Genomic DNA, 267,578 nt, shown 5'->3' with positions numbered 1-267,578 from the left:
CACAGTCATTACATATGCTGTTCTTTATTGTTAAAACTCCCTAAAGACACCTTGAAAGTCTGGTAGTGCTTGTTTTGTTGAGCTACGGCATCGACTACTTTTATTTTCGAGGGAGAAATGGAATGTTAGGAGTACTGGGTCAAAACCTTTTCCAGCAACAGTGATTGTTTCCAGAAAACATGTGAGGAGGAACCAAAGGCTTCTGTGTAATTACTAATCTTTCAGAGTTGCATAGCCTTTTGACTAGTGCACTGAAAATGGGTTTATACAAATCAGTGATTTATGAGCATCAGTCTCTGTTCGTATTTCGCAGAACCACCCAAACCACAGTAAATATAAAGCTTGATCACTGCTGTGAGCAAAAGCCCACATGTTGACTTCTGTGGGGGTTAGGTATGTACATCAAAGAGCACAAAAAAATCAAACCTAAGAACTCAGATAAACAGCAGTTAGTGATGCTTTCTTTTTACAGTGGATGCTGTAGGATTTTGATTTTGCCTTCCTAACTGGGCTTCTGCTGTACATGCATTACTCTTCTGGGAAAAAAAAGTCAGCTAATTTCTATTTCTCGTATTTCAAATTCACTATTGCACAACCAAGCAGACAGACTTTCTCATAATTCATGCTGTAGAGCGTCCTACCCACTAAAATGAATGGGAACTGTAACGAAACTAAGATGTAAGCATGGCAAAACCTGCCATGATCTAAATGAGAAAAGAACAATGAGTCCTACTGTTATGGTATCTATGAATCTTCAACCTTTCAGCCTGACAATATGGGCAATTTTTATTTGTTCTAAATACAGAATGTCTTTTGAAAAAGATATTATGAGTAGAAAGCAAACAGCTCACAGTACATATTCTCCCTTTCATCTTTGTCCAGAACTCCCACTGCTTTCTGTGCAGGAAAAACCAATACAATGTGGTCCAATGTCTGTAAATGATAAAGCAATAAAGCATTCCATTAATTTATTTCTGCTTTAATCTGGGTTATATTATTTCATGTGTATTTGAGGCTCTTCAAAGTTGCTTCATTTATACATGCAGTGCATGTAAATACCAACATTTGGATACTGCAGTATTGCTTGAGCATGTTGAACAGTTTAGAAAACAATTTCTATACTAGAAAAAAAGCTTCTTATAATACACTATGACAAGACGTAGACTATAGTTCTTATGGAAGTGTATTTGTGTTAATAAACTGTCATGGTTTGACACTGGTGCGATGCCAGCGCCCCCATGAAAATATACTTTTTAAAATAATTGCTGTGAGATGTGATCAGGAACAGAGCAGAGCAGGCCCATCTTAGTAACAAAGAAAGAACTTTATTAAACTACTACTACTAGAAAAAACTACAAACACTAAATCCTGGATGAAGACTTTCTAAAACACCCCTCCTCCTCCCACCTAATTCCTAAACAAACTCAACAGTGAGACACCACCCGGGATCCTGATCAAGTTGCCACCCTTCAGATATTCAAATACTCAATCTTTCAAGGGAGACAGGAGTCTCTCCTGTGCCACAGACCCCCCAGGAAACACAACTGCCACCCTTGTGTTTCCATGTCACACATGGCAACCGCCCGGAGAAAATCTGCCATGGTGACACTCTCCTTTCCATGTCACAGTGCTCTCACCACCGTGCATGGACAGACTGCTCACAGGGCTCCTTTAAGGATGCTTTGCCATGGACCAAAAGAGACAACAGTTCAGTTTCTCATTGCGGGACTACAGTCCCCCCCATTTTCCCCTGGGGCTGAGGGTCCAAGAACAGAGGTCCTCTTCTCCTCTTCTTCTTCCTTGAAGATAGAGGGCTTCTCCACACCTTCCCTCTACTCCTCTGCTGGTAATCACTGAAACAGGTCTCCTGGCACACCAACGCACCCCCCTAGGTGCAGCTTCTGTTAGGAGAATTTGGTTCAGTCTATGGCTAACAAGAGAAGTCCAGCCACAAGCCACTCCATCATCTCCTTCCAACTCGAGAATTTCTTCTTCCATCATCTCGGATCCTAGACTGTCTCTCTTCTACTTCAAACCACGACAATAAACAGAAATGACATAAAAACTTAGGCACTAAAGTTCAACAGCTGATGCATTAGATGAATGAAGGAATGCCCTGCTCTGCAGGAGAACACATCAGAAAGACTTTGAAACCAAGCTGTACTCTGCTTCCTGCAGCCACTGTCAGCTTTGCTAGCATGGCTGCTAGAACAGGGTAAAGTTAACACCAGAAGAGTGTGCTGGTTGGTCCACCCTCAGTGAAAAATTGTGTACCTAAAGACTGCTACATTTACTGAGCTATGGCAGTTTAAAGTATTCCTTCTAAGCACACCTAAGTGCTGGGTGCTGGCATTCAACTATCATGTGAGATACCTTTGTTGATAGTTTAGAGTCTTGTTTGGTTTTGGGGTGTTTTTTGTGTGTGTGCTTTTTTTTTTTTTTTGGGTTTTTTTTTTTTTTTTTTTTCTTCCTGGGCAAGGAACCAGAAATGCTAAAACACAGATGTGTGGTTTCTGTCACCTTGATATGGAAGCAGAAATTTCTGGGAGAGTGTCAGTCTGGTTTGTTAGAAGCTGTAACCTTTTCAACTGCTGGTACTCACTAGGGATTATCTGCCTGACAGACTACAAAAGCAATAATCCATTGTTTGAACCACCTTGTCTCTCCTGCAGGGAATTACCTCTTCTGTGGATCAAATGGATCAAATCCAAGTGATGTTGCACTCAAATAAATGAGAAATTTTTGTGGAGTCAATTTCTCAGGATCCAGGAGCACATAAACTCTCTTAAATCAGCATTGAGATTTCTGTCATGAATGTGCCTTAGGTTTCTTTTTTTTTGCTTTTACCAAATGTTGTCCATTGTTAATTGGTAGAAGATAAACCAAGCACCGGAAGAAATGGGAATAGAGGAGGCTGTTGTGTAGTCCAATCAACTCTTCTGCTAGTAGAGTCTTACTCCTAGTAGCTTGTTTACTAGTATTTTTCAAATTATTTTTAAATTACTTTAAAAATTCCCCTGAAAATTTTGCACAGGCTCTGCTCTTCACTGCCAACAAGGTTTTCTGATATTCAGTCTATCCCCACCTCTTTTCATTTATTCCTACTTGTTCCCATACGTATAAGCCCAAGTATTTCCTTTCCATCTTTAGGGTTTGCATTACTTAAGCATTTGCTGGCTGGAGACATGCCTCCATCTACCTCTGCTTTAACAAAACTGGATGTATTAAGCTCTTTCAACCTTTCTCTACAAAACCACTCTTCCAGATAATGCTTGCTGCTGCTCCTCAAATTGCTTCATTTGCCTCGATGTTATGATGGATGACAGAGAAACAATGCTCATACCACTATTGAGTCTGCTAGGGAAAAGTTGTCTTTTTGGAAATGTTTCAATAAGCTTCAGCTGCCAAAATGACTTTGCATCAGTTTGGGGCTCTCCATCACTTGGCTATGTTTTTGAGCACCCTAGAGCAGGGTTTGCTAGCCGGTGGATCTGTGGTGTGTCTTTTACTTGCCAGTATTGGACCTGTGTGCTGAAGGCAGCCCTGCATTGAGGACCACTGGCTCAGGACTCCCCCACTGCTTCATTTTCCATACCAGCTTCAAGTCATTGCAGGGCTTTTTTTCCAACACTTTGTTTCCAACACTGGTGGTGTTGTGAAACTTGTGCATGATGAAAACAGAGGAGATACGGTATATTGGGATTTTAATATCCAGGATTGTCTACAAGATTTATTTTCAGTGAACCCTTGTTACTTTTTAGTCAATGATTTTATTTTCTAGAGTGGTAAATTGAGAGGGGGGGTTATTATTTGTTCTACTTCAATTTTCTTAATTTTGCTTAATCACTCATATGATCATGCACCTAAATTAAAATCCAAGATCTGTCATATGATTTTTATAAACCCCATGAGAAAAAAATCCCTAATTTCTTTAAGAATTTTACATTTTTGGAATTAAATGTAATGATCCAGAAGTTACTGTCTTGGAGAAAGGGATGATGACCTTTTGATTGGGCTCATAATCTGATACGCACTTGCCCGATGAGAGCCCACTTTCAGCTTTGCCTTGATAAAAGCCATTACTCTGATTTTGGTTTGCCACCTCTCTCTAATAAAAGAACAGTAAATAAAAGATGCAGTATTCTTCTGGCAATAGTGCTAGCTGTAGTATCTCTGTTGTGAACTGGAATGTGAACTGTTGCTGTGGATACACACCTGGAAAGATGCATGAAATAAGCATTTGACTCATTTATTTGACCACCAATTCAGGTTTCCCTACTGGTACATCAGTGTCTTTCAAATGCTCTGTTCTTGTCCCTCTCTCTTGTAGTCATCCTAGCACCAGGCAGAGTGGGCTGGGCTGATCTGGGATGACCTAAGTAGTTGTGTCCAGCATGTAGGTTTGATCCATAAAAAGGTGAAGGCATGGAGGAGGTGGCTAGAAATGGATGTTGTGTGGCTGCAGTACAGCACCTGTTACTTGACCTAATGCATTTGCAGCATCCTCATGGCCTATCCCATGCAGTGCTGTGCACTGGGTCATAGTGAGTTTGGGAGATAGAACACAAAGGACTCTATCCCACCTCAAAACCTGACACAGCAGAAAACTTCAGTACCAGGTCAGCTTTGTGCATACGAGTACTGTCAGTGAAGGGAACTGCTCTGGCTGTGTGTTTGTTAGATGTCTTGTTGATACAAGCCAGATCTTCCAGATTCACTCCCTAAGGGTGCAGCAATACAGCCCCATTTGCTGTCAGCACAGTATTTTTGCCTCTCCCAATGTTTGGCAGCCTGGCACAGTTTCAGGTGTAGTGGAGAGGTATTTTGGTGTGACGACAAGGTGTGTGACATTTATTCCACCCATACTCTACACTGATTCAGCAAAGCTGGAACTTTCTAACACAGTCCTCCTCTCTATCATAGTCTGGTAGAAATCTGACCATGCTGACATGGTACCATAGTGTGGTACCTACAAAATAATGCTAGATAGATGCTAACAGTATGGTAAATCCTGTGTATTGAATTTTCTGCCATAAGAGCAGGCATCTTGTGCTAAAATATCCATGACTGCAGAAGTAATCCACTGATGCAATAGAAAAACAGAGAAAGGAGAAAGAAAAACAAAATAAATGGGCCTGAACAGAATGCTGATAAACCAAATATCTAGTTCAGCCCAAAGATACACAGAACTGCATCCTTAAGTTCCTAAAGTTTTTCTGGGTGTTGAAACTTCACTGGAAACCTGTTCTTTCAGTAAAATCGGATTCTACCAAAATAGTGATACACTCAACTACGTGCTATATTTTCTGATGAGCACATCCAACAGCACTGCAATGATCTGCCAGTGCCAAAGGGTTTCTGTGCCTGGGTCAAAAGATGTTAGTTCATACTCAGACTGAAGTGCAACTCATTTTCATGGAGAGTTTAAAATCACCAACGTATTTGATCACTTATCCAGTTGTCTCCGTGCAGATTCAGAAGCTCGGCCACAGATACTTCCATCTGAAATTCATGGCCAGAGTTTATCAGACCCAGATTACCTGCCAATGCTCATGGAGCCTATATTATAGGAGGGCATTTTTTATGAGGACTGTTGATTTCAGTTTGAAAGCTGAACAGAACAATAGATGAAGCATGCAAAGAGGGCTCACATCAAATGCTGTGGATTCCGGTTGCTGCCTGGGCCCCCCATCCTCAAAGGAGACCAAAGTCAGAGACATCTGCTCATGAAGATTACCTTGCAGGATGAGGTAGGATGAAATTCTGATGGTAGAATTTGATTAAATGCCTTAAAAATTGAAAATGGTTCAATCTGGTTTTTACTGCTTTGTGTGCATGCGTTGTGTCTTCTGCTCTGTGTTTTTAAAGTCTCACTTCTGGAGGAGCTTGAGGATTTTGATGATTGCCTCATTCTCATTGCCTTCTAGACAACAATAAATATTTTCTCCATCCTGAGTCATATGCTCTATAACATGAAGTATAAGTAAGGGGATGTCTGGACTTTCCTGTCCTTTCAGGTAGCCTAGGTTATCATTAGTACTGGCATTCTGTGTACAGGGCTCTCAGATATGCACTTCTCTTTTGCTCTGCTCTTGTCTCATTTCTGTTTCTGGGTTGGATTGTATAAATGATGGCTCTTCACTCTTGTCTGACTTCCCCTCTGCTGCTGTGGGTAAGCATCTCTTTCACTTCTGCATGTTATAATAGAAAAAAACCAAAAAAGATGAGACCAAACGCTAGGGTAGACTTTCATGGTACAGCCTTGTATGTTTGGAAAGATCGTCCCCGATGTTGTGTTGCTGTGAACTGATCGACATCACTTTAACATGTCTCCAAGTGCTTATTGTCTCATCTCTCACACTGGCAAATAAAGGCTCCCAAGAAGCCCTACAGAGATATTTATGGGTGAAGGTTAGCCCCAGTACAGACTGTACCAGCATGAACATTCAAGGCTCTGTTCTCTCAGCCTCCATGTTTGTTTGCAATCTCTTCACCTTCTTTTAAAGTGTGCTGTACGGTCCTTTTTGTGCTATAAGGGTCCAGGAGAAGGAGTGAGTTCTGAGGAGATGAGATGTAGAGCTCATGGGTATTGTCTCCTCCCTTTCACCCTTCAGAGGAGACACCAGGCAGGGCAGAAAAAAAAAAAAAAAAAAGGGCAGAAAAAGAGAGAAGTGGCACCAGCTAAGCAGGACAGGACCAACACAGCTCCTGCATGGCACTTAAGTAACAGCATGGGGCTGAGCAAATGGGATATTGCCAGGAATTTCCTGTAGTTCCCAGCGCCACCTCATCCTAACAGGGCTAGCATGTTTTAGTCTCCTGCAAAATTTTATCTAGTGTCTATCAAATCTCAGTCTGCATAAGGTGAAAGTATGAGACATCCCAGTCTTTTCTTATACAACAGAGTACAAAAAGATTCAAAAGACAAAGTGCTGCCTTGAATGAGGAGCTGTGTTTGGTTGGAGTGCCAAGGAAACCTAAGTTGAGGCTCCCACATAACTAGTTAATTTTTTTTAGATAAATGTATTTTTAATAAGAACCTGCTGCTGTTCTTCCAGGTGCTGCTTTCCCATCAAGCAACACAAGAGCTGTCAGCCTTGCCTGTCCAAACTGAGGCATAGACGTCTGGGCACGCATCAGGGTGGAGGTGGAATTTCATCTAACAGAGAGAACTGAGAACCCAGAGAAAACAGAGCATTTTGGAGCTGACGTTCTCTCTGGAATATTAAAAGACCTTATGCATACCTCAGGGATTATATCTGTATGGATGGGTGTGAGAGCTGCTTGCCTGCTCTTATACTTTGAGCTACCAGGCTGCACGCGAGCTCTGATATGAAAACTGAAACCGTGACAGTGTGACACTGTGTGTGCATTTACCATAACTGTTCTCTCTGCAGGACTTATCAACACAGCTGCGAGCTCTTGGTTAGTGCAGCTACCTGATACCCAGACCAGTCTGGAAAACGTCCAGCTGGCTCAGACCATAAGCAGCTGCATGCACCACCCTGCATGGGCACTTTTGCTTAGCTGCAGTAGTCGGTTCCCACAATGGCAACTGCAGCAGTTGTACACAGACACAGGGTGAATTGCTAGTCACTGCAGTGGAAACAAACCCTTCCTGTGACAACGACACTCTTAGTATATCATTTCATATTTCATAGTACATAATCCTTTTTGATTGTTCAAGTAAAATGTAAAAATGGCATTATATTGAAACCAAAGGAAAAAAAATTAAAACCAGAGCAGCTCCAAACTGACATATTTAAAATTACTTTGAAATGAAATTAAGCTTTTCAAAGACAAATGGGTTTCTCATGGCTCCAAGTGAAACAGTAAGCAATAAAATCCAGACTTACTTGTGTGTAAATGATTTAGGTGGCGAATGGAGAGGAGGTGGTCATAGCGGGCTGAGCTGAAGAAAGTACATTTGCAAGTTCATGAAAAGCCCATGTAGGAGAGAATTCTGCAAAAAATAACTGAATAGTATGACTCAACTTGATCCAGATAAGGTTTTCCTAGGGGAATAAAAGACAAAACCTTTGATCTTGGTTGCTGTGATAGAAAATTGAGTAATAAATAATGGTTCTGTTAATGTCTTAATCATAGCTTATATATGATGGTCTCTTGCCAACATTCCTTTGCTTCTCATTGTACTTTGACACAGCATGGTTGCATGAGTGTATCAAGTAAACTCAGTAGCTCTTCCAGAGGAGGCTTGTCTCCTTATAGCCCACCAAAACTGGATGTGTCAGAAGAAAGGGACTAGATGAAAAGCAGCCAAGGGGACTTCCTGGCTGGGGATCGTGGAGCCAGCCATCAGCCTGCTTTCCTGGAAATACTAGTAAGAGAAGCATCCCCAGGGAACCCGACAGACGGATCTGGGGAGTGAAACTTCTTGCCTAAGCAACATCTGCTGGTGTTGGAAGTATCCAGAAAGCCACACCACACTTAAAAATGAAACAAACGAATCTGCAAGAAGAACAAGATAATTTAGCTGCAATAACCTACATCTTAACCATAGCCCTGCATGAAAAAGTTGCACAGCAGAAGTCATGCCACGTAGAAAGCAAAGATCATTCAGTATCACAATCAAGCCTGAGCCAAATAAGGGCTGGTCATGTCCTGAACTTCCAGGTATTAAACTTTCAATCCTGCTCAAAACATGGCTATTTCTAATGCCTTCTAGTTTACCTGCACATTGCTCCTAAAGTATGGGGAAAGCAAAACACTTAAGAATTTTGGTAGGTGAGGCTTTGTGAGATTCTTGTCTGGTTTGTGAGTCTTGTGATCTTTTTAAAGCCAGAAAACTGAGATACAGAATGGTTACCCCAATTGAAAAGTGGAAGAGAGAACACCAAGGGTTTGAATAGAAAACATATAATAAATTCATAAGAAAAGGTATGAGGAAGCTTATTTTTGAAACTATTATCCCTAATAAAAAACCAACACAATCTAGTGCTACAGTGATGTTCTTTGAAATTCTCATAGCTTTTACTACATTTCACCTAGCATATTGATCTGATGACTGAGCAGGCTGTCGAATTTTGCTCAAAGATAATAAAGACACAGTACCCTGCTCCAAGATGAAAAAGCTCTGTGTCTGCATGTAGCAGATTAAGGCTGGTTCCATTAGTGTCAGAACCACCTCTATACTGTTTTATTCGCTTTTACAGACACAACTGTCAAAAATTGCTTGGCCTTCTGTTTAAACAGGAAAACACGTGGGCATTGATAAATAAGTTAGTATCTTAGTGGCAACATGTATAGGAAGCTGTGTAAGTTTCTGGAGGAAAAGTGAAAACTAAGTTATTTATAGTTTAACCTTTCATTTCTTTTCATGCTTCATATCTTTAAAACCAGTGTCATTTTTAGCTCATCAAAATACAGAGGCACCAGTTTCATTTTTGCAAACCTACATATTTAAAGAAGGATGTTTAAACAGTGCTGGCAACTTTGTATTTCGAAATGTTAGTGTTCTGGTTTTCATCTAAATAAAGGAAGCAGGACTTGGAGTTGAAGTATAAATTTGTAAGCACAAAAGATACAGTTGGGAAAATACGTGGAGAAAAAAAGTGCCAATTAAAAATATCTGTGTTAAAAATGGACTGTAATGACTGCTGCAATATTGCTGTTACCGATGCAGTTGCCGTAAAAAGCAGAGTACCAGGGCCAAGTGCAGAAGCAAAAGGAATTAACTTTTAGCTACTCCAGCAGGGCAGAGCCCTGTGATTCACACTAGGAAGCCTAGATCAAATCCTCTTATGTAAACATCATAGAGAGCTGGCTCAAATCCTCTGCACACCCTAGGAGGACTGCTGATGTGGCATTCTCCAAACACACATTTGCTTTGCGTAATTGTGGGCAGTTGCTCTCGGGTGCAGGAGGCCCAAGTGTGAGCTTTTATATCATCTGCTCAGGAAGAGCAAAAATAAGTGGGGGAAGGCAAACTCTGAACATGGCTGTGGGCTCCCAGGGCCACCCCATCCACCTCTTGTTGTCGCTGACCTCCCCAGAGACAGGATATCCTCCCCCTAGCACACCAATATCTCATGCCTGGGTCCAAGCCCTTGAAGAGCCAGGTGGCCTGTCTCAGTTCCAGGTCCTCCTGGATCTCCAGTCATGTCACTGGTGTCCCCTGCTTTTCCCAGCAGTTGTCCGCTTCAGTGAGGAATGCTGAGGACCCATCTCCTGTTTCACACCAGTGTTTAACTTGCTGAATCAGGACTCCATGTAATGATTCAGACCTGGTTTCTGGTGACTAATGCTGGGCACTCCCTTCCTCCTAGGCAGCAGTAGCTCCTTAGTGCTCCCAAAATGTTCGGCCAGGCAGCTACAGAACTGGAGGCCAGATGTTCTGCTTACTCCTACTGAGCAAGTGGTGGCTGTTTTTTATTTATACAGCAGTGTAACTTTTTAGTCTGAACTTATTTTCTTTTCTTTTCAATCTGTGCAGTTATATGATCACAAAGTAGAGTCCCTCCGGACACAGGTCCTGTAGTTTACAGCACTGATTTTCTTGAGGAAAGTCTGGGTGGGGTACTGTGAAATTTCTGTGGTGTTCTTTTCACTCAGCTGAGATCAAATGTGAAATAAAGCAAATACCTTAGGATGAACACCTTGTTGTAGGCGTGGTTTTATCTATGAGAAGCTTTCTTCTTCCACATTATTTTATCATTCACACATTGAAGTTTAAGACTTAGAGAAGCACTCTGAGTAAAAGCTCTGGCACAACTTCCATCTTCCTCTCCTCACCCATCAAATACAAAAAGTGTGATATAATATAAACACAGCAATTTCCCACAGAGACAAACCTACAGCATCACAGCCAGGTGCTCTCTGCAACTTTTCCCTATTTTGTTCAGCAAGAATTTGAAAGCATTATCAGTTTGATCGTTGTTGTGATTTCTGTGGTTGAAGGAAGCTCACCAGTCCTCACAGGCTCTGGTGTGAGAATGCCTGCTCAAGTCGGGAGGATACCCTGAATTCTTGATTCTAGATTATTGGTGAGACAAAAATGTTTGTTCTATCAGCCAGACCCATCCATCCTGTGCAATTTGTCTCTTTAAGGTTTCAGTGCAGAATCCAGTAGCATCCCCTGAGAGGTAAGCCTTAACTGATCTTCTAAAACATCTTCAGAGACCTTTTGGCTTGATCTGGATCTTCCTCCTATGGGTTTTCCTGAATGTGTTCAGTTTTCATCTCTTATATTAGATAATTTCTCATCCTCTGAAATATCTCTGGTGTATGCATGAATGTGAAAGGTACTCTGCAGATCTTGCGGTAGTTTGTGCTCTGTCTTAATTTGTCAATGTCAGTGTACCTAGATGATGCAGAGTCCCAGTCAAAACCAGTAACACATTCAGCTCCTGACTGCAGGAAAATTTGCTGCTATTTTGAATTACCTTTCCTACAGTAACTGCAAAGCTTTGACTCAGTTGTTGGTGAAGTGGCTGAGTAGGGTTTTTTTAAATAGTTCCAATATAGGAAGTTCAAGAAGATGTGGATATGGCCAGGCCATTTTCCACCACCTTACAGATCTCCACTATGATAAGAAAAAGGGAAAAAAAAAGCAGCAAAGATGTATTGTGGTATATCACCTGATACTACACCCTAACGCATACTCAGATCCTTGCAAATTTAAGATAAATGGGTTGTATTAGAGCAATGGCTTCTTTTCTTTGTCCTCTGTGAATATTTCCCTAATACTTAGATAAAGTGGGATGTTTCACAATTCTTTGCCATGGCATACTGTGAAATGTTTGGCTGTTGTCCTTAGAATCTGGTAATGTCAATCACATTTTTGTTCTTACTTAGAGCTCAATTTTTAATGCCACATGAGGCAGCATCCTGACAAGGAGAAAACCTGATGGCAGAGATGTAGTTTCAAATACTCCAACAGGTTCATTTAGGCATACTATTACACAATGACCTAGTTTAGAGCTGTCATGGGGTGGCAATTAATCTTTGTCACTCCATACTCATTCTAGAAGCACCTGAAGCCTAAAGAACTCCCTGGAGCCACATCTCTTCCTGCCAGCTTTCTGTGGAGGGGTTCAGTTCTGCTCCAGAGCACATTTACTCGCTTCAGTAGCCCAGAACACCTTCAGGGTCCCTAGATGAAGGCAACTCTCAGTACAAGAGCGATAGAAATACTGATCACAAAACGTAATCCACTGAGTTTACACACCCCCAAAGTTGATGGGAGATTGATTTCTTTTGAAATTTGCACAGCCAGTCATTAGTAGCTCCCAGTGTTATTCAGGCAGTACATTTCCCTCCCCTTCCAACTCTTAAGTATTTTCCATGGGTCATATTTTCACCAAATCACCATTCTTTTCAGCTGTTGATTTCTGCTCGGAGCAGCAGGTGCCTGGACAGCTCTTCACACATGTTGCTCTGGTTGTTGGGCACTGACATCTCTGCAGCTTCTGTTTTTCTGGATGAGGCTTCCCTCTATATGGGCAACTCCACCTCCTTTGGCTTTTGTCTCTGCATCATCTACAAATACCGTCTGGCCCAGGAGGCCCCTAAAACAGCTTCTTTCACCTGACCCATGGGATGCATGTGCATGTACTGCAGTTGGGCCTCCTCCAACTCTTTAGTCACTGCACTAGAAGTGTTTCCTTGAAATGCTGCATCTGGTCTAAATGACTCACCCTGAGGCTGGGAATTCACAGCTGACACCTTTAAAAAAACACCCTAAATTTCTGTCTCAGTGCTTACAGCTCTCTTGCTAACATGTCCACGGAGTTATCTTCTGCAGCTAACAAACTATGAGTTGCCTTTGTGCAAACTCTTATTATTTCAAAATAAATGTTAGCACAAAAGTCTCTAATAGTCTCCCACTGGGCACACAATCTCTGTGTATTACTCACTCTAAATTCAATACACAAAGTTCTGTCTCGTTCAAACTGTCTTTTGACCAGGGGAGGGAAAACCCCAGCAAAGCTTCCTCAATACAAGTAACCACCCTGTGGGGGCTGCCCTTTTGCTGCCCTTTTTTGCCGTTTAGTCGCAAGTTCCAAGGAGGTACATTTCTGCATTTTTCCTTCCTGCACATCAAGAAAAGATTTATAAGACTTTGCTTTGCAGGATGGACAGCCTACACATGAAAAATGTTGACAAAGCCTTTTGGCCTTGACGCACTGTCAAGACGCAGTCTTGCTTTCCCTTTCAGCTCAGTGACTGGAAGGCCCTCCCCCTCAAGGCCAACAAATTTCTCTTTAGAAGGTGCTTTTCCTATTTTGAGCCTACTGCACAAGTCCAAAGTACACAATGGCTTCCAGGGGAAGGCCCAGCACAGAGAGCAGCAGTGCCCTCCTTTACTGCCTCTGGCCTCAGAGGCAGCAATTACAATATAAAGCTGCATAGTGTGTTATTAATAAAATACTGCACCATCTTTTGGAGGAAGTGCAGTCTGACCTAATATATTTAAACTACTTATTCCCTCACCTGTCTAGGAGAGAGTAGGCAGTGGGTGTTGCAACCTGGAGGCAACTGAGTTGCTAGAAGGTAATGGCTGAGTTAAAGACCTGCTCAGGTTTTTACAGAGGAAGGCTTAAGTCAAGTCAGGGCAACTTGATAGGAGACTTACAAGAGTCTTCTGAACCTGAGTCTGGCCCTTGAACAGTGAGTATCCTGCAGAGTCCTGCTTGTAGGTGACTAGGCTTGCTGCTAATACGCTTTTCTCAGTAGACAAACAGCAACCAAGGCAGTTTGCCAAACTGCCTTGTCCCCTTTATGAGAATGAAAGCATATTGACTCGTACATCTGCCAATTTGTTTGCTGTGTGGTCAAAGATCCGTTGGGTGATCTGAGGCACTGATCCAGGTGGGCTACCAATACCTTTGGTATTGGCAAGAAAATATTTGTTTAACTCTTTGTCTCAAGTAAAATAGATGTTCTTATGAAGATTCACATTAGAATTGTACTTAATGGTGGTTTTGCTATCTTTTTTTACTTCTTCAAAGGAAAGGCAGGCCTAGAATAATTTCTTATCGTGGCAGAAAAATTTCATTTAACTTTCTCAGCTCTTTATTGTAGAATTACTTCCATATAGCACTATGGCTGACGTGTAAAGGTAAACAGCATTATTTTATTTTTTCTGTGACTCACTGAACATAAGTCCACATTTATTCAGACTTTGTGGAGCACAATGATGTGTAAGATAATTATAGTTACCAGGCAAATGAATATTTTAGTTCATTTAATTTATATTGTATATCTACGTCTAAAATAAAAAGCAGACATATGGGGCAAAAGTCTTGTCTGAGACCCACGGCTTGTGATCTAAGATTCACAGGCAGTAGACAGACTTTTTATTCCTTTATGTCTGTGGGAGAACTAGAGTTATTAATGCTGGTAAAATAACAGCTGCTGGTTGTTATTTCCATATGACCTAGCAATTATAGCACATGCCATCCCCTGATAACTTTGTTGTTCTCTTTTACAGTCCTCACTGTGATGGTTTCAGATATTCACATTCTTTATCCTTCTCCCAGTGTATCAGATGACTCTAAACTGTCAGTGTGGTCCAATAGGCCCTTTGCAGAAGGCTTTGCTTTTTTCTTTTCCTAATGGGAGAATTGCTTAGTAAGCATGGCCTTCTGGACTCATAAATAGAAATACTGGATGCATGTCCTGTCTCTGTGCCTGTATTCTTGCAGAAGGAAGGCCATTTAAATTTTTTTTCCATAATTCTGACAGTGAGAGTTACTGAATCTCCATTGCCAAAGATATCTAAGATCTGCCTAGCCATCTGCTGTACCTCTGAGACTGCATAGGAGGTGATGCTGCACCTCCTATCCCTGTGGTGTGACTTCAGTGCTTTCTTTTGCAGAGGAGGGAGAAGGGCCTTTGGAAGCCTCTGGTCCCATCATACCTGATAATCCTTCCACTTACCCAGCATACTGTAAATTTTTATGAACAGTAAAGGCTCTGACAAAAGAGGAACACAAGAGGTTATACAAGGAAAAAATGACCCATCTATAGAACTATTTATTTTCTAAGTTGATCAAGAGATCAGCTGTAGACTGTTCCTCTTACTCCTTCTTCCAGCTACTAGACACTCCTGCAAATACTATGTAAAACCAATAAGCAATTAAATGCTGTATGTTGCTAAAGAATTGATATATATGCATGTTTCAGTTCTGCAATCTGTTCCTTTCCTATGAATCCAGACATGGTGAAAAAAATCATATATATTAAAAATATTACTATATTTTAAAAATTCTAGAAGAAATCACTTAAATACAACTATTTGAAGTGGAGCAAAGGATGCCAGCTACAACAGGGAGATTGACTTTTCCTAGGTATTCATGAAGTTATGCTTTCTGCTGGTCTTTGTTAATTTTCCATAACTCAACTACTTTTTGTGCTTGACTGCTGAACAGCTTTTGGTCATGGGCTTCTTTTGACTAAACAGATACAGCTGAAGTTCTCCCACTGCCTGAATTCTTTAATTGGAAAAGACTCAAGACAAATATGAGAGGCCACCAGATCCCTTCCTGTCATCTGTAAGTAATTTTCAAAGACTACAGAGAATGTTGTAGACATGTCAAGTTTTCAGTAATCTCAGGAGGAGAGAGGGAATATCCTAAAGTAAATACTAGGTAGTATATGTTACCTGTCCTGGGAGGCCAGCATGCCAATCAAACCAAAAATATGCTCTTCATTGGAAAACTGCCTGCAGCTTTAATCAGCTTTAGCTGATTTTTTTTTTTTTTCAGAGTACCATATTTATCAAGGGGTAGGGAAACCCTGAATGGAAGATGGCCTCTCACTGTCTGTTTTAGCAGGTAAAAAAAATCAAATATCGTTGTGTTTTGAAAATTCCCTTAATTATCATTGCAATGCAGAATGAGCCCACCTCCGCCAAGCCATTTCTAATGCCTGATGGAGACAGAAGAATTAATGTGGAGCAGGAAGCATGCTGGTTCTAAGAGCTGGGCTTGTTCTCAGATGAGACAGTTGGTGGTTCCATGTGAAAACAAGAAAAAGTTATCAAATAAAAGTACCTCTTTACATTTTGGAGGGTATTTGCAGGAGAATTTCTGGAGATAAGTGTACGGAAATGACAGTAAAGACTTCTTCAGTAAAGAGCATGTGGTTTTGTGCCTATGATACATGGATGATGACATGGAAAATGACCTGTAGGGCAATAATGTAATTTATGGGTCTCTACAACATAACCCATACACCGGTGGGCATAATTATAACAGCAATTAAAGTGTACCTTACAACTAGATCCTGGGATCAACAACTGTGGGAAACCACAGCAGATTCAGTATTTAGTTTGGTAACCAAATTGTAAAAGGAGCCATGAGTTGCAGATACTCCTTGGTAGCAGCAGTGCCTTCAGCTGGCATTTCAGGATGCTGTTATAAGCATTACTACCCTTAGAGACCTTTTGAAATGTTCTATAAAATCACAAAGTAATTACATTTTTGTCCAACCTTATCCAGGAAATGAGGAGACAGTCATTCATTTTCTATGTACAGCCAGACAAATCCCATGCAGAAGAGCTGCCTTCTGTCTTGGAGTGCTGCTTTAATATCTGGGCAACTTGTGATTGCAACATGAATTCAAGAGGTTGGCTAAAAGTCCTAAACATGATCCATTCATCTCAATATTTCAGTACTGGAATGCATTACAGAAATGACTTATTTAATTTCATTGATTTATGATGTAGGCTACAGTTTCTTTGGGAGTCAGATTGATGCTGAAAAAAAAAAATCTAAATGTCCAAGTTTCCAAGGAGAAATTCTCTCTCTTTCTCTTTCCCTTATGCCTGGTTCCAAAATCTTGAAGAAAAGCCCCTGAGTCATTAAAGGTATAGAGAACCATAGAATCATTATGGTTAGGAAAGACCTCTAAGATCGTTGGGCCCAACCATGTTTAGCTAGCAACAGAATTACTGTATGTAATAACAGGTCTGAACAGAAAGACCACTCAATTTTTAAAATTTTGCAATTTTTCTGACAGATCCTAACTTCCTGGAAAAGTCTGAAGACATCCTGCAGATGGAAGGTGCTGATTGCACTCATAACCATGTGATTGCCTGAATTTAGCTGTAGCATTTAGACTTCCATCTTACAGGAAGTTTGCTGGGGGCCATTCCCAAACATTTCTGTTCACTCAGCCAAGCAGAACATAAGCAGTCCTCTAAAAATAAGAAAGCTGATATAAAATTATTTTGTTTGGACCTGTATCCCAGTATTGCGCATAGTTAAAGTGCTCAGAGCCACATGAAAACACAGCTTTGAACCACAGGAGAAAAGTCATGGCTCAAGGATGTATTACACATATGTGAGGACTATGCGGATGACTTGACAGCTTACAGATGCTTGGGAGGAATACGTTTCAGGAAGGCCAGGGCTGTAGATCGTTGCCTGGCGTCTCTTCAGCTCTGTAAACTGTTCTCCCCAGGATCAGGTTTCAGAAAGGAATGCCGTCACGGGAGATTTTACCCGATGACTAAAACTGCTGACTTTCCAATGTGTTGTTTAACCTCCCATTCCACGCTCCATGCTTGCTTTATTTACTAATCCAGCCTGTAGTTGTGATGTGGCAGAAGAATGGGGATAAACTATGCCTTGAGAGCATATGTATGAGTGGAGAAAGTACCACCATCTCCCCAGCCACTGCACTTTTAGAAGCCCAGAGAACTTGACTTTCTGTCAGATTCTGATTGTGGTGTGAGTTGTCACAGTAGCCTCTCTTCTGAAACAGTAGGAAAAGCCCTCATCTGCAGTCAGGGAGAGAGCATGAACAGGAATTGGACCTCATTCTCAGCTGAAAAAATAGCTACAGAATAGAGCATCCCAAGCTGCAATATATCTTCTGTTTACATTCTCCATGCTGGGAGGGAGGATCTGGACAGGGTCCACTGCAAAGGCAACAGCCACAGGGGGGTTTTATAGCTACATGGTTCTACTAGACATGGCTTCCTGGTGTCCAGGAGATTGATTTAAGACAACTCCTACAAAATATATTTTTTGGTGTATTTCAACAAACCACCAGCCAAGGGTAAAAGCTCTAACTGCTCAGAAAGATCAATAACACTTAAAGGATAACAGTTTCTTAATGTCACAGAAATACCAAGTTTCTTAGCACCTGCTCTTTTGTAGCAGCAAAAATATACCTCAAGGTAAAAAAGTTCAAAATGGTAAACTATGTAAGCATTGCTAACTTGTGCTGTGGACTTGGTTCAGTGGCTGTCCATGTTCACATGCTCTTTTTGAGTGACAAGGTTTTATCCTTAATCCCAGCTAAGTCATGTGATTTTATGAGATTCTTCCTTCTTGTCCTTCCCCTCCTATCAGAGGTTGATGTCAGCAGCCATCATGGAAGAATTTGAAACTGTAGGTTTAGGAAGCCTAAAAAAAGAGAAAGCAAGCCAACCCACCTTTAATGTGTATGTACATGCACATATACACTCGTATACCACGGGTGTATGTGTAAATGGTGTGTGTGGTGTGTGTGAGTGTGCCCTTGTGTATCTGTCTACCGGTATGGAGGGAGGGTAGGAGAGACACATTTCACAATCTTTGGGAAGGCAAGGATTTCATGTTTGGCAAGGCAGTTCCTGGCAATGCCAACCCTCTAAAAAAAAACCCCATGAATGAAGGATTGCAGATACACAGCCAGTTTGGAAAAGACTCAGCCTGTTGCCAGACCAGGCCCTTTAGGAGTCAGAAGACTTATGGCTGGATCTTGCAAGCATTTGATCCCCTCGAGCTGTTTTTCACATGGATAAAGGTGGTAGTCAGTAGAGAGCCAGAGCTACTCAGGAGGGAGCACAAAAGCTCCATCTCTTCCAGCAAGAGACTCCAGCACCCTGATACTGCACGTAGTTTTCTCACTCGTGGTGGTAGTTTGCATCATACTTTGTGAGGTCAGACGCTAAGGATCCAAAAATTACATTCTTCCTCGTGAGTAAGCTTTAGCATGATCTGGAATGACTCATCAGGTTAAAGGGTTGTAAGGTCAAGCCATTTATGAAAATACTCTTTTAAGTATTGGCCAAGTTTTCTGAGAATGATATTTTGTGTAAAAAGCATGAAGAATTTCATCCACTAGATATTTAATATTTAAGGGGGGGTTTGGTCAAGATTTGAAGTTCCATAAGCTGTAGACTTTCTTATATGTTTCTTATTTTTTCTACATGTAAATAAGGTGAAAAAAAACCAAAACCAACACATCAAACAACAAACAAACAAACAAACAAACAAACAAACCAACCCTACATAGATGCTGGTAAATACTCAAACAATCCAGTATATTCAGACTTATTTAATTAACTTGTCAGGCTTGGTTTTTACCGAGATAATTCTGTGGCTATGACAAATTGTATCTTCCAGATCTGATTATTCATTAAACATCTACTGTGAATTTCATGTTCCCTCATGCTTAAAATACAGTACATATAAAATGGGATTAAGAATTAAAATATGTTTCTTAATTGTATTTAATTTATGACTTTCAGTTACAGAATTTAAATTCTAAGGATGCTGCAGAACACATCAGTTAACTCTACTAAACTAATTAACAATTGTAATAAGGTTTTTTTTGTCTGCAGCACACATATTTTCCGACCTGAAAGAAATGACTGGATTGCTTATTACTGATGCTAGCTTAAAAGCTTTGTTTTTTTTTTCAGTGGTGGGCACATTTTAATCCACTTTTGGGGTAAATAATGAATGACTGAATCATCATTGCATTTATCAGAAAGATTCAATGATGAAATTAAACATTATTTTAGAGTAGTGTTTTCCAGTGTTTCTTGAGTCACATAGTGAGGTCTTGGGATGAACATTTCCTTGCTGTACTATAGGACAAAAACTTTGCTGTCCTGTGGTTAGGGAGCAGGATTAGAGTTGAGGTTCTTCGTAGCTGCTGCTCAGAAAGCCCAGCCTGGCCCAGCTCACTCAGCTAGCTACAGGGAGGTTCCCTCAGGTTCCTACAGATTCTGGCTTAAATGGGTAAGAGCTGTGTTCCAGTTGGTACATTATTTTCTTATGTCTGTTTCTCTGGAAAAAGTGATTTCATGCTTTCTAACATAAAGATGACATATATATATATATTACATATATATATGTCACATATAAATATATATATATTTATAATTTTTTAAAATAATGAACTATTTTCCCTGTTTGGCTGATTTTATTTTCTCCATTCAGAGCTATAAGAGAACGGTAAGTACAATCTTAGGTAAAATTTGCATAAGAAATTATTAGCAGCAAGCAGCCAACCACCACTTCATTATGCTCACAGGAAACCCCTTCCCCTCTCAACAAAACAAAAATTTAAAAATGGGACTCTGAATGCAAAGCCTGCCATTATCGCTGCTGACTTCAGCTGTGCTCCTGTTATTGATGACAGTTGTGCAGTTTGCACAGGTCTTCACAGGCTGAGAATGTGCAGAGAGAAATGCAACATTTTTTGAAAATGCCATTAAAGTAATAAGCAAGAAGGAGGACGCAATGTTGTATGTTTAAAGAAGAACACAAGCTTCCCAGTGTCATTCCGACAGATCTTTTAATCTGGGAAGGAAAATAACACCTGGAGAAGTTGCCAGAGGTTGCTTTTCCTTCACAAGTAACTTCAAAATACAAATGAAAGACTTTTCCAAGAGATATTTTCTGCTTCAACGACTGGTACTGGGCTGGGAAATGCATTAATTCAAGCAAGTGCAACAGCTTTTGTTAAGAAGGCCTCATCAACTCTAAAATTAACTGAAAATGAACAAATGTTTGTATCTTACCAAGCTGTCAGGAGGATTAAGATTTGATGTCCATAGGTTACACTTCTCACAGCCCTTTTATATGTTTAAGGTATGATGATACCTTATTATCTCCTCTCCCTCCATAACACCTTCCTCCATGGCATCCTCTTGTAATATGTTTTCAAGTCTCTTTTCTGCTGTGGTGCCTGTAAGAAAGCAGCTGCTGTTTAACAGTTTGAGTGAGGTAGCTGTAAAACAGGAGCTGAAATAAAAGCAAAGAAACTGTGATACAGAGGGTTTTTTCACATTTGTCAGTATTGCCCTCTCCCGAACAGTTATGGTGCTGTTCTCTTGGAGTCTACCAAGACTCTACCAAGTGATCTACCAAGGGCAACTTAAGTGCAACACAGAGCACTAAGAAGCTGTAGGAGGTTCTTATAAACATTAATTAAATATTTTAAACCAATTATATGAATATCCAGACCCAATTAACTAAGGCTGATTACATAAGCAGACATTTTGCTGCTGGTGGTGTTTCCTCCCTGCTTGGCAAAAATAGCTGGAAAAGGGGTTTTTTTGATTTGTAAAAGTATTTTGTGCCACTGCCAGTTTCATAGTAATATGAATCCAGTTTCACAGACTGAGATGGAAAGCCTGGTTGAAGCCATAGTAGGCAACAAGCCCTGACCAGAAGTAAAATAATCCTTAAATTCTAGGTGTTCCTCAGTGACAGATTGAAGGGACTGCACTTAAGGTGCTGGCTGGCATTCATGATGATTTTTGCCTTTCAGTTTTTGAGGAAAGAAATGAGTTCTGCAGTTAGGGATAGTTTCAATAGAGAAAGTTCAAAAAACCTTTCTGTATTCTCTGCCTGACTCTACTCTGGTGACTCCACGTGTGCAGCTGCCCAAGTCATTTGACTTTGGGCAGAAGGTAACACCTGCCTCCTCATGCTGCCATGAGATTAGCCTCACGTTTGTAAAGCACTTTGGCAAGATTAGAAGCTAAGTGTTATTTGGGAGCCCTATGCTCCTGTTTCTGACACCAACCCAATGGCCAGGGCTTCAGACGTGTCTTCTGCACGCCCATGGCACAGGATGCAAACAGCCTCCACCATAGCCACTCTTTTGAGGAAGCCACCTTTGTGAGGCTATGCTGTGCTTTAAAATTATGGCTTAATTTGCACAGCTTGTCGTTGTTAATATGTAGCTGTATATATTTTGATGTTTTCCATTCTCTGGTTATATTGAGCAGGTTTTTCTTTTGAGAAGTAGCTCTGATCAGTGGGAATAAGAAAACAGAAGGGCAGAATTGTTTTACACTTACTGTCATTTTTCAGATGTGTTACTGACCCGCCTCTGCTGCTTTGGGAAATGGGAAGTGTCCTTCCTCTCTTTTTCTAAGCATCTATGTGTTTTCCTGTGCTTGTGGGAAAAGCAGCAGGGCAATGACCTAATTCAATGCAAATGAAAGGGATTTCCTAGCAAAGGATGGTAATTGGCACAGTACTGCAGGTGTGTGAAAGCACTGAAGTGTAACTTGGGACTACTGAGAGAGGAAGAGCTCTGCTGTAACAGAGCTACAATCACCTCGCACGTTCATTAATTGCCGAGAGCTGGAGCTCTGAAGTGCCATGCTATTTTTTATATAAAATCTATTAAATTGCTACATCTTAGCCATTTTCTCCAGCTGTTCCTATCAGCCCTCATTATCACTGTCCCTCAGCAGCCAGTTTCAAAAATGAATGCAATTCCTGCAGCCCTCCATTCATGAAACTCCAGTGTTAGAGGACGCTGTAAAAAATAAAAAGGAGACAATAGCTCAGCACAATATAATGAGATGGGCTGTAGTCCTGGCTTCCCCTCTCAAAATTAAAGGGATGATCTTCCAAACACAGTGCCTTGCCTCAAAGCAGACTCTTACATACCGCTCGTTGACATTCTGTGTCATGGGGATGCTGATGGTCACTCTTGCTTATATTTTCAGCAGAGTCATCAACTGTGCAGGTTTTCAGGGATAGATAATATATATTGTGTTTTTGTAATAGTTCTTCATGCTCAGGTGTGAACATCTTCTAAACATTTATTTCTCACTAATTTTGTCAATCTCTTCCTTCCCCAAGAAGTTCTGAGGGTACGGTTGTATGTTCCAAGTACGAATTTCTTCAGTGTGATAGAAATCACAGGACAAAATAAACCAAATAATTGAAACAGAAGATTTTGTTGGAGCATTGAAAAATAATTCTGTTTTTCTTGCTACATGTGCAGATCCATCCAAGCACAGAGGAGGTGAAATACATTTTATCTTGCTCACGGATCTTCACTCCACCCATCAGTTATGACCCCTCAGTTCAACATGTTAAATCAAAGCTAAATTCTGGCTCATCCTGGATTTTGGTTTCCAGGACGCTGATAATATTTTTCAAAACCAGATACATTTTGGCAACATTTTGGTGCTGCTTGTTCATAGTTTGTGTCCAAAAGTGGAATAGGAACTGTGTACAGCAGTGAAATTTGTTCTGTTTCTTTGAGACTGCTCCGGGAAGACCTGAAAGGGGAAGACTGATGGAGTCTCTGAGAGGACACTTTACCAAGAAGTCAAAAGAGGGAGAGCAGGACTTTCTGTAGCAGCTTAATAAAGAGCTTCTTATTTGCTTTTTGAGGCAAGAGCATTTTTTATGCTTACCGTTGTGGCACTGTGACAATACCAGAAAAAGAAAGGTACTCAACAGTTGGGTGTACCTGTCATACGCTTATTTAAATACTTGTCAAAGCAAATGATTTCTCTAAAAGAATATGAACTGTAAGGACCAACACCCTTTTCCTAGTTACCTACATCTTAGAGCGCATTTGTGCTCACTTTTATGGCTAAACTCAAAGCCTTCTTTGGCATTGAGACCCTTTATTTTGCTGACACAGACCACAAAGTGTGGACACAGTGTGCAATCACAGCCTTATATAAATATTCATTGCAAGATCACTTCAAGACAGACAGAATTTAAATGCATCTGAAAGGCAACGAAATACCTGCAGGAAATGCAGTCTGATATGATTATTTCTTGCAAGTGTCCTGGACACACTGGGGACCACTTGATGGCACAGATTTTCTTCTTGAAGTGGATTTTTTATATGAGATTCACAGCTTTTAGTTGCAAAGTGGTGGAAGGGCTTGTTACAGTATTTTCTTAAGTAGAATAAAAAAAGTAGAAGAAAAGAAGCCCCAGTATTTCTCTGTAAATAAATATCCTGGGCTTCAGCATAGTCTTTCAGATAGGCTATCTCCTTATTTCCCTCCTGAATAATGCTTTGGATAGTATTTGAGAAATTATGATGGAGGGTAATGATAAATTGATGATAAACGTCTAAGAATTAAGAAACAGGACATAAAGTTATTAATTCTATGGATGAGTAACAGCTGAATCACAACAGAGGCTTGATTTGGCAGACCCTCTGAATATCTATTCCAAGTGAAATTCCAAAATAAGAAGTCATTTCAGAACAAAAAAAAAAATAAACTTGAGGTTGCCCATGGAAGTAGATTTTTTTGATTTTTTTTCCCCAGGACAACATTCTCAATGACATATTTGCTTGTCCTTTATAAATTTTCCCTCAACTTCTTTGAACAGCCAATAGTTTTGGCTCTTTACCGTGAAGTGACGTGGGAAGCTGAAGAGAAGGAAACTAAAAACCCTGATTTCCTCAGAGTTTTTGGAGTGTTGAGAAGCCAGGACTTGGAAGTCCTGGAAAAACCTTCACATAAGCATCTGTTTTGGAACCTGGAGCTGAGGTATTGTGGGATAATTCATACAACAACACACACTAATCATGAGGGCCTTGTCATTTAAACGCTCCAAGTACTTTTTTTCTGCAATAGCTTCTGCTCTTCTCCACATCCCACAGTGCATTCCAAGGCTACTACGATAATTGGAAGTATATTCCTGTGTGTGAAGTGGACTTTAATGAGCACCTAAGGGGCACATTCTGGTGCTGTGACTCATGTGGCATGGATGTCCTCCTGAGTGGCTCCGTCGCAGCCTGTGGGACTGCTCATGAAGAAGGGTACTTCCTGGCCCAGACAAAGCTGGCTTGGAAGCTCTGAGCCACCCAGATGGGACAAGAGGCTCCACTGGATCTCCAGCACGCAGGGCCATGGCCCGGGGCCCTATAAAACAATAGTTACACTGACACTTCCAATTATTTTGCTCAACTAATAAGCAATGTGAGTGGCTCCAGATTTTAAGTCTGTGAGCAATGTAGAAGCACTGTAAAAACTGGGATTGCAGGCAGCTTTGTAACAAGCTAAAAACTTTGACTATTATGTGAGTCATCTGTAAAATGGGCCCTGAGTTACAAAGACACACACCAACTGCTGGGGATATAATGGAAAATTAAAATTAATGTGACATAAAACTATTTCATTTACAATAAAAGTATTGCAGATGGAAGTGATGGGAAAAGTGGGAGGGGCAAAAATCCATGATTAGTATAATTATATCCACGCATCTGCTTCCCAAAGGCAGGTTGCAATTTCAGCTCAGTATCAGCACCTCGTGCCAGCCATGAGCGAGACAGCTGTGAGCAGACATCCCAGCTCCTGCTCTGTGGAATGAAGCTGGCAGCCATGGTGAAAAGGAATAAAAGGCACTGATTAAAACAACAAGCCTAGTCGGCAGGTTCTTCAATCATGATGTAATCAATCTTTTTTTTTTTTTTTTTTTTTTTTGGTCTTGATGCTATTAATTGCCTTTCAAAGCCTTTGCAAAATGCACTTTCCTGATGATAATAAAACATTCCTTCCAGAATCCATTCTCTGTCTCTTTCCTTATTCTAAACCCACGTGCATTGAAAATCCTTACCTGGAGGACCATAGTGCAGATGTCACTGAATACAATTTCTTTGATGGTTACTACAGAACGATGCATGTCACTGTCCTTTTCATGGGCATCCTGTGACAATCCAGCAGGAGGAACCAGGGCCAAGTTATAAATCACCTGGGCAGTGTCTCAATTGCACTATCTCTGAGAGGCAGGTCCTGCCCATAGTGACACCTTGGGATTAAAATGTCAGCAAGTACTTCATGAAAGTTGTTATCTATTAATTATTTCATAACTCTGTAGAATATTTATGAAACTATGCTGTAAAGAATTATTTAGACTTGAGAACTATTACCTTAATTGTGCTTAGACTGTAATTAGAATACACTGAGGATACTGATCTCTTCTAAATGAGCTCAATAGTAGTAAAATATTTTTAAATCCTTTAGAGTGAGGAAAGAGTTGAAGTTATTTAAAAACAAAGTCCTGCCTAAGAGTATGCTGAGTAACATGTCCATCACAAATGTAGTAAGGAAATATATGAAAACTAAAAGGTGAAAAGCAGGTCTTAATTGTTTAACATATTTCTTTCCGGTATTATCAAAATATTGTGCAGGATTTTATCAAAATCAAATCTATTTTATGTTGTTAAAAGACAGTAAAGGGCTTTAAAATATAGCATTAATAGGTTTAATGCCTCCTGTTGAATCTAATGTAAAAAATACTATGTGAAAGTCTAGTTATCTGCCAATGAGACAAAGCCCCTTTTATATCTTACATTTTGGAAATTATACACCACTTTTTTCTAAATGAAATAACTGTCCAACATATATCCTGCTAGGTAAAGAACTGTCATCTATGATATATTGCTTTTGGCCAAACAACCCTTAGCATGAATGAAGGTAATTATTGTTGAAAACACAGGTCTCAGTATAAACACAGTGACTGGGTATAAATATTGCTTTCGGGATTGGTATATGTAAATCTCTCAGTGATTGTTGTTGGGCTGGTGCTACATTTACAAATGGAAACAAATCTTTTTAAACCCCTTTTGTCAGCAAGCCTTGCAATCTCAGCTTAAGATTTATGCAGCATCTTTGAGACTTCGTTTTGGCACGTAACTGCCAGCATGTCGGGTTTGGCAGAGCTTCAAGGCCCTTGCACAGCCTCGTCCCATCTTCCCTGTTGCCCTCCGGAGGCTTGGTGCGGACGGGAGCGGTGGGAAGGCGGTGAACAGCCGAGCTCTCTGGTGCTGCAGCACAGGGCGCTGGCTCTGCCAGCAGGCTCCTCTGGCCAAGGCACAGGAAGGGGTGTCTGCCTGGCCTCCTCGCACAGGTCGGGGCTCGCTGGTGGGACCACACCTGCCCGTCATTCCCACCATTTCTAACACTGGAGAGAATGCAAGCACGCCCTCCTTTGCAGAGGTGCAAGCTGGCACACTCAGCCTGGGCAGCCAGAGCACACGTGGTGTGGGGACATGGCTAACTCATCTCTCCACTGACTTGCCAAGGAGGGCAGGTGACTGGCCCTGATTAATCACCCATGTCATAGGTGACTGAAGTCATATGAGGCAAACCCTTTTTTGTAGGCTTAAGTGATCAGCAATTGCCACCTGCAATTCTCACCTCCAGTTATCCCTTTTGATAACACCATGATACTATACTCTGCATGAAAGTAATACTACTTAGCTTAAATAAATTTTCAAGCCGATGGACTGTCCGTTGCTGTATATTTAATGGCTGACAAGCAGAGGAATCCACATCAACTTTACCTAAACCAGAAAAAGGTGGGTTTACAGTTGTCCACAGTAAAAAATCCAACCTGGTCTATACTGAAGCTGCTTACTGACAAAGGATTTTCATTTGTATATTAAAATGTTGAATTTATTGTTACATAACATTATATATCTTGCAGAATGGTAGTGAGATATTTTGCGTCACCTCCCATTCCTCTATTCCCCCTCCTGTTGTGCTTGTTTTCATTTGTGCCTTCCTGTTGCTCACCATCACACTATGTCCCCCTGCAGCAGCCATTGCTTTGGGGTCTTGCTCTTCTTTTCATCCGCTGGTGCTTCTCTTACCCCATCTTTTCTTTCTGTAGTTTTGGCAGTAACACAACAATATTACACTATTTCTTGTCTAGATTTGATTAAAAATCTTAACATAACCACTTTGATTTGCTGTTGCAGTGAAGATCTTCTGTTAGCTGCTATACAAGATGGGCAATTTTTTATTTAAAAATTGCTTATAACAATTACTGGTCTTTTTTTCTGTGATTCCAAACATTTCCTAATCTGATAGGCTTAGTCACTGTAACAAGGATTTCTAGTCAATACATATTTCTCTATAGAAGGCAGATGATGTGACAGAAATGTACGTAACACCCTGGCACACTCTTAGGAAAATAAAATACAGTGGCAGAATTCCTTGTGCATTCATGATGATTTAATTTGAATATGAATAGTGGGGTCACAGCACAGGTAGACTTCAGTGAGTGCAATGTGGATGTAGATATTTATAAATAAAACCACCTGACTTTCATAAAGACTGTATCATTATAAATCAATGTCCTTTGAGTTAAATGCAGTCTTTAGATATTATCAAAAAATTGTCTCCAACCTGGCTGGAATCCCGGAAATTCTGAGGTATCTTGATATCTTTGTCACACATGACCTCTCTACCCTTTCACACGTGATGCTGCCAGAAAGACTTTGGAGTTTCTGAAGGCAAGTCAATCTGTTGGTTTGCACAAAGCACTGCACAATTTTATCACTGTTGCTCCCTAGTCCTTATGATAAGCCAAACCTTCCCTTACTAGGGGAAATTGTTCATTCTCCATCTTGCCTTGAAAGAATGAACTTTTAACTTTAGCTTATCCTAGTGTATTCAGCTTGCTAAGCTATTTACTGGCTTTTAAATGTGTTGGCAGAATATTTGTTTGGGTTTTGAACTCTTCTGGTACCATACAATTGGAGCATCTTCAGCATAAACTGTCCCAGCTGTGCCCCAAACATCTCTCCATATTCAGTGTTTTTATGATGGTGCAAAATGAGTGTCTCAAGCTGAAGCAAATTTTAGTAAGGCTTTTACATGCTCTTATTCCAAATACGCCATTGAAATTTTCCCTCCAGTGCAAATTAATCTACTCATGCATTCCTTCATTTTCTCACTCCTTCTGTCTCTCAATTTATGCCTCATTATCTTCTTTCATTTCTACCTTGCACTTAACATCCCTGCTCCTAAGAATAAAGGAATGGGCAGGACCTTCTTGGTCAGCCTGCTCCCTTTTATATTAACCTCTATCTTTTAAGCAGCTTGTGTTCCACCAATACTCTAGCTTTAAGTCTGTTCCAGATCCCCACTTTTTTTTTCTCACATTTAAGAATTTTGTTTTGTTTTCTAAACTAGAGTTATTAATGGCCACCTTAATCTCTTTCATTTGCATGTTGTACTACTAGCATGGAAAAAAACCCAACAACCTTATTTTCCCACTTTTGCTCTCTGTGCTTCCTGGCTTCTTTATCTGTATTGGTATTACTCATTCCTTGATAAACTACTACATTTCAGTGCCCCGTCCTGGGGGTTCACAGACCAAAGGATATTAGCAGGCAGATGTTAGTAGAAGTAGGCAGGGTCTTTTTACACATGGTAACTAGAATCATCCTGTTATGGGAAGACAGATAGGAAAATGTCATGGCAGATAATGAGATAAATCCTCACTGGAAATCAGTTCTTTCCAGTCTCCTTAAAAAGAACTCCTCAGGTCAAAGACAAGCTCTAAGTAAGAGTGACTTCCAAAAATGGGAAGAAGAACATCACTGACAATGGACTTGGGGAAGAACAAGAGCTTTGAGCTGAATGCCTCATTCTCCTCTCAGTACAGTATCTCGAGTACTGGCATGGTGCCTGCTAGCATGCTTTTGAGCTTGTGCAAGCAGGCTACCTGGGAAGAAATTCATGTGATCTAGGTAAGGCAATATCACCCCAAGGCAATAAGGAATCAGCAGTATTTGTATCTTTCATCCTCCATTCCAGAAGACACGAACACTGTGTGGCTACAAGGGAGTGGCAAACCTTGATTTGCAGTGCCTGTCTTAATAACAACATAAAAAACTTAATAACATGGAGCCCTGCAATATTTTCATTATTTTTTAATTTTAAATTTTGACTGATCTGTTATGCACTGTTCCAAGAAGCATTGCTTCTTCAGTGAGAAGGTCGTCTCCATTAATACCTGGCCATACTAAATGTGGTGACTGGAAGACAGAAAGTCATAGGGATGGGAAAGTTTCGGTTTGAAAACAGTTCTAGTTAAGTATAGATTTAAAAAAAAAAAAAGTAAAAAGAATAAATTTGGAAAAAAAGCTGAAGAATGGTATATGCATATTCAGCAACTGTGCTTCTTTCAAGACTGCATTGGTACATTCAGGAAGCAGCAGTGTATGACTGAGTAGAAGAGACTTGCACAGCTCAAAAACATGGGTGGGCTGGTGAGGACAACCAGTGGCTGGCTTCTGTTGGAAACGTAACTCTCTTTCTTCAAGGCCTGACACTAAATTTTTAAACACAGGCACTAGACATGTACAAGTGATGCCCAGCTTTTCATTATCACTCCTGGCTAACAGTTTAGTCCTACAGCTATTACAGTTTGTTAGACAGGGGCAGTTCTTTTATGGCTCATTTACCTCTGGTTCTTAAATAATCTGAAGAAATTTTTGTTAGAAATTTTTTAGAAAGCTCTTAAGGGGTGAGAACCACATACACTTGAAAGGAGTATTTTACTTATTTGATGATATTTTTATGCTTTATATATTCTGTGCTGATTTACTGGTTTTAGGTGTATGCAGGTTTTTTTAAGAGAATCACTGTAAGCAATATGTAACCCGGGTTCAGTCCAGCTTGTTTTTGTTCTTTTCCTTATCCCCTGCAACTGATTCCTGTTTCTCTTTGAAAGGGAGTCAACAGGAAGCATGACACTCTGGGGAAGGATGTGTGACAGCATAAAACTTCCTGGTGAAGCTTCATTCTTTGTACTATCATAGCCATAAGCATCAGTGCCATGAGTATCCTTACCTACTGATCCTGTGTACCATGAGAGTCTCTTTCTTAATACATGAGCAGTTAGATTAGAAGCACCATGTACATGGCTTTGTATGGATGAAGAAATTTTGCAAGCTTATGTTAAATGTAGTATTAGTTATCTAAAATAAATAAGATATGTTAAAGAGTTGGGGGTTTTTTTGTTTTTTTTTTTGTTAATGAAAGACAGAAGAGTGGATTATATCTTTATTTTGGTTGTAAAGGAATCACCATAAAACACAAGCCAACAGTTTCCTGTTCTAGCACCACTACAGAGAAAATGCTGAGAATGCTGATTTTTATCCATAAGAAAAAGTGATCAAATATATATACTGATAGGTGAAGTACTCGAGTCAGAACGAAGTCATGCTTGCTCATGCAATCTCAGGATGCATGTTACAATGACTTCATAATGTTTCCACCCATCAAAATTACTTTGTCATTCAGCCTAAAGGTCAGATGACAGAATGGCTCCAGATTTAATATTATCATCCCAACTGACAAGGAGTCAATTCCCACTTCCAAGTTACTTGGATCCCCCACCTCCTTTATTATTCAGCCTTGCCTCATTGAGCAGGCAGCATCTGGAGAATACATTCTTCGTTTTCACAAGTTACAGAGCTGGCAATGGCCAAGGCAGGGCTTCTACATGAACAATGTTTATGAGATATGAGGAAAGCATTTTATTTTCCTAAGAATTTCACCTAAGAGACAACAGCCAGTTGATTACAAAGCCCATGGGAGCCAGAAGTAGCTTTGCATTTGTCAGCCTTTGCCCCTGGGCTTGTCAGGCAGTTCTACAAGCCCTGCAGTTCAAAGCCCTGCATTTTAAGGAATGTTTTCTTGCAACATATTTTGTTTAGCGCAGCCAAGCCTCAAGTGAAGGTTTCTGGCATACTGTATGCAGGGAAAGTTTCAGCATATATAATCGCTTTTAAAAAACTCGTTAATTACTACATTTACAGACATTTATGCATGACAATGGATGGAGCTTTTCTGTATAGTGCATAAAAAATTACCTGAGTGAGGAATATTGAGTGATGGTTAAAAATTCACTGGAAACAGCATAACAAATCAAGAGAATGACTAGCTTGATTTTTGGGCACCCACTTACAAATCCATTGCACTTACACTTTCAAGAGAAATTTTTTGAGCCTTCCCCCAAAAATATGGGTCTCTACAGAAGCTTGTGCTATGGCAGTCATGGTGTCTGAAAGGATCCTGAGAACATTCAGTTCTACTGTTTTTAATGGTATGATGGGAAACTGTTCCATGCCTGAGAAATAAATGCCTTTTTTATACCTCTGGGGAAGAGTTGTGCAAGCCCAAATCATTTGCCATGCCTAGGCTAGTCTTTAAACTCCTGGTATGAGAAACTGGAGCTCCAGAAAGTCATGTTCCCATCCCGACCGCATGCCTTATAAGGAACTTCTCTTGCCTGTCACTGTTTACCAATCCCGGCGAGTTGAAGCCAATGCTTTGGCATGCTGCAGGATGGCCTGTGGATGCGTGTTTCCATCTGAACATCGATACGTAGGTAAGGCTGATCCGTTGATCCTATAAAGTGACAGATCTTTTATTACGCTGTGATTGCATAGTAAACCAGATCGAAACAGGTAAAGCGTAAATCTCAGCCCTATCTGTCTCTCAGCTGGAAGCTGAACTCACAAACATTTACAGACCAAATACTGCAAATACACGTCTGGGATTCTGGTTTTCTTAAATCAACAGGAGCTTTTTAATACCAAGTTCAGGTTTATGGTGCACATATTTTAAAATAGTTTTTTATTTTGGCTTCTCCAGGAGAAGGGTGAAGGAGCTGGGCCTGTCCAGCCTCGAAAAGAGATGACTGAAAAGGGACCTCATTAGTGCATATAATTATCTAAAGGGGTTGCCAAGAGGAGGGAGCCAGGCTCTTCTCAGTGGTGCCGATCACCAGGACACAAGGCAAGGGCTAGAAACTGATGCACAGAAGTTCCACCTGAATATGAGGAAGATGTTCTTTACTGTAGGGCTGACCGAGCACTGGAACAGATTGTCCAGAAAGGTTGTGGAGTCTCCCTCACTGGAGATACTCAAGAACCATCTGGACACAATCCTCTGCAATGTGCTGACCTTGCTTGCGGAGGTTGGACCAGATGACCCACTGTGGTCCCTTCCAACTTGACTGATTCTGTGATTGTGTGAGCACAGCAACTCCGCAGCCAGTGTATCCCGTTCCTCTGACTTAAAGAAAGGACATGCGTGGCCGCTCTTGTTATAAATATTGTCAACGGCTTAGCCTAAATTAAGAATTAACGAGACCAGAAGGCTCGAGTGCTCTATATATATAGATTTCTGTAACTCTCCGAGTTGGCCCGTGTATTTCTGGCTCCCCAAGGAATGAATGCATGGCGTTGTGCAGGCGCCTGTCGAGGATGAATTTATTCCGCATGGGTCTCTCCGCGGCAGCAGTGGCAGGGCCAGTGGCAGGGCCAGTGGCAGGGCCAGTGGCAGGGCCAGTGGCAGGGGCAGCGGCAGGGGCAGTGGCAGGGCCAGGGACAGCGGCTCCGGAGCCGCCCGTGGCCGTGGCCGTGGCCGTGGCCGTGGCCGTGGCCGTGCCCGTGGCCGTGGTCGTGCCCGTGGCCGTGCCCGTGGCTCTGCCCGTGGCCGTGCCCGTGGCCGTGCCCGTGGCTATGCCCGTGCCCGTGGCCGTGCCCGTGGCCGTGGCCGTGGCCGTGCCCGTGGCTATGCCCGTGCCCGTGGCCGTGGCCGTGGCCGTGGCCGTGGCCGTGCCCGTGGCTATGCCCGTGCCCGTGGCCGTGCCCGTGGCCGTGCCCGTGGCCGTGCCCGTGCCCGTGGCCATGCCCGTGCCCGTGCCCGTGGCTATGCCCGTGCCCGTGGCTATGCCCGTGCCCGTGGCCATGCCCGTGGCCGTGCCCGTGGCTATGCCCGTGCCCGTGGCCGTGGCTATGCCCGTGCCCGTGGCTATGCCCGTGGCCGTGGCCGTGGCCGTGGCCGTGGCCGTGCCCGTGGCCGTGCCCGTGGCCGTGGCCGTGCCCGTGCCCATGCCCGTGCCTGTGGCCGTGGCCGTGCCCGTGGCCGTGCCCGTGGCCGTGCCCGTGGCCGTGGCCGTGCCCGTGGTCGTGCCCGTGCCCGTGGCTATGCCCGTGGCCGTGCCCGTGGCCGTGGCCGTGGCCATGCCCGTGGCCGTGGCCGTGGCTCTGCCCGTGCCCGTGGCCGTGCCCGTGGCCGTGGCCGTGCCCGTGCCCGTGCCCGTGGCTATGCCCGTGGCCGTGCCCGTGGCCGTGCCCGTGCCCGTGCCCGTGGCCGTAGCTCTGCCCGTGGCCGTGCCCGTGGCCGTGCCGCCGGCCCTCGGGCAGCCCAGCCCTCACGCCGTCCCTCCCGCCGCTCGGAGGTTGTGGCGCCGGGGTGAGGCCGGGCCGTGCCGTAGCAACCGGGCGGTCTCCAGGCTCAGAGCGGCACCGAGCGCGGCCGGGCGGGCGGCGGTGAGGCCGCGGCGGAGGCAGGTGAGGGCGGAGGGCGGCCGGGCGGGCGCCACCGCGCTGGGGGAGGAGAGGAGGCGGCTCAGGCGGCGGCCGCGGTCCCGCCGTAGGGCAGCGGCAGCCGGGTCCCGGCGCTGGCGCAGGGCCGGCGCCGAGCCGTGGTCCTTCACCCCGGAGGCCCCGGCTTCCCTTCCCCGCCCGTTGCCATGCAGTGTTTACAGGGACGCGGCCGCTTGCCTCAGGTGGCCTCTACGAGGCCGCAGCGCCGGTGAGCGCCGTGGCCGTGGCCGGGGCTCACCCTGGCCCTTGTCCCGCTCTTACCCTCTTCCTCAGGCCCTGCTGCGGTTTGGCTATGACACCTCTGCCCTGCTTGAAAAGGGACCCCATCAGTGTATAAATATCTAAAGGGGGGCGGGCGGAGGGGATGTGTGCCAAGAGGAGGGAGCCAGGTTCTTCTCAGTGGTGCCAATCACTCGGACAGGAGGCATAGGGCAGAAAGTGATGGACGGGAAGTTCCACCTGAATAAGAAGAAGAACTTTACTGTGGGGGCGACTGAGCACTGCAACAGATTGTCAGAAAGGTTGTGGAGTCTCCCTCCCTGGAGATATTCAGGGACATCCTGGACACAATCCTGTGCCATGTGCTCTAAGGTAACCCTGCTTGAGCAGAAATTGGACCAGATGCCCCACTGTGTTTTGTTCTGAGCTGACCTATTCTGTGATTCCATGATTCCAGATTCCAGTGGGCAGCCACCAGCCTCAGCTCCCTGCGCTCCCTTTATCTGGGTTTCGGCGTTTCAGGTGGTGTGGGGCAGCTTCTTGGGCTGTAAGGTGTGTGCGTTTTCCCGAGGCATTCCCGCCTGTCAGGGGCAGCCCAGTGGAATGGCCTCAGCAAACACTGCCACCCGCACTTGTTACACACTCCAAGCCAGTGGTGGGTCACAGCTTTAGCGGTTTGTTTGCACTGGCCAGAGCAGAAAGGGTAGAGGTGCCCAGATGAACGCTGGTTCATTTTTGAAAATAACCTGTTTGGATTCGGATCTTGGGCTGAAGGTTATCCCAGCAACCATTGGTTTTGAGCTCACTGTTCCCAAGACTTGAGGTAAAACTCACTGTTTCCATTGGAAGTTGCTTCATCTGCTTTCAAATACTCCTTTTTATACAGAGCTAGCATTTCATGTCCAGGTGTTGTTCACAAGCAACTGGGGGTGGTGCTGGAGGCTAAAGCAAGGGAAAATCTGTTGCCATACCTCTGGGCATCTGGAAAATGAGACAGCACCTGGGATTCATTCTCTGATGCATGCTAAAATGTGTCTTAGCTATTACCACGAGAGCACTTTTTCTGTAGAAAGAAAAATGGCACCAGCCTTGTGGCTTGCTGTGGCCTTTCACTATAGGCATTTTCTGCCACAGCTCCCCTGTGGCAAGGGCTTCGTCTTAATGCCCTGATGCCAAGGCTAGTCAGGGGTTGTGCTGCACAACACCTGGGGTGTTAGGGTGCAGAGTCCTGCTTTTTTTAAGTCCTCCCTGCCCTTCACACTGTTCATGTCTTTCTTCATGAGCAGGACAATGGAATGGTTTGTATGTTTCCATATGGGTATTTAAACCCATGTAAGAGGAATAAATAGTGTGTTCCATTCTGCAATAAAGAAAGAATGAGAAGGCTAAGTCTTTGGGTTAAATATTTTATCCTGTTTTTGCTTTACTGTGGGAAAAACTGCTTAATGACAGCGACTAACAGCTGGCCTGCTAGTGATTCATAAATATCTCTTACTCGTTCATCTTACTTGCTAAAAGAAAAACCAAAGCATTGATGTCTCAAAGCAATACACTCAGCCACTGTATGCTACCTTGCTTTGTCTAGCATTTTGTCTTCTCTTCCTCTGCTGTGTCTTATTCACACTTGGGCCTTATACCAAGTTCACATACATAATTCCTTCTCTTTGTGACTCATCTTGTAGTCTTATAGGCAAAGTTATGAATCTCTGCACAAAATTGCATTTATACTCCCAGGTTTAGTCATAAATTGGATTATAGCAAAGGCAAGGCATACTTCAAGGCAATAATAGAATATTATACAGCTGGCTGACAGTATGCCAGAGCACCATGCTCATTTTTCTAGCATATTGGCTCTTTTTAATGATGATTTGGGGTGAAGGAATTTCCTGATTTCCCACTTTTGAGCTTGTGGATCCCTGTCAGATCTGACTTCAGCCTTTCTTGAGATGGGGAGTAGCTATCATTCTTATGTTATTTTTTTGCTTGCGGAAAACCCTGATCTCATCCTTCTGCAGTTTATTATTGGCTGGGCATGTGGAACTGGTCTCCAGTTCATATTAACCTGTGCATGGCAATATTTTAATTTTTTAAAATAATGATTCCTCAAGGTTTCAGAATAAAGCAAAGAGAAGCTGCTGGTCAAGAGATCTATCATGACTGCTAATCCATCTAAGAGACTTGCCTGGAGTGACTGTGAGTATTTCATCACTATTTTTGCATAGATTCCATGTTCTCCTAGATGACTTCCAGTTTCCTTTGGAGCACTGTGGTGTGCATGCTGGCTGTATACAAGCCATTCTGAAGCTGTGCCACACTTACCTGGGCTGTGTATGGGGTGCTGTGCTGGCCTTTGTGTATTTTTGGGGAAGGAAACTGGGAATGACTGTTCAAGTGACTATAAACAATGCCTGACTGTATTCAAAGCTTGAGCAGCTGCAAACCTACACCTGCCTCTCTCTAGCGTTAACATCTGCCACTGCTGCTTCTGCACAGAGCACAGGAGGGCTGGTAAAAAGCTAGCCTCTACAGGCATGCCAGCCCATCGTCCTGCCGGTAGGACTGATGGCTGTGAAAGAACTTGTGGCAGTCTACACTTTATAGAAGCCCTCTGTCACTGAAAGATGATTTCTGAAGATAAGAGTCTTATTTCCTTTATGTAGTGTTAAATGTGGAACTGTCTCTCTAATGAACCTTTGGAACCAGGTTGGTTGTTATAATACTTGAATTTAGCAGGGAGTTCTGATCATATTCCATGCTAAGCTGAAGGTTATTTTGGAGGCATTAGAGAGAGAAGTACCTTTCCTTGTATTTTGGGCCAGTTTGATATATGCGGTACATTTACAGGCAGTTTACAGTATATGGGCAATGAAGGACTAGGACACAGCAGATGATGTTGGTACTGGGGAAAATGTAAAGAAATTTCCAAAGTCCACAGAAAGTAAACTTAGATACAGCAAGGGTATTTAATCAACTAGGGCCAGCTTAGCTCATGCAGAGTATTTTGGGAATGAACAGGAAATACCGAAGTCCTCCTAGAACCTATGTGCTGAAGAACAGAGGCATTATTGTTTTTTATTGCTTCCATTTCTGCCTCAGCACTCTGGGGTCTGAGCTGCTGCTGCTGCCAAATGCAAGTAGAGCTAGCCTGACAAACCATACTGCCATGCTCAGGTGTGTTCCATGTCCTGTGGAAGTTAAAAGGAACCTGGACCTTCATGTCCACGATTTCTTGTGCATGCACATGATCTATCACAGCCCAGAGCAAGAAACTGACAGAAACACCATTTAAACTTGAGGCAAGTGATGTGACCGGAGGGAGTTTCACCAACCTTGCAATAAAGTCAGGTTCTTCTGGGGACAATACTATTGCTTATGGGAGGAGTTCAGCATGAAATTTTTAGGAAATACTTGTTTATTGCATAATGCTTCTAATGTGTATGTAGTGATGGTCTGACAATCTTTGAAAGCCTATTGTGTGTTCTGATTTCCAAGACTTAGGAGAGATGTCTTAGGAGTTGGAAGAAGTGCCATTTGGCAAACTGGACTTATATTTCAGGGCTTGAATTTCAACATACAAGAGACATTTACTTTAATAAATTGAAAGTGAAGGTATATGGATGAATAGAAAGATGTAACAGCAAGTGGATGTGTAGGACTGAGAGCAGCTTTCCAGATTAAGGACATTATTCAGTATAAAAAAAAAAAAAAACAAGAGGTGAGCTATACATATATACAGGACCATGGAATACAGGTAAAGAAAGGGGAAATTAATCTCATTTGGTTTTGAAATTGTTTGGTTAAAAGATAAATGTAGTTTTTCCCTCATTTCTCTTTACAGCAGATGGTTTTGATTCAAAGCCCAGACAAGATCCTGAAGATTCCCACAAGGTCCACAAGAAGAAATCAAAAGAGAAGAAAAGGAGACTGGCAGTTGGTCAGTGGAGAACAGATGTACAGTCCCTTGTTTCTTCTTCTAAATGGCTTCAGCATTATGGTCTCAAAAGAAACAAATTGTCCCTCTCCCAGATTTTGTCCCAGGTTGGATTCCAGCACAGGAAAGGTATAAGACAAATCAATAATAGGATAATAAATCTTCCAACTTTTGATAGTCTGGAGAACCACATTCATTCTGCATGCCAGTGTATACAGTGGAGATTTTCACATTGTCTCTTATGACAATGGCAGAAATGGAAGTTGTATCCACAGTTGCTGACATTGCCAGTTCAAAGAACTGAGAAATTCTTCCTTTTGATGTGAGAAGGACTTAGGGTCTGAGAATGGCTTTCCTTACTCAACTGTACTGTTTCTTTACCCTAAGCTGCAGTTCTCATCCTTACCAATAGCTGTAGCTTGGAAATAGCTGGTGCTGCTGAGCCTGTTAATCTTTTTCTTGCAAACAACACAGGATAAGATCTCTGTCTCCTTTCAGATGGCAAGCATAATGTATGTCATGCCATAATCTGTGATCTACTATTGATCATCAGGGTTAGTAAATGTGCTTGGGAACAGGATATTATTTCTGGGTATCCAGCTTTAAGGAAAATGTTAAATTTAATTAGAATTCAGTCTGCTTTTCATGCAAAGTCAGACTATAGAAAAATGTTCCTTTGCAGTTATCTGACAGCTGGAGGGGAAGAGTTTGCTAATAATTATTAACCACTGCCATAATGGTTCTTTGCAGAGCATGGTAATATATTATTTTCTTTGAACAGCTTGCTGCCTGAGAAGTAGGAATTGTAATGTATTGCCATAGTTCTAGGTTGCATAATTTAACGTTTTGGCTGGCTTGTATCCATGGGGCATTCAAAGATCGCCAGTGCAATTCCTGATATCTTGTATGCTGCAGATGAAGAGGAAGCTGTTAAGCAGGGTTAAAATTGTTACAGTGTTAGGAGCAGAATGTACTAGCTTGGCAGGGCAGCATGGTGTACAGATAACTGCTTTATGACGTTAACTATTCCCACCCCTAATGTTTTCCTATCAGTGGAGATCCTGGAGAAGATTTCTAGCTACTGAAAAGTGCAGAGTGCGGCCTTTTCCTTAGGTGCACTGACTTCTGCACCCATTGAGTTGTGTAAGAGAACAACATTATCTGTACCAGATTTTGTATTTGGTTTGACAGACAAATATTTGCAAGTCCTGTTGTGAGATTGCCCAAACCTCACAATAATTAAAGTCCTGTGTAGCTTTTTGGCCTATAAGTAATTAGATGTGGGTTTTTTCCTCGCTTCTGACTAAACTGGGAGGAAGCAGCAAAAGCAGGGCTGCTCTATGGGAGGAAAATGAACCAGGAGCCAAAAGGCACTGCAGCCCAGGCTGTGCCCTCACTGAACAAGATACAGTCCTGCAGCAGGGCAAGGTAATTAACCATGTCTAGGGTCCTGCCAGGGAATGCAGCCAAGGACAACACGAGATGCAGCCAGAGGTTGAAAGCCTCAGGCCCCCATCATGGATATAACCAGAAAATAAAACAAAAACAGAATTAGAATTTCTCTCAAGTTTCTTAATGTCAAGAGCTCAATACTGATGCATGTGCCTCACACATGGATGACATACACATCAGCCTTAAAAATACCTGTTTGAAGTAGTCCTGAAGATTAGCAACTTGATATTTTGTAAATTTTACTGTAGATTATGTGACCACCTTGGGGAAAGCTGTGGCTTCTCGATATGCAGACGGTCTGTTTCCTCAATACAAGAGAGCACAAGATGGCAGCGTGTATAATGTAAGTGTGGCTGACTTGTGATGCCTTCCCTATGCACTTAGAAGTTATCACTGTAGCAGAATGATGAAACTGGAATGCTTTCCTATGGCAAAAATATGTTTATTCTTTGTGAGAACTTTATCTTTTGATATTTTTTTCTTCTGTTTTGTCAAACTGTTAGTGATAACTATCAGTGGTAGAAAAGTTGGATATCTTTTTTCCTTTCTAAGTCTTAGTGTTTTGCCTTGGTGCAGGATTGAAGTAAATTTTCTCCAGACATGATTGCAGTTTCTAAGCAACATCTACCCTGTCTTGAAAGAGGGAACCCTTAGAGAGAAGATGCTCAGAACCAGTAAAAAAAAATTGTAATCAATAAAACAAATGGGGATGCTGAAATAAGAAGACATAATGTGCTGCCATTGCCAATGAAAAGCAGTGCTCTTTGCTTAGTGCCAGCAGGTCACAAAAGGCTCAGCCTATTCTACAGAGACAGCTAGCTGGATCTCTGCCCAGGCTCATGTTCTAAGGAATGTCTTAGCAACAGCTGCTGGCAGCCCCATTGTTAAGAGGATGGATTCTGATTGAAGAGATGTGCATGTGAGTGTGGAAGGGAGAGAGTTAATTTATAAAAGATTTTACAAAAGCAAATGGCTTGTCATTTTTTCTGATGACTGGAATCACTTTTGATGGCACAATGCTTAAAAATGGGTAAAGAACCGTTTCAGGGAGCCTTTCCCCCTCATTTTATTCCCATTAATTCAGTAAGAAATATCTACGTAATGTCTTTTAATCTTAGGACATGTTGTGAGCAGCAGGAAAGGCATTTTTGCTACTATATAAAATCTGGTCAGATCTCCTTTAGGATACTGAGTGCAATATTGCATACAATTACTATAGGCTTAGAGGAAGCCATTCAAACCAAAGTAGGTACTGAGAAGAGCTGGTAGGATGAACTGCAGTGGAGTGATGATCTTATAAGAGGGCTTGGTTGATGCTGAAATGTAAGCCTGAAAGAAGATAGAAGAAGGGTAGTATTATTGCCCTTGAATGCTACCGAAAGGCAAATTACAGGGATAGGGAGAAGCTGTAGTGTTCTCTGCTAAAAGGCATGATAGTCCAAAAATAAATGGGTGTGAATGAATAAAATTAGGCTGGACAGTCAGAAGTTTCCTGGCCCTCAGAGAAATGGAAATCTGCACTTGCTTACTACACGTGAGGAAATATTCTGAGAAAACTGCTTTATTTTAAGTCAGGTCGATATAGTGCAATAAACTTCTTTGTATGAATCTGACTGTCATAGGAGGAAACTGGATTTCTAAGTGGTCCTTCCCAGGCCGACATTCCTTTGGCAGACTGCCTGAGACTGTATCTGGGAAGCACATTACAGGGCCCAAGCTGATACTAAAAAACACAGAAAAATACAAATAAGAGGGAGAAGTGTGCAGACTGACACACAAAATATCTTCTCCCTGAGAAATGTTCTTGTTGAAAAACATTTGTATTTCCAAGGTTTTGCACTTAGTCCTGGAAAGGAAGTTAGAGGTAGAAGGCAACAAGTAAATCATCTCACATGGGCCAGAGATATTGGGGAAATCTGTGGTGCGTTTTTAGACCCACAGGCCATGCTGAATGTGTATACAATTATTTATTGGGAGGATGTGCTGGTTTTAATTTTAATACTGAATCTAGACTTGACTTTACTGAAAAGATATGGGAAGTTTTAGTTGTTGATTGCAGTTATCTGAACTAAATTTGCCTAAGCACCTACCTGCAAATAGTTAATCTGTAATGCTGGGCATTGTTAGTTGAATAATAGTACAAACAAGAAACATTTAACGTTTTCCTTTCAAATGCTAAAGACTAGATGGAGATTGAAGTGCCCTAGAACCAAACCGTATGCTGCCTTGTATCGCTGTAAATTTTTTTTTAAAAACCAGTCAAACTTCTAGTCTGAGAAGGTACAAAGTTTCTGTGTCCTTGTTTGTTCACCCATCTGCTCTGCAGCTCTTTCTACATCCTAGCCTGTGTTCAGCTCATTCTAATTGCTCCAGTTTTGAGACAGACAAGTCAGACAACCCACTGGCACTGTCCCATGCTCACATAAAAAGATTATGAAAAGCAATTAGGACAAAATGCAGTGCCTTTTCTTTATAGCTTAGATGCATTTGTCAAGTTTGAAACAGTGGAGGGAAAATGGGTTGTTTTCACAGCTACCTTAGCTGGCATATCTGACACTTACAAACTAGCTATGCAGCTGTGCTAAGCTTGGGGCTGCATTTGTATTATTTGTTTTGATGTTCAATTTCCTTCTCTCCCTTATTTGAATAAAGCTGACAGCCAAAAAAGAACTGATTCTTCATTTTGTGGATTGTCTAATTGGAGCTATTGAGCTATATAAGCAGCGAATGGAATGGTTAACCAGTGAGAGCCGGCAGATATTTGGAGTGATTCAAGAACAGTGCATTGTCATTGTGTTGGATTTTGGCACTGCAGCTCCAGCTGAATTTGATCTGTGTCGGGATGCACTTTCTATGGTGCTTGTGGAACAGGTGATACAAATTTCCAGATTCAACCTCATTCGGTAAGCAGAATCAGAATCATAGAATGGTTTGGGTTGGAAGGCACTTTTAAAGGTGATTTCATCCAACACCCCTGCAAATGGGCAGGGATGCCTTCCTCTACACCAAGTTGCTCAAAGCCACATCCAGCCTGACCTTGAATGTTTCCAAGGATGAGGCATCTCCCACCTCTCAGGGCAACCTGCTCATGTGTTTCAGTGCCCTCATTGTAAAAAAATTTGTCTACTCTGAATATAGGTTCTTTTCTTTTAAAAACATCACTCCTTGTCATATTGCTCCAGGCCCTACTAAATAGACTCTCCCCATTTTTCTTCTAAGACTCTTCAAGTACTGAAAGGCCACAATCAGGTCTCTCTAGGCTGGACAAAGAAGTCCATGTTGGCCCATTGCTGGAGAATAAAAAGAGTTGCATGTTGTACATGTTTGGTTAAGGTACTTTCTGTGCTGGAAATTGTCGTGGTTCATGTCATGCTAGTATCTGTAGATTTCCCACATGGATTCCCACATAGATTTCCCACATAATTTTTATGGCAATATAGCCATGCTGAACTTGCCACTTCTGTGTAACAGAAGGCCACTGTTACCCTGAAGAACAAATAAAGGGTAAGAGAACACAAATACTGACACATCTACAAAATCAGAAGAATTTGCAACAGCAGTAATGCCCTTCAGATGTTGTAGTATTAGTGAAACAGTGAACTTCTATCTGACCACCTATTGCATTCTTGTGTCTTTAGACATTACAGGTTTCTGCCTTGCAGCTAGATGTGCACTCCCCCAAGAGCCATAGGCACAGGCATAGCCATTTGTATTTCTGTCGATTTCCATGGTCACAGAAATCAGTAGCAGCACTAGGAAACAATAGTAGATTTCCATAACAAAAGAAGATTTCCAAGCCTTTGTTCCCTAAGAGGAATAAATTAATTTGCATTTAATTAGAAGAATAGAAGTAGCTATTCAAATTTTACCTAGCCGCAAAAATTCTCATACATGCATGAGAGTTTGAATGCATAAACTTGGGTTTGGATAGATGAGTGGAAAAAAATTATGCACAAGTTAGGTAATACAATTTTAAAATTGGCTCCACAATGATAACTTGCAATTACATGGTGATTCTTCATGTTATTTTACCCAGGCATTGTCTTACAGATTTGATTTAGGTAATCTATCTTTAATTCTCTAGATTGTGGTACTGCTGAGATTTGGAAAGGAGAATAATAAAATCACAGAATGGTTTGGGTTGAAAGGGACACTACAGACTATCTAGTTCCAAACCCACTGCCATGGGCAGGGACGTCTTCCACTAGACCAGCTTTCTCAAAGCCCCGTCCAGCCTGGCTTTGAACACTTCCAGGGGTGGAGAATTCACAGTTTCTCAGGGCAACCTGTTTCAAAAGTAGATATTTTCCAAAGAAGATATTTTCCAAAGCAGATAGCTTCCGTAGTTTTTGAGAACAGAGAACTTTTTCTTTAAAAATTAACTGCAAAGCCAAATCAAAATTGAAACAGTAGTTATGTTCATCGATGTGTTTGTTTTTGCAAGAGGGAAACAAAAGACAATATAGCATTTAAATTACTACTTTAAAAGAATTTTGGGAAATATATTTGTCTTTTAGATTTGCAGGAATCTCTTCAAAATAGTTCTTGATGGAATGTCACAGATACTGTAACAAGTTGGTTTTCTAGTTCCTTTCTGCCGTTTTATGTACATGTGCACAGGCAAAAGTGCTGATTGGCTTTGTACTTCTGTTCTTCCCTTAAGACTACTGTCTTTTATCAATTGAAATACTGAAAAGCCTAGCATCACAAATTTTATTTTTGATGGCTAGCTAAAGATCAGCTGTCCTACCAAAAAAAGTGTCAGTTAAACTGCTCTGACACCAAGATCATGGGGCAAGTTGTGGAACAAGACCTGTGGAATACACTTTTCTTTTCCATGCACTTATTTTAAAAACTTGATTGAGTTTTTATGATAAGAAGAGTTTTGAATCAGGAATTCTTTAAAAAAAATTTCTCTTTCCTGATCTTGCTTTGGAAACAGTTGTCTCAAAAGAAAACTTTATAAAATTACAGTAAATGGTTTCATTTTTTTCTCTGCTTCCTTTATTGCAAGTCTAGATTTAGTATCTGTGGTATATTATAATTCTTATTTAAGAATATAAAAGAATTGTAACAATAGCAGAGCTCTAGTCTCGTGTTCTGCCAGCATGATTCTCCCTATTTCTGATTTATAGTTAATCTCATTTTCAGGGCTGCTCAGGATCTTATGAAGTGGCAACAGAAATGTACTCGTGTGTCTGAGCATACTGTAAGGTCTGCAGTTACGTGGCTCTGGAAGCTGGACCATATGACAGCTGTCAGCCACACCAGCTCTGCTGAGGCTCTGCTGGAAGCCACGGGTGATGAAGCGGTAAGCTCATACATCTTTTCAGAAGCCCAAGTAAATCCAAGAGTGTTCAGTGTTAGGCTGGCTGCTGTGATTTGCCCTGATCAATGTTGCAAGGATAAATATTCATGACAGCATTTGGAAAGGATTTTTTCCCCTCAAGTGTAGCTGCATACTATGCTTAATGATTGTCTTTTTATGTAAATGTACTGTATTTTGAATGCAGAAACTTGTTTATTTTCTTTTCTAGAGTGCTCAGAATAAATGACATTCAGTCATTAAGGGAAAGAGAAGACATCTTCCCTTCCATTTTCTTTGCCATATAAGTTTTTCAGGGCTTCAGGTTTATGAGAAAATTGCAACATTTTTGAAGGCAGGGAAACAATTTTTATTTTGTTTTGTATCCAACTTTCTCATGAAAAGTTATATTTAAAATTCAAAATAATGAGTACAGAGATTTATGGAAGTATTAGCTTATGATAGGGCTACACAAATCCTTTTTCATCAGCCAGGTGATGGCTAGACTTTCTGCCAGGATAGAGACCAAGCATGCACAGTTATTCCTGCAATTAAATGCTCTTCATTTTTAAAAGTATCCTATTACTTTATTCATTAAATAGAGTCACAAGAAATGAAACATATATGCCATCACTTGAGCTAGTAACTTAAAACTTGTGTTTTTAAAGAGATATTTTATGACATTTACTGACAATGTATATTCTTTCAGTTCTCTAACACCTGAATTTAATGGAAAATTTGGCTTACTGTCTGTGGGGTAGAGTAATTGGTTTTCACTGCTATTAACATCTCTCCCTGTGCACAGATCCAATCCTAACTCATGTAAATCTCTTTCTGGAACATTGTTTGAGGGAGAAGGTAAATTTTGCTTGAGTTACCTTCTGGTTCCCTATGCTGCTGGATTCCCATCCTGATGATCCTTGATGTTTGGAAACTAATATTTAAAAGGAGCTGAGTAAGGAGAAAATTGTTCAGCAGTGATATTTTTTAAATGCCCCCATCATAATTTTATTAGCATTTTCAATTTGCAATATTAATACTTATATCCTGATGAGTAACTGAAAAATTGTACTTAGATTTCAGTGTTTTCTGGATGAAAAAAGTCTTGTTGGACATGGTGGGTCTCTGTTTGAATAAACAGAAATTAAAATCTGTCAGACAATGAAACTTGTATTATTATTTTTCCAGATATTGGTAGGCCAATAGGCAATCTGGGGGAGTCAGTTGTGGCAGGTGCTCAACATAAAACAAACTTCAATTCCACCTAAACAGAGTCATTATCATTCATAACTGACAGTTCACTAAAGAGCCATGTTCACTGTAGAGCAGATGGGGGATACCCCATTCAGTCCTAGAGAAAACTTGCCTACTTACTGAGCAACCATGGATAACTCCTTCCTAAGAACTGGCTTAATCCACAGAAGTTTCTCCAAAACAACAGGGTTTTTGTTTTTGTTTTTGTTTTTTTTTTTTGTTCTAGACATGGCTCTTCTTGTCATTCCTTCAGCTGGTCTTTTCTTCCCATACGTGGTGATTCCTTTGATTTCCTCTCCTTATGGCCTGTAAATCCCAAGCTCAAGATTAGTCTGCTGTAATGTTGCAGTCCTTTGAGCTCTGCCTGCCACAAATGCATCCACAGTGTCTAGCCTCCAGTTCTGTACAGGTGCCACTCCATGAAGTGTGGATCGCTTATCCAAAACACCTCCCCACCATGATCGACTGAGAAGAATGTTCATGGTGTTCTCCTTTCTGTTCTTATATGAACTTTGTTTGCTTGTTTAAATGTATAAACTACAATATTCAAAATATGAAGGACTCACTTGAAAGGTTTTAACCTTTCCCCACTAGCCTATGAGGAACATTTCCATTGTGGTATGTCATTGCTGGGATTGTAGTTAAATAGAGTGAATTATCTGTGGTTCATATTTTTTTTTTTAATTTCTTGTGGGGGGTTGGTTCTGTTTCAGCTATGCCCAATAAATGTCAGCATTTTGAAAGTTGCAGAGGCAGGCAGTGAATCCCTTGAAGAAAGTGTGAAAATTTCTATTCTTGTTGAATATCAAGTTTATGAATTAATTGCAGTCTTAGAGGGAAGGGAGAGAAGATGTGAATCTGAAGGAACACAGGGAAAAATGGTTGTGCAAATATGCATACATACCTCTGGGTCAGGAGTCTCTTCAACAAAAGCAGTAGGAACATGGTATTGTCCAAGAACTGGGTCTCATCTGGGAGACCTGTGTGCAGGCTCAGATAGCTTTTTAGCTGGAGGAGGCAGACAGGAAACTTTTTAAAACTGAACTAAAACACAGAAAGGTGCAAGAGTTTTTTCTTTTTGTTTCTGTATACCTTTTTCTAAAGCTAATAAGTATTCTGTTAATCTTGTAGTTTAATAAAATACAGTCATACCTCTTTACCGTTAGTATTTGTCTAGAATTATCAGTGATGCTAGGACACCCGGTCCTGCTTGCTCCCAAATAAGTGGAGTCTGTAACTATGGCCCCTGCCTTCCACATGGAGCATCTCACTCCTTTGCAAGATCCAAGAGAAGTTCAAGATGGCAAGGTGCTGCTTTGTTAGTTTGTCTGATCCAGCCTGAAATTGGGTTGCTGCTTGGGAGAGACATCTTCCAGTGTTGAGGAAGGTGCCAAAAGGTCCATGAGGGAGGATGCTTGAAATGTAGAAATTATTCAGGGAGCTGGAATACAAATCAGTATCCAAGGCAATAGTGGAAATGTATGAGCACGCTTGTAGGTGATACTGAATTTGCTTTACTACTGTAGGTGATACTGAATTTGCATACTACATTGCTTTACTACATAAAATTACGTGAGTGCAGAGACATTTCCTCAGTGCCATCCCCGACTCAAATAGTTCTCTGTTGTGGTGCACATCCTGGGATCCATATTCATAGAATATAGAATATTCATATTCATATTAATAGAATCATAGAGACGCTGAATGGTTTGGGTTGAAAGGGACCTTAAACACTGCTTAATTCCAACACCGCTGCCATGGGCACGGATACCTTTTACTAGATCAGGTAGCTCAAAGCCCCATTTAATCTGGCCTTGAACACTTCCTGGGATGGAGCATTCCTAACTTCTCTGGACAACTGTTCCCAGTGCCTTACACCTTCATAGGTGAAGAATTTCTTCCTTGCATCTAATCTAAATCTACCATCCTTCAGTTTAAGGCCGTTCTCCCTTGTCCTTGTGAAAAGTACCTCTCCAGCTTTCATGCAGGCGCCTTCAGGTCCTGGAAGGTGCTATAAGGTCTACCCAGAGCCTTCTCTTCTCTGGCTGAACAGCCCTATCTACCTCAGTCTGTCTTCATAGGAAAGGCACTCCAGCCTTGTGATCATCTTTGTGGCTCTCCTCTGGACTTGCTCCAGCAAATCCATGCCTTCTTATGTTGGGGGTCCCAGAGCTGGACACAATGCTCCAGGAAAGGTTTCATGGGTGTGGAGCAGAGAGGTAGACACACCTCCCTTTCCTTGCTGGCCACGCTGATTTGGATACAGTTGGATTTCTGGGATGCAAGTGCATATTGCTGGATCATGTTGAACTTCTCATCAACCAATACCCCCAAGTCCTCTGCAGAGCTGCTCTCAATCCATTCTCCACCCAGCCTGTGCTTGAATTTGGGATTGCACTTACCCAAATTAAATTACAGGACCTTGCACTTGGCCCTGTAGTTCATGAGGTTCACTTCGTTCCAGGTCTCGAGGCTGTCCAGGTCCCTCTGGATGGTATCCCTCCCTCCAGGGCATCAGACACCATACAGCTTGGTGGTGTTGGCAAACTTGCTGAAGGTACAGTCAGTCCCACTGCCCTTGTCACCAACAGAGATGTTAAAAAGCGCCAGTCCCCTTACTGACCCCTCAGGAGCACTATGGACATTCCACTTGGATATCAAACTGTTTGCCCTGACTCTTGGAGTGCAACATCCAGTCAGTTCCTTATCCACAGAGTGTTCCATCCACCAAATCCATGTTTCTTCAATTTAGAGACAAGAGTGTCATGCAGAACAATGTAAAATGCTTGACAGAAGTCCAGGTAGATGAGGTCAGTAGCCCCATTGAAGAAAGTTACCAAATTGTCAGGCATGGTTTGCCCTTAGTGAAGCCATGTTGGCTTCTTATTTTCCCTGTGCCTTAGCATAGTTTTGAGGATGATCCACTCCATACTGAGCACAGAGGTGAAAGTTTTCAAATGTATTTTTTTCAGTTAAACAATGTTTTATCAGGTATTTATCAGCTGGTATGTACCATGATATAGAACTGATATACTGCACATATTGTCTTGAAAGTCATCATGGGATAGCTGTTTGTTACATTTATTTTTAATGATGGTGAAAATTCAAGAAACATATTCCCCATGAGGATCATTACATGGATAGGTGCAGGTAACATAAAATTCCTCATAATGTAATATTCAAGCAATAACTAAAATACATTTTTTCAGCTTCTCTCACTTCTTGTAATAACATTTCCACAATATAAGTGTGTGGTTATAGTAAAACTGCCAAGCTCCCTCTGCCTTGGGAAGTATAAAAAATACAAAATGTCTGTAAATACCAGCAATAGCATTCAAATAATTACAGAATCACAGAATATGCTAGGTTGGAAAGGTCATACGGGATCATTGAACCCACCTCCTGGCCCTGCACAGGACCATCCCCAAGAATCATACCATGTGCTGAGAGTGTTGTCCAAATGCTTCTTGAACTCTGTCAGGCTTGGTGCTGTGATCACTGTTCCAGTGCCCAACCACCATCTGTGTAAAAGATTTTTTTTAATATCCAACCTCAGCCTTCCCTCACACAGCTTCATGCCACTCCCTCACTGGTCACTATGGAGAAGAAATCAGTGGCTACCCCTCCTCTTCCCATCATGAGGAAGTTGTAGACTGCCATGAGGTCTCCCCTCAGTCTCCTCTTCTCCAGGCTGAACAGAGCAGGTGACATCAGACACTCCTCATACAGCTTGCTGTCAAGACCCATCTTAGTTCTCTCTCAGATGCTCTCCAATAGTTTAGTGTCTTTCTTATATTGCAGTGACCAAAACTGCACACAATATTCAAAGTGAGGTTGTGCTAGTGCAGAGCAGAATGGGAAAATCCCCTCCCTTGATTGCCATCTTTCCTAACCTCAGAATACATGCTGCCAGTGAAACTATGTCTGGTATAAAGTTCCTACTTTTCAGCCCTGGCAAGGTACCAACATAGCATGTCTCTTGATAAAAGTGGCATATGGCACAGAGCCTTTTTCTGACTAATGATGCAATTGTCCTTCCTTACAGCTCTCTTTGGCTTCAGTTAATATCTGTGAAAAGAGGCTTGCATTGGGCAGAATCAGACCCAGGGACTGTGGGATAGGTTCTTGTCTCACTTGAGGGAATTTTGTGTGAATTACTAGCATAAATGAGAGGAAGAACCAAAGGTGTGAAAATCTTATAGCCCAAGTAATGCATCAGTTTTAACCAAATTTTTCTACCAATACTGAGGACAGGACAGCACTTGAATAAGTATCAGAAATTTATGTAAAACTATGTCTTCTAATTACCTTTTTTTTTCCTGTTTAATGACAGGTTGAAGCTGTCTATTACTTTGCTGTGGGAGATGTTCCAGTGGACACAAAGCAGCTACTCCTTGAGAAGGTTTCAGATAGCTCCTGTCCAGTCAACACAGTGTCTTTCAATGCTAGGGAAGATGAAACGATTATTTTTCTGAAGGAGTTGAGCCACTTGACTTCTGGCAGGTATGACAAAGAAGGACAGTAAAGATTTCAGTATTCATGAAGTTCTTTGCTGATAGAAATGGTATTGGGGCATACCTGAGTATAATCCATGAGGAAAATGAGACAAAGCTGTTCGGTAAGTGATCTGGGAATATGGAAATAGTCTTAAGAGATATGACTAGAAGGAAGGCCCTACTTAAAACAGTCCAGCTTTTTTTCTGCATATGTTCTCACTGGCTTGCAGAAAAGCTATTCCCTTTTTATGCCCAAAATCATCTGCCATCTGCCTCTCTCTTGAAGTCTGGAAAAAACTGTTCAGGGGAAATGGTCACAACATAAAATAAGTTCTCGTTGTGTTGCTTTGTACGTTATTACAAAGCATTATGTTACTATCCACAAGCACCAGAAAAAGATCTAGAGTTTTGTTGGCTCAAGTGCCGTAGTGACGTATACTGAAAAGGAGATGCCTAAATGAGTAGCTCGTGGAATAACAGAAAAATGATGGGGTGTTGTTATTCAAGCCTGGTTGTGTGGAAAAGCAGCTCTGTAACATGCTCTCTAGCATCCTTTTGGTATGGTTGGTGGAAATTAATATATTCCACATGGATTTTGTCTGCTTTATCCTGGGAATCAGCCATGTGGTGAGAATCAGCCTTCAGTAGAAATGAATAAGACTACTTAAATCTTGATTCTGTTATCAAAAATAAAGAAAGCAAATGAACAAATACAAAACCCACAAGACCAAACTCATTCTCAACAGCAAGAAGGCAGTAGGAGTCAGTAGGTGTTTCTCTGCTTAACAGAAGTCACCATACAGTTACAGACTTGTGAAATTGCTGCTAGCTTTTTCTGTTTCACTGTTGTTTGTGCAAAAGTGGGAAGCTCTCCAACAGTAGAAATCTCCCAAATGACAGCAGAGCAATTGGTAAGATGGCAGCTGCTTAGCTCTTTTATAGCCATCTGTGTTTAGAAATAGCTTTTAGGAGATGGGAGCGTCTGCCAAAAAAAAGACTGGGAAAGTGTTACGTTTGCTCTGGTCTGATGTGTGTTTAAAATAATTGTGGTCATTTAGAAGCATGGTACCTCTACGGTACCAGGTATATTGCCAGTCACTATCCCTCATTTTCTTTTGGCAGTGTTTATACCGTCTTTATTAAAGGAAAGTGAGGGTTTCTTGTATGGTATAGACAGAGGCAAAAAGGGTTGTGGCAGGGAGCAGAGAGGATTTTTTTCATTTGATACTATTCTCACTTTCATCTTTTTGCATGAGTCTAGCTTTTGTGCAGAGATTTACAGGGCCTGTTAATAACTTTGCTGCTGGATGGTTCCCCAACAACTGTATGTAAGTTTAAGTCAGCTTTCCCACAGGAACAGCCACGTTCGCGGGCTTTTCATGCCTTGAACCTGTTTCTAGTGTACTTCTGTTTTAGAAATGCATCTTTTTCCTGCTCTGAGGGCTTCTCTGTTTTGACAATGAGGATAAATGAAGTCTGCTCGTCATCCTGATTTGTATGTCCATAATGAAATAAATGTTCCTGCTAGGCTTTCAGCTGAGAGGATAATCTGATAAAAAGGTGTTAGTGTCAGACATCTCAAATTACATGCCTGCTCAGCCTCTTAAAAGCATTAATTAAAAATAGATTTCCAGGAAATGGAAGAGTAAGGTGCTTTGCAGTTAGTAATATCAAAAAGAAAGAATATTCTACATGAGAAGACTTCAGAAAGTACATAAATGTATATAAAAAGTTTGAAAATAATAATAATCTTATTGCAGTTGAAGCTTTAGATAAAATTCTGTAGTTGTGTGTGTGAAAAACATCTCTTTAAAATAGAGAAATATTTATGTATTTTGTGTACTGGTTGAAACTCATTTTGTATTACAGATTCCATGCTTTTGCTGCGAAGAATAACTGTAGGGATGCTACTGGACCTGCACTAAAATATGAAGAGGATGGAAAAAGATTAACTGCCCTGGGCTCTGGAAAAGTGAAAGGGCGAATGCCACTAGGTAGACAATGTAAACCCCAAGATTACACTGATATTATCAGCAAGATATCAGAATAGAAATGTAGTTTAGGAACTCGATGAGTGTAAAATCAAAAGAAACCTGTAGGTGTGGGTGGGGTGAGGATAGGACTGCTCTGAAAATGGAAATTCTCTGTGTGGGAAGGAGAGGGCAAGGAAAAGACAAAAATGAAGAGAGTAGAGGATGTGCATGTGAGAATGAAAGAAAAGTGTAAAAAGGGGAGAAGATAATTTATTTCGGAATATGAAGAATGGTACTTGTGTGCTTGTGCCAGTGACCTTGTGGAAATGTATGGAGAAATGGTTAAAAGGAAAAGGAATAGTGTGGCAGACCATATGATAAACAGCCAACATCAATATAGGCCAAGTTCATCAGTAATATAGGAGTAAATCAACATGAGGTTAACTTGCTTGTCCCAAGAATTTGTCACAAAGACAGGCAAAAGCACAGTAAAGTGACTGTAGAGAAGGCAGTGCAAAGTGGTGGTGGGAGGATTGATGGAAAAAATACCAGGAGGAAACAACCAAAATAAACAGTTTCATTGGTGGGTGGAGCTGGGCAGAAAGCTTTAACGTGTTTCATATTAGTCACAGTCCTACTTCCTCTGGGTAAGTGTTCAGTGGGGGACTGGACTGTGGTTTCAGCCAGGGTGGGAGGAGAGGGGCTTGTGATGTGAAGTGAGGCTTTGTGTGTCAAATCTGATGTCTTTCTCAGCAGGAGAGTAAAAAAAAATTATTTCTTTTAGGCATCAGGAATCGTATGATGTCTTTAGTCTAGTGGCTCAACACACCTATCCCCTACTCTGCCTTTGTGCTGGGGGCATTAGTATTGCCCCAAAGGTAGAACAATGTTATCCTCTTCTCACTGTTAGGGAATGTATGGCATAAGGTGGATTTGGTGTGTCATGTAAGGCCATTTGTCAGTCTTGGACTGACTGGCCCATATTTGGGTTGTAATCAAGTTTCTTACATACTAACCTGTCCTTCACTAGGACCATGATTATAACAGCACAAGAGAAAGAACCGTTGTGGGGGGACAGAAATAAAGGAGTGAGATGTCACCTGCTTTTTTGAGTTGTGAAAGGACACTCATGCCTCACCCGTGCAGAGTTTAGAAACCAACAGCAGAGCCTGCTTCAAAACGCTGTCGTTTCAGACTAATGCAGAGCAGTATAATGATTGCCTTCAGTCTGCTGTGAGTGCTTTCTTGCTGTACCACATTTGGGGATGTGTATGGGGGGAGCTGCCTCCCTCTTCCCCTGGGGCAGTCAGCCTGTTTCAATAGATGAGCCTAGAGCTCCTGTATGACTGAAATTACTTCCTCACCACTGTTTCTAAAGCCGAAAGCTGAATAGCTTTAATCGCTCAAAAGGGCAGTAATCCCCTTGAAGTGTATTGTCGGTTGTGTCTTATTGCTATTATGGAGTAGAATTTACACATTAAAAAGGAACACAATTAGCTTTCTGCATTTGCTGGGTATTACAGGCATAGCTGTGACATCACTGGCAGCCAATTGGAGTGCTTCAGTCATATGCAGAATCTTAAGTCCTTTCAGAAAAGAAAACACATTGAAGACATTATTCTGGTCTATGTCTGATTTCTCTTGTTTCAGAGACTCCTTCAAGGGCATAGTAATAGGGCAATAAAAATAAAAGTGTTGATTACTCACTAATGGGCTCTGAAACTGGTTCTTGGGTATGTGGCATAAACTACACAAAGAAATAAATAGAAAATGAGCCAGAGATTTAATCCTCCAAATGTGGTGTTTCTAAAACCTAAAGGGAGGCACAGGAATATTTTGATTATGTTTCTTTTTGCACCACAAATGCAACAGCTGTAGGCTGAAACTCATAACCATGTTATATGGACTGGAAAAGCTGTTTTAACGACATCTTACAGTTTCTGGGTATCCACTGAATATCAGCATTTTGCAAATACCGGTACATAAGATACATAAGATATCTTTATGTTCATTCCTTTTCATCTGCTTAACAAAATAAGTCAGAACTATTTAGAATTTTAGATAAGAGCTCAATTCTCGCCTCTTTGCATCTTGAGCAGACATTTAGAAAGCGAGTGTGATAAACTGACAAATTTTTACACTCTTTTTGAGTGGGTGCTCAAGATCAAAACAGGTATAACTCATTAAAGAATTAGGGTCCTTATGCTGGCAGCCTCAGATTTACTTCTAGCAGAGAAATGCTTTTACATAAAGCCTTATTTCACCAATGTGATTATATCTCCTCATCCAACACTAATTTTCCTGTTATCGCTTCTGCCTAAGTTTTTTGTGCAGTTTATTCATCTGCAAAAAGCTGTAGAATGAAGCAATCTTGTTATGTAGTTGAAATTATAAGTGGAAAGGCGGTGACATTTAAGTTGGAACTTGAAGACAGAGGGCAAGGAATGGTGGAAGCTGTGGAGAAAAGATGTCTTTCTGAAAAAGGGCACATTTGTGTCATCTGCTTGGAGTAACAGGGCGCTAACTGCTACATAGTGCTTGAAAAGCAGTAGTGCTTTGAACTAGATCCTAAAATGAATAGAGAGTCCTCGGTGGCTGACATAGAAACAGTAAATTTCTGTGTAGTGGTTTCTGTGTGATGGAATAGATGAGCTGGCATGTGTAGAGAGCATACAAATGGACTGAAATCAGGACTTACTGATGTGATAAATGCAAAGTGTCTGACCTCCCTGTGAACAATACAAGGCTCTGTTCTTAGATGTACTTGATTTTTCACATTTAGGGAAATTTGATAGGGAATATTTCAGGTTGTGTGGAAAAAAGGAAAGCATAAGAGCATCATTCTCCTGTATGACATTGAAGTCAATTAACTCTTTTCTGTTTATGTACACTGATATGGGAAAGATTGAACCCTCCCTTTGGAGAGCCAGAATAATGACTGAAGAGTAGCTACTTTGCCCAGAAGCTGTGGCAAAGACCATTGCCTCTGCTTTTTCCTTGCATGTGCTTTGTCTGGCAGGTGTGCGGGTAAAAGCTGTGGACTACCCTCTTATGCTTCTTTGTGCCTTCATTCATCCCCCTCTAAGTGGAGATTTTGAAAATCAATGCTGAAGGGTGTATTGCTGTGTTCTGCTGCCACGTGGAGGCTGAGAAAGGGACTGGCAGTGAAAAAAATCAATTTTCCCATCTTCCCTTGCCAGCAAATTCATTTTCAAATAGATCTTATTTCATTATATTTGCATTTTTTTCTTCCATGGTTTAAGTCAGATATTCAGACAAGTAAAAAATGCTTCTGTTTTCCATGATTTGCTTTTGTATTGGTATTTACTTCCTGTTTCAAAGATACTGTAGGTATTTTGGATATTTTGTAGGGTTTTTGTTGGATTTGGTTTTGTTTTTTTTTGAAAGCAGGATTTTTTCATTAGCAATATGGAAATCAAGTTGGTTAGAGTGACTTGTCAAACCAGGTAAGTTTGTTTGTGGAGAGGTACATGTGGAAAAGCTGCTTCTTCTGAGATTGTCTGCCAGTTAAATAACTGGGAAATGGAAATGAGGACAGTTACGAGTTCCCGTGTACACGTGCAAGTGTGGTTGTGTTTTTGCTTAGGTCTAACATCTTGCTTCTCAGTTCGTGGGTGTCAGCAAAATGCTTCTTCCCCTTGCCACAGGTTCTCCCCACAACCTTCCTCATCCTCTTCCCCTTTTCTAGGCCCTCCGTTCTCCAGAGCAGAAACGCCTGTACCTGCAGGCAGGGCATTCCTGGAACATTACCCAGGATGAGGTGCTCTGCAGGGTCAGGGTGGCTTTGGAGAGAGGCAGGGGAAGCTGACTGTGCTTGGTGCAGGCTGGACGCGTGCAGCAGGGTGTTGAGGCCGGTCCCCTTGTGTGTGACTGGTGGCCACCCTCCTGCCATTGCAGCGGGGTGGGCTTTGAATCAGAACCAGGAGTCTGGCTCTTACACTGCCACCCAGAGCAGCTGGGAAAGTGCTTCATGGCAAGGGGAACCAAGAGGGCCCTTTCTCTCCCTGGATAAAGTCATTTTTTAAGACAAGATTATTCCTGGGACATGGGTGCCTGAATGTGAGGGAGCCACAAGAGATAGTGGCTTGGAATGGTTGGGAATTGCACCCTTCAGAGCAGTGACTTTCTTTAGTTGGTGGTCCCCAAAAAATGGCACATCTGAGGTGTGAGCAGAGGGAATTTAAACGAAGTGAGGTGGTCTTTCTTGGTCATTTACCAGAGATGTGCTTTGAGGGATGGGCCACAGCCGAGAGCCACATCTGGAAGATCTTATGCCTTGCATGTAGGTTTTGATTTTGGGGGTTCCATTTTGAAAGACACAGGCGACTCCTTACCTGCAGGGAAAAAGAGGCTGAGGCAGAGGTGCAGCTGAGCTTCCTGTGTAGAGAGAGAAAGCTGCTGTGGATATCACTGCTTGCAAGCTTCTCTCCCAGTTGAATCCAGGAAAAATGTTGTTGGAAAAAAAGTTTTAAGCAGCTGGAATTTCACAATGCGCAGTTCTTGGTGCCTGCATTTGTCCTGTGTAGCAAGGGACATCAAGCACACTTGCTTTGAAAGGGCATGCTGTGCTACAAGCATAAATGAGGACAAAATGCCTTCTCATGTAATACCAACTCAGTTCATCTATCTTAATGTAACAATGATCCTGTAAAAGTGATGAGTCCATTGCATCAATTTAAGGGGAAATAAAGCAACACAATGATATAATTGTTATTGTTTTAGAGGTAGTTAAGTATACAAATTTCTTCGCAAGTACAAATATTTTCAAATGATTAAAAATATTTTAAAATATTTAAAATATTCATAAAATTAAATCTGTATGACAGTAATTGACAGCTTGTGGAGGATATCCAGATTTAGTTTGAGACAGCACCACTGGAATTACGTTCTTAACAGCCTTAAACTTAGAACTACGTTCATGTGTGGTGTGAATGCATGTGTTTGCAGTTTCTGGGGAGAGATTGCTTATAAAATAAAAGTTGAATTATTTCCAAAAAATTTGAGAGAATATTTTTCTTAAATTTAACAGGTAATTATTGCAGACTGAGGGCTTTTTCCTCCCTTTTGTGTTTTATGTTGTGGACTGATCTGCCTTACTGAAGCTTTTTGTGATTCAGGAAATGTTGATCTTTGTCCTAATGGCTGCAACAGTTGTTTTGAAATGCAGGAAGGTCCCAGGAGATGGCAGTGTACAATAGCACAATTCAAAATATTTGTTGGAAACTGAAAGCATTTCACAATTAAAATTGAGTTCTTGTTTCAATAACTTATTCTTCTTCTTCTTCTTCTTCTTCTTCTTCTTATGATTATGATGATGATGATGATTATTATTATTATTATTATTATTATTATTTCCAGAAAGTTTATCAAAGAACTGGCAGCCTACTTCAGTGGCAAACTTTGCATATCTTATCTTTCATGCAGTGAACCATCATTGTATATTGTCTGAACCACTGGATGATAAGATACAGTTTGCCTTGTTCAGCATCTTTATGTGCAATTCATTAATAGGTTGTAATCTATTACATGAATAGGTTGTAATCTATTACATTAAAAACTATGAAATAGTTTTTAATCTGTATTTGTGGTTAGGATAACTGATGATTCAGTTTCTTTTAGATTTTTACTGTTACACTGCACATGGTTTTTCTGCATTGTCCAGAGTTTAAACTCTGGGAGTAACTTAACACATTTTTAATAGTGATGCTACTGCTTAGATATACAAGATGTCTCAATTTTAGTAGTTTATTTTATGAAATAAATAAATATTTTAATTATTTTCATCAAGAAAGACATATCTGTTGAAATTAAGAAAACATTGTCTCGATTCCAGCTTTGGATCTTTCTGGTTTTTTTTGAAAATGTAACCTGGTGGTGAATTTTTTTTTATAACATTTGTTTATGACTGTTGACGATTGTCAGGATGAAAATAAATTTATCTTTAGCAAAATTTCATTTCATAGTCATCAGGGAAAGAAGATTTAAGTAAAATTAATTATATACTTTAGGAAATGGAGTCAAAATTGTCTTCTCTTTAAAATGTCAAAACCGGGTTTACTCTTTAGAGACAAGTTTTGCAATGAAGTCCAGGGGGCAACAAGTGAATTTCATTGTTTATTTTCCTTATTATTTTCCAAGAGTGTTAAAATTTATTTGCTTCCACTGTGGGAACAATCTGTGGCCAACTTTGGAGGTTAGCTCCAATATACTAAACACCTGTCATATCCTAGAGCCAGATTTGAGCCCTTTTTTTGAAGTCTGTCAGAGAACAGCATTTGTCATTGCAACAGGGCCTCAAGAAAACAAGGTTATATGACAAAACCTGGGTATACCAATGACTTTGTTGTGATTGAGGAGTTACAAAAAGCTGAAATTGTATAAAAACGTGAAGTTCTATTTATTATTTCTCTTGCAGTAGCTGGTGTCCGTGAAGATGTGTTTTTGATCTGGAAGGAGCTGGAGGAAGCCAGGAGTACAGTGAGACAAGTTCAGGAAATGTTATCAGAGTCTGACCAGTCTGCTTCTCAAGAAGGTATCATTTATGTTTCTTTCAAGACAGCTGCCATTATATTAATGATCAACATTTTTTGTAAACAGTTTTGATTGCACATCAATTTGGGGATGGTTTTTTCCAAAATGTCTGTATACAGGGTATAACACCTATATGCCTATATAGCTCTATAATAGTTATCTAAACTTAGGATTGCTTAAAACTTTCCAATACAAATCTCTGTTTACTATGGCTTAAACTTGCTAAACTTTAACAGCTCAGGCTGAAACATTAGTTTTTAGTTTATCAGTGACTAGGTTTAGAAGTTAACTGGATTTTGGGATATGGAAATTATTTGGGGAGTTTTTTGTGATCTCTTCCTATCTGCCTAAACCGCTAAGTCTTCAATTTTTTCTGCACAGTGCTGGGGAAATACCTCATCCTTCTCCTATCGCAGTCTTCTTGGGATAACCTGCAACATGTAACTAGTTCATTCCACATAAAGAGAAGAAGCAGAGGGATTGCATTTTTGTCAAGGGTGGAGATCTGTAAACAATTCAGAATAAGCACTCTGACAACTCCTGCCTTAAGAAACATAGAGGAGCACGTGCATTTGTTCATTCGACCCATAGTTTCTGCCATTATGTTTGGCCTAGAACATGACTCATTTGTTGTTCTGTGCATATTGATTGGACTGAGCCCTGTTGGAGACAGAAGCGTAGCTGGTTTGGAAGGCTTTAACAAGGGACAGTGAGAAGCTACTCAGACCTGCAGAAATGGAGATGCTCTATGTAAAGCATGTGGAAGAAAGAAAACAAAACAAGTTTTCTTTTCAAAATCGTGTGAGCACATTAGTGACACTTGTTCTAAGGACCACAAGCAATCATAAGGCAAAGGTTTCCACGTGAACAGGCTCTGATTGTGCACCTGCCCTGATGTTGGTTATCTCTGTGTGTGTAAGGGAAGTAGATGCCTCCATAGATTTATTTAAAGGCTCAGGATCTCACTATTGTGGTCATTGTAGCTGCATCTAAACTGAGTAGACATTTATACCACCTTGGTCCACCAAAGGTAGAGTGTGACAAAATAAATTCACCCTGCTATGGGGCCCACTGCCTTGTCATTTGGTTTAGGTGTGGTTTATTGAGATAGTGATGAGTCAGTGGAGAATTTTGTATCCTATTTTTTTATCTGTATACTATACTGGTGTCCAGAGCTGTGCAATGCCCTACCTTAAGATAGTCCTTAAAAAATTTGTGAAACAATATGACATTGTAGTTTGCCTTTTACTTTAAATAGCCATCTCTAAAAAGATTAATGTTAACCAATGGTCTTGACTGTATTTTAAATTATATCTTCTGTTGTTTCATTTTCTCAAATGAATCTCCTTGAAGTTAGACATCTTATTCAGGAATACTTTCTGGCACTTTGTAATTCAACTACTAAGAAAATTCGTTTTATATTTTGTTCTTCTCACTCTTGTCTTTGCTCCCTGTCTTCTGGTGGTATCCAAAATGAACCATATTATACAGGAGATTTTGTTTGTTTATTTTCTATATTAGCAAACAAAGGTGATCATCCATTATCAAAACATCTAAGTGACAAATATTTGACTTCTGAGAAGTGGTTGCAGAAGTATGGCTTGAAAGCTCAGAAGCTCACACTGTACGATGCGCTTGCTGATAGTGTTTTTCGCCATGTAGATGGACCTGTTGACATAAAAACTAAACCAGAGGATGAATGTTCACAAACTGATGCTGTGAGTATTGTTCATTTTCCCTCATGTCCTATGAGTTGTTTGTTTTTTCTTTTAAAGCTTGAAAACTTTATTGATGGATAAATTGATAATCTAGTGTATGGCATTTTTGTTTTATATTTTTTGTTAAAATCAGATTACTAATTATTGAGACAGAATAAGAATGTCTCAGAGGGCTTTTTGAGAATGACTGCTTTAAGGGCTCCTTTCTGGTTCACATACATTCTAAAAGGAAGAATCATAACTGGCTTAAGCAATGCTTTGGTTTTCTTTGTATTTCTGTGGGGTGGGGCAAAAATTTCTTTTTATGTTTAGAGGATGTGTTAGTCTCAGATGCTGCAGTGTCCTCTAGTTCCTTAAGAAAATTTGGATTAATTTGTCTTCTATTTGTTTTTATCAAGCTTTACCATTGACTAATAAGCATCTGTTTTTTCCTAGTTGCAAAAAATAAAACCGCATTGTATTGAATCTTTGTAGGAGCAAATTCTGTGAACACCATATCCCATGTTTATTTCTACTCCTTCATGTGCAACAAGCATGTATCTTTGAAGTTTGTTCCCCAAATATTAAATGCACTGCAAAATAATATGTTTTCCACATGAAATGTGTTTTTCTTTTTTTGTAGGAGACAAAGAGGAAGATAATTCATGCAAGATACTGTGACAAGTTTGTACATACCCTCTGGAAAGATGGATCTGTAGTTCATGTATATGTTACTACAGAAAAGTATAAACAGTACGAAGAGAAAATGAGGACAGCTCTCAGACAAGTGGAAAGAAGGTTTGTGTTCTTTCACATAAAATCAGTTTGATCACTTTACATGAGCGTTGAAGAGTTTGACATTTACTGTCATAATAAGTTGAAGTGGTTGGTAAACTGACAGCAGCAGTACTAAGCCAGAAGTCTATTTTAAATTAGACTCTTGTATGTTGGATGTCTTAGTAGCCATAGAAGAAAACTGATGAAGATTTTGAACTTTTTTTCTCCTTCTGAAACACAGGTGTGAAAGTCAGTCGGCCCATTTATTTTTGAATTACTGCTAAAAGTGCCAAAAAGTGTTGGGACTGTAAGGTGGCAGACAACTCCCAGAACCATCAATAAACTAGTAAATGTTCATCCTGTGTACCTAGGATCCCTTGTGACACCAAGAAGCACAGCTTGGCTTGTGCCTGTACTGATGATGGTTATCTGCCCATTTTGCAGTTTTGTGTTGAAGACAAGTTTGAACAATCTAGATCAGAGTCAGGGTGTGAGCTATTAAGTAATGTACATGATCAGACGTTGACTGCCCAAACTACATGCCTAATTTATATTTCTGCAGCCATATGGGCACTTAGGTTTTGTATGACATCTACAAAATAATAGGCAGTCTAAGGAAAAACTATTGTAGAACAGAAAAAATAAATGTTGCCTTCTGGTTTGTGTATGAGGAAAACAAGATGTCTCATTGAAAAAAGCAGGATGCGAAGCTTCATTTTATTGGTGAATTTTTCATTTTATTGCTCCTTTCTTACCAAAAATATAACAATCTGATTATATTTAGCAAGGTCAAACAGAGTTTTGTTATTCCTTCTAGTTTATCTTCATCTTATTGTGTTTGGGATAGCATTTACATTCTGTCAAAGGAAAATTTGAGATAAACAGTTTTGATGAGTATGAATTTTTGAAATCCAAGTCAAGATTTCTGTTTTGTTTCATCTGAATGTTAAAAAGTCTTGGTAGACCTCATGAAACACTTCAGGTGAAATAACTAATGACAAAATATATTATCTGTAGCTACTGTAGCAGTATCCTTATATTTCCATGATATAATTTTTCTGAAACCTTCTGTGGAGATGAATATTTTTCCCAGGGCCATGATGTTCCATGTGTTAAATGTCTCTGCTTCAATGTAGATGAGTATTTTATGACTCTCAAGGGAAATCAGATTTGGACTTGCTGCATCCATTACTGAGGAAATGTTCTTGTGCAGAGCAGTATGTATGCATGTATTTAACTGGCTGGCACATTCCAATCCTGTTTAAAATGTAAATAGAACTCTGTATTTAAGGCTCAAGGTCCACAAACCGTTGAAGCATTTGTGTTATATAAAGGTTCTTCAAAGTGTTTAAGTTCCTTGGAGAAGAGATTGTAATATAGGCTTAAATGATTTACTGAGATGAATCTAGAAAATAGATACAGGGACCATAGTTATACCACTTGTTACATGTTGCTTCCACGTTGGATTTCCAAGCCCAAACTACCTGATAACTGACTTTATAAAGGTGCTGTATTGTTATATACTGAAATGAAAAACTAATAAAAACTAATAAAAAACTAAAAATGTCTTGTGATGTAGGGACAGGGGACTGATTCATCAAGGGCTTCTGACAGTGACTAACTGGTGCTTTGGGAAAGAGAATAAGAAGCACAGCAGTGAGGAAAGGATCCTACCTTTCAGATTCTGATACACAGAGCTCCAAAGATGTTACAGAACAGGTTTTGATTTTTTTTTTTTTCTTCCCCCAGGATTAAGTGGCTTCAACAAGGAAGCAGAGGGCTTTTTGGGAATGTGTTTGAAGATGATGTCTATATTCTTATTGATACATCCCAGTCTATGAACAACAAGCTGCCACTAGTGAAGGAAAAAATATTTCAGCTAATGCAGGTATGATAAAGGGATTACTCTGAAGGCTGAGGAGCATTTTAGAGTAAACTGATCTTTTCTGGATGGTTGTTACTCTACTTTTTGTTTATTTTTTAAAAGTTTTTTGAAAACGGCAGCTTTATAAAACTATTTAGATTTTTCTTCATGTGCTCATATTTTTAGTTAGGAATTTATATTTTCCCCTCATTTATACAACTATTTGAAAAAAGTTAGAGAAAATATTAAAAATTAAAAAAGTTTAAGTAGTTCTTTCCCTCAAGCCATCTCCCTTCTAAAAAAAGAAAAACAAGCAAACTAAAAAGCAAACAAAACAAAAAAAAAACCCAAATCGAAAACAAGCTATGCAATGAAACACCTTCTGGCATTTTCATTTTTACTTTTAAGCAGTGTCATGCAATTCCATTGGCTTGTTGTAATGTGTGTTCTACGATCACTTTCATACTTCTGCAGTAGAGGGTGTAGGACGTTTTGAACTTCCTTGCATCTTACAGTGACTCACAACATAGCACAGGGACTTGCAAAGTGCAGGAGAACCTCAAAAGCTCTAAGTATTGGGAGACACACCTAAGAAAGGATTTGTCTTGTCTAGTTTTAGAGGTCTACAATGATGTCACCTAAGCCTACATTAATATTTCAGAGATATGCTTAATTTTAAATTTCTTTAGTCCTAAGAGAAGTAACGGAGGTGAAAATTCAGTCTGGCATTGATAGCAATCATTGGTAGGACTAAAAAATTAAAACTATGACAGAGAGGTTTTTGAGCTAAGTGCTCAAGTCATAGGACATAGTATCTTGTGGTCCTCTAAGCAGATCTGCACTAGAAATATATTAGATACTGTGCCAGAAGGTTTCACAGGAAGCTGCACAAAAATAATGATGAAAGGGAGGCAAAGACTTCAGGCTCTGAAAGTTTGTACTTGCTTGCACAAATCTTCGCTAACTTAAAACTTCTCTCCAAAAGTAGCTTCAACAAATTCTTGATTTTCTCCCGCTGTCCTAGTTCTCCTAGCCAGTGCTCTTTATATGATTCTTGTTCTCTTCCTCTAAATGATATCTTACTTTCTTTCTGATTTCAATTTCCTCTGGTAAGTAGTGATAATCTCTTTCTTACACACTGATCATATCTGGTTTCATCTCTCTCTTTCATGCCCTCCTACACATTTGCTGTTTAAATTGTTTGAGAAATATATGTATATGGAGACTGACTTAGGGAATTTCAAGCAATCTTAATAGTTGCAAGCAATAAATGTCTCTGGTTTTGTATGTCTCTCTGGACACCATAACTTTTATTATATATGTAATAATAATTTATTGCACTCCTAAAATTAATTATATAAGAATTAAAATAATTGCTATTACTCAGTATTTCAGGATACAAGTATTCTTTCTTTTAATAGTAGGAAAAATTCAGATACTGTCTCTTGCAGGAACAACTGAGACACAAGAAGAGATTTAACTTCGTGAAATTTAGTGCCCAAGCAGTGGCATGGCAAGAGAAACTTGTTGAAGTTAATGAGGAAAATTTGCAAGATGCTTGGCTTTGGATAAAAGGGCTTGAGGTAACATGGCACCTAATTATTACAAAGAGTTTGTAATAAAGTGTGTTTGTTTCATTGTTTGTTCAAAGTTGTGTATGTTGCTCCACTTTCTGTGTGGCTGGGGTGATTTTGCATAGACTAAGTCTTTGACTTGAGTAAGCTGACACTATAGATGATGGGTAAAATTAAGTAGATCTGAATACAATGTGTTTGACAGGTATAATAATCCTTTAAAAATGGACCTGTTTATGAAATCATATTAATTCAACTTGAAGCCTGCTGTGTTCAGTAGCCAAAATATGAGCATTGGCCAATTTTAATTCCATAGGAATGCTGTAATCGCTCAGACCCTGCATTTAAATTTGTCATTCTTACTGCAGGGCTGCTGCATGGATGACAGGTATTGCTGGCTAACTTACAGCTCAGAGGTGGTGCAGGAGACCAAAGCCAGCAAACTGGAGAAGCATTTCTAGTCCCTTTTGATGGACAGACAGCTAACTTTAGGTGCCATAGAAACATAAGAACAATCATACTCAGACCAAACATCCATCTACCCAGTATTCTCTCTCTGACAGTGGCCAAAGTCTGAGTGTTTTTCCCTGAAATAAAGTAGAACTGCTGGTAGTCAGTCACAGTCATCCACCAGATTGTAATTATAAGCAGCTTTAGGACCACTTAATGTGTAAAATGTGGTCAGCAATGTTATGAACACAGGACTAAAAATCAGTCATGCAAAGATATAGATACATCTCACATTATGTTTTTTAGCACAAACCCCCATGTTCATGTAATAAAACTCCTCAGCATTACGACAGCTCTTCCTCAGATAATATGAAATTCCTGGGGATGTGGGAATTGGGTAAACAACATAATACCTTTGAGACTACAGAGCAAGATCAATAACTTGGTATTCTCAGAAAGCACTAACAGATCAATACACAGAGGAAAGGCAGTATTAGTGTGGCCTCCCTGAGCAGCTGAACACTTGTAACTGAGCTTATTTAGCCTTATTTTGCTGCCCTCCTTGAGGCTTGAAAACTTGTCTTTGTTAAAGTCATGTGTTGTACAGCATCATGAAAGTTCAGTAATACTTTGAACTACCATATTTTGATGTCATCTTATATATGCCTTAGTGAGTGGCCTTTTCCATCATTATTCATGAATTTTTGCTTACAAATTTCATTCTAAGTTCAGATCTAGGTATCCGAAATGGAATAAGAAATGGCACAAGAAAAGGCTACTTTCTTTCAGGGATGGCATGTGCTGCTGACCTTTTAACCTCTTTTAAGCATTGCAGGTATAAGTCTGAGATCAAAAAGCTGGCTTTACAGTGAAGGCGAAATGAGTAGAGGGTTGCTCTGGAATCTTATTCAGAGTAGATCCTTTGATTCCATTTTATGCTTTTTGGTCCCAAGATTATGAATAAGGACGCTGAAATATAAACAGTAACTAACTTCTCCTTAAAAATTATTTAGGTGTGATAACATTTAAAATTTCAGTGGTAGGACTGTCATATAGTTGAAATATGTAATTGTTATTAAAACACTGATAAAACTGGTGTTTATTTGTAAGAGTAGCAATTGAGAAACCTAAAATGAACGGCTTTTTCCATAAGGTACAGGGGTATTTTCTGCACATCATCAGCATCCACCCTATGTTCTCATGATGTAAAAAGAAGTGAAGGAGGCTCTTTTGTTTTAAATCAGTTTGGCCAATTTACACATGGTAACGAGCCATGTTTCTAACACTTTATAATTACTAAAACACCAGGTGTATTAGATAAATTTAACAACTTTGGCTGGTTATTTCTTACAAGTGGGTACTGATAAGGATTGCTTGTGAGTCAGAAGATAAGATAATTAAGTTGATGAGCTATCATATTGCCTGGCCCATACACTCTTATGTCTCGGGGTCCGTGGTGTTGAGGTGACCCCAAGAATGTAAAAGTCCTTGTTGTCCCAGCCCGCGCAGCCGCAGAAGAGGTCTGAATGCACAGGGTCGGCTTCTCAAGGTTGTTTTTATTTTCTCTTATCTATAACATTCTTTCTCTGACCTGCTGAGCTCTGTCTAGCAAGCGGCCATGGTATTCTGTCTGCCCTCTAGGGTGGTGTTTACATTTTATACTAAAAACTCTGTGTACTATGTTTACTATAATGTGCCAATATCTATCATTTATGTTAGACAGTGTGTCTACTTAAGCCATTAGAAAAGTGTCACCATCACACCAAGACATGGAGGACAAGAAGAAGGAAAAGACGGTCAGGACACACCCAAATCCCTCCATCTCGTCCCCTTGAACCCCATTCTAAAAAGCCCCAAAATTCTACTTTTTCACCCTGTGTTAATCCAACTACCACACTACTCAAACCCTTGTGGCTTGTAATTCCTCACACAAAGTTGGCAGTTTTTCCCACGGGCTAAAATTGAAGCCAGAGGTGTTTTTGACTTCATGCCAGGGTCTCCGAGCCCCCTGCCAGGGTCTTGAGACAGCCAGGGCAGCCAGAGGGATGTCCTGGATTCCCACACTTATGTAGCCATACAGAGTAACTGTCAGAATGTACCTTCTATTCCATTTCACCTGATTTCCTTTGCCCGGGTGGGAAGGACTGGAAGAAATTTTAACACAGTTCATAGGACTGAAGAAATAATGCTATCTCTTAGCATATTTTTGCATGTATGGGTCAATGTTAGGTATTTACATTTATCTTCTGTAATGCATTGTATATGTGGATGCTTAATCTCTTCTTACACTGCTACAATCCTCACTGCCCTCCAGAACAGTACTCAGATCTTATACAAGCATAAAACAGACTCTTATCTTTTTAAAGGTTTTGCTTTGGTTCCATTAAAAGACTAAGACTAGATGAAATAGTTTTTCATACTGGTAAACCTTACATGTACCTTTAGTTTGGAAAGTTTTGTACGCAATGTTTGAAAGGTGGACAGTCGAAGATATGAAATGTAGGGCTTAGGTTCCTAAGCCATGAAATGCATTTCATTGAATTTAGTGTAAAAAGAAGAAAGGCAGATCATGATCACTAAGTATGTGAATGACATAGGAAAAGTGCTAGTATTAATCCAATGGAAATTTTTAGTGAGAACTATGTTAGTTTGCTGGGCATGTTTTGTTGCTATAGCTAACTTTTGTGCTAAAATATAAATGATACTTACAACAGTGTGTGAAGGGGGTAGATGGGAGATAGTCTGCAAAAATATGTTCAGAAAACCAAGAACTCCTTTACCAGTTTTGGAGAAATAAAATTGTGCAACTCTTTTGAGCAACTTTTTAACTGTTTGCTTAAGTAAAATATGTGTTTCAAGGGAGTGTGATGAGTTGGCAAGCAGGAGCATCAGTGGTAGAAATTAAGAGAATGCATCTTTTGTCTTACATCTTCCTATCTGTTTATAGTCTTTTAGTGGTTGCTTTTACTTGTACAGCTCAGATTGCTGCTGCCAGCATTTTGCTTCTGTGTGTTTGCATAAGCACTGAATACCAATCTGGTACCAATTTATTTTACTTTGACACTTGCTTAGTTTTTGTTAGCTACATGACATAAATGTTTTCACCATTTTATTAGTCATTTTGGTTCTGTATTATCCCTTGAATCAGTACACTGTCATTATGAATTTAAGAACAGAGGCAAAAATTTTTTTGTATTTATAGCTCTGTCTTGGTTGTTTTCTCTTTGGTTGCTTAGGTTGGAAGTTCCACAAATACACTCAAAGCTCTCCAGATTGCTCTTGCTGATTCTGACACTCAGGCTATTTATCTCTTGACTGATGGGAGACCTGACCAGGTATTTCAAAATGAGAAAATAGAAAATGCAGAAAAGAGGTGCCAGCATTTGGAATTATGAGATGAATGTCATGCCTACAGTGCTGAGTGTTGTGGTGTCTCTTGATTGTTTATTAGCATTGTTTCACAGTTTTTCTAGCTAAGAGCATAAATTAGTATTTTACCAAAGAATAATTTGGCTTCATGTACAATTCATATTCTTATTGTTAATATTTTTATTAAGTTCAAAATTAGTGAATAAGTAATTTCTTTTTACCTTGTTAATAATGTCTTTTATACCTTTTTAACAGTTAAATAAAGGAAATGGCTGATATTGTTTATAAGTATTAAAGTTCAACCAACACAACAATTATATTGCAAACATTGCATAATTTGTCAAGATTTTTAAGTATTTTGAAAAACTGAAATGTCAAAATTTAGAGAACTGAGTCAATAATTTTTTTCTACCAGATCCTTCAGCATTTTTGGAGATGGTTGATCTACTTTTTCACCTAATTTTTATTTCTTTATGGGAGGAGGAAACTAGCTTTCCAATTTTTTCAGCCTCTACTTCATTTCCTGGTATTGACTCAACTTTTCTTTGAACTAATTTGGTTTCTTAAAAAGATCCACACTCATATACTTCCAAAAATATTTTTATATGTATCCAATGATACTAAACACTAATGTAGTAGTTTAATTTCCTAAACATTAGTAATTTATTTTAAAACTTTAGAAACAAAGAGTACTGATTATATTACAATTTACATCGTGTGCCTTAATGCACTTATCAGTCTTTCAAACTCAGTTTTAAATTAGCTCATTTAGCTAGTTTCTGATGGAAATAGCAATCTGTATAAAGTGGATGCTTTTAACTGATCTGTATCTGTCTCTGAGCAGAACGGCTGATTAAATTCTTACAAACTCTCCATATTTTGATAAATATGTTTCTAGATGCCACATTTTTAACATAAGGGTTTTTTTTTATTTTCAGCCCCCCCAGATAATTTTGGCTGAAGTCCAACTTCACTGTGGGATTCCCATCCATACTGTATCCTTCAACTATGATGATATAGAAGCCAATAAATTTTTGTATGAACTGTCTACTAGAACAGAGGGACGGTTTCATTATTACAACATTTATTTGAGTGATCCTGATACTACAGAGTTTATTGTTGTGAGTATCTGAAAATAAATAGATTTGCTGCTTCATGCTACTTTGAAGAGCCACATGACTTGCATTATTGAGATTTCATATTACAATAGATTACCAAAAAAGAGAGGGTTAACCCTAGTCAGATTTGACGTGATATGAAAGCAATAATATGATTGTTCTGCTTGTGAGATTTTTCTAGACAACAACAAAAAAGGCTAAATATAATCCAAAGTACATTTGTAGTGCTATTGTTGCAAACACATTCTCCCTCTCCTGAGGTCCCCTGCTTCAAAACTAAAACCTAAAAGTACATGTAGACCATGTTTCTCTGGAAGAAACATGTGATCTCTGCTATTTCAGTAATAAGTTACTGTTTAAAATGAAAATATGGTTTGTGTCCTGTTAATAAATAAGAGAATGCAGAGCTGAATTTGAATTATAATGAATCTATGGATTTTGTTTCAAGTTTGTTCTACAGAAGCTGCTTGGGAGAGATCTGTAAGGAGTAAGATGACTAGAATAGCAGTCATCTATCAAGTGTGACTAAGCAGCTCAACAATCCCCAATAGGAAATTTCTGAATAGACTAACAGAAACCCCCTTTTGAAACGTATTCTTGCTTTTAATTAAAATTAACACTCAGTGAATTGATTCCATAGATTTCAGAAATGGTGGTAGTTGAACCATGAGAATAAGCAGTAAGAAGACAGCACTGGGAAATTTGAACTTTACAGACACCAGTTAGAAGGAAGATGTGAAAATAATTCAGCACTTGAAAAATGTCAGTGTACTGGGCAATTTCAGTGATTCTGCTGGTGTGGACTGTGTGACACTGTTCATGTTGGAAAAATGAGGGCCAGAGTCTGTGTTGTACTCTCCAGACTTGGACATGAGAGCCTCTGGCCCTGTGGGAGCTGTACAGGGATCATTATTGGAATTTCCTTCCTGTTTCCTCCTCTAGCCTAAATGATTCCTAGTCATCTCCAGTGTTCACTTGAAAAGTATGTTTTTTGCTTCCCTGGGACTGGGACACTATATGATACAGCTGAGATCTGTAGAATGACTGGCTGCCCCTTGTAATGTACATGTCTTGTATTGTGTTTTATTTATTTGCATACTTGTTTTCTTGCTTGCTTGAAATGAGTGGAGCTAGTGACCTCATTGCCTTCTTTGGAAATACAGCTGTTTGTATCTCAAGGGGTAACTGGCTAGTTAGGGAATGCTTGCCATTTTCCTAGAAAGGAAGAATAATTTGAAAGGCTATAAAGACAAGCACAAGAGCCTACCTGAAAAAGTATACAAAATTTGGAAGCTCTCCTAAGTCATTATTTGGAATTGTTACCAGAACTTGCATCATTTCAGTTCAGAAATGAAACCTATTTTGGAGTAATTGTACTAAAACATTTGATTTTCTTTTTGTTAGAATAAAGACATACATCTTTTGAAAAGAGAAATTGATCAAGGAGAGAAAGATCTAGAGAAAGTGAAGACCTTTCATGAGAAAAGTCTGATGATGAATTCTTATAGTGAAGAAAATTATCCAGAGAAGAAGTATGTCCTCATTCTGTTATTATGTTAATGATAGGTGTGAATTAGCTCTTATATTTTTCCTATTTAAAAGATGGTTGTTGCTTTCTTACTCTCAGAGGGGTTTTTTAACAGCCAAAGTAATGGAAAAGAAAAATCTGGAAAAATTTGCTAATACTATGATGCCTGAAACAAAATTATTTTAAATATACCAATAGTCTCAACATATTTTGAATAATTAAATGAAAGAGAAAATATTTTTTTCTCTCCAACACATGGTAAAATTGGTCCCTCTGACCTAGAGAATTAATGAGAAATTATTTTCATCTAAATAGAGCTGGCTTGATACCTCATGGCTAATTGGCCGCTCATTCCGATATGCTGATTGAAGCATAAATTGTGTACAAATATACTTTTGTATTTATTTGTGCAGTGATATTAAAAAACATTTAAAAATGCATTAAAATAAATCAGATTTTTATGACAGAAATCTATTTGAAACAGTAAAGGAATGAAAATAAAGTAAAAATTATTAAAAGTGGACAGTGATATGTTATGATTTCATGTAGGATGTCCAGTATGAAAATATTTTCAGGTGCTTATTTCAGAATTTGCATTTTTTTTTTTTATTAATGCTGGGACATAGATATATATGTATGTGTATATATATATATATATATGCATATGTATGTATGTGGCAGATATTCTCATTGCTGATGGTAGTTACTTAGCCCTGGGATTCAAAGTAGCTATAACAAAGCATTCTGTTCTTATTACAAATATATGAGAGTAAAGAACATATTTAAAATAAACGAAGAAATTACATTTAAAAAGTTTAAGAACCAAAGAATATTTTAACCTCCTTTGAACTTTCCTTTGAAATGCGTATTAATATAACAGAAAAAATATGTTGCACTGTTCAAAGCATTTGAAATCAGTGTTTATATTGCCAGAAAACTTCAGCTTAGTGTTTTTTGAACTGGTGTTATATAGTTGCAGTAATTTCTTTTTGTCACTTACAAGCTGTAATCACAAGCAGACACACACTGTGTCCCTGTTTCTAAACACACTGAAGAGCTGAGTACTTCTCTTAGGAGTAGGCCGTGCTGTGCTTCAGAAGAACCATCAGTGCCATCGCATGAGCAAACCAAGCAAAGCTCTGCTGCCAGTCCAGCCCAAAGAAAGAAAGAATTATATGCAGGTAAGACTCAAATGAGGTGAAATTGTCTTCAGAATTCATTCACTAACTTGAAAAGAATCTGTTACAAATAGCAAAAATCATCCCTCGTTTTGGGAACAAATTGATAATTTGCTGTGTGAAGTAATTATAATTTTGAAAATCTAAACTTCTCTTCATCTCTACTTTTCTGCCATCCTACTTATTTGGCCCAAAGAGACAAACAAATGTCTGCTCATTTGTGCTTTGTCACAGGTCCTGCCATGAAAAAGTAACTATTTTAACAGAATGTTTTGAAAGCTCTGTAAACAGTTTTTTAGCAGTATATATTAAACCCTAATATCTTTTTATTCTAAGAACATAATTGGCAAGAATGAAGAGGTGATCTGTATTGTACCAATTACAGCATTACTTACACTAATGTTTCTCCTTACTACATCCATACTACTACATTTCTCCTGGAAGCATCCTTTGTATGCAGTCTGAAACTAAATTTACTCAGCTGAAGTAAAATAAACCCTCATCTTTGGGGAAAATACAAAGTACAACTTAGTGCTGAAGTACTTTTCTGTTTGATGTATTGTTTAGGTAGTCCCTTAAAAACTGAATACCAAAGAGGAGCTCAAAAATCTCAGGCATGTAAGAGCAGTAAGTTAGCTCTTCCTTCCTTTCCCTTTCAATCTCTACAGATCAAACAAAGGCAAGTCTGCTGCAAATCCAGAACCGTGGTGTGAAATTTCGGGAAGAAAGCCCAGAGGAAGGAGTGTCTCCAGAGGAAAAGAGTTTTTCTGTCCAAAAGGGTGTGAAATGTACAACCATTTTCAAAGGCAAGTTGACAGAACAAGAAGCTCCAACTGGGGAGGATGGTAAGGTTTCTCCCATTACATTTGTAACTCATGGTACCTCATTTGAGGCAAAACTGCGCAGATCTGCAGTACCAAGGACTGAATCTCAGCAGAGATACAGAGTTGGACATGAAGTTGGGTGTTGTGACAGTGTCCTTACAGCTGTAGCCAGACTCCTGCCAGTTCCCAAACTAGCTGTTTACAACTAGGTTTTCAATGGGCCTTAGAAATACATCCAGATAGTATTAATTTCTTTCAGTAATTAGTCCAGCTCTGAACTTTATGATACATCTTCTAAATCATTCTAAAACCTTACCTATGACACTTGAAGATGTTTGACTTTTTAAAATTTTAGCGTCTTATGTTTAGTTTTTTATATATCTTTTATAGAGATTTTCATAGTGGTCTACCTTAAATTAGCTACTCCTGGCCATCTCATTAGCAGTAGTACTTGGTGTCACATCTTGACTTGGGGAATAAGCTGGTTAATCTTTGGTCTTGGTCAAAAATAAATAAACTGAAACAAATTTCAGTTTAAAAAACCAATTGCCTTCCTATTTTATAAATTTCCTCTCTGGCTCAGTAAGGCTCATCAGGCATATAGTAACACTGTTACTATTGATCAAGCACCAGGAAGGCGAGGAAAACTAATTTTCACTGATTAATTTAGCAACTGATATGTTGTACAGTCATTGTGCATGATGCTGCTTGTAGGTTCAAATTTAAAAAATGGTGCTATTATATGGCAACTTATATATTTATACTTTTGTGTGCACAAAATGTCTGAGTTAACAAAATGCAAATGTTTTCTCTTAGATCTGAAAATGCAGAATGTGAAAGAGGCATCTAAAAGGTATGTGCATGCATATGTAAATGCACAACAAAACTTACAGTTTACATATTTTCTTCAGTCTTTTCAAACCTTTCAAATGTATTTCTACCTTGAGCCACATCTCACAGTCTCTCTTTTCTAGCTCTCTAGATGTCTCTTCAGCTCTTTGGTTAAAGACCCACGGCTTGGCTGCTAGGCGACTCACCATCGTGGATGCCTTAGCTCCTACAACTGTCCTTCACAGTACAAAATACATCCCAGTTCTGGACAAGCACGTCGTTTCTAAAGTATTTGATAAGGTAAAACTCCTACACTGTTTGAAAGCTAGAAGAAAACTTGACAGTGTTTTCAAAAGGTTCTTTAAAGTTAATTTCTATGAATGTCATAATAACATTTTCTGGTACTGTAGATTGTTGATGTGCAGTAACTGTATCCTGCATATCTGAATGTTCATTCGTGCATCAGTAAGAAGATTAAACTGATAGTTAGTAGTATGTCTTGCATACTTTGCCCTTAAGTTCTTGCACAGTTACCAGCTGATGTCAGTGTGCAGCCATTGGGTGTTTGGCAATTTCTTGAGCACCGCATCCTCCACTGATACTTATATATTCACTAGAGGATGTCTATTAGTCCATAAAGTCATCTGGAAAAGGGTGCTGGTGCACATTTTGTGGATATGTGCACTCTCAACTTTTACATGGGACTGCTAAGATATTTTGAAGAGTGTTGTTCAGTAATTAAAATTAAATTTTGAGAGCTTTAAGACAGTTGTAAGATTGTATAAAATTTTGGGGGAGTTTTGTATCATAAATTGCTATTCCACTTACAGGAAATCCATTTCATGGCAAATTGCTCTAATTTTTCTTGTGTAATGCATCCTACACAAGTCCTATGAATATGCTGCAGCTCATGTCAGTTAATAAAAGCTATTTCTTTAAACAATGCTCAAAGAAAAAGCTAAACTTTTTTTAAAATAATCAAGAAAGAAAAAGGGATTTGTAATAGAATGTGGTATAGAACTAAGTAAAAGGTTTATAGCAAATGCACACAATTTTACATTTTAAAGTATTCATGCTTGTTTTTTAAATTTAGGAATGGGAATTTTTGCTAAAGCATGCAGACTGTAGAAGAAAAACCAGTTCCTCTCTTTGGTAAAACCAGATCCTCTCTTTTGGTAAAACCTAGTCAAAATTACAATTTGTAAGGATTTTTTTTAAGTGTGATTTTTAAAAAATACAATTAAAAGAGAAGTGTTTTCATATGAGAACATTTTTAAAGGTACATTTTAACATTTCAGATGTAAAATAGCCATTTTTCAAAAAAATCAGACATTCAGTAGTTACAAAAGTGTACAAAACAATCTACATAAATGTCAAACAAAAGACATTGTGAATTTCACAAAACTCTTACATCTCATTTGTAAGCAGTCCTTTCTTTTTCCATCTTCTTCTGAGTATACCTAAAATATCCTCATGTTTCTCAATGAACAGCCCTTTGAGTCCTTTATAGACAACCCTTGCAAAAAATAAAGCAGTCTGTAAAACAGAGACTTTCTAAGACTGTCTTTCTTTGAAAGTAGTCTAAACTATGATTCAGCAAGTACGTGTACAAGTAGTTTTTAATAGCAATTCATAGGAACTCCTTGTAGTCTGGTTCAGGACTGAATTAAGTTCAGTGTTATTTGAATTAATAGGTGCTGTACAGAATCCAAACAGTGATCCATGGCTTTTTTTAGATTCAGGGATGTAAAGGCAAAATAATAATTTTTGTAATTTCTTCCTACCCACTAATCTCCATTAGTTGTAATAAGACACCCAGTTTCTCAGGCAGTGGAGAATTATTGTTCTATGTGTAAAGGAATGGGTTTTTCTGGATCTGAAGCTGAGTATGGAAAAGAAAAAGAATGTTGAGGGTTGCACACAGGATGAAAGTCATAGAATTTTTGAGCTACGGAGCCCACTTGACCTCAAGCTTCACGCCAGCATATCAAGAAAATAAGGTGAGACTAGACAGTGAGCTTGAATGGGAGACTTCCAGGATCTTGGTTATTCCAGTACTTTAGAAGATTTCATTGAAGATAATAAATGTGCAGATAATTTTGCATTCTTCCTTCTGAGATCTTAGTTTTCTTGGTGTCCGGAATGCAGACATCCTTGTTGGCTTTTCAGGGGGTAGTATAATTTTTATTTTTGGTCTTTGCCAGCAGTGATGATGGAATAAGTATGGGCAGTTTTCTTACCTTGGAGATGCAGCAAGAAGAAGGTTTCCATGACAACTGTTCATTAACAAAAGGCGGACCTGTGGTTTTCAGTTCTGTGCTGTCAGTTTCACCTGAGTCATTTCAAAGAGGTTAATTTATTAAACTACCCATCCAGGTTCGCATTCAGGAAAAAAATAATGGCTTGGGAGCTGGTCTATATTTTGATATGTTAATTATGTTGAAACCTTCCCTGTAGAATCATGTAAATATATGTTATAGGTTGTGGCATCTAAGTACAGGTTTACAAGTCGTGAAGTTTTGACTCAGTGCTTTGCTCAAAAAAATCCGATTTGGCCAACAAAACCATCTTTCTTTGGTCTAAAATAAGAACATTTTTATAGGATTATCGTGCTTTGGTTTTGTTTTTTAGGATTTTGAAATTTATTTTGAAATAAAAGCCATTTTTAAACAAGTGAATTATTTTAGTGTGAAAGTTAAAGTATTTAATTTAGAAAATGGAAAAACATTTTAATAATAAAAAAAATTCTCTGTGATTTCTATCGGCTGAATCTGTCAAATTTCACTTGACTTCATGAGTAGTTTTCATTGTTCTCAAAGTATGCATAGTATTTCAAGTTTAGTATTTGCTAAAAAAATTCCATTCTGTTTTTTGTCTTCAAAAGTACAATAATGTGTTTGTGCTTGTCCAGTCCTTCTGTTCAATACAAAGTATTTTATAAACTGTATTAAATATTCATGTTGCAAATTATGCTGTTTGTATTTGAAAGTACTCTCAGAATTTGTTAGGCTATGTAGATGTGGGCTCCTACATGATGAGGCCCTGCTGAACTTCTGTTACCTTGGATTGAGTAACGTCATGGACAACGAGCATGGCATTACAGAGATGTCATCACTTCCCTGCCTGTCAGCTTTCAGACTTCACCTGGAAATGACAAGTAGCCAGATATCACTGCTCAGAATTATGGGCAGAGATTTACCTCATCTGTCTCCAGCAAGATGCTTTCAGTGACATGTTCCCATTGTCTTTAGCTTCTAAGTGATTTTAAGATTAATTTCATATCAGGAGCTTTGATGTGGTCTGGCGCTGATGTGACATAGATTTACTAATCAGAGAGACGCTGTCCTTGGAAAGAGAGGGTGATACAAAGTCACACCACTGCTCCTAAAAAATGATTTTTGTTGCAATTTGGAATCCAGCTATGCTGAGATTATTCAAATACAAGTAAAGCATCACTGAAAAATGTTCTCAATTAGGTAATTCTCTTTATTGCTCTATTTTCTAATTGTTTGTCTTATTCCCCCAACAGGGGTTTTAGTTTAGTGTAAATTGAACCTCATCCATGTTTTTTTCATCTATATCCTGATCTCAGACAGACTCTTCAGGAAGATTCCCATTCAGTTATATGCATTGAAGACAGTTTTGGGGAGAGTAACAGTCTCTTTCCTCTCCAGTTTCTTCCTTGGATTTTTTTTGTTGCTGTTTATATTCAGCACCAAGACATTGCTATGTAAAACAGCTTTTCATGTATGAACTACTGAATAATTGAAGAGGCTGAAAGATGGTGGGACGTTGGACTGAGAGTTTGGAAGGCATCTTTCCTCCTCTTTTGTCATCCATTTCTACCCTTTTCTCTGCCTTTTGAAGATCTACTCACAGTTGTATTCATTTTTCTTTTATAATGAAATTGACTTACGTAGGTGTTGTTTTGGGAGATTTGAAAAATATTGAAGTTCCTGATTCTGATGAACCTGATTAGTTTCCTAAGTAGTCAAGACAAGTTTCAGTGACCAGTGTCCACCTTGTTCGCTCTTTGGTGGATCAGTGTGATGGTGAGAAATATCTCTCTACAGCTTTACTACTCTAATTCCTTGCAAAATAAAGTCCTCCAGAAAAAGAGCATTAAATACATAGAAAGTAGGAGAGTGTTTTAAGTCAATAAAACCTGGAATATGGTCATACACTAAACATATTTTTTTCCTTCTGACTTACATTATTAGAGTCAGTTGTTTGACAGTACTGGTTGAGTTAGAATTACTTAGTAGTTAGGAATCTTAATTTGTAACTTCTTCATAACGAGATTGTATAATTTTAGAAGAACTGGCTGAAAACTGTGTCTTAATTCTGACATTTGTGGTGCTTAGATTTTTCTTTCTGCAGCTTCCAGTGTTCCTTCTGGCTGTTCTGAGCCTCAGCATGCAGTCGTTCATAAATTTGTATGATAAATGGTATCTGTGTCTTTTATTGTATGATAGATGTTACCATTGGCCCATGTTAGCAGTGACAAGAAGGGGATTGCACTAATTAATCCTTGGGCAGTGAATCTTGATGCCTATATAAAGAAGCTGGAACACGCAATTAAATCCTATGAGAGGCAAGTCTACTCACCAGAAATTTATTATGGTTGCAGTCATGTTTCATTTTTTTTTCTCAGGTACTTGGTATTTTCTCACACATGTTTTGCTCAATACTGATAATTCTACATGTTGACACATTTAATCCACCAAAAACATGTAGGAGAAATTTTCTTTAAAAAAATTAAAGCAGAATGTAAAAACAGATAATAGGCAAGGAGATAAATAACAACATGTTGCTCATATTATGTTGTTTCAGTGACAAAAGCAAAATTCTTTTATTTTTTGGGAGCACACCTGAAACCAGTCATCCCTGAGGTGGAATTTGGCCATAAACATACAATGCTAGCCAGACTTCTAACTTAAAATTAGGCTCCTATATCAATAGACTGACACATTAAGTACCTGCTTTTTGCTGCCAGCTCTCTATAGCATGCATAGTTGCATGCAACTATGCATGCAAGAATATAACTGAGGCACCAATAAGCAATTGAAGATTTAAATTTTGTGGGTTTTTTTTTTGAGAGGCATTTGTATTGTACTTTTTAATTAAATGTTAGTAAACAGAAGTAAAGAGAAAAAAGGCATTAGATCTCTAAACTGCTTCTTTCCATTATCCAACTTTGTGCATTTTTTTGGAAATAGTTCAATTGACTATGGTGTAATTCAGTAATCATATGAGAGCTTTGACTAGAATTATTTAAAAAATATTTTTAGGCTGTATTCTAATAATATCTACAAATATAATTATTTTATATGACCAAAACCCCCTTGATGACAAGTATTTGGTCCTTGTTTTTTGATTAATTTGACAGGGGATCTTTAAGGTTTGAGATTATTTTCCTTGGTAGCTATATATGATCATACCAGTTCTTTCTAAAGCATGTTATAGCTTTGTTTTTCAATCCTATTATCCTATATAGATCTTTTGTGATAAAAATCAAGAATTTTGATTTGAAAATGATCCTTGCTATGTCTAGTATTAATAGAGTTCAGTCTCTCTGTTTTCTTTGTTCTGTCACTGAGACAACACTGTTTTTACCAGGCTGATGAAGAATTCATAGAAATTGATTTGTCACTCATTTTAATAGAAGGTTCAAGTGGTGTATTTGTGATGGTGAATTCTGAAAAAAAATCAAGTTTTTCATTGCTGTGCCATACCATTGAATATTTTACATTTACTGACTTTGATTTTAAAGGAAAGAAAATTGTTTTCTGTTTCATTCTGTTAATGAATTAAGCTCTTATTAGCATTGCCACAGTCTCCCTAAGACTTTGGTGATAAGGATTATTGTTTACTTCTGTTTACCAACAGAGATCAATGAATCAGTGTATTTAGAATAGTAGAATTGAGATCCTACTTCCATGAAAAAGAGGTAGAGAGGACAAATCTACCTGAAGATCCTTATAATTGTCAGTGCAAAAAAAGAGATCTTTCTTTTGCTTTTTCTCTAAAAGTGAAACAGCAAGCCAGTCAATTTTTTAAAATCTAGATGTCACAGCCCTTTTCTAGTAACTGAACTTCCAAAAGCTGCAGTTCAGCTTTGTGAATAGTGGTTGGTCACAAATTTATTCTGACATAGGTAGATGAAACAATACGTCAGGGCACCCAAGTTTCAAGCACAGAAGCAAACAAGCCAGTATTTTCCCCATATTCAAACTGAGTTTAGCATCAGATTTAGAGGGAGAAAAGTGGCAAGGGCAGAATTTTTGTGGTCTGACAAAGAGAATATACAATATTAAAGGAGAAAAACACTGAAAGCTTCATAATGTGTATGATTTTGTTTAGCCAGAAGCTTTTATAACCAACTTAGTTATGGGTGTGCAGATTTAGAAGGATGAAATAGGCATTAAAGCATGCTGAGACTGTATATTGGGAATAAAATAAGTAGTTTGTATTCTAAAAATGCTGGAATATATTTTCTGGTAGTTAAAATGAATCATCAAGAATTTCATATTCAGAATCTGTTGTTAATGTGCTATTTTTTGTGCATGCACCAGTAAATCTGGCAAGACTACTTGCAGTCAATCAGGTTACAATCTGAATTTTTCCTAGTGATGAATTTATTCTCGTATCCAAAGGAAATTTGGAATTTTTTTTTCTAGAATTACAGTAATTGGGATGATCAGTAAAGGTTTATTTCTATAGCTGAAATGAAGTAATTGAATGATGGCTTGTTTGTGATGTCAAGCTAGATGATCTTATAAGAGTTCAAAATTTCTGTCTTAAAAAGCAAAACCAGAAAGTTTAATGGTACTTTAAAAAAAATCTCAGAACTGCATTGCTTTGGGATAATCACTTCTGTTTTCCTGTCAGTAGTTTTTCTTCATAGCCAGAGTTTAATGAATTAGAAACCTGAATGGCACAACTGAGGGGTAATCTTAGCAGGGAAAAAATTAGAAATTAGCATTACTACATTCAAACTACATTTTCTGAAAATGTTTAATTGGAGGAACTGTGCAGCTTAACTGGCATTTAATCAGTTTTGTTATTTGATTTAACTTGCTGGTGCTGAAGACAACCATCCATAGAAAATCCTGGCAGGAAGCAGCAGTGATTGCCATTAAACCTTCTATGACCCTGAAATAGTCATGCTGTTATTTGATGGAAGATACTGCTTTCCCGTCTTCTTTTGCAGTTGATAATTTCATAGCTGAATGATAAGGATACAGTTTGATGATACAGTGTGCTTAGAATACAAATCAGTGCAGATATCTTAAGAAACTGTGTTTATTTGCTAGTTTTAAGATGATCAGCTGCACAAGGAACTGCATTCCCTCAAAAACTGCTTTCCTTTCTTTAATAGGCGCCTGAACCTAGTTATTTGGAGAGCACTATCTCAGGAGGAAAGAGACAAGTAAGCTATCACTTTTGGTTTTCTAATGTATCTCTGAAGGGCTGGTCATAAATATTTGGTAGTTTTTTATCACTGTTTCTATAACCAACAGGTTTAATTTTCAAATATTTCATAAATATACCTTGTGTTCAAAAATGTATATATGATATGGTGTGATATGAAATTCTGGACCTCCTTTTTGTGGTGTCGATTATTTTTAAAGGAAAGAACTTGCATTCCATTTGAATGTTGCTTCTCTATCCTTAATCAGTGTCAAGTGGAGGGCCTTGGGAGGGCAGCATGTCATTGCTTTTGACAGCAAAGTAAATCTTCTCTCGCCCCATAAGGAGCTCTCTAGTGGCTGGTTTGTTAAGGTGTAATAAGCACCTTAAAAGCATGTGCTGGAACTGTATATCACTCTGGAAGTTTGTACTGTGTTAGCCTATTTTTTAATATTGATTTAAAAAATTAATTGCTATATAAACATCAGTGAAGTTAGCATCTGTTTGTGCCAGAGAATAAAGCAAAGATCAATTAATGAAAACTGAATGCGCCTGAAATAGATCTTCACAGAAAAATGGGAATGAAAACTAGAATGCTTTTAAGACATTAGCTAATGAGTAAAAAAACCTACAGTTCTATCATTAATAAGGAGAACTAAAACCTCATTCTACTGCAGAGAGGAAATGAAGACTGTTAAACAAAACAGCATGTAATGAAAGAAAAAGAAAATAGATGTCTCTTGATAGACTGTGAGTTGCAGAGTATAGAAATTTGACAGAGTATCATCCACAATGTTTAATTATTGATCACATATGGCCAATTATGCGTGTAATTAAAAAAATGTTGTAGCAGTTGCACAGTCTATTGCTAGAGGAGCATATAAATCTCGTGCATAGACATTAATATTATGTAGATAGATAAAAATATTGTGCACAGGTATTAAAATATTTGGTATGGTTTTCAGAAATTATGGCTCAGTCACTTGAATTTCTCTGTAGCTGTGTTTCTATAAGATACAGTTATACCAGACATGATTGTTTGACCAAACACAGCAGTATCTGGATGAAATGCAGGAACTTGTAGCATACAGAAAATAAATTGGGCAAATCTGATTCTTTATTCTGCCTTCACAATTTGTGACTCTATCTGTAGAGCACTGATGCAATTTAAATTCTTCCTACTTGTGATTATTAATTTCTTAAAAAATATATTTTTTTAAGATTTAAAGAGGATGGGCCAGTCCAATATATGCATCATAAAGAAACTTTGCTGGAGGCTTTAGAGAATTTGGGATGGCCAGTTTCCTATGAAGATGTAAAATTGTTAGAAGATGAGATATTGACAGCATTAACATATATACAACAAGCCTCTGCTCTTCAGGAAACTGTCAAAAAGGAAATGGAGAAAAGCTCAGAATCACACATAAGCAACAATAAAAAGGTAATGGGAAGAGATTTTTTTTTCCCTTAGATATTCCTCTTCACTATATACCTCTGGAATATTTTTTTCCATCATCTTAGATAATGAAGTAGAATTGTAGCATGATGCTAAATAAAATGGATAGAGGAAAGAAGATAGTTAAGAAGAGAGCAAGCTTACAATTACTTTTTTTTAAATATTGGGGAAGTAGAAGTTCTGAAGCTTCAGAGAGAGCCACAGAAATCAAGCCTTTTACAAATAAATCACAGCAAAGGATCTTCTCTGCTGCAATGATAGCAGGAAAGAGAAAGAACAGATATATTAAAGGCAATTTAGGTACAAGATTTCTGGTTGGTTAATATCTGATAAACAGTACTAAAAGATCTTCTAATATTGGAGTAATTCACTGTAATCTTCTGTGGTACATTTCTTGTAAAAGAAAATATAGAGAGAAGAGGTGGGATTCAACTTCATTTTTGTACACTAAAATTTAACTGTCTCTAAAATGTGGGTATATGTGAACTGGTGGGCAACATCACAACATTGTGAACTGAGTCAGTGGCACCTGGAGCTCATTCTGAAGTGGACACTTACTTTTGGCTAGGCAGAGGCTTATTTTCTCTCTTCATTTCATTAATACATGAGTCTAGCATTAACACATTAGTCTAGCTACTCTGAAACTATGATTGAAATTAATGTTGTTGTATATATATATATGTGTGTGTGTTTTCTGTAGTTTTTGAGTTTTTTAATTCCATTAAGACTGCATATTTGAAAACATTTTAACGTCTTCATAAAACATATGATCTTGATTCATTTTACATTAGCTTGAAAATATTACATTGCTGCTAGAGCTAGTTTGATGATTGATTTACCTATGCCATATAATGTCCCAATACAAGAGCAGCAGAAACATGTTTATGTTTCATTTGTTGAGTGTAATTTTACTGTTGCCTTGGAACAACCAGTGTGTGCTCTCAGACATGATGTGATTAACATTGTGCAATCACTTATCCTGAGTCAAACCTGCTTTAGGAGTCTAATCAGAGCAGCATCTTCAGTAATTGCTAATCTGCAACTGAAAGGCTTCAAGAGTGAGCAGCAGAAATGCAGATGTAATTAGAATTCTCTTTATGTAGTAGAAAAACAATGGGAGAAAATGAAGAAAAATGGGAAGGCTTTAAAAAGTTTTGTTGAAGGTTTTGCCAACTGTAATGCCTGCCCACAAAAGGGTATAGAGAAATAAACTGCCAACGGAAATACATTACAGCTAGGAAATGATATGGCACTGAATGAAAATTGTCATTGTGACATCATAGAAAAATCACAATTATCATGAAACTACTCAACAAAGCAGACTTTTAAATTTCCTGATGAATTTTTCACTAAATTTTAAATAAAACACCTTAGTTTTCAGCTCTTTCTTTTTAGGCTCTTTCATAAAAATGGGCTAGGTCCATGCAGAATGGGCTTGTTCCCACTGGCACCTAGGGAAGAGTGGTGGTTGCTTGACTATGGAGGTGTCAGGATTATGAGAACCCAAAGTTTGAGCCAAGATACAGATCTGTGGGTATTCTTCATGTCTGTTCTCACTTATAATAGGAAAGTGCAAAGACTATTATTTTTGAAAGGGAATTAAAAAATGTAGCAGCTACTGGAAGAAGTAAACAAAGTCTCCTTCACCCACTGTGGTTTAACGCATTGCCTTCAACAGAAGCAGAGTGAAACATGGTAAAAACCCCTGAGAATCAGATGGGGCTCTTTTGTAATAAAAACACTGAATGCCAGAAATGGCCACTCCAACAGTGTCTGGGTCAGTCCTGCTGAACACCTAAAAGCTGTGTGAGAGAAAAGAAAGATGGATTTGAATTTACACAGTGTTTCTGAGCCACCTGAATTCTGCACTACTCGGACTCCTCATTGTGGATGCTTGTGTCATCTTCAGTATTTGGATTAATGTGGAGTGCTGGAAGTTGCCCAAGTTATTAGTTAAGCAATACAAATTAGTTGATAATAAATATTCAGCAGCAGCTGTCCTTTTGGAGGCTGAGGAATTAAGTAAATGCTTTACCCAAATGCTTTTTTGTGTCTGTGGAACTGTAGGTCTGCTCTCAAATCAGCCTTTGTTGAGTTATACTTCAAGCAGCCAGTTAAGCACTGTGAAGAGCCCCTGGTTTAGTCTGAGTTTCAAAACCCAAGCTGTTGGTACAATTAATATTCTGTAGGGGTAAAGAATAAGCTAGAAAAAATACCATATATCTCCAATTTAAAATACCTCCTTGCCTCTTTTGTGTGTTTTACTTATTTTTAGGAGTTTTTTTCTAGGGTTTTTTGTGATTTTTGAGGGGGAGTTTGAAAAAAAGAGATTGTGATAATTATAGTGAAACTGAGAACAAACAATTTAGTCAAAGTTACTAATATATTTTCCATCATTATTGACTACTAGGGAAAATCAAATATCAAATCAAATACATTTTTTACAAAAAAAAATGTCATCAGAAAAAGAAGCAAGTCATACACATCCTAGCAAGCAGGGGTTTTATTAAGAGTCTGTGAGGTATGGTCATTTTTCAGAACAATGTGTAGATGTGTGGAAAAGTTTGAGATTTCAAGTTGAATATTTTTATGATTCAGAAGAACTGGGTGCCTGCAAATTGTTCATGAGGTAGGCTAATAAATATTTTTAAAATTAATGGTGAAATTGATTTATTTAATGGTGTAAATAAATGCCAAAATTTTCATTCAGTGGTGAAACTGATTTATTATAAGCAAGTTTTGCACTTGCTTGTAGTTTATATTTAGGAGCATTATTGTGAGCAGAATGGCAAAAATAATTAGTGCATGAAGAACCCAAACTAGTGGGGCAGAATAATGGATAGTGGCAGGTCTGGAAGATGAAGTATAATATTTTGCTAAAATGGAATGTTATAGAATGGTTGAAAATGTCAATTAAATTTTGAATTTATAGTAAATAAAATTTTTTTCCCAGACACTTGAAGACTTGTTTGAACATTTTTTGATTTTGTTTTTGACTTTTTAATGATTCATCCCATACAGTGAGGTACTTCTAATATAAATCAGATTACTGTGAAAACTCTCCTATCTGGTCAAAATAAATGTGTAGAACAAATTTTCTTATTCTGAAAAAAGAGCTGATTTTTCCTTACCTCATGCTTTAATATGAATTGTGCAACTTCGTGACATTTTTTGTTGAAAAACAATAGCCAGAGCACATGAAAATACAGGTATTGTTATAACCATACAGAACAGGATTTTATAGTGAAAACTCTTATATGAATACTTCCTGTACTTAGAAGTATTCTGAAAGTTTAAAGTATTTCCAGCTTACTGTGAATTCTGTACAGATCTCGTAGCATTACATTGCTTCAGTTTTTAAGTAATTCCAAAGAATAGATTAAGGCTGACTGCATTAGCTTTTGTAAAGAAATAATTATGTCAAATTACAGAGACTTGAAGAAGAAAGTGGGAAGGTGAAGTCTAAGACAAGACAAAAATGTCAAATCTTTGTGACTCACAAAGGCCAAAAGCTAATTGCAAGATCAGATGTCACAGGATTTTATTATCCAGGTATACATTTTTGTCTGCATTTACAATAGCATTTAGTGTTCCTTAATACTGATGAAGTATAAGTTGTGCTCACAATTAACTACTTCTTTCTCAATGACATTTACTATTGCATGTGCATATTAATGAAAAATGAGTATATATTTTGTGTGTGCACATATATATACATTTATAAGAAGACATTCATTTTGTAAAGTTGGAGAGCAATGATATGCTTGTCTATGAAAAGTATGGAAGGAAATTGTAAGCCAAGCTTTTGTGTGTGCCCAAAAAGATCACTAAATGCTGCTGCCTTTTTGTTGAATTTTAAGCCAGAGTGGTTAGTGGGTAAAACTCAGTTCTGTTATTTCGCACAGAGAATATTAAAATATTCTCTGTGTGTATGTGTTTGTGCTACCTTTACTTGTTTGGTTGGGATTTTTTTTTCAATTATATCTTTTTAACTGTGGTAGTAGTTTTATTATGTTAACTGTCAGTTTTATTATGTTAACCTGATCAGCCTACAAATTTCAGACCTGTGCTTGAAAAAGACTTCATTTTCTTTTTATAGCACTATTTAGACTGCTTTGTAAGGCAGGGTTTTTTTTGGGTACAAATGTCTCCATTGCCCTCGCACAGCTTCCAGCAGCTGAATGAAAATGAAGAATGTAATGTATAGACATGGTTGACCTCAGTGGTGTGTGACAGCCTATAGGATTGTTTTACAAAATAATTACATCAAGGGATGAAAGAAAAATAGCTTGAATATTTTATTCTTTTGTTTTTCAGGAACTGTGATAAAGAATATTAGTTCTACCTGTGTACTTGTTGACTTCAGCAATGGGGAGAGCTGTGATGTCCCTGTCAAGTTCACTATACCTGTGGGAGGTGCTATGCCATGCCCACATCTGCAGGTGAAAAACTATTTTTTTATTATTGTAAATATGCATTTTATATTTAAAAATATGAAATTAATTTTATACTTAGGTAATAAGCTATAGATTTTTAAAAGTCTTTTAAATACATTCATTTTAAAGAAGAGTTTTTCATTATAGTAATATGCTATTTTCAGCATGAAGTTTTTCATTGGTTTGAAGCATGTTTTCATTGTAATTCTGTTCCTTTGGTTATTAAAAATATGTGTTCTAAATTTATCTATATTGTTTTCTTGATAAAACATGAATCTTTCCCCAGCCATAGAAGAAAGGTGAGCTATTTATTAGTTATTATTTTCTAGCACATAGATTATAAAGGTAAGAGAGCCTTTTATACTTAGTGTGATTTATAGCAGATTTTAACCATTTAGTTTCCACAGCATGTTTTAAATCCAACAAATAACCATATACTAATGCAAAGAACAGTAATAAAAAAATTATAATCCCAGTTCCATTTCTGGTTTTCTTTAAAATTTATCAGCTATCTGTAATCTTAGCTGGGGGGTTTTGGTGATTCTTATTTTACACACTGAAAAGGTGATGGTTGCATAGAGGATAAGCATGGATCCATCTGTTTTGAATAAAAGAAACATGTTTATAATTGCATTGCTACATATAAAACTAGAGATACACCTTTTTTCAGATTGAGATAAAGGCAAATCCTGATATAGTAGCTCCTGATAACTCTGTAAATTCTGTATCCAACTCTAGAGACCTGCAGAATTTGATATAAAATTGTTACTTCTGCATTAGTTTTAAAAACTATTTTGGATCAATAAGTTTCATCTGGAATTATCTAAAATCCTCAAGGTTGTTTTAAAAGCTTGTTGAAAGCTTTAGAATTTGCATAGAATCCAAGGGAATGCAGTTTGTAAGAGTTTCCTCATTCGGTTCAGCTTGCTAGCTAAGCCCTGGTACATTTAGTAGAGCTCGGTCCTTTATTTTTGTTTTGTGTTCTCTCCCCAGTTCAATGGAAATTGCATGATCAGAATATGCAAGGATCGAGTTCTTCTTTTCTTTCAGTGGTCCATATTAAATCATGGGGACATGATAGAATGGTGATTCATTAAAAAATATCTTAGTAGTTATGTCTTGTAAAGCTCCCAGGTTACATGGTTCTTGCATTGATGCTTTCCTGGTGCACAGGTTGGAGACTATGTGTTTGCCAGAATTGGGACACGGGCAGAAAATGAATGTTATGTTCCTGCCATTGTCATAGCAACACCAGAGAGGGTGGAGACAGGTGACAAACTCTACACAGTACTGCTGTTCAACAACAGGAAGGTAAGTAAACCTAGATGACACCAGTCTGGCTGTTTTTGAAGAGGCAGATAGAATTTTCCAGGCTAATGAGCTCCCTGTCCCAATCTGAGTCTCCAGCTAACCAGAGTAAATCAGATTTCAGAGTGCAATGAACAGCTCATGTAATAAACCTGAACGAAGAAATTCTGTCAGATAATTTATTCTGAAATCATACTCTGTTCTTTCTTCTTTAATACATTTGGTGGCTTTCATAAGTACCATGCTTCTAAAATAAGAAATATAGGGAGTTTTAATACAGTCAGTATAGTCTGAAATTAATTCCATTATGTTTGTTTGGTTTGTTTTTTGTTTGTAAGCCATTATGATAATTTTACTGCATTTTTCACAGCATGCATTAAAGAAAATTTACTTTGTACTTGAAACTTTCATATTAATTATCTTTATTAGAGGCTGATTACGGTTGCATTTAGCAGTTGATTTTTTATGCATATGTATCTTCATTGCTTTTGAGATTCTGGTTTAAATTAGATGAATATTGATTGCGTTATTGCAGGAACACTGTATAAGAAGCGAGCTCATTAAAATCAGCCAAACCAAGTATGCCTATTCCTGTCAGTACATAAGAATGGTGCAAACAGTGGATTATGAGATGTGAGTATGTTTAAACCTAAAAATACTAAATTTTAAAAATTTGAATCTTAAATGTTGCACTTTGAGTTCAGCAATGCTGTCAGGTTTCCATAGGTAGTACTCCAACTACAGCTATTGTTGACTGGCTTACTCTACACATGCAACTAAGTTTATGTGAGAATTTACTGCCTTATTTTCATTCTGGAAATATTGGTGGGATCTGATGGTTTGAAGCTTAGTCCCAGAAAGTTGTTAAGGTGATTGCTGAAAGGTGAGATGGAGTTTCTATTTGTTGTAGACCTTATTTTCCTCTTAAAATAGTTATTGTTATGCAAAGCTGCACATAAAATTGCAATTTTTTTTCTAAGATATTTGTTCATCTTCTGAGCTTAAATCTGGAGAACGGTGGAGAGTGTGTAAGATGAGTATGAGCCCCTAGTTAAGTTCTGCAGAATTAATGTGCAGTAAGATATGTAGTGTGCACTGAAAATGCAGTGGTTCCAAGTGTTTATGGATTATATTTTCATCTTGTATTAAGTTCTAGCTTAATCCAGTTGAAATTGTGACAGCCTTCAGAGCACTAACAACCTCAGACAACCTTAGGATGGACAATAAGATCAGAACCATCGTCTAGGGATATTTTTCTGCAATTATTTGGGATTTAAAAATTATCTGAAGCAGAATTGGAGTCTCGCCTTGTTGGAATTTTCTTCCATAAATTTGTGCAGTTACTTTCTTTGAAACCATGTAAAACTTCATCATCCATAGCTTCTTCCCAGGGGGAGTCGCACAGTTTCACATTTTGTGTGAGAAAACATAATTTGGTTTTGAATCTTCCATTTACCTTGACATCTAGAGGATGAAGGATTTCCTCTTCCATGTAGTATGAGCACTGCTGCAAAGGAATCATATAATCTCCGTCATGGGAAGTTTATTTCCACGAATAAACATGAACAAGGAAAATGACAGAATCACAGAATTAGCTTGATTAGAAAAGACCGTTGAGATCATCAAGTCCAGCCTATCACCCAACAGCACCTTGTGAACTAGAGCATGGCACTGAGTGCCACATCCAGTCTTTTCTTAAACATCTCCAGGGACAGTGACTCCACGACCTCCCTGGGCAGCCATTCCAATGCCCAGTCACTCTTTCTGTAAAGAACTTCTTCCTACTGCCCAACCTAAACCTCCTGGTACAGCTTGAGGCTGTGTCCTCTTGCCCTGTCTCTGGTTACCTGGGAGAAGAGACCGACCCCCACTTGGCTGCACCTTCCTTTCTGGTAGTTGTAGAGAGAAATAAATTCCACCATTAAAGGCAATTTTAGATTACAGAATCATGGGATGGGTCCGATTGGAAGGGAAAACAGTGGTCCAAGGGACATCTGGTCCAACCTCCCTGCCCAAGCAGGATCATCCCAGAGCACATGGCAAGGGATTGCATCCAAATGGTTGAGTATCTCCAGTGAGGAGACTGCACACTCTCTCTGGGAAGCCTGCTCCAGTGCTTGGTCACCCACAGATGTTTTTAATTTTCATTGAAATGTTCTAATATGATTATAATCATTAAAGATTATAATCTTTAATAAGGCTGATCTATGGATTCACTGAGAATGATGGAGTGAAAAGCAACTGAGATTCAAGTCCTGTGGTTCCCACACATTTTCTAGTAGTGATCCCGGTACAGTTTGAAACTCAACGTTCCACCAACTTGCAGCCACAGCACACAAACAAATGAATGCCCTCTCTTTACTGAGGAGAATTCCAAATCTGGGAACACATCAATGCCTTTTCCCAGGTCACATGATTAATATGACAGTAGCTTCTTCTCACCAAAAAGGAAACCTGAAGACCATGGTTTCCTTCTTAATGCCAACAACCAGTTGAAAAGAGGCAGGTATGTAACTGGTCTGAGTACCAGCAAAATCAGCAGAAGTCTTTCCATTCCACTGAGTTGGATTGTATTCTGAGGTACTGTATTAAGAAAAGATGTGATTAAATGCATGAGCAATAAGAATAGTGTCCATTCTACATGCTTTGTTTCATGAATGAGTGCTTTAGTACAAATACGCACTCTCCAAAGAGAATTTATAAGCAAGCTGACTTGCCATTTTTATGTACAAATGAGAAGAAAATTGAATTTTGCATTGGCAAACAGAGAATTTGGAGAATTAACTGAAATGAATACACTAAATGGAGTTTCCATTAGAAATGGAGTTTCCATTAGAGCCCCTACTTTTTACAAGGGCATGGAAGTGTGCTTTCCAAGAAACTTGTTCTTTGTTATATTTCTAAAATAAATCCCTACCTCCTATATCCTACTTAGAGGGGGACACTGCAGCATATTGTTCATGGATATGCACAGATCTAATGAGAGAATGCTGACATTGTTGATAGGAACAATGCAAAAGCATAATTTAATTGGAAAGGAATCAAAAAGTCTGAATGCAATATGATATTAGAACCTCAAAAAGAGACAATCTGTTTGTGCTAAGTGCTGGAGTAGTAAGGGAAAGAAAATTAAAAGGCACATCCCAGGTTCCCATGTTGACAGGAAGTCCTCAGTGCCCATGGATGTATTACAATGGCTTGGCTAACTCCAGCTCTGAGTTCTTTGGGATTGTCTTTTAATGTTTTTGTGGTGTGTGTTAGGGGTTATGCTTAATCGACTAATCTTTAGAGGTACTAATATAGCTCTTATGGTTTTAGTAATGTTCATGAGACATTAGCATCTGTTTGGGGCATTTTCCTGCCATCACTGTGGAAAGAAATAATTTTGGTAGAAAAAGCACTCTGCAAATGTAGCCAACAAGTTCCATAAGCAAAGTACAACACTGTGTGATGTGGACCCACACAACAAAAGGGTCCTTTTTGCCCACATCCTTTCTGGAGTTATAAGAGGCAGGTAAGATTAAGGGCCAGAGCCCTGTTTTAGGCTATCCTTCACTTATTCTATAGGTAAAAGGGAAACTGAATTGTAGAACATTTACATCACTGTCAAATGGTCAAGAGTGTGATAAGTCCTTCTCTTGTCAGTACTGTGAGATGTGGAAAAAGGTGAAATCTATGTCTTGTAAAAGAGGCTTTATGAGATATGTTCTTTTAGCTTAGTGGATTTCCTTTTCTGGTTTTCCAGCGTGGATGATGAGACTACAGAGCCCTGCCCTCGCCCACCTGTGGAAAATGAAGAAGAAGAAGCAAAGAAAAGTATAGTGAAAGAAAAGAGGGAAAAAAAGAAAAAGAAGGGAACATCAGTAGACAAAAGGTATTCAAGGGAGACAATGTCAGACTTGGATAATCTTTTGTGTCTAGAAGTGAAGTGAAACAGAGAGGAAGAAATTCACTTTCTAGAAATAAGGAAGAATTTAGAGGTAAAGATGTAGCTCTGGAAAAGCAGAAGTATAAGGAATTAAACATTTGTGATGGGCCTTTAACTATTCCCCACACAAGGAACATGTTTCTGCATTTCTGGGTGTTAGCCAAGTTAGCTTTCCCATGTCCTATATGATGAAATTCTTTCACCTCCTTTAGAAACTGTCCTTGACACTTTCTCAGCATGTGTTTTCACAGCAACGGCAAGAAATGAATAAAGCACATTGCAGCATATGCCACCTTAATTTCCCTAACAGTGGTAGTAGCAGTGAGGATGCAGTAACACCAAACCTTAGTACCTGCTTGTAAGCAGAGTATTTATTCCAGTTCCTCTACTGTTTGTTCTTTGTTAGATTAAAGTTATGTCTGTATTGCAGGTATTAAATTATTGCACCTGTAGCTCAGAGGTGAAATTGCTTTTGGTGTATGAGCTGGCTCAGTTAAGGCTGACAGCAGTACCTATACTCCCTGTCACTCTGGAGCAGAGACTGAGCTAGTGTAGGCCTGCCACTGCATGTCTGTCAGCTCTTCATTTTCAAGATCCTACTGTCCGTGGAAAGAAAGGGTTTTTATCCATACTTGCTAAGTGTACCTCCTCGTACCATTTTAGATATGTTTTCAACAGCCTCATTATTTATTTACTTTCAAGATGATGGGTTGTAAATTCACTCAATCATCATGTTTTCAATCAACTTGATTTGGCTCATCTGAATGTTCTGTGTTCTTTCTCATCCTTTAAAGATTGCCTGTAAATTCCATTCACATTGCTTATAGTGGGTATTACGGTGCCCATTATATAATGGGCATTTTAACAGTGGCCTGATCAGATTTATACAAGAGCAGAGGTGTTGGCTTGTCCAGTGAAAAACCATGGTTTCCAAAGCGGGGCTACATCATTGGAAATGCTCAGTTATCCCAGACACCTTCCTCTTGGACATTTTGAGATGCAGGTACTGAGGAAATGTGAAATAATCCTAATGTGATCAGCAAGTCCTATAACTGATTCCCTGCAGCTTGGAGGAAAGATTACACAAGAGCAGTGGTTATCTATGCATTTTAATCCTGCCTAGATTTAGCAAATAATCTCATAGTATTCTAACAAGGCTTCAATGTTGTATGCAGGTCGAATGTACTGAAGAAGGTACCTTGTCCTCTTCTTGTTACACCATAAATATTGAATATGAATATTAATTTTTTTCTATAATTTATTTTCATTTACATATCCTTCTGTGTTTTATCAGAAAGCGAAAAGTCAGAGCTGATAAAGATGTTAAGTAACACTATATGGTCATCCTCACATGGTTTCATTAGATACCTCTTTATCCAATCTCTCTAGGTGACTGTGTATTTATCCTCTTTGGGTGTAGATAATTGCCCCATTTTCACACCATGCAAATGTTTCACAGCACTCTGTGTAAGTTATATAATTTTGTAAGTTGTATCAAATGTGCTACCTGACCCCTGTTATACACATCTTTTTGAACTGTGTTAATGCTGGATCTCATTTTAAAGATTAAGAGAATAAAGAAAACAAATTTGCCTGGCATTTTTTCCCTTCTGCTCAACTTCCAATCAAGTATGAACTAGTAGTTTACACTTTCTGCTTGGCAGTTCAATATGTGTTGAGCACCAGTGCGATTCCCCTATGCAGGTTAACGCCTTTCCTTAGAAGCCGTCATATTTGATTACATTGATGTGGGTAGGTGTTAAATAACATGGATGAGGAGTTGGAAAGCCCTGCCATTCTAATGAATTTTTCAGTTAGTCTCTGTGGACCAGGTATTAAAAATATCAGGTATCTAACAATGGACTTTCCCTTCACAGAGTTTTTGTAGTGCTGAAATAAGGCTGGATATTCAAGTCAGGAGCCTAAACTGTGAGTCAATACACCCTGTTTTCCTCTTCAGACCCCTGTATCACTCTGAAGTCTCAAATATTGCCTTTCATATGCTGAACACACTAATGTTCATCAGAGTGATCCCTTTCCAGGTTTTCCTAGTAGTCGCTTTCATTACTTCATTATTTCTGGACTGTTTATATCAAAGGCAGATTTTTTTCAAAGTCAGCATCTTAGAGAAGTGTTTTGAATAGCTGTAATAATAACAATTTTTGTAGTTAAATATCTTTTACAGGAACAAAGTTATGCTTTTTTTTTTTTTTTAGATTTCTAAAAACAGTCTATTAAACTGGGTTTTTTTCTGAAAGATGTATATTCCTCCCATCTATTCTTTTCCTTGTAATATCAAATACCTAAATAATTTGGATATCTTTTAACTTCTGAAAAAGCTCAATAGTCCTGATGTGTTTGACTGAAGTAAAGGCATTTTCTTCATATTTATGTAAATGTTTTCGCTATGTATGTATGTCTAATGCATTAAAAGAATTTAATGCCATGAGTGTTTTTTGCATTTCCTTTACAAAGGTTTGTCTTGTCACTTTTTATGTCCAGATACATTCACACACACACACACATATATATATATTTAGTAATCTGACTGGGCTATGTTTTGTAACTATTTGATGTGTTAATCAACACTTCTGCCTATGTTTCTGCTGCCTTCATATGTACATTCATCTGTTACATAAGGAATTAATTTCTCCTAAACTTGAATGAGCATTACCAGATACCAAGATGGATTTTTGTGCTCCCCAAGTTAATGTGGATTCAGCTACATGGCTCTTACATAGGTGGTTGTGAAACCTTGTATTCCCATATTATTCCACAGACCTGTGGGCCCTATATGAATTAAGGGAATTTGGACTATTTGTGGTTTGGTTTATGCTCAGCTAAAATATTTCTGGTTGTGAAGAGGAATCAACAGCCCATTCCTGTTGATCCCACTTGCAGAAACAGCATAGTGAATAAAGATCAAGTAATTGTGTTAGATATTTAGCATATATTAGCTTCATTATTGTGTTGAAGTGAATTCTGCCTTATTTCTTCCAGAACTACTGTATTTGAAACATTATTATTTTGATGTGTATGCTTGCCACTCTTACAGTGTTAGTTAACTCTGTGTGTTTATAAGAGAGAAAATGAAAGCTTGGCAAATTCCTGCTGACTGTTGGCTAATGATTCTTTGCCTTGGTAACTCAAATAATACTATTTGATGTAGCAAAATCATTGATGCTTAACTCTGTCCTTGGTTATTGCAATAATTGTTTTTATAGGTACAATAAAATAATGTATCTCCTTCTGTAGAAAAATTCTTCTTTCTAGTTTTCTCTATTCTGTAATGCCTAAAATCAATGTTCATTCCATATTACTTCCTTGTCAATTTTCTAAAATGTGTATCTAGTAAAAAAAAAAAAACAAAACCAGAAAAAATTGGCTTGAAGTACAGGTATGATACACAGTACTACACTGCATTGCCTGATGCATTAGCAGATAATAGCTATCAGAGCCAAAATCTCCTTTTCCGTTTATGAGATGTGACTTGAAACAATTATGCTGATAATTACTGTAACTGCCAATATGGGGTAGCTGGGAGACCTTTGAAAATGAACATTTTCTGTCCTTTTCTGTGGCAAACGTAGTTTGTCTGAATTGGGTTCAAGAGTGGAGCAGCTGTGGCACCTGGCATTCTAGTGGATTGGCTGGATTTCCTGCAGTAGGATTTCCCATTTTTAGCACCCACTCGTTTTCCAGTCTCATTTTCCATCTAGTCCATTCAGCATTTGGAGAAGGCTATCATAATAAAGCAGTGTTCCCATCTGTTGGTCATGGCTTGTTTAATGAGCAGTTGATGTCAATTCAGCTATGCCTGCATCTGTTCCTTACTGCAGCTGTGTGGGGTTAAGGGCTCCCCAACAGCAGCCAGATTTAGTTTTTGTCTCTTGATACCATGTTAGAGCTTGGCCAGAAACATTCTGCCTTCTCTCAGGGCTGTCTGCTCATGGAAAGTGTGCTAAACTCGCCATCTCTTTCCCCAAAAAGAATGAAACATGAGACAGGCAAGGCGGGGGGAGTGCAGTTCCATTGGTTTCGGAGGCGTGTTTGGGGGAATCTGAGGGCAGAGATGGAGGACAGTTCAGTCCAGATCCTAAAAGCAAGACCAGAATGGGTTCTTTCAGCATAGAGATAGCAAATAACATAGAGAGCCTGTGCACTGACTGAAGACAGCAAACAGATTGTGAATGTGTCTGATGGGGAACACTCATTTGATAGTGCAGCTTTCACTTAGGGAAGCAGTATGGCCACAATACCTTTCAGTATTTTAGTCTGACAAAGCTTTTGTACTGCAGACAGACAGGGTACAGTCAAGGAATTTCCTGACCCTTGCATGTTAACTCTAGATTTCTGTCTCTGAGGGTGCTGAAGAAGAATGTTTCCTTGGTGTATTTAAGTGCTTATGGTGCACATTTATTAGGCAGTTTTCAAAGGCACACTTTGGATTTTTAAACTGCAGCTTCAGAGTTTCAGTGGTAGTCATGGATGACAATCACTCCTAAAACTAATCATAGTCAAATCTCATACTCTGTACATATTCAATCTGTGCTGTTGCTTCCCCAGCCTGTACATCATATACTTATCCTTCTTTATTCTCCTGATTCCTTCCACAGTTTTGTTTTCTACTACACAAGTGGTTTTTATATGATCATTGAAAACCAAAGTTTGAAGCAAAATAGAGTATATGCTTTTGTTTACTTTGTTTCTTCCTATTTTATTCTCTTTCATTTTCCTCCAGCTTCTGGTCTTTTGTCATTCATTATGATTGTTATTATTTTGTGCCAGGAGGGTACCTAGTAGTTGGTGGTCTCACTTGATATGACTAAAAAGTGACTTTTCAGTGACCCTTCAAAGAAGGGTCATACAAAGGTCCATTTAGCCTATTCCCTATTCCCAGCAGTTCCTGGAAGATGATTCCTGAGTAAGAGTAAGATCAAAGATTGGCCTGTGAATACATCTACAAGCTACAGTCTTAGGAACTGAGAATGCTTAAAAATACCTGAAAAACAGACTGATTTGAACTTGTGAGGAAGAAAGCAAAAAATCTTTATGCAGAACTACTGCTCTGTTAACAGAGTCATTGAGTTGTTTCATGATACATTTCAAGGGCTGTTTGAACTGTGACATCCAAGCTTATGGTGGGTCAGTGTGTTCTCTCTCTAAAGAGTCGTGGTTCTCTCCTAGCATATTCCCTCTCCATTTCATCATCCCGGTGTTCAGCAAGGTGTCAAACTGCAGTTGTTGAGAGCTTCACCTTCCAGCCCACTGAGGTCTCCCTGATGCTTGCACAGTCCAGCTGTAGGAAGTTCTCCAGAGCCAGGCAAAAGCAGCATCCCCAGGGTTGTGGGAGTCAGCATGGAGCAGCGAGGATTGACAGGACAGCCTCAGTGCCACTGCACAGAGCAAAGGGCGCCACAGGAGGGGTGCAGGAGGAAAGAGCATGGGAGGAATGGGTGAAGCTGCAGATAAGAAAGGTTTTAACACCTGTAATGGTGAAATTTTAGCTCTTTAATAAAAATAAACTTGTGAATGAATATTAAATTATGAGTTTGCAGACTTTGGAGGTATGAAAGAGAAACAGCAGCAGAGGGTCAGCTGTGCTGTTAAAGAGTATCAATATCAGAGGAGAAGTGAATGGACATTAAAAAAATTCTCAAGCTTGATTCTGCAATTTCCAGGTAGCTGTGTGCATTTGTCTTTACATCTGAAGTAAAGTGGTGTTGAAAAGATACATTTAACCAAATAGAAATAGGTGGGAATTTTAAGTGTACACATTGTGACCCAGTGGTACATTTATATTGGGTGTATTCCAGCTTTTGTGGTAACCAGTTTGATCACAGATCTTTTTTGTGTTCCAGATGCATGATACGTTTATAACTGGGTTTGACTACTAGGATATTGCTCTGCTTTGATGTAAAAATAATATCAGGTCTTTTATTTTCCTTTATTACCTCCTCTACATTTTGATTCTTCTATTTTAAATGTCTTTATCAGATGAAGAATATTCTTAGATTAATATTACATTCTACATTACATTCTGAGCAAATTAGCAAATATTAAATATTGCTGCATGATTAAACAAAGAGTAATAGAGACAAAAATGAGAATAGTCTTGTGCAATCATTTAAGAGACAGTATATTAAAAATATTTCTATAGTTGATGGAGGAAGAGTCTTTGAGGATATATTTACATATCTCTTGAGTGCTTCCTTTAGGCATCTTTCAATTGCCTGCTCTAGGTAGCTAGTTCAGGTGTACACTTGGCCAGGAAAATCCTACACAGCGGCTGTTCAGATATTTCCCAGGAGAACTCTGGTTTCACTGGACATCAGTTTTGGGAAAATCTTGAGGGTTTGATACCTGGTTTTGTCTCAGTGTGGAGGAAAAAAAAAAGGAAAAAAGGACATTTTTATTTAGTAAAGGAGAAATATAGAGAAATATAGAGAAATAAATATAGAGAAATATAGAGAAATATAGAGAAATATAGAGAAATATAGAGTTTGTGCAGCCAAAATAAGCATGAAGCCAGAATAGTTCAGTGGGAATGGGAGAGATAGTGTGGAGATTTTTGCCTGGCTTGATTTAGGGAAGACTCAAACCCAGGAGAAACTGAAAAGGCCTGTCCTGGAGGTTGCAGTTTGCATAGCTTATATTACCTTCTGTTCTTTCCTTCATCATATCCTAGAGTTTTCTATTGGAGAATGGAGCTGGCACTCACATGGAGCCCCTGCTTACAGGCAGTCACTGAGGGTCTTTTCTACACAGTGAAGAGATATCACTATACCACAGCACTCATGAAATTTTAGGACAGGGCATCTGGAAAGAAATACTTTACTGTGGACATGAACATTTCATTTTGAGAAGGAAACGGCACTACCAATGGACGGAAAAGCCCCATACCTGATGGTAGAGAGGATGTCCAAATGAAAAGTTTAGATATCTGTTTTATCCCCCAGAATAGCTTTCAGTCACACAGACTTTGGAATCTACCTGCTCACACTTTTTGAGGAAGATGTGTCTCAATCAAATTAATCATTGACACGATCATCTCACCTCTTGTGGTTACTGTGTGTTTGAGGCTGAGCAGGTGCACTTCCAATGACATGAAGAAAATGGAGTGAGGGCAGATTTTGTACGTAGATACTGTTAAGTATGTGCAGATGGATTATGTGCCATCCCACAGTGACAAAGACTTGGAATCCCTTTTAAAAAATGGCTGAAGAAACTTACCTTAGTATTACACTGACTGCAATACAAACTTGTGAGAAATACAAACAGGAATGTTAACCAAGCACAGGACTGAAACTGTCAGCACAGGTAGTCTGAATGGCTAATTCTTCTGCAGAAAGGGTGGCCATCAGTCACTGCTGGTTATTTAAACAAGTTACGTTTAAAATCTGATGCATTACAGAAATACGGATGGTGATGGATGAGTTTCCTTTTCATTTGTTATTAAAGATCCATTGCACTGTTCCATTCTGGATGTGCAGTCTGACCTCAAGAAGGCCGTGTAATGGGATAACACTTATTAATTTTTCCTGCTGTGGCCACAAGACTTTTTCCTGCCTGAGTTTGGTTAAGTGTTTTGTTGCATTGCTTTGTCGTAAGCTAGGGAATTGTTAGGATGATTTATTCTTTTCATTCAAACATTCCTGTTAGTGCATTTGCACAAAGTGGGCTCTGTCCTGAGTCCCACACCCTGGTGCAGATGTATGGGAGGTTATGCTTTCATGTACTTGTGTCTGTCCTCCATCTTTTAAAAAGAGAAGTAGTATTCTGATGGTTTGCTAACAAGATGAATTTTCCAGATTTTTTTGGATTTACCAGATAGCTGAGCCTGACCAGGAAAGCCTAATTTCAGATTCTATCAAGGGAGCATAACCAGACCATCAAAAACCCAGGTTGCTGCTTCATCACACCGGCTCACACAAAGTTGGCAGACATGGGGATTGGGTTGCCAAGACTATGCTCAGACTACTTCTTCCTGATTCTTTCCCAGCTACTAAGATGGCACTTCTACTTGCTAAAGAAACATAACCTACACAGAAAAACACCCAACTAAACAAAAGCGCCCAAACAAACAAATAGAAAAGAATATTCACCTGCATATGTATTCATCATTATGGATCAAGCCTTGGACCCAGGGGTTGGGGCTCAGCCCCTGGCATTCAGCTCGGCATGACAGGCATAAGAGAGAACACCTGTTAGCTGTCCTGTTGGTACCAGCTGTTAGAATGGCAGGAAGCTGAAAAGTGTTTGAGCCTGAATTCCTTTAGAAAGTCACCGGTAATCTACTCAGTTGTGAAAATGGGAAATCAGATCAATCTCCTATATTCTGAGAAAAAAGGAAGCTTCATGGAAGTTCATATAACAAACTTTGACTCAACCTGCACAGCTATGCAATGGACTATTTCTTCCAGGGCTGCTTCCTTGCTTGCCTGGGGCTTGGCTGCTGCATAAATACAGTAATGCTGTGAGAGAGCACGTAGCTCCTCTTAATCACACATCCCCATGGCCCTGAGTGCTCCAGGGCCAACTGTAATCCTCTCCTGTTGATAAAATGAGAGTGGCATCAAAGCTGAGGTTTTCCTCCAGATGGGAGATGCTTCTCCTGGGAAGGGGGAGTGCCCAGCAGAAAAGGATGCAGGTTTATGCTGAGTGCCCTTGAAAACAGAGCAGTTAGTGTCCCAGTCCTCCCCACAGTGGCTCTGGAGCCAGGCCAACAGCATTAAGCAAGTGCTGTCCCTGCCCAAGCTATGAGACAAGGTTTGCTGATGCAGCCTTGCTGCTTCTGCACAGACACACCTCAGACCGGCTCAGTGACGCCCAGGCTCCAATTTAACAGCAAACATGCTGAGGGTAAAACTGTGTGAGGGACTATTTCAGCACATTGTAAGCTCAGTCTTCTAATTACAGGGCTGCAAGAAAAGGTCAGAAGCAAACAAATACAAGCACATCTGTGGCCTACAGTGAACATCAGCTCTTTTTGCCCAGGTCTTCCACTCCAAAAGATATTAACACTGGGGTCTCGGCAATGGCAGTGTCATCCCTTCCTGTGAAAGCTGCCCTTTCTCTCAGTCCTTAGCAGGTTTAGAAGAGGTAACTGCCCATCTCCAGTGACATTCTCTGCTCCAGACTGTTTCCCTGACACGTAACTCGGAGCTGAGCATTACAGCACCCAAGCAGCTGCCTCTCTGCCTCTTTTCCACATGATCTTTAGTTGCTTGTGGGTTTTGAGGAGAGGACGTTGGGAAATTTGACACAGGGTTTGACATGTAGTGACAACTACTTGCATGCAGTGATCTTGAGCTCAGATTTGTGACTGTAAGCTGAATTCATGCTACATCAGACAGTGATGAGGAGAATGGAGATCCCTGCACATCTCACCTTTGTTTTATGTGGTATATATGCAGATATTTTTTTTTGCAGACAGCTCTGTCAGTCCCCTGAGTCAAGCAGAAGCCACCTGACAGCGGCTGTTGCAGCACTGATGCTGCACTGATCAGCCCAGAAGGAAGCAGCCTGCACTGATTTAAGGCCCACCCTTCAATACTTGTGCTACACACCTGCTTGTAGGCTCAGAGTTAATGTAGAGCTTGGGTGCTCGTGCTCGGAAACAGAATCTGGGACAGCAGTGAGTAATAAATATTTGGGGATGATGACTTTTGAAGCCCAACATTCTCCCCAGACAGATCACTGTCATGACACCTTCCTTGGAGTGTGCTGCCAGCCCCAGCCTGAAGGCACAGCCAGTGCCTCTGGCCCTGCTGTGCTCCGGGCGCTGCGCTGCTGCTGCTGCTGCTGCTGCTGCTGCTGCTGCAGCCTCTGGCTCTCCAGCCTTGGAGCTCTGCTCTCCCTGCCCGCTGGGATGTGTGGGACTGTGCTGGGAACGTCACAGGGGGTCCTGGGGGGAGATGGTCTCCTCACATGCCAGAATTCCACTGAATCACCACCTCCCCATGCTCCTTCTAATACAACGTGCTGTGAATCCACTCACTTTTCGCAGACGAAATGGAAACCAAAGTCTTTAACCAAGAAACGTGTGAGTAAATTCAGGCAATGCAGTGAATACAGATGACAAATACAGCAGAATTTATTTTTGTTTTCTTTCTGCTATACTTCATGTTTTCAACCTTCTCCACCTGTCTGCAGAGCCTGGTTTTGTTCTGAAAGCATTTTCATGCATAGTGCATTCGTTTACCACCCACAGATGCTGCCTGTTTATTCTCTTCTGCTGTTTTCATTGATCTAACATGAAAGTCACCTTGAACTGAAAGAGCTTTGCCCTTGCTAGGTGTGCAAAGTATTAAAAGATATAAATACAAGCATACAAAATACAAGGACTAAGCAAGTTTTTTGGGGATTACTGTTACAGGAAGTCATGCATACTGAATCTGAATTGTCCATAAAAAGGCAAGATGCGCTTGGATTTAATAGATTAATAGATAGCTCATAGAATGGTGGCAGGCTAGACACCAAGGCAGGGTGTGCTATATATGTTATACCTTTCATTATTTATCTTGGTCCTTTTCTTCCTGAACAGAAGCATATTTTGGTATTTACTGACCATTTTTAAAATTTACATCTTAATGGGTGACATGGGGTAATTTGCCTGTAGATAAATTATAAGAGGTATAGCACCAGAGAAAATTTCTTTCTCAAGGAAATTCATGCCAGGATCTACCATCAATCTTTATTTTATGCTTTACAGATGAAGGAAACTCAGACCCTTCCTCAACAAAAAAAGAGGCAGCACTTCAGCCTAGTAGCTTTGTATTGAATGCCTAAATACCTTTTGCACGTGAATTTAACAATATGTTTCCAGACAATTACATTGTGAGTATGCCTGCAGGGCTGGCAGCTGAGTGTTGGCCTGTTTGTTCCCTTAATTAAATATATGGCTAAATGCATTCAGCCACATTAGCTCTGGCTGGGATGAGCAATGCTGTGCTTGCTGATCCCTTCAGTTCTGCCAGCCCTTGTGGTCAGAGAGCAGCTACACTCTGTGTTTTCAGCCCGAGCACAAAAGCTGCACAGAATTCCTTCGTGTGCTAAAGGACAAAAATTAATTTTCTCTGCCTCTTCTTTCTCATTATGGAATCTTTAGCTTAGTTCTGGCTGTAAGAGCATCAAGAGATTGCAGGTTTTAACTCCAAAGAGAAATGGGTTACACTGGAAAGCTTCAGGGGATGTGCTTTGTAATTGGCACAAAACAGCAAAGTCACGACATTTTCCATGGTTGATGGCAAGTCTGGGAATCCTTTCTCTCATAAACGTGTGGCATTTTGTGCAGGGTGTCTGATGCACCAAGAGGAACATTCCTAGTGACAAACTGGCAGCTGACTAATAGCTTGTGGTCCTTTTTTCTCCCCTTTCCAAACCGATCCCCTTTATGTTGCTTTAAGCGATCAATACGATCAAATGACCAGTCTGACCAGTTCTGACCACTGCCTGTACAACTGGGCTGCAAAAGCCTTGAAGATCACAGCATGCCAAAGCACTGAACACAAAATTCCTTACCTCCCACCAGTGACTAAAACTCTTGTTCCTGTATAAATGTGACCTTGTGTGCACATGGTTTGCAGGTGCTTTGCAGTGGCAAACACATTTCAACTTCAAAGAAGTCAGGGAGAAGCTGAGAGGACAAGGCCACTCCTGCACAGAAACCAGCAAAGACAGAGCTCAGAATATTTATGCAGTGGCTCTGGCAGAACAGGTAATAATAAAGAAAGTTTTATTTTACGTTGTATCTACACGCACATCTATTGCTGTTTGGCTTTTTTTTTTTTTTTAATTAGACTATGAGCACTTCTGCAAGGGCTTTGGACTTCTTACAAGCTGTGTGATGCTGAGCTCAGTGGCACTGCCCTTTTGATCATCCTGGCAGTGGCCCCAGAGAAGTGTGAGGGCTTCTTGGACACCAATGTAGGTGACTTCTGTTAATTCCCCGTAATACTTACCTGGTACTTACAACTGTACAATACTTCTAAAATGTGCCTCATTTGTGATGTTTATGGGGTTTTACGAACTAAAATGTACAATGAAATGTACAAAAATAAAGGTAGCCAAGTTTGTGCTAAGACCCACACACTTGACAATACATCTGAGAGTCGAAATCTAAATGCAAGTACTTGGTGTGTGTCCAGGACAGAGATTTAGCATCTAAGTGAATAGAAAAGGAGGAAAGTTCCATGATTCAGGATTTTACATGTGATGCTCATAAATGCTGTAGCCACAAATATATTTCCTGAGGACCTCTAAATAAATTAAGGAATTTAAAAATTGTCTTTCTCTTCAGACCCACAGAACTGAAACAAACAGGATGAAGTCCAGCTGCCTAAACATCAGTCTAGAGCTATCTGAGATTTCTAAGGGTGTCCAAGACATCTGGTTCAGACTGGCATATATGACATAATACTTATTAAAGACTCATTTTGTCTGGCTGCTAGATGCTGGGGGAAATAATCCACGGCACCTAAAATAGCAGAGAGCCCTGTCAGTAAAGTCACTCCCTCTGGTGAGTACTGCAGGAGAGGCTTAGGTTTGTCCATTTATATCCATTACCATCTATACCTGCCTAATTATGAGAAGAGTGGAAGAAATTGTTTTGACATTAGGAAACTGCAGAAAACAAAGGCAAATCTAGTGATACTGAGACATGCTATTAAAAAAATCAAATTGAAAACATTTTCTGCTCTGCCATCCAGAAAGTCATCAAAAGAATAATTATCCAGTCTGCAAGCTACACTGAAAAATCATTCAAGTCTACTAATTAGTCATGAATAACATAAAAACAGGGGCAGTCTCTTCTGCCACATAACAAATGACAGAATGAGAGGAAATGGCCTCAAACTGTGCCAGGAGAGGTTCAGATTAGATATTAGGAAAAACATCTTCACTGAAAGAATGGTCAAACACTGACACAGGCTGCCCAGGTAATCCGCCATCTCTGGAGGTATTTAAAAGATGTGTTGATAGGACATCTGGGGACATGGTTTAGTGGTGCCAGGTTAATAGCTGGACTCAATGATCTTAGAGGTCTTTTCTAACCTAAATAATTCTAAAACTCTATGATTTTAAGAGAGGTTTGTTTGCAATTCTTTTTTTTTTCCCTTTACTTTGCTCGAGGTGAGGTCATAGACCAGTTCCCTAGTGCCGTTTACACCAAGACCCAAGGTACTTCCCAGCACCTGATTTTTTCTTGTTGTGAGTTGTATTAAACAGGACATAGTCCACAGAGTTAACTCAAGCTTTCCTTTAAGCTAACACCCTCTACTGTTCACTCCTGCATGTTATCCATAAACATAGCCACCATTAAAGTGACTGCAGACTTTCGTGTGGTAGAGCAATTTCTAGAGTATTGTCCTAATTTTAGTTTTGTCATTCTTTGAAATGAGTGCAGCAGTGACTTAGTCACCTGACCTCCCTACATATTTCAGAAAAAGAAACATACTGCAATGTCCCTTTTCAATAGTTTTGATGTAGTATATATATATTTATGATTTATTTTTGAAAATAGCTGTGATTCCTGCAGCGCCAAGAACATCCTGATCACAATTTGATGTCGTTGAATGCTGGGGCTTTACATTAGCAACCAGAAGTTTCTGAAGTTGACTTCTCTCATTTTTATGCTGTACTTTTGACATAGTTACGGAAGTTGAATGGAGTTTCCTTGTGAATGATGATTGCTCACATTTCAAGGTTTTGATTTTTGGAGAAGACAGTCCTCTTCTGTATTTAGAGTGGATGTGAATGAGTTATCTGAGTCAGAATTGCCATGCAAACCAGACATCTGCCTTACTTACCTCTGAATTACAGCCACATGCCAGTCACCAGCTGTTTCTATACTGATCAGTCCATGCTTTGAGGATAAGGACAACGTAAATGAAATAGCCCAAGAATTAAATATCATTAGTCACTCAAAGAAGGGTGCTAATGCCAAAAGGACTCTTAGCTCTTCTCTAGGAAAGGCAGCTGCATGGCAATGGAAAGGGGCAGAAGAAAGTGCAGAGCTCTTCTTCCCAGTCTCTCAGTAGTGTGACACAAGTGTCTGAAGCTCAGTTTCAGTCTCCTTATTTCTGTATAAAACAGCACATCATGCTTTCTAACAACACCCACCTCCTTTGGCAAGAAAAGGGTTTAAGGATAAACGTTAGGAATGCTGCTTGCTAAGCTCATGAAACTGGTCCTTCAGGGCTATTCTTTACATGTAAAGCAATAAATGGGAAGCTAATCTTAATGAATATATTCTGTGAAATTATTCCTTCCCCTCTAACCATTACCAGCATCAAATCAGCCACTATTTGTTGTTCTGTGCATGGGAAGGTGCAAGCACTGTTAAGTCCTATTAGCCAGTCAGGATTTAAGCAGTGTTAATCTCTTATTAATTCTTCTGTTTTATGGCCAGCCTCTGAAGCTTTTCCCAAAAACTCTCTGGGTCTGTCTCTAGCCCTCAGGAAAACCACTCAGTTTTCCCTGAGTTTCCTCTGTGCTGAAAAGAAGGCACCATTCTGGGAAATCCCTTTTCCCAATGGCTTTTCCCATGGCAGCTGTGCTGCCATGTCTCATTTGACTTTCAAGTGACATCAGATTAGCTGCAATCTCTTTGCAGGCTGCTAATCCAGAGTGCTGCATTACAATGCCTTGATATCCCTCTGAATATGACATTAATTTGACAAGAAGCAGAATAGTGTTTGTTATAAATGAATGCTCCAATTTATTAATTAAAGGAAATTTATTAAATGGTCCAAACATAAATTTAGAGAATAACAATGAAAAGCCACTATCAAAAAAGGTCAGTGCCGAGCCTGGGATGGGCGCTGGGTGAGACACAGGTCTGACCACTGCAGCATAGGGTCCCCCATGTTCACCCCGACTGTTCTGTCCGAGAGATTTTCATACGTTTTTTCTTGCCTCAGGCAACGTCCCTTTCTTCTTTTCTGGGCTGCACCTCTTCATGTGGAGTTCCTTCACTGTGGCAAGTTGAACAGAACCCGTCCGATGTGCTCCTGGAGTTCAGTATTCAGATGTATCTCCCTGATGGTTCTGGTTATCTCACTCTCAGTGCTTACAGAGTGCTCCTCGTGGGCCACGTCCATTCGTTTGCAATTAGGTCCTTTTCTCCCTGCTGCCAGCTGAGGTTTGGAAATACTGGGAAGCAACCTTCCCGTCCCCGGCTGGGGTGGGGAAAAAAACTTACAGGAATATTTCTTACCTGGTTTCTTACCTTATCTTTCTGGTGTTAAAAAAACTTATAGGAATATTTCTTACCTGGTTTCTTACCTTATCTTTCTGGTGTTAAAAAAACTTACAGGAATATTTCTTACCCATATAACATATTTCATAGAGCTATTTCTCACAAGCACGAATTATCTAAAATACACATAACAGTGTTCATAGGTGCTGCAGAGATACTGGCAAAGACATCTCGACCCTCCTGCCTTGAGCCTCATAATCACAGCAGTAACACCCCCAAAGCAATTCCACAGGTCTGCTTGGGCAAAGAGGCACAACTTGAGGCTGTTGCGGCTGTTTTGTGTTGTCCTGTCACCGGCGGCCTGGGAGAAGAGGCCAACTCCCACCTGGCTGCACCATCCTCTCAAGTGGCTTTAGACACCAATAGAGTGCTCCCCTGAGCACCCTTTTCTTCAGGCTAAACAGCCCCATCTCCCTCAACTCCTCCTCAAAAGTCCTCCTCATTCCTCACACACAGGCAGCATCAACCTTGAAAAACAGTACTTTCAGGTGTGTTATTAGTTTGCTGAAATAAAACTCCTGTTGGTATGGACCTGGGACAAGCTGGCTTGGAACCAAGGTGATTTCACTGTCTGGGGGAGCCTCTGCATTCTGGTCAGCTCTGGTGGGCGATGCCAGGCCATGGTAAGTTTTCATGCTGTAGCCATGTGTGCGTGTGTAAGCCAAAAGGGGATAGGGCACAGATAGCCTGGCACTCACTCTACGAAAGAAGGCATCCCCCCCAAAGGGAGACGAGGATCATCCAACAGGATGTCACCTGTCTCTGCTGCCGGGATTACAGTGAGGACCAGTAACCTGCTCAGATCAGGTACATCAGCAGAGCAGCACATCAGTCACTGGCCCCGGCTCTCAGACAGCTTGTTTATTTTAGCAAAGCCTGTATACAGAATGTTCCCGTTGGCAAAGATTTCCTGAGTCTTTGCCCTTTGTTGTCTGTGGTTGTTTCCATTTCATAAAACAACAGTTCCCACCTGTCCCAGCCAGTGATATTTGTTCTTTAAAAGCATCTCCTTTTTCAGCGTTTTGTCTTTGCCTTATCTAACTCGTATGAGCTGGACTGCTCCTGCCCTGCTTTAATCTCTGGTCCACAGAAATCCTAGAGAGACATTTAACAGTGCCAGATAAAGATTCAGCAGAACTCAGCACTCTACTGAAATATTGAACTTTCTGTCACATTTTCAAATGCTTGCTTTTTATGGCTACTGTAACATGAGTATTAGTGAGACATATCTTACGCCTTGAGCCTTGTATACAGCAGATGGAAATAAAGGCTGTTGCCTAAAAAAAACTCCAAGGCAAATCATAGAATCATGGAATGGCTTGGGTTGAAAGGGACCTTACAGATCATCAAGTTCCAATCCCTAAAATGGAGTGGATTGGATTTTTTCTTCTCCTCTTTCCTTAGTTGTTAAGTCACTGCTATCTGCTAAGAGGCATTTGACTACTCAAACTGCTGTTGAAATGAGGGTCAGAACAAGGACACTTGGAGCTGTTAGCTCCCAGCAGCCTTCTTATAGGCATTTTTTAGTTCTTTGGTTTCTGTAGTTCTAAGTTTACAACTGGACACAGTGCTTACAAACAGCAGTCAGAGATCTACCACTCATCATTTGTCTCCCGTATCTCAGAACAGTCCATCACAGAGCCCGTGCAGGCTGTTGTTAGATCCAAGTAAAGATATTTCTGAGTTCATGAGAGACGTCTTTGTGAAAAATCCATATTATATGGCTCTACGCAGATATTTACTACATGTATTATGCTAGGTTGGAAAGTTATGTTGTATTAACATTTTAATAATATAGTAAATGTAGTTTTGTAACTAAAATTAAGCTTTAGTAGTTAAAATAGAAATTAAGATAATCAAGAAATTCTTCGCACAGAGATAACAATTACAGAAACCCATAAATTTTCCAGAGGAGAGGAGTTTATGGTTTTCCTTATCAGCAGAAACGAACTTCTTCAAGCCTGACTTAGACTGGAAGGCGCCTGGGGATTACAGAAAATTTCTTGACAAGTACCAGATGGATTTCTTGTTTTAAATAAAATATATGCATATTCATAAAGTGTTTTGTATATGCAACAGATTACCCTTCTTAAGGAGTAAATTTTCTTTTAACGGGGTCCCCCTTTTCCTGGCTCACTTTTGTCCAGAAAGAGGTACCCAGCCTGGGCTGTAACTCTTTGCTGTTATTGTCTCATTAACTGTCCTAACTCTAATTGTGTAACCTTTATTACTACACTTGTATTATTTTTATAACCATTTTATTTTTTTTAAACTTTTCTAAATTTTTGAAACAAGCGATCAGCATTTATAACAGTCTTTAATCTGTGATTACCAACATTTGGCTGCAGACTGGTCAGCTGGCTTTCCTCAGACTCCTTAGTGAGGCCCAGCAACGGCAGGGACTGCCATCACACAGCGCAATGGGAAAGGTTTTTAAGCCCTAATTTGTGTTTCACATAAGTGTCTCTCATTCCTGTGCTTGCTGCTAATGGACAGCCATTATGTGCCTGGAAATGTCAATTCATTCTGGTTGTCGCAAGTATTAAATTGAATGCTATACGTATGATGTTATATTGATTAGAAGTGTTGCATTAACATTTTAATAGTATGGTAAATGTAGTTTTGAAGTTAAAATAGAAACTATGTATGTGGGTTTTCTTTTAAAGAATAAGATACTCACTTTAAGAGAACAATCCCAAAACACCTAAATCTTCCGAAGAAGAGGAATTGATGGTTCTCTTATCAGCAGAAGTTAATTTCTTCAGGCCTTGCTCAAACTCGAAGACACCGTAGGGATTAGAAGAAGGAGTTGACATATTCCAGACAGAGTTTCTTATTTTAAACAGTATGCATGCATAACCATGAAGTCTGTATGAATATGCAACAGTGTATGGTTTTTAAAGGTTATTCCTTAGTTCACAAAACATGCTTTTCGGGCTTAAGTGCCCGAGAGCATCTGGACATCCATAATTATTTGCTTTTTATTGTCTTGTAATTATCCTAACTCTAAATTTTTATTACTCTAATTGTATTACTATTTTAATAACCATATTATTATTATTATTATTATTATTAAACTTTTAAAATTTTAAAAACCAAGTGATTGGCATTTTTCACACTAAGGCTTTTGTGTGTGTAACAAGGACCCGACCCTGTTACACCAAAACCTGTGGGATGCTTTTCATTGATTTCAAAGGGACATAGCAGCTACTTTACATTCAGCATTCATTTTTATTCAAGCCAGGTAAAAGCTCATTAATTTTGGTAAAAAAAGAATACCAGACTCCTACCTTGCCCCCTTACTGTACCTCACCCCAGTGGTGCAGAGTAAGGTAAAATAAATAGATCTTGTTCACTTATGACAGCATGGAGATTCCAGTGTGGAACACTAAACAGGTATGTGTGACCTTTTGCTTTTATTTATCAGGACATCCTTGGCTCTGGTGGGGCTAGTTTATGAAAGCAGCTTGGCTGTGCTCTCTTTTCTAGAGTAGTCAGTCCCTCACAGGATCAGGCTGTTCAAAAACTGTGAAAATACCTATGATGTGCCTCTCACATGCCTCATTTGGATGTTTCTGTTCTTTGTTTCTATTTATTCTGTCTTTTGAATCTTTTTGTCTTGCATTTGTGCATGTTAACGTCACAGTTTTGTTCAGTGGGGCTCCAATTCTGCAGGTCCTCTCCGAATCATAACTCACATTGTTCAAATGAGAATGGCTTTCTAAGGCAGATCTAATCAGTGTTTCTCTTGGGAACAAAAGCAAATGAGCTTTTCTAAGGCTGGCAATTCAGTCCAATTATTTCACAGATCTTTGTTCATTTAATTCCTCTGAAGTGGAACAATCAGAAGAAACAGGGCAAAGCTACGATGCAAACAGGAAATTATGGTTTCTCAATTTGAAGAAAATGAGATTTTACAACACATTCCTCTATTTATTTATTTATTTATTAAGCCTTACTCTTTTGTCGAGCATCCCAGCAGCGCTTTACTGCAGAGCACAGCGGTCTTGAGAGAACTGTCAGAGTCATGTCAGAGCTCCTCAAAACGGAGCTGTGTAGACAAAGCCACAGGTACTGGAAATAAGCTCAACTCCATTGATTACCTGGGACCTATATCAGTTCAGAGCAACTGAGAACTTGCAGTTTACTGCGGTGAAAGGATGTTTTTTTCACTCCTTGGATAACATCATTGTATAGAATCATAAAATATCCTGAGCTGGAAGGGACCCACAGGGATCACTGAAGTCCAACTGTGCTGGAACTCCAAATTTTCCTTTACTTATTAATTATAATTTCCAGTCACAAACTAACATGGAGGCTTTGCTTAATTGCATACATTGTGGTACAAAATTAATCTCTAGTTTGCATATAAAACTGAAAAATACTTTGTTGAGATTAGACATGGTAATTCATGGCTGTGCTTTAAAGAGGTGTCTATCTAAGACAAATAACTTTAGGCCACTGGGATAAATCATCAGTAGTGCCTTGATGAACATAATCATTTTGATGGATGATATCTTGCAGCTGTCAGCACATTGAACATATTTGTTGTGGTTCTCAGGGGACTGGCTTAATGATTGTACAAATCATTAAGGAAGGAAGAACTAAATTTGGAAAGTAAATTTCATGGAAATTATGGATATGTTGGAAAGAAGCAATATTTGCTCCCTGAATAAGCATGTTTTAATTTATACCTAACAATTCAGAAAATGGAAAAGGAAACCAGAATTTTTTATTCCTGTCATCTGCAATTCCCAGGCAACTGGTTTAGAGGTACTGTGAAGACGTATTACAACTTTAACACACAGTCTTTTCTCCAGAATTTCTTGCAGCAGTACCACTGAATTCAATGACAGAATTTGGACAGTGATGCCATTCTGGATGTGGACATTCATTTTTGTTGATTCAGCCTGATCCCCTTACTGTCCATATCTGGGACCTTCTGGAAGTCTCCACAGCTTTTTCCTGTGTTCCATTCACAGGCTTCCTTCAGGTAGCAACCAGAACATAAAGGCATGATGTACAACCAGACCTTGTCTAAGGAGGAAGCCAGGACCTGCAAGGGGCATGTATCTACATGGAACACCTGGGAAGTGCAACCAGTGCTTGAGACTTTGGAGGGACAGCAGCAGCCTGGCACTTGGTGCACATCTGGCTGGTTAGCTGTGGTCCCAGTGGTTTCAAAATGCTGCCTGGAGAACTCCTGAGGGGTTAACCCAGCAGGAAAGGACATGAAAAAGGATGCTCTTCAAACGCTTTCTGCCTTCTGCTTTTCTGCCTAGGGTTTCTACCTTGATCCTTACAAACCCTGTTACTCTGAAGACTGGTGTGACAGCTATAGGAGACAGACACCTTGAGATTCTGATGGGGTTTTGAGAGTTTTAGCCATGGTCTTTTCCCCTCCTCAGGCCTTTTTGTGGGATGTGGTTCATCTTTCTTGATAAGCACGAAAATAACCCGAGCACTTAGAATGCTTTTCTGATGTCCCGTTGTGTTCAATCTAGCTCAACTGACACGCAGTTAACATTTCAGTTAGGAATGACATGACTTCTGCTGACATTTCCCAGCTGAAGAATAATTTTATGAATCGTACACACCCTTTGTCTCCAGCTCTTCTGAACCCTGTGAAAACCAGAATCAGAACCAAACACATGAAGTCTGGAGGAGTGTGAAAGCCTTGAGGCAGCATCAGCACAGGAAAATGAGGGTCAGCACCCTCAAGGAGGTCAGGGAGCGAGGGGCAGAGGGCTGAAGAAGAAACCTATTCATTGGTACCGCGAGGAGAAGCGCCTCTCATGATGGAGAGGTGTCGGTCCCAGCAGCAGCGCTGGGAGCGGCTCTGGGGTTCCATCCATCCCCTCGGGGCTCCCTTCGGGCAGGACGCGCAGGGACGGCGCCAGAGCCCCGGGAAATCCACTCCCCGACGGCTGCCGAGAGGGACGCGCTTCGAGCTGGCAGCGGCACGTCCCCAGCCGCCCTCCTGAGCGTCCCCGCTGCCTCCGGCCCCTCCGCCGGCGGCGGACGAAGGAGCCGCGGGCCGTGCTGCGCTGGGGAGGGCGGCGGGGAGCCGGCTCTCCCTGCCGGCGCCGAGCTCTCCTGCCGAGCCTCCCGCTCCGCACGGGCTCTCCCGGGCTCTCCCGGGCTCTCCCGGGCTCTCCCGGGCTCTCGGCACGGCCCGCGGCGGCTGATGCGCGCCTGGAGGCGGACGGCGGCAGCCGCACCCTGCCCGGCCCAGGGGCGCTGGGACCGCGGCCCCCGCCCCGGCGAGCAGGGCTGAGAGCCGGCTGGGCTCGGCTCGGCACGGCTCGGGTCGGCTCGGCACAGTACGGCTCGGCACGGCTCGGCTCGGCTCGGCTCGGCTCGGCTCGGCTCGGCTCGGCTCGGCTCGGCACGGTACGGCTCGGCTCGGCTCGGCTCGGCTCGGCTCGGCTCGGCTCGGCTCGGCTCGGCACGGCTCGGCACGGCACGGCTCGGCTCGGCTCGGCTCGGCTCGGCTCGGCTCGGCACGGCTCGGCTCGGCACGGCTCGGCACGGCACGGCTCGGCTCGGCTCGGCTCGGCTCGGCTCGGCTCGGCTCGGCTCGGCACGGCTCGGCTCGGCACGGCTCGGCACGGCACGGCACGGCTCGGCACTGCACGGCTCGGCACGGCACGGCTCGGCACGGCACTGCACGGCACGGCTCGGCTCGGCTCCGCCCCGCCGGGGCACAGCGGCTGCCGCGGGCAGCGGGGCGTGTGCCCGGCCCCGCCGCTTGTCGCGTCGCCGCCCGGGGCTGCGGATCCTCGCTCCGCCGGCGGCCCCGGGCCGGCCCTGCCCTGCCCGCGCCGGGCTCCCGGCTTTCCTCTGCGTGGCACAAAATGTGCCGGGGCGCCGCCGAGCCCCTTTGACGTCTTGATCCTCTCCGAGAACTTAACAGGATCGCAAAGCCCTTCGAGCGGCTTTTCCCGGTGAGCCGGGCTTAGGCGCTCGGGCTGCGGCCGTAATCCGCCCGCGCCAGCGGAGGGGCGGCTCGGCGGGCCCTGCCCTGCCCCGCCGCCCCCGCCGGGCCGGGCGGGCTGCGCTGCCGCGGCTCCCGGCGCGGCCGGAGCGCGTCCGGGCCGGCCGAGGGCAGCGCTGCCCGCAGCGGCGCGCAGGGAGAACGCCCCGCATCCAGGCGGGCGGACCGACGGACGGACGGGCGGACGGGCGGACAGACGAACTCCAGAGTTCGGATGCTGCGGAGGAGAGCGTGGGCAGGTGAGTCTGGAGCAGGAGGCAGTAAGCCTTCTGTCATTCCTGTGAGAGTGGCATCATGTCCTGCATCAGACCTCAATTCCAAGCCTTAGCTCAAGCTCAAAAGCTTGAAATGGAAACGTAAACTTTGTTTATTTCTTTATTTTTAAAGAAAAGAGTTGTTTTGATTAATTGATGCAGAGATCTGTGTACTTAAAATTAAATTGGATTCAGGGCACAAATCTGAGCAGAAGTGGGGCTAAGGGGACTTACTCCACTCTTGTTGACTGACACGTAATTTTACTAGCTTGATCCGTGTGTCTCTTAACTCTTCCGCTGTCTGGTGCCTGTGGTGCAAGCACGAGGCTGTCAAACCCAGTATAAAAAATGCTAGCAAATACTACAAGCAACGAAAGGGAATAATTTTCCAGTGATTCCTGGTGCTTCCCATAAATTGACCTTGGTTCTAGAAATATGACATCTTTTGCAAAAGTCCTGTACTGTAATCCAAGCCATAGTCTGCCTAACAATGTAGGAGATACAGTAATAACTGTAATCAGTGTCTGTCTGTAATGCAAGGTCCCCTCATTTGCCAAGAGGAAAAGTCTAAAAAGATAAGGGAAAATGGCGTGAACATTACTTTAGATCTCTGAAGAAATGATGTTAAGTGTAAATGTTGGTACCTGTTGATCTACCTGCTTTAACTGTATTTTGTTTTCCAGAATCGTAGTTGCTGCATTCAAAGCAAATAGTTAAACAATTGTCGTGTTTAGAATCTGTAATTTTCATTTTTACAACTGAGTAAGACTACACCTGCAGTTTCAGATGTTACAGATTCTGAAATAGCATAGCTGTGTGTCTTCACTCAGCAGAGTCTTTGGTTTTTTCCTTCTGGTATTTTTCATGTTGTTTTCTTTGAGTATGCATGCTAAACCCATCTGATTAGAAAAATACATGTTGCAGATGAAAATGGAACTGTCGGGATGTTGAATCAGCAAGGGCAATCATTGTAAACAAGTGGTGAATGACTTGAGGGAAGAACACATCAGCTTTAAAAAATTATCCATCATCCTTCCACAGCAGCATGTCGCAGCTTTGCCGGTGTGTCCCAGCCTTTGTCATCCAGCTTGCACCCAGGCTCAGTCACTTCGGTTCAGCACGTTGTCCGGCAGCCTTCTCCAATGTTGCCATCTCTTTTCATTAGCATCTCGTAAATCCTCTTCGGTGGGACGGGTCCTTACGGCTTGTGAAACGTGACAGGACTTACCCTCGCGTTTCCCTTCCCCAGCCGAGTGGGATGGCAGCGAGGTTCGCTGAAGCGGGCAGGGAGGGAATGGGAATGGTCACAGCCACGTGTGTGCACGGGCACACGTGCAAACATACGTACTTGTTTTATAGGCACACATTCAGGGCTGCAAACCTGCTGTGCTCGTCCTGCATTCATGCCCCTGCCGTGCTCACTTTTAAGAGTTCCCTCGATACATGAGCGCACTGACAGGAGACATTGGCAGAACCTGTGAATTTTAGGCAGTGGCTGCAGGAGCCTTGCACAGAGCTTATTTGCTGTATAGAAACATGGATACCTGCACCGTGTTAACCCATACTGCCAGCAGAAGCAACGTGATGTGACCTGCTTGTCCAGTCGGCTGTAATTTTTAATTTTCTGTGTTTTAATTTACAGTATTAAATTCAATATCCACAGCTAGTTTCTCCTGAAAAGTTTCCAATCTAAAAAAAAAAGAATTAATCTGCAGAAAATGGTCTGCAGAAAACTTTAGTAAATCTTAGAAAATTGAACTATATTGCTAATAGTTCATAGTTACAGAAGGGAAACTTGGTCCAAATAATTCAGTTTATTTAAATGATTATTTTGGTACTAAAAGGTGCCAGAGACTCAGCCATCAAACAGATCAAAGGTAATCATGTGCATTTCATTGTAAAACTATAAATTATACATACATGAATAATGCAATGCTTTGTGAAGTGCATGCACATCTAAAGTACCTGTGAAAGGTAGAGGATTTGACATCCTTGGTTGGTCCTGAGGCTACTGGGCTATGCATATAAATTATGTGCATTCTCAGGATATGTCAGTGCTCATACACTGTAGAAAATGCAATATGATGTAGCAGAGAGTAATTAATTTTGAGAAGTGGGCTTTTAAAAGAGGCCCCAGAGTTTAAGAATTGTTGATTTAAACTGTAATGAATTCATGAGGGTAAGCTGGAACTGCTGATTGTTTTTTCAACTCCCCCGAGCTTGATCTAATAGCCTTCATACAAAGCTGATTTCCACATGAGTGTACCAGAGTCCCATGTGCAGATGAATTTGCAAACCTCCAAATCACTGAAGCAAAGGTTATGCCTTGTCTTGAAACCATGTGTTTATTTAAAAGTTCCAGCGTCCAGTCTTTGATGTCTGCTTGTTGCCCTTAGTGGTTGCATCACTGGAGCTGCAGCCTGTCACACAGAACACACACAAGATACAAAATGCACAGCTGAGCTACAGCTATTAGCAAGTGATATAACAAGGATCATGTAGGTGGAGGTCAAATCCCAGAATAAATCCCAAAGACTTATCAGGGTTGAACCTGAGAGGCTGTGTGAGGATTTGGAAGATGTCTTAACTAAAATGATGTTAGTGATCCTATGCAGCTTATCGCTACTTCTACAGCAATAAATAAAATACTGAAAGCTTCAAGAACAAAAGCATTTTAAAAATGACACAAACACATAGGATCCCATTATAAAATCATATGTAAAGTCATCTTTTACTTTGTGGTGGTGATACATTTCACCTTGAAAAGCTCTTTTTTGAACTCTCCCCTATTTTCTTTCTGTAGTCCTTTTACTCTAAAAAATAAGCGTTAAGAATACTAAGGGGTGGTATAAATAGCTCGATCTGTCATTGTAATTTGATAAACAACTACATTTACTTTGTATCAGGTGTATTAATTCTTGGTTGGTTAGCAATTTTGAGTTAAGTTAGGTTGGGTTGACATATTCTGCCCCAAAAGGGAACTGCTAGAGTAGCCCAGACACAAACTCTCAGTGCTCTTGAGAGGGAGATTATTAACAGTAATTCTAGGATCCTTCACAGATATTTGACAGGCTGCAGAGCTCACTTTGATGGCTTAGTGGATAGCTATCAACTTCCGAAATTTGTTATAATTTGTAATATTAAAGTGTGTGCCTGTATGTTTGGGTCTTCTTTTCCTGCTGAGAAGGTGCAAAATTTTCTGAAACCCAGGGTACCAAGCAGTTCAGAGGCCTTGCCTGTGTCCAGATTGCAGTGGGTGCTGAAAACAGGTGCTGCTGCTGCCACAGGTGTTCTGGAGTGCTGAAAACCCATGGGAAAGCTATTTGTAGCCCATAATCTACTGGTAGCAGGCTGTGGAAAAAGGAGGAAAATTGGTTTTTTCTCGCTTAATCTGAGGCAGGCTTGAAAAGGTTTCTCATTTTTGAGGTGCAGCTCGATGCAATGTGCTGCAAACAGGTGAATTGACTTGAGAAAGAGGGGAGTTATGGCTGTGAATTGGGTGCCAATCCTTTTGGCCTGGAGCTAGAAGTCCAGTTCTTCTCAATATCCCAGTTTGGTTTCAGTCATCTCACATACGTAGCTTCCTTCTTAGTGCCTTGTTCCTGCTTACCTGCATTTCTGCATTCCTACTTCAGGAAGTCCACTGGATGGCAGAGCTCCTAAAGTTTAGACACTGCAGCCTTTGTAGCTCTAGTTCTAGGTCTTTAATGATGTAGTTCTAAAGAGACAAGTAGAACCTGATTTTCAAAATTAGGAAATACTTACACGAATCTGAAATTTTCATATGTTGCTTGAACTCATATTTGTTGTCAAACAACTGGCTGTTTGACACAAAACCCCATTTGCTATTTAATTCAAAAAGAAGAGGATAAAAGAGCCTGACCATTTACATTTCATGTAGGGAGTGCTATCATTAATGTATGTAATTTATTACATTTTAGTAGGATAACACATCTATCTCGTTTAGCTGTACTTTCAGTCTCAGTGATTTAGGCACTGGAAAGCAATATTCTTGAGTGTGGAATTATTAATCTCTTTCAGGTAAACATATTGGGTAGCAAGGAAGAAAAGACTAGGTGAGAAAGCATGTTAAAATTCTGCTTAAGGCATTGGTAAAGATGCCAGTCTTCCATGAGCTAGGAGGGATTCAAGTTTTATTTTGCTGTGTGACTAGACTGAGGCTCAGAGGACTATGTGTCTGTCTATCTGCATCTCTTGTTAAATGACTCGTGAGCTAAATACCTGTTCTAAGTGCCTAACATGCACTTACCAGACTTGTCAGCCTTTCGGCCATCAAGTTTTACCCTCAGTGTAATTATTAGCATTGAATATTCAGAGCAGAGAGTGTAGTTCCCAGGTAGGAGGTGTCATTTATTAAAGACAGGTGCCAGTGTGGGGTGGGCGCAGTGCCCAGGGGCTGGCAGGGGCTGGGGGGCCGACGTGAGCCGCAGCCCGGGCTGCCTGAGCTGGACACAGACGGCTCCAGCTCATCCCCTGTGGCCAAGATGGTGGCATGTGGCAAGCACATTTCTCTCTCTCTCTGGATTTTTATAAAGGTGCTCAGAGAGAAGTGAAAGAGAAAACAGTTTCTGTTTCTGCTCCTTGTTTTTCTCTTGTGGAATGTGTTTGGAGATTGTTTATCTGGAGCGAATGCCTGGTTGGATCACGGTGGATTGTTTGGGCCTGATGGCCAACCGGATCCACCTGTGTCTGGACTCTGGAGAACAGGGTCACGAGTTGTGGGTGAGTTAGATATGATAGTTAGAGAGAGTAGCATGTAGTTTTTAGTATCCTCTTTTATATAGTATATTATGTATCATAGCATAATTATAATAAAGAAATCATTCAGCCTTCTGAAATAAGTCAGACATCATCATTCTTCCCGTTGGGTTCGCCGACATCTACAACAGTGGCACTTAGGGAAAAAGCACTTAAGAAAAAGTAGGATGCCACAAAAGGCAGTGTGTGGGGACTGAGGGGGAAAGAAAGGGTGAAAACCATCTCTGCAGAAAGCCGGGTCAGAGAAGAAGGCGCAGAGATGGTGTTGTGGGCACTGGAGCAGGATTCCCCTGCAAGTCTTGGAGGGCTCTGTGATGGAGCAGACACCCACTGTGGAGGACCCTTCGATGGAGCCATTCCTGAGGCAGACTGCAGCCAGTGAAGAGCAGCCTGTGCAGGAACAGGTTCTCCTGACAAGAACTGTGGTCCATGGAGGACCTGCGCTGGAGCAGGTTTATCCTGCAGGACTGCAGCCTTTGGAGGGGGCCCACACTGGAGCAGTGTGTGAAGGACTCCCATTTCCCAGTCCTTGTGCTGCTGGGTAGGGTAGAGGAGGTGGAGGAGTTGGGAATGTAGGGGTAAAGTTGAATCTGGGGAAAATGAGTCATAGAGCATTTTGTCTTTTTTCCCCACCATCCAAATCTATTTTAATTTGCATTAAATGGAGTTTTCCCCAGTTTGAGCCCGTTTTGCCTGTGATGACAATTGATCCTCCAATGTCCTTTTTCTTCCTGTTTTCTTTCGTGACCCATGATGAGCTTTCTCATCTTACTTTCTCCCACTGGGCTGCTGAGGACGGGAAGTGCAGTAGCAGCTGTGTGAACATCTGGCAGCCAGCCACGGCCAACCCACCGCTCTACAGTAAAGGTCACGGTTTTAAATATGAAGCTGAGCTCTACTCACTTCTTAAAACTCCCTCCACCAGTGTTTAGGGGCAGCTTTGGGACTGCAGGTCCCAGATGGCTGGAGCTGTCTCTCTGTGGCCCTGCAGAAGGTGTTTGCGGAGCCTCCTGACTCTTCAGGACATTCCTGCTGGTTGACTCCTGTTAAGCTGCTTCTTAGTTAATTCGTTGCCATATTTTGGATCCAATGTTGAAATGTCAATCTCCTCCTTAGACTTTTAAAAACATTTATCATTAGGGTTCTTGTAATTTGTTAGAACTTTATGGGCTTTATGCAGTGCCAAACCATGTTGCTTCAGGAGGCCTCAGCACCTGCACTGTACCCAAATTACCTCACTGTTTATTTCTGTCAGTCCTGTGTTCAGTCCCTCTCTACCACAGCTGAGCACATGTAACACACTTTCATCCACTCTTCCTAGCTCCTTCCAAAATCTATTAATGTATTTTATTGCTTAATAGTAGAGTTGTATTTCTGAGAAAATTTTCTCCCCTCCTTTCCTCCAGTATAGTGCAGAATAAGAGCTCAGACCACACTGAGACCACAAAATTAAACGTGGATTTTGCAGCTGAAATGATTGTAAGGGATCTGAAATGAGCTGAAATTTAACCTACATATTTTTATTTTATAACTTTTTAGTCTTCGCCTTTTAGGGTGAGCAGGCCCCATTGTAATTTCTCTCCCCTTTCCAGGTCTTTAATCATTCTTGCCGTGCTGCTCTCCTGCTTTATCTTTCTGATTAAGAGAAGGACTTGGAGTGTTCCAGATAAGTCTGCACTGTTGTTTCACGGAGCAGTTTCAGTGGGTTTCGTGTCATTAATGTTCCCTTCCTAATGTTTTCAGTTGTTGTGTCAGCAAGCCTGCCCTGCCGTGAGCACGCTCTTTCACTGAGCTGTACCTGTCCTGAGTTCATAAACTGGTTTGGGTTGGAAGGGACCATAAGGACCACATAATTCCAGCTCCTCTTCCACTAGGTCAGGTTGCTCAAAGCCTCGTCCAACCTGGCCTTGGACAATTGCAGGGGTGGGGAATCCACAGCTTCTCTGGGCAACACGGTCCAGTGTTTCAACACCATCATAGTGGAGAATTTCTTCCTAATATTTAATCCAAAACTACCCTTTCAGGTTCCCTTTCTGAGTGCATGTGGTTCATTTGGAAGCATGGAGGGCAGTAGTTTGCATGCTTTCCACCTGTATTCGTGGGTTTCCATATGCCTGTGTTGCACATCACTTAGCATCAAATTGAGAAATTGCTTTAGTTGATGTTGGCCACCTGCACTCCTGAGGTTCCCTGCACTCCTTTTGTTTCTCTTGCCTATGCAGTTTTTTGCCATGCTGAGATCTTACTGTATCTCCACTTCATCTTTCCATCAGCATCATTAACAACAGGTTTTCCTATGGAGCCCTGAGGAATACTGTTATTAACTTCTGCAGTGGTGAAGGTGACTATTTAGTCCTGTTCTTGCTTTCTGTCTTCTCGTTTTTTTTTTAATCCAAAATAGTGTTTGGCTTCATATGCTATTACTTTTTTTTCTTCTTTTTTAGTGGCATAGCTTTTGAAAGTCTGAATAAGGTTTCCTGTATTCAGTGCTCCACTGGCATACTCAAGCCTTTCAGAAGGTTTGGAATATCTAATTCCAATACCTACTACAAGTGTTTAATTCCAGATTAGTAATATCCAATTTCAGCCACTTCAGTTTTAAGTGTAAAGAAATACTGTACTTCATGTTTTTTAACCAAACTTTTGGGAACTGATGCACAAATGCATCTGGGAACCCATGTGCCACACCTACAGCATTTGAAACATAGAAAAGCATTGTTCACTCATCTCCAGTTTCAGAAACAACGTGTCTTTTCAGTGAGGGAATCCATGGTGTTGGTAGCAAATTATCTACATCACCCCAAGACTTCAGAAGGGTTTCATTATCTCATGCTTTTATTGTTTTAACAGTTTTGTTTTTTTTTAATCAGTGTTGCTTACTTTGTTGGAGGTTATAAACCAGGTGACCCTTGTTTTTAAGAACTGCTGCAGGTAGACATCAATCCAGCTGTGAATCACCAGAACTGATAAGTGCAACTGTTAAGTGTCAGAGCTAGTCAAGAGCGTCACTCAGTGCTAAATTAGCTCTGAAATTACAACTTCAGAAAAAAGGTTAATGCTTTGTTGCTTATGAATAATTCTTCCCACTATCAAGATTTTAAAACTCTGAGTTTTGTTTTTGACATAAATTATCTGCACTTTAGAAGTTAATTCTTCAGAGTGAACATTCCAATCTGAGAGTGGGTTGAAAGAATTCGATTTTAAAATATCAGTGTGTAATAAAAATGTCCATTTTTTCCCCAGTAAAACTTCAGTTAATCAGCATAAACAAGGTTCAGTTTAAGGTGAGACACAGACATTGACTGATTTAAACTGAGGCAAAATTAATAATAAAATTTTTGAATATTAAGTGATGCCCAAGGCTGTTTCTAGAGTAATTTAATTATTTCTGGGTGAAAAGAAATGCGCTTTAAAATATATTAAATAATTCTAAAAGCTGTATATTATTTTCTTCAATTGTCTGGGAATTGAGTGGAGGGTAAGTCAGGTATCTGGTTTTCAAGAAAGTGGGTGCATAGTGATGTTCTAACCATGGGTTGTGAGCTTTGCTTCAGGAATAATTCAGGTCACAAAGTTTCTCAAAGATCTGTATTTCATTTGTGTCGAAGGTGGATCTTGTGTGGTCAGTGAGACAGAGGATTACAGGTGAAAAACGGACACGACCTAGTGTGAGGGAGTTGACTGATCCTGAGAGAATTTAGTTCTAGTCATAGTTCAAACAAAAAAGGTTCCTGAATGGAGTTTCTGAACAATTTCCTTTTTTAAAAATTCAAATCTTTCACTGAAAGTCTTTCAGTCCTTAATTTGTAAGACACTTGTCTTGAGTCTTAAAACTCATGTTGTGAGTAGTAGATGTGATATGAATTTGGAAAGGCATTAAAAATCAAATCTGGAAAAGAATTCAGACAAATTTTTTAGAACTTGTAGGAGATGAGCTGCTAAATATCTCAACAGAGACTGTTTTGAAGCATTGTAATAAAACCCCCTAGTGTGTGTGTTTAGTGCAGAGTCTTAAAAATACAGAATTATAACATGGCCTACATTAAACTTAAGGGATAAATGTAATTAATTATCTGCTTGGTTAAAATGGATTTTTGGCATGAAAGTCTTAATCATATAATAGATAAAATTAGCACAGGGGAATCAATGTGAAGTGGAATGGATTGTCCTAGCACATGTATTACCTGGCTTTTTTTGGTTGACTTTCTCAATAAACTTCTTTTAATGAGATTTTAAATGCAATTTCATTATGGATAATAGGTATGACAATGTAGGTAGCCCATAAAGCCCAGAGACTAAAAGAATATGGTGTCATGTAACACTTCTTCTTTGGTCATGGTGAATCATTGCTAGCACTTTTTGTTCTGTCTGCTACAAATAAATCAAGAAACACATGTCATATGTGTGTGTAAATATCACAGACCGTTCTTCAAATGGTTGAAATTGCTTTAATAAAGAACTCTTTTTGAGTACCGAGCACATTCCTTTTGAAGCCTTCATACATAATTTTTTTCCCATTTCAGCTGTCATTTAGATGTTGATATGTAAAGCAAAATGGCAAAAATCAACACTCAGCACTCCTACCCTGGTGTACACAGCCTGTCTGTCAGAACTGCTGATGAAGATATCGAAAGGATTGAAAATGGCTATATCAGGTAATATTTTCCTTTCATCACAGCCAAGAGGACAGATTGCTGCATAGCTTGTGAACTCCTGTAGCTCTGGGAATGGGAGCTAGAATTATGGGAATACTGTGTCATGATATTGTTGGCCCAGTGCACTTTACAGACTTGACAGCATCTATCCAAAGTAGAGAGGAGACAGACACAGAGAAGTTGTCATGGTTTGCACTTTGGGAACCAGGAGCTGTAACACCTCAGGAAAAAAAGCCCATTTTCATATCAGTGGGAATTAACACTAACTCATTAAAGAGAAACCTCTTTCTCAAGTCACCACACAGATAGCACACAGGGTCTGTGCTTCCAACAGGGTATGTAGGATTTGGTGAAGAAAAAGATCCTTTTGTTTTTTTTAAAGCAGCGTCTGCAAATTGCCTTGTTCCTGTGATAGGGAAAATCTGTACTGTATAAAGAGTGTCAACTTTTTTGTACTGGATTTTCACAATGTCTGACTGTACATAGCAGATGTAATAGAGGAAATTTACATTCACCTTTCTCTAGTTTTGGTAAATTGGCTGTTTGAAAGCTGCCACTGGGCTTGCACTTAACAATTGCACAGTACCAGTCATTCCTCTAGACGGGGCAAAGCCTGCTGGGCCTGCAGAAAGATGCCTGATGATCCATAGCATCTCTGAACGCTGGAAAAAATTTTCTGCTTTTGGTTTGTTATGGCCAACCACCTCCTCTATGTGGATCTTGTCAGGCTGTCTCTTGCTGTTCAAATGCACACCCAGACTAGAGCGCCCAGAATCCTGATGGGCTGATGGAATTCCCTGCATTATGGTGATTTTTGGATTGCATGTCCCTAGCAGCTCCTATGGATGCTCTGTTTGAATTGGCCCTTTTTTCTTCTTGCTTTGCTTAACATGATACCTTCTGTCACAAAGATGTACCTACAGCAGTGAAAATAGATCTGATTTGTTCTGCGCAGTAAGGCTTGCCTGCTGTTGTTGCACAACCCCATGGCTTCCTTAGGGAGATTTAAGAGACCTGTCCCTTTCTCTCCATTAAGTGATGTGTTAGAAAAAGTGAAAACACAGATTGAAATGAACCTCTTCCTTTCCTTTTTTTTTAGTGTCCTATTTAGTGGATGTCAGTGATTGGCAGCTCACAGAATGGAATTGCTGGCTGGCATGTGAGAGTGGGGTTATAAAGGTTTAAATGTAGAATTAAATCCCTGCAGTCATCTGCTATTTCAGAGGCAATGACTTTGACAGATAGAGGGGATGAAATATGAATTGCACTTTATCATCATGGTGATGGTCTTGAAGAGGCATTTTTTTAAAGGAAAGTTTGATATTATCAGCATTAATTGCAGGACTTCATAGATGGGTAAGGAGATACAGTCTTGCTCTGTAAGAGATCTCATATGTAAGATTTTTGGATTTTTGAAATGAGTGCTGCTAAATATATACTATATCTTTATAATACCATTAAAAATGTTTTTCTCTCTTTTTTTAATTTTTTTAATTCAGATTTGTTTTAGAATATGTCTGTACCAAAAGATAGAAACCATCCAGGATTTTAGTTTTTTTCTATTTTACATCAAAATACGCAATTATAGATATTGGAGAAAAAGCACATTTTCTAGAGTAACAGCATTTCTTCTTTGCCTTTACCTTCCTCTGGCTTCTATTTGCTGTAGTTCAACAGAGCAATTAAACGCATTACGTAGTTCTTAATAAAATCAGTGGGTGTTAAATTTATGCTTAATGCTAAGGATGTGCTTAAGCACTTTTCTGCTGTGAAATGAGGTGTTACCAAGAAAAAGCGTTCACTGCAACAGTTAACAGAAAGCTGCTACTGATCTTTAAAATGTTCTACTCATTTATGCTGCAGTGATTCATCTGTCCATATTCTTACTCTGGAGTGTGTTATAAAGTTGGTTCATTTTGTTAAAACAAAAATCAAAAAAAAAACCCCCAAAAATAACAAATTAATCTCCATTTTTAAAACCGAGCTTCTGTATAGAAGCAGCTCAAATAGGAGAGGCAGCACATTAACTTATAGACACAGGCTGGATATCTAAAGCTGACAGTAGGATTCGGCTGTGCCCTGGAGACATCTGGATTTCAGTGTCTTCATGTGATCTGTTGCCTACATCCCTGCTGTCCTGAGTGGAGATGTAGTAGTACTGATGGTCAGCAGCACCCAGGGAACTGCTCAGCTTACCCTCAAATTCAGTAACTCTTCAGGCTCCTTTGGCTCTCTTGATTATGAGAGGTATTTAGCTGCCTGAAATAGGCATCTAATGCTATTTGAGATACTATAGAGTATTTGAAGCATTTAGCTAGTGGATGTGAGGAGAGACCTGTGTGCTCTGGAGAAGTCCAATAAAGTATTCTGAAGTGTTACAAATTGTACCAGACTCTATTCTGAAGCAGCTGAATCAAGCCCTGAGATGGCCATTGGCTATAATGGGAATTTAGATACTTCTTAGGTACTGCCATTAACAATATTAGAATTTATTCTAAGATCACACAAAATGTTTATTACTTGGTAAATGGGAATAAAATACTTAAACCAGCCATGGTAGTGCAGTCTAAAGCACTAACTAGTCATGTATCTTATCTTCAACAGGTCTGTAGGCAGTTTCTCTAGGAAATACTAAAAAAGGTGGACAAACTCTACTATTCTCTCAGCATCCAGCTCAAGAGAGTTCTTGGGCTGAATGTGGGCTCTGTGGACCTGTTAATCTGCGATGAATGTCTGTTCCATGAGTTCGTTCATTGTCCCTTAGAAGGATGTTAACTTTGTCAACCACAATATGCTCAGCACTGGCAACATAAACTAGGTTCTAAAATTTTTTCAGTGCTATATGGTGTTTTGTTATTGGAAGAGAAGTAGAAAACAGTTAACAAGATGAGAATCCTGGGACTGTCAGGATCTATTTTAGCATTGTTCTTGGGGCAGAAATAATAAAGTTTTAATTCTTTGTTTGTTAGTTTCTCAGCTGTGAGTGCACATAAAATTGAGATGTTGATTATCCTTTTGTGGGCATTCAGAATGCTGCTGCCAGCTTCTATGAAGGTACTGCAAGTATCATTTTAGTTAGTGTTTTCCTGGCAATACAGATTAACAGACCCATGTGAGAGTTCTTGTTTCCATTACAAAGGGAGGAAAAAGTAATTCTTATTGGACGTAAAAAAGTCTTGTAAAAGTGAGTACTAAAGACTGAAAAACACAGAGAAAACCAAGGAGTACTATAGAAAAATCTGGAGTGAACCTTCATAAAGTCCAGCTTCCAGTGAAATCAATTTCAAAATTCTGTTACTGGAAGACAAGGCTAAAATTTAATCTTTTTTTCCTCAGATGCTAATTTTTAAAGTGCTAATAAGTCATCTTTAGCTTCTGAGCTTGCTGGAATGTATGGCAGAGCCTCCACTGACTTCAGTTCATATTGGATGGCTCCAGAAGAATAGGAGCACAGGCTTAGCAGTAAGGTTATCAAATAGATGCTGTATTACTAGGGACAGGACGCTTTGCTGGACTGTTTCCTGATGCAGTGGTGGAGAGAGCCAGATGGGGGAAAGTCTGGTGAAGGCTGCATGGAATTCCCTAAAAAAAAAAAAAAAAAAAATTGTTTTTGCAGAACCCGTTCACTGCGTGAGGATGCATCTTTGGAACTGCAGGGAGTCATTTCTGTGGAGGGAGGCCATGCACCTGAATCTCAGGCGAGCTCCTTCACTGGCAGGGGAGCAATGGCAAGGTAACATACTAACTAACAGAACTTCCAGTATTAAGTTCAATTTGCTGGAAGAGACTGGTCACCATTTGGAGGCAAAGAAAGAAGAGCCATCACTTTCCAAAGAAAATGGATGGAGTCCAGCTGAAGAATGTCTGTAAGAAGTAACAGAAGTTGCATTTGACCTTGATTCATCATTTACTTATTGCTAATAAAAGTCTTAGAATCTGAGAGAGGCTGAATAAGCCCAAAGAAATTTTTCGAATATAAAAAAATGAATCATTTTTACATAACTGTATCTGAAAATACATTGAATGCAAGGGAAATGTGTGAATTGAGGTCAGACTGTAAAATAAATGGGTAAGTGTTTGGTTCTAGCTGATAGCTGGTGCAGTGTTTGTTTCCTTTCAAATAAAACATATTGATTGTCTCCTTTTGGTAAATGGCTCTGGAAAGGGAGGAGACAGGGAGTCTTTGTGCTTTGAGTGCAAGCATTTCTCTCAGCTTTTAGAATCCAGTTATGTTTATAACGGATTTGGAGCCCTAGTCAGCAAAATTGAAGCCGACCATTGTCTTAGGTTGTTTGTTACTGAGACTTAAATATAAGCTGAACTGGAGCTTCAAAACTTTATTGTGTCTGCTTTGTGTCTGAGACTGCAGGGCTCTGCCTTCAGATACCATTGTTCCATGCAACACAGACCGCAGTCACTTTAAGCACAGTGTACTTCAAAGAGCAAAGAAAAAAATAAGTGTAAAACTAGGGTAATTGAAAGAGAATTGTTCACACTTCATCATTTTGGATAGTGGAGAATAAACTTAGGTTTTTGGTTTGCAGATAATGACACCAGATATAGATGACAAAGTCTGCAAGAAGTTGGGTTTAGATGAGAAAATATTATAGGTGTGTTTTTCGTGTAAACATAACGCACATGAATGTATAAATTCGTACTGAGAGCTTCCTTTTCAATCTTTGTTTATAATTTCTTTACCCTTTTTCAGGATAGATTGAATTACATGTGTGTGTAGCTACAGTTATGTATGCTCTGAACATACAGGGACGTTTGTGATGTAATGTAAACATGAATGCCTAGCAATTTAAATATTAGGGTAACACAACATGACTCTTAAAGGGAAATTCCCAAGGATCTAAGACAACTGCTTCTGGCAGACTTCACTGAGTATCTCACTTTGAGATGTAAAGGCCCCCACTCAGCAAGAATATCCTGTTGCTCCTGCAGTGGGGATACAGTAGAATAGGAACTGATGTGTGAGGTATTTTCCTGATCCACTGCAGAAAGAGATCTACGAGACTGTGGCAAGTTCACACAGTTACTCCATCAAGTTTAATTTCATTACAGGTGGAGATGTGGAGAAAGATCCTGGGCTGGTGTTTGCGGGGATGTTTTGAGCCACCTCATGTTTCCGTCTGACTCAGTCCATTTTGTGTGTGTGTTCCATGCAGGCTGTCACGATTTGTCTTATCTGTAAGGTCGTGGGCCACAAGACACTCACACCATGAAGACCAAAGGCCTGATTCTTTCCTGGAACGTATCAGGGGCCCAGAGCTCGTAGAGGTGTCCACCAGGCAAAGCAACATCCGCTCCTTCTTGGCTGCCCGTGAGCGGCCCGGGGCAGCAAACAGGTAGGAAGACGTGTATATACTTCAAGTGAAGATGACTGAGGTTATCAGTTTTCTTGGTACTTAGGACGTAAGTTGTATTTTAAGAAGGAAGTAAGGAGCTTAGCATGGGAGATGAACAGAGTATCCTGCCCAGGAATCTTCTCTTAACTCAAGTATTGCACTTTCAACACACTTTCTGTTTCCTCCTCAAACACACTGTGACCAAGATCTTGAAGTAAAGGATTTTGATCATGCTGCTTCAGGCAAAATAATGTCTCAGAACTGGAATTTTATCATACGCAACTTGATATTCTAAACCGCTCTCTGCTGAGGAGAATGCAATTTCTATTTCAAGAATCTAAGATGTTTCTACTTTTGGCTTTTCAGGATCTTAATGTGCATTATCTGCAAGTGTTAGGAAATTCTAAAGAAGCAGTTGTGCAAAATGTGTAATTGCTTTGTTATATCTACTCAGAAGTCCATCTGATAACATTACAGAAAGTTTCTGATGCAGAAATGACAAAATCATTTGGATGCTGACTTCACTTATTAACACATATGTGGTCTTTGGTATGGAAGGCAGTTTCAGTCTTAATTTTTTCCCACTAAAACAAAAGAGAAACCTTTATGTGTTTACAGTTCTTTGACGTGATGAATTATTATTACTCTATAAATATATGGTGTTTTAAATTTAAACTCCAGCTAAAATAGGAAAATGAAATACCAAGACAAAAGCTGACTTTCTGTTTGGCATTAGGCTTTGAAGCAGAGACTCCTGTATTTTCATAATCAAAGACTGGTAGGTAAGCAAGTAATTAGTTTCAAAAATCTCAGCAAGCAATTCAGATTAAAGCAAAAACCTTTGAAGGTCTGTGCATTACACAGGTTACTTGGATTTGTTGTAGTCCAGCATATTATCTTCACTTAATCTGCTTCTTAGAAATTCATCTCAAGAGCACATTTTATTGAATTAGCCAGACTATTGCCTGATTTCTCAGGTGCCTGGATCAGTAGCAACTGCAGATGGGAAGTAATTAGAGAGAACAACATTGATCATGGGCCAACAAACCTCTGCATAAGGCTATTTGAAATTAATTTGAGGGCATCCATCCTTGCCTTCTCAGTTTTATGCTGTTGCTGCTTGACAGTAACTCTCAGTTGTTGGATCATGAAGGCTTAATTCTGCAGCAGTGGGTAGGTATGCTTATTACTTATCCACAAGCCTTGACACTGCATCTGTGAAGAGGGCTTGAAAGGATTGAAGAAAGCTTAAAATAGTAGCCCAGTGAGTACAGGGCTAAAAATAGTGAGGTGCATCTTGCCATGCACTAATATGCCTAAGAACAGGCTTCAGGCATCAGATGTGGTCACAAATGTGTATGCCAGGCACATGACAGAAAGGAACTGGTGCCTGGAAGCAGTTATGCAAAGGGGCTTATCACAGCAGTCAAAATTGACCTTGCTAATCTTATCAGTGCATATGTGGGAAGCTCGTGAGTCCATCTGTCATGTCGGTAAACATGTGTGTGAAACGCCAGCAGCCTTTACTTACACTCTTTAATGTGTTTTATTTAACTTGCTTGCAGTCACTGGCCCTTGGCCAGGTTCAATGTCAACTTTAGCAACAACACCAATGAAGAGTAAGTACTGTTAACTTCCAAAGACCTTTCTACTACCAGCACCTTCTCTTTTTCCCTATCCAGCCTAAGCCTTTCCTAAGAGTAGTTTTATTATAGAGAAAGGTCTAGTTTTCTTAGTATGAAAAACATCCTTTGTGCTTCCCGTGAACTTCTTTTTGTCTGGAGTTACCCCTTCCTCTTGAGGAGTGAATTTGACTAAGCATTTGGTCCCTACCTTCTGTAGTTCAGCTGGCTGATTTTACTGCATTACCAATTGATGCATTCATTTTTCAGTTTTTAAATGAGATTCATGTGTACATTTTCTAATAGTGGTTTTCCTCTTTTAACACACTGGTCCCTTTTTGCAAATCAAGTGCCCCAAAAATTTCGGGTTGTCAAATGAGAAGTGGATACTGACGAGGGCACCAAAACCCATTTATATGTCCATCTTTTAAAAGTGTGTGTTTCAGTTTCAGGAGGTACTGTTGTTTTAGAGAGAGTGACAGGGCCACCATAATAAGGCTGGTTGCCACCGAATGTCTGACGGAAGCTGTCCTTTTGAGTTTATTTTATATAATTGACAAGCTGTTTCACAGTGTTACACCAAAGAGAAATTTATTAAATAATGTGAAGAGCTCCTGTAATTTAAAATCACCCAACATCAATGTTTGTTGCTTGTCGTAAACCACAGCAATCTGAAGACATATCTGCTCTTTAGTAATCCAGCAACAGATCTGTTCTCATGCATAATGATAGTAGGTTATTTTCATTGCTTTCCAGATGAAAACAAAAAATTTAGAAGTAATCAGTACATCTTCTGATTGTGTCAGAAATACTTCTAGAAAACTCTTGTTTTTTTTTTTTCCCTCCAAATAATTTTATCATAGGATAGTTTAAACTGTACTTTTTAAATGATGCTGCAAAACCTTTGTGCACATAGCTGAGCAAGAGATCTTCCTGCTCCTACAGCAACTTTTCGGTTTGGTTTGTGTAACTCCTAGTCCAAAGGAATATCTGTGTGCAGTGAACAGCGACAGAAATATGCAGACTTTTATTTAGACTGATAGAAGTGCTATCAGCTTGGAGCCGAGCCTGCTAGATGGAGCCCAAAGGACTGGTCAGGACAGAAATACTTCTGCCTTACTCTGTTTCTCACAATGATTCAGGTACCTTGGGCAAAACTTTCATCCTTTCACTGTTTCGTTATTTTTAAATGAAGACCTGTCTGTCTACCTGCCCAACAGTCTGAAACATACTTGATTTGCAAAGTACTTGACAGATGAGAAATGCAAGTATTTGAGTCATTCAAAGACTGTGACTGTTTTTATAAGGGCTGATGAAGTAGATTTCTAAGTCTACAGCTGCACACAGCTTAGAAAGAGCGTGGATGCTGCTGTGTTGGGGTCAAAGAGGACAGACACAAGCTGTTTTATTAGTTACTGGATTCCAGTTTACTCAGCGTTGCTGGTAAAGAAAAGGAAATGTGGACTTTTCATTATGTTAAAGACCTAAGTGTGCCATGTCTTGGGGAACTGTACATGATGCTTTCAGGTCTTCAGTTATGGCCACCATTTTCCTCTGAGTGACTTCCAATCAGACTGCAGGTAGATGTGAGTGTGATACATTGGGAGTTACCACAACAGAAAAATAAACAGAGGCAACATGAATGGAAGAAACTCATTTACGAAGGGTACCTGTAGTTGACAGATGAGTTTGCAGGAGATCTCAGGCCAGAGAAAAATAAGTGTTGGCATTAGATGCTCTGTGAAATAAAATTTTTTCACTTTTTAACGAAACGTGAACATAGGAGGGAGTTGGAATTGTCAAAATATTCCCTCTAAGGTTCACCACCACTGAGACTTTTTGACTGATTTTCGATCTCAGCCTACTTTTCCCTGCATAATAAGATCCACAAATGCACAGGTGGCCCTCCCCTTTGAAAATTCTGTTTACTGGTAGCTCTTCCATTCTGGTAAGAATGCCAGGCATTTGAAATATTGAGGAGCTACATTAATGCTAACAACAGCAACTGTGCATTTGCCTTTAGATCAGACACCGTGCATGGTAATCTGAAATGAAATCTTGACATGTTTTTTAAACAGGAAGGAGTTTTGGGGGCAGATTGGAAAAATGAAGCAGTAAAGTTCTGGACAGTCAGTCCAGAGAAATAAATTCTTGAGAAGCAGTCACTGCTGTATAGGAATCAGCCTTGGTAAATGAAAATCTCTTTCTTGCATTTGAGATGCAAATAGAAAGAGAAGATCAGTCAATGCAAAGGTTTTTTCTCCTCCAATTCTCCTCCCTTGTACTGTGTAATTTTGAAGGTGTCAGTGGTCTTGGTCAGCCTGGTAGGTATTTCCTTGTGTGTGGCAGAGTGTGGGATCTTGGTGTTTTTTTAGCAAATGAGTCTTGGCTTTTCCAAAGTACACTGTGGTGGTGCATCACTGTGGAGATGTCTACGTGTAAGAACTGGAACAGGTGCTCATTGCTGATCGGTGAAAGATGCTACTATCTTAAAACTGGTGGCTGTCATCTCCTTTGGAGCTCTTTCTCCCTGTATCAAGCGCTTTCCTAGATGTGATTGCCATTCACAGCACAGCCCTTTCTGGCCTGAGCAATAAGAGCAGGTGTGCACGGGAAGCTCAAGTCCTGTAAGCAGCACTATTACATACTCTGTCCTCGCTGTGGGATGTTGCTGTCATTAAACTCATTTGTCCTTTCTTGACACCAGTGCCAAGGGAGACTCAGACCCAGTCTTGGCAGTTCAGAGGAGAAAGCAGAGCTCCCATGGGAGCAGGAATTCATGGCTTTCCTTCAAAGCAGACGTTATGTGTGGGGAGTGTTGTTACCTACACGCTGTGGTGTAGGGAACACTCTTAGGCTTTTCTGTCTGAGGGGGACATTTTCTGCCTCAGGGACTAGAAATGTTCAGATAAAAAAGAAGGAGATCTCAGATGATGGATTTTCTGCTTGTGCAAGTGAGCACCATTCTTCACAACACATTGTATTATTCTTGACCAAGGCATGTAGCAAATTAGCTTTAAGATTGTCAGAATTTCGAGAAAGATGTTAACTTCCTGTAGGTTTGAAAAGTATTTGTGGGCCTGTCTGCCTATGTGAACATATTTCAAGATTCTTCTGTTCAGAGAAACCAAAGAATGGGGCAATTCAGATCCAGAGGTGATTAATTAATTAAGATTTTGCTAGTTTTATAGAACCATGAGTGGAGATTCATCCTCATTTTTTATAATTACTGTGAAAGCTTCAGACAGTCATGTTGAGGTTTTGGCTGTGCAAAGAATGTTGAAAGTTTGTTAAGCTATTTCACATTCTGTTATCATTTGATAGGTTTCTTTTTAAGTGTCTGGGTTCTTAAGAGTCAATCAAACTGAAAGCAATTACTTAAAATCAGCCTGGTACACTGATGTCTGAAAAGGTCAAGAAGGTGTGAGTGAATAATGCAGAGAATCAGCCAGCTGGTTACCTGATGTGATAGTGTGGTGGTGTGAGGGTGAGAGGTCTCAGCCTGAGAACCCTTTTTTCCAGTTGGATCCCTTCCCTACTCTATCCGGAGTTTAGAATAGTTTCCTAAACCTCCACCCTCTCCCTTAACTGCTCAGCATTGGTAATACTGCTAAGCCTTGTATTGTGTTGTACAGCAAAAAGGAAGACAAGAAAGAGGTTAAAGAGGAGAAAAAAGAGGAAAAGAAAGAGGAAAAGAAAGAGGAAAAGAAAGATGACAAAAAAGATGACAAAAAAGATGATAAAAAAAAGGAAGAGTAAGTATAAAGAATGAATGTGTGATTGTTACATGTCTCCTACACTACAAAACATGGTATAGCATTTCATTGTAACTCTTTTACAGTTGTTGTTCTGTAGACTGCAGATTCTTAGCCTGTCAAATCTTTAATACATTTTCCCCTTTGAGAAGTTTTCACCTGCTCAGCAAAGTTGTGTCTTGAAGACCTGTGTTCAGATCTTTCAGAAACAGCTTCCTGTGTCACTAAAAGGGAATTGAGCTACCTCTGGTCACTTTGAGTTGAAGATCACTTTTCAATTATGACAACACTTTAGGACAGCAGCCTGCTTTGCAGAGCTGCACAGACTTTTCATTGTTCCAGAATTTCCATAACGATTCAGAGCAGATGAACCAAAAGTCTGGTTCATCTTACCGTGTAGAAATATCTTACATGAAGAAAATTAAAGGTTTGCTAATAAGTTTACTTATTTCACTGACTAGTTATTTAATTACTTAATATGGTGCAGTTCATTGCTAGTGATCACTAAAATTTGCTTCTGTTGGCTAGGGGATGGTGTATTTCTCCAACAAAATGAGGTAATTTGAATGCTTTTGACAGAAATGGATCCTGTTCTAGCTTTGTTCCCCTAAAGCTGACCCAAATATAGCACAATTTACTATTACCAGTGATTAAAAGTAACAATGATGGCAGACAAAAAGAGAATGCACTTGATGCATTTCACAGTGGAAGAATACGTTACAGTGATATACTGTAGGTTTATATGTATATATATGGTGGCTATATAGACATGAGGGCATTCCAGATGGAATCTGATTGATCTCAAGATCTTTATTCATGAAAGCTTTTAATTTTTTTTTTCCAGTTACAAAGCCTTTTTCTAAGCACTCTCTTTGGCTTTAATTACTAGGTAGTGAAACTGTGAGGTTTGCAGTAGCCTAGAGTGTTTTAAAACATCTAGTTAAAGAAAATTAGTGTTTTACTGTATACAAGGTAGTATACTCTGACATATAATGACATATTTCACGGTCACCAGTTTTGAGGTGGTGACCAGTTTTTTAGAAGAAATGGTTTAAAACCAGTAATGAAGATGGTAAAGTAAATACTTTTTAGATTAAAGCTGCTTCCTTTACTCACATTGCCTGGATATTCAGCTGACAGCAATGGCAATGCCAGAAATACACACAGATTTGAAATAAATTATCATTACATTTTAATATATTTGCTTTCTTGGAGATTAGGAAAAGTCCCACAAATACATATTCAAGCATTGCCTGGTCAAATATTCTGCATGCTATTATACAGTCCACAGATCACAGTTTTACTGTGCAAAAAATAATTTTGCAGCTATGGGCCTCAAATCCACTGATGCATATCTCCTCTGATTACAAACCTAACTGCTCTCTATTCCATGTCAACCTTTCTCATGGAGGAGGTGGGCATTTCTGAGCATACCCTGTGCCATTAGCCATGCTGTTCTTCGAATCTTTACGTCTCAGGCCTGTATGCTTCCTTTAGCATCACTTCCTCACTGTGGATGTGTGAAATTTGCCTTTGACAAAGACGTGTTTCAGCTCTAGTCACACACACTGCATGTGCATATGCACACAGAGTTTCTTACTTGTACAGACATGTTTTACTTGTTCAAATGCATGCTTATACAGTCATTTCCATAATAGAATTTGCTAAAAAGCAATAATTAGCCTGCACAGGAAGGCTCTTTCTCTAGCAATGAAATGTAACCTTCTAATTGGAGTGATAATAAGAAACATTTAACAAGTAAATTTTTTTCAGTGTGGGGCTTAATACAGAATGCTGTGGGTTTCAGCCTGGGAGATATGAATGTCTGTGTTTTTCTTTCCACTCTTATGTACTTTTTCCAAAGCTGGGTCAACAAAGAAAGAGAGCTTGTCAGATGGGATGCCTGGTATCTCATCTGCACTGTCTGCATGGATACTTTCTCTTCTCAGCCAGCTGTGAGTTCGTGGTGAAATGAGCAGCCTCAAGAAGAGGGAAATACAGCAGGTTGCTTGCTTACATTTCCAATGTAAATCTGCATGTTTTACTTTCCAGGCAGAAAAAGGAGGTCTTTGTGATAGATCCTTCAAGCAATCTGTACTACAACTGGCTGACTGTAATTGCAGCACCCGTGTTCTATAACTGGTGTATGCTAGTGTGCAGGTATGGATTTAAGTTAATAACAAGTTCACATTTCAATCATTATGTTTCCTGTGTAAATCCCCCTCTCATCTCCCTGCAGTGTCTTTTGAGTGACTTACCCAGAAGGTTTACAGTTCATACGCCCTTAGGGATGTATGATATGCGTACCACTGGGAATAGATTGCCAGTGTTTCTTTTTTTTTTTCTTTTCCTTTTTGTCTAAAAGCAGGTGGATGTAACTTGCAGTGAGTGTCCTCATGAGCGCTGGTGTGGCCTTTGTGTGCCACCTGCCGGCTGGCAGCTGAGCTGTGTCCTGGCCACTGCATCCCTAAGCACTGCCAGGGATGAGGGCTTCCCACCAGCCAGGAGAGAGCAGAATGGAGGCATGTGGGCAGTGGTGGAACCTCTTAAATTCATAAAATGCATCCAAAGGATGCTCGAAGGGCAGGAAGATATAACTCAAGCATTTCTTTTCCATGGTAGAATGTAGAAATCAGTTTCAGTGAAAGTGATGGAGACCTGTAGAAATGGTTTCCTTACACTGTGTAAGATGGTAGGGAGAGATGAGGATGCCTTGCCACTGAGAAGCAAATCTTTTATTTGGGAATTATCTTCATGGAGATGTGTATCCCGTGAAATCTGATGCACTTTCAATTGTAGGGATATGTGTAATCCTCCATAAGTGCTCTCCTGTGGCATTTATGTGTTTGAGTTTTATTTCTGTCCAGAACACCTTTGAATTCTGAAAGATCTTGGTGTCTGTTTGGACATAGCTCTAGTGTACAGATGTCTGGACAGGGAGGTATGCTGTAATATTTCTGTTCCAGAAATGTGCACTAACATGCTGCTAGGGCATGTAATGCAGGTACTCGGCTTATGCAGTTGGCATAATTTATTTTTATTTTAACTTTCTTTCTTTAGAGCCTGCTTTGATGAGCTACAAATGGACCATGTTAAAATGTGGCTGTTCTTGGATTATCTCTCGGATACTATCTATGTTATTGACATGTTTGTCAGGTTCAGAACAGGTGAGTCTTTCTGGGATTTTACAGTGTTTCAAATACTGCATATATATAAAGGATGGAAACAAAAATCCCTGTGGGGCATGACCACTGTAATATCCTGTCAGAGTACAACAGTGGGGGCTTTCGGGAGATGAAGCATCTGATGAGCTTGGATTTTTTAAGGCGATACATTCCAACACTTGCTCTTCACTTGTCTCTAAATTCAGTTCTGTCAGTAATAGGCATGCCAGATGCTGAGTGCACAGCCACTGTAACAGGCTGTGTGGGTAAGGGACAATGGGGCACTTGGGGCAGGAAACCAAGTGCACCCCACAAGTGCTGTTTTCTTCACCAAGCTGTGCAGCATCCTGGTCAGAAGTGGTTACTGAGTTGGTCAAGTGCTAGACCTGGCACCTGTCTCAGCCTTCAGTCTGCGGTCCTATGCCTGGAACGGCATTGCGGCCCCTCTGCCACCATCTGTGCTTCCTGCAGCCTCTACAAGGTCCTGGCAGCATTTCCCAGCCTGCTGATGGGATAGGGTTAACCCAGGAACCTCTGCTTAGGCCCTGCCTTCCTGCAGGAAATGGGAGCCCAGAGGATCTGTGAGGGCTATGCCATGCTATGCGTGAAGTGGTTCTCTTCAGCTTCTTGTCCTGTTCCTGTAATCCAGGCAGGCTGAGATTCCAACCTTAAAGTGGTATCTGTTTTAAACTGAGCAAGGTCATAGTATAGGCCTAAGCAATGCCGTACAGTGATCTGTGTCACCGAGTTACTGAATAGTCCTTGATGCACTTTGGTGCTTGCACTTTGGTCCATGCCAGAGAGCACCCAGTGTGTGGGGACAGCTAGGAGGACAGCAGAGGTTGGGTGTTGTTCACGGTGTTTTTGGAGAGGCCTGGAAGAGCTGACATGTGAATAGAAGCTCTCATAGTAGCTGGTCTTGGGCCAGAAAACATCTCCTGTCTCATTCTCTTCACTGGTACAGGCACAGCTTCAAAAAGTCCCTTGAAAGGGTCCAAAACAACACTGATTTAAAAATGAGAGTAATTTTAAATCTTTCATTTTAACATCTTACCCATTTTTATCTATTTATTTATTTAAAGTTGTGCTGACAGCTTGATTTTAATTATGGCCTGTGACAAGTTGTAAACATAATTACAAGCTGGGCTAAAAATGCTGTCATGTGGGAAGCACACAACCCATGGCAAGCCAAAATCTTAAACTTAGCAAGTACCTTGTTCAACAGGAAAGTCAGTTTCAGGTACCAGCCGAAATCACAAGAGTGCTGTATTCGGGGCAGGATGGGGAGGGGTGTTCATCCTCTTTGTGTACTTAAAATGTCAGCTGTGCCAACTAAATTTACCTTCTGCAGTTACATCTGTTAATGTAATGAGAAAGAACAGAGCAGAAATTAGGCATGTCCAGGCAAAGCAAGTTATAAATTTCCATGGGCTGTCCTGATAATGATTATATGGCTGTTAAAGCCTGACTGGAATTTGAATTTTCAGGCCTGGCTTCCAGCTGCAGAATTGCTGGAGCTGTCTCCCGAATGCGTCAGTGCAGGTGTCTGCTGTAGTTCCAGGCACTCCAAGAAAGAAGTCGCTTCTTTTAGGTGGCAAAATCTTTGTAAACTCCCTGGCTCTGCCTTTGCCTGCTGCCTTTTCATGTGAGTCCGCAAGGTCCATGTGTCCTGGGGACAGAGGTCCTGGAAGCCTGTGGGGAAGAGTGAGACTTTCTGCTATCTGAGGGCAGGGTCTGCCTTGGAACTGAAATCTGGGTAGCCCCATGACTGCTCTATCAGCAGCTTCTCCATGGTGCATTTCTGTCTAGCTGCAGGGCCAGTTGGACTACCTTTCACCTGTTTGGTGACTGTGCACCATGAAACAGAAAAGATTCATGTCTCAGCAGCTGGTTGTGTTTAGCATACCCTGTGTTCTAATGCTTTCAAAAGATTTTACTGTAAGACTTTAGTTCCATAAGGGAACAAAAAGCCAAGAGATTTTATCTCCTTTAGGAGGAAGGTGTTTTCAAAGCTATTTTTCATAACTGTGTATCAGAAATGGATCAGTCTGGACAGCTTTTCTGTTTAGCTGCACAGCTAAAGGGCATATTTGACCACCTTTATCAGCAGTGTTCTGGGAGGCAACACATGCATGGCACAGGAACTACTTCCATTTGTAGTAGTGTCAGTTTGCAGATCCAAAGCCAGATACACACAAATAGATGTGGCATTTACAGATGAACCACACATTCCAGAAATACCATGCTGTGTAGGGCACTAAGAAATGCAGCTTGGTGTTCCTCAGCAGAGGCTTCCCTGAGAAAGCTACAGGGGCCTTGTAGATTGCTAAGGGGTTAGTAAAATGTGATAATCCGTGATACACGGAAATGTTTTGGTTTTTTCTCAGTGGACGTTTTCTCCTGAGTGGCCCAATGGGCTGACAGTTGGATATTTCCATTGCAATTGCAGCAAATATTTTGCAGTGCATAAGTTGTTCCTTGTGGAACATTTTTAATGTCCTCAGAGGCACAAAAGAGCACTGTGGCTGTACTGTCTGCAGCAAAGGTCTCTCACTGCAGTTTATATCCACTTGTAAATTTTTAAAATCTAATACTTTTCAAAGTCTTTGGAATGAAGAACTATTGATGTGTGAAAGGCTGCTTAGCAGCTCTCTCACTAGAAACACAAAGTGCAAACCAAGGAAAATCATGTCAGTTTTAACATTGGACACAAGAGGAAAAACATGAATTAGGTAGGTGGGTAACTGCATTTCTTTATCTCAAGGATATCTATATTGTTTGGAAAAAGTTTCCAACAATCTATTATACCTACTTATTCTTGGTATTTATTTTAAAAATATTCCACTCCTGTTTTATACACACTTGCTTAACTTGAGTTATGACTCATGCCAATGATTCATGAAAAATTAGACACTTGAATATCCCTCTTTTTTCGCAAAGATACTTAAAAGAAAAAGATACAGCTGTCGCAGAAAAGAGTGGAAAGCCTCGGGGTGATAATAGAGTCATTGTTCTTAGTCATTATATATCAGCTTTGAAACTTGATTGAAATATTTAAATATGCAATTAAATGACCTCAATATCTGTAAGCATAACAGTACAAATTTTAACATTCTTAGGCCTGAAATGTAAGTTACTCACTACTGTTGATGGTATTTTTATTCTAACAATTAAAATCTTTTTATTCTCTGAAGGCTTCCTTGAACAAGGCTTGCTAGTTCACGATGAGAAGAAATTACGAGAACATTACACCAAAACTGTGCAGTTCAAACTAGACGTGCTGTCTCTTGTGCCAACAGACCTGGCATATTTCAAGCTTGGTTTGAACTACCCTGAGCTCCGATTTAACCGCTTGCTGAGGATCGCTCGGCTCTTTGAGTTTTTTGACCGTACCGAGACCAGGACAAATTATCCAAACATGTTCCGTATTGGCAATCTGGTGTTATACATTCTTATCATCATCCACTGGAATGCGTGCATATACTTCGCGATATCGAAGGTGATCGGGTTTGGAACCGACACCTGGGTGTATCCCAACGTGTCTGTTCCGGAGTACGCGCGCCTGTCCAGGAAGTACATTTACAGTCTGTACTGGTCGACGCTCACGCTGACGACCATCGGAGAAACACCGCCCCCAGTGAAGGACGAGGAGTATCTCTTCGTCGTCATCGACTTCCTGGTGGGCGTGCTCATCTTTGCCACCATTGTTGGTAATGTTGGCTCCATGATTTCCAACATGAATGCTTCCAGGGCAGAGTTCCAGGCCAAAGTGGATTCTATTAAACAGTACATGCAATTCCGAAAAGTGACTAAGGATTTGGAAGCCAGGGTTATTAAGTGGTTTGATTACCTCTGGACCAACAAGAAAACAGTAGATGAGAAGGAAGTTCTCAAAAATTTGCCTGACAAGTTGAAGGCTGAAATTGCCATCAATGTCCATTTGGACACACTGAGGAAAGTGCGTATATTCCAGGATTGTGAAGCTGGACTTCTTATTGAGTTGGTGCTGAAACTGAAACCTACGGTCTTCAGTCCTGGTGACTACATTTGCAAAAAAGGAGATATTGGAAGAGAAATGTACATTATTAAAGAGGGAAAATTGGCTGTGGTGGCGGATGATGGCATAACCCAATTTGTAGTCCTAAGTGATGGCAGCTACTTCGGTGAAATCAGCATCCTAAACATCAAAGGTAGCAAATCTGGCAACAGGAGGACAGCCAACATTAGGAGTATTGGTTATTCTGATTTGTTCTGCTTGTCTAAGGATGATTTAATGGAAGCCCTCACAGAATATCCAGAAGCCAAAAAGGCTCTGGAAGAGAAAGGACGTCAAATTCTGATGAAAGACAATTTAATAGATGAGGAGGCAGCAAAAGCGGGAGCTGACCCAAAAGACTTGGAAGAAAAAATAGGACGACTTGAAGTAGCTCTGGATACGCTGCAGACTAGGTTTGCGAGGCTCATGGCAGAATACACTGCATCTCAACAAAAGGTGAAACAGAGACTTGCCAGAGTAGAAACCCGAGTGAAAAAATACGGTAGTGGCAGCTTATCAGTTGCAGAAGCAGAGGCTGAAAAACCTGAGGAGAAAAAGCAGTAATGGAGTATTTATATTTCCTCATTTATTGGAGAAAGTTGAATCACTGAAAGCCATAAATGTATGTAAATATGTGTGTGCATACATAGACATAATTATTTTTATATGAACTCAAGAGAATGGTTTTTAGCATTTTTAACTGAAGCAGTATTTTCTTGTAAATAGAACACTGTCACCTTTTCCTTGGGGGGAGATTTGGTCCAGCGCTTGGTACTTTTTTGTACTGAGAGTGCGCTTCTTACAAGTCATGCTCAGAATGTCTGTTGTGTTTGGTACCTGTAGGTCTTGACAAATTGTCTCTTCCTGCGCATTGTGTGTTAAGAAGGCATTGTACTTGAAGTAGATTATTTTTTTTTCTTTTTTAAGAGCTTAAAAAATGTTTATAGGGTACCCTGCTCTAACTTGCTACCTTAGTAGCCAATTAAATGTATGGATGGATGTCTGGGTTTCTCAAAATTCTTGTTCTTTCACAGTCTGTGCAAACAGTTGGACGATGGCTAAGCAGTGTCAGGCCATTGCAGTGTACCCTGCATGTGTCTGAAATAGCTGTGTGTTCAGATACTTTAGACTGACTCTCTCTAATGAGCTGGGCTCTGCACAAAGGACCATGCTGACAGAGTAGCAGTGCTCATTCATGTCCCTTCTGGCAGGGTCTGTGACAGCCATTGCTGCACTGCAACTGCTTCACCAGGGGAGAGAGCGGGATATGCTCCCTTCTTGTTTTTTTGGCCCAGTTCCATCTGCACTGGTAAAACCCTCACTTGGAAAGGAGTCTCCCTAAAGCTCACTGGTGGAAGGGTAACAGAGGAGAAAAGAGGGTCCTAGTATGTGCAGCTCCCCTTTGTAGGGTGCTGAGTGAACTCCCTGGCAAGTGGGCAATCCTGAGGGAAGCTACTGAGAAATCCCATGGGCTGGCCAGGCAGGCTGTCACTGCTTCCAGGCAGCTTGCTCCTACAACTTCTGCAAGGTTTTCTGCAAGGCAGGGATAACAAGCCCTGTGTTCCAAAGTCATTCTGGTCACTTATGCCTATGTTTTCTTCCTTTTATTTCTTCTAAGGATGTCTCCTCCATCTCCCTTTGCTGTTTTTCTCCAAAGGCCATCTTTTCTCCAAAGTAGTTGTCACACTACCTTGTTTCTATTAGTTAGGGACAATGCAGAAGATACTAGCTTTCATTTTTTGCTGTACAGTATTTTGCTGTCATGCAATTTTCCCTATGTTACTTTCATCCTCTCACTGGCTTTTGAAAAGTATGGAGTAGCAGAGGCTGTTCAGCATGTATGGCATGGGATCCTCCAGTGGCATTAGGTATTACTATGGGCAGTGTTCTGACTTTAGTTGTCCTTAGGCCTGACTTATGACAGCATCTGGGATCAATGACCTGTTGGAAAATTGGTGAGAAACACACTGAGAAGAGGGTGGTTTAACTGGGTGACAGTGGAATGAAAAGAGAGTTCTGCTAAACTGAGTACATCTGCTGAGAGTAAGTCCTTGTCGCCAGGCAAGCAGCTGTTCCCTTCTTTTGACACTTCTGAGCCTGGTGAGGGAGACAGATCTGTCAGTGATTAAGGAAGGGAGCTTTGCCAGCAATACTGGCAAGGGGACAACTGGGTAGTAATGTCCACACATGGCCCTTGTCTAAACTCCTGTTATCGTTAGCGTAGAAGCCAGCTATCCTTACGGATCTTCCCTAGATTGGGCTTAACCTCTATTATCAAAATATCCACTGATTGTAATAAGTGGTTTGGAAAGTAGTCAAGATCTGTTTGTGGCCAGTGGCACTCAGGAGTATTGGTCCATCAGCTGAATCTTGTCCTTATTTTCTTTAAGGGCTTGAGAGAAATGGGGGAGCTCCAAGAGGCTGATTTTGGCAGGGGTGTAGTGCCCTTGGTCCCACCCAGAGGCAGGCAGGGCTGAGGTGGAGCTGGGCTCAGTGCAGGGTACCCCTGTGAGTACAGATGGTGCCATCACAGGCTGCTCAACTTACAACCTCCACCTTGTGACAGAGCCGGGTACCACACTTGCCTTGGCTGACATTCACTGGTGTGTGACTCAAACCCACTGTATCTGGTAGGGGTTTCACGCATATTGACATGTTCTCCATCAGTCATCATTCTCTGTAAATACCTAACTACCTACCCAACATAGCACACTTGTTCCACCCCACTAGATATATATATGAGTAAAACTGTTTAAAGTACTCTTTACCAAATTTATACCTGTTTAAAAACCCTAAAAAACACAGGACTGCGACTTTACCTGATGGATCAGAACAGCCTAATCTATCAATTAGATACATTTTTGCTCTTCCCTTTCCATGCCTCTTGATCTGGTTTTCATACGCCAGAAAAAGAGCATTTTGATGCTATTGGCTTCAGTCACTTTGAAACATACAGCTTCTGGCATGATGAAATCACATCCTTTGGCGTCTTTCATCTCTGTAAGATGTCTTTTTCCCTTCTTTAATGTGGCTACAGCATGTACATTAAAATATTTTGAGTAATATTCAAGCAACTTTGTGTTTTCTCTTACCTATATCCCTCCAGATTTTAGTGTTTCATGACCGACTTTGATCATGTCACCATTACATGGCCTGGAAAATTGTTACTGGAACAGAGATCTGGAGTGACAGAAAACTAAATGGGAATGGTGGTCGCCCCTCACTACAGGGCAGCTGGCACACAGATTTGGTCCTGGGCCCAGTTTTAACATCAATCCTGTGTTTGCAGGTATCACACAGGCACAGGATCCTGACCATTATGGCACTGCCCAAGGGGTGCCAGGTCCCATGGGGCACAGAGCCTGCCAGGCTCTTCATGCTGCTGCCACCTGTCTCCTGTCTTCCCCTTCCCAGCTCCAGGCAGGGTGGCACAGTGGGGACGGTGGCTTGTCTAGCAGAAATAAGTGTGTGCAGCTTTCTGCTACTTGCACACAGGTCACCTACCAAAAATTGCCTGGCACAGACTGGGCTGGGCTAGTTCTTCAACCCTACCACAAGAGAAAGCAAAGCATAGGGCAGTGCTTACAGAGCATTTGACCATAGGCCCTGACTCTAGAAATAGGTTTGATGGCCACACTGCTCACTTCACGTGGGCCTAAGAAGGTAGCCATGGGCTGGCACTGCTGCTCCAAACTGCCGGTGCTGAGTGAGACACCAGATGGGCAAAGTCTGCAAGGCTTGAACATCATCTGCTCCACATCCAGAAGGAGAGGAGAGGTGGTGCAGTGGCACACCATGCTCCAGCTGCTGCTCGGAGTGAGCTTTTCCAGGGAAAGGGTCTCAAGCCCTTTCAGACCCAGTATCCTGACAGCAAATGATCTCAGCCTTTCTCCTCTCTGAAGTTCTCTCAGTGCTCTCCCCATCCTTTTACCCTCATCCTCTGTTATTTTACTTTACAGATTTACAGCAGAAAACTGCCCTGGCAAATTCAATGAACTGGACGTCAGAAGCAGCAGTGACAGCAAAACAGCTCATGTATTTGTACAGACGAGGGTTGGGGTTTTCTTTACAGTGCAGCTCTTTCTTCAGAAACAGCCCAGGGAAGGTACAGTCATGCTTTTAAAACTCTTTTCGCCAAGGCATCAGCTTTAGAGTTTCATTCCTGCCAAATATTTTTTAATGTGCAATATGAGGGCTCTACTTTACATCAGAAGTCAAACTGCTCATTGTCCTTGCCCCCACAAAAGCATTAGTGCTTTCTCTGAACTGGTCCGTGTGTTGGTGGCTTTGGAAGACACACTCGTGTCTGTAGCACTGCTGACACCAAGGATGAGACATTCACAGGCCAAACCTAGGCCAGGATGTCCACTGAGGTGACACAGGTGGACTAAAGGAAAGCTACTCTTCACCCTCAAGATTTGCAAGATGACAGCATTTGCACTTGGCTTCAAGGTCCCCCCGCTCTTCTATTAATGTTTCCAACCTGGAACAAAGAATGAATCAAACCCTTGCCTATGTAATTCAGCATTTGCAAAAACACCTCATGTATCCCTGAGAGGAAAACGAATTATAAGCACTAAATGGATCTGGCAACTGTACCGACAGTTAAAGTGCAAGCTTTCAGTTGGGGCAGCTTTCCTAAGGAAAACCATCAGTCTGGGACTCCCCTCTACTCCCCAACCCCACTCACAGTCCAGAGCATCAGAAGGGTGCTTGAGGGGGGAAAACCACACAAACTCTGAGGAACAAGCTCTAGGGCTGAAGATGGTCAGGCCTTTTGTTTCTGAAATTCAGATTTTGCAATCATTTCCAGCTCACGAGGGCTGTGGCTGCTGTGGCAGCTGCCAGTTGCTCTTGCAGCTTCACTGCAGCAAATACAGTTCTGCTGTTCTGTGTTAACACTCCTCCCTCTTCCTTCCACACCCAGGAGCAAAGGGAGGAGGAAAGGCTTGCACTCTTTAAGCAGGTATTTAAGGATGAACACAAACGTTAGCTTTATTCCAGAAGCAGCAGCTCTCACAAATTTCCTTCATGAGAAGCTGGGAGATCACCTGGGTCCCTGCAAGGAGACTGCAGGTAGCAGTGCCAATGGCTCAGCTTCCATGGGCTGTCTTCCCAAGAGGCTGAGGACACCAGCCAGCTCTAACAGAGACCTCTTATTTGTACAGGTAAATCAGGGGTAGAGTACTAAAACCAGAAGTGCAGAAACATGGAAGGAATTTACTAATGGATGCTATTCCATTTTTCTTTCCTTAGCATTTGTTGTGCCTGGTACTAGCCTTTCTGTAAGAGGGCAACTGAAGAACACTAACATAGAAAATCAGGGAAAGCATGGCTGTATTCTAGAGTGATGGGCAGCTTGATGAATAGCTATTAATTTCTTAGCTTTTTGTTTGTTTTAATATGTAATTTCTGCAGCTTTCTAACAAGGAAAAAACCCCACACCGTTCTGTTCTTACTGCCAACAGTTACATCCCCTCATTGCCCTGGAAGGGGAACCACCCCAAAGCAGTCATGCCCAAGCAGCCCCTTCAGGTGAGTAGCATGGCAAGAACCCATGGGCACTACTTGCCTTTCCTGAGAGACAGAGAAGCACAAAACCATTTTTTTTTGTGTAGCCTGCCGTCAGGTCTGATAAACCAATCGTGCTGTAAAGATCTACTAATTTTAGGAGAACCAATTGCCAGTTCCTCATCAAAATACAAATATTTTACTTGCAGAATAGTGCAGATAATTAATCCAACTTCCTGCAGTGGGATTCCCACTGTTTTCAGATTACTTGTAAATTTAGGCTGTTTAAAGCAAGTTGTCACAGGTCCATCCAAAGCCTGGCACAGGAAAGGCTCTCTTACAGCAGCAGCTTTGGGTACTATCAGTGAAGGAAATGATCCAGAGGTGGGAATTTCAAGTTCTGACTATTGAAAACCCAATACCTCATCTCCTTGCAATAAAAGCTGCCTCTAACCACACTTGCATCAAGGTTAGTAAAAAAGCTTATGTCTAGCGGGACAAAGCTGCGGAGCTTTCTAGCAGAGCACCTCATGCCTTTCCAAACACATTGGTTGCCTCCACAGCTCATTTAGCCTGTCAGCCACAGCCAGGCTTCTCGGTGCATGGTTTGGCCTGAGCACTGACAGCACAGGGAAGGCTCATGGCTTAAGGCAGATGGACAAAGGAGCTGTCCCAAGCATAAACACTTTCAATTCAGGGCTTCAAGGCTGGCAGTTTCATTGCCATAACCTGACTGCACCAACTGTGAGCACTGGCAGCCCAAGAAGGGTAGATGTGGTGAGGAAGAAGAGGAGCAAGAAAAGAGCTATACAGCACCTCCGGGCAGCCTGGTGGCAGTTCAAAACCGCAGCCACCCCGGAGCAGGGGTGACGGATATGCTAGGCAAGGGAGATACCCAAAGCTGCTAGGTTTCCTGCCACCAGGGAAGGGAGGTTGGTACAGAAGGGGTGCTGCAATCTGGAGCCAGAGAGAGAAAGGAGACAGGGGAGCCCCTGTAGAGTTTTCTAAACTGATTTACACTTTGGTGGCCAGAAGGGGCCCAAGCCAGACTAATGGGTGACAGGAATGACACCAGAAGGGCATGTTCCCTCTCCCCAGCCACTGCCAGTGCTGAGCGCAAACCTGTTGTGCAGCATAGCAGAGCTGCCTACTCCATACAGGGTTTAGTCCTACACAGCTTCACTCTCACTTGGGCAGGACAAAGGGAAAATTTCAGAGCAAACTCAGGAGGTGCTGAGACCAATTAATACTGCCATCAGCCACTAGGAGACCCCAGAGGCTGTAATCATTCTCAGGATCCAAAATTCCCAGAGGAAAGGTGAAAAACAACAGAGTATGGCTGTTGGAGGCTCCCACCTTGCAGATGTTGGGAAGAAACTGTTGGAAGAGCCTTTTTACCACCCACAGCCCTGCAGCAGTGAGGCTTAGAGGCAGCAGGCAAATCATTGCCACCAAATGCCCCAAGGGTCATTGCTGGGCTGCAGCAGGACATGGTGTCCAAAAGTGCTGGCTCCAGGCCAGCCCTTGTTCTGCAGAAGCCAAGAGCACAAAAGAGAAAGAAAGGACTAATCCATCCTCTGAAGGTGGCAACAGAGGGCAGGGGTGGTCCCAGAGAGTTCCAAACCCAGGAAACCTTCCCTAAGGCTTAAACACTGAGAAATCCTCTCCTCCAAAATCAAAGCTAGCACACAAACTGTTTGGGATGACAAAACTTCTTGTCCAAACTGCTGCAGGTCTGGAGCAGGATTGCTTCTGAAAGGCCTGAGGATGTTGTCTGGAAGAACTCCTGGCACAGGAGCAATGCTCTCACCCAGGCTGGCTGCTGGCTACTACAGCTCAGGCAGAAAGCAGAGGCTGGGCTCCAGCCCTTACACCAAACGAGCCAGACAAGAATTTTGTTAGAAAGGATATACTCTTGGGGATTTTAGTTTGGGAATGAGACACTCTCGAGAGAGATTCAAGGTGTAAAAAAAAAAAAAAAAAAAAAACAATGCAAGAGCAAGAGCAACCCTTATCAGATGCTCACAAAGAGGTCTGTGTTGTGCTTTTAAAGGAAAGTACCCTTACTGGAGAGACCAAAATGTCATTTGTTTTATTTCAGGTGGCTTGCTACAAAATTCATAGTATTCTTCATGCATTGATGACAAAAATTAAAAATCAGTGTGCATGGCACAAGGGAGATTTTTGAGAACACCCTTCCATCTAGAAAATATTCTTGTGCCGAGTTTCCAATTTTTATTAAAATCAGTTATATTAGGAAACAAAACCCCTTCAATTGTAACGTATTGGCTTACCTGATCTTCATCCCTTGCTGCTCAAACACAGAGTGCTTGCAAAGGGAAATATTAAATCAAAGGTAGCAACACATGATGTATGGCAGCTCAACCTGGAACAGGGAAGTTCAGCTAGTTGCCTTTTCATGGCCATTTGCTCCTCAGCACTGTTACTCCCTCTGCTGTCTTATACAGGTCTGGAGGCAGAAGGTTGCAGTGGGAAGACAGTTTTAGAAGATTTTCTCTGTACATGACCCCAGTGGCAGAGCAGATACACCAGAGCCTTTGGTGATTTTAAGAAAGGCTTCATGTCAGCTTTGCATGTAGCAGTTGAGACACAAATCTCTGCAGTTTTTATCTTCACTTGACATTGGTCAGTCCAAGCTGTGAGCCAAGGCCACAGGAGCAGCAGGATCCCTGCACGTGCAGTTGTTTGCAGTTGACCCGTGCTGCCTGTCCTTTAAAGGGCAGAAGTCTAACTCCAGCAATTGGCTGACTTTCACAGTCAGCTCTGGTCTCATTTTTTAAGTCTCAAAACTATGCACAAACCTACCAAAAATAATGTAGGAGTTCCTAATGCAATCTTATTGTCCTAAAATAGAATAATGATTCCCATCCTCCACTTGCATCTCCAATGTCTTTGTCCCTAAAGACATTTCCCCACACAGAAATCCCAATAGGATCTATACTGTGCAAGACATCCATGAACACAAGCATACTAGACAAACTTCAGCTATTTATCAGAATCACTCTCTTGATGTATCCTACAAATACAGAGGAAAAGAACGAAACTACGCTTGTATATCTGCAATTAAAACCACCTTCCCACACACTTTTTACTTTGGTTAATGAAGAAAAACAATAAAAATCAACAGCTGAAGACATCTTCAGATGAAGCACTAGAGAAAAACACTACGACATTTCATGAGTTTTCCAAATGAATTCATCTGGGTAAGAAATGACCTGTTTAAAGACTAATGCCAGTATCAACTCATTACCAAAGCAGCATCCCTTCCATGATTCAGTATAAATTTTAATTTTTTAAAATTAATTTTATTAAGTCCCCAATGGTCTTATGAATTTTATGATACTTTAATTAAACTTTCAACTATGGACAAGAACTGCAAGTAACTTATCACAAACCCTTGTGACTCAGACTAAGCATCATAAACTCAGCTCTTGTTAGGAAAGGCTTGATTTTGAATATCTTAACTTGAAAGAAATTCCTGCTCCATCTTGCATGCTGAAATTATTTTCTGCATAATAAATAGAGCACGGCTCAAACATTCCACCCAATTCATATTTACCATAAAAACTCTTGAGGCAACCAAGAAACTCTTAATCCTCTTGTGAGAATAAAAATTTACCTGGAGGTAACTGGTTACAACAGTGCGACGGAAACACCTTAAAGCTGATGATGTGGGGATTGTCCTCTTCCAGAACATCAGCAGCATGGAAACCTGTGTCCAGTTCCCTGCTTCACAGAGCAGAAGCCCAGGCAGGCACCTGGGCAGCTCACACTGCAGCTCCCCGGAGGCTAAGCCCACTAGGTCCATCACACCCGTGTGGTGTCAGATGGGACAGGAAGCTTCTGCTCCAGCAGTGAAGCCACTGTTAGATGAGAGGCATGGACTGACTAACATGGAATTCCTTGGAGCCCTGGGCTCATTTCAGCATCAGCTTTCCTCAGAATGCAGGGCTGGAGGGGACTGCCACCATCCTGTCTCAGGCTGCTGCTTGCCAAACGGAAGACAAGCCCAGTGAGAAGCACAAAACACTATTCCTTAGTTAACGGAACTATGCTCGCTGCTGACAGCTGTTCCTGAAATCTTTTTTGCAAGAAGCAAAAGCTTTGATCTTTTAAAAGGTGATACTCTGTTTACACAGCATTATGTGCTAACATACCTCCAGAGCTAAGCAAAACCATTTCTTCACTGCTAATTGACTCTGAAACAGTGTCACATTAAGATGATACTTTTCAGGGCATTACTTCTCTTGCACTACTATAATTTTTGAAGCATGTGATGGTAGAATACACAGCAGCCTGATGGCCCCTTTGCCATGGATTCTGGAAATATATATACACTGAGGCTGGAAACATTCAGGCAGTCTGTTAGGGTGAAGAAGGAGATACTTGAAGAGGTATTTTTCATTTGTCAAATGAGGCAGTGCTGAGATGTCAGAAATATTTTCTTGTCAACATATTGGAAGACACCCTGTGGAGAGAATACCATCACACTGGCATCAGACTACTGCCTTGGAAGAGGAATCTTCTGTCTCACTGAAGAGAGGTATTTCCATGACACATAGGTACACTTTAAGTCTCCAAGTTTTGTAGACCTAAACTTTGCTAGACACTGTGAAAGACATTCCAGGTGTGCCAGGAGCCCAGAAAAAACCTCCAAACCAAACCCAACTTAAAATGACATTTTCCCCTTCAAACAGAACACTGGCTGAAACTTCTGTAGGACAGGAATGCAGCCTGCAGTTATAAGACTTCAGGATTTATTTACTTTAAACCTTATCAACTAGTGCTGCTGAACAACTAGTGCACTTTCACCAGCCCTAAGGAGATAAGGTTTCAATACAGTGGTATTTGGGGGCAGGCAGTATATATTTACATGACAAATCAGTCAAATATTAAGAACTTATATCTTACCTGAAAATGATTCCTTGAAAAACAACTTATGCTTTTGAAGGCCAATGCCATTACGTATTATTTTAATCTTAATGCTAAAGGAAAACAGAAAGAGCATATTTACAATGTCAGCAATTGAGTTAAGAGAACTTTGTATTGCTATCCAGTTACACTGTCTGCACAGTTTTTAGACCTATATAAAAAACCCCAACATGAATCACATATACCTGTCAGCTGGGTGCAACCACAGACCACAGCTGAATTAGTGTAAGGGGAGTTACAGGGATAGAGCTTAACACATCAGACTGTGAACGCAGTACATACCACACAGCAGTATCATGATGTGTTCGTGCTTGTAGTGAATAACCTTAAGGCACTCGGCACATGTTCTTACCGCCCACAGTAAAAGTTGCTCCAAACTTGAAGGGCTCAGCAGGCACTGTTGTCAACCACTACACTGAGAGGTAGGGTATCTTGTATTTTCCTCCTCTGGGACATACAACAAGGTGGACATACAAGAGGGCAGGCCCTCAGGGCCACATCTGAGATCAAAGGCCAGAAGACAGACAGCATCTTTCCCTCCCCAGTTTCAGTCCCGTGTGTCCAGGCCATCTGGCATTGCCTTGAATTTGAGAGGGGAACATCACTACAGTTCACTTGTGGAGAGCTTTCCATACCTGCAACCCTCAAATTATGCAGTACTACAACAATGTCTAATCAAACCATTTAATATCTAATTTATCAAAGTAAGAAACTTGTTTTCTTTTTCACTGAACCATGGTGAAAAAAGGTCATTGTTTTATTCAGCATCATAGTTACATAACAGTTGTCTGTTTCTATTACTAGAAAGAATTTATTAAAATAGTCCTGAAAGACATCTTTTCTTTTTCCAATGATTTCAAAACTAAGCCTTTTAACGCCAATTCCACACAGTCACGGGTTTGATCAGTAGTAGCCGGTTATAGCAATTGTCAAGGCACAAGCTCAGCTCTGCACACCTGCTGCAGCTTGTATTGGAAAAGAGATATGCCAGTTACATCTGCACTTAAAAATGCAGAATGCCTTCATTGTATATTGCAACAGGAGAAATTAACATTAAACACAGACTAAGAAAGGTAAAGGATTTATTTCCGATATGATCTGTAGAGTTAAATTAAAAACCTACTGAGTACTTTAAGTAGTAGATGAACATAACCTTAGTACTTACTTTCTAACAGTTTATTTAATGGCTGGAAGTGTACAACATGAAGTAGGCCTTCAACGTTTAATATTGTTCAATTTTGCTTATTGTTAGATGAGATTAAAACACTGAAGCCATCCCTTTAGACTATGGTGCAACACTGATCATGTGCCTTGATAGGTAGGAAAAATGATTCATTAAATAAATGATGATGACATAACACGTAGGGAAGACTTTGGATTGTCTATTTTAAATGTCAACATAATAGGCAATTAAGAATAGAACTTAATTTTAAGTGCACTTCCACATGCTTTGTTTATAATATAGCAAAAACTTCCTATCTTTTTTTCCAGACACTTCACTCCCTACTCTAAAGCTGTTCAGTTGAAAATGCACTTTCCCCAGTAAACTTCTTTTTTTAAAAAAAGTAACTAAAATTTCTACCCTTTCATATGCTAAGAAATGTTTCCTAATTAAAAACACAGTTTATTACAAGACATGTGAAGACAACATATAGTGAAATGAATTTTAATTGTTGTGCTGTGACTAAAGTAAAGTTCTCAAGGCTGCAATTTAACATTCCAAGTTCTCCCTTCCATCTTTATTGATTCTTAAGATTTTGCACAGAAACTCTTTGGGGGCTAGAACAGCAGTAATTGCATCACACTGTTTTTCAAGACTTCAAGTTTCAAAAGCAAACTCTTCAAAAAGTACAGTTCTTGATTTGATTAGATACAGGGACAAAAATATAGCACATACTTGAAGGTTACATGGTCTACAAATGATGGCAATATTTTCCTTGGGAGAGTACAGTTTGTTTTCTTGTAAATACTCAAAAAGGCTCAACTTCAAGCAGTAATAAACACAAGCAAAAGTGATTTAACCCTTAAAATAAATATTCAGGAAAACCTCTCTGTACATACAAGTGAAAGAATATGTAACACTTTCACGCTAAAAGAAAAAATAAAGATTTTGTTCATATAAGCAGCTGAAATCTGCTGTTCCAGCCCAATGTCCCCAGTAAAGAAGGGAGGCACAAACACAGGTGACTACTGTAGCTCACTATCTTATGGCCTTTTTGGACAGGGACATCATCACCATCATTTTTTAATCCCTTTTGTTATACTTATTACAGCATGCCAAATCCTTTGGCATATGTGATGGCCTTCAATAATCTTTCTTTAAGCTTTTCTTTGCTGGAGTATTCCGGAAGCAAAAGTACATTAAAGCATGTGTGAGATGTAGGTAACCTGTGGGACAAAAAATACAAGCATTCAGATCTTGGAACATGCAAGAGAAATGCATCTCTATTTTACAAGTCCAAAAATAATGAATCTGAAGAAAATAAACTTTTCTTATAGATTCAACTTTCAGATTTAACTAGGTTAATAATTTAAAAGCACAGAATTAACTTCCTTTTATTAAAAAAAAAAAAAAAAAAAAAAAGCAAAATGTAGATTTTTTTTTTATACCTCTCTGTATCTGGGCCATTTTTGGCTATGATCATCTTTAACTTTCCAAGTCCTCCCACAGGGGCTCTGTCTGTGCCTGTTGTAAACTGTAAGAATAGTCTTTTCTGTTCATCTGTAAATGAATGGACTATTTCCCAGAATTCCCTGTCAAAGAAGAAATTAAAAAGTAAATAAACTGTAAACTAACTTTGGTATAAATAAGAATTTCAAAAGTAATTGAGCTTTGAGGATGTAATAATTCTAATCAGTCTTAACATCAAGTCTAAAAGTTGCATTCAGAAACCAAAACTCTCAGAATGTATTTACCAATAAATGAGGTTCAGAAATAGAAATCAGAAATATTACTAAACACTGCAGTTTAACGGTCTTTAAACATTAAATTGGCTGTGTTCTGCAGCTATTTTATTACTCCTATTTCCTAAGAAAATATACTTATTCAACAATGCTTATACTATGTCCTCTTCGCTAAAGACAATACTTGAGGAAAGTGAAATTACACATAAAACATTTGCATATCTAGTACTACAAAAATAAATATTACAATATTAAAATCATTTGGAAGAAACAAGCAGATGAAATGCTTTTTATCTTTACAAAATTAGAAAAAATTACCTAATAATAAGAGAGTCTCTTGTATAGCCACCATCATATTCTGTAGTTTCTTCTAGTGCTTGAAAATCTAAATTCTGTAAGAAGACGATATTTTTAAAGATGACCACTAATTATATACTCAGGATCAAAATAAAAAAGCTCCACTGTCTAGTTTATATTCAAAATTCTTACCCTACTTCCACAAATAAGTAATTCAATTTCCTCTGGTCTAAATAAATATTTCAAAGGAGATTCATTGGTCACCATGTGGAATCCTCTCCGAAAGGCCTTGAACTGCTTTTCTACTGATTTATTGAGTATATAGTCAGCATACAGATTGACAAATTCCTGCAAGGAAATAAACCCCAAAAAGCTTAGTGCTTTAACACATGCCACTTGAAGTACCTCCCAAAAACACAAGACCCCAAAATACATATAAATTCTGTAATTCTACACACATTATCTGAGCTCAGCTTTTATTCAGCAACACAAAAGAACAAGTCTCAAATACTGGTCAAACAGATCTAACATTCCACCCAGAAGCTACATATCCATGCATCAATGCATTCTTTAACAGAAGCCTTTTCTGTTCACAACCACATTGTGTGCTATGGCAATTTTAAAAGCCTTTTAAACTTAAAAATTATAAGTGAGACCAAGCCTTTGTAGGGTTCTACATAATTCTACATACAGTATATCAAAGAACTCCGGATTCTGTTTAAAAAGCTGAGTGTACCTTTCTGTTTTCATTTGTAATAGGAATTTTATCACCGTTTTCCTTTAAATCATGCATCATTGGATTGCCAAAGAGATCCGTGTGAGATATTTGAAACGTTATCATCATATCATCTTCCACACTTCCTTCATACTCCAGTAAGTCTCTCAAACTCTGATACAGAACCTAACAGAATAAGAAATACATGTCTGTCAAAAATAAGCTTTGGTAGATTCCACTGAGTAATACAACAAGACAGGAAACCACCTGCCTCAAAAAAGGGTTCTTATATTCTATGACACAAGTCACCTAAAAATCTCCATAGCTGTCCAAACAATTATTTATTAAGCTCAGTATCTGTAAACAGAACCAAGAGAAGATATTAAGATTAAAAAGAAAATGGCAATCAGTGATAACTCTCTTAATAGAGCCTTTTAGTACCTACCAGTCTTCCAAAATGCAATGGTCAAACCTGCAGTTCAAGAGCTTTTAATAACATCTTCTTAAGTTTTTTGAATCTATCTTTACTTTAGGCATCCAGAATATGTTACTAGTAAGGGGAACATTTATGAGTTAAAAATCAAAGGAACCCCTGTATTTTATGTCAGATAAAATTCAGACAGTAGGCTTTTATCTTCTACTTATTATTTAAAACTGAAGCCAACTAGGAAGTAATCCTGAAGCAACACAGATGGGTCAGTCTTTAACATACGAAGACATTTATGAACCAAAAACAAAAAAATCACAAGTTTGATCAGAATTTACCAAGTGGATTCTGAAATTACCTGTAAGAGTTTGCTCTATTCAAAGAGGCAACCAGCTTTCCTTCTTGCTATGCCTTAGGAAAAGCCCAAGACTCTCCTGGAAACCAAAGCCTATGCAGCAAAGGGATAATTATTTGGCTGCAATAGAGGCATAGAGGCTAAAGAATACAAAGTGAAGGTGGAAGTGACAACTGTGTGCAACTGTATTTTTATAGTGAAGTAGAAAAAATAAATTTCCCCCCAGCGTTTAAGCTGAAATATGAAAGTTAACATGTAAGCCTCAACCTCTTGCTATCGGTGTGTTTTTGATTCTTCCACAGAACCTTTAAAAAGGACCTTGCACTGAAAAATCACCGGACTTGGAATCATTGGTGGTCAGGGCTGGTGAACATCCTATTCTCCATGCTCTACAGCATTAGAAAAAGCATTGGGAGGCTTGACTACTGTGAACTTCATCTGGGGTTTCAGAAGCTCTGAAGCGTTAAAGTCATATGAGAATACAAAGGGTTAAAAAAGGATTATTTTAGAAGAAATCAGCATAGGTGTTAGCAAAGAAACATAAGAGCAGGGAAGAAAAATTAGGAAATGCTCTGACTGCCCTGTTCCATGTTTCATAGAAATACATTCACATTTTTCTGGTCACAAAAAGTTTTGAGTATGAAATAAAAGTTAGAGGAAACTCAGGGCACTATTTCTCAACATTATAAAGAGAAACTGGTCAAATCTGGCATGCTGTTGTACATAGCCATCCAAAACAGACCAGATAATGTATTTTTTGATTAAAAATGCCTCATTTTCAAACATGAAAGCCAAATTCTTTTTAGACAGTATCATTTTACTAATCTTTTTTGAAAAGATGAAGATTTTGTATAACTGCTTAAAAAGGAGAACCGTCCCATCGTTTGAAACAAAATGAAGCTTGCTAACAACTCCTACCAGCAACATGACGGGAAGCCAGTGGTGATCTCTGACTGCAAGTGGAGCAGGGCCAAGACATCCTGCACGCACACTTGTGTGCTCTATCTAATAAAGCACACGTAGAGCTCAGTGCTCGTGTACAGCCACCGGCTGGGAATGGGTGTGTGAACATGGACACTGATGACCGCTCTGGCAGAACAGTCATTAACTATAGGGGTATTCATAAACCGCCTCATCTGTCTCTTGCTTTACACAAAAACCAGGAAGAACATCAACACCTTTGCATATTTACCTCTTACTTGCACTTGCTTTTGGTAGAAATTTACTTCTACAAATAGCTATAAACAGCCCATTTTTAAAGTCTCTTTGGGAAGAGACGTGCTTGTTTATGATTAATAATTCTCAGTAACATTTGGGAGTTTATGTAGCAAAAAAAGAAACCTTTATTGATACTGAGCCCTATTCATTGATGTTACAATTTTGTCTCCTCCAAATGAAATGTAGCAAGAAGTTTTCTTGCTTATTAATTTATTTTAACAAATACAGACTCTTAACACAAGTCACTGGTTATTTCACTTTAATTTCTGACAGTGATCTTGTGTTTAATCAAAATAGAGATTAAATTATTGCACAGAAAATGCACTATTTAACTCGAAGCACAGGGAACTTACAGGATGAGAGTCTGCCAGATCACGGAAAGTTCCTTTTTTGCCCATTAGCTTCCTGTAGACAACCATGGGGAAATGTACATCCAGTATACAGTTGTTGTAAATAGCCAGTCCCAGTACTATGCCAATCAGGGTAAACTGACCCTCAGTTTCAAAAGAGGACGGATTAAACCAGAACAGTTTTGTGGACTCATCATATGTGAACATCCCTGTTAAAAAAAAAAAAAAAAAAAAAAAGAAAAAGTTGAACAATTATGGTTACAGTTCAATAAAAATGGCACATAAAACATACCATTATAAACCCATTTGCACTAGCCTTTAAGACATGTTTAACTTAACATTATACTGAATTGAATGGCAAAGAGAAACTACTTACCTTAGGGTGGACTGGAGCTGCTCTAAACACTGTTAGATAACCATTAAAAGTGTGCTAGGGAACTGTGATACAATATCCTGCAACACTCACTGAAGCTGCATGTACACAAGCTTTCATCCCCTCCTCTACTGAGGAACCACTGATAACAGTGATTGTGACTTTGAAAAATACTGCAGTACAAGAAAAGAACATAGTCAAAAACATGTGGATGAGACAATCCTGCAGGACTCTAATTACAAAAAGTGACAGCCTTTCCTCAAAGGCCAGTTCCAGCAAAGGAACAGGGCTAGATGCAGCCCTACTACTTAATTAGAAGCTGTGATGATGGAGCAGGGATTGACCATCACCCATGATTTTAGAGGTAGATGCCCAACTGATTTGTTTGCTTGTTCCAAGGACCACTGATAGTGCAGCTATTAAACACATCTTCACTTGAGAGAAAAATGGACCATGGCCTCACAGAAGGGGTTGCAATTTTAACAGCTTGTCACTGTCTAAATGGTTTTGCTTCTCTCATTCGGTTCACTATTTCAGGAGACCAATTTCCTGCCCAGCTCATGAGCTGAGCAACGAAGACTTCAACAAACAGCTGAACTGACACATGTCAGAAGCTGCAGGGAGAAAATGTGAAGACAAGAGACAGGCAGAGCTCCTTACCCTTTTAGCTGTAGCAAGACACAAGATAGCTCTTGTTTATGAAACTGGAGTCTACAGGCTATAAATGATTCATATATTATTTTAATATTATAATATTATTTTATATATATACATTAGATCCACAATAAAATCCATTGCTTACCTGACTAGATACTGAAGCAAGATAAATGCAAACCCCATAGACTTAAGGTGAGAGAGAGATCACCCTGGCCAGGTAATCCACTCCCAATCACCTGTTGCCTGTATAGCTGTCAGGATTTTCTGGCAGAGCCTAAGAAAAACTGCCCCAGGCTCCTTATTCTCAACATACCATGCGAGATCCATGTGAAGAATATCAACTACATTAGCCACAAGGATTTATCTTGTCAGCTCTTAAAAAATATGCTTGTTTACAACCTATGCAGATGTACAAACTCATTTCAAAGCCACATGAACACAAAATTACTCTAAAGACTCAAAATACCATCTTCAGTCAAGAGATAAAGATTCTTTCCTCATTCCATGTAAGGCAATAAACTGCAAGCTCATTCAGACTCTGGCTATTCCCCAGAATGGATTATGTATCTCAGTAAGTGACCGGGGATGGGTCAGCCATTAGGGGAGCACACAAATAACAGACTGACCCATCAGATAAGGCAACTGGAAATCAGAAATGGATGAGCAACTCAGGCATATATAGGCCAAACATTATACAGAATCCTGTATGCCATTTTCTGAACTGACTGAAGTAACTTCTGGATTGCTGGTATGTAAAGCAGTGACTTGAGCTTTTTGCAATGTGATGGAAAGGTGAACTGTCAAAACAAACAACGCCAGCAAATGTCTAATAATGAACCAACAACAGTTCACTCAGATCCACATCTGGAAACACTTTAAGGTGTAATACAGTATTTTACTCCCTTACCAAAATTAAGACTACAGTACATTAAAATCATAATGAAACACCAGAAGAAACTGATATCTGCGAGAAGGGGAAAACAATTGTCCTTGAAGTTATATGAAGTTATCACTTCTTCCCCTTTACCATGGAATACCTTTACCAGTATTTTTTCTGAGTTATTCCTTCCTTTGAGTAAAACTTTAAGGTAGTTTAATATCTAAATACTCAAAAAGTCAAAGAAACTATAATAACAATATACCTCTCTCCAAATATACCTGTGGAAGACAGACATTTTAAATTCCACTTAAAGTATCTCCTTTGTTTTCTCAGGTAAAGAAAGCATTTATAAATCAACAAAAGTCACATGTGGTATATCTGGTGCATACATGAAGTGCTATACTGCAATGCATATATATACACACACACTGAATGCAAGCTACATTTTCTGCTATTCACATTAATGCCAAAAACCACTAAAAAGCTTTCCCCCCCCCAGAGTTACTACGAATACAAAATGTGTACATACTTTTTATATTTTTAATACAAAGTATTAAAAAAACATTTTTAATAAGAAGTAAAACTTAAAACATGCCTGCACATCGAATATATTACCAATCTTTAAATGTAGGGGGTATATACACACTGCTTGGATCTTAGCTTAAGCACACTTTAGCATTACTAAATAAAGAGTATTTCAATGCACCCACTCAACTTCTGTTTAGATAAAATCAAGTTGAAAATGTATTTACTTTGCACTGAAAATAAAATTTCATCAAAGTACTAAGAGTTATTTATTTTGCCATACTACAAAGTAAGCTAATCCAGATTCCAAATCTCTCTAAGTTAATAGCATTTTTCAGAGTAAGTAAGACTTGTCTATGGTTCTGTACCCCTTGTTATAAGAACTGGCTTGCATATGGTGACGAGCAAGTGCCAAGGTTCAGATTTTTGCTACTGATTCTGGGTACTTGATATTGATACCTCCCCTTTCTAATCCAGTCAAAATAGATTTCTGTGTATTTTCATCAATTTTCTAAGCTACAAAGCTAAGAACAGCAGCTTTATCTTTTAAAACAGTCCAGTGAAACCCAATTAACAGCCATGAGCTATTAGGCTTCTTTAATGGAAGCCATTACAGGAAATACAATGTAACATCATATTTCACATAAAATGCAAAATTAGTATAGGAACCCGGCAGGTCTCGTTTCTATTCTAACATGAAGTATTCTTATCATTTTATAACATTTTCATCTTTTCAGAGTAGCAGACAAGCTGCACACTAAAAGAGGCATGTCCTTGCAAAAATGATTGGTGCAGGGAGCAAGGGAAAAAAGAATATGATGGAAGTATGACTGCTGAAACACAAATGTAAAATTTTGTCTCTAATATATCAAATTACTTTTGGTTCTCCAACTACAATCAAATTTGACACTGTTGTGATCTTGACACTTTGGATCTGCAGAACTGAGACTATCAGATTTATTAAGCTGGAGGAAAGGGAGGAAGTAACTAAAAAACTCCAATAGTCCTACTCTTGCTTTACTGCAGAAGCTCTTCCTCTTTGGTTTGATTACTAATTCCAGAAGCTAATCACAAAGCAAAGTGAGGAGAAATGTGAGAGAACAAACAAAGGAACCCTGCAAAGAAACCCTGTACTACTGATTTGTATACAAACAAGTAAGGGTGGTTCTCATTAACTATACACAGTTACTCTTTCCATCATTTCTCCTTTAGGATGACTGCTGACAACATAGTGAGTCTCAATGTACAGCAAATACTCTCCTGACCATCAGTGAATCTGGAGAGCTTCAGAGAGAAGCAGCAGTGGATGTAGAAAGCATAAGCATAGGAAAATCCAGTCTGGAAGATCATCCAGGCCAACTTTTTGTGAGAAAAATCTGTTAATCAGTAAATTATTAGAACACATACCGATATCTGGATTGAAGATTTCTTCCACAACCAGTTGAAAAAATTCTTTGGAAACACCTCCTTCATCTACCCCTTGCTCTCCTTCAAATTCAACATACAATTGCTTCTTCAAGTCTGCAGGATTTTCCATGGCAATCATCTCTAGCTATTGAGTGAAGAGATAGAAATATTTCATTAGTAAATCCATTTACTAGCATAGTTTAGTATCAAATAATGAAACCAAAAGCACCCTCCTAATTTAAGAAGAAAGCAAGCACAAATCACAACAATAAAATAAGAGAAATCAATAGTAACTCTAAACCACTCTAAACATAGTTTTACAATCTGGGGATTAACAGCAAGAAACTTACCACAGAACTGATCTGTCAGCCCATTAAAGCTCACTGGCTTTTAGCATTCTCCATTTCTATTCTTTTAAGCACTTATTTAAGACAAGTTATCATTGTGTTGCACACAATTCACAGAAAAAGGAAGAAAACAAGATGTATTACTGGGATAATTAAATTCATCTGACAATGAAGATTCTGCAATATGATCTACATGTTTGACAATAAACGGCTTTGTGAAGGGATTACACAGATATGTTTTCAGAGGGGGAGACAGAAAACAAGCCTTTGATGAGTAGTTGCATCTCTCAAACAAAGAGCTGGGAAAAAAAAAAACTAAAAACAAAAAAGACACTAGTATTACAATCAAATCAACTCCCTCTTCTTGATCCTAATGAAGTCTCAAAACTCTCTTGCTCATATTTCTTCAGTATATAACCAGATCTACTGCACTGCTGCTATGAAAGTGAAAATTCAGTTAAGACCAAATAGAAAGTCTGACATGTTACAATGGTTTCAAGACTATATAAAGGCCATTAGAGGCCACAGAATCACAAAATAGTTTGGGTTGGAAGGGACCTGGAAAGATCATCTAATTCCAACCCTTCTGCCATGGGCTGGGACACATTCCAGTAAACCAGCTTGCTCAAAGCCTCATCTAGCATGGCCTTAAATAGTTTCAGGGATGGGACATTGCCAGCTTTCCTGGGCAACATACTGCAGTGCCTCACCACCTTCGCAGCAAAGAATTTCTTCTGAATATCTAATCTAAACCTCTCCTCTATTATATCAGGTCATTTGCCATTGTCCCATCACTACATGCCCTTGTAAAAACTTCCTCTCCAGTTCTCATCAGCCCACGTTAGGTGCTGGAAGTTTCTATAAGGTCTTCCACCAGCTTCTGGCTAAGCAACCCAAACTCTCCCAAGCCTGTCTTTATAGGAGAGGTGCTCCAGCCCTCTGATAATTTTTGCATCCCTCCTCTTGCCTCAACCCAACAGACCTACATCCTTTTTATGCTGGGGACCCAGAGCTGGATGAGGCACTCCAGGGGGGAGTCCCACAAGGGTGGAGTAGAAGGGGACAGTCACCTCCCTTGACCTGCTAGCCGTGCTGCTTTAGATGCAGCCCAGGGTATGGCTGGATTTCTGGGCTGTGAGTGCACATTGCCAGGTCCTTCACTTGCTTACACCAAAAATGTATCCTTTCTGTAAATAAAAAGTTAAGCAAGGATATTTTGCAGCTGATGAGAAATAGGCTACTTAAAAGCATAAACACACTGGTTACACATATGCAGCACAATTAGACTAAACATACCTATGTAGCAAAGAAAACTCAACAGCAGTAAATAAAGGCACAGATGGACCTGTATACTCCTCTACCAAGACCGTATTACTTGTGAGATTTGCCTCCCATGTGGGTTACTGCAAACTGTACTTACCAGCAGGTGTCCTTAACATGCTAAACCTTACTTTTTATTTCACTCGCCTACCTTATCCACACATGCCAACACTCTTTACAGCCCGGAATTTTACTAGAGCAGTGTAAAGTAAAAAAGGAACAGAACAGAGAAGGTAAAGGCAGCAGCAATGACACTATCAACTCACAAAATCACACCGCTGGCAAGACACATTTTCTTCTGCTAACTGCCAAGCCAGCCAGACAAGATCCAAGCAGTGCAGCAGGGCAGGATGTCACAGAGTTACGGGGGTTATCATAATGGGTTTGAAGACTCTGAAGCACCCCATGCAAAAGGAGCACGTGGAGAAAAAAACTGTACAACCTGGTACTGAAAACTAAATTTGGAAAGAGAGGGAGTGTAACTTCATAGCATACAAATCTAAGTTAAAAGCCACAAAGGCAAGCCATGAAGACCCCAATAATGACAGCAAGTGAGATTAGTCTATATTTCAATCAGCAAAACACAACATTTTAAGAAAAACTTAGTTATGTACCACCTATGCCATTTGTATAAAAAATTCTTTTCCTAGGATAACAATGGAGCTTAATCCATGTTCCAAGTAAAACTTGCAACTTTTGAAAAACAGAGAACTAGCATTTATTTTAAAACTGTAAATACAGGTTAAATGTTCAAGGTGGACAAACAGAAATTCTCTTATTTGGATCCCTTCCACTTATAACCAACAGTAATAAAGCTGTGGTTTTTTCCTCCCCAGTCATGACTTTGTTTGCTTTGTAGTCTTTACCACCAGTAATTTAATATATTGCGTGATTTATGAATTTACATGAGTTCTGAGAAAACATATGCTGTCTCTGCATTTCTTCTGGGACAGCAACCCTATGTCATAGTGTGAAGACTCTGTTGTGTCATGGAAATAGGTCACACTAAGGAAGGTGTTCATATTTATACATATAGAGCAGTTAAAGAAATTTCAAAATTATTTTTTGGCTGACAAAAACAACCTAAAAAAAAAAAAAAGGAAGGAAACAGTCTTAGTTGAGCAATGCTGGCTAGGTAGATTAGAATAGTGCACTGGATGTCTGCAAGGGAGTCAGATAAAGGATTACCCAAAATCCAGTATTTTGAGCAAAGCCTGATGCTCCTTGAAGTAGATTCTATAAGCAGGAAAATGCTGCTAAGCTGCTCAACTCGAAGTTGTGGGTTTAGCTGCTCCTTTGAATATCTGTGTCAACACTGATGCTTCACAGTAAAATCTGAATGCAGTAGGCAACAGCAGCAAACACAACTGTAACGAGGCACTGAGTTTAAGCAGAACTGCAGCGGTGTTTCTATAGCAGGGAAGTATGAAGTTAAGTTATTGCTGTCTGGTTCTTGGGTTTTTTTGGGCCTTTGTTTGTTTTTAATAATCACAGCTACCTCAACCGTGCCAACATAGATGCTGCTAGATAAACACAACCCAGCTGTATGAATTACCAAAGTTTTATAAGTTGTTTTCTGTCATGATGGTTTGACTGGTCACGTCATTGAAATAATCATTACGTTTTCCAGGGACTTCCTAAAATTCCTAAAAATGTCTACAGCAGCAGAAGAATGCATGAATTGAAAAGCTGAAAGCTGAGAGATGACATCATAAAGAATATCTGTATTTTGTTTGCTGAAACACAACTATGTACCACAATTTAAGACACTGGGCGATTTTACTTTGTTTACAGAATAACACTGCTTTCCTGAAAGACAGGAATGTTCACTGAATGAAAGAAATATGACAACATTTAAAAGCTTAATGTAACACCAGAGTTTGGCAAACTGCTTAAAAATTGATAGCAACTGAACTAATTTCTATTCAGTTAAAAACGATCACAAACCACCTTAAGTTCTTATCATAATGTAGAAGTTCTCTTTAAGGCAGAGGCAGGAATACTTTCCACACTAGATAGCAAAAATGACAGAACACAGCTAATTTAAGCTTGAAAGTACCAGTGACACATCATGACATAAGTTGGTCAACATGTTTTTCTAAAAACCAGCATGGAAAGTAATAGTTACCAGAGCTGACATTTTCACCTGAACACACAAACTTCAATGTGGTCTGAAACAACGTCAAATCTCCTGAAGTACTTTGCTGCTAATACAGGAGAGAATTTGCTTACTGGGCTCAGGTGCCACAGAAGAGTTTTGGTCATCAATACACTCAGCAGAGACTTACAAGCAGGAGAGGGTTGTTGCCCACTAGCTGTCTGCATTCTATGTTAAATTTGTCAAAGTGAGTTTCTAATTTGCAAGCCAAGTACAAGCCTGATTCTGCTGAAGGAATCCACCACGTTTTCGCTTGCAGAAACTGTGTGTCGTAACTCACACCCTTTACATTACTGCTACCTGAGAAGAAAGCCACATTTAACTTGGGCCATGGGGGTGGGGGAAGAGTAAATCCAGAAGAAGGGGATGAAAGAAATAGCTGTTAGGGAATGGAAAGGCAGAAGAGAGGATTTAAGGATGTTTTTCCTTTCATTACTACCACACTCACACAACATGACTCAGCAATACAGCTAACCTATTAAACCTGCTAGACAGAAAAAAGCATGTTAACTGCCTTCAGGAACTGCAAACTGAGCTACCAACTCCAAAATACAAGAATTCCTTAAAAAAAGTGGGGACTAAAGTGTTAAAAATTCTAACATTCCACCCTTGTCCCCAGGTGACTTTTCAGACTAACACACATACAAATAAGTATACAATAAGTATGTACTACAAAGAAAGATGTTTCATTATGTCATTTCCAATAAAAAAGGAAAAATAAGTCTCTGAGGCAAGTTTCATACATGCAAAGAATGAAGGAATTTATAAGGAATTTGTAAATAAAATTTTCCCTTAGATATACGTGTTTTAGGGAACTAAGATTCTTTCAATATGCAGCTTTAAACAAGATAATGCCTCAAAGGTATTCAAAAAAGTATTGCCTCAAATTCTTAGTAAAAGGAAAAAAAGTCCTATATTGTTAATAGCAACAAAAAAATCACTTACTGGTGTTCATATTTGCTTTACTGAAGTCTAAAAAGTAAGAATATATATAAATTGAATTATAAAAGCTAAAAAATTAAGTGCTAATAGCAACAAAAAATCACTTACTGGTGTTCATATTTGCTTTACTGAAGTCTAAAAAGTAAGAATATATATAAATTGAATTATAAAAGCTAAAAAATTAAGTGCTAATAGCAACAAAAACTCACTTACTGGTGTTCATATTTGCTTTATTGAAGTCTAAAAAGTAAGAATATATATAAATTGAATTATAAAAGCTAAAATATTAAGTATTGATAGGAGATAAACAGCTTGGTAATGACTTTAACAGCTCAACTGATTAGCAGAAAGCCAGTATTTAGTGTGTATGCAAGAAATTGCAAAGGCTGATCAATATATTTGTTTGAAAAATATTCAATATCAATATGGAAAATATGTGAAAGACTATCTCAACCTCATTTTAGTCAATATTCTTTAAAATGCTTTTGTCAGGAAGTTATCAGTTATTCCATAGATACTCAAAAAAGTCTTGACTGACTTTTCTGTGAAGACACAGGTCTAGTGACATAAGTAGTAGCTACAATTTTTAAAAGTCTGTAAATATTCAAACCTTTGAAGTTAAAAAATTATTAAATTCGAGGGTAAATATATTGGTACTCATAATTAATTACCTGTATATTAAACATGTTCAGAAACATTTTGTCACTGAACAGATCTAAGAACATGCTTTCACTAATGAAGATTATTATCTTTGAAAGATCTTGCTGGTATTTTTCAGTGAGTCTTCTGCAGCCATCCCTGATGCAAAGTCATCTAGTGCAGCTTTCCTAGATTTGATGCTGTCAGTACTGCTACAGAAGCTCATGGTACCCATCAAGATTCCCATCAGAGACAGAACAAACCATTTTAAGGCTTAGGACATGAGACTGAAGAGCTTCCTCCAAAACTATTTCAGACCAATTAGGAAGTAATTGTGAAAATTATTAAATTGCTTACCAACCAGTTACAAAGAGCACCAGTAACAACAGCATGCAATTCTTGAAGAGATCGGGCACTCTCTGACAAAGACAACAGTGTGGAGCAGTATCTCCCCTGGAATAACTTCCCAGCTACCAGCACAATCGCAGCTTAGAGATTTCCTGAGGTTCGTGTGCAGCTCACACCAAAATGCCTGTAATGGCCATTAGCTTTTGGTGGACCTCTCTTTCATGAAGAGTTATAGATCCTGGGCAAAGACACCCACCATCTTAAGGTACACAGTGTGGAAAACAAAATGTTATTTTGCACATGTTAAGCCTGATTCCTGATAATAAAACTAGGGGCTACCAGTTGAAAAAACCAGTATTTCTTATTCAGCTTCTCCATCCATCTTTTATGTCCTCTCCATCACTGTTTTTACCCTTAAGGGGACTTTATAGTTTCTTCAAAGAGACTCTGAGGTTTCCAAATGTATTTCTACTGCATCCTTTCTGATATTAAAATGAGAAGAAACAAATGAAAGAGAACAGACACACTGTGGCCAACGGTGACATTAGAGCATTCCGATCAGTAACACTTCCTGGGTAATATTTAAAATATATTCACTGAGCAATGACACTTTGTATCATCAGGTAAGACATATCAGTAGTCAAAAGGTGGATTCTGTACCCACTTCATACAGTAAAATAAAATTTTCTCTTAAGTCCACATCATCTCACAACAGCTGCCTTGTAACATCTCTTTGAAACAGCACATACTCCCTCCACTTTGGGTGGCACATCTGTGTTCATCTCCATTTTACTGAATATAATCTATTCTCCACTTCTGAGAAATGCCTGGGCTGCACTTGTTCTTTTTGGCTACTACTACAGTTTAGTTCAGACTATCTGAATTTAGAACAATTTTATCTTTTCCCTTTATTTTCTGCCCCCAAATAGACAGTTTAAAATCCTCACTTTCCTGGTGGCTCTGACAGTCAGGTCACCATAATTTAGCATGCTCTGACAGCTTAAATTAACAGCCATAGGAGGATCCATGGCAACTGCCCAGGCATGTAACTCAGGCTGCTAGGCTGAGCAAATGCATCATAATTTAGATTAGTATGCCTGAACTTAATCTAATTTAAATTTCCTAAACTTCCTACAGGCCAAGAATGTGCACAGCAGTGACTGCTGTGGCCCTGCTGCAACTTGATGTTGCCCACAAGCTTTTTAACTTAAACATTTTATTTTGTCCTCAAAGATTTCAACTTCTACAACAAGCCGTATGTCAAAGAATGCCTTTTCTCATATTTATGGATTTTCATTCTTATTATCAGATAAAGAGGAAGGTTTGCTTTTGCTCTGCTGGAATTGACATTGAAAAGAACATCCTAAAACTAGCTTTTATGCTCTTTTACCTCTTCCTTTCCTAAGGGAAAGAATTATCCCTCCCTTTTTTCCAGTATTTATGTGCCCAAAGCTGAACATTCAATGAATAAACTCCATTAACAGTAATAAGACAAAACGTAACTGGACACAACTGTAAGTCTGATAGGTAGTGAAATCACAAAGAGTATTCTTAAATAAAAAAAACTGGTACACAGTATTTGTATATTTATTTGCCTAATATAAAGTTGAGTTAACACAAAAAAGCCATTTCTGCACTGCAATTTCATTTTTTCTTTTGGCACTGAAGACGAATGTTTCCCTGACGAGTAATAATATCAGCAATTCTCATGAAGCAGCTAACCCAGCTGGAAGTTCCTAGGCATACAAAAAAATCAAGGTAGGAGATCATTTAAGGTTCTCACAATTGACTTTCACTGACAGTTACAGTCATCAAATTTAACTACAAGTAACAGCAGGGCTGAGAGGCAAAAAGTTTCCCCAAAACCTCTCTAGGTCTTCAGTGACAAGTTTTAAAGCCATGGGTAAATTAAAAAATTTGCAAACCTTGTGCTTTAATAACAGAACACAGGAAGATGAGTTTTTGAAAATTACTGGCTTTAACAAAAAAAAAATCCTAAAATGAAAGAACATATTAAGGTTCCTATATGGACCTATTTACTGTAAAATAGTTTGTATCCTGTATGATTCCCTTCTTCCAAAAATGCAGGAAGAAATGGCATTAAGTTTTAATTTAAAAAGTCAGCATAGTCAGAAACAGGCTGCTCTCACACTTCTCTGCTGTTAACAGGCCTGTCTTCCTTTCTCAGTCATATCAGTATTTGCACCAAATTAAAATAATGCTTTATTTCTAGGAAGTTGTATGTCCACAAGAAGAGTACACAACCAAAATGTTTTAATTCTAACTTCCATCTGAAAATCCCTACCATCAGAAGATGATCCAGGAGAGTGCAGAGGACAAAGAAACAGAAGTTGGTTACTCTCTCACCATCAAGATCTGTGCAGGATCTGATAATGGGGAATAAGAGCTATCTGACACTTCAAAACATCTAAATCTGCAACCACTCTGAGCAGAAGTAGTTCTGCTGAACATAGAAATTTTCAGCATCATGCTCAGAATTCAAACAATAAAGCTATGTGAGATTCTCCTAGATGACATCTAGCGTATGTGCACTCATACAGAGACCTTTTCAGTTACTCCAAGCCCACGCAGTTTGCCTGAGTCAGAGCCAACAAACCCACAGGCCGTGTCGCTGCGGGACTTACCCGGACAAGAGCATCATCGATGATGTGATCGCGCCTCACTTTCAGCCGCAAATAGGGGTTGAGCTGCTGCCCTTGAACTAAGCTGTAGAGCACAGTTATGCGTCTTTCACTGTACATCCGGATCCTATTGTCATAATACAATCCCAGGTTCTTGGTAACAGCATTCAATATGAAGGGACAGGTCATAAATGAGAATTTATTCTCTGTTTCTACTTTGAAGAAAGTGTAGTCTTTGTCCATTTCTAGAACATCATTCAGTGGTTCATTAATAAATTCTTCAAAAGGGATAAGTGGTTTTCTGCAATCTATAGTTTTAACACCAAGTTCAGTTTCCAGTGGGTCTACTCGAGGACCTTTTTTATTTCTTCTTTCCTCACCCAACAGCTCTTGAAGAGTTAGTTCACTTGATTCTGGGATGGGTTCTTCATCTTCCTCTTCGTTATGATCTGTATCCACATCCCCTCCTACTACATTTGCATAGTAAACCATTTTCAAGCATTTTGAAGCAGCAACAACAGCATCATCATCATTCACTAGGTTACGACTATTGAACTCGTTGCTTATGACTTTGTAAGTAATAAGCTGCTGAAATGTTTCCATCATTCTCCGAATTTGATCTGCTCTGTACTTAGACCACAATCTGACCAGCTTTGCTTGAGCTGCAAGGGGTAGTTTGCTCATTGCTTTGCAAAACAACGGTAGGGCCATTTCCAGATATTCTGGGCTATGAAGATTGCCATTCTCCATAACGATAATAAACAAATTCAGATAGTTAGGATCCCGAGAGTACACATTATGGTAAGTCAAGTCACATTCCACATTAGGTGACAAGTACACAAGTGCATTTAAAAAGGCAGTTTCTATTTTTTCATTAGAAAGTAACCTATCATAGACCCGTCTGACTGCTTCAATATCTACAGACACTTCATCTGGGCCTAGTTTTTGGAGGTTATTATCTCCCTGTGTGTTATCACCTATTCTTGATGACGAAGATGATGATGCGCCAGAATCCTCTTCCATAGCAGCAGCCGAACAGGCAGCTTTTTCCTTTTCATCTTCATCTTTGTCTTCATCCTTTCCTTGAAGAGACTTGAGCTCCTCCTTGGTGTGCTGCTTGGTTTTTCGGAAACTCTGCACCAGTGCTTCAGCACTAGAAAACACTCTCCCAATCACCCGGATTAAAGGGGAATAATCCTCTTTTTCTCGACATAGTTCAAGAATTTCATATATCTTGTCTTCTGTTAGGAAAGTCACATCTATAAAAAGATAAAGATATTAGTTTTATTAAGATATAAATGAAAAAGATAATATACTTCTGGTTTGCCCTACCTAAGAAACCTGTGTGTCATATCATCATTAAAACTGCAAAAACAGTGTCAGCGCTGCATAAATTCAAGACAGATACTTTATAATCTCATTAGCATGAAAAATCACTATTTCATTCACTGACTTTGTAAAATATTTTATTCATGGATGTCAATCAGAGAATGCACACAATACTGAAACTGTTTTGCAGCCAATTAACTACACTAGGTAGTCACCAGTACTGTATTGTCTAAACAAGTGCATTCAGTAAGAGGTTTAAGCTTTAAAAGACTTAATGAATAAGGTTGTGACAATACAGTCTTCTGGTAAATCTGCATAGTTAATGTGCAAGTCATTAAACTAAACAAACTAGACTGTATCGACCTCTTTTTTTCAAGCCAGACCTTGAAGAAAAGACTCAATCATTCGTCTTGTTGTATGTTAATGGAAATATAAGATTTCTTATTTCTCTCTTTAATGCTTTCTGCAACTGTTTTTAGACTAAATTGATGCCTGAAAACCCTCCCAAACCCCCTCAATATATGCTCTGAAATTTATGCTGCCTTCTAAATTACACATACAGCGTGGCATGTAGATTATCTCTTTGTACATTAGGCCTCACTAAGATAAGCAACTTGGATATACTAATCAACATGTTATTCAGAGGAACGAGATGGTTTATACACAGCATCTGCTCCAAATACCTGTCTGTTCTCCCTCTCCCCAAACTCCTGATACAAAATAAGTCATTTGAAGAGTCCGTTTGTTCTTTGAAATCTTCCTTTCTCTTTAGAAAAAAGAAAGAAAACATTATTTATAGCTTTCTATGTTACTTCTCAAACAGAACCCACAGATGCTTTCACATTAGGTGACGATTTACAGTAGGATTACTGTAAACATGATCAGATCCTGAAAAAATATTCTAGTTTAAGCAGATTCTTCTGAACCGACACATAATTTAGAACTAAAACAGAATCTGTTTAATAGCATCTCTAGAGAAAACATCTCAAAACTGTATTCACCAACCATGCTAGAACTAGCCACCTCTGCAGAAAGAAGTGTAGCATTTTAATAAAGACATTTAACAAAGATGCTGTACATGAAAATATTTTGAAATGTGATTACCTACACTGATACTCATTCCAAGAAGTCATTAAATTAAAAATACATACTAGATGATGCAAAGACAGACAACCTATTGACTTTCACAGAAGGCCAGGCCACTCTTAGAGCATATATAACACAGGAAAAGTTAGGCTTATGTCTAAGCTTCGATTGAGTTCCTATCTGAAGACGCTGAAAAATCTCAAAACTAAAATCTGTCCTGTTAAAAAACCAGCTCTACTGAAAACATTTTGAAAAGATTCAAGCTTAGCACAACATCTATTTTTATCTGCTGCAGTGCATGCACAGGAAGCAAAACTTGTCTTAAAAGAAGTCCTCAAAATGAGGACCACAGTCTCAAGTTCGTTGACTCTGGACCACAGACATTATTAATAGCATAAAAATTATCAGCACATGTCGACAATTTAACACTATAATGAATTTCAGATTTCCATACTTAAAACAGGAATTCCTCATTCACTCTTTTAAAGGTTTTAGTATTTCAGAAACTCCAGAAAAGTAATGTAATTGTTTCTGAAGGATATTTCTTCCAGTTTATTTAGAACTTTCAATCCTATGTCAAGCGTACAAGCAAGCTACACAGGCTTTTCCTTGGCTTTGCTAAACTTTGCTGCAGATTTTCCAGTAACTGTTTTAGCAGATCAACCTTAAAAAAAATCAGAGCGTGAGATTCCTTACTCGTCACCCAATTCCAAAGGTAGCTAAACCTCAGATGAGCTTTAAGAATGCATTAAAGCCCTCTGTCTATATTAAAGCCCTCTGTCTATATAGCTACAAAGAAAGGTCACTACTTGTGATGCTCCAAGAGAGGAAGTCTGAGTCACTGCTGTAGCCAACAGACTGTCTCTGGAGGTAGGTTCAAAAGACTCTTAGGTACCTGCCTTGAGGAGAGGGGATGGTTAGACAGAATAAGGAAAATTCTGTATCTGAAAAGCTCCATTAATAATTAAAAAAAAACAAAAAAACAAAAAAAAAAAAAAAAAAACAAAAAAACAAGACTAAAAACTCATAACAGACTTAATGTGCCTCTTGTTCATCTAATGCTACATTTCCTTCCCTTTCCCCTTCCCAGTGTTTGCCGCTCTGCTTATTTGGATCGTAACTAACTTGGGTACAAATTTATACTTGCATCAGATAAAGAAGAGACTGATGCTGCTATTGACTGGAACATCTTGGGTTGCTTATAACACAGAACTATATTTTATTACTAATTCTGTAGGGTTTTTTAAATCTTTGCTGTAAACAATTTTACCTTCTTTAGCTAAAATAAATGAATCTGGACTTGTATTTATACCACTTTTTGCCACAATACTTAAAGGTGGTCTGCTCAAAGGTTAATGGCTTTAAAAACCATTTGGCCTGGTTTCTGTACGTGTTTGCATCATAGGTTAAGGTGACAACTAACATTATTCTATTAGTATGTATTTACTATTACAGATTGTTTGAAAAGCTAAACAGAAGCTAGAAAACATATATACAGAACAGTATTTCATTTTACACTGGCTTAAAAATAACTGTGCTCAAACATTTTTTAGCTTGGTGAATGTATTGCCTATCACTCACTGTATCATTTTTTTCATCTGTTAAGTTTCTTAACATAGAATCTGAAATTAGTTAAAGTATAACTTTTATAATTTATTAGCTGCAGAACAACTACAAAACTAGCAAAACTAAAACAGTCATACAACAGCACTTAAAGCTTTTCCATATTTGCAAAAATCATTATTCTTGTAAGACAACAAATGCATGTTGATTTTAAAATCAACAGAAATGTGGTCAAAATCCAAATTTGGAAAATCAGTGCTCAGCATTAATCCATCAATTTTTCTGAATCCATAGTAAAATACTCAATTGTTGTAATACTGTATTTTACTGAAGTCAGCAGAACACCACCAGAGTGAATTATGTTGGTTTGTACTCCTGCATATGAAGCGCGTTTGATTTTAGGAAAATTGTAAGCATCTTACCTTTAAAGTCATCTCTTGGGCCTTGCATTTCCTTCTTGTTCATTTTTCTGTCAGTGCAGGAATTGTTATGGGCACCTTTGGAATTGTTTTCTAGGTAAGCTGAGCTCGTTCCTTTCTTGGAGGGATGAGGATCACAGAGTTTTGCATTAATCTTATAAAGCTCGAGGGCCTTAATGGCTGCTGCATTGTTATCCATACGGAGAAAAGTCGGACAGGAAGCACAAAATTCATTCGTGCAGGCTTCATTTCCACAGCCCTCGGTTAACTGGTGGTAGTAGCGCTCTATTAGATGCTTTGCAGCTGCTCGCTTCCTGTAGCAAACATTCAAACAGTAAGTACAAGGATTAGTGGAGCTTTCACATACAAAGCTCATTCAATAGCATCAGCAAGGCAGAGATTAGTCAGGCACTGAAACACAAGATTTCTGTCAGAGAGAACACATCAGAAGATTTTTTTAAGTGCAGGATTCTCATCTTGACAAATGCAAATATATTTAACACACAATTTAATTTGTGGGTTCCATGTAAGTAAAAGATAAATCCTGTTTATGCAGTTTTCAGCTTTACATGGTAATGCTACAGTGGAGACAATCTTGTACAGTTCTGAACAATCTCAACTGTTACTAAAAAAAAAGAGAACAATTTGGATGCAAAATAAGGCTGCAACTGAAACAAAACTGGATGTTGTACAGGTGTTGAATCTAATATATAGTACTGAGGCATGGTCGCCACTGACAGATGAAAGAGGCATGAAACACAAACAATTCAGACATTTATTTAGCAATACTATCAATACTATACTATTTTACCCACTTTAACAAGATCCCAGATGACTAAATTATCATATTTAGTCTATTTAAATCTGTACAAAAATATTCCTTGATTAATTAAACTGATGCTAAAACCACAATTAGAGATGAGATCAAGGTTGGATATATTTCTCCTCAGCCTAAATAAATTATATGTTTGTCTAAATAAAATTAAAAAATCACCCCAAAAAGTGCTATCAGCCAAATCCTTCTGTTTCTCCTGTCATTATAGGTGCCAAGTATGTATTCTGAAAAATCACAGATGTATTGCTGTACAAATCTAATGCTCAGTACTATATATATGCACAAAAGAAAATGTAACTGCCTTATTAATAAGGTCACAGACTTCTACAGAAACATGCAAATAAAAAAGAAATCACTGGAAAGCTGCAGCTAACCAGGACAGAAGCAGCTGCATGCAGCACCAAGAGCACCATGTTTGACCACATTTCAGAAAGAAACCCCCAAACCTTGAGTGCATTTAAAATAATAAGTTATTAATGCAAACTACCAACTGTGAAAGATTTCAAACATTCAGACTAGGTTTAACACACAGTCTTTATATGGAACTTTAGTGATACAGTACTACTAAGATTAGAACATCAAAAATTGTGATATTAACTTAGAATTGCCTTTCCTGATGCCAATGTATGTACAGATTCTGCATAGAACAAGTATTTCAGAACTGAAGTGCCAGACCCACTGGTAGTACTCAGCACTTGCTGCACCTCGCTGTTAATAATGGCTGGTTAAATAGCAGTTTCAATGCAGTTCCTTCAAAAGGGAAAATGTTCTGAGAGTGACTACTGAGGTCTATATTACTCAGCAATAAGACCTCTGCTTCTTTTCACCCTTCAAGATCTCATCCTAGAGAAGAAAATACATCTTACAAGGAAAACAATTACTTTGATGTCTACCTGAGCTTTCAAATGCTCCAGGATGTTTCAAGGAAAAGAAAACAAACAAAAAACAAACTGAGGAGAAAGGTTTCTGCGGCACTTTGAGATGGATGTGGAAAGAAAAAGCAGCATGAGCAATACCATTAAACCATTACTGTGTAACAGGGAACAGCTATATTCTAAGCTAAGGGAAGTGTTCTGGTCTCTCACATTTTTTTGTATGTAGACTTACAAAAATCTGCCTCTCTCCATGCACATCTAAAAATAAGTTGTTTTTTTTTAATCTTGTCTTTCATACTTCAGCCATTAGTATAGAGGCTTTGAGAAAAATTACCCAAATCCCGTCAAAGCAACAGCGTTTTAATACAACTTGGAACAGTAAATTATTTCAGAGAAAACTATTTCTGAATGCAAAAATTCATGCTTTGACCATTCCTGACCTTCAATCAATCCAGACCTTCAGATTTAGAGTGTGAAATATTGTAATTTGTAAGCAGGTTAAGTATTTATATATGTAAACACTTAATTTTTACACCTGAGCTGTGGCCACCAACATGCACACCTTTCCAGCTCACACATCTAGTTTGAATAAAGTTATATCAATGTATAAACACTGATACATTACACAACACATTTTATCATCTTAAAAAAAAAACCAAAAAACACTCCACTTTAATCAGGGCATGTCTGAGATGCCAGTAGATAAAGCTAAGCTTAGACTTGCCTCTAACAATTAACATCTGAAGGACTCAAATTTTTTTTTTTGCTCTTAAGTTTTTAGCTACCAATTACTTCTCAAACTTTGCCATGCCTACAATGTGGCTGTTTGTACAAACACTTATTTTGACTTGTGGCTGGAGACTCCATTGACTCAAGTTCTCTGAAACTCCATTAGAAACAGAAGGTCTGACTGAAGGCTGTATTTTTAATTTTTTTTTTTAATCAAGTATGGAAGCAAACAATATGGTATACAACAGTACTAGAATACTAGAATACAGCAGTATTAGAATTTCATATAATATCCTTAGTTGGAAGTGACCCACAAGGATCATCAAAGTTGAACTTCTGGCCCTGCACAGAATCATCACCAAGAATCACACACCATGTGCCTAAAAAACACTTTTTGAACTTGGGCTTGGTGCTGTGACCACTTCCCTGGGGAGCCTGTTCCAGTGCCCAACCACCCTCTGAGTGAAGAACTTTTTCCTAGTATCTAACCTAAACCTTCCTGACACAGTTTCTTGCCATTCCCTCAGGTCCTGTCACCACAAAGAGATCAGTGTCTGCCCCCTGCTTCCCCTCATCAGGAAGCTGTAGACCATGATGAGGTCTCCCCTCAGTGTCCCTCTCCAGGCTGAACAGCCCAAGTGGACTCAGCCACTCCTCATACAGCTTCTCCTCAAGGTCCTTGACCATTTCTGTAGCCTTTCTTCAGGTGCTCTCTAACAGCTTTGTATCTTTCTCATATTGCAATATCCAAAACTGCCCACAATATTCAAGGTGAGGCTGTCCCAGTGCAGAACACAGTGGGACAATCCCCTCCCTTGCCCAGCTGGTGATGCCATGCCTGATGCATTTCAGGCATGGCTGGCCCTCCTGGCTGCCAGGGCACTGCTGGCTCATGTTCAACTTGCCACTGGGCAGGACCCCCCGGGGGCCCTTCTGTGATGCAGGTCCCAGGAGCACTTGTATTTGATGAACTTCATGTCATTGGTGGTTTAACCCTCTAACTTGATGAGGTCTCTCTGCACAACCTGGCTGCCTTCCAGGGAGTCAAAGCACCTCACAATTTAGTATCACTGGCAAACATACTCTGTATACCTTTGAGACCTGCATCCCAGTAATTTATGAAGCTGTTGAGGAAGGGCAAGGATGAAGCCCTGTGGAACTCCACTAGTGACAGGTCACCAGTCTGATGTCATCCCCTTTACTGAAACCCTGTGTGCCTGACCTGTGAGCCAGCTGCTCACCCCTCACATGATGTATTTATCCAGCTGTGTTCCGGACATTTTATTCAGAAGGATACTGTGAGAGACAGTATTGAAAGCTTTATGGAAATCCAAAAAGGTTACATCAGCTGGCTTCCCTGATCAACTAGATGGGTTACCTTGTCATAAAAAGAGATTAGGCTTGACATGAACCAACTGGCTATGACTGATGTCTGTGGTGTCCTTCAGGTGTTCTTCAGTAACTCCCAGAATAATCTTGTCTGCAATTTTACCAGGCACTGATGTGAGACTGACAGTCCTGTAGTTTTCAGGGTCATTCTTCCTGCCCTTCTTGAATATTGGGCCAACATCAACCAGTGTCCAGTTGACTGAGATGGCTCCAGATTCCCAAGATCATTGAAAAATCCTTGAGAGAGGCCTTGTGATGACATCAGCCATCTCTTTGAGTATTCTTGTAAGAGTTCCCTAAGTCCCCATAAGCTTACAGGGATCCAGCTGGATCTTCCCTCCTCTTCCTGGCAGCTACTCCGCAGACTTTACACATTACCTCAACAAATGATTTAGGTAAATAAATAATACAAATTTAAGTGAGGATACAGACCTCAGAAGGTAGAAGAGAATTTACCAAGTCTTCACAAGAGCTACCCTTACTGAGGTTCATCGATAAAAGGACTTAGAGAAAATGCAGCTCTGAGTAAGTCAGTGTGTGATTTTCAGACACTCCATACCATATTCCCACTGGTGTACTTCAGGTATTATCACTGTTCATTGCCAAAAGCCCACATTTTCTATTTCTACATTATTCAGCAAAAGAACTTATAGCATACTCTCTGTATTGTCCAAAAGTGAAACTCTCTTTCTACATTCCCCTGCTCATTTAGTACGCTGAAAACAGAAGTTCTTGGCCTGAGGCATTAAAACGGGTTCATCAAGCAAAGTAACATAAAACCACTCTCTATTCTTAGCTCATGCTACACCCGTGAAGACCGCAGCTCTCCAAGTTCCTATATCTGGTCAAGAGCAACTGGTCCCTTAGAAAACTCGAGGCCTAGTTCATGTCCAGGAGCACGCACAGTTACTACTGTAGCTCAGGCTGTAGTGACTGACTTGCATGTACATTTCCAAATACTCATTATTGTTGCACATCCAGCTATGAAACTGCACCGGTGTGGCTGAAGTTGTAAACATTTCACAGGCGTATTCTTATGACTGAAGGATAACTTCCCACTCAGTGGGCCTTGTATAACCTCCTCAAGCAATATGCACTGCTTCAGTGAGGAAGAGAAGCACCTAAAATAGACACCCAACTTCCTTTCTTAAAGTCCAACAATTTCGCAAGCACACTTTTCTGTTTAAAATGAAATTAGCATTCACTGACTTAGTTTGTAGTAGTTAAAGAAAAAATAAATGCTTTTAGGCTTTCTGTATGTTCTTTAGCTAATAAAAAGTCAGATAATAAGTACTTTGCATTTGTAGTTTAAATGGCGCTAAAATTGTGGAGTATCACGAGAAACATGAACGACCAAGCCAAAGGTGAACTGGGCCGCATTTTCTATAGTAATTTTTGAATGTCTAAAACCTGTAAAAAACAGGGATTGAGTGTACTGGTTCAAAAGTTCCTACAAAACAGAACGTAATTTGCATTTCTCAAATACCTTAAACTAAATACAGGAGAAATACCATGTAAAGGAATCTCTTGCCACAGAGAAAATCAGAAGTTTAAACATTAAAGGAATTTTTAAAAGATTTGAAGCGCGTAATAATTTAAAGTTCACCTACAAAGCATTTACATTCAAGTTTACATTTACATTCAAAACGTGCCTGAAGTTTAAAATATCTGCATAACTGCATCATTTTTGCTTGTAAGTTTACCTAAATTTTAGAAATACACATAGATGTTTCATACTTGTCTGGAAATACCAGTACAAAATAACACGCTTCTGAATGGTTTTTGTTTAGGACACAATAACTGTTATATTATTTTTAGAGATAAATATCACATTGGACAGGAGTGTTGATCTGCTGGAGGGCAGGAAGGGATCTGGACAGGATGGACTGATAGGGCCAAGGCAAAGAGCATGAAGATTAACAAGGTGAAGTGTCAGGTCCTGCACTTGGGTTACAACAGCCCTGTGCAGTGCTACAGGCTGGAGCAGAGTGGCTGGATATGCCCAGTGGAAAGGGACCTGGGCGTGCTGGTCCACAGTAGCTGAACGTGAGCCAGTGGGTGCCTAGGTGGCCAAGAAGGCCAATGGTGACCTGGTCTGTATCAGAAATAGTGTGGCCAGCAGGACAAGGCTGTGATCTCCTTGTTCTTGGACCTTGAATCCCATCTCCAGTTTTGGGCCACTCACTGCAAAGATGACATTGAGGCGCTGGAGTGTGTCCAGAATAGGGCAATGAAGCTGGTGAAGAGTCTGGAGCACAAGTCTTAGGAAGACCAGCCGAGGGAGCTAGGGGTGTTTAGCCTGGACAAAAGGAGGGTGAAAAGTGACCTAATCACTCTCTACAACTACCTAAAAGGAGGATGTAGCCAGGTGAAGGTTGGTCTCTTTACCTGGGCAACCAGTGACAGGACAAGAGGAAAATGGTGTCAAGCTGTACCAGGGGAAGTTCAGGTTGGACATCAGAAAAAATTTCTTCACTGAAAGGGCTGTCAAGCTTTGGAATGGGCAGCCCATAGAAGTGGTGGAGTCGCCATCCCTGCCTGGAATTGTTCAAGAAACAATTGGACATGGCACTTAGTGCGATGGTGTAGTTGATAAAGTGGTGATTGGCCAAGAGTTGGACTCCATGATCTTGAAGTTCTTTTCCAGCCTTGATGATTCTATGATTGCTCCAAGATGGCTAATTTTATTAAATGGAAATCTACAACAGCCTGTTTTAAAATGGATATTAGGAACTTGGAAGTGCCTAAATGTTCATAAGCAATTTTCTTAACAGACAAAAAAAAAAAAAAAAAAGCATTAGTGTGTGTACTAATAGCAAAACAAGTTTCAATATATGTGTTCACAGAGGCATAAAGAGACACATCTGCAGCAGTTATAGTACTACACTTTGGAAACAAGATGACCAGTCTATCAAAAATTGTTAAGGTGTTGCAGATGGTCATCTTTGTCAAGTTAAATATTGCTTTGCGCAAGTTTCAGCTTCAAACCTTGCACGCTGGTTTTCCTGCTTCTATTTAGTTAAGAGTAAGAGGAGCAGTGATAGAAAATACAGGCTTCCAGTAATAGTACTACCCACACAGAGCCTTTTGAAGAGCCCTGCACACCAAACTGCCAAACAGTCCACCCACAGCTGGAGCCCAGCCCTGTGTTCCAGCAGTGCCGTAACATCTTTTGCTTGCCTCAGCCTCTGGCATCACAGCAAACGTGCATCTGGCAAATGTGCATGTGCATGGAGCTCACATTTTCCAAACTCCATTCTTTCCAGTGTGGTGGACCCCAATAGCAGGGGCGGACTGTGAGCTCTGCTTGGCCCATACTTAACCCAAGGGACCTCCCTTCCCACTGTGTATTCTAGATCCAGCGTGCCTCTGGGAACATCATGCGCTGACAAAAGCATAGCACTTCCTCAGAAAGGGCAACCCTGAGAACAGAAGGTCTGTCCTAGCAATATGGAGCAACGCAGGAAGACAGAGAAAGGGAGCAAAGAACACAGCATCTATCTCGCAATCTTGTCTTGGAAAAATTGCCTTGCTGCAGTCATATTAAAAAACAGAGAAGAATTTCAAAATTGCAAAGAATCCCATCCTCAAAAGCAGAGAGAAGGAAAGATGAATGCACAGAAAGCCGTATGAAGACAGCCATACCTTTGCCTTGATAAAAAAAGGTAAGAAAAATAGAGAGTGAAAACACATGAACATGTAAGAAGTTATTGTTAAACAATCGAGTTATGTGATTTAGTGCTAAAGATGTTTTAAGAAAGCAATACTAATCAAAGCTGAAAGTCAATGGAGATGTGTGACAGAAGCGGTCAGAAAATGCTAACCTTAACAATTCTAAGATAAAAGACTCCTAACTTTGAGCTAGCACCAAGATGTTAATCACATGGAGACCCAGAATTTCAAAAGCCTGGGATAAGCAAGACTTACATATAGAAGATTTTGCTGTGTAAGAATCTGAATATTTTCTTTAAATTTATTTTCATTCACATATGTGAAACATATATGACTATGCTCTTGGTATGAAGCTTTGCAATTCAAAACATGGAAATAAATAAAGCAATTATATCAGCCATCCAGAGCGAAACCAACCATTCATTGTGCAAACAAAAAACCACTTGCTTTAGTCCCTGCATTTACTAACGAATTTTCGGCATGTAAATAACACAGTAACTATTTTAGCAACACAGCAGCCTTGCAGGTCACAACTCTACCACTCAACCTGCCACTCCACCTTACGTGGCAAGAGCAGCTACACAGGATTGCAAAAATTCTCTGTAACAGGTGTAGTACACATCACATTTTGATTCAGTTTAAAAAACATTTAGTTTTACAAATATACTGTATAACTACTAGTCAAATATGAGAATTCCTACTGCTCGACTGGCTCACATTTATTTTAGACAGATAGCTAAAATTTATTAAGTCAGGGCCACTCTGATCACCGGTCTACATCAAAAATAAAAAGTATTCAGCTATAACACAGAAAAGCTTACTTCTGTAATTTTGTTTTTATGTTCGGTTGTAAGGAGAAGAATTGTCAAACTCCTAGAAGGAAAAAAGCTTTACTGCCTTTTCCTTCTGATTTATGCTAGGTTCTTAAAGTCTTTGTTTCACCCCAGTCTAGGTCAGTGATGCTGATACATCTTTGCTTAAAATGCATAAAAACCAGTAATCCAACTGGTAACATCCAGAGTGGACTATAGCCAGCCTGCAGCCTTATTTCCTTTGGTTAGGCCAGGGAACTAAAGGACACAACTCAACTTGCTGCAAGAACAATAAATCACAACGCAGCATGGGTCACTACTGGAGCAGGAATAAGAGACCACGGCAGGGCTTTTGCCCTGTGACCTCTAATGCAGCAACACTCAGAGTCCACACACCAATAGGCAGAGTCACCTTTCAGGTCAGGGTCCTTGCAACCTTCACTGCATTCCTATGAAAGCAGCTGGACAGCACTTCTGTAGCAGATGGTATGAGTGAGGGAAAAGAAATCTGTCCTACCAGAACTGCTTCTCCTAGTGCAAGAAAAGGCTTCACTGCAGTGAATTGCTAATAACACATCAGAAAAGCTCTCACTGTTTCCTCCTCCTCATTTTTTAGGTACACAGCCCAGCGTACGGGGGGGCTCACCGCAGTTTTGCTCCTCAAGTCTTGCAGCTACAGCAGAGAAGTCCTTGAGCAATTCACACTATGTCACTAGCCTGCAAAACATCCTGAAAATGGCATCCAGCCCATGGCACTTACAACGCCAGACCACTTGGGGGGAAGGCGTGAAGGAGACAGTTTAAGGTCAGAGAAGAAGTTTGTGGCAGAAGAGAAATGAACCCAGATCCTCTGAAGCCTCAGACAGCACACCAACTACTGGGCTACATTCCCTCTATTATTTTGGAACTTGTGCTGTTATCCAGAAGAGCAGTTTGTGGTTTCCCTGTTTGAGCACTATGACAGGACAGTTTGAATAGCTAGAAAAGAATTTTGTTTGCTAACTGACAGAAGAATAAAGTCTCAAAAAACTTTTTGATTTTAAATGGTCCTCTAAATTCCTGCAACCCCTTTGAATTTTGAATTGAAATGAATGTTTCAGTCCAACACAATCTTGATTTTAGTTCATCTTGGCTTCTAACCTAATGAAGACAGACAAAAAGGTTCAGACCCATCACCAAGATGTTCTGTGAATACTGTTTAGTGAAAGAGAGCTAGTTTTCTGTTTCTAGAAGTAACTGGCATATAAATGCACCAAATTAAGTCAAAATTTCTCTTTCTTAGTTCAACAATCCATCTGTCACAAGAGATACCAGCAGGTATTGTGCCTTAGTACTGAAGCGTCTTCAAGCCCATGCAAGATGTTAGTGAATGACAGATAGAAATTATATCCCTTCTGTCAAGTCTGAATATAGGTTGTAAGATTTCTGACACTGTATTATGCTACCATCTACTGGTTCACGTTAAATTAAACCTCTGAACTTTCCCTCCAACTCACTCATCCTACAAAAAAAAAAAAAAATCAGTTTCTACAAAGGCTTAAAATTGCAAAATATTAATTTGAAATTTTTAAAGGTAATTTCACAGTTCTACTCAGCTTTTGTCTTCTTTTTACTAAGCAGATGCAAGAGTGACTGTTAAATATGTTCAGAACGATTTTAATCAAGATAAACCAAACTCATCCACTCAGTTACTTACATTCGGCTAGTTTCAATGTTCTCAGAGTGCGGTTCTCCTGGTGATCTGCAAAACCAGATAGAAAACCTTAAGCACTGCTTGTTCTTTTTAGTCACTACAATATGAAGTTATGAAAGATGGAATGTGATAAGTGTATTATTGCCACTAAAAGCATCAACTTTTTGATACTTGCAGATTTAATTTATCAAACCCTAGAATACAGTTTATTACATAAAAGATGATAGTATAATTAAGCCAAATTTCCCTAAGAAGGAGAGCACTTTTTCCCCACGCTTACGCAACAGGAGCCATTAGGGAAGAGATCTGCTGGCAGTACTTCCGCATTCAGGCTGCACAGTGCTCCAGTTCTCGGCTAATTCTTCACAACCACTTCTGTAACCAAAATGTGTACTCAAAGATTATCAGTGATCAACTGCAACCAACTAATTCTCTACAGAGCTGGACTCTAAGAAGTAGCAGCTCAGAAACAGGGTCCAAAAGGATATCAAAATGAATTTTGCATCTCTCTCCACCTGAATTCATGGAGCTAATCTCACAGACAGCTTTGTGTTTTCTTCAATCCAGCCAAGAGATCAGCCAGTAATATTCAGAATTAAGTGTTATTGCCTAGCACAAGCAGCACCTGTGTTTAGCTTGGCAACCCCATTGACTTAATTTACAGACTAATTGAAGGGGTATAGCTCCATACTAACTTAAAGTAGACTAAATTATAGTTATTCAGCTCCTCCTTGTTCCTATCTTCCTTAAGAGAGCACTGATTCAACGGTTAGCTTTTTTTCAGACAGTATTTTTTTTCTCTCTTTGAGGGAGAACTTCCCCCTAGCCAGTGAGTTTGTAGCCAGACAAGCCAGAAGACAAGGCAGTAAAAATGCAGCAGTTTTGATTCCTATCATCTTAGGATGCCTTGAAATCAGACCTTATGGAACATTTGCTTGGGAACAACCTTTGGTACAGCTGACCAGAACTGCCATGCTGGAAATACTGTGCAAGGAGTGGAAACAAAGCACAGCCATTACAGTAAAAACTCTGCAGCTTAGATGAACAAAAATGTCTTTCATGACAGCTCTCTAAAAACAGAAGTGAGCTAAAGTCTGCAAACAGAACTAACTTTTTAGGTTTCACCAGAGTCTGCTGGGAGACTTCAGTTAGGACAGCTAAGCAGACTTTCCCGTAGCTTTACAGGGAAAAAAAATCTTTATTTATAGGAATGCAATTTCTAAACTTCTCTATTTATTATATACCTATATATAATATTCTAAATGCTATTGGAAATTTCCACATGTAACCTGATACATTCCTTTTTTCCTGTTTCATTGTGCTATTTTACTGGATGGTCTCTCCTATTAAAGCTTGGACTGCTTTCCAAACTCTCTACTAAAATTTTAGTTCCTTTTCTGAAATACCAGATCTTAACAACTTTTTGGATTCTACTAAACAGACCCAGTACCTAGAAGGCATTTCTGGCAAATAACTTACAATTCCTAGGTTAGATGGATACTGTGTGGTGACAGATGATGCAGAATAGGAAATTATTTGTTTGTACTTCAATAACTTATAAAATTTAACAGACACTAGGGACAGAATTCTGAACTTCCTATACAACTAACATTATATTCATGCTTAAAATGTAAACTCTTTAACTGGAAAATGACATAAAAACTGCCCAATCTCAAAATTTGGCCTCTATTTACTACCTCCAAATTACATTTCCCTTACTCATTAAATTCAGGACTGACAAGATAGTTGCTGACAGAAATAATGCTCAGCAGCAAAACAATTAAGAATTTCCCTTTAACTCCAGTGACCAAAGCAAGCCTCTAAATGCTTAGTGAAAAGAATCTCGATTTTTTTTCCCCACTCATTCACCTGAGCATGTAAGTGTTACAAGCTGGAATAGTGGAAAGACACATGTTTATATTCATACTGGTTAGCTCCTCTATTTACTTCCAGGACTTCAGAAAATGGTAGCAAAATGTCTGGACATTTAAGGCTTTGCTTTCTTAATTCTAGTATTGGGACATACAACACACTGAGGCTTTGGGAAAGAGTAATGCTTTTAGTTGCTATGAAAATGCAAAGGAAATAGCGGTGTTAAAAGAAAAACATCAAGAATACTTAAAGACTTTCAGCCTTTAAAATAAACAGCAATATGAAGAATTACAGAAAAAGAGCAGACTGGCATCTAAACTCTGCATGTAAAAAAAGCAGCCTAGTGATGTGCAGTACAGACATGAAAACAGCTAGCAGTATATCCAAAATCTTTTCCTATCCTCACTATTTGTGAGAATATTATTAGGGCTATAAAGAGACAATAAAGTTCAGTATATGTTACTCGGGAAAAAAAAGGTTGCATCTATAAGATAAACAATGTAAGAAAAAAATACCATCTAGCTGGGTCAAAAAAGGTTTGGTCCTCTAAGGTAAGTGGTTCTGCAGAACAAAGGGTGAAAATTCCCTCAGCTTATTATTGTCTAGAACATGAACAGACCTACTATAACTATGATTTGGAGAACTATTAATGGACATATTAACTCGATTTTAAAAGGTTTCAAATGACAACATAAGCACCTAATAAAATGAGCTTTCAGTACTCAGTAAAATGAAGTGGAAGATCAATCTAATTACAGGAATTGTACTTGTTTGCTGAGAAGCTATGTATTTTGCAATACCCAATTGTTTACAAACAAGATACCTTATTATTTCCTGTGAGCAGGCAACAGTATTGAAAAACAACTATATAGTACGGCAAGACGTCCTTTCATCATGCTTAAAATCTGAAACAAGAGTTCTGTTCAGAGAAAATCTCAGAGCAAATGCTCTTAAAAATTTCAGCTTTGAATTAGATTGTAGATACTGATCACAAGACACCAACTAATCTGAATACTGCAATATGAGCTTGCAAATTCAAATGGTGGCTCATTTCCAATAACAAAGGGAGCAACTTCTCCATTCTACAAGCCACTCCTTTTACCTCCAGTGTACCTCTCTAGATGAGAAAAGTAATGGTATGCAAGCTTACACACACTTTTAACATCATCAAGCCTCTCAGAAAAATACTTCAAAACAAAAACTGAACACATGCTTGGATAAGTATGCGAAACAATTTATACAGAAATTCAGTATGACAGTAAAAACTACCAGGGACTTTTAAGTGATAGTATTGTTCTTAAGAGGTATATCATGGAGCACCACAGTGCTTGCTAGTATTTTAAAAAGCAGGCAAGGACAAACTAAGCGAGCTTTAAAATCACTGTCAGCAAAAGTGTAAGTCATCTTTGCCAGCTGACTTAAACAAACAATGTAACTTAATATTGTTTATAAAACTAACTTCAAGCCATACAAATTAAATACCTTAAAATAAACATTACAGTAGAAAAACTCCTGAGAAGCAACCTGATATGCTTTAGGCTTACCTTTTACAAGCTGTGGCCATTCGGTGACATCAGGGTGATCACAATTTTGAGTCACTGATCTAAACCCAGTTGTCGTACCAGTCTTGTATCACGCTGGGCTAAGCATAAGCTTAACAATTCTAAACAAGTAAAAATAATGTAGTTAAAAGTTCTTAAAAATTTTCAGCCAATTCTCTAAATAAAAAAAAAAAGAAGAAAAATATTGATGCTAAGCATTGTTTTATCAGTGAGATTAAGACTTACTTACATTCATTTTTTGCATGGCATTTTAGCTTCTAGAGTAACTTGCTACAGTACAATCAACTGGTAAACTTGAAAATTCAGCAACTTATTTTTAGTCTTTCTAAAAAACCAAAAGCCATACCCATCTCTTGGACCAGTGCAAAACACCCAATGTCAAGATAAGCATTCAAGGATCTGGAACTGTGTGCATAAATATGAACTGTAATTTCTAACTACAATAAAATTCTGGTAGATGTGTTGCTGCTACAACTCGATTAACATTGTTTCTTAGCAAGGCTCTGTTCCCAGGGAAGCAACAAGTAACCAGAACTTTGTTATGTCCTCTCCCCAAAAAGAAGTAAGCTATAGATATGTCAAAGTTTCAGAGGAGCAACCTTTGCTCTCTATGGCAAATCTTTTAGGTTCTTTGCTCCATTTATATCATGTGTCCTCTCTCCTCTCCCTTAAATTTTCAAAAGTATATTTTACCTGTCAATTGTTTCCCGTGATCTGGCTCCACTGGTATAAATTGAAGGGTTGGTCCTTTACTTTGTCACGCAGGTGGCAGCCAATGATCACTCAGCAATACTCGTGCCCAGAGCGCCCTGGGACCACCCCAGCTGATTACTTCCATGGCTGAAAAGGAACCAGTTAGTCTCTTACCTACTGCTGTTATCTACTCTAAACTAAAGTTAACGGATAAAATATTTCCAAACATAATCCTCAACACTTAGTTCATCCCATCTCTCTCCCACCCAAGCTCCTAAGTGCCCTGGAGAAAGCCAGAAAAGAAAAAAGGCCTCTGAAGGACAATCAGATGACAAATAGCATTCACTTTCTGCTAAATAAGGTTTTGATACAAATTGCAATGTTAATATTGTATTTAGTAAATAAAAAGTCATCTTACTTTCTCTTAAACAGTAGCTATGAAAACAGACCTCTGTATAGTATCCTGAGAAGTTTATTCCTGTGGTAACCCAGATGAAACCCCACATTTGCAGGTTGCCATGCAGCAAAAGCCTCACACAGAATGAAGGTGCACAAAGCTATTGAGGGCACAGCCACAGCTCTCTGCAACACCTACAGACATAACAATCTGGTGCAAATACTAAGAGAGCACATCAAACAGCTTTAAATATTTAGTAAAAAACATTTATTTATTTACTGCACCTTCTTTTGTGCTTCAGCCCAACTTATTACAAGAGTATTGCAGTAAGATCTTACCAAGGCTCACGATTTTCTAAAGTTTGTCAGAAAACCTGCCAAATTTTGCCAATCTACTAAAATTTGCCATTCTGCCACAAACTCTGCACAGAACAAAATTTGTCTTAGTTTCAGAATGATGCTCATTATCATTCATTGAGATAGGTAAAGAGCCATCTGTTGATTTTAACATCAGTAATATTTGAGTGTTCTCATCATAACACAAGTGCAGTTGACACCAGGAAAGTAAAAAAGCAGGCTACCAAAAATCTCCAAAACAAAACAGAGGTTCTCCAGTACTTATGTTTCATAGGTATAAATTGTCAAAGTTTAACTGAGTCAATGCTAGGACCACAGAACACTGATTAAAAGTCAGTTGGAAAGGTTCCTCATCTGTCAACATTACAGAACAGGGTAAAGACTTTCCATTTAATGTTTGCTGACCATCAGCTGTACAGAAAGGCAACAACCCAAGATGCTGATGCAAAACTAAGAAGCTGTAAAATACTGCTCTGCTTATGACATTCTGATTAAGACCTGAAGGCATCCACTTCCAGGCAAGCCTTAGTTTTGAGGAAACAGATGCCTATTCTAACACTGCTTCTAGCAGTTTGCCCAAGTAACTTTTAGTACTCTGGTCAGAGGACAGTGGTATCATCTCTAAAGCCTCATTGGTTGGGAAATCTGCATTCTGTCTGACTACTGGAAATATCAGCTCATGTTCTGGAGTGTGTCTGACCAATTACTCTCTACCTAGACTTGGTCCTGTATCACCCAGACTATTGACAAAAACTTATTACAGTAGTCTTCCATTCAAATGGATGCATGCTGGAACACCAGGTTGCCATCAACCTTAGTAAAACAAAGCTTTCCTGAGGCTGTTGCATATGGGAGAAGTCATGAACACAACTGACAATAGTGAAGGAGCACATGAAGTGCTGGTGCTGGATTTAAACACCCCTAGATTTTGGAATGTTAAAAGATATACTTTAAGTTGGCAGCTACACAGTCATAATCAAGGCAAGTTGTGCCAAGGCCTGATACAGAACCAAATCTGTTAGTCTCATTTACCACACCACCAAACATAGTATCTACAGCAGTTCTGTGATGGGAGGCAGTGTCTGAACTGCCACAAATCTCACTGAGAGTGGTGTTATATTTTAGTTGAATGGTATGCTCTGTCTCACCCCTGGAAAATGTCTGGTTTATTCCAAGCCTGTGACCCTCCCTGCAGTGTCCCGTGTCTGTAATCCCATTGCCCAGTCTGTTCCATGCCCACTTTGAATCTCCCTGTTCAGTGTGCCGGGGGGACGGTTCTCTCTCTCTCTTCTCCAGCTCTCCTGGCTGGTGCTCCCTCAGCCCCTCTCTCCCTCTCCCCTTTCCCCCCTCACTCCCCCAGAAACCATGCTGCCTCCCGGGGGTAGCACCCCCAATAACCCCTCATCTAATGAGCACCCCCAGAAGCCCTGTGGAGTCTCCTCGCCTGCCTGCTGCTACCAGCGAACTCACAGCCTGGGGGGGCCTCCCTGGGGACACCCCCGAAAGGCACCGTGACAACTGAGCTGAGGTTAACTCATCTAAGTCTTGTTGTGAAACTTGTATCTACAAACTGAATTTGTCATGGGTCAGAGCTTTGAGTCAGGTAGTTTCAGCATTTCTGATTTGTGCACCATACCTTAAAACCAGACTTACTGTACTGTGGTCTAAAATTCTCATGCTTCTTTTCAGCAGTCTAGATGCAAAAAACCTTAATGAATCATTTTTCTCTTTTATCTCCTTCTCATCCTACCTTCCCCACCTATTCTTGCTGCCACTCTTTTGGGACAGAATATGATTGGCAAGGATTCCCTAGCATAGATGAAGGAATTAATTTTTCTAAAACCTTACTCATTAATGCACCAGCAGAGTAGTATCTGCTGGCAGAGACCAGGACATTGAAACACAAGGTGGGTGGTGAAGGAGACAGCCATCAAAGATTTATTCTGAATATATTTCAAAGGACATTCTGAATGCTTGATACAAACAAGGCACAAAAACCTCCAACCTGGTTAAGAGAGTTGAAAGACACTACTTGATTAGGAAAGGAAAACCATACTGATGAATACACTAAGATCCTGGAAAACAGTATTATGAATTGTGAATTGGTCTAAATCAACTGCTTTTCTATCACAGGAATTTCTCCACAAAAAATCTCCTCTGTTTGTAACTACCTTAAAGAAGATAGAGCAGCCTCAGAACAGATATTTATTCACATTACTCAAATTTCTCTGGTCCTCACTGTTATGATCAGCATGGCTTACAGTTTAGGCTTTTAGAGACACACTGAGCAGCTGAAAAGATGAAAGGAAGTTTGTGCCTATGGAGTATGTCCAAAAAACCCAAGATGGCTGTCAGGCTCTTTGGGACTGGCAGGCTCCAGGACAAGCACATCTGTGTCTGCCTAGTGACTATTTACTAGGGGTAGAATCAACTAGGGCTGCAACTACACCTATTACAGTCAGCAAGACATGAAGACATGTCTTCAAACCATCTATCTGAAAAGCTCTGACTTGAACTCGCCCTCATCAAACAGGAACGGGATAAATAATGTTTATGCAGTGATCTGGAACAACATCCATTTCTCCAAGATGGCACAGGTCAGTATTTTCTTAAAATAACGTTCCTATCAACTCAAGGAGTTAAACAATGAGTGAAAGAACAAGATGTCAGAAAGGAAGTTCAGAAGCATCAAAAGGGGCTAAAAGCAACTTTGTTGCATAGTTCGATCAAAGATCTCAGCACATTTCCTTAAACCTTGAAAGTCTACAAGCATGAGGCAAGAAGAGGTTCCCAACTTCAACATACAGAACCTAAAGCCACACCCTGGAGATTGTAAGTACTTATTTTTCAGCAACCAAAAAAAAAAAAAGGCAAATAACTTCCAGGCAGGAATCACTTATTTGAAGATTGTTACCTACATGGATTCCTTAAACCTGCTATTTATTATCCCTGAGTTATTTGATGGTCACCTTCTGTGAGAGCAATTCAATCTGGCAGTTGACACACAGTATCTGAGGCCGAGAAGATCCCCTAGAGAATGAACACTTTCCTTATTTAAACTATAACTTCTGATTGACTTATTGATAGAGTGGCACTTGTAAGAATTTAAGTTTCCTTTACAAAGGAATTTTAGCTATCTACCCAAGTAGTCTTTGATCCAAATTTAAGATTCTCTTTTTGATCTATGATGAAAATAGGGGTGATTCACTGTACAATGAAGTGCCATGGTCTACCTTGCCTTTCAGTACCAGAATTTTAGTTGCTTAATTAAATATATCCATCTCTCTCAAGAATATACCACTGAAGACAGCTTTTGAAGGTCTTCTGAAGAGTCCCTCTGAATGCTCCAAGAATGAATTTTATGTATTTCCAGAATGACTTTGAGTACTAAAATGAAACAATCTATACAGTAAGAAACTGGCACCTAATAGGAAAGTTGTCCTTTTATAACTTGAGATTGAGGCAAATGTCCTGGAGAATACTCATCAAACCCCTAAATTCAATCTTCATTGTCATATGCAGAAAAAAAAAAAAAAAAGGTAATGTAATAGGCATGTTTGAGCCTGTATTTTTTCATAAAGTTGGAACTACTAATTACTTTTCTTGCCTGTATGCTGCTTCCAATGCACAAAACATAAAAGGTACATTTTTTTCATCTAATTAGTAGGCAAAATTATTACTGATTCTACAGTAAAATAAAACAGCCACTAATATAACCTGATCATATAAATCCTAATGGAGCCCAAAAAAAGCCCCAACCAAACACTGATAAGGCCTCTTTATGATTTTTTTTCCTACTGCCTGGTAAACCAAGCAATTCAACTAGTAACAGCAAATGCAAAATCATATTAGTTACTAAGCCAAAAGAATTGGGTTCTATCCTGGAAAATGCCAACCTAAAGTGACTAAAGCAGTCACAACTGACGTACAAATGTACACATGCTCCCATGTATTACAAAAAGAATGACAGATATGGCTCATGAAGGGCTCCTGGAAGAGTGTCTGTTCATCTGCACAAAGTACTTCACACATCTTCCAAACTTAAAGCCAGTTCTCCAATTATTCAATATTCTTCAAGTGTTCCAGAAGTAGTAGAAAAGAGCCACAAAGACATCATGAAGATAGAAGAAAATGCCTTGTGATTAGACAATGAAAAGAGTTCAAAGTTAATCAAGCCTATCAATACAGATACTGGAAGAAACAAAGTCTTCTCACAGCACAAAAAGAACACAAAGATCTTTGAACTGTAAGAATGCATATAAAATCGCCATTAATAGAAACTGAAGGCCCATAAATTCAAATCAGAGCAGGAACACAAGCATGCAGGATAATGAGAGCAATTAACACTTGAATAAATTATTTGGGATGGGAATCTGAATTTGTTACTATCTTCAAATTAAAGTTAGTGCTACTCTGGAATTTACATTTCAGTAAAATCACAAGTTACTGAGTTTGATAAAGGTAGACTTTTGTGTATCTCAATACAAAGAGATCAAACATAGATTTACATAAATGCTCCATCCTATAATATCTGTACACTTACTTTGTCTTGATGTCAATACTCCCCACTGTACACGTTTTGGCTGGAATAGAGTTAATTTTCTTCATAGTAGCTAGTGTGGGGCTGTATTTTGAATATGTGTTAACACAGGGATGTTTTTGTTATTGCTGTTTTTGTTACAGCTTTCATAGAGTCAAGGCCTTGTTTGCTCCTCACCCCACCAGGAGGAGGCTGGGGGTGCACAGGGAGTGAGGAGGGTTCACAGCTGGGACAGGTGACCCCAGCTGACCATAGAGCCATTCCATATGATAAGGCATCATGCTCAGTGTATAAAGCTGGGGGAAGAAGAAAAAAGGAGGAATGTTCGGAGTTACGGCATTTGTCTTCCCAAGTAACTGTTACATATATGGAGCCCTGCTTTTCTGGAGAGGACAGAACATGTGCCTGTCCACAAGAAGTGGTGAATGAATTCCTTGTTTCGTTTTGCTTCATGCACAGCTTTTGCTTTACCTATTAAATTATCTTTATATAACCCACGAGTTTTCTCACTTTTACTCCTCCAATTCTCTTCCACATCACACTGTGTGGGTAGGTGAGAGAGTAGCTGTTTGGTGTTTAGTTGCCAGCTGGGGTTAAACTATGATATCCATAAATCACAGAGTAACAGAAAAATATCTAATGTTTGCTCCCATTCCCTCCCCTGAGGCTAAAAGCTAGAGGCTTGCATGTTATTCCCATTTTCTACAGCTGCTCCTGCAACTCTGGACTCTAAATTTCGCCTTCATATCTGGTTTTGGTTTAATATTTCAGTGAGATCATATACATATTTTGTTCACCTTTGTAAAAGAAGGAAAAATCCAAAACTATCTTTAGCTTCTGTGTCTTACACTTAGACCACAGTTGATTTTTTTTCTTCCACTACACATACACACCTGATTTTTATTTTTTTTCGCAGAACCATTTGTTTCTATTTCTGTTATATTATACCTGTTACTTCAGGCTCCCTCCAAAACGATACACAGCCACGAACAAAAAGCCCTTTCTACATCAGTGGGTGAAATCCAATCACCTATTTAAATGTCTTCTACTAACTCTTTTATTGGCTCCTCATCATGTTAAGTTATTTTGCAGTCAGGTAAGTTTTACAGCTTCACTTCAGCTTTACTACTTAAACTTTTATTTCATCTGTCCTTTTGCTTATTCTCTATTTTGATTTCTTTTGCCACCCATCTTTCTGTTCAACAGCATGTTTGTTTAAATATAATTGATATTAAAACCAAGCAACCATGCAATTCTGTAGTATGACATTCAGCTTTTCTGATGTTCCATTAGTATTTTTTTACTCACAATTTGTGGGGGATTAGAGGGAAATTCTTCATCAACTTATGAAGCACATACCATTACAAAGACTCTATGCATACATACAGTGGCAAGCAGTTAAACATCCAGAAGAAAAACAGCCAGCAGGCATAATGGCAATAAAGAAATAATGGCTTTGGTTTGAAGAAGAGCCATCATACACAGAACTGGTATTGACACTGGAGAGCAAGAAGCAGGTGGGTGGTCCCAGTGGTGCTGTGGGTGCAAAAATGAATATACACTACCTTCCAGATGCCTGCTAGAGTAAAGGACCAATCTATACAATTCTCTCAGGAACATCTGGATTGTGACAATGTAACAATGTAGCTTTTTGAGAGACTTACAATTTTTAATTAGTACACACTACAGCTAAAGTTTCAGCTTAGAATTAACAGTTTTATTAGAGCCTGTCTACAGCTTCCTACGAAACAGAACTTAAAAAGACATCAAACAACTGTTCTGCAAATTTGAGATTTCTAAACTTTAAGTATATTTCTCAGTTAATTATCTTGGAAAGAAAAATCCAGACATAAACCCATGGCACAGAAAACTCGGATCAGCTTCCTCACAATTTAAGTGCTCAAAAGAGAAAGTACACACATGGCTTAGAAACTGTTATTGAAATAACTACATACAATCTTGTATATGCATTAACAGATAGACTTAATATGGAAGAAAAATTAACTTAACTGTTGTTTTTCTCAATGTAGTGATGCTAAAAGTTTCAAAAATTCTCCATGTACCAAGTCGCAGAACTACAGAACTTAAGAAGACACTACAAAGTAGTGCAGTAACACCAGGTATTACTAGAGAATTAGACCAGAATTAAGTTAGGAAATGGCAATTAAAATAACTACAAGTTCAAGTTCCAACCCTGCCACAATACATGTACATGCTTTTAAGCTGGCTGGACATTTAAGAGCCTAGACAAAAAAGAGATGCCATGTGCCATGGGTTTATGTTAACACTGCTAATAAAGATTGTATTTCTCTATTTCCCAGCATTCCTATTTGTAAACCTGACTTACAATAATGACTGCATAAATTTTCTGCAAGTTCTAAACTTATTTTTCAAGTCATAGCCTCACTATAAATATGTTCAGTAGCAAATTTAAAAAAACCACACAGCTCTCAGAAACACACCAGTTCTTATCCAATCCATGGAGAAATAAATGGATGGTGGCAGCATGATGATGAGCTTGTTAAATCAAAAGGGAATTCACCAATGTTATATCATCAATATTTATTTTTCCCCAAGAAAAATCAAATAAGTTATTTTCTAGAGAATTATGACTAAGCAATAGATATCATAGTTTAAAAAGGGAAAAATTAATGTGTGCTTCTTCCTGAATTAATTTTCAACATTTTTTTTAAGTCTCAGTGAAGAAAAGTATAACTATTTGCTATTACAATTATAAGCATACAAACAATTTAAGTGGAAACATAAACATACCATATCTTTCCAGAGCTGCAGAATCTTGTTCTTTCAAATTCTAAAATGGACTTCTACAGTTCTTGTACCTATAATGCAAAACATTTGAATTCAGTTCTTGCATTATGCTCCATACTAATCTGAAGCTCAATACAACTTCTAAACAATACATTCAAAAGTGCCTATTTGATTAGTCACAAATCTGCAACTAAAGGAAACACAGAATCATAGAATATGTCAAGTCAGAAGGGACCTACAAGGATCATCATATGAAACTCCCCACTCTTCACAGGACTACCTAAAACTAAACCATATAAAAATAAATCACACCTCTAACAGAAAAGCACAACAGAAAATAATTATTATGTTACATGAGCTACAAAAGCATGAAGTTCATACACAGTGTTCCCTATTCTTTCCCCTGTAGTGATGCAATAGAGTTTTACAATTCCATTCATCCAGTTCATTACAAATACCAATTTCCTTTCTCCTTCCCGCCCCTTATTTTGTCCTTTTTAAAATTTTATTTAAGAACTGGCATTTATAATAATAATAAAAAATAAACATTCAGGGGAAATCACAGATAGAATGAAATTGTTCTCTGTGCATAAAACTGCTGGAGTTCAGTATGCTTTTCTATAAATTCATTTTCTGAGAAGTCATAATTAACAAGGGACTAAAACATACTTGAAATATTTTCAACAAACACCTAAAAGCACAACCAGCCTCGAGGGAAAAGGTGACAGAAACAGACACATATGCATATAACTAAAGAAAGATAGGGGTTGTGGATTCCCCATTACTGAAAGTGCTCAAAACCAAGCTGGATGGGGCACTCAGTAACCTGGTCTAGTGAAAAGTGTCCCTGCCCATGGATGAGGCTTGTAGTTAGATTTTTTTTCTTTGAGGTTCCCTACCAACCCAAACTATTCCCTGATTCTATAAAATCTACTAATTATTTTTCAAAAAAGTTAGTAATTTGGCACAGAATATCACATTTTCAGCACTGTGAAGATTTAATACATAATTTCTTGGCTTAAAACTCTATTAAGAGCAAACAAATCCAATGCAGCCTATTTAGGCTGATCTCCAATATAGATCAGGGTTCCCACATAGGAAACCTCGATCTGGTTACCTTAATAAAACATTCAGTTTTATTTTAGAAGATGTCAAACCAGTGAGAAATCATTTGGTGTCAGGGGCCAAATTTGTTATCAGGGAACTGTAATGGGGTGATCCTGGGCCAGTTTTGTCACTAAAGCTCCAGGCACTATCAATCTGAGCGCATTCTTTTGTATTAAAAAAAATGAAGTTACATAGGGTAGCCTTTTTTTGTGAAAAAGGACTGCTATTTCAACAAACAATTCTACTAATTATGTAGTTTTCTGTACAGTTAGGATTACTGTGTTAATGATATGTAAATATGGCAATAAAACTTTGCTACCATTCAGAAAAAAAACAGAAGAAAAATTCATCTGAACAACATGAGAAGGTAACTGATGATTTTCCTATTTGCAAGTAGCACTTCCACTCCATATCCACAGCAGAAATCCAAAATATTTTATATTCTACTAAATAATAATTCTTCATTCACTGTGGTGTCAATAGACAAACTCAGAGGTATTCTGACAAATGGAACCAATATTTTCACACTTTGTGTTGCAGGACTTCCAGATTCAATATGTACCTTTGTTCCTGTACAGACATAGAGCAGTGTCATCTGTATAAAATTCTCTCATTCTCCTCTAAGATACAGAAGCACAAATTTTCAGTATGCACAGAGTAGGAGGAGAGCTCCAAGTACAGCTTGAAAAAGTATTGCAAATACATCTACCAGGGTTCTTATGATTATTGCCCGGCAACAGAGACAAAAAAAAAATGGTTCCCAAAAGAACTGAAGCTATGGAGTAGCGTAGGACCGTACAACTGATAGAGGAAACACGACCACAGCAGAGGAGATGTAGATAGGTTATTTGCATAATAATACACAGCAACAGAAGAGCAAATCCAACAACACAAAACTGAAGTTCCTGGACTTCCAGTTCTTCTCCTTCAGTCTCTCCCCAACAGCTACCACTAAGGCAGAACAGAGTTCAGCAGTCTACTAAGTCTAAAGTCTACATTTGCTCAAAGGCTACATGACAACACAAAAGGAAATAAGGCTCTGTAATGCTTGTCTAAAAGGTATGAAAATTATTTCATGAAGTCAGATGCATTTCAACATTCACCTTCAGTATACTTAATTAGCACTAAGCCACATCTGCCTAAAAAAAAATGCAAATAACAATATGACTAAAAGCTTGGCCAACCTTACTGCTTCCACTCCACATTTAAATAAACAAACAAACAAACAAAATCTCGATTGATCATGTGACCAGAGCCAAAAAACTGCTTGTTTACAACCACATCATACATTCACATTTTCAATAAGGAGACTTCAAGGCACACTGAATTAAATTAACACAGACAGTAAAGCACTGAATTAACCACACTGTCGCATAAGGAATTACAAAATATTTAAGAAATTAATTGTAAAATACAAAAATTATTTCGTAACTCTTATGTCTGGCCCGATAAAAAATTTCATTAAATCATCTCTGTCAGGTGCTTAGATTATGTTTTCCACTTGTGGTTTTGAGTTGTTGTGTTTGTCTGGTTTTATCCAATAACTGTAATACAAGAGGAATAGAAGAGAAAAATTCTGAGAGCACTAGCCTAAAGAAATAACACCTAGTATTACAAATTTTCTGACACAATTTCAAGTATTTAAATTAAATTAAGAATAATTTTCTTCCACAACTAACATTCTTAAGAGTAAACCAAATCACATTAGCCAAGTAAAAAACAACTATTCACAAACATCCTTCTTTCAATCAGATATTCAGGTTATAGGAATCATGCAAATGGAGTATTTTTCACAACCTTACTCCGGAAAGGACTCAGTCTTTGCAAGGAAGAAATACCAGTGTTTCACAGAAGTGATACACTCAGGAGCTCCCTTGTCCTTGAAATCTGATGGGATTTGTAGGTTGTGTGGACTCTTAACTATGTATTTCTGTTGGCTACAAAAAGCAAATTTTGCTACACCAGCTGAAACACAAGGTGTTGCTACTCAGCAAGTGAACACTAGTATACCTTGGACTTTCTAAAAATAAACCTGGGTGTACACACATAGTAAAACATAATATTCATCACCAAGACTTTGGACATGAGATTTCATTATGAAAAAATAAGCAATCATTATCTGAATATAGCTATACAAATAAGAAAAATGAAAGATTGTATTGGAAACAGAAATTCTGAGGTAGTGACAGACCTCTTCAGTATTATCTAGCTTTGCGGAAGTTTTTGATTCCTTTTAAGAAAATGGCAAATACCAAATTGTAAAGTAAAAATATTTAAAGTAGTAGTTAGCTCAAATATACAACTAACCATAAACAAAAGTCGTCTACAACTATGATAGCCATTCTTGAAGTATTTTGACCTACGTACTATTTGAGAGGTTGAGTTCCTTTAAGAGCCACTCCACCACCTGCTAACAGCCCAAGCCTGCTGAACTGCAGCTGCTCCAGCCTGGGTCCCAGGGAGCATACCAGAGCAGGAGTACACAAGTAGTGCCGGAGCCCGGCTGCCTGGACAAGCCTGGCATCTCTCAGTGCCTCGCAAGCTTGGCAACACAAGATAGATCACTCTTGTGCCTCCCTGGCACAAAGCTCCTAAGGGCAAGGAAGAGGGTGTCTGTCATCCAGATCTCATTTTATCGATGTCTTAGGTGTAATGATTATCAAGGAAGCATTAAAAAGTCCTAAAAGCAGTCTGCCAAAGGAAGCAAAGAGCATGGTCTTCTCTATGGAGAGATGAACTACCTTCACACCTAGAACTCTAGCTCGGTCAGAAGTCCTGTCACAGTCCTCAAACAACACCAGAATGAAATGCAAACTATGTGGACTAATCATTGCCAGACCATTATGCAACAAACCCTAACAGAGGCTCTGTAATTTTCTGCTTGTGATCCTACCGATCCACAGGCCACCAAGATCAAATTTCCTTTGGGTTTCAAACCACTCTTTAGTTTTTGAAAATTAAATTTTGTTTTTAGTTGTTTAGCTCACAGCTTTGACATTCTGTCACACAAGGAAGGAACATGAAGGCACATAGAGGACAGGAGATTTGAGACAGCCAGCATGGCTTCACCAAGGGCAAGTCCTGTGGACCAACCTCATGGCCTCCTATGACAGAGCGACTGCATCAATGGACAAGGGAACAGCTACTGATGTCATCTATTTGGACTTCTGAGGCCTTTGACACAGTGCCCCACAACACCCTTCATCCTAAATTGGAGAGATAATGGATGGACTCTTTGGTGGATGAGGGATTGGTTGGATGGTTACACACAGCGGGTAATGGTCAATGACTTAATGTTCAGATGGACATCAACGGCATGAGGTGTCCCCCAGGGGTCCATACTGAGACCAGTTCATCAATGACAGACAGTGGGACCTAATGTACCCTCAGGAAACCTGCAAACAATACTAAGCTATATGGTGTGATTGATATGCCTGAGGAATGGAATGCCATCCAGAGGGACCTGGACAAGACTGAAAAGTGGGCTCGTCAGAACCTCACCCAATGAGTCCAAGTACAAGCTCCTGAACCTGGGTTGACAACACCTGGTATCAATACAGGTCAGGGGATGAGGGAATTGGCAACAGAAGTAATTACAGAAGAACTTGGAGATCCTGGCTGTTGGAAGGCCAGTCCTGTCCCAGCAATGCGTGCTTGCAGTCCAGAATGTATCCTTGGCTGCATCAAGAGCAGCATGGCCAGCAGGCCAAGGGAGACCAGTCTGCCCTTTTACTCCTCTGAGACCCCACCTGCAGTGCTGCATCCAGCTCTGGAGTCCTCAAGCACATGACAGACACAGACCCGTTGGAGAAAGTCCAGAGTAGGGCCATAAAAACTATCAGAGGGCTGGAGCAACACTCCTATGAAGAAAGTCTGGAGAAGAGAAGGATCTGGAGAGACCTGCTTGCTTTTGTTTAATACTGAAGAGGAGCTCACAAGACAGAGGAGGACAAACTTTTTACAAGGGCCTGCTTGACAGGATAAGAGGTAATGGCTTTTAACTAAAAGAGAGTAGATTAAGATGATATCAGAAAGTAATTTTTTACAATGAGGGTGGTAAAACACTGGAACAGATTGCCCAGGGATAGGAGATGTCCCATCCCTGGAAATATACACAGTTAAGCTGGACGGGGCTCTGAGCAACCTGATCTATTTGAAAATGTCCCTGCTTATTGCAGAGGAATTTGGACTAGATGACATTTAAAGGTCCCTTCCAACCCAAACTATTTCAAGTCTGTGGAAAAAAAAAGTAATGCACTCCATATCAAGCAGTCAAGTAGTACCTCAGTTAAAGTTGTCTTATATCCACCACCACTGTAATCCACCTCTGAGTGACAGTCCCACTTCCGTCATACTACATAAGATAAATATGATTCTCAGAAGCAAGTTATGTTAGTACACAGAGCATGTTTTTTAAATTATTTGAATGGATGCAAACAGCAATGCTTTTCAATGAAAAGTACTGGGACAGCTACATACTGTGAATGACCTTTTCAAGCCACTGGACCGAAAAAAAAAATTCAAAGCTCTGCTTTGCTAACTAGAAGTTTCTCTAAAAAAAACCCATATATAGCTCTGTTCCAAGGAAATGCACGTAGCTTCAAAAGAAGCAGATCACCCCTCTTACCTAAGACAGTGAAGTGAGGGTCCAGAAGGAAGCCACCCATTTAGTTCCACTCAGCAGAACAACTGCAGCTTCTCCTAATTCTTCACCACTCTGTAAAACATGGGTAAAGAACCATGCAGGACGGTAACGGAAAGAGTATCGGTAAAGACTGACTTCCACCCCCTTCCTCCATTCAGCAGTTTGCATAATACAGGGAAGCAGGCTCAACCTATTAAAGTAAGTAAGAAGTAGTTAATGCTTCCTTTAAGAGATCCATTCATAAGAGTATTTGTTAGACAGAACTATGATATTTAATTCATAATGTAATTTTGTACCCAGCAAGTTATTTTGTCAATAAGCTTTATCCCTCCTAACCACAGGAAGGTGCTGCTATTCAAAAATAGCAATTTAAAGTGCTATTTAGTCAGATGTTACATTGCCAAACGTGAGTCCTGAATCTCAACATTACTTGATTTTCATATTCTTCCTATGAGGTTATTTTCCTGAAGAAATGTGTCACCAGCTGCTGTAGTTACTGAAGTGTTGCTTCATTACAAAATGTTACCTTTAGACTATATTTGCTGACTTTCTGCTAACCAACCAGATATGTTACACACAGTACTATACCTATGAACCTGCTTTTTTTCAAACTTTAATTCATGGACAACACAGCTTTATGAGGCTATCAGGCACTGCCTGCTAATACAAGAATTTAAAGCAGTAAATGTTAAGGTCAAAGCATTTAAGGTGATAAAATTCACTTCAAACATGAGATCTGCTCACTGCCGTTGTCTCTGGGAACCAGCTATTTAGCACAACTTATAGAACTTCTGGGAGGGGGTAATTTTATTTATTTTTTTTTTTTTAGAAAGTAAACAACATACTCTAGATTTTTTCATTACAGACCCTGACAGCAAATGTATTACTCCCCTCTTTCCAGGTACAAATCAGAATTTGATTAGTGACAGAAAACCTTTTAACACTTCTCTAAAAAATTCACAGCTGCCTTAAATACACTGGATACTTCAGAAAAATTGTAAAACACACCTCCTTTGTTTAAAAATCAATATAAATTTATTAATTAGAGTGAAGACTTGGCCCACACTACCAGAAAGGAAGACTGATGCTGGAAATGAGATCTATGACTACATACTTTATGAATTATATTCCTTTTTCCCCTCAACTGCATGTTCTATTTTTAAAAATTCGTGGCTTTCATCTTCAGGTGTATGAGTACACTGGTGTGGGGAGGGAGAACGACATTTCCTGCGTTTAAAAGAAGATGAATTCTCTCTGGACATTCACTAAGTAAACTAAAACAAAAAGTAACAGAGGAGAAAAAAAATCTTTCCTGCACAGCAAAAATTTGGATGATGCATATTTACAAAGCCATAAAAACTGAATTGATTCCATGGTAAGTGCCATATCATGTACTATGCTAATTACTGTTTATAGAAAATGTCATATTTTTAAACATGCTCACAATTAAACATGTTTATAACTTAAAACTCAACTCTGGTTAAGCAGACCTGTGAATTCTGAGAACTAGTGAAGAATATGTCAACAAAGAACATAATTATAGTGAAATGAGCATGATTTTATACAGTGTATGCTGGGTCCTGGTGGTACATGTGACATTTTATACTTTCAAAAGAGAAGTTAAACCTGGCTCTTTTTCGTATCATTTATTTTCTCAAGTTGATTAAAACAACTGGGGACAATTTCCAGGTGCTCTAACACAGATTCCAACAGCCTGAGAACATCCCTAGATGTATTCAAAATAGGCACACAGTTTTCAATTCCATTCACAAAAGAATCATCGTTCCCATGTTTCTAAACAGCAGCAGCAATTAAAAAAGGAAAATACTGGAAGTCTTGTTTGTTATTTAAAAAAAAGGATCAAACCCACACAACTTTAGAGTTCTGAAGAGGACTTGGACTGAGAAATCTCAGGCTTTAAAACATACTGCTGTCAAGCCTGACTTTTTTTTACCAAGTCACAGAAGCATACCCTGAAATAAACCTGAACAAATCAAACACTCATTTTGGTATCTAACTTGGTGCTTTTGTTTCTATATTCTTAGGAGATGCTCAGGACACTCTAGTGAGGAGAAATAGCAAACACCTCTGGTAAGCAAAATGATCTTCTTAATTCCAGCAGGAAAGATGCTACACTAAATAGCAAACACTTAAGAGTGGAATGGAAGGTATTCGCAGAAGAGAGATGAAGCATCTGTAACACTGTAAGAAATAATTTCAATTAAAAGTATCAGCTCTGTAAATGTAACTAGTGGACTAGGTTTTCTTTCACTATTTTTCTGTACTGAGTCGACAGAAGGATACTACACTACAAGCTGCATCTGTTTTAAAAGACAAACGTGTGATAGCTTCCTCCTCACATCCTTATCAATTTAGCAATATAGATTTCCTACTTTCAATTCAACATACCCAGTTAAACTGAGTTTTGCTGTATTTTCAAATTTCTGAAAAGCACTTTCAACTGTTTCCACAATGAAAGGGCATAGCTATTTAGAGTCAACATCTAAACCAAGCAGTGTAAGCCTATTTCCAACAGTTTTCATTCTTATCAAGTGGTACACCTCTCACTATCACTAACATTTCCCTCTCCCCCCATCGTAAGTGTCTAACAACACAGTACAACTCACAGCATGGCTTCTTCCTTAGCAGGTAATCTCTCTAACTGGATGCTATTTGCATGAATTAGGAACTTAATCTTATCTTTTAGACCTCTCCCTTTCAAACCAGTCAGCTAGTCAAAAAAAAAAGAAAAAAAAAAAAAAAAGAGAAAGAGGATAAATTGACAGTACAATCACACAGGCCCTACTTTGTTAAGAAATCAAAGCTAAAATCGGGTACAATTTTCCACTGAGAACTTTCTGCTAGACATGCAAGATGCACGGTAAAACCTCTCTGAGAAGCCCATTTCCCACAGGGCTTCAGGTTTGCAGACTCTTACTGAAGCAGGTAAGTTTCCATACAGAGGAACCATCCCTGAAGTGATGTGTAAGACACAGGCTCAGTACCAGAATTAGACCAACACATTACACAGAAGGAAACATAAAGAAGTATTTCCATTAACTGCAGAAAAAAGAAAAGGATTAACTACATGCCTATAAATTACAGGTTCTTGTCACTTAAAGGAGAATTGTGATACATGTTTTGTTTCTTAAGCAGCAGCAATTTCTGAATGACCATAACACATCACCTTAGACATCTGATTTACAAATCAATAGTGAAGGGTAACATCCCTCAACAGAAATAATGTAGGTATGCTTAAAAACGGAAGCCCAGAAAGGCCAGCAGTCGGGAGCGACAGATCACATGCGTGAACAAGGCAGCCTGCTCACAGGTTCAGATCCAACTCTTCACACTGGACAGAAGGGAACACGAGCAAAGTGATCAGACCCACTTTGTCAAGCAGGCCTCGGCCACTAGTTAAGAGACCCTCGCAGGACTTTGCATTCCGGCAGCCAGCCGCGCCGACAGCACCGAGCAGTCCCACGCCCATAGCAGCCCCCAAGAGCAGTCACCGAACCGGGAAACTGAGGCAGGGGTAGGCTGGGTTCACCCAAGGTCGCCCAGCGAGCCCGGTCTCCCGCGGGGGGCGGGAGAAGCTCCGAGCCACTCGCCCGCCCGGCCTTCCCGGGGCGGCCCCGCACCCATGTGTCTCACGGCGCGGAAGGAGAGGACCCCCGGCGCTGCCGCCTTCCCCTCCCCGGCGCTGGGGAGCTGGCAGGGCCGCCTCCCTCCCCTTCAGGGCCAGCGTGAGCCGGGCGCCATTCCCGCTCCCGGCGCTGCGCAGCGCTCGCACCGACCTGGGTACCTCGGCTGCTGCTCCCGGGCGCTCCCGCCGCCGCTGCCGCCCGGGCTCATACGGGGGCCGCGCCGCACTCGGGGCCGGGCCGCGGGCGAGAAGGAGGCGCCGCCGCCGCTGCTGCTGCTGCTGCTGCCGGTGCCGCCGGAGCCGCGGCCTGGCGGGGCGGGGAAGACGAGGCGGACGGACGGGCCGGGCCGGGCCGGGCGGGCGCGCCTGCTCCTCCTGCTCCTGTGTCGGCCGGGCCGCGCTCAGCGCGAGCCCCGCACCTCCATCTTGGGACAACGCGGATGTCGGCGCGGCGCAGGCTCGGGGCGCGCGGGAAGGAGGGAGGGAGGAAAGGAGGGAGGACCGGCCGTGTCCCGGCGTGCAGCGCGGGCGGGGGCGAGGCGAGGCGGCGGCGGCGGCGGCGCGCTACCCACCGCGAGCGACCATAGAGAGCTGCCGGGCCGCGCCTTCCGGCCGTGGGCACTCGCGGCGGCGCCCGGCGGAAAGAGCGGAGCCGCGGCGGCGCCTGCGCGCCCGCGAGGCCGCGGCCGCCATGTTGGAAGTGGGCAGCGCGGGGCCGCGGGGCGGGGCGGGGCTCGGGGCCGCGCGGGGCGGTGTGAGGGCTGCGGGCAGTGCGCGCCGGGAGCGGCTGTGCGCGCACCTCATCTCCGTGCGCGCACCTCATCTCCGTACGCGCACCTCATCTCCGTGCGCGCACCTCATCTCCGTGCGCGCACCTCATCTCCCTACGCGCACCTCATCTCCGTGCGCGCACCTCATCTCCCTACGCGCACCTCATCTCCCTACGCGCACCTCATCTCCCTACGCGCACCTCATCTCCGTACGGGCACCTCATCTCCGTACGCGCACCTCATCTCCGTGCGCGCACCTCATCTCCCTACGCGCACCTCATCTCCGTGCGCGCACCTCATCTCCCTACGCGCACCTCATCTCCCTACGCGCACCTCATCTCCGTGCGCGCACCTCATCTCCGTGCGCGCACCTCATCTCCGTACGGGCACCTCATCTCCGTGCGCGCACCTCATCTCCGTGCGCGCACCTCATCTCCCTACGTGCACCTCATCTCCCTACGCGCACCTCATCTCCCTACGCGCACCTCATCCCCCTACGCGCACCTCATCTCCGTGCGCGCACCTCATCTCCGTGCGCGCGCCTCATCTCCGTGCGCGCGCCTCATCTCCCTACGCGCACCTCATCTCCGTACGGGCACCTCATCTCCCTACGCGCACCTCATCTCCGTACGCGCACCTCATCTCCGTACGCGCACCTCATCTCCCTACGCGCACCTCATCTCCGTGCGCGCACCTCATCTCCGTGCGCGCACCTCATCTCCCTACGCGCACCTCATCTCCGTGCGCGCACCTCATCTCCCTACGCGCACCTCATCTCCCTACGCGCACCTCATCTCCCTACGCGCACCTCATCTCCGTGCGCGCACCTCATCTCCGTACGGGCACCTCATCTCCCTACGCGCACCTCATCTCCGTACGGGCACCTCATCTCCGTGCGCGCACCTCATATCCGTGCGCGCACCTCATCTCCCTACGCGCACCTCATCTCCGTGCGCGCACCTCATCTCCGTACGCGCACCTCATCTCCGTGCGCGCACCTCATCTCCCTACGCGCACCTCATCTCCGTGCGCGCACCTCATCTCCCTGCGCGCACCTCATCTCCCTACGCGCACCTCATCTCCGTGCGCGCACCTCATCTCCGTGCGCGCACCTCATCTCCGTACGCGCACCTCATCTCCGTACGGGCACCTCATCTCCGTGCGCGCACCTCATCTCCCTACGCGCACCTCATCTCCGTGCGCGCACCTCATCTCCATATGGGCACCTCATCTCCGTGCGCGCACCTCATCTCCCTACGCGCACCTCATCTCCGTACGGGCACCTCATCTCCGTGCGCGCACCTCATCTCCCTACGCGCACCTCATCTCCGTACGGGCACCTCATCTCCGTGCGCGCACCTCATCTCCGTGCGCGCACCTCATCTCCGTGCGCGCACCTCATCTCCGTACGCGCACCTCATCTCCGTGCGCGCACCTCATCTCCGTGCGCGCACCTCATCTCCCTACGCGCACCTCATCTCCCTGCGCGCACCTCATCTCCGTGCGCGCACCTCATCTCCCTACGCGCACCTCATCTCCGTGCGCGCACCTCATCTCCGTGCGCGCACCTCATCTCCCTACGCGCACCTCATCTCCGTGCGCGCACCTCATCTCCCTACGCGCACCTCATCTCCGTGCGCGCACCTCATCTCCGTACGCGCACCTCATCTCCCTACGCGCACCTCATCTCCGTGCGCGCACCTCATCTCCCTACGCGCACCTCATCTCCGTGCGCGCACCTCATCTCCGTGCGGGCACCTCATCTCCGTGCGCGCACCTCATCTCCCTACGCGCACCTCATCTCCGTACGCGCACCTCATCTCCGTGCGGGCACCTCATCTCCGTGCGCGCACCTCATCTCCCTACGCGCACCTCATCTCCGTGCGCGCACCTCATCTCCGTGCGCGCACCTCATCTCCGTACGCGCACCTCATCTCCGTACGCGCACCTCATCTCCGTGCGCGCACCTCATCTCCGTACGCGCACCTCATCTCCGTGCGCGCACCTCATCTCCCTACGCGCACCTCATCTCCCTACGCGCACCTCATCTCCGTGCGCGCACCTCATCTCCGTGCGCGCACCTCATCTCCGTACGCGCACCTCATCTCCGTGCGCGCACCTCATCTCCGTGCGGGCACCTCATCTCCCTACGCGCACCTCATCTCCCTACGCGCACCTCATCTCCGTACGGGCACCTCATCTCCCTACGCGCACATCATCTCCGTGCGCGCACGTCTGCAGATATAAACACGCACCGGCCCGCGCACGGGCGGCCCTGGAGGCCGGCGGGCAGTCCGGGGACTGGTGGCACAGCAAGGGACCATCGCTGCCGTGGGCAAGGAGAGTGGCCGCCACCAGCTCTTGAGTCCCTCGGCAGGTGCCCACCGAGCCCCGCCGGAGTCCAGCCTGTCCGGCAGGCCCCACGGCAGCCCGCCCAGGGTTTGTCGGGTTTAACCTGGGCAGGGAGCCGGCTGGCAGGAGGGAGCAGCGGAAGGGGAGCGGCCGGTGGGCGGCCTCCGGAGGGGAGCCCACGCTGGAGCCCTGAGTCAGCCAGAGCGTGAGAGGACACGCAGTGCCAGGCCTGGCCAGCCCTGCCGTGTCCGGCCCCTCCCAGGCAAGGGAGGAGAGGACGGGGACACCGGGAGCTGGGTGACCCATGGGTGGCACAGGATAGGGACAGCCTTGCTGTCCCAGCCTACCACGCTGGGCAGAGAGCCACCGCGGTGTAAATTTAGGTCATCAAGCGCCTGGTGTCATTCAAACCTAGCACCCTGCGGGGCACGGAGGGCAGAGCTGGCTGGTGGGGCTGGGAGGGTCAGGGACTGGGACCCGGGGATGCAGCCTGAAGGGTGGGCAACACGCCCTCGGTGCTGTGCAGCCCTGCCTGGCACCTGGCTCTCCCCTCTGCCCCAGGCATAATTTTTCCGTGTCCTCCTGGGTCATTCTGTTCCTTCCCCTACCTACGCCCAGGCCTACGCGTTGCAAGCACACTTTTTGTGTGATGTTAAAAGCAAGAGTGAAAGTTGTGTTTTGGCAGGTGAATGTTAAAAGCAGTTTGATAAAAATAATTTTAAAACTGGGCAATGCATGCAAAATTTTACTTTTTTTGGGCATTGACTTTTTAAAGCTTTAAATATATGGAGCTACAAGCATAGAAGGGGGGAAAGGAGTAAGTAGAAAATAAAAGGAAAATAGACTGTTTTCTACATTTTCCCTTAATAAAGGCAATTAAATACATGTGCTTCTATCCTGGCAGAGATATTATGCTTTTTTGTTTTCTTTTGCTTTGAAAAGCATAGACTAGAAATATGAGTAGTTCTCAAATGTTAGAATAAGCAGTTAAAACCACAAACACAAATTCTCAAAAATATGATCCTAAAGCCAGATTCTGGGCTAGGAACTAGGTGTTTAAGAGGACATGTCTTCTTGGGCACAGTTTTGCGAGACGTATTGTGTTTGTTGCAGGGTAATAGCTGGTAAGACCAGTGCACGCAAATGGCATTACTACAAACCAGTGCAGAGAGTCCTGGTGCTTGCAGAGGACATGGTAGGCAGATATATCATTAAAATATTAAGACTGAATGAAGTATTCTTGTATTTCAGTGTGGTCTGAAAGCAGGGTGCATTGCTGTGTTCAGGTGGACATTGGTAATCATCTAAAAATAATCCCTGGCATGAACACAGCTTTCTACATCTTGGTAAAAAAGTAAAAATCAACTATTATGGCTAATAACTTGGTCATGAAGTGGAAGTCCTGCGGAAAATCTAGTTTTAACATCTGAATATTTGGAAACAAACAGGGTTTTTTTAACTGCTGGATGGAACAAACACAACTTGTCTCATAGACAAGTTGTATGGAATAGGCAGTGGTTCCCAGCTAAAAATAGAATCCCAAGCCTCACCCACAATTTACTTATGATGCTGGAGAAATGCCATCATGAACCAAGTCTGCTGCATATTAATTTCAGTAATGTTGATATCTCACTTCAGAACTTTGTAGCAAATAGTTTCCTGTCTTTGTAAACACACACAGAGTGCTGTGTGTGTTCCGTTCTCATTTTAATTTGAAAACCCCAATATAAATGGTTTGATAATACTTTTATTTGCATTCATTTCAAATAGTTATGTGAGTGAAAATTAGATAGTGAAGCTCTGTAAGTGTAACCCCTTAGGAGATAGGGGTGTGCTGAAGCGTACAGAGACTCTGTGAGTCAAGCCAAATGCTTCAGCATCCCTTTGCAGATAAAAAGATAAGGGATGGGAAAAGGTCATCACTGATGGAATGAAATACTGAAGTTTTGAGTTAGGGCTTAGTCTGGGCAACTGGAATATTCAAGAAATTCACTTTATGCAGGCGTTTCTGAAGGGCTATGCATACTTCTGAGTCCTGAAAAGCATACTTGTTCTCCCTCTTCTCCACACAAATAGATGATTTGGTTAAGCTGTGATGTGAAGGTTCATGTCATCTTGAAGTGGCTCCTGTTTCTGAAGACTTACCTTAATCAAGGGAGGTTGTTTCAGTTCCTCCCTGTAAGCCGAGTGAGGTTTCACAATTCATTTGCTGAAATAAGCTTGTCAGGGAGAGTCTTGTTTCCTTGAATGCTTTGCCCAGCCCAGTGGCCTCTGGAAGGAAATAGGATGAAAGGAGAAGCAGCTCACTTTTTCTCCAAGTCCAATGTACCATTTTTTCTGCAAGCCTTGCACTTAGGTCCTCCAGTCTTCTTGTAGACAGAGCAGAAGACAGGCATTTCAGTTCTTTTTCAGGGGGTGAGAGGTTTGTGGTTTGCTGCAGGTTTTCATCGAATTTCCATTGGTCACCTGCACACATGAACTGGAAATGCTCCTTTTCTGGCCATTCTGCAGTTTTTGCCTTTTGTTGCTGTGCTGTATTACATATTTTTCTGCATTCACAGTCTGGCCCTGGTTCCTGACGTATCTTTTTTCAGAAAGAAGTCTTGAGCAGTTGTAGCTGTGAAAGATGCTTAGGAGCAATGCTTTTGTTTACTCAGAGATTTTGTGGGGACACCTTGGTATGTTTTGCAGCACTCAACACAGCTGAAGCTGCCTTACAGTACATAGCTGTGCAGGTTTGGGCTAGGCATTCTTTTGGTTGTAGAAGAGGAGCCTGACTGACAGCTGTTTTTCTGACCACATGCCTACATTTTTTTTCCAGGATCTATATATATAGAAGTCTGATTTGCTGAGCAGGGCAAAATGGCTTTGTGCAATTAAAGTGACGTGCTTAATAATGCTTGGAAGGATGCAGGCAACAGCATTTATAAATGTGCCATGGCTAAAAAAAAAAAAAAAAAGAAAAATCTGACAAGCAATCCCAGTACAAGCATGTGTTTTTCTAAAACAGGGACGATGTAGTGCCTGGTTGTAGTCTTGCTTTTGAGACAAAACACTCTATTTTTCCAAGAGAACTTATGTCATGCCAGAAACTCACTTTATCCTTGGGTTATCCTACACAGACAAATTCAATTTATGACTTTTTTTTCTTTGGAATTTTAATGTCATTATTACTTTCCCATTTAAACAGCTCATTCCTTGAATACAGAGTGTGGTTTGGTTACTGGCACTGCCGTGGCACTTTGGTGAAATCAGGTTCAACCAGCTCTCCGTATTTTTTCCAGTCAATAAATGATTTTTAAAAGGTCATCATGACATAATTGAAAAGCTGAAGGCTCAGGTAATTAGCATCAATATTCAGCTTTCTCCACCCAGTATTTTATAAGCTGCTTTACTATTACTGTTGTCTGGGGAGGCTTTAATTTGAAAAGGGCATTCACAAGGGGTGTCTGCATGAAGATGAAATCTTACTTAGCTTGAGAAGAAATAGCATCAGCGACAGCTCCTACATCTCTTGTCTTAGGTGCAAGAGGATGTTAAAAGACAAGCCTATCTCCCCTCCTTTCTTCAGCAGCAGTACTGTTTTTACTGTAGATGTTGCCACTGCAGATCACACCAGCTACAGCCACACACCAAGTTCAACCTCCTGTGGCTATAACGACCTACCCTGCAGTATGACCTTACTCTAAAGGTAGAATGTACAACTCACAGCATTTCTTCATGAGTTTATAAACATCAGATGCTTGGCTGGCTGCCCCTTTCAGGAAAGCAAGAGGGATGGGGAAGAAGATGGAGAGCTGAAGCTGCTTCATGTGCTTTGTCACAGTGAATCGCCTGGGTTTAGTATGAGGTGGAAGTTTAATTCCTGTATTTTGTGTCTTGCTCCCTGCCTTACTTCCAAGGAACATCAGAGGAGGAGGAAACAAGGATCTAGGAGGCATTGATCATTGAAGAGTGTAGCTGGGGAGAAGAGGATGAAAATGTTAATTTATTATCAAAGAGGGTATGAACTGTGTTTGAACCCCGAGGTTAAAAGTAGCGTGTCCTGAGACAACCAGTATCCCCAGTGCTGAGCTCTCCACAGAAGCATAGGATTGAGAGACACCATACAGATAAAGTTTTATGCCTCCAACACACTCTAGTGTGTTGGAGGCTGAATCTGACCCATGTGAACTTGGCATGTGACCCTGTCACACCTCTTAACCCCAGAACTGGAACTTAGTCTTGACTGGTAGTACCCATATTGCAGAAGAGATCACCCAGGCTATTTTGTACCCAGCAAAAGCATTCAATAAATGTTTGATCTGGCAGAGCATTGAACATCTATCCCATTCATACTGACCTAACAACTGCCCAAACATAGATCTGTGGTAAGGGGTCTTCTTTGCATTTATTCTTTTGCTTTCAGTTTTGCTTTCTTAATTTTGAATTTTGTAAGATTAGAAAATAAAACTTTCTGTCTAGCATGCTAAAGAAATGCAACTATTTTCACTGAGAAGGTAAAATCCTATGTGACAGAGGAAAGTCAGCTTGAAATATGCGTGAGCTTTTCCCTGAATAAGCACTGAAATGTTTCGCCCTTGGGATGGACATAGACCTTGGAGTTTTACCAAAGTGCTTCAGAGATCCCCGCTCCCACTGCTTTTCTCTTTCAAATATGATGACTGGAGCTGTGTGGATGCGGGACTCATTTGAACTAAAAATAAATACCTTTAAAACAGTATCCTCATTCTCTGGTCTCTCAGAAAGTCTGCTAAGATGTGATACAGTTTTTGGTGCTGATTTTCTAGGCTGGTTTTTAATCTGTGTAAACTATGAAATGCTGATTTTATTTTATTTACGTGGAAAAGACCAAGCTTGTGAGTAAATTATTGTGTTACTAAAGATCTGCTAAGCTTTTTAGTACTAGTTCTTTCCTAGTCTTCTGTAGGCATTTATTGCAGGTACTTAAAAATAAAACCAGCTACTTCACTTTGTTTGGAGACATTGAAGAAGAAATATAGAGCTCTTTATGCACAAGGGAATCAGATTCAAACAGATACAATGAATGTTAATTGTGACTTCTTGTCATGTTTCCCTTGTAAGCCTAAAAGTTCCTTGACAGCCTTGTAATTGTGGAAAGAAATATTTTAAAAGCTACAGAGCAGCTGTGATTCTGTGCCCTGAAAGTCTGAACTGACACCACTTTTGCAGAAGGGAGCTATGGGGGACTGCATCTGTGATTCTTCACAAGCAACATCTGATTTAAGAAGTATCCCTCACCATTGCAGAGAGGATATTGACAATTAATATAATCTCATGTTTCTAAATTGATCAAAATTGATGTTATTGCAGACTTAAAGGCATAGTAGAGCTGGATGAGCACTCACAAGGCAAGGTGGGGTAAAACCCTTAAAAAATACAGGTTCTATAACAGTGGACATCACAGCGTGGTCTGCTGGGTTGCAGTTTCTTTCATTTGCTGTATGAACAAGACTGGATGTTTGTCTGTTGTTTAGGGTTTCTTACCTGTACTGACCATAAAGGAGGCGAAAATGAAAAGTTAATTTCCAGCTAGTGTGCTGTTGGATGCAAAGCACTTAGAATTGCATCTTTGAAACTCAGTCACAAACTCCTGTGTTGGAATGGAAAATTTTCCTTCAAAGCACAGATTACCCTCTCTAGCTTGGAGTGAACAGCTGAAAATTGCTGAAGAATCTGTCCCTTGGAATGAATGGAAGTGTGGCAAGATGCATTGTGTAGGATGGGAAGGTTATCTTTTATTAAAATAACCCACACTGAACTGATGTTACTAAGACTTGCATGTTACATTCCAGAAGGAATATCCTTCAGTTTCCAATTTTGGTTAATTCCATGCTTACAAATACTGTTATGCTCTTCACTCTTAAATTAAATTAATGAGCCCCTAAATGTAGTAATAAGCGCCTCACTACTTTTTGTTTGTTTGTTTGTTTTTCTTATCCATAAAAATACTTCTACTGAACTCAAAAGCAAGAAAATCTTTTCCCTGCAAGTGGATACTGGCTTGATTTCCCTGTCAAAGCTGCAGAAAGCTTGTTTGTAGGGTCCTCAGCTAAGAGTTATATAGTACAGTAATTGCTTGCAATAATTTATGAACTGGAATTAAAGATGTAGTGTTATTTCTAATACTATAATGCTTGTAATGCTGGAAGTAGTATTTTCATACAATATGTCATCTGCTTCATTACTAATTAAGATATAACCAGCTATCATGCCTAAGTAATCTTTTTTTCCCTTTTTTATTGTCTTTCAGAAACATTATGCCAAATCTGTGAACTAAAAGTAGATGAAAATAATATCAAAATTAGTGTCAAAACACTTGGGGTTAGATATGAGCTCTGAAGTTTAATACTAAGTGAAGTTCTGATCCACAGTTTCATTGTGATCAAATGGGATACTTATAATACAATATAATACATGGGATACATCAGATATGGGATACATAAGGAACAATGTCTTTCTTCTTCATGTTGAACTTTCCTTATGTACTGGTTTTGTCTGGGGTAGAGTTAATTTTCTTCACAGTGGCTGATGTGGGGCTATGTTTTCAATTGGTGCCAAACAGAGAGTTGTTAATATGTTTTTTGTAAGATGTTATTGTTATTGGTGAGCAGAGCTTACACAGAGACAAGGTCTTTCCTGCTTTTCCTACTGCCAGGCTGGTGTGAAGACTGGGAGTCCATGGGAAATTTAGGAAAGACATAGTTGTGACAGATGACCCAAACTGACCAAAGGTACATTCCACACCATACAACATCCCTCCCTGCATGTGAAGTGGAGGGAAGAAGAAGGAACAGAAAGACATTTGGATTGATTGCATATGTCTTCCCAAGTCACCATTGTGCATGATGGACCCCTGCTGTCCTGGAGATGGCTGAACATCTGCCTGCCTGTAGGAAGCAGTGAACTAATTTCTCCTTTTGTTTTGCTTCCATGCATGGCTTTTGCTTTCCCTATTAAACTGTCTTTATCTCAGCCTGTGAGGTTTCTGGCTTTTACACTTCTGATTCTCTCCCCAGTCCTGCTGGTGGGGGAGTGAGCGAGTAGCTGTGTGGGGTTTGGCTGCTGGCTGGGGTTAAACCAAGACACCTTAGAAGAAGAAAAGACCTGTCATGCTGCTCCACAGAGGACATCATGAGATGTCATCAGAGACACAGAGGGCATGTGTGCCTTATCTTCCTTGCACAGACACGTTTATGGTGAGTGAGAACTGGAGAGGCCACCTCACAGACTGACACCCATTAACAATTCCTTTGTGCTCATATTTCAGTTTCCACTCCCTTAAATTATAAATAAATATAAATCTAGCACAAGAGAAGACCTCCTTTCATGGTGTTTATGTTGCAGACTACATGTAAGTCATGTGAATGATGAAGTATTTGAACTGCAAGGTCTTTTATATTACATTTACATTAAACAAGGTCTTTCCTGCCCTACTTGAGCAAATAATTATCTTGTGTACAGAGATCATGACTTGTCTCATTTTCAAATGTCTTTTGCTGGCAGTGGTTGGTCTAGAAAGTATTTTGTTTTCCGTAGCTTTTCTGTTTGTATTTATGTATCTGGCGGGGGCGGGGGGGCAGTGCAGGAAAAATGAAGGAAAATCTATGATAAAGGCTAACATTTGAAAAGGTTGCTTTGGACTGTTAGAACATACTTATATTGGGATATCATACATCTATGGGAAAGAAAAATTTTATTTTTATCCTGATGCTTATTTTTAATTTTTTTTTAAACAAAAGGGTTCTGAATGAATCCATGTTAAAATGAAATGGGGATAACTGGAATAAATTGCTAAGTGTTTATATAGAGACATTGTCAATCTAAATGAGTATTTATAAGGAATGACCTGACTGATAAGACCCTTATATCATGTAGATTCTACATCAGTGGTTATCATTGTCTAGTCTGCTGTTTTAATTTTCTTTTTTTTCACATTTCGGGATGGCTTGGTGTTTGAAAAGATGTGTGATAATGTTAGCTTTGTGGCTGTGAAAATGTTTTCAGTCAAGGCAGCATAGATAAAAGGGCAGCAGGGAAAGCATCAGGGAGGGATGTCTTTGCTCTGTGGGTGCTGACAGAAGTTGATTATTGAAAGAGAGTTGTTCCCTGGACATTTGTGCCAGGTTCTGGTAGCTGAAAATAGTGGTGATTGCTGTAGGGCTGTCTATGAAGAACTAAATTTTATCTGCAGATAAAGAAATTATAAGGGTACTGTATGTACTGCTATCACAATACTATTTTTTAACCATTTGGGAAAATAATGTGAGAGGCTTTGGACAGCCTCTGTTGATCTGTAAGCGTCAGGGTCCACAAGCTGATGAATGACTAGGTTGAAAATGCCTTTTACTGGATTTGGATCAGAGAACTGGATTTGGAAGGCAGTGGAGTTTATGCAGCATTGGAGTTGTGTGGCCCCAGGGAACAATCTTGGATTTGCAGCTGCCTGAGATCTGAGTTAAGAACAGAGTAACAGCACTTGGGGAATTGTAGCAAAGTCTACACCTCCAAGAGGGCCTTCTAATACCTCAGCCAACTGGACAGGAAGAAACATCCCTGACTATTGCTGCTAGCAACTGCATTGCAACAATTTGGGATCCAAGCAGGAGATTGTACATTTGGGGTTCAGATTCCTGAGGGAGTGCAAAATGGCCCCCTTGCATTTTCTGTACTGGGTAACAGATGAATCATCCTCTCTGCAGAGTTATGCACTGACTAGGGATGGTATTTTTCAGTACTGACCTAATAACTTTCTCATTGGTGTTATGCAGAACAGAAGTGGGCCAAAGCTAACATTTTAGTACAGCTATTTAAGTAAATGGTGCAAGTAACACTTCACGTGTGAAACTTGCAGGAAGTCCCAGGGTGTCTAGGTGGATGTCTGAGTCACACTGAGGGGGTGTCACAGAAGAGGAGTTTCCTTCTCAGCTCTCCTGGCTTTTGTTCTCAAAGATTTATAACAGGTTTTGTCAGGATAAACCAAGTGGCTTTTCCCAACTGCATCCTGTAGGTCTGTGGTGCCCAAACTGAATGGCCTTTAACGTTAGTCTTTAAATCTTTTAATGTAGTGATTAAACATGACAGGGATTAAATCCCTGCCCAATAGAAGCTCACCTGGGTGCGTTGTTGGTTAGATGCAAAGCACAAAGCCAGATGCTCTTAAGCACCCAAGCATAAGACGGTTTGCAAATGTAGCAAGACCCATCATGTCTTGTGATTAGGAGGCATTTCTTCTTTTTTGAAGATAGAGTGGAACGAAAAGGTGGCAAAAACAAAGCCTTTCAGAGCAACAGAAATAGATTGTGAACAAAGGTTGAAACAAAAATTGAAAGGTTTTATCCTAAGTGTTTTTAAAATATATGTATATAGTACAGTTTAGATATATTTATAAGGTACCTACTGTAATGGAAAAAGAACTTAAAATTTCATAATTTCCTCAAGTATGCAGGCAAGAGACTAAATGACTCATTTAAAGCAAATCAAATAGAGTTTGACACACAAACCATTAACTAATAAAAACATTCTTCTGGTTGCCAAGTCACTTAAAAATCTCTCAGGAAATGTCAGAAAGGAGGAATATGTGTGAGCCATAGAGCCTTTAATTATGCCAATGCATGTTATATTTATTCTTGCAGGCTTTTTGCCTCAGTATTTTTTATTTTCTCCTCATTGTTTCATGTGGATTTTATGGTTGACACATAGTTCATGTGTGATTTAAACCTTGTTCTGGAGACAAAGTCCTTTGTTTCCTTATTGGCCTTTTCCTATGATGCTAATTACTGTAGCAACTGAGTGCTTCCCATGGCTTTTTTTTTTTTCATAACAGCTCAAAATGTTGAACGGGTAGCATTACTGTACTTTACAGATTAACAACAGAAAGTTTGAGGTAAAAAAATTAAGTAAGTTTATTCATTTGTAGAGGGAAAGTGCCATTTCAAGAAAATGAAATTGTCCATTGATGAATTTTGTTTTTAGCTAGAAGCCACTCTGGGAAGTGTGATTGTGTCACTCTGGAAGTCTGATGATTTTTTTTTCCTCCAGAAGAATAAAATCAAAATATTTTCCTTCCATGTGCTTGAATTTCACAGGAATACATTTGTGTTGCACTGGCTCCAAATATTTCATTTTAAATCTCTTCTCCTAAAACAAAGTGAACTCGGAGCAGAGTGGAGCAGAGTCCTTGGCAGATTATGTCTCCTAATGCAGAGTCTCTGTACAGGGGTTACATGGTGCTATGTCCTGCAGCAGATGGAAACACGATTGGAAGCCTGGGTTTCTAAAAAGCAAAGAGAACATGTAGATTGATCATGCTGTTGATGTGTGGACATGCTAACAGCCAGGACAAAAATGTCAATTTCCCTGCAGAACAATTTCCCTGTGGCAGGTATGCAATGAAGAAGCTGGGAGACAGCAGCTGCCAGCTGCCCTTTGTGGGTTGCCTGGGGGCTTTTGGGAGATCTGAGATGCTTTGTCAGAAACTTTCATAGGCATTTCTGGACAGAAAATTAAAAAAAGGAGACCCTTAATGCCTCTCTGCTCCCAAAGCTTTTTCTTTAATCTTTCTACCTTTTCTTTGCATGCTGCTTTGCACCCCTTGCTCTCTTCTGATGCCACATGCTTGCCTTTCTCTGCATCCCTGGTTCTCCCTAGCCTTCTGTGCTTCTTGTACCATGTTTTATTTATGCATCACTCTTCCTACTGCCTTGCTGAACACCAGCCCCTGCTTTGCCCTTTCACGCTTTCACTACTCAGCCAGTCCCAGTTTTCCAGTTCCACTCCTCTGAATGTTGTTTTCCTCATTGTCTTGACTGGAAGACAAGACATGGATCCAAACTGTGTTCCCCATTTTATCGTCCTGGTCATCTTTGCTTTTTTCTGGTCCAGTTGCTGGTTCACATCTGTCCCCTGCCTCTGCCAAACCCTGCAGACTGATGATCTCCATCCACTCCAGGTCTGAATTCAGGTGTCATTTACATGGTGCTTGGATGGGATATTGCTGTTCAGTTTCAGCCACTGCTCAGTCTGAAGTGTCCCAGAATCATGGAAGGTGCAAGGGAGCTCCAGGTGCAAGGGAGCAAATTGAGCATGTGACAACACTATCAGTCACTTTGAGGAGACCTTTCTGAGACCAGAGGGGCTGTGGACATCAGAAAGGCTGCTCATGGACAAGCAGGATGTGTAAAACAGGATCCTTTGGCAGGTCTGGGGAGGATGTGAGGGGCAGAGTGTAGTATGGAAGGGGTATGGGTGGTGGGCAGGGGCCAGAGGTGGAGACTGCCCCATTCCTCCAAGGTGGCCTTTTGGACAGCCTTGTTATTGCCGGCTCCTCTCCAGGGTTTGTTTTTCCCCTGACCTCCGAGGCAGCAAGAGTTAACATAAAGGGAGGCAGCTGGACATGGCTGAAGCCTTTGGCAGGCCTGCCTGATCCATCCCTGCCTCCTTCACTCTGTCTGACCAGCACCCTCCACACACAGGGATGCTTCCTCTCTCAGCCAGGAGGGCAGCGTGAGATGGGTGCTCTGTTGACCCTGCTCTTTTTTTTTTTTTTTTGGTTTTTCTTTTTTTTTTTTTTTCTGATGCACAGTTGCACAATCCAGCTAGGATTTTGTGCGGAAGAGCAAAGGATACTCTGACCCTTCACAAAATCCCATTGCATGAACTACTGCTAGAAGTAATCTGCCCCCACAATGGGGAGAGATTTTTCAACAGAGGAGATTATTTGCAGCAAGGTGTGCAGGGGTGGTCAGAGCAGTCTTCCAGTTTAGCTGCTGCCTAACCCCAGTTTTGAGATTGTTCAAGAAGGGCTGGAGAAATGGGGAAATGGTGCATAAACTGACGACAAAGAATACTGAGACTGAAAAATGACACGAGGCAAGACATCATCCACATGGCAAAGAATCCACAGATTCCACAGAATCCAGAGTGGTCTGTACTTACTGCTGGACTTATCTGTACCTTACTTCTGAAAACTGTTCATCTGTATGGGTAGCACAGCTGAGTTAAGTTTAAGGAAACAAAGACTTTGCCCAAAGATATTCTCTGTCCAGCAAATGAGCTGAAAATATAAAACATATGGGGCAATCTGATTTTTAACGATGCTTTAAAAAAAATAGGGAAAACACTTTCACTGTGTATTTTAGAATTTCAAGGACAGGAAAAAATCACTGGCATGAATAAGCTGTATCTGGAGAGCTGATGCTATCCTTATCAGTAGGGAGTTATTTAACACATCTGGGCAGAGTTCCTGCTGGTGGTGTCTGTCAGACATCTTTGCAGTGTAATAGGTGATATGTGGATGTTTTAGGGTCCCTGCTCTAGGTTCCTCTGTTAGAACCTGTCAGTTCTGCTTGCTGACAGACTTTGGAGCTGGGCTGTCTTATCAATCATACACATTTGATCCAACGGGCCTTGGATCCCCAGAAAGTACAGGTAGAAATGACAGAGGACTTTCTGATAGCTTAACTTGGGGTATTTTGCTATCATTTGTATTTCTTTTGAGCTGAGAGACTTACAAAAGAGGATTTAGGTACCCTTGCATTGAGTTTCACAGGCAAAATAATCATGAGCATTGACAATAAAAGTGCCTGTGCTATACCCTTTGTGGAGAGAAGCAGGAGGTGAAGACAGCAGGTGCCTTGAACATTGCCATGATGATGGTCACTGTGGTAAGCAGAGGTCCCAGGAAGCCTGTTTCAGCTAAAATAAACCACTGCAGCTTCCCTCTCACAGCCCAACAGAGATTTATGCATTTTGCACTCAGTTTAGGATCCTCCCAAAGCTCTTGCAGCTTCTTCTGAACTCCTGCACACACATAATCCCCAGCTCCTGCTAAGTGTCCAGGCAGCCCAAAAATAATTTATATCTGTATGCTTTCAAATATCATTGTTGCTGAGGGGAAATCCCTGCTGTTTCCTCCTCATCTGTCCCTTTGCTTCTCTCCCTCTTGCCAGTGAGGATTAGGCTTGACTGCAGCTGACTTTGCTGTCTCATTTCCTGCAGTGGGGTGCCAAGCATTCCACAGTGATACAGCAGTTTTTCCTCTGTTCCCTCGGTCTCCCCTGGCTGCCCCACTCGTTCAAAGCCACAGGGCTGATGATTTTGCCTGGTTCAGGGATGTGATAAAGCTCTGAACTTCTGTTGGGGGCTGGCTTGCTACAGTGGGTCTGAAAATTGCAGCAAGGTGAAGGAGCAAGTGAGACGCCACAGGATTTTCATGATTTTCACTTTACCAGGAATGAACCAATTCATGTACTAATATTTGCATTGGTAAAACAACACAACCTCTTTTTTTTTTTTTTTTTTGGTGGGTGGAAGGAAACCATTATGAAAAAGTTGTAAATTGTATATCCATGCATGAATGTGTGCACACATGCTTGTTTGGATTCAGAAGTGGAATTGATAGCAACTAACACTGAAAAAAATGCAAGAACATTTTTATTTCTGTCAGACTTTTTCATGAGCCTAAAGTACTGTCACAGGACTTGACTGGTTGCTGATTTTCAAAAGTTCAATGAATCTCACTGTGATCTCTCTGAAATTTCTATGAGTTTTAATAAGTACAAGTTATTGAGATAGTGAATAAAACCTAAAAGACCTAGTTTTTCTCTTTATTTTGAAATATGGTGATTTATTATTATTGTTGTCATGTTTGCTGCCAGTCTGAGGTGTAGAGGCTAAATTTCAATATCTTTGAAGACACTTCTGGAAAACAAATGAGAAATAATTCTGCATTAGCATGGGTGGCTCACATTCTGCTCTACTTGGTACATTATAATTTTCCCTGTTCTTATTTTCCTTCTGATTGTCAAAAGTGTTTTTAATTTCTCCAAATCACCCTGTAAATTTACATTCTGGCTTAGCTGGCCTATTTTTCTATTTTAGAAAAGTCAAGTTGAGTTGACTTGGCAAAGTAAATTACTTTCCTTCATATGAGAGGGGTTTCACTCAAGTACTGGTTCACAAGATGCACCGTTCCCTAACTGCCAAACCGGATTTATTGACACAGATGCAAAGCTGTCCAGCTGCTGCTACTTGTAAAGGTTTGAGTAGGAAGGAAAGTTGTTCCCTTCCCCCCCTGCCCCCACTCCCTGCCCTATGTGACCTGTACATCCAAGGCCAGGTCCAAGTCTGTGGGTGCAGTGCCTGCAGGGCAGGCCTAAGGATGAGCAGCAGCAGAAGGGATCTTTGCCTTTTGTTTCAGGTTTCATACACACGCTCATTCTCTGCCACAATCACTTTGGTCTTCACTGGGTTAAGTTTTTAACTCAAGCTCCCTGTCTCAACTGGACTTCAGTAAAGCTAGGAAAGCACATTATCAGTTTACAGGGAGAGGAATGCAGAGCCAGGCGATACGAGAGCACCTGATGCCAGTGAAGAGGCTGAAGGTACCAGACTTACTAAGGTTTTTGGTTTTCTATTTATACTTTACCCTGCTGTAGTCTTCAGAGGAGTTTGAGCTGTAGATGATTGTGCAGACAAGGCTGCCTTTTCTGTCTCATTGATGGTCATCACCTGTTCAAAAATTTTTATACATTCTAAGCTGCTTAAAGTCTTTTGGCTTTAGTTTTTTTTTTTTTTCCCACTGAAATCCTTGTACCTATCTCTGACTTGAGAAGTTTTATGCAGACTGAGAACCTGATTCTGAAAGGTCTGTGAGTAAGTATTTCTACTGGTTAATATTCTGGCCTGATGCTGGAGAGCAAAATATCTCTCTCTGTATTAAAATGCTAGCCATTCTAAGCACTGGTTCAAAGCTTGTATTGATTATGGCAAAACCTCATCATCTTTCTGATCATTATCTGTGTACTGGAACAGCCCCTCTGTACAAAAATTAAAAATCAAAGAGCAGATCAGATTGATGGTGTTCTCAGTCGTATTTCTTCCTGTCAGTGTGTGTCAAGGAACTGAAGGAAAGAGGTGTCTGAATTTTCCCAGGCTGTTCTTGGCTGGTTTTCCTTGCTGCTCTGCCTGGCTCTCCCCTCTGGCTGAGAGTGGAGGATGAACTCTCGTGCAGAAAAGGGAAAAATCTCAGAGCAAGTGCACAGCCCTCAAAAAAAGCAGCTTGTCCTTTATAGAAGCAAGAACTTCTAGCAAGTAATGTTCTATTTCCTTCTTTAAGGGAAAGGAATATTACTTGCAAATAACTGATTTTATATTTTATGTAATGGAATTTCAAGTCACTAAGCAAAAACAAGCACATATAATGCATGGATAGAGGTGTCAAGGGAGTCTATTCATCTGGACTTTTGGAAAATGCTACCCATAGGTTGTGTAAAAGCTTTTGTTATGTTCACCTCTTCAAGCAGGGTGGCTGCATAATTCACCATGCTACCTGGGGAGGATGCTGCATTAGAAGATCATGTGAGAGAAGTGAAGCTAAAATAGCACAACAGTAAAAACCCATGGAGCAGAACTGACGCTTGAAACAGCCATTGACATACACAAAGTAGTAGCAGTTGCATTTCAGAACCTCTTCTGCTTGTGAAGAGACAGAACATCTCTGAAAACATGCTGAAACAAGGAAGAGAGAGGCACATTTCTGAAATACTGAGTACTTTCTGTGTGTGTGTTACACCGTCTCTTTCTGCTCACAAATCTTTGTTTGTAGGCTAGGCGTTTGGCCCACCCTGCGTTCCCGAACAGGCAGCAGAGAGAGAACAGTAATTCTTCTGGCTGGAATCTGCAAAAGTGGTGAAACATCCCTGTTTGTTCACGTAATCCCCGAGAGCAGCACAGTGGGCCTTACTGAAAATTTTAACACGGAGATGAAAAAAGTGGAATATGGCAGCTATGACAAAATTGGTCCTATTTTTCTATTTCATATCCTCAAAAAAAAAACCAAAAAAAAAAACCCAAAAAACATTTAGTTTTAGCCAAGTCACTAAGAAAAAAAAAAAAGAAATTAATGTATCTGTTCTTACAGTCTGTTTCAATAATAGCAAAACCACAGGAAAGCTGTCAGTTAATTGAGTGTAAGTTAGTAAGTGTGAGTGCCAGGGGTCAAAGTGAGACTAGTGAGCAAAACACAGGGTATCTTTGTTCCTCCCTAGAGCAAAGACACCCCCTCCAGTCTTCACTTGACACAGCGGCTTGTGTCAGTTTATTAAGCTCTCCTTGTCCTAGGGTGACTTTATGATGCTTGTATCCCAATGGTGTGTTCTGTTTATGCTGGATGTTAAGTTCTGCACCTTCAGGACTGGTTCTGAGAGCGAAGCAGGGAGGAGAAGCGTGCCGTTTGTTGCAGAAACCGCACTTGGCTCTCCTGCATTCCTTCCCATGTGGTGTCTGCAGCACGGACAGCAGAACAGAGCTCTCCTTTGCTCTTAGTTTTTTTTTTTTGTAGTTAGCTGGGGCCAGAAGTTTTTTGGAACTGTTCAACTATTGTTCAGTCTGGGAACACCAGGACTATGGTCCGGGGGCCCCACAAGCTGCACTGTGGCCAGGACACTGGACCCAAACCCCAGAAAGAAAGACCCCAGAATGCTGAGCTCGGAAAAACAGAGTGAGCCGAGCTTCATCCCACAGAAAAGACCCTCTCTCTGAACTGACCATCCCTTCAGAACAACAAAAAGTTCTATTATTTAATATTATTCATTTTTCCCTGTTTGTGAGTACTTTGCTTGTTAAATAAACAGTTTTTTCCACTTTTCTTGAAAAAAGTTTATATCTCCCAAGCCAATGAGGAAAAGGGCTGCTTAAATTTGCTTTCTAGAGGGACCCCATTTGGAAGTTTCCTCCCAAATTTGCCCTAAACCAAGACACTCCTGAAGACCATTTTGCCCAGAGCTTGTCTCTGTTTTCCCCTGCTGGTTTCCAAGTGTGAGCATTATTCTCTCAAAGTCTGGATGTTTGGGAACTGAGCTGAACTGTGGGTCTGGTTTTAATTTTTGTACTCCTGCAAACTCTGTCTCTTTTTGTCTCCCTGTTGCCACATTTAGTGTCTTCCAGATTTTTCCTGTTTGCTGGTACAGTAGAACAGGACCTGTTGCTCCATAACCAGCCACTCCTGCATCTGCTCCAGCATCCTGTCTGGGACAGTGGAAAGTGCCAGGTTTGGCAGTGAAAGGTCTGAGAAATTCTTAAGCATGATAGCTAAATAGAATTTCCTTGGAGGGGAAAAAGTTTGCCCTTGCCACCCTCAAAGATCACTTTATGTCCTGCAGCCTACACTGGAAGATAGCCTCCATTAAAATAAAATTACATCTTTACTTTTAGCACTTGACATATTCTTTTTTTTTTTTTTTTTCCCATGAAAATTTCCATTCCTTTTTAATTTGCAAAAATTAACTCCTGGTCTCAGTTGTCTCTGGTGGAAAGGAATGGCATCAGACAGTTGCTGTAGGAAAGGATTGTTCTTCATCCTTTGTCTTTCATTTTCAGCAGATGCCCTTCTGCTCCTTTATTTTTGGGAAATGATGAGCAGAACCCGCTTTCTTTAGTGCCATTCATTAATTTTGAACACCTTTATCTTTTTCCTTCTCTGAAGTGAACAGGTTTGATTTTGTTATTCATCTAGAAGCTTTTCATATCTCTAATTGTTTTCATTGTCATTTCTAAACTCATTTCATGTCCCTTTTGTCCTTCTCAAGGTGTCCAGAACTGATCATGATGTGCTCAGTTTGGGTAATAAAAATATTTTCAGTATTGCTTCTCTGTTCCATTCTTTTCTCTTCCTAACTCTTCCACTTTTCAGCACTACGAGACATCTCTGACAAAATGCCAGTGACACCCAAGTGTTTTTCTTACTCTTCACAGTTAAATTTAGAAGCCAGAAGATGTAGTTTATAGTCTTCCTCTCAAAAAGCACCATCTTCTGTTTGAAAATGCTGCATTCATCTGTGATGGCATCTTGCTTTACTGGTATCTCACCCAAGTTCCTCTCTTGATGTACTTAAATTTTTTGCCTTCCACCATCTTCACTCTCCCATTTATTTGCTTGTTTTCAAACTTCCTCAGCAAAAAATCTTTTGCACTTGGCTGTCCAAGACTGGTTTGTATCCACATTTTATTCCTCTCCATTCCCAGAGCCTGAGTTTATAACAAGATAACTTGAGCAATTGTCTACATCTCGCATTGTACATATTTAAAATACTTTTAATCCAGGTCAGATCAAGGCATTACCATGGTTTATTAGTGGGTCTAAAAAAGCTTAGTTTGTCTATTCTGTACTTATAGCAAAACCACTTCAACAACAAGGATAAATCACTCAAGTTCACTCAGAAGCACAGGTGCCCATCAGCTCATCAGTCAAAGAGCCTGCAGAAGGCCATGGGGCAGCAAAGAGTGATAATTAATGGCAAATTTGTGGGCTTTTTGTTTTTCTCCCCGAGACAGACAGACCTAAAAAAAGGGAGAACAGTGTAGCTGGATATTTCATGGTTACATCAGCTATCAGAGAGGCATATTAGCAGGTGAAAAAAGATGACAAACTTTATTTTTAAATAAAAATGCTTACTCAGGAATTGATAAATATTTTCTCATTACTGTAAAATAGTATTGGTTCAAAAAATGTCATTGTGTATTTTCAGAAGAATCTAAAAAACCTCCCCACAAATGCCTGTTTCTTCTTTCTCAATTGCCATTTTCTGACTTGAGGAGTGTTTCCAGGGCAACATAACAAACACTGAAGGAAGTACACGACAGAATACCCTCTTCTATTTTAGGTGAGAGTTATGTCCCTCCGTGATTGCTAAGGAAATGAGGAGTATTTTGCATTGAAAAGTACTTATCATGCATCTCTGCCCGAAGTACGCAGAGCCTGTGGAGTCTGTTTTGTACCTGATATTTGCCAAGAGATGGAGCTGCAGAGTAAGGCACCTTCCAAGCCTGACCCTCTAAATCAGGAGAAACAAAATAAAACCCTTGGCAGCAAAAACCTGTAGCCTCTCATACTGATGCCTGTTACTCTTCCTCAAGTGGCGACGAGGCTTGTGTTGGGCACTTAGCCAACTCTGCTCAATCTATTCCAATTTATTTCATTAAGCCGTGGCTCAGAAAAGCCAAGAAACAAGCTATATTAATCTTGCTGGATATCCTGGCCCCTGCTCAGATAGTGCTGTAGAAAATGCTCAGCAGCCCCACAGCTGAGCAGTAACAGGATGAAAACAGCTGCTCTTTTGGTCTTGCCTTAAAACCTCTGTTCCCTACAAACACTCCCGTGAAATGTTGGTTGTGCTGTATTGTTGTTACTCAGCCGGGAATTTTCTGGGGCTACCTTCACAACTGAGGCATTGTGCAAAACCTGTTTCAGTTTCTAGGCACCTACAGTGTGAGACAGAAGACAGCAAGAGGATTCCCAAACTGCCAGATACCTGAGTTAGTCAATCTATGAAGTGTCCCTCCCCATATGGATTTACAGGCTTAGCTCTGGAAAGCTGTAAGCCTGTGTTAGTACTGAGCAAAGCCAAGTATTTCTGGAGCAGAGCTCGGGTTCAGCGCTGGGTTAATGCAGGGACCTGGCAGCTGCCATCCATGCCATGCTCCTGTCCTTCCTGTCCCAGCACTCTGGCAGGTAGAACAAGTCCAGGTTTGTCTGTATCTGCCCGTAATATCCCACAGCTGCCTGGAGCTACTTCAGGATTAAGTACAGCATGGAGAGCCTTCTGAACTAATCGGGCTCCTACCTCTCCAGGCCCCCGGGGATTCTCAGAGTAGACATTCCTGCAAACCAAGTCACTCCAGTTTGTGGCTCTCCCCAACATCTGCCATATCAGTTCTCACAGAAAAGAAAAGAAAAAAAAAAAAAAAAGAAGAAAAGAGCCGTGAAAGGGCAAGGATTGACTTACCCAAGTACCTTCTTGCACCTGTGAGCAGTCAGGGCTTCCTGATTTCTTTGTTTTCAAATCTGTGTTCTGCTTCATTTGCTTAATTCAAAATCCTTGTGCCTACTGATTCTCTTGATGAGAACCAGGAGATTAACATGGGATAAATTCTGCTTCTGTTGCCCTCCCGGGTGAGGGAGGAAGAGAGGTCAATCAATCAATCAATCAATCAATCAATCAACCAACCAACCAACCAATCAACCAACCTACCTCTGCTTTTGGGTAGCAGTGCAAACCCTGAGGCTGTGCCAACCAGTTTTGAGCCCTTCTTCTAATGAAGATTTCATCTTTTGTGTTATCAGAGACTCAAAACTAAATTGATTAGAAGAAAGGTCACTTGTACATTTGCCAAGCAGGGTTGAGAACAGTCTTTTTTTGTCCCTGTTTTTTCATGGGAAAAGTCTGACCTGGGTTATAAGCATAACTCCAGCAGGAAAATTGTGGCTGGGAATGCTGATCAGACTGAGGGGTTCAAATACTTTTTGGAATAAGGGTTCAGCAGCCTGTGTCTAGTTAGTATTGTCCTTTGGGTGTCCAAGACAGTTCTTTGCTTGCTAATTTCTGTTCTTTTCCCTAATTTGGGGCTATGATTGGCCCCAGCTGTCAAATATTCAGAATATTTTGCATGGTAGCCCCAAGGTTGCTTTGGAGTTTAAACTGCACAGAGTTGGTGAAAGATTTTCTAATCTGATTTCTCAGGGAAAAGTCTGTTTGTCAATCAGTCTGTTGTTTTATAGTAGGGAAGGGAAGAAAATCCAAAAATAGTACAGGAGAGAAATGGATTATTATTAATACTTTTAAGTGAGGGTTTTCTGGTCAAAATACATGTACATTTCCTGAAATGTATAGATCCAAAATAGCATAACACACACTGTGCCTTGCTGTAGTGTCAAAAGAGAGAAAATTTTGAGTTGTGGAAAAAAAAAATCTAACTGACTTCAGATTCTAACTTTTTCAAATACCTGTAGGATTTTAATGTGGTAAATAAATTATGGGGGGTTTTACAACCAAAATAATCCCTTCTGATACAGTGACTTCCAGGTCCATGGAGCAGCGACTTCCAGTTTTCATAGCCATGTCTCTGAGCCCAACAAGTCCCTGTGGAGCACACACTGGTCTGGTGGGAGTGCTAGCTTGGGCACTGGGCTATGGTTCAGGTAAAATGTGTTTGTTCCTCACCTCTGAACATTCACCACATCACTGCTTAGAAATTGTAGCTGTAGGTAAGCCCTGGTAACTCACTGAACCTCTGTGCCTCAGCTTCTCTGCACCTCTCTGGTAAGTAGAAACACTAGTAATGGATAAATGTAATATGTTTTGTCATAGCTTAAAGATATTCTGCTTTTTACGGGTGAGCAATGCTTTCCTACTGTCTCCACTGTCTCTGGTTTAGAGATGTGGTTACTGATAGAGGATTGGGAAAGCAATTCCACATGGAGCTCAACAAATTCACCAGGAAGCTCTTAAGAGGTTTCACTTAGTGTTTGAGAATGCCAGTATATTTATGTACATATATCAGCTGGTTACAACACAGCTTTTTGGGAGCTTTTGCTCTGAAAGATCTAAAGCAATTTGGTCCTGTCTCCTGTGCATATTTATCTTGGTTTTCAGGGAGTAGTTTCATGCACTGGAGAGCAGACAAACCACATGCATGGGGCTGAGCTGTCTTTGAAAAAAGCAACTGAGAGCAATATTTTTGCATTGCACAAGTAGTTGATGTTTTAAATTATGAAATTGCATGCACATGCTTTGTTTATTAGAGATAAAGCATCTCTTTTAAAGTGCTATAATTAAATAACCACCTCTTGTTGGAGCAGCGCTATTTCCTACATTGTAAAGCCATATTCCTCCAGCACAGAATTTTTGCCAGCATTCAGTTGTCCTCTGAGGCCATGAGGACATTGCTCTGCTCCACCTTAGCCGGGAGCTGGTTGTGTTTGGTGCTCAAAACCTGCCAGCTTTCAACAGAAGATGTAGGCTTTGGTGGTTACTTCTGGAGTTAATTCTTGAGACCAGACAAAACCTTTAAACAGCAGCTTTTTTCAGTCTCTAGCTGAAGTTCTATGCTATAATGATGCCAGGTACTTTGAGAGTGTGTCAGGTAAAGTAGACATTCCAGTTTTGCTCCTCTGGTAAGCCATGGTGTAGTAGTGACTCAGGACTTTTAAAAGTCATGGGATACCAAGGACTGTTTGAGCCTCTGCTTCTTCCTACGCTTACCTGTTTGTAGAACGATGATTCCGTGCCAGTCCTAATGGGATCATAATGGGATCAGTATACAACACATTATTTAAAACTAACTTATGTGTGTATTGTTGGGTGATATACATAAGATTGAAGAGTGAGAAAAGAAAACCATCAAACCATCACATCTGGGCTTTTTAGATGAAAATACTGATGGAGGAACTTGGAGTAACTGGACAGCAGATGGCATTGGTCCATGTGCTTCCCTTTAGCTAGATAGGTGTTTGGTTTGGCTTTTTTGGGCATTCCTTTGGGGCAACATGAAGAACATTTTCTAGAGTGATGTTTAAGAGTAGTTTGGCCTTTGAGAGGCTTGGGATGAACATAACAGTTTTTGGAAAATTTGTGTCCAGCTTCGTTATTCTCACGTGTTGGAATGAGCATCTTCAAAGTCCAGCAGGAATTGCTTTTTTCTCAGACCTTTTTTCTGACTTTTTTTAACCTCACTGCTATTAGGTCCCAGACTTATCACAGTACATGGGTCCCACAGAGCTCTCTTTATTTATGAGGCTGGGTGGGCTGTGCAACATATCTTCCAGTGTTACCGGTGCCAGATAGTAGAAAAGAGAGGCAAAGCCCTTTCATCTTTGGAGGTGTCAGTCCGGGTGCTTTTCACAAGCAGCACAACCTTTCTTTGTTGGTGCTCAAGCTGTTCCCTCTGAGCCTCCTGCACTGTACTGATATGGGAACAGGCTGACAGATCTTATGTCAAGAGCAGTGTCACAGCACTTCATCCTAACAATTTAAGGTGTTCGGTTCAGAATATCTGAAAAACTTTCTGTGCTGCTTCGCTTACCTTTCTGGACCTTCAAATTCAAATCTGTTTTTCTTCCCACAGAGATGTCAGATTATTTCCTTTCCTTCTGGAGCACTCTCTCCATTGGAACATACAGTTCTGTGGAGAGGTATAGGCAATGCCTGACTATTTTTGAGATATACTTTAGCAATGCCAAGTGCTTGCAATTCCTGGACCATCAGACTGCTGGAAAGTGTAGTTCCAGAGGAAATCTGCTTAGTTTCCTACCAGCTCACAAGCTCAGACTTCTGGCCAGTGGTCCAGAGGCAGTCCTGCCTTTCTGAGAGCTTTTCATTTGTATATTCTTATAAAGTCCAAAAGTGTGTCTGAGGCTCCCTGGCAGGAATTGGATCAGAGGACACTGCAGGTTGTGACCATTAACTGGGCATCTGAGCTACACCTGTGGTTCATAAGGGTCAGGGCATGTGTTTGAGAACTGCTCTGTGCTTTCCCACACTGCCTGGCTGGGTTATCTTGCCTGCTGCCATGGGTTTTTAGTACTGATTACCAGCTGCAGATACTGGGCACCGTGAGGAGAGCAGCATATGCCAAGCACCCTTCCTGCCAAGCACTCTGATCATGGTGACTCTAATTTTGGGAGGAGAGAAGTTTGCCACACACAGGGGAGAGCTGAGTTCTGCCTTTTGTCCTCCGTGTCAGGGCACAGCCCATTTTACTAGTCCAGACAAACCAGTAGGTGACTGCTGAGAGATTAATTGTGACCTGGCTACTCCAGGGCAGGATGCTCCCACAGCAGTATGAAGGGCTGTATAAAACAGCCAAGGCTGGAGCCAGCCCTTGGCACAGCTGGGCATCGTGTGCTGCCCTCTGCCTCTGTGACTGTTGTTGCTGCTGCTATTACTGCCATTGATATTGTGATGAGGATGATGAAGTGAGTCTTTCTGGGCTTCCTACCTTTAAAGTGACTTGAAGGCTCTTCTCTAACCTACCACAGCAACACTTTAATGCCAGGGAATTGCAGGTGCAAGGTTCACGCCTTGAGCTGGGGCATAAAAGCCTGCAGGAGCACATGGAGGTAAAGGATGGACTGGTGGGTCATGCTGGATGGTGGTGATGGGCAGACAAGTGCAAAGCTGGTGTCACCACTGTCACACGGCCCGGTGGGACCCGCTCCTGGAGCCTGCTGTCACCCAAAGCTGAGGGCAAAAGCTACTTATTCAGAGCAGAAAATCATCAAAGGCCAGGGCTTAACAAGGAACTTTGTGTTATTTGAGAACAGACATACCCTAATAGCTTGAACTAGTAATTATGAAGCCCCAGCTGTGCAATTTCTTATGGGCTGCCACCCAGGGGCACATCACTGTGCCGTCTGTCCCCAGCACTTGTCCCAAGTGTTCCAAGTGTCCCTCAAAGACTGATAGCTGCCCTGACATGCCTTTCAGCAGCTCCTCTGTGAGTATCAGTAAACAGGGACAGCAGCAAGCAGATGTCTCCTAGTTTCCACCCCTAGACTGAGGAGTGTTGTGTATCTGAGTATTTTCTCTTCCTGCAGGATGTCAAAAATGGCAGGCTGCAGCCCAGCAGCACACAGTGAGTCCTTCTAATTCACTGTGCAGGAAACGTAAGTATTCCTTTTCCCCAAAAGAACATAACAGTTTTCAAATAATTTGAAAATATAAAGAAATTATTTATTTTACTTTAAGGGATGAAGAAACAAAGTTTGGGAATACAACAGAGTCATCTGGGTTCAGTGAACCAAAACTTCAGAGATGTTATTTTAGGATGACTAATTTTACAGTCCTGGTGGAATGTCTCCTTTTAATTAAATCCAAGGAGTTTTCAGAACATGTTACATGCATCTTGAATAAAAAACTATTCTGGGAGCTTGCAAAACTAAATCTGAAGTAGTTCTCCTTAAGCTTCAATACCTGATCCATTCAGAAGAGGGATAAACCTTTCCACTGTGAATCTTAAGTGCAACATCCTTTGTGGTAAGCACATTCCTCTCTCTTTCAGGATTTTTCATAGAGGTGCACAGAGAGAAAGAAAGAGAAAACAATTTCTATTTCTGCTCCTTGTTTTTTCTATGTGGAATGCGTTTGGAGAATTGTTTACCTGGGGTGATTACTTGATTAGATTCTGGTGAGGATTGTTTGAGCCTGGTGGCCAATCCAACCCACCTGTGTCTGGACTTTCGAGAACAAGGTTACAAGTTGTGAGTCAGTTAGATATGGTAGTGAGAAAGCAGGTATGTAGTTTTAGTATCTTCCTTTATATAGTGTATTAATGTATTATAGCATAGTTATAATAAAGAAATCATTCAACCTTCTGAACTGATGTTAAACATCATAATTTCTTCCCATTGGGTTCACCTGCATTTTACAGTAATCCTCGCTAATCTTCTTTTAATTGATGGCGAAGACAGTTCTTGTGTTTTACACATCAGTACTTTCCAGTTGGTGCCATGCTGAATGACTAGGCCTTAAGGTGAAGAAGGAATTCAGGCCTGAAAATGCTGCACTGCTTCCTAGGATATTGTTATCGCTCTGATATAATTACAATTTACAATAAAAAAGCATGGGTAGAACAGCTGCTTCTTCCTTGCCATTGTGATCCCACATGTATCCTCTGTTTTATAGCTGTGCTAATGCATCCTCTGAGCATAGAAGCAGTCAGCAATATGTACTTTTACAAGTCACACCCCTGATGTTTCTACTTGAGCCAAACCCATGAACCATGTCACGGCTAGCTTCATTTCCACGTTTGAAGAACTGGAGCTCATGGGAGCCAATTATGAATAACATTGCTGAATGTCCTGGTATTCTTTGCTGCTTAAGTGATACACTTGTTCTTCTGGATTGTCTAAAAAAAAGGATAAAAATGTGTTTTTAAAACATGTTGAATATGTTAGCAAAGAAGTTTTAACGTTTACACCAGGCACAAATACCTGAACAGAGTGTCAGGTTAATTGGTTGGCTTGGAGTCTGGTGTTAAAAATACTTCCTCAGGAAAAGATCAGGTTCTAAGTATTGTAATGCTAATATATTTTTTAAAGATCTTAAAAGCTTTTATTGGTTTTTAAAGGGACAATAACTTCTTTTGTGATTCATAAAAATAATATTTCTTGAAAGATATGGTAAAAACACCCACACTGTCATTAAAAGAGACATATTAGTTGCAAAACTGATAAGAAGTCATGGAACTTGCAATGAGTTATATGCAAACAGGAATAGACGTATCAAGGTAACTCCTCTTATGGAACTCCAGGGTGAAAAAGGGAATGACAGGTGACATATTTTTGTTATATTTTACTCAAAGATGGGATGTATTTTTCTACTGTCAGTGCATGGTTAAAAGTTTTTAAAAGGGTTTATCCCAGAATCAGCTGTAGTCAGAGAAACAGAAATTGCTTTACTGGAGGTGAAGTAGTCGGCTTAATTACTAGAAAGCATGATATAATGAATAGAATTAATTTTCCATCTCTATCCCATTGAAAGTGCACTTGAAGTGTAATCTTCCTGCATTTTGATTTTTCCAGGTTTTTTTAGAAGTAATCTCTGACGGCTAACAAGTGGCAAGCTCTTAGCGTGTATATTTCGAGTTATTGTGAGTTTATATTTCATTACTTGAGTGTGGAAAAAAAATAACAGTGTTCTTGAGGAATGTTTGCTGGTTGTTTCTCACTCCTTTCCCAGCTGTGGTAAGGATATGTATTTAATTATATCCAGGTATGATACCTCCAGAGCTGGAAAGCCATGGGAACACACAGCATATGTGGCTGTGCTCGGACACCTGAGTGGGAGAGGAGGAAGAGAGAGGCTAACAGCCCATGTTGTTTCGTTGCACACAGATAGCCACAACTCACACTTACACATATGCTCTTGCCTTTAGCTTGGTGGTGGTTTTCCCCGTGCAGCTCCGTGCCACGCTGCGTCACACAGCGTGAAAGCTGTTGAAAACAGGAACAACAGGAATGTTTCTCCACCTAAGCACCATCTGCTCACGAGAGCTGGAAGTCGAACCCACCAGTTGAACTGTTTGGAGGCAGCTGAAACACGATGCAGAAACATGATCAGAGAGGACTGCTCCATGCTTTTGCTTCTTCCTGGTCCTCTGGTGAAACCAGGCCATCCTCCTGGCCTAAGGAAAAGAGGAGTCAGTCTTCTGTTGGTTGTTTTTATAAAAAATGTTTAGTCTTCTTTGAAGTTGCTATAGTTTAAGGGGAATAAAAAGAATCTTGGATGATGAAAGCAGAAGAACTTCACTTTGAAGAAGAGAAGAAAGCTGGCCCAGTCAGACTATTCCCTTATGAAGGGAGGCTGCAGAAGAGAGGAGAGGGAGAAAATGAATTTGTTAGTGCAAAAGCCAGGCTTGACTTCATGCCTTACCATTACTTACCTTGTTTCACTTTTTCCAGCCTCTCAGGCAGGCTTACCACTCCTAACAGCATCTGCTGCTGTAGGAGTAAGTCACTGTACGAGTTCATCTCATTTTCTGACCTGTCCTTGTGGGAAGGATTACATGCCTGTATTTAAAAAGGCTGCAGTGCCGAGTGCAGTACACCGAGAGGCAGTGCTGAGGTACATTGCAGCTTTTTTTGCATTATTTATTTTGGCGATCTGGGAGAATGTAATGGCTTGGGAACAATGAAGGTGTCATGGCAGGACTCACATTTAAGCCACTATCAGGGACAATACTCAAGGGACAAGGTATCCTTAGTGCAGTGAAGTAAGGAGACCTGGAGTCAATGCAGGTAGTGCTCACAAATTTAAAGCAAGTTTTGAGCCTCATTTCAACCAGGCAGTCTCCTGAGTGCGTGTTAACAGTAGGGTAGCTCTGAAATTTTGAGCAGAGAGCAAGTCTGTTACAACCCCAGCACATTTACTTCTAGTCCTACTTTCTGGACTTCAAGCATACTGAAGCAGTACTGGAAGTCAGATGTAATTGGGATTCTGCAGATAGCACAGCTGCCTCACATAAATCCTTAGAGGTTTTTTTCTTTCACAACATAGCCTGGAAAGGCTGGCCAGTGTGTCCTCAGCAGGAGCTGCTAATAAAGCCAGAAGAGTGGAGAGACATTTAATCCCTGTTTCACACCATGTTTCAGAGGTGCAGCATTTTACCCTTCAACTTCACTTTCCTCGTGATGTTGCTTTGGGTTTTCCTCTTGTCCCTGATCAGAGGAGGATGTTTATTGCTTTTGTGTCTCTCTGGTCCTTTGCTGGAGTTACTTCAGTAACTTAAGTGCATTAAGAAGGAGTAAAGGCCTGCCATTTCTTACTCTCTGGTCACCAGCTTACAGTTCTCAGCCTTTATAAAGGTGATAGAATCAAAGGAAACAGGAGAGTTGACCCTGTCTAGCTTGATGTGAAAAGCTTGGAAACATGGAGAAGGTATAAACTGTACTGGCATAAAGAGAAGAAAGACTCCTCAGCCTATTTTTTGAACCTACTCTTTTGGTGCTAACTTCAAGATTTTTGACTGCTTTGCAGAAGTGCTGTTGCCAATATGCTAAATTTGAATGCACACCCAAACACATGCATATATGTGCAGCTCTCTGGGGCTCAGTTACTCAGCCTCCTTCTTGGTAGAGGTTTGTTTAGCAATCATTCTGCCTGCTTTAAACTCCAGCTTTTGCCTAGTAGATGCATGTTGATTGCTTCACAGCAAGAGAAGTTAGTGCTGCCTATGCAGAAACATGTATTTTCTGGTGCTGTCTTAAGTGCTTTGTTCAGCTGTCTTTTGTTTGTGGGTTCCCATCAGATCTCCCCCTGTATCGGTGCGTGAGTCTGACAGGGCTTCCTGACACCTGCTGTGTCATCTCCAGCTCTGTGGTCTAAATCAAGCAAGGCTGTGGCTCTGGCTGTCCCAGCTTTCCTTCTCAGTGCTGCGAGCTGAGTGTTGACTCTTCTGAGTAAACTGGTGAATCATATGAAAATGCTCAGCTATGTGGGAAGAGTCACAGAGCAGTAATATGGAAATGAAGGTTTCTTTTTCCAAAGAATCTTTTGCAAGATTTTACTTTTGAAAATATTTTTTTCCCTTCTTCAGATCACAAACAAAAAGTCAGATGTGTTTATTATTTTTTCCCCTAGCTTAAAAATTATAGTTTCATGTGTAATTTCAGGTAAAAAATCCCCTGCCACGTTAAGAAAATAGAAAATAGCTTTGAGACTGGCCCATGCTTCAGTATTTCTTTCCTTCACAATCTCTCTTCCCCATTGTTGCTCCCCTTCATCTTTCTCTCTCCCAAAGTTGGGGAGAGAGTCTCCCAAATTCTCCACGTGCTTCTCATCTGTTTCCTCCTGGCTCTCTGAACACTTCACCCCACCTTGTGGTGTTTTCCTCACTGCAGATGTTTCTCAGTAGCTTCTCTGAGGATATTTCTCACCTTTCTTGAGACATCTCCATGTCTTTCTATAGGTCGGGTTGTGATAAACAAAGCAAGAAATTAGGTTATGTGATGATATCTTCAAATCAGAAGGCATTTGGGCTGCAGTGGGCAGTCATTCAGAGCTACCTTCCTCAGAAATCTCCTGCTTAAAATTTGTGCTTTGCCTGTATCCTCCCCAAGGCCAGAGCCTCACAAGCAACACCCTATGGCATGCAGCATGGGAAGGAGCTGGACACCAGCATGGAGATGGAGCATCATTCTGGATGGGCTTGTAACCACATACCTCTTTCCTTGAGCACTTGGGAAATTAAAGGGGAAACTAGAAAGCAGAGCTCTTGCAAAATCACCTAGCTACCACCTTACAGTCAGAGGGCTGCTGACCCTAATGGAGGCCCTATATGGTGTCTGAATCCTGCTTTTATGCATTTTAATGTCTTAATGTTTTTGAGAAGTGTATTTCTAATGCCTCAAAGAAGCCAGGAAAGTGCACAGCTCGCTGCGAGGCAGGCCCAGTGCTTCACTCAGCGTGTTGGATTGTATTTTTCCTAATGTAAAGATTTTTTTTATTATTTTTAAATGGGAGGCAAAGTGTAATATTGTACCATTTATGCAGGATGTCAGATATGTGCTGCGCTCTGGCTGAAAAGACACCCCAGTGCCTGGAGTAACTCAGTCCTCACTGTCAGTTTTTGTTGGCAATTCTGCCATGGAATTTCACTTTTAGGTAAGTCCTGTTGTAAATATAACATAATAAAAGGGGAGGCAGTGGGGGAGTCAGAGTAGCACAGGTGGGAGAGACATGAAGGACCACAGGGCTCAGAGAGACTTGTGGATAGAAGCTCCTGCCACTCAGCCACTGTGTGCCATGACCCCATGCTCCACACACATGTCCAACCTCCAGCACTTGGAAAGGCAATAAGAAAATAGATTCAATCCTCGTGAATTTTATCAGCTGCTCTTTAATACAGTCGGACAGGTAATTGTTGTATAGGCTTAATTGTTTGTCTCTGGAATGAATGGTGTGCAGCTAATGAGCCCTGTGGGCAGTGGAAAAGCCCTGTCTGCCCCTGCTGGCAGAGGGAAGGAGGGGAGGGAGGGATGCAGGAGGTACAGGGGATGGAGATGTGCAGGGATGCTGGACGCCCCGAGAATACAGTCCACCTCTCGGGGATTTTTCCCAGCAGATGTCACTGTTCACCCACCAAATAAAAACACTCCCAGGCAGTAAAGGGCCTTTGGAAAAAGCCACTGCAGGCTATTACTTAAGAATGAAATACCGTGCCTCAGAGGAGCATTTCCACTCGGGGATGAGAGTGAGAGCAGTTTATTTTTATAAAGATGGCATGGGATGGAAATTCGCTGTAAACCTGGAGGAGAGCTGTGCCTGCAGCAGCCCCCTGGCCCAGCTCTGCCGTACCTGGCACACAGCTTTAAGGTGGGCAACGTGGGGTGGATGGGAGCCTCTGAGGGTGGAGGAGGAAAGCTTGAGCTGCTCTCATTAATGTTCCTGCACTGCAGGGTTTAGTAGGATTTAATCATGACTAACAATTTAGTGATTTAATCATGACATAATTTTGTGGTGTTAAATCATGACTAGCCCTGCCCACGCTTTATTTATTCAATATGTAGGTCCTTATGATGTTATATAGATACAAAATTCATATTCAATATTGGAAGAGCTGAACTATCTTTCCCTCAGTATGTAAATTAGCCATGAGCAATCTGAAACTTGGCATTTTACACTTGAAGAAACTTACACTCTAATTCTCTTTAAAATATTTTAAAGGATACTCTTCAGTACTTTTCAGGAGAGAGGCTCCAGGAGGGCTTTGTTTTCCATGCAGTATGACAGAGCTGTTCCTGGCACGCAAGCAAAGTATCACTGCAGAGATATGCAGATACAATGATAAGGAAGCTCAGACACCCGAGTGACAGACGAGCAGAAATGCTGCACTGCACACAGGAGACGAGGGAAGCTGGGATCTTGCTGGCCTAATGAAGGGGCTGCAAATGGGATAATGGGAGCGTTCAACGTGGGACATCAGAAATGTCCACAATGGTATAGTTGCAAATCTCATCATGGGTGATTCTGCATTTTAAAACAGGAGAGAAGGCGTGCATCAAGAGAAAAGCAGTCATCTTACTGCTGGGACATTGTTAGTCTGGAGCATGCTGACACTCATAGGGGCATGAAGCACAGAGCACCAAAGGGCAAAACTGTGTGCTACACACTGCTTATCTCAGGGCTCCTGTGTGCAGAGCACTCCTGGTGCTACAAAATCCCTGGAAGAAGTGCTTCTCCACCTGAAAATGTGTTCATTTATTTCCATTTCAAAATCCTACATTTTCCTGCCAGCCTAAGCTCCCTTGTCTGCTCACCCCAATGACACACTTGTGCTTTCATAAGTACAGCCGACTCCAGTCAAGAAGAAGTTTAGACTCTTTCCCCATTGTCCTACACAAAATCTGATGCTGGATCCCTCCTCTCATCTGAATTTCCAAACTGAATTATTCATAATCATTTAAACTTGTGCCAGCATTGTCTTTTGAGGTGAGGAGTTCCTCTGCCCCCCAGCAGGCATTTCTAGGAAAGCAATTGCATCCCTCTCTGTCTCTCCTCCGCAGGATAAACAACCCGGGCTCTCTGGGTCTCTGCTTGTTGGACTGGCTGCACAGTACTGGCCCTCCTAGTAGGCCCACATGGGGTCTGGGCATTCAGTGTTCCTCCTTGTGAGTGGGGGTGAGCAGAAGTGGGCTGTTGTGCTGTGTGAGCCCCACTTGTGCCCTATAAATTTGCTCTACCAGGCATTTTTCATTTCTTTAAAGAGCTCATGATGGAAAAGTTTGAGCTGTCAGCGATGTCTGAAAGCAAGTGTCTGTATTCAGAGTGAAAGCTATTGCTAAGGCACTCCCTGAGGTTGTTCCAAACGTGATTTCCTTGAGGAACTTCACCAGTGATTTCCTGTTAGTTCAAGAGTTCTCCTTCAGTCTCATCTCCAAATAGTTCTTCATCTGCTTGGCATGTCCCGACAGTAAACTCGATTTCCAGCATTATGAATCAGCGGTGAAGGTGACTCCGTGTGGAAGATGAGATATGCAAAACATGCCCTGGGTGGGCTCAACCCTTGCTGCTGTTTTCATTGTTCATGAAGCCTCAATAGTTTAAGCCTCAATTGGTTTAAGAAAAAAGGGTCATTGAGTACCCAAACCCTGTAATGAATGTGTTCACTCATGGGGCTGGGTTCCTGACATGGTCTCTGACCTCCCCTCTAACTCATGAGGAGTCTCCATCAACTTTGGCAGGACTGGGAAGAGTTTGCTACAGAAAACGTTGGAGGCAGATAATTTGGGGTTGAGGAGGAGATGCCTGTGAGATACTGATGAAAAGGAAGAAGCCAAAGCAGGGCAGGAGTCCAGACTGGGTCTCTGCAGTGTGGCAGAAGAAGGAGCAGATCATGCCTCAGGTGCTTTTGGGGTCCAGGGTGACTCCTCTCCTGCATGTGCCTGTCTGGATTGCGGGACCATTGGTGTTTGGGAGTGAGGAGCCCAAGTCAGCTGCCTGGGTGAACCACTTCAAAGCTCTTTTTCTCAGACAGTGGGTGAGTATTTTGCTAAGGCTGTAGAGTGATAAGGCACTCGCTCATCATCTGAGTCTTACCCTGCCTGAAATCAGATTGCCTCACTTGCCGGCTCTCAGCTCAGCCAAGAACCATTATAAATTGGTCCTCATGAAATGCAAAATGCTTGTCTGGCAGAGTTAGAGAAGACATATTCCATTCCATGGGTTTTGCTGTGACTGAATAACACTGCAGTGAGTGGATAAGACCCTGGAGAGCACCTTGTTTGGGAGAGGAATTTATCAGTGTCGGAGGTGTAAATTAAATGCAGCGCAGACCTGGAGTCAGTGAAGAAGGGAAGCTCAGTGTCTGCACATCATGCTGGTGCAGTGTGCGCTCCTCTGACAGCACCAGGAAGAGTTTGGTTCTCCCAAAATAGAGCATTGCAAGCATGGGCATGAGCAGACTGGGTCTAAATAGCAGACTAAAGACATAGTATGGGTCTCAGTTCTAGAGCTCAGCAATATGTAGTTAGACGTGTTAGATGCACAGGGACTCCCAGCTGTAAACCAGGTATCCAAATCTTCTTCTGCTCAGTCCAAGGGCTTGATTCAGGCCTCTCAACACAGGTAGCGGGACCAGTGGGAAACCCAGGTCCTTCTGGAGTGGCAGCTGAAGACATCTCAAGTGGCCCTGGCTGGCAGTGGCACTAACCCCATATTCATATTTAGGCACCTGGGTGGAAGAATCCCACTCACAGTGTAATCAAAATACAATGAAAAAAGGCCACTGCTGCATCTTAAAAAAACCACTCTGTAGATACCAACTCAATTAAAGCAAGTGGTGGGGGGCTGACTTGCTGCAGCCTCTGTTGGTGGGTTAAGCTAGAAACAATCTGTCAGCACATGCCTGAGGCTCCTGTGCATCTTGAGGATGACCCCAGGAAAAGGTTTTGGGACTAGCAAACTGTGTAAAAAATGTATATAAGCTGTTCTTGATGGAAAGTTTGTGCTTTGCTGAAGTATACTATTTCATGAAAAATGCCACCTCCTCACAGTAAGATGCAGATTTTTGTTGTCAAAAGGTAGGTTATAGAAAATGAGCACAGAGCCAGGATACAAGGATTTCTTCATGTGGGATGCTGGGTTGTCTTGTGGGATGGATCATCTTAGCTAGCTGCTCACACCATAGCAGTAGCAGGAAAATGAGGCTCCTGAATCAGCGCTGTTGTGAAACACAGTGATACAGCCAAACTTTCAGAGGAAAGCTCATATTTTGTCTGAAAGTTGGTAATTTCCATGGAAATATCCATAAAATCTCTTCAGTTGTTTACATTTTGGTTGTGAAAATAGTTTGCTTCCTGACCATCCCTAGGGAGGACTATCCTGGGAGAGCCAAGGACTCCAGCTGAGGGGTGTTCAGCAAGGCAGAAGGCAGAAACAGCAGTGTGTTTCAGATGGCAGCAGTCATCAACATCCAACCTGGAGTTACAGGAGGGGTTTATGAACACCAGGCAGAAAGGGAAGCCCTGAGATTGCCCTCACAGGGCAGGCAAGATAGCATCTTTTAATAGGTGGCTCTAAGCAGAGCTAAAGCATACTAATGATGGGAGAAATGCCTTTGAGAGAGAGGCTTAGAAAAGTGAATTACAGGGTTCACAAAGAAACTTTCTTCCACAATACACACATTTCTTTAAAAGCTAGAGATGTGAAGGAGACTGAGAAAAATCAAGGCAAAGCTACTAGGTGAATCAAAAACCAGCTGTGCTCCTCCTGCTATTCCTCTGTAGGCTCATTAATAGGACTTATCTCCTGTTTTTTACTGCCCTTCTTGATGAAATATCTATGAAGCACAGCAGAGACTGCTACTGCTTGGTCCAGAAGAAATTGGCCAAAGTGTTCAGAAGCTGCTGAGAAAAAAATGGACATACAGGAAAACCCTCTGGTCACATTAGGCTTGTTTCCTTCAATGCACAGGCTAATAGCAAACCGGTGATGTACACATGAATTGACGGCCCTGCTGAGCCTCCCACTGGACCTGGATGGACCACAGTTTGTGTGGTCCATGCTAAGAAGTCCAACAAGGTCACAGCTTCTCACGGTGGTAGTTTAAAAGTCTCTTTTACAAAGAATGTGGAGAGGCAGAGAAAGGTCAGGCATTGTTCATGGGCAGACTGAGGGAGTTAATCTCTCTTGTTCTCCTGCTGTGACCACGGCATCACAGTGCAGGAAGTATTTTTGGTGTGTGATACTCAGTTTCACAAACATGTGAATCCATAACTGGACCAAAAGAATCAGAAACAGAAGCTTACCTAAAATACTTCAGAATGCACAGGGTTGTTACTAAAAATTTGCTTTTTAAAATTTTCAAAGTGACACAAAAGTCTTGCCCAGCACTTAACACCTGCAGATAGTAACAGCTGCATAATCTCACTAATTATGCAAACAATGTTCTCTAAGCTCAATTTAACTTCCCCCATCCTTTCCCTCAGCTAGAAACTTGGTGCTAATAAAAAGGCCTATCAGTATTTATTTAAAGAAAATGGAGATGTTGTCAGCATCATTTCAACCAAATCAAGAAAACAGAACTGAAGACAGAGCTCTACTGCCTCATGTCCTTCCTTGATGCTGTTAAAGGACCGTGCAGTAAAAATCTGGGTTGATTTACTGAAAATGTGGGATTCATTAGTTTTCCCATCCAGGAAAATCCACACTCTATAATATACAGTTATTCACCACTCCATGTGAAGAATTTGATTTTGAAACACAAAAGCTGCTAAATTCAATGCATGGCAGCAGAAAAAGTGGGAGTATGACCCTTTCACAAGTGAAATGAATTTGCCTGGAATCCACCTTCCCCCACAAAGTAGGGAAAACCTTCCCTTTCACTCTAGGCTCTAGAACATAATACATGTATCAAGATGCACATATATCTCAGATAAGAATGTTTATGGCAGAAACCCTAGGCTTAGTCTAATGCTTATGGGACTATTGAACCAAAAGGCTAAGCTGTTCTAGGTAACTCCTCATCCATAAGAGGCTTACTGATGGTCCTGCTTGTGAGAAGCATCTTCCTTGATGTGGGAAGTACCAGACCTGAGAACAAACTTTAAGAGAGAAAAACTTAATTTTCCCAATTAATTTCATAACATCTTAAATAGTCCATATGGCAAAGATGTTAATGAAATTACTTCTGCAGCTTGGATAAACCCCAGCAAAACTCTGCGATGTGTAAGAAACTGTAAATATTGCACATGATCCAAAAAAGCCGCCCTGCATCTCTTTAGAGAGTAGAAATTTCTGTCTTCCTTGCTAGGTTTTGACTGCACACTGACTGTAAGCACTCCTCCTGCAGTCATGTGTGCAGATGGAGGGATGGTAGGAAAATGTGGTTTGTGTCTTCCTCTCCCAACAGTCCCGTGCCCTAGGAGGAGCTGGGTCAGAGAGGGCCTGCAGACAGGAGTCTCTCCAGCATTTAACACCAGCAACAGAAAGGGAGGTTCCAGATGGTGGCCTTTGGGCACCTTGTCCTTGGGCTGTTACATCACAGCTTGCAGCACGTGCAAAAAAGGCACAGCTCGTCCTGAGCGTTGCGTATGTGGAGTGCTAGCTGCATTTTACTGGTAGGAGGGGAAATTCCACATTAGGTAATTCTCACCCTGCACACCCAAAAATAATGTAGGCATTACTCAATGAGAGTGGCAAACTGCAGCTTCTCATTTTTTGTGTCCACAGCTTGAGCCCGGTGCTTTCCAGCCAGAATATCTCCAGCTTGGTTTTCACTGGCTTTTGGGTTTTCTTTTGTCCACACAAAGGTAAGATTTCTCCTTTGCTCAGGAAAGACTAAGCTCTCTGAATGGGTCTGTCTGATCCCATCCCTCCAAACCACTTTGTGCTTTGTTCTCCAGACTCTTTTACAATTGAGCAGGGTGGTTGTTGATACACATTGTGGGCCAGATTATGCCATTCTTCTCAGTTGGAGATGGTCATAAGTCAAGTTTTGGTGACAGGATGCTGCCTTACAAATACAAGATCATAATGTGGACTTCCAGTATTTGTTGTTTCCCATTTAAAGCTCTTACAAAAAAGAAAAAAGAAAAAAAAAACACAAAAAAACCCAAAAAAACCACCAAAAAAACCAAAAAACCAAGCAAAAAACCAAACCACTCAGAGGTCCTTGTTGTCAAGCACTCTATAAATCTATGTGATGATATTTTCATTTACTTTTTATTTACTAGTTTAAAATGCCACCTTCGGTGATTTATGTCTTGCAATGTTCACCAGCAGCCTTTAAATATATCATAGCAATGATTTATCAACAATTTTCAACAATTCCTTATTGGAAGTGAGGTTTTGTGTGAAAAATTAGGAATTACAGCACTCTCTCTCACATCAGCCAATAGCTTTTGACTAATAAATTTTGCACCCAGACATTTACCACTTCTTTAGTTTGCAAATGATGATCATGATTCTTAATGGTGCAGTGTTAATAATAATTAGGAAAAAAAAAAAGAGGATGGCTTTCCAGAATAGGACTGCATAGGGCTGAGTGCTTTGTTCCAGTATCCAGGACTTTGCCAGCTATTACCAGGCAGTGAATGAACATTTATTCAGCTTTGAGAGGGCCACAAAAGATACATGATTAGGACGAATTTTAATTATTAGCTTCCAGTGTGTGTGAATGTTGTAGCAATGCAGTGTGCCCACGGTGCAGTGCCCTCAATTTGAGCGACTGCTTTGCCTCTGCCCATCCACGTGTAATTTCTTTGCTCCACACAGAGCCCAGTATTAGCCAAGTTCAAAGGAGAGTAGCGATAATTTATGACTCTTATGCTTTCACTTGTTAGTCATCAAGACAAAATTAGGTCCAAGAGAAAAAATGCTCAGAGGATTGGCTCCAGCTATGCATGCCATAAAATTAGAATGCCAGAGTGAGACAGACTCCATGGGCAGCTCTGCTGTCCCGCTGGACCATTTCCGTCATCGATGGAGAGTGACAGGCAAACCCAAAGGGAAATCAGCCAACATGAAGTTTGAATGGCTTTCAGAAGTGCCTCTCTGGTGGCTGCATGCTGGGCATGCTGTGCCTCAGCATGATGGTGCTGAGTGAGGTGAAACCATGCCTTGCTCACCCTGTTCATCCTTTTTTTCCCCTTCTTGTTGGTACTCCACCTGGCTTCAGCTAGACATTGCTATTTAGAAACTAGAGCCAGACTTTGCTAAGTTTACACTAAGACCAAACTCCCCAGTGCTTACTACACCTAAAAGGAGGTTTTCTTGTTCCCTCTTTCCATGGAAAGGTACTGGCTTTTGTCTCACCTACAGCTTCCCCATACAAAATCATGTCTGAGCATGCAGAGCAGAGTTAGTGCTCCTGAGGTCTCATTGAGAGCCAATGCCCAGCATCCGATGGTCCTTAAAGCTCATCCAGCTCTGCAGGGACTCGTGGTTCCAGAGTGAAAAAGGAATCAGAGACAGTCTGTAGGGTTTAAGCCTTTTCATATCTTTCCTCCAGTTGAACATCCTTTGCAAAATGAAAGGATCGTCATGTCATAATTCTTGTTGCATAAGGAAATTACATGAAAAGAATCCACCTGTGTTTTGAATGTATTACATGAGCCTAGAAGAACCATCATCCCAGAGACAAATAGAAGATCTTTTTGAACTTCCATGCATGCATGAAAGAGGATGTATAAATCCAAGTTATGGAGCTTGTTCTTCTTTGCTGCAAGTGAACTGCCTCGTGCTGGAAGTGTAGCCACCTATGAAGTTGTATTAGTTGTAGAACTATAGTTGTCTGTAGTAGGCTTGTCTATAGAAGAGGCAGGTTTTGGTTTGTTTGGTTGTTTTGTTGGGTGGGGTTTTTTCCCTTTTTCTTTCACAATATAGACATTTAGAGTCTTTTAGGGTCTGGCTGGGATGCAGCTAGCTTTCTTCATACCAGCCTCTGTGGTGCTGGGCTTTGCATTTGTGGCTAGAACAGTCCTGAGAAGACACCAGTGTTCTAGCTGCTGCTGAGCAGTGACTGCACAGCATCAAAGCTGTCTTGCCAATCCTCTCACCCCAAAAAAGACTAGGCTGGGAGTGGGCAGGAGGCTGGGAGAGAGAAATGGCCAAAGGAATATCCTTTTATCACTGAGTACTACATGATGTTGTGCTCAGTGATAAAAGCAGAGACAAAGGGAAGAATGAGGAGACATCATGGTTGTGATGTTTGTATTCCCAAGCAATTGCTATATATAATGAGGCTCTGCTTCCTAGGAAGTGCCTGCTGATGGGAAATAGGGAATACATTTATTTTTTTTTGTTTTGCTTCCCTGCACCAAAAGCTTTTGGTCTTTTTACTCAACCCATGAGCTTTTCCATCTTATTTTCTCCCCCCATTCTGCTGAGGAGAGGGAGTGAGAGTGTCTGGGTGGGTGTCTGGCAGCCAGCCAAGGTGAACCCACCACATCCTGCCAGCACAGCATTCTGCCAACAACTTCATAAGCCTCCAGCCTTTGTGTGACTTCACAGTTGGATGTTTGAGATTTTAATTTCTGTATTGCCAGTGACAAATTGAAAGGTTAAGTTTTGCTGTGAACTCTGCTGAGCCAGAGAGGGGACCATCATGACAGTTAAAGTAGGATAGGCCTTAAAATGGTATAAGGCAGGGAAAGCAAAAACAAAGGCAAATGCTGTTTGTGATTAAAACCAACAGGGAACCAATTCAGAATAACGTTTTCTCCATTTAACCAGTGTTAGGTACTCTTCATACCTGTGCCAGACCCCCAGCTGAAGCTGCACAGCTCGAGGGCTCTTGGCTTGCCCAGCTGCCCATGCCAGAATTTGGACAACTGGTGGGTGCCACTATGTCAGCACTATCCTCGACCGAAATATATACTCCTTACACAAAAACCAGAAATCAGAGGAGATCCTCCAGGAGGGGGCTGAGGAACAGAGCCTCAAGCTGGGGTTTTAATGGCCATCTATGAATAGCCTGAGAAACAAGATCATTAAACCTATTCTTGCAGGGATTTGCTGTTACTTTTTTTTTTTTTTCCTTTCTTAGTTTTCACAGAATCTCAGTGACTCACCTGGAAATTCTCCTCCTCCAACATCACTTGTGTCTGACATCAGAAAGCTGATTTTCCTTGTCCCTTTCCAGGACAAGACCAGAGGTAGCTGGATTGGGTGGGTGAACCTGTATTTGTCAGGTTTTCCTGTTGGGCATTTCAGATGTTAGGACAAAGAACAATCAGTAATGTTTAGCATGGTAATAGACACCATTCTTTTATGTTACTTGTACAGACAGCAAGCCATCCTTACTCCTTGATCTGTATAATAACATTAGACATTGTTTAGGCATCTCAAGATACCCCCAGGTGCCTTTTGGGATTTATTAAAGTTTCTGAACAGGACGAGATCATAGGTGCCCTACATCCAGACCGCTGCTTCAATGGGCTGCACTCCAGGAGTGGATCCTACAGGATCCAGGGGAGCCAGAGGAGCTGACAACCATCACTGCTTAGCTGAGAGCAGCACCTGGCTGGAAGGTGAGGCTGTCCAGCACTGCAGGCAGAAGCCACACATCCAGGCAGCTGGCTGAGAGCAGTGTGGGTTGGAGGCCCTGCCCTTAGCAGGGGACCAGTGTTTTGCTGTGTCCTTATTTCAGTGCTGTAGGTTTGGGGGTCCTGCCTGCCTCAAACACCCACCATAAACCCAGTCTGGCTCCACAGCTTAGGGCAAGGGATTCATTGCAATGCAAGGCAAGGCACTTCTGCTCTCTTTATTTTAATGAACTTTATGCATTTTAAGCTTTAAAGCAATGAGTGTCTAAAACACACACACACAGTTCTGCAGCAGTGTCACGTAGGTAGAAGGTGTGGCTTACAGGAACTCAGTTACTCCCATAGTCATAATGATCATAGAACCATAGAACTGTAGAATGGTTTGTTTGGAAGGAACCTTAAAGATCATATTGTTGCAACCCCCTGCCATGGGCAGGGACACCTTCCACTTGACCAGGCTGCTCAGCCCACCATCCAGCCTGCATTTAATACTTCCAGGGATGGGACAACACAGGCAATCTGTTCCGGTGCCTCACCACCCTTGAAATGAAGGGTTTCTTTCTAATATCTAATCTAAATCTGCCTTGTTCAGTTTGGATATGCACTGTCAGACTTGGTGGTAAGCTGGGCTTCTACAGCCTCTAAAGCCTAAATGCTCAGGTGCTTATCTGGATTGCTTAAGCTGGGAAAAAAGAATTCCTGCGTTAACTGCAGTATCTTATTTCAACTGAGATTTTCATAATTTCTTTTGGACTCTGCAGTTTTACCCATCCCCATCATTGTATCTGATAAATATGACTCTGCTAAACTGCAGAGGCTATAAGCCTGTAAAACAGTGTGGCCTCAGCAAAAGCACAGTAGTAAAGTCTGGGAGAACTGGATGTTTCAGAAACAAAATGGAATTTTACTGTGTATGCTAAAAATAATGTAAGTGCATTGGCTGGGACAAGGACTCCCAGATAAGCTGAAGCAGCAAAGCAGAAATCCTTCATTTGGTGATCAGAGATACAGAAGGATTTGCAGGGAAACTTCTGGTGAGGGTAGTTGCTGGTAGTGATTTCTCTGGCCCCAAAGCTCCCTGAACTTTTCCAAAGTTTCACAGCCTTTAACTGAACTTCCCATGGGCGCAGCATCCCACAGGATGACCTAAAGCCTTCACCTCTCTGTTTCTCAGCATCCTTCTCATCATAAACTCTTTCATTTTGTCCCCTTGGGTTCCCCAGCTTTCAACTGAGAGACCTCAGGATCAATTTGCCAGCGGTGCCAAACCAACATGTGCCAACCCAGCTCAGTGCTGATCCCCTCTGTGAGAGCAGGCTCCCTCTGCTCTCATTATGTAGTACTCGGCCTTGGGTTTTCCTTGAGTCACTTGGGGTACTCCCGTGGCTGTGGCTCTGCTTATGTGGGGGTGTGTGAGTGTCCATCTTCCTTTTGCAGTTTCCAGGGAAGCAGAAGCCATGCTAAAGCCCACCCACCAGAGTAGTGACGCTTTGGGAGTGTGAAATTGGTGTCTGTGCTGCTGGCTCTGGGGAACAGCACAGGAGCTTGCAGGCACAAAGGCAGCTTGGGTAGTACAAGGGCTGTGTGTGCTGGAGAGAAACAGACCTGAGATTGCTTTGCCCTTTACATCTTTTTTCAGCAAAATGTGGTGCGTAGTATTCCTATGAAGCTCCTGTAGAGAGAATGTGTGTGGTATTACCTGGCAGGCTTTTACAGATTCACTCTCTGTGGCTCAGGGGTTTTCCTCAGTAAGTAGCTGCAGACAGACCATCATGTTAATAGTCTTTGGTGGTGTTTCATGAACTGTTCTAATACCCTTTTGAAATCATTACCATTTCTTCACTTCGCATTATCCTGTGCCACTGAGTTCAGTGATACAATTATGTGCTGGGTGAAAAAGTTCTTCCTAATCTTTGTTTTAAACCTGCTACCAGACCATGCCACTCTTCCCAGAAAAGCAGCAAGTAGGGAACAACTTTCCCTATTTGTTTTAGCAACATTGTGTTGACTTTGGAGCCCTGTGCTACGTACCCTTTCAATCATACAATTTCCAAAGTGAACTCCTAGTCTCTTTAATCATTGTTTCATTTGGAAGTCATACCATCCTGCTGCCCAAAAGCACTGCTTCCAAGGGTATCGTATTCCTTTTGAAATGGCACGACCAGAGTGATACTCAGTATTCCACGAGTATATACTCTGGGGATTTTTACAATGGCAAAATAGTATGGTCTGGGGTTTTTTTTTGCTAGTAATTCCTTCAGTGCCTTTTTAACCACTGCTGAACATGGAGTTACTCCCATAGAAGTAACATGGTTTCAAGATTTCTTTCCTGATTGATTATACTTTCTTCAGACTCCATTAGATATAGTTTAAGGTTTTGAGTTTTTTCCCCATGGGCATTTTTTTGCAGTTACATATATTGAAATTTGCCTGCCATTATCTCCATGTTGTGTAATCCCTCTGCAGCTCTGCAGCTATGCACCATCAGTTTGTCTCCAGCTTTTCCCCACAGTTGGGCCTGGTTGCTCTGAATCACTCTGCACCCCCTGTGAACTTGTCTCTTCAATTATCCCCCTTTTCCTTTCCAGTTCATACAAGGATATGCTATTTGATACAGGTCTCTCAAATCCCCACCAGATCCTGCTGTGGAATTTGCTTCACTGTGAACTCGGACCACCTCTGTGTCCATTGTGTTGTACCTTCTCACTAGTCACTGATTCAGGAGCGTGTTCTCACATGTATCCTGACAACTCAGATGCTTACACAGTCTTTGGCAAGGAGCTTATTCAAAGCCTTTTAAAAATCAAAATGTGTACACCTCCAAGATACCATCCATTTGCTTGCATACTAATGTCTAATTTCTTTGGTTTGAAGGATTCCTCATTTTATGTGAATGCTAAAAGGATCTTCCTGCATGTCTGCATAGGGTTTGAGGACTGTTACTCGTGTATAAATGCCAGAGAAGATCACTGGCTAAGAGTAGCTGCAACTACATGTCTGTTTACTGAATAAGTTTAAGTTAACTCACATCATCTGGCTTTGAATTTAGTTGGTTATACCATTGCAGTTTATGTGACTGAGAGAGGCACTTTATTGTTTGATAATGTGTGTTTGATGAAGAGATCAGGCCAAGGATATTTCCAGTGCATCCAGGTCATATTACCGCTGCACAATTCACTTAGTGACAAAGACTGCACCCAGAGAAGTGGTACCTAGACCTTGAACTCTCCATCTGTCAAACCAGAAAAATAATCATGTCCAGTCCATGCCAAAGATGCCACTATCAGCAGACAAGACACAGTCCTTTCTTTTTAAAAAAGGGCAGAGTGCAGGCTTTGGCAAACCTTGTAACAAAAGGCAATTGTATAAATATTTCAGTTGTGTCTTTGTTGTGCATGCATAAAGTAATTTAGAGTCCACATTAAGGACTATATTTTCAACCCCATGTCTTAGAATGATGTTTGCACCTCTGTGCCTTACCTATAAAACACAAATAACCTTCGGTCTGACAAGAGCCAGCCATGAAGGCAATTGTGGATGACTGCTATTATAAAAACTCACATAATACAGCTAGTTATGAAAAGAGGAAGAAGACAAAATGTTAATACTTATCACAATATCATACATAGGTTTCATCATTGTTTCCTCAAGATGTTGTAACAGACACACAGCCTGAAGGAAAAAACATGAGATTTAACTTTGGCTGTTGAAAAGTTTGTAAAGATACCTGTAGAAGTAAAAGGAAAGAAAGTGACTTTTTAATCTCTTTACTCTGGACATGGAGCACCAACTGGTGTCTAGTGCCAGACACAGGCAACAAAAAGGGAGGTTTCACAGGGAAGATGCAAGCAAGCTTTGAGCATCTTGGCTGGGGCTGGCATGAAGGAATGATCTCCGTGTCTCCAGAGAGAGGGCAGGTGGATGACTGAGCAAGAGGAATCAGAAATAATCTCACCAAAAAATGAACATGATTATTGTTTGACCTAGAACAAAAAAAAGGTAGACACCAGCTGCTATGGAGGTGGATCTCTATTGTTAAACATGCCCTTGTTCAGGAAACTTATTTTATCTTTTAGAATGTCATTCTATGACTGCCTATCAATTTAAAGTAAACATTTTGTTCTCAGATCCTGATTTGTGCTAAACCTGATTTTGAGTGACTTGGCTGGCAGCAGATGTCTCCTCTGGAGGTCTAATGCAGGCAAACCCAGGGACCAGGAGCCCTAAATAACCATCCAGACCTTTGTGCATCACTCAAAACAAGGCTTGTTCTTACTGACATTGAAGTAGAATGGGTCTGGGTAAAAAGAGGAAATTGGTGAGCTGGATAAAGAAGGAATATGTCTTACAATGGCAAAATACGAAGTTCTGTGCTAAGGAGGAAGATGCTTCAACCCAACAGGGAGTTAGTAATATAACACCAGAATCTCATGGACTTCAAGATTGTCATCTGGTCAAAAGCCTTTTGCATACTGATTTCCAGAACATTTAAAAACAGAATACCCATGTCAGATTTCTGAGTCTCAAGAACAAGAAAAAAAAATCTTTCTATATCTGCAGTAAGAATATAAAAAATAATGTAAACTACCAGCAAATCTTTCATTCTCTTGAGAATTTTAATAATGGGGAAACTTGTTTATATTAGTTCACTATTACATGTATTTTGGGCCAACAGGCATTGCCTATATGAAGTAATTAACTGTCAGCTGAGTTAAAATTTTAGTCTGGGGCAGTGTAGTTGGGTTGACCCTTGGCTGAATTCCAGGCACTCACCAAAGCTGCTCTCTCACTCTCTCCATGACTGGACAGAGAAGAGAAAATATTAATAAAAGGATCAGGAGTTGAGATAAGGACTGTAGGAGCGACGGTGGGTGGGATGGTCGGGACAGACGGAGACGAGAGATCTCTGAAGCCAGGTCTTGGAAGGTGCGGTTTATTGCAAAGGGCGTGGGTGCAGGGGCCCTGTTTGGAGCTGCCAGCCACAGCTCAGGCCCAAAAGAGAGACCCGAAAGAGCGAGAGGGTGGAAGTTCCTGTTACAATACAATAAATCATCTTCTGTGCTGAATATTCTAATTTTCACTAACCAATCTAGTACAAGATACAAATCTAAGATACAGCCTGTAAGAATCATTACATTACCATACTGTGTTACATTTTAAACCCTAAAAACTTCTCTTTGGACCCCTTCTGCCAAGCTGCTAGGGTCTGCTCTGACCCTTGGACCTGTCTGCAAGCAGAGGGTATCGTTTAATCAAAAGGGGATCACCTTCAGCTGGCCATACTGTTGTTTTCCAGTTGTTCAGTAACTAAGGCTTGGTGTCTCAAAGCTTGCTTTCATTTCAATCTTGCTTATAGTTTCCATATTCTCAAAATCTTTTGCCAGGCAATCATATTTATAAGGCTTTCCTGTTTCATCTTCCCCAACATGGACCATGAGAGATCAGTCACCAAATACTGTCATGGCCAGAACAACCTCAGCTTGAGGATATTTATTAAATTTATTACTAACAAAATCAGAGCAGGATAATGAGAAGTAAAACAAATCTTAAAAACATCTTCCTCCCACCCATCCCTCCTTCCTGGGCTCTACCTCCTGCCCCTCAGCAGTGAAGGGAGATGGGAAGTGGAGGTTACAGACAGTTCATCACATGTTGTTTCTTCCACTGCTCAGGGAGAGGAGTCTTTCTCCTGCTCCAGTGTGGGTTCCCTCCCACGGGAGACAGCTCTTCACTACTTCTCCAGTGTGAATCCATCCCACAGACAACAGTTCTCCCCGAACTGCTCCAGTGCGGGTCCGTTCCACACAGTGCAGTCCTTCAAGAACAGCCTGCTCCAGCGCGGGTCCTCCGCAGGACTGGTCACAAGTCCTCTAGGAAACCTCCAGCATGGGTTCCTCTCTTCACAGGTTTACAGGTCCCTGCCAGGACTCTGCCCCAGCATGGGTTTCCTATGGGTTCACAGCCTTCTTTCAGGCATCCTCCTGCTCCAGGGTAGGTCCCCTCCATGGGACACCTGTGGGTCTCTTCATCCCCCATGGATCTGCATGGGCTGCAGGGACACAGCTGCTTCTCCATGGTCTGCACCACAGCCTGCAGAGGAATCTCGGCTCTGGCACCGGGAGCACCTCCTCCCCTCCTTCTCCACTGACCTTGTATCTACAGAGTTGTTCCTCTCACATGTTCTCACTCTGCTCTTTTCTGGTCCAAATTACATTTGCACAGTATTTTTTTTTCCTTTTAAAATGCATTATCAAATAGGCATTACTATCCTTCCTGATGGGCTCAGCCTTGGCCAGTGGTGGGTCCATCCTGGAGCTGGCTGCCATTGGCTCTTCTGGACATGGGGGAAGCTTTCAGTTCTCAGAAGTCACCCCTGTAGACCCCCACACCAAAACCTGGCTATGCAAACCCAATACAGTTCATGGTGGAATTTTGTACTTGCCAGCTGGAAAATGCACCACTCTTATTGACAGAGTCAACCTCCACCTGCACTTGTTCCTGGGATTCTTGCTGCTCTTCATGTTTAAAGATGATTTTTATCACCGGGATATGTTTATTTCAAAGCATTTGAAGATATTGGTTTCATGGAGATTAGCATCATTATTAGAATGGTGCTTATTTTACTAATCTCTATAATGCAACTGCTCATTCTTGATTATTAATAAGCATTTCCTTTTGATAGAAACACTTCCACAGCAACCAATTATAGTGCTTTGTGCAAACACAGGATTATGAATTCCAGTGGGGAATAAACAACAAGTGCAGTGGAATTTTAAAAACAAAGAGCTTGTCTTCATGCAAATGCCTCAGTGCTAAAAAATGGGGAAAATTATATACTGGAGAAGCAGAAGTTCCTTCCAATTAGAATGTTTTTCAACAATTTCCACTAAATGCCTAAATTAAGAACTTAGCACTTGCTGGAGCAGTACATCTCATCTGGTATTCTCTCTCCAGCAGCAGCCAATGTCAGAGATGTGTAATCACAACCCCTCCCCAGATCCATTTTCCCTGAAAAGACTCACTGGATGTCATAGCTGGTCCAATCTGCCTAATTAGGCAGGACTACAGCCATTTCCAAGCAGAGCTTTTTACTGAGCACATCCAGCTGAAAGAGGATGCCCTGACTCTGTGATTTGTTTCCTGGCTCTAATACCACCTATCTTGGGCAGTGCAGCTGGAGCAAATGGGGTCTCTGTTCTGCAAATATTTTTGTGTATGATCAGTGCTGTACCCTTGATGAGAGTTTTTGTATCCAACGGTAAGCAGAGGACAAGGAATTTGCAGAACCTGCTACACATTTACTCTTTGCTCTACAAAGGGTGGTCTACCTGTGGGAGGTGAGCTTTGCAGTTTATTTTAAACAGCTGATAATACTGAGGCTTAAACCAGAATACGATATATTACACACGTCCAACTATTAAGATTAGAATAAGATACATGCCAAAAATATTTTAAAACTGCTTATTTAATTTTGGTTTTATCAAGCAGAAGATTTCCTCTGTGTTCATGGCTTCCATTTACCATTTATAGTTCCACAGCGTGAATTTTTTCCCTCTAACAAATACAGCCTTGTACCCCTTATCTACCATAAAGATTGCTTCAAATAAAATTTACTTTCTGCCTGTGAAAACAATTCCAAGGGTAAATAGCAATTTGCTAGTGTGTGCTTTAAATAAGCTTTATTTTGTTGATGTCGTATGTGATTATTTGGAAAAGAGATTTTATTCCCTGAGAATTGCCTTGTGCTGTGACGGAACTTGATCACTTGACAAAAGCAGACATACAGTTACCTCATGGTAGAAAGAAATAAGAGTATAAATGTCTCATGGGCCTGTTTCAAAGACACAGACAGCAAAATCAGAGAGCCTTCATCCTACAAAGGTCAGCTGTTCTTCTGCTGTCTGGAGAGTGAACAGAAAATTCTCTCCTGAGATGAATTTCCCTCAGTTTCAAAAAACAGGGTGGTGAGGCAAAGCAAGGCTGGCACAGCATATAATGAGTCTTCTTTGAGTTGGATCTGTGCATTTCTAGTGTGGTGTAAAGAGAATGACTCAAAAAAAATTTTAAAAAACCCCAAGAAAGACCAGAAGCCCTGCTCTGGCAGGAGCTTTGTGTTCTGGCTGTATGGGGTGATGTACAAGGTACCAGGAGGGATAATCTCTGAGCCACTCCCACAAGGGCTATGTTACAGGAAGAGTGGTGTGGTGGAGGTTGGCAGGGATGTGCCTGGGACCTGGGCAGTGCTGCTGGAGACCTTTGCCAGGATATGACACAGCCCAGTGCACACCTGGATGACCCTGGGAAGACAAGCCTGAGGCAGTGCCCAGATGTTGCTGGGCCTCAAAGCACAGGTGCGGGACTGAAAGCAGTGCAGGAGTGTGTTCACATGGGGAAGGTACCAAGGCTAAGAGACCCTAAGCTTTTAATATTTTTGCAATTGTGATAGGAGCAAAATTATCATGGGTCCCATTTATCCCAAGTGGATGAACTCAGTGTGAGTGACCTCTTGGTTTGACTCCCCACAAATAGCAATGTCAGAGCTACATCTTAACTGCCTGGATTCTATTAACCTTGTCAGTTTTTCTCAGCTATCCAAAGGAATTCAGGGAGCTTAAAAACCAGAATAACCACTCTGACTATAAAGTACCTGGATCTTAACCTGCCAGCCCTGTCCTTACAGAGGAAGAGTTGGAATTTCACAGCCACCATGTATCATTGAAGGATTCCAGTAGCAATAACAGAAATATAGAGGTTTTCCCCCAAAAGAAAATCCTCCTGAAAAATTCCTTTACAAATTCTTTAATTATTCCATTTGATAAGCTCTGATTTTCTCTGTTAGGATGCCTCTGGTTTTCCCATGAGAGAGAACCTGATCCCGCTGTAGCTCAAGTCAAGGGCATCTTCAGCACTCATTGCAATGGAGCAGATGCAGAGTTGCAGAGGATTCTGTCTGGGGACCCCAGAATTCAGCAGGGTTTGCCTTGGCTGCTGTGGTGCTTTTGCCTTGGTGGAGTTGCTGTAGAGACACGGACGATCCCTTGTATTTCTTTTAGAGCAGCAACGCTGTGACTGCACGCTGCGGTCACAGGGAAGGTGTTCTCCAGCCAGCTCACTCCCCGACACCGGTGTGCAGTCACCAGAGCGGCCGCCGCCGGATCTCCGCCGAGTTCCCCGGCTGGCGGTGCCTGCAGCAGACGGCTGTGGCTGGGGAACACAGCAGCAGTACAGTACGAGAAACCAGGCAAAGGAATGAGGGAGAGGTCACTTGTTTGAGCCCCAAGGAAGTTTTATTCCCCAGAGGAGCCAGGAACAAGTGACAAGAGCTGGACGCAAAAAGCTGCTTTTAAGGAGGGGCAGGAATAAGGGGAGGACACAACCTTTTACCAACAGGAAGGCATTAGGGGAGGAGTGCAGGGTAAGGGCTATCTAATAGAAGCCAACAAGGGGAAGGAGCAAACCTTGCAATCCAATCTTGCTTCGAGGAGGGGATGAAGGACAGGGAACATTCCAGAAGGGAACAAGGGAGGTACAAGGAGACTGACAGGTGGATTGACACACACTTGGCGGGAGAATCCTGGGGTAAACAACTCAGGCTGAACCATTAGGGAAGCCAAATGAGGTACATAGACTGAACCATTCCAAACTTATAACAAGGAATATTAAAAACCTACTACAGAAGAGCAAACTGTAAAATAACAGACTACCACACAGTGTCAGTAAGGTCAGCTCTTGTTGTTCCGGGACATCGGCTGAGAAAACGCTGACTTAGGAGCAGGACTGGTTCCCGGGCACAGATGCTTTAGTGTGATTTGCAAGCCTGGCACACATCTGCAGATTGTGTCTTAGCAGCAAGCAGACAGTGTGGCACTAGTATAAAGCCAAGCTTTTTATTTTAATTTTTTTTTCTCTTCCTTTTGTTTCCTTCTTCTTCCCATGAGTCTTTTAAAATTGGCTACTGCTTTTAAGCTCAAAATGGTTTGTGCTTCTTCACAGGAAGGCATTACTTTGTGAATGTCTGTAACTACTGGGCTGACCAAAGCTTTTTTCCACCTCTGCAGTGGCCCTAGCAGTCCTGTGTCAGGCTCTTCATGAAACTCTTTTGCTTATCCTCAAAGTTGCAGTTTTAAACTTTTGTCTTTTATTCACTCATTGGGATAAACCTTGACTGCGCTAAAGCTCTGCCACCTCTTGCTATTTCTGGAAGTTCCTGGCAGCTTGGTTGTGGTTCTTTGTTCTGGCTTGAAGAGTGTGCTCACAGGATTAAAAGTCGCCTCATTTTCTTCTTCACACTCATGTTCTGTGGGAGCAGGGAAATACCTCATGTGCCACATAGGAACCAGACTCTCAGAAAACCCCTAACAGAATGAGAAGAGGATTCTAGGAGTACAGTTTGACCATCTTCAGCTACACACATAGAGTCTGGTGGACACTGTTGTCTAGTGATGAGTAAATTAGCCACCATCAGCCACAAAGACACTAAATATATGCCTTTACTCAGGGTTGTGGAATGGGGGAATATTGTATCACAAATTGTTTTTTATTAAGTAGTTGTTTGTATTGGTTTTTAACACTTTTATAAAAAAATAATAATTATGCTGCACTCTTAGCAGTGATAATTTGAACTTAAAGTTTCAACAGCATGAAAGGGATCTCACATTGGAGCTGGTCAGGAAAGCTGAAAATACAAACAAAGAGATGGATCTTTTCCCATTGCTGTAGCCTTTTTTTTTCCTGATTTTGCATAGTTCCTGCCCTTCTGCCTCTTGCCAGGGATAAACCTACTGACCTCATCAGCAGATGTATTTTTAGATGTATTGTTTCTAGCTAGAAGGTTGCAACAGAGAGGGCTGTTAACATGTGTTACTTTGAGTTTGTGCTTTTTGTGTTTCAGAATACAAATAACTGCAGCCTTCAGCACCTTTGAAGGGGATGGCCTTGCTGCTCTTTCCTTGCTCTTTTATGGACTCACTTGGCAGATGAAAGTTCTCTCCATCAACGGAATCGTCTTGGGTTTGGCCGCTTTTGATCTGTAATGTATTTGGTATTGTTTATAACATTGCTAAATAAACAGAATGGTTACCCTGGATTTGACTCCCTCTAAAACAGAAGGACATAATGTGTAACGTGGAAATAGATATTTAGTAATTAGTACTTATGATGCAGCATCACAGAGACACTCATTGTCAGAGCACACACCGACACTGCTCACTTGCCTCATGGTTTACCTGTACATTTTCTTACTTGAGTGATAATGTTACAAGATGTGCCTGGAAAGCTGTGACACCAACTCCTTCATGGACCTCATTCTTCAAATCAAAATTAATTTTGAGTTATATTTGTAAAGAAAAAATAAAGTGGGAAGAACTGAGAAGCTTTTATAGAGGGCCTGTTTCATGAGTACTCTTCTGCAACCTGATGGGACAGAGCTCTGATTGTCACCTCTATACCACTCCCTCCCCTGGTCTGCTGGCTTTGTTGCCTATAAAAGCGTGCTCCTAATTCCCTAATTTCAATAGTAAAATAGAGCATTTTTGTGGAATAGGAACCAATTAAAAATAATGAGGGACAGCATTCAAATTTTTAAATTAAATGACAAATTAAAAAATATGCTAACTGATGGTTATGTTGACACATGCAGCCAAACAAACTCTCTTCCTCTTCAAGGCACAGTCCCCCTGTGCTGGGTGACCCCATCATCCATGTTCCAGATGAGTAAAGCAATGAGAATACACCTGCTTTTGGGCTGTGCAGTTGGACATGCCTTTCCCAAGGTGGGCAAGGTTTTAAAGGCAAGGGGGTGGCGGATGTCTCAGCAGATGCAGTGCTACCTCCTGCCTCCAGTCCCTAGACCTGGGTGCATCCCAACACTATCTCTGTGGGAAACAACCTGCTTCTGGGGCACAGTGTGGGTGAAATTGTGTCTGTATCAAGAAGGGAGGCTTCGTCCTACACATCTGGCCCAAGTACCAGAACCAAGTACTTAAAAGGGAAGGAGGAAGCTCTCTGGGCCACCTGTGCCATGACAAAGGTGACCTGTGGTCTGGCCAGTGAGGACAATCATGGAGACACTGGGAAAAGCAGCATCATTGTCCATGCAACTTCACCTCCTTCTCATTGCCTCTGTGGAAAGAATTCCGTTGGCTGCTTTGTCGATGGCGTTATATATAGCCCAAACACTTAACTGCCTCTACCTATATGGATACCTATTGTGTAGCAAAGAAAAACAGTGGAAGATAATTAATCCTGGAGGCCCACTCCTCTCACGAAAAATCAATAAAGAGTTTTCCTTGCTACATTTCCAGGTAAGAGAAGAGAGGACAATTTTTATTATAACTGACAGTTCCCTTCCCTGGAGCAGAAAGGTTTTCCCTTACATCTAGCAGAGAGAATAGTGTTTTGCACCTGCCAGATGCTGTTGCCATGGCAATTGAACTTCACACTTACATTGGAGAAGCAAAGCCCCAGGAGTAGGTACAAGAGCAAACACAGCAGAAAGGGTGCTCTGCTGGGGGCTTCCAGGTGGCCCAGGACTTTGCCTCCCCATTTCCCCATTCAATAGATGGGTAATTTATCTTTTTAAACAATTTTGGAAGGAGTTTCAATTGAGCAAATGACGCTGGCTGGGAATTTTCTTGCCAGCAGATTGTGTTTGGGCTGCTTGCCTGTGGCTCTGGATGCACCAGTCTGCAGGAGCTGAGCATGCCTTCAGGGCTCTGCCAGCCCAGGCTGCCCTGACACCTTGCACCCTGCTGGGCCTGTCCCCTCCTGTGCCCAGACATACGGGTTTAAAAGCTGGAAGCTTTTTAAAGCACCTGTCATTTCCCTGAATTCCTTCACCAGCGCCTAAATATTCACAAGGTACCCTTGCAGGTGGCCCAAATCCACTCCAAAGTGCACAGGGGCCACGAGACAGTCAGCAGGCAATTTATTCTCAACACCTCATTTCCCAAATGTCCCAAGCAAATGCACATTTTGGCTGTGGACTTCCACACCAAACTTAATTCCTGAAGGACTTTACATTGTTAGAAACGTAATCGATTAACGATTAAGTTAGGGACTGTGTGTGTAATGGGCACCCAGAGCTTCTTCTTGGCTCAACTGCTGTTTTGTTTTGAGAGCACCACACACGAGGATATGACACATTGACCTTAATCACTGATTGGCGTCCCATCCTGCCAGGCATTGCATTCATCAAGAGAGACCTGGCCTCGAGAAAAATCCCTGTTTATCACTGTACTTCTGGCAACAAGAGAGGGTTATGATGTGGTGAGAGGTGCAGCTGACAACTGCAGAGTGCTGTGCACTCACTGGAGGAAAGGAACTTCAGTTGCACAGGCCTATTCTTTTTAAAGATAATTTTCTATGGAAAATAAACCCCAAAGCTCAGAAAAATGTTATAGGTGAGACATTTCATTAGGAGAAATGACTGACTGAATTAAATACTAATCAAGCAAGCTCTGAAGCAGCATGCTACAACTGTTAGCCTCTAGGACCTTGAAGAATTTGCTTTCTTACAATTTCTACTTTAAAAAGAAAGCCAAAATGGATGACAGAAAAAGACTTCTGCTTTAAACTACGTACTCCTAACACTGTTAACCTCTAGTTACCTTGGCTGAGAGTCGCGCCAGTCTCCACATCTCACTTAACATGTTCATTTAAGCTACTGAATGCTCATATTCAGGTTCCTTCTGTAGTTAGTGGAGAAAGAGAGTCATTACTCTCGAGGCAGACATCCAACCCCAATCTGATGAACCTGACAAGTGCCTGCTCCCCTCCCTGTTTCCTAGGTGGAGCTGGTGCTGCAGATGGGAATGGGCACCATCTGCACTGGCCATTTCTAAGCTTAGATACGTGGCATTTCTAAGCTCAGGTGACAGGTCTCACTGTCCAGGTCAGCAGAGAAGCAGCACTGCAGACAGGCAGGAAAGGCCAAAGTCCAGCTACACTCACTGTGTTTCCTTGGAGGAAGTTGTGCTTGAATCTTTGTGGCAGTAAAGCATGAGATAAACTAGAGGAGTACGTAGGGACAGAGGGTGCTGAGCTCTGACTACCCCAGCGAGCTGTCCCAGTTCCCCCTTAACACAGGAGAAAACATTTCTTTGTTCTTTTCCTTGCATGTTGGTCCTGACTAATAACAGAGTACTTCATGGAACACTGTTTCTCTGGGTCTCCACAACAAAATTCCTCTAGTCTCTCATGGAGACTGTCACAGAGCAAATAATAAACTCATCTGTCTGGGTAATTACAACAAAATCAACCACTTGAATGGCAGGAAGAAGGTAATGTGCAGTGGCTGAAGGAAGGGTCTTCCCTCCTCATCTTTAGCTCAGTGTTTCAATCAGTCAGGCCACTCAGCTTTGAATTATGTCCCAGAAAATGCCACAGGAGCAGGGCTGAAGCAGAGGTTAGTCTTAAAAAAAGGATCAGTGAAGAGATTGGATGGGGCTCATGTGGCTGCCACTTGTGAACATTTGGTGCCCTGGCATCAGCACATACAGCTGGTGAGGATGGACAGCTGGACTTTTGCACCAGGGCATATTGAAGGGGTCAGACAGGCCAGTGAGGGATGTGCAAGTGCATTGAGAGAGGGATGTGGCTTTTTGAAAAACATTTGACCCCCAAGTGCTTCCTCATGCCAACCCGAGGTTAGAGTGGCTTATGCTTCATTTCCCATCCATACACCAGTTTCCCTTGAAAATGAACATATTGTACTCTGCAGAGGCGGACAATTTGCTGAATTTCATTTCACTCCTTCAATCTGCTTAATGAATAACAATAAGCTTGAAGGTTTCACTGGATTGAAGCACTGAGCTGAAATTTTCATTAACAACAGGTTTTCAGACCTCACTTGAATTTGGTTCTGCCTGGATCACCTGCCTCTCGCCAGTCCTTGCATGGCTAAATTTTATGTTGCCAAAAGAAACCAGTCACTCCATGTTCACCTAAAAGGCAGAAAGAAATAATCTAATAGGAAATTCTTGAAAGAGATTTGTAATGCCAAAAGTTACTGCATGGACAGATTTCACTCTTCTGGTAGTTAATATGACTCATTTTGAAATTGGATAATTGCTATATGATGGTGAGTTCATCACTTCAAAACAAAATGAGGTGTGGGTGTGTTTATGTGTGCATGCAGGGCATTAGCATTCACTTTCATTAAAGAAAGTGTATCTTAGGTCTACTAGTTCAGCTGTTTTCCAAATTGTAGTAGAAACCCTGTGTTATATAAATAGTTAAAGCCCAGTCAAATGTTGGTGGTCTTCTGGATTTTGACCACCATTCATCCTGAGCAGGTGAGCTCTGTCAGCTCCAGAGGAAAGGACCCAGGAAAGGGTCAAGGTCCTTGCAGCAAGGACCCAAATACACATGGCTGGATGCATGACTAAAGTGAAGACACAGAACTTGCAGTGGTACAGCCCAGACCCTGGCAAGACTTGTGGTCATCTAGGCTGAACCTGCAGTAAAGAGAGATTATCAGAGTCGAGGTAGAAAAGGATTCTAAAATAATCCTTTTGCCCTCATAAGCAATTCTTATGATTTATGGTTATCTTTTAATTTAAATATGCTTAGATTATACAGTAAGTAAAATTACAGGTATTCATATACATTTTTATCCTAGAGATTCTAGCAAATATATCTTTAGAACCAAATTCTTGAGAAAGACCAGGCTGCTTCAGAACTTTCAGTGACATGGACTGGCTACAAGAGCAAATTAACTGCTCCTAAGGTGGAGACAGAATGGAAGAATTCCATCCCATGTATTTTTCCATTGGATGAGGAAATCCAAATGTCTGAAGATTATGGGGATATTGTTCAGCCTTCACTGAAGACCCAGCTTCTCCTAATATTTAATCTAAGTCCTACAAATCACAAATGAGTGCTCTGAACTTGAGTCCTTCAGAAATAAAATCCCATTTCTTAAGTCTTTCTCATTTTCCAGAGAGGCAGTAGAATTGGAAATTTTCAAAAGTGATCTGGGAAAGACCTTGAACAATGTTTTGACTTTAACCTTGTTTGGAGCATAAATTTGAACTAGATGACCTGCACAAGTCCCCTTCGAGCTAAATTTCCCAGTTAATCTATCTTCCTCTGCAGGGGGATTCTCCCCAGACAGTTTCCATCTTTCCTGAAACACAGTATACATACACAGACATTGAACTACATCTTGGCTTTGAACAGAAGTTATTT

General features: G+C 40.7%; 3 protein-coding genes and 5 long non-coding RNA genes across 17 annotated transcripts; 4 read left to right on the top strand and 4 right to left on the bottom strand.

Annotated features, from left to right (window-relative positions):
* The first annotated feature begins 32,611 nt into the window (after nucleotides 1-32,611).
* On the top strand, nucleotides 32,612-35,892 carry LOC137467391 (uncharacterized). The gene is made up of 2 exons (XR_010995504.1): nucleotides 32,612-32,666; nucleotides 34,686-35,892. It is a non-coding gene; the product is annotated as an uncharacterized lncRNA (long non-coding RNA).
* Nucleotides 35,893-36,463: 571 nt separating this feature from the next.
* Nucleotides 36,464-95,509, top strand: VWA3B (von Willebrand factor A domain containing 3B). The gene is given in 29 exon segments (XM_068182692.1): nucleotides 36,464-36,576; nucleotides 38,225-38,443; nucleotides 40,015-40,109; nucleotides 42,419-42,669; nucleotides 44,918-45,077; nucleotides 50,659-50,828; nucleotides 52,691-52,815; nucleotides 59,231-59,347; nucleotides 60,868-61,064; nucleotides 61,687-61,841; nucleotides 63,570-63,708; nucleotides 65,136-65,267; nucleotides 68,945-69,043; nucleotides 70,016-70,198; nucleotides 71,600-71,727; nucleotides 72,727-72,758; nucleotides 72,761-72,904; nucleotides 73,570-73,707; nucleotides 74,542-74,578; nucleotides 74,700-74,856; nucleotides 79,032-79,210; nucleotides 81,938-81,988; nucleotides 83,191-83,410; nucleotides 86,857-86,977; nucleotides 87,743-87,867; nucleotides 89,035-89,172; nucleotides 89,705-89,802; nucleotides 92,915-93,078; nucleotides 93,081-95,509. Coding segments are annotated over 29 exon segments (4,020 nt in total). The 5' UTR covers nucleotides 36,464-36,536; the 3' UTR covers nucleotides 93,287-95,509.
* A 2,649-nt stretch (nucleotides 95,510-98,158) lies between these two features.
* LOC137469704 (uncharacterized) lies at nucleotides 98,159-101,080 on the bottom strand. Its single transcript, XR_010996656.1, has 2 exons — nucleotides 99,757-101,080; nucleotides 98,159-98,483 (listed from the first exon to the last, which is right to left on the bottom strand). It is a non-coding gene; the product is annotated as an uncharacterized lncRNA (long non-coding RNA).
* A 14,381-nt stretch (nucleotides 101,081-115,461) lies between these two features.
* CNGA3 (cyclic nucleotide gated channel subunit alpha 3) lies at nucleotides 115,462-143,970 on the top strand. Of its 3 annotated transcripts, XM_068182689.1 has the most exons (9): nucleotides 115,462-115,592; nucleotides 124,910-125,041; nucleotides 128,658-128,774; nucleotides 130,213-130,392; nucleotides 131,958-132,011; nucleotides 135,650-135,769; nucleotides 137,822-137,929; nucleotides 138,830-138,936; nucleotides 142,128-143,970. In XM_068182689.1, the coding sequence occupies exons 2-9, from the start codon at nucleotides 124,941-124,943 to the stop codon at nucleotides 143,531-143,533; spliced, it is 2,193 nt and encodes a 730-aa protein (XP_068038790.1). In that variant the 5' UTR covers nucleotides 115,462-115,592; nucleotides 124,910-124,940; the 3' UTR covers nucleotides 143,534-143,970. The 3 variants fall into 3 exon arrangements, with proteins under 3 accessions (XP_068038790.1, XP_068038791.1, XP_068038792.1); XM_068182690.1 differs by lacking the exon at nucleotides 131,958-132,011; XM_068182691.1 differs by lacking the exons at nucleotides 131,958-132,011; nucleotides 135,650-135,769.
* A 656-nt stretch (nucleotides 143,971-144,626) lies between these two features.
* LOC137469700 (uncharacterized) lies at nucleotides 144,627-149,801 on the bottom strand. The gene is made up of 2 exons (XR_010996653.1): nucleotides 149,670-149,801; nucleotides 144,627-147,452 (listed from the first exon to the last, which is right to left on the bottom strand). It is a non-coding gene; the product is annotated as an uncharacterized lncRNA (long non-coding RNA).
* Nucleotides 149,802-154,498: 4,697 nt separating this feature from the next.
* UBE3A (ubiquitin protein ligase E3A) lies at nucleotides 154,499-208,382 on the bottom strand. Of its 7 annotated transcripts, none has more exons than XM_068182681.1 (15): nucleotides 208,078-208,382; nucleotides 204,263-204,470; nucleotides 198,532-198,599; nucleotides 190,467-190,613; nucleotides 189,756-189,874; nucleotides 186,343-186,387; nucleotides 176,338-176,648; nucleotides 171,941-173,196; nucleotides 163,542-163,686; nucleotides 159,703-159,908; nucleotides 157,371-157,535; nucleotides 156,827-156,982; nucleotides 156,656-156,729; nucleotides 156,044-156,187; nucleotides 154,499-155,821 (listed from the first exon to the last, which is right to left on the bottom strand). In XM_068182681.1, the coding sequence occupies exons 5-15, from the start codon at nucleotides 189,773-189,775 to the stop codon at nucleotides 155,701-155,703; spliced, it is 2,643 nt and encodes an 880-aa protein (XP_068038782.1). In that variant the 5' UTR covers nucleotides 189,776-189,874; nucleotides 190,467-190,613; nucleotides 198,532-198,599; nucleotides 204,263-204,470; nucleotides 208,078-208,382; the 3' UTR covers nucleotides 154,499-155,700. The 7 variants fall into 7 exon arrangements, with proteins under 7 accessions (XP_068038782.1, XP_068038788.1, XP_068038783.1 ...); XM_068182687.1 differs by lacking the exon at nucleotides 190,467-190,613 and adding an exon at nucleotides 189,035-189,116; XM_068182682.1 differs by having other exon boundaries at nucleotides 204,263-204,350.
* A 6,712-nt stretch (nucleotides 208,383-215,094) lies between these two features.
* On the top strand, nucleotides 215,095-218,044 carry LOC137469698 (uncharacterized). Its single transcript, XR_010996652.1, has 2 exons — nucleotides 215,095-216,425; nucleotides 217,728-218,044. It is a non-coding gene; the product is annotated as an uncharacterized lncRNA (long non-coding RNA).
* A 6,603-nt stretch (nucleotides 218,045-224,647) lies between these two features.
* Nucleotides 224,648-251,745, bottom strand: LOC137469703 (uncharacterized). 2 transcript variants are annotated; one of them, XR_010996655.1, is made up of 4 exons: nucleotides 251,673-251,745; nucleotides 250,917-251,042; nucleotides 237,917-238,030; nucleotides 224,648-224,770 (listed from the first exon to the last, which is right to left on the bottom strand). It is a non-coding gene; the product is annotated as an uncharacterized lncRNA (long non-coding RNA). The 2 variants fall into 2 exon arrangements; XR_010996654.1 differs by lacking the exon at nucleotides 224,648-224,770 and having other exon boundaries at nucleotides 237,723-238,030.
* Nucleotides 251,746-267,578: the final 15,833 nt, after the last annotated feature.

Source organism: Anomalospiza imberbis, chromosome 2, assembly GCF_031753505.1.
Source record: "Anomalospiza imberbis isolate Cuckoo-Finch-1a 21T00152 chromosome 2, ASM3175350v1, whole genome shotgun sequence".
Taxonomy (NCBI): Eukaryota; Metazoa; Chordata; class Aves; order Passeriformes; family Viduidae; genus Anomalospiza; species Anomalospiza imberbis.
The sequence above is the reverse complement of the archived record's forward strand: the minus strand, read 5'-3'. Positions and strand labels throughout refer to the sequence as shown.

Bases quoted from the DNA above. Each gene is read 5' to 3' on its own strand.
- CNGA3 (XM_068182689.1), top strand. From the start codon at position 124,941: ATGGCAAAAATCAACACTCAGCACTCCTACCCTGGTGTACACAGCCTG. The intron at 125,042-128,657 runs GTAATATTTTCC...TTGTTTTTGCAG, and splicing joins ATTGAAAATGGCTATATCAG to AACCCGTTCACTGCGTGAGG. The intron at 132,012-135,649 runs GTAAGTACTGTT...TGTGTTGTACAG, and splicing joins AGCAACAACACCAATGAAGA to CAAAAAGGAAGACAAGAAAG.
- UBE3A (XM_068182681.1), bottom strand. From the start codon at position 189,775: ATGGCCACAGCTTGTAAAAG. The intron at 176,649-186,342 runs GTAAGTAACTGA...TGTTTGCTACAG, and splicing joins AACATTGAAACTAGCCGAAT to GAAGCGAGCAGCTGCAAAGC. The intron at 156,730-156,826 runs GTAAGAATTTTG...GTCTTCTTACAG, and splicing joins TACTTATTTGTGGAAGTAGG to AATTTAGATTTTCAAGCACT.